General features: G+C 48.1%; 6 protein-coding genes and 1 long non-coding RNA gene across 13 annotated transcripts; 4 read left to right on the top strand and 3 right to left on the bottom strand.

The window, feature by feature from the left end:
* Nucleotides 1-1,093: 1,093 nt before the first annotated feature.
* On the bottom strand, nucleotides 1,094-3,388 carry ADORA3 (adenosine A3 receptor). Its single transcript, XM_063356302.1, has 2 exons — nucleotides 2,694-3,388; nucleotides 1,094-1,699 (listed from the first exon to the last, which is right to left on the bottom strand). Exons 1-2 carry the CDS (start codon nucleotides 3,041-3,043, stop codon nucleotides 1,096-1,098), a joined length of 954 nt encoding a protein of 317 aa, XP_063212372.1. The 5' UTR covers nucleotides 3,044-3,388; the 3' UTR covers nucleotides 1,094-1,095.
* Nucleotides 3,389-5,329: 1,941 nt separating this feature from the next.
* LOC134525451 (adenosine receptor A3-like) lies at nucleotides 5,330-7,705 on the top strand. Its single transcript, XM_063356303.1, has 2 exons — nucleotides 5,330-5,745; nucleotides 6,358-7,705. Exons 1-2 carry the CDS (start codon nucleotides 5,411-5,413, stop codon nucleotides 6,971-6,973), a joined length of 951 nt encoding a protein of 316 aa, XP_063212373.1. The 5' UTR covers nucleotides 5,330-5,410; the 3' UTR covers nucleotides 6,974-7,705.
* A 19,584-nt stretch (nucleotides 7,706-27,289) lies between these two features.
* RAP1A (RAP1A, member of RAS oncogene family) lies at nucleotides 27,290-66,668 on the top strand. 2 transcript variants are annotated; one of them, XM_063356387.1, is made up of 9 exons: nucleotides 27,290-27,433; nucleotides 44,965-45,034; nucleotides 48,972-49,055; nucleotides 52,699-52,767; nucleotides 54,312-54,368; nucleotides 55,287-55,427; nucleotides 60,319-60,462; nucleotides 63,770-63,885; nucleotides 65,943-66,668. In XM_063356387.1, exons 3-8 carry the CDS (start codon nucleotides 48,999-49,001, stop codon nucleotides 63,854-63,856), a joined length of 555 nt encoding a protein of 184 aa, XP_063212457.1. In that variant the 5' UTR covers nucleotides 27,290-27,433; nucleotides 44,965-45,034; nucleotides 48,972-48,998; the 3' UTR covers nucleotides 63,857-63,885; nucleotides 65,943-66,668. The 2 variants fall into 2 exon arrangements, with proteins under 2 accessions (XP_063212457.1, XP_063212458.1); XM_063356388.1 differs by lacking the exon at nucleotides 27,290-27,433 and adding an exon at nucleotides 27,749-28,071.
* Nucleotides 66,669-83,026: 16,358 nt separating this feature from the next.
* On the bottom strand, nucleotides 83,027-95,176 carry INKA2 (inka box actin regulator 2). Its single transcript, XM_063356840.1, has 2 exons — nucleotides 95,093-95,176; nucleotides 83,027-84,913 (listed from the first exon to the last, which is right to left on the bottom strand). Exons 1-2 carry the CDS (start codon nucleotides 95,126-95,128, stop codon nucleotides 83,921-83,923), a joined length of 1,029 nt encoding a protein of 342 aa, XP_063212910.1. The 5' UTR covers nucleotides 95,129-95,176; the 3' UTR covers nucleotides 83,027-83,920.
* Nucleotides 95,177-102,116: 6,940 nt separating this feature from the next.
* Nucleotides 102,117-110,572, top strand: DDX20 (DEAD-box helicase 20). The gene is made up of 11 exons (XM_063356831.1): nucleotides 102,117-102,365; nucleotides 102,452-102,546; nucleotides 102,771-102,939; nucleotides 103,281-103,395; nucleotides 103,477-103,619; nucleotides 104,004-104,142; nucleotides 104,534-104,592; nucleotides 105,291-105,373; nucleotides 106,060-106,165; nucleotides 106,252-106,353; nucleotides 107,039-110,572. The coding sequence occupies exons 1-11, from the start codon at nucleotides 102,170-102,172 to the stop codon at nucleotides 108,136-108,138; spliced, it is 2,307 nt and encodes a 768-aa protein (XP_063212901.1). The 5' UTR covers nucleotides 102,117-102,169; the 3' UTR covers nucleotides 108,139-110,572.
* KCND3 (potassium voltage-gated channel subfamily D member 3) lies at nucleotides 110,225-238,599 on the bottom strand. Of its 6 annotated transcripts, none has more exons than XM_063356833.1 (8): nucleotides 238,466-238,599; nucleotides 232,067-233,251; nucleotides 145,400-145,562; nucleotides 129,481-129,582; nucleotides 122,437-122,529; nucleotides 119,693-119,749; nucleotides 118,484-118,731; nucleotides 110,225-116,553 (listed from the first exon to the last, which is right to left on the bottom strand). In XM_063356833.1, the coding sequence occupies exons 2-8, from the start codon at nucleotides 233,173-233,175 to the stop codon at nucleotides 116,349-116,351; spliced, it is 1,977 nt and encodes a 658-aa protein (XP_063212903.1). In that variant the 5' UTR covers nucleotides 233,176-233,251; nucleotides 238,466-238,599; the 3' UTR covers nucleotides 110,225-116,348. The 6 variants fall into 6 exon arrangements, with proteins under 6 accessions (XP_063212903.1, XP_063212905.1, XP_063212902.1 ...); XM_063356835.1 differs by lacking the exon at nucleotides 238,466-238,599 and adding an exon at nucleotides 238,118-238,429; XM_063356832.1 differs by lacking the exon at nucleotides 238,466-238,599 and adding an exon at nucleotides 237,880-238,067.
* A 17,967-nt stretch (nucleotides 238,600-256,566) lies between these two features.
* LOC134525713 (uncharacterized) lies at nucleotides 256,567-259,432 on the top strand. Its single transcript, XR_010073839.1, has 3 exons — nucleotides 256,567-257,259; nucleotides 258,053-258,776; nucleotides 259,137-259,432. It is a non-coding gene; the product is annotated as an uncharacterized LOC134525713 (long non-coding RNA).
* Nucleotides 259,433-283,260: the final 23,828 nt, after the last annotated feature.

The raw sequence follows: 283,260 nt of genomic DNA on the forward strand, positions 1-283,260 counted from the left end.
CAAATTACATTTAAATCAGGTGTTAGGGAGACAGTTTGTGATTGCAGGGGGAATTAAGCATGGGAATATGCTCTGCAGGAAGAATACCCAAAATGTATGGGCTTTAGTAAAAAAATTAGGAAAATGCATCCTTGATGGTTTAGAGCTAGTCGATTCTATCCTTGGTTAAGGAGCTGGGGAAGGAGGAAAGAACTCAACTCTATTAGTTTATTTTTTGTCAGTCGGTATTTTTTGACTGGCCTGCTCGCCTGTAACCAGCACATCTCGTCAGTGAACAGTTTCGGTGAGTTCAGCGGTTCGGCTCTTGCCTGGTGCTCTGTGTCTGAGGTGAATTCTGCAGGTTTCTGGGGTGAGCACTGCCTTGATTTAAAGCGATGAAAGTCTCCCACTGACAGGACATCGCCCGAAGAGGAGGAGCGACCCCAAAGTCAGTGCAGCTTCTGGCCTTTCAGCTGAGATGCTCAGGGCAGCAGCGGGACCAGCAGCAGCAGGTGAGGGTAATTTCGCAGTGCAGGTCGTCTGCGGGTGGAGCTGTTGCCGGAGATGCTGTTGTTTTATTGGACCGGTGCCACCGGACACAAAAAGAATTCAAGACAAGTCCAGCCGTGTGTAAGCAAAGGGCCCATACCAGGGCAAAAAGAGAAATCAAAAATGTAACAAAAATAATTATCAGTCTTGAGCTAAAACTAGAAATGAACAAGCAGTGGCTTTTACCAGCTGTCCATGGATCTGAGCTGGGGAGCTACGAGCAAAAAGTCTGCCTTTGGGGCGCTGGTCTGCCAAATAACGCTCAGACCAATAAATAACTGGACGGTCCTGTTAAATGAAGATGCTTGCCTGGAAGACCTGGGCTTGGTACAGCAACCACCAAGCAGAATTCTCTGGGGTACAATAATGCAGAAGATCATAAATGATCCTTTTGAGCTTAATGTCAAATGTAGATCAGATTGAATAAGAGGAGTTTGCCCTTATCATAAAACAGTTCGTGCAAGAGCGGGAGTAGATAAAACAGAACACATTTTTCCCATGAGTTTCTTAACAAAGTGGTTTATCAGTGATCTGGTGTGTACTGGCAGGTCGGCGTTCGTTCTTCGTTTATGACTGTTGGTCTGTTGTTTGCTCTGTAAGAACGGGGTCTGGTTTTTTGCACAGGATATAGGTCCTTAAAATTAAAAGGTACGTGGTTTTGAACTTCTTTATCTTGCAAGCATAGACAATGGGGTTCATGGCAGAATTGGCATGGGATAACAGGATTCCCAAGTACATCAAAGACTTTGGGATCTGCCACTCAGGGTAAAAATAGGAAATGAAGTTTATAATGCACAGAGGCAACCAGGATATTGCAAACAGGAAGAGAACAAGTGCGAGAGATCTGGCTGTCTTGAACTCCTGTCCATAAAAAGATCCTGCCCCCCTCGCATTGGTTGTACCTTGACTTAGCTTTGTCCGGATGATGTAAAAGATTTCAGCGTACAGAGCACACATGACGAGCAGAGGAACAAGGGTCCATATGAAGAAGCCAAAATAAACCATGTAATCCATCCTCATCACAGAGGTAAATTGACAGCTGAGAAAGCCAAACCTTCTTGATTCTGTCCTGTTCCATCCAAACATGGGGACTAATCCTACCAGCAGGGACACAGACCAGCACAAACCCAGCACCCACCAAACTCTTCTCTCTCTGGTGATTAGTTTATACCTGTTGGGGAAGAAAACTCAGGTCGTGTCGAACAGAAGTTTTTAAAATAGTTAAGGATGGTTTCAAGAACTCGCGCGTTCAAATACTGCAGGTTCGTTGTCACAAAATGGAGCATTAACTAGTTTTTTTTGGGGGGGGGAACGAAATCTTACTTTGAGATATGCCCTAACTCTTAATTTGTAACAGTTACTTTGCGGCACCCACACAAAGGAATAAGTTTAAGTTCCCCTCTTTATAATTGGATGTTTTCAGCTACTTCATTTCTTGTTTCATTATGATCTTAGTGCTCCCTCTTGCTTAGATACTGCTTTTCTGCTATTCGCAGTCCTATCTTATTTCTCAGCTTCCTCGGGCGTACCTGACTTTTACGTTTGGTCTATGCCATTTGTAGGACCAAACTGTTCTTTCGTTCTTCAATTGTACAGGTCCTTTCCCCATGAAAAACCTGACTTCTTTCATGCTTGAGGTTTGGATTTCTAGCTTATGTACTTTTCCATTAAAATATAAAAAGCGAATGACCTCTTAAGTTTCCCCTTAATAAGTTTGTTGCTTCTTTTGTATTTTCAACGAACGCTAAAAGGAATTCTATACAAAAGACTAGCCTCGGAAACCCAAAGAAATCTATAGTACTCTCGGCATCCTGCACAATCAACAAAACGTCTGAAAAATTCAACAGTTTGACCACAGACCCATCCTGTGGCCAGATTCTGATCAGCAATGACCCCGAGCTATGGGCCCCACACGAATACGCCGGGGTCCGTCCGTGCTGCCTTGTGAGCTGCGGGGAGCGGCTTCTGCTCTAGAAAGCTCGTCTCGAGTGGGCTTTTAGGCACAGGAATCGTCTCGGTGCCCAAGCGTGCATTTGGAGCAAATATTTGTTAGAGAAGGGCTGAGTTAAAGAGGAGAGAGGAGGTGGCACTCGTGGGGCAGAGGTTGGGCATAGGAAAGCTGGCAGGAGTGGGGCGAGCGGAGGGGCCTGTGGTCCAGCACTCACCTGGTCGGCACCTTCACTCGCAGGTACCGGTCGATCGCGATGGCCAGGAGGGAGAGGATGGAGGCGTTGGTGAAAACCACCATCAGGCAGCACATAAATAGGCAGGTGTAGAAGTGGACGCTGATGCCCAGGCTCACCACGATGGCCAGGGGCATGACGAGGATCCCCACTGCGATATCAGCCAGCGCCAGGGAAACGATGAAGTACAGGGTCGTGTTCTGAAACGTCGAATTCAACTTCACCACCCAGATGACCAGGATGTTACCCAGAGTGGCAAACACAGCAACCAAGCACTCGGTAGCCATGTAAATCCCATCCAGGCTGCTCAGCGCCAGGCTGTCGTTGGGCATGGCGGGTCGCTGGAGATGCTCCCACCCTGGCTTGAGCTGCAGGAGGGAGCATGGGCACCTGTGACCTCGTGTGGGATTCGTCCTCGGCGGGTGGCACTCAGTGGTTCCCGTGACTCTTGGGCGCGCAGACCTCTTCCAGTGTCTCACGTCCCCAGCGCTTGGGCAGCAGATCAGCTGTTGCCTTTCAACGGAGCTGCAAATACCTTAGTATCCAGGAAACGTTCCCCGCTCCGGACGCATCTCCTGAAGCTCGCAGCATTCCTTCAGCAGCCTGGGATCAGTAAAGCGCTTGGGAAAGCTATTTTGAAGGAAAAGAATGGAAAAGCTTCCACAAGCCTGCTTACTGACAACCTATAAATGAATACTTTAACTGCTTCCTCTTACAAACCACAGTTTTAGAAGTGGGAGGACTGTACTGTGCAAAGCTGTCACTTATCAATCTAGATAATTGCTTTGCAGTCACTATAGGAAATGAGGCAATTCAGGGGACATTAGAAGGGTGTTTCATTAAATTCCAATACTTGATTTAATTCAGTGTATACGATTTCAGTGAAGGCCCTGAGGTGGCCAAAAAATGCTCTTTACTTGTAATGCAGTTGGCGTTCTCAGTGAGAGCCCCCGTTTCTGCTAGAAATCAGTATGACAACCGACCAAGTCATGTTCAGACGGTGGCATACTTTCCTATGCTTTGTTTATGGAAGACGGAGAAGTCGAGGAAAGGTGTGGGAAGTGAAGTAGCGGGGAGAGGGTGTGAAAGCTGTGACCTGTTTGCTGCGGTGAGCCTGGCAGCGCGTGGTGCCTCGCTCCTTGACGTGTCTGCAGTGAAAGAGCGGCTCCCGTCTCAGGTGGAACCGAGAAGAAATGCAAACCTGTGACCTCGTGTCAGCCTGCGGGTCGCAGGGTAACCTGGCCCTTGGGCACGCTCTCCAGGAATGAGCAAATAGCAATTAAACAACTGGGTGGATGGTGCCATGCTAGTATAACGAAGCCTTAAGCAAACACGGGCAGTATTCTGTTTCCCGGACACTGAGTCCTCCACCTCTTCCACGCAACTTTCTGGCAAAACTGAGGAAGTGAAATCAGCCCTGGGAGCAGACAGAGCCAGAAATAAACGAGACTTCTTTACTGTCTGCTGTCACAAGAGCAGGACAAAATCCGCTTCCTTGATATCAGCGTAAGTGCTTCTCGCTCCCTGATGGAGGGCGTTTTGGTAGAACTACTGCTGGGAAAACGGTGAGCTCTCTATAGACAGTCCCAGCCTGCAGCTGAACTTGTCTGTGCTGGTTTTCTAATCAAATCTGACACAGGGTGTCTGTGGGTGCAGGAGATAAATCCCAGGAGAGGCACGTGAAGGTCACAGCTGGGAGGAATGCGGGGCTTTTGCAAGCGGAAAGAGTTCCTTCCCTGGGCGGTACCTGGGAAGGAGCGGGCAGCCGGCACTTTGCAGCTCTGAGCAGACACGGGAAACCTCCGTGTCCTCCAGGCTGCTGGCCGTGCTTGGGTGAGAGCGGTCCCCGCTTCCTGCGCTCGCTGTGCATCTCCTCGTGTGGCCGTGGCTGCCAGCTTCCTTTTTCTCTCATCTGCTGCCAGGGCTGCAGCCAGATCTCCCGCGGAGACAGTTGCTGCGAACCTGAGTTATCGAGGCTTTAACAGGGCCCACGTTCCTGCTCCAGCTGCCTGGCACCTTAGGGGAGCAGCTTGTCTAACAGAGTCAAAAGAAAGTGTTTCTCCCTCCTTTTGCTCACCCCAAATCCAGCTGAATGTCTTCACATTTGTCATCCCCACCTCTTCTTTGTGGCAGGGGAGCAGACTAGATCATTCAGGGTCCCTTGGCCCTGTTTTCTCTGACGCTGCACCTGTGTGTAGTACAGACTGAGCGGCCTTTAAGGAAGCTCCGAGACGGAGCAGCCTAGCTGCAGTGCCGTAGAGCTGTGCGTTGGCTAATCCACTCTGCTAGGCGGCGCAGAGCACCCAGCTGGGGAGGAGATGGTGCATTTGCAGTAAAACAGACCAGCAAAATTATCGTGTGCAACAGGTAGCCCCTGTGGTTTGTTCACAGTGTGATGCTGCCACTGTACCACACTGACTCTCGGACAAAAGCAGACAACAACGTGCTGAAACCTCAAGGAGACAGGAAGAAAGATGTTAGAGGGTTTGCTATAGAAGGTCTGATAAGGGGATCTTCATGAACAATTTGCGCACCTTTGAAGAGCGAGTTGTGTATGCAGATCGGCAAGCGTGCGAAACTCTGAATGAGGGACTTAATTTAAAGCAGGTGGGGGAGGAGCTGGCTTCTGACCTGGCTGTTGCAGTTAAAAAAAGAATTCAGCGCAGCATTTTGTAATTTTGGATGTAAACAGCCTCAGAATGTCAGTAGGCAGCTTGGATGTGATCTATATCGTGATGGACTCGGTTATTGGGATACTTGCAGTGGTGGGCAATGCCTTGGTGATCTGGGCAGTGAAGCTGAACCCAGCTCTTCAGAAGACCACCTTCTTGTACATCGTTTCCCTGGCGTTCACTGACTTTGCCATGGGGATCCTTGTCACGCCACTGGCTGTCTTGGTGAGCCTGGGGGTCCCCATCCATTTCTACTCCTGCCTCTTCATGTGCTGCCTGATGATGATCTTTTCTCATGCCTCCATCCTGACTCTCCTGGCCGTCGCAGTCGACAGGTACCTGCGCGTGAAGCTGCTAATCAGGTGAGACTGGGCGAAGGTCCCATTTTATCATCTTTTCCCCATTTCTCTCCTCCCTTGTGTTTTCCTTCTCTCTTATTTGCAGCATCATAGGGCCTCCTGGGCGTCGTTGGTTCTCTAAGAGAAACTCATACAGGAGATGTTCCCAAACTGTAGGCAATGGAGCACCAGCAGACCGGGCACTCCTGGAAATTCAGCCATGCCTGAATCGTAAGCTGCAGAGAGTCAGGGAAGGGTTGCTCCTGAACGTGTATGTGCCTGAAGTCTGGGTAAGGTGGCGGTCTTTAGGTTTTCCCCTGGGAGACAACCATACCGCTCTACTGATGCGAGTCAAAATGAACCAGTATTTTGGGAGGAGATTTTCTGAGGAAAGGGTCTGAACCTGCATCTGTGGGTTCTCATTTAAAAGGGACTGGTGACTTTTTGGAGGTTGCCCTGTAGTTTCAAAATACATCTTAAATATCAGAAGCTGCTAAGGACCAACCGCAGAGAACTGTGCTTAACTCAAATTAGAGCAACCAGAAACGAGTGCTTAGAAGCACAAGTTCCTGAATATTGTAGTTCTTTTTTCTGGAGAATTGCATCTAACGTGGCTGGTGCTTCCTGCCCACCCAGGTACAGGGCAGCCGTCACAAAGAAAAGGATTTGTGTGATCCTGGGACTCTGCTGGCTCGTGTCTGTGCTGGTGGGGCTGGTCCCCATGCTGGGGTGGCACCAGCACATGGGCAGCTCCAGCTACATCGAGTGTCACTATTTGGCTGTGATGAGAATGGATTACGTGGTGTATTTCAGCTTCTTCACCTGGATCCTCCTTCCCTTGCTCATCATGTGTGCCCTCTACACCGAGATTTTCTACATCATGTGGATCAAACGAAGCCTCAGCTCAGCAAGGCCTCTGGGAGGAGGAACAGTTTGTGGGAAGGAATACAAAATGGCCAAATATCTGGCCCTCATCCTCTTCTTGTTTGCGATGTCTTGGCTGCCTCTGGGCATCCTGAACTGCATTTCGTACTTCTGCCCCTCCTGCGCCATCCCGCAGCCCCTCATGTACCTGGGCATCCTGCTGTCTCACGCCAACTCAGCCATGAACCCCGTCGTCTATGCCTTCAAACTACAGAAGTTCAAAGAAACCTACGTTTTCATTCTGAGGACTTACATCCTGCTCCAGAAGTCGGGGTCAGTTATTTCTAGCGCAGAGCACGCAGCGGAGCTGGAAGCGAGCACCGTCTGAGCTCCTCAGCCTGTCTGGGCTGGATACGACGACTGAAACAGCGTGGAAGCAACAGGAGCGGGGTGAAAACGGCACAGACACCAGGACACATGTCTCAGATCGTGCATTCTGGAGCAACAGTTGTGTGTGTGTGCCCGTGTTCAGAGAAGTGACAGCTCTGGGCAGTGCAATGCCGAGCACGGGTTCCCAGCTGACTGCCAGAACAAAGAAACTTTGCATTTCCGAAGCGAAAGGTGTGAGAGGTTTGGAACAGAGTGGCAGCTCGTCGGGGGAGTGCTGGGTGCGGGGGACAATTAGCGTTGCTCATGTTATGGGTGTTTTGCTCTGTTCATAAAAAGCTGTGCTGGTTTGTGCGACACAGCATTAATTTCTCTTTTACTAATTTTACTTTTCAGCAAGGGCTCTTCTAATAACGCTTGGGAAAACTGCACTTTTAGGAGACTCTAGTGTCTGAATTTGTGAAAATATTTGCTTTACAGCCAGCTCTGGGGTGCGGGTTTCAAGATCTGAGTGTTTTCGAGCTCTCCAGGTGCGGGGATGAGGAGGAGCGAGACCCAAGCATTTGACCCAAGCTGCCAACAGGATTATTTCATACCATGAATGGCACATTCCATAGAAATTAGAAAGTTTGCTGTGTAGTGCTCTCTCTCCCTTGATGGCTGCCATCCTGAGAACTCCTCGCCCCGGTGCCGGACCCTGAGCCCTTCCCTTCCTCTCGCAGCCGCAGCACTCGCGGGGTCCCACGCTGGCTGTCCCTGCGGGAGTGCACGGCTTCTGCTGATGGAATGGGCTGAGTATATTTTATACTGGTATCAGGATCAATGTTGGTTCTTCAGAATTATTAATGTTAATTATTTAGTCTTATTGTATTAAATCCGTTTATCTTTCAACCCTCAGTTTTCCTCATTTTTCTCAATTCCCCTTCTCGGGCACGGAGGGGTCATCAGGTGAGAGAATGATTGTCTAAAGGACAATAAACTGTGGGTTCCTCAGACCATACCAGCAGCACCGTTGCGCTCCATGGGGCGCTGCCGGGAGGTGGCAGCGGCTCCCCGCGGCCGCGGCTCCTCACACGACGCGGGTCTCCCTCACCCTCCGGGGGACCCATTTCCCAAGGCCCAGCCCTTTCTCTTGGGCTGGCCCAACTATTTCTGCTCGTATTAAACGAGCAGCCTTTGCGCAAGGTTCTGTTTGCACCAGCCCATAAAACTTAATAGCGTTATATCATCCCGTAGCTTTTTCTTAGAAGGCTTTCCCTTGGGGACACCGCCTCTGCCTAAAAGATGCCCACAACACTGCTGGTCCTACCAGGGCACAGGCTGTTGGGTTTCTTTTTGCCTGTCCTTTTTTAGCAGCTGTGGACTGGAGATGAGTTCAGAGAAACGCCCGTCTTCAGTGGACCTGTGTCCACGTGCCTGCGTAGGTGGGTGACCTGGGACCGGAAACCTGCGGCTGAGCAGCGGGAAGGGGTCTTGCCCCGTCCCCAGGCTGCGCGGTACGCTGAGCGCACGTTTCCTGGGCTGTAGGTGAAACGAGAGATGCTTCATCAGCTCATTTCATGACCCTCAGGCCAGACCACACAAGAGGCTGCTGCGAGAGGAGGGGATGATGGCATTCCCGACAGGTACGTAACTAACCCGTGCTTTTGCTGCCTCTGCTCCCCGTGCTTCTAAGGAGAAATAAAAGAGCTGAAGGAGAGAAGCCCTTTGGGCCCCCATGCCCACTGGAACAGCCGAGGGTGATGCCGTCGGGCCTGGCTGAGCTGCACCTGCCCTGGCTGGGGCCAAATCGGGGCGTTTCCGCCCCGCGCCCCCTGTTCCCACCAGGTTCCTGCCGGGAGGCACAAGGTGCACTTATTTTCTTCAGATGTTTCCTCCGCCAGGCAGCATCTGTTTCCTGTCCCAAATATGAAAGAACTGGGTTGCCAGGCTGCTGCCACTCCTCTGTCCCCAGCAGAGGACGAGCCTGTGCCCTTCTGCTGTCTCTGCCCCGCACGAACGTGGCTTCGCCCCCAGCCCGGGCTGCCCTGGCGGGGTTGCGGGGCTGCATCCCTCCTCGCAGCCCCGCATCCTCCTTCCGTGGGCATTCTGCTCCTCTCCCACCGCCCTCCTTCAGCCTCCGCATCAGGAAACACTGGGCTGGAGGTTTTTATGGCTTGCAAAGTGATTAAACACTCCCTGCACAGAGGAGCCAAATGGGGACGGAGCATGGGATCAGGGAGGGTTTTGGTGTGGAAACCAGCTCTGCCCTCCCCTTCTCACTGTTTGCTTACAGCATCCAGCCCCGCATCCCGACCCAAGGGCTCCTTCCGCTACTTTTCTCCTAAATTGCTCTCCCGTAAGCATGTGCTGTGCTCCCGCGAGGAGGCTTAGGGAAACATATGGCAGAGCTCAGCAGAGCTCCGTGCATCGGTGCTAACAACCCTCTGCTTGCCGCTGCTGATGGCCGTACTCCGTGTGTGCGCGTGTGTGCACATATAGATACGTGCTGCCATAATATATCATCCTTCTGATAGTTGCCTTGGTGCGGTTGGAGTATTTGTACGCCTTTGCTGCCATGCACAGTAATATTTTTTCATACAAACAGTTGTGATCTGAAGCAGGACACCTTGTGCAGGCCAATAAAGCTGGCAGCAGGAGGGACTGGGCGCTTGGAGCTGGGGCCACCCCAGAGCTCCCGCAGCCCAGGAGAACCCCAGCCGTGGATTTGCTGCCACACAAAACTACCCGCCTGTGAGCAGGTCACAGCTGGAATAAGTTTGTGAGCCAGCAATTTAAGGCTTTGGTTTAGATTAGGATTGGAAGGTGTATTTTTAGATCATGTTGTTTAGCTGACGCGGCGGTGCCCGCGGAGCTCTGCGGAGAGGGTGGCTCAAGGAGGAGCCCGGGGCGGCTCCCATGCGGCAGAGCCCAGGAATGTCGTAGTCTGATGGGGTTAAACAGCGTTTTGGATCCTGGTCCCTGAGCACTTGATGGATTTGCCATTTAAAGGCTGTAGCTTGTTGCTTCTTGGATGGCTCCAGCGAAAGGCTTCCAGCTATTCCCCGAGGATCCTCCTACATCCTGGTGAGATAAGGATCAGGAAGGGAAGGTCTATCTGCAACCTCAGCTGCAGCTTTGAGCATAGACTCCCTTCTCACGGTGGGAGTGGAGGGGAGGACAACAGATTTTCTAGAAAAAAACCCATATTTCTTAGTGACACACAGATGCAGAAAAAAAAACAATTCCTGCAACAGTGATCTTATCGTGTGAGTCAACAGCAGCGGCAGCCGCCTTGGTCCTGGCGGGGCTGTAAAACACTTGCAGGCAGAAGGCAGCCCCCTCGCCGCAGCCCTGCCCACGCTCCCGCTTGCCCCCGGGCTCCCGGCTGCCCCCCGGAGCCGGCACTCGCCGCAGCCGGGCCCCCGCGCTTTGAGGCACCAACGTACCGCGCTCTCGGTCCTCTTCACCTTCCGGCAGCTGCTGCTCTCGTGCCAGGAGGCGTGGAGGAGGGCTTTGTTCTGAGACTTTAACATTTAATGTTTACCTTAAAGGAAAAAAAAAAAGCTGTAGCTCGCTCATAAACCAAGAGGTGGTGAGCAGCGAGTGCGGTCCTGGCTCTTCCCTGCCTTGAAAGGAAGCGAAAGCAGAGAGAGAGAGGATGTGAATGTGAAGCAGGGTCACATCTGGTTTAACAGAGAGTGATTGTGGTCTGGTGAAGAACAAGCCAGAAGGAGAGTCTGGAGCCTGGCGTTGGTGACCGATGTCGTGTCACTGCTCTGTGCCTCAGTTCCCGTCTGTGGAAAGAGGAGGGTCAATTTGGTCTTGACAGAGTGCTCTGTGAGCTGGGAAGGGCAGGACAGGAGCAGGGTCCTTTGCGTTTCCTTCCCCCTGGTACGCATACGGCTTTGCTGAAAGACGAAGTTCACTGTCCTTAGAACCCAGATTTTGTTCCAAAGATGATTTCAACCACTGTCAAAAGCAAATTGTCAGTGGAGAATCAGATCTGGAAAGCTCTTCTTCCCCTCCACATCCCATTCCCTGAGCTTGCGCTGTGCTGGAAATGGGGGAATTCTCCTGGTGACTCACCCGCGGTGTTTTGAACAGCCAGAAAAGGCTGCAAATGTGTGTCTGCTGCTGACTGCTCTCCAGCGCAACGGCAGAGCGTAGTCTCAGTGTCGGCTGGTCCTGGGTGTTATTTAAAGCAGAGCTAGAGGGTGTGTATAACGCCGGACTCAGTGAGCACAGCACTGGCCGGAGCCGGCAGACGATGCATTGAGATGCTGCAGTGCCCGCAGCAGCCGGTGCCTGGCTGCGCAGCAGCGTGGGAGCCCTCTGGCCTCAGCCCCCGCTGACCCCCGGCCCTCTGCATCGCCGCTTGGTGCCGCCGGCGCTGGCACACGGAGCCCATAGCACATACAGCCCACAGCATGTGTCACCGTGGTCCTCCGGGCAGCCTGAGCCCCGGCTCTGACAACAGGAGAGACTGGGGTGGTGATAAAGAGTGTCAGTGCCGCAAGGACCATGGCCATGCTGGGATAACCTGCATCGCTGGCTTCTCTCGCTATTTTAATTCCTGGGAGACAGCAATCTGTGGCTTTGCCCCATTTCTCAAGAAGCACGCGTGGGGACCTGGGCACCTCCTGCAGGGACAGCCCGTCCCTCCTCCCCACCGTTGGACACTGCGAGTGGGAGTGGAGCAGCCGGCGTGGCTCCCAGGGCTCTGCAGCAGGGACGAGCGCACGCCGAGGACCGGCCGAAACACAGCCCCAGGCTCTGGCTGGGTGAGCAGGGAGGATGTCCCGAGATGTTTCCTTCCAAGTGGGTTTGTGCCTCCCCGAGCCGCTGCCAGCCTTCGCCCCGCTGTGGGCAGAGTTTCGCCCCTTTCATGTCCGGGGGGGCCGGGGACTCGCTGCCCTGCGCCTGGGCCGGGGGAGATGCTGCTGCAGAAGTGAAACGTGTCCTCAGACAACAGCAAGAACTGGGGCGATACTTACGCTCTCTGTGTGGTTTTGCTCAGCTGGATTATGTGGTTTGGGATTTTTAAACCTCCCGAAACCTGGGAGTGAGTGTATCTGTTTGCTCTTCTTGCTCGGCTCGTTCGGGAGCGCAGCGCCTGTGTAGGAGGGAGCCCGGGCTGTCAAACCAGTACGGCTCGGTGGGTTTGCCCGCCAGACAGCAGGGACGGGGCTGCTGCGGCTTTGGTTTCAAAGTGTCACCTGAGTGTTCAAAGGCTCCTGAGTGTCACCCCCTGGAACTCCAAGTACAAACAGGGCAGGAATGCAGGGACAGGGGCTTGGACGGATGATATTTTTGTGCATTTCAAAATGAATTGCATTATAATTGGAGTTCTTCATGGTTTTCTTCAGGTGCGGCTACGGAGTGGGTGAAGCCGCAGCCACAGCCAGGACCCCATTTGATGCCAAATCCGCTCACCCGCACGGCAGGGACCTTCCCCAGCCCACGGGCGCAGCGATCCCCCCTGTTACCCCCCTCTCCCTGCCCAAGGCTGTTCCTTTCCCTGGAGGTACCCGGGGCCGTGAATGAACTGTACTGTCTTTTTCCTGCTGACCCATTCCTTATGGGCCAGAGGGATTTGGGGGCCACTGCCAACAGCTGACCCCCATTCGTGCAGCAGCCAGAACCCTTCCACGGTCTACCTGGCACGGTGCTGTTTACTTTGCCTGTTTATTTTGCAGAACAAACAGGACCGAGATGGTTTCTTCTGCTCTTTCAAGGGCTTAGCAATACTTGGGAAACGCAGCTTTTTGGAGTATTTTGTTCCCAGAGGTGCTTCTCCAACTTGTTGCACAGCGATACAGGGGCATCACCCATCGAGCGAGGGCAGTTTTGAGCGTTCACCTCCCATGTAAGAGGAAATTACCTCCCCATTTCTCTCTGAAAGCGGTTCCACGTGGCTGCCATTGGGCACCTGGTGGGTGGCAGCAAACAGGGGACCCTGCCGGTGCTGGGTCCCTGCCACGCACCCACCGCCCAGGGCTCTCCTGCACTGCACACAACTTCCCGTCCTCGCTCTTCACTAGGGATTGTTTTAAAATCCCATAAAAATAGCATAAAATAAATCACGGGGAGATGAAAGAGAGGTTTGAGCTGGCAGGAGGTTCTTTAAAGAGGCACTATTTACACAAATTGTCTAGCTGATGTGAGAGAAACTGTTTTGACGTTTTATAAACTCTTCTGCTGATAATTTTGCATCTAAGTATGGCAAGGCGGGGGGAGGCGGAACGGGGTGAAACGCCAGAGCCGAGGGCCTGAGCGCTCTTCCCAGCTCTTATTTTTGACCACCAGCAAATGATTTAACTGCAGTGGACTGTGATTAACAGCAGGCTCTGGCTCTGAAAAGGGAGAGGGAGGGAAGTGCCGTGGCTCTGCCGCTGGAGGGTTCATGCTGCCGGGCACAGGCAGCTCCACGGCGGCGGCTGCTGCCGGGGGCCGGGGCAGGGGATGGAGGACACGGGGTGGAAATACCACTTAGGAGCTTCTCCGTATGGGTTTGTCTCCAAGAAGTGCTGCGCTGACCATGCCCGAAATGCGTGGCTCTAACATCAGTCACAATACACGTATGGGCTTAATATGGGATCACTGATTTATTCTGATTTATTCTTTGTTTTGAAAGTTTAGCAGCATCTCAGCCTACAAGTGTCCTGGATAAGATGGATATTACCGAGGTGTACATGGAGACTCTGAAAAGCCCTCCAGAAACCATGGTGTTTAAGCAGAGGGCGTGCAAAGCACTTGCTCACTTTCAAACAACACACGCCTGCCTTTCCTTTCCCTGAGTGAAAATCCAAAATTTAGACAAATGATTGAAGATGCAGCCTCTTCCATCCAGCATCAAGCTGAAGGCAAGGCCATTTGTTGTCATTTAAAAGCCCATTAACACATTCTGAATAGCTCTGCTGGTTCCTTTGCCCTGGCTACCTTTCAAGTTAGACAATTATTTTCAGCCTCTCCAAACTCTGTGTGCCCTTGACCGGAGTTCACCCTCCCCTCACCCTCACCTGCCCAGCGCTGCCCTGGGCCGCATGGGGACAGTCACCTTCATCCCAGGCAGCTGCTGAGAGAAACGATGGCGCGGCAGCTTGTGAAGCACCTTCGTTTCTTGGGATGAAAGGTGCTTACCGTATGCAGAATGTTATTTCTGTTATTACTAGAAATAGAGCTGATAATGCCTGGTTTCTGCCCAGGGAAAGACGTGTATAAGGCAGTGGGGTCTCATGGCTACACGACCGGCGGCGCAGGAGCAGCAGCGCAAGACGCGTGCAGCGCTCGGGCTCCCTCCAGGCAGGGGCACGAGCTCCTGGGGGGCTGGTGCCGCCTCTGCCTCCTCCGAGCCCCACGGCAGGCAGGGCTGGGTGCTGCTGGGGTCCCCAGGGGCCACTGATGGGTGGCTGGGGGTTGAATCGAGCCCCATTACCCTTTTCTCAGCTTCTCCATCCCTCCATTGCCCTGGCCGCTCCCCGAGCCCCCCCCGCTGCGCAGCCGCAGGGAGCCTGGTGGGACATCGCCCACCTCCAGAACTGGGGATTCCCGGGTCAGGACCAGCAGGAATTTGGTTGCCACAAGGGCGAAGGCTCTGGGCGTGCCTTGCTCCATCCTTTGCCTTCCCCCAGCTCTGGCTTCTCACCTGCTGTGTTTTGTGGAAATCTCCTGCCGTGGGTTAGTGAGTACTCCGGGACGGGGAGTATCTTTGTGTAATTGATTTATGAAACATGACTCACTCTCTGACTGCCATTCATGGACTAATTCATCATCGTCAGCATAACTACCTGGGGGGGGAGCTTATATTTCCCCTGGATATCTTTTAAGTGCTTTTTTCATGCCTTTAGTTCTCTAATCAAACCAAGGTCTTATTTATAGTACGGCCATTTATGTCCGGGTAAGCCCAGAGTGGCCCCAATGGCTTAAAAGGATTTACTCTAGATTTACATGGGTGTAATGAACAGAGGGATTTGGTCCTGTGGCTGCAGTAATCCTCTCGGAGGTGGAAGCAGAGGCTTTCCCCCAAGGAACAGTAATTCGCATGAAAATGAACAAACGAAGCCCCACGGGCCCTTTCTGAAGGTGTAAGGAGCCCATGGCTCCAAACCAAGAGGCGCCACAGTCCTGCTGCCCCGGCGTCCCCGTGTCCCCGAGCCCCCACGCTGTTCCCATGCAGGCTCCTGCAGCAGCAGCACCTGCTCCCTGCTCCCTCAGCCTGGGCTCGGTTGGGAAATTCCACCCTGTTTTGCCATAAATCCAATCGGTGCCGCTCGGGGCAGAGACGGCTCGAGGCTGCTGTGCCCGTCTCGTGCAGCCGCGCAGCAGCAGCTTCCCAGGACAGAAACCGAAGGTGCTGGGAAGGAAGGACAAACTTCTGGTCTTTATTTCCAGGGCAGCGGTCCCGAGAGGGTGCCAAGTGCCCAGAGACGCCCCGGGAGCTCGGCTCTGCACCGGACCAGCCTCCGCAAGCAGGAAGATGCGCTGGAGGCAGCCGGGCTCGGGAGGCTGTCAGGGCCCAGGCTTACCAGGGAGGCTCTTTAGGAAGGAAGCATTGTTTATACCACTTTATTTTTAATTTATATATATTTGGATCCAGCCCTTTCCATGATGTACAGCAGAAATCGAGGCCTCTTTTGTTCTACAATTAACTCAGAGATGTTATTTGGTTCCTTAAGGGGAAAAAAAAAAAAAACAAACAAAAAGTGATTTCTTTTTCTTTACTGTCTGCTTGCAGCAAAACACACACAGATCCCAGTGTAGTGAAAAATGATACTCATTGCCGAGATCACTGCCCAGATTTTTAGGGAAATAAATTGTTCTTAAACACCTGCTTCAATACACAGTTTCGGAGTCTCATAAGGATGTATCTGGAGTTTGCCTGTAAGACAGGTTAGTGGTGGAGGAATCGCAATGCACTTACTCTTCAGTGGAAGGGAATTTAAACTGAGCGTTTTGATGGCTAAATAATAATGCAACATTTGTTACTGGCCTGAGAATAAGATTTAGTGCCTATTTTGTGCAGCTTTACAGCACCTCAGAGCCGCAGAAGGAGCTGCGAGGTGATGGGATGGCTGCCTTTATGGGAGATTGGATGGCACAACCAGTACATTTGTTGCTGAAGAAGAAATATGGGAAATGCATGTCTGGAAGCACAGTGAGGTAAAGTGTTAGTGCTTCCATCTCCTCAGCTCCTCGCTCTTTCCACTCCGCTTCAAACGCGTGAGGCTGGGGGGTGACGCTGCTGAGCTGGGCTTTGCGCGTTTGGCAGACGGGAAACGCAAATCGCGCTCCTTTGAGGTTTCGGTGTGGGGATGGAGCAGGGGGAGCCCGGGACCACGCCAGCAGGGCACGGGGTGGGCCTGAGCCAAGAGTTGGGCTGGACACACAGATATGGATGGATGGATGGATGGACGGACGGACGGACGGACGGACGGATAGATTTACATATATATAAACCTGCTGTTATTAGGTGTCAGGATGGAGTCCAGGCAGCGTGGGGTTTGCATCGCCCCAGCCCCAGCTGCGAGCACGTGCCACCTCCAGGAGGGACGGCTGAGCGGGGAGAAGAGCTGTGCCCGGAGCAGGCAGACCCATCGCCAAGCGCTGCCCCTCTACGAAACCATTTGCTGCACACCGGCGAGTGTTTGATTTCCTTATCTCGTGGGAGTTTAGTTAGTGGAGGAAATCCTGTCCCCCCTTGCCTGCCTGGCATCACCATGGCCTCATGCCGTGCTCTGCCGTCATTAAGGCAGGAAGGATCTTCAGCGCAGCTCCGTTACTGCCGGCTGACGAGCCCGCGGCCAAGGGTCCGCAGCAGATAACGCCGCACAAGGATAAATTGCAGCATTTCAGGTCCCTTGGAAACCCAAGGCAAACATCATAATCGGTTCTCAAAATAGCAAGGCCACTGACAAATGGGTGATTTATGGCCACCTTGAGCTGTAGTCTGACAGCTCTGCCGTCCCGGGGAGCTGGGGCTCAGAGGTGTCATTTGGGGGCCTTTGCTGGAATTGTACCTGCTGCGGACACAACTTTGTAAGGGGGGAGCTCACTGCCCTGCCCGGGATGGGGGGCTGGAGGGTGCCCGCTGCCGGGATGGCACGGGAGCTCAGCTCAGAGCCTGCGAGGATGGTGATGGAGCAGCCACCGCTCCGCGAGCCATGGGAGAGACGAGTCTGAGGGAGCGGCGCTCGCTTTGCTTCGGGGTCATGAAGTTTCTGCTGGCACCGCTTGCTTGCTCACGGCCCAAGAAAAACACCCCTCCCAGCCTGCCTGGCAGAGCACGGAGCCACCAGCGCACAGGGAGCATGGCCGCAGTCCTGCATCACCGTCCCACCACGCTGCCCTCGGGAAGGAGCACTGGACCTGCTCCATCCCTATGTGCTGGCTCTCCGAGGTTGCTCTACCTGCCGTGGGCTCGTCCATGGCCAGGCGAGCGGGAAGCTCCTCTTCCTCTTCTTCCTCCTCCTCCTCCTCCTTGCTGGCTTGGTGGGCTTGCGGCTGCAGGCTGTGTGGACAGTGCTGGAGAAGCATTGGCTGGGCTTGGAGGAGAAACAGCTCCAAATCAAAAGCTCCAGGCCCAAAGCTGCCTGTTGTCCTCTGTAACGCGTGTCCTTGTCACCAGCAGTGCTCAGCTGAAAGCCTCACAGATTTGGCAGGGTGACGGCGGTGGGCAGGCAGACAGACGCTTGCTCTGTAGGGATGTGCAGGTCACAGCACAAGTCACTGTGCACAGAGGAGATGTGGTGACATGGGGAGCACCACAGCGAGGACATTTCTTAGCAATTGCAAGGTATTAGTCATTCTCATTCTGCATCAAACCTCAATGGAAAAACCCCGTGTGCGGGCTGCCGGGACACCTGCCAGTGAGAGGCTCCTGGTGAAGCAGCAGAAGAGACCAAGCCCCAGCAGATCCAGCACTGAAGCGCTGCTGCTGGCCCGCCGGCGTCAAAGCGGTTGCAGCATCGTGCCTGGGAGATCCCAGTTGGAGCTACAGGGAGGTCACAGCAGTCACCTCCCCGGCTCCCGGCCAGCCCGGCAGGATGGAGCGTGGAGGGGCTGGAGCCCGCACTGAGCCACCCTGCGGAGGGCTGGAGGGCACAGAGCCGAGCGGAGGAGCAACGGAGCTGCTGGCGGGGCTGGGGAGCCCCGGCTCCCTCGCGGGGACGTGCCCCGGCAGAAGCGCACGGTGGTGACAGGAGCCATCAGCGAGAAGCCGTCAGTCTGGTATGCGGCACCTCACCACAACACACAGCGCAGGCAGTAAAACAAGTGATTAAATGGTCTGATATCTTTGTGGTTTCTGTAACTCTGGAAATAAAAGTGGAATTTTCTGTTATTAAGGTAACTCCAAGAACTGGCCCCAGCCACCCCACGAGCTCGGTACACATTCTGGTATATCAGATGGGACGGCAGTTCTTGGGAGACTTCCTGGCTGTTCTGAGTAAATGTGAGATCTCTTGGCAGATAAACACCCCCAGCGCCGGCACGCTGATTCCTGGGGAAAACAGCCCTGGGAGCACAGCTTGGTTCCAGCCCTCCCCACCTCGCAGGGACAACGCCGGGGACTTGCTCCTCGCTGGCCCTGCCTGGAGTGGGGCTCAGCCCGACCTCCACCGTCTGTTTTAGTGGGAAGCCAAGAAACTGGGCAACCCAAACCCCAGCTGCTTGTCCCCACACCGCTCGGGTCATTGCTGGGCTGTGTGCTGTGAGGACAGAGGGTTCAGCTTTTTTCCCAATACTTGGCATTGCCTGGCATAAATGCTGATACAACTTCAGTCTCTGAGACTTTAATCCTCCCCACTGCCAGTCCTACACCCGTACCATCATCACGGTCGAGAGTTTGTCATATCCCAGTGGGCACACCTTGGGAAAGCAAGAGGTTTTGGTGGTAAATAGAGAAGGCAACCAAAGCACTGTGTACAAGAACAAATGGCTGCATTTGTTCTGAAGGCTTGTGAGTTGAGGAAAAGATCTTGGAGGTTTTGCATGTTAATGTGGGGAGAGGAGCCGCTGTTCCATGCCGTTGGTCATGAAGCAGTGCCAGCCATCAGTCTGTCCCGAGGTAAAGCTGCTCTTCTCGGAGACAGCCATGAAAACAGCCCTGACAGTTCAGAGTCATTACATATTTCCTTGTAATATGGAAATTATTACCAAACAGTGCTTTTAGGAAATGCTCCGTTTCCCACCTTCTGGGCTCAGTTATGAGTTTTGCAAAGCCAAGCCCGGGTGAGCAGCGAAGGGAGCGGGGATGGTTGCAGCTGCGGCGCTGGGCTGGCCACACTTTGAAAGGAGCTCTGGCCAGGAGGGCCAGCACTTGCCACGCAGCGGGGCAAAGTGGCCGCTGCAGCCGCTGTCCCCGGGCAGAGCCACCGCAAAGGGGCCCGAGATGCTCTTGCTGAGCTCTTGCCCTATCGAGCCAGCACCTCGTGCACAGACACCCTCAGTAACGCTGAAACGAGCAGGAATAACATCTGTTGCCCGAAGAGCGGGTTTCTGCGGGTGCCGAGCCCCGGGGGGGTGTGCAGCCCCACGCGCCGCGGTCGGTGCAGGCGCAGAGCGGCAGAGGCCACGCGCGCTGGCGCGGCGCAGGCTGGCCCGCGTCTCCCGGCAAACCCATCTGCTGTGTTTCTCACATCATATGCAACTGTTTTGTCTTTGCTCATTTCTATTGCTAAACACTGGCGGGGAGATGAGCTATTTTAAAATGCATCTGCTGTTATTTATACCAACACTTTCTTTTCAAAGGGCAACAGAGGAAAGTGTTGAAAGCCAAAGCACCCCCAAACGTTTCTAGTATGTAATTGGGCTGCTTTTCTGCTGGCGATGCAGACACGTGTGCTGCTCACTAGCCAAAGGCATGATGGCTCGTCTTTTGAAGAGTTTACCACTTTCCGTGATGTTTGGCTGTGGAAAGGCCGATCGGCTTGTGCTGCTGCAGGTGGCCGGGCACCCCAGGCTGTCCCTGCCAGCCCCCAGCCCGCGGCAGCACTGTCCCGCCTGCCCACGGGCTCCACAGGAGAAACTCCATGGGGCTGGAGAACCACGAGTGAGACATCCAGTTCTTACTCAGGCAAAGTTTCCAGTCAACTGAGTCATAACTGGAGTGGAGATTACTCATGACCTGGTGAGGAGGCAACAGCTGATTTCAGAGAGGAATTCATGGTTGCGTGGCCAGTTGGATGGTGACCAGGAGACGCTGCTTATGCCCAAAAGGGCGAAGGACTACTGTACTTGGGAGCAGAATATTTTCTTTTCAGCACAGGCTGTGAGGAGATGCAGGTGCCTCGTGCTCCCTCTTGTGCAGTGTTTGCTTTGCTGTTAACATCAAGTAACAGCCTTTCTGTAGGAAAATACCTACTCTTCCCTGAGCAAGAAGTATAAAGCTTGCATTCAGGAAGCAATCAGAAAATGAAGAGTGCCATCATAAGGCTAAGTGTTATTGGAATCGTAATTATAGTGGAGCAACAAATAAAAAGAGCTGAGAAACAGCCTCTCCTGAAACAGCTGTTTTAAGACAAGCTCCCGCTAACAGCTGAGAGCAGGGGGAGTAAGGGATGGCTGGAGCCTGACGGAGGGTCTCCAAGGCTGTGGGACTATTAAGTCCACTTAGGAGAGCAGAGCAGCACTAATTGGAACCACTCAACTCTTATCCAGTACAGGTGAGTTCATTATTAACTCACTGATGTCTTTATAAACTCTGTCCTGCAGCCCTGGGCCTGCCCTGACCAGCTGCTGGTGACCTGGGGTAACTGGTATGGGTGAGAGTAGAAGAAAGGCTGTCTGAAGACTCGTGGTTCCTGCCATGTCCGATCCCTGGATGCTGGTAATCACCAGGACTGATGCTGGAAGGAACTAGCTGCCAACTGGGAGGCATCAGGAACAGGTAATGAGGAAGTCTTGTGGATCTCAAGGGCTTTCCAGCTGCTTATAGACAAGTAGCTGGATTGCTACTTTTACCTGCTAATCAAAATTTACCCCCTGGCTACGCTACAGTCATTGTGTGACCATGTTTAAACAAAATAAGTATTTAAAACCCATGAAAAGGAAACATGGGAGCAAGGACTTGTTGAATTAGACTTTCTCCTATTTCAATGTATATGACATTTAATCTCAAGGCAGTGTTTGCCTTGTGTGTGGTTACCGGCATACCTACAAAGTCAAAGGAATGTCTTTGGCTGTGGAAAGGCACGTGCTGCCGCAGGTGGCTGGGGAAACTGAGTTTCTCTAGTACTTAAAACCTTAAAGCTTAACTTTTATTTTAGTTTTTTCTTATTAGTTTTCCTGATATTTGCTGTCCTTTTCCTATACTGCCTGATTTTTATAAAATGGAAGTAGAAAAATGGAAGCTGCATCTGTCCTAGAAACAGGTGAGACCAGCTGGGAGCTGCTTGTGGAGGACGAGGTCCCTGGTGACACACCAAGGCACCACCTACTTGTGTGGGGTGAGCGAGTGCTTGGCTCCAAAGTGCTCTACAGGAAGAAGCTGGCTAATAGCAGAAAATATGTGGCTGAGGTTGCCTTTGAGTAGCCAGCGCAGTTTGACAGTTGAAAGAATAACACTTGTTATTGCTCACTTTGAACCCTGCTGTCCCAGCCCTTTGTTGTTGGGAGAGTGCCTCTCCTGGCCAGTGCTGCGTGGGGCTCCAGGAGCTTCAGTCTCCTCATTTGGGCTTTGTCTTCTGCAAATCCAGCAGCTTTGATCAAGTCACTGCCCAATTTGTACATGGGAAAGTGAGGGCAGAATCAGGCCCTGTGCTGTGTTACGGGGGTCTCTGCGCTGAGACACCCGCCAGGGACACTTGTCGGAGCGTTTGTCAGGTGTCCTACAAACGTGTGTTGCTGTGCTCCGTTCTCATCAGCTGCTGTTGTGTGAGTGAATCCTGCATGGCCTCGTCCAGCCCTCGCCTGGGGTAAGTAACTTTCCTTTTCACAAATGAGCAAAATATTTTTTTGTTGTTGTTTTCACTTTCTCTGGCCAGCAGAAGCAGGAGACACATGGCTTTCTGCTTAGCGGTGGGGTGGGACTGCGCCGGTGTTTCCCCTTTGCAGATACCCGTGTTTACCAGTGGGCCGGGAGGAAGGATGAAACATCCACAGCTGGAGAAAGTCCCAGGGCAAAGGAACTGCAGGCAATGCAGCTCCTCCAGCTTCCTTACCAGAGAAGAGCTGCGTTTCCGACTGGAAGAGGTCTGTGCATAGAGCTGTGTGGGGAGGCCACTTCCTTCTGGGCCTCCATAAGGACTGTACAGATCCCCCACCACCCTTCTCCGATTCACATCCATGTTTCTGCTTGGCCAGGAGACCTGTGTAGGCGTAAGCTGCTGCTGGGTTTGATCCCACCCCAAGCTGGGACCATCTCCCATTGTGTCTCCCAGCTTCTGAAACACAAAATCACCTCTCCCATCCAACACCAGATGCAGCAAACTGCTTGGCAGCAGCTCTCTGCCAGGGGTGGACTGGCTGCGTAGTGGGGAGATGCATGGATAACAGATTGCTTGGAAGGCTAATTCAAAAATAGCTCCACAACCAACACCTGTGATTAAAGACAAGAGAGGCACACGGGCTAATGTCTCGGCTCCTGTTTTAGCTCTCTCGGGGTCATTTCCTTGCCAACAGTCTCCTCTGGTAGTAAATGCCAGGCTGCTACAGCTTTGGACAAGTAAATTCTTGCTTGCAGAAAGCAAAGAGTAAAAGCAGCCTATTATGTTGCCATTAGACTAAAAAATGGGAAGCCCTGTGTATGATAATAAGCAGTTCCCTGCCATACCTGAGCAGTGGGAAGTGTGATTTGTGCTTCCTTCCCCAGCGAGTTTCACAGCCTCCTATGCTATTTATTTATAAAACCCTTGAACCAGAAACCCATATCGGTCTCTGCCTTTCTCCCTACTCTGCAGAATCGCAAAGAGCAGACACCAGACTGACACTGGGCTTTTCTGGCATGCTTGCAAGGTGGGATAATGTTTGGGAAGCTGCGTAAGAAGCCTCCACCTCATGTCCCTTTTGGAGAGACCAGTGGAAGTCAAAGGAGGAAAGCCCAGGCTGCTGGTACTTGTGACAAAGGCAGCCCTGTTCCTGCCTCCTTGCCCTTTCTGCAGTCCCTGTGCTTGCAGGTGGAGACATCTTTAAGGCTCAAACCCGGCAAGTACTTCAGTTTTTGCAGGTACCAGTTGGGGTTCCGCCTCTCCTGTGTTTTCAGGCAACTTTCATGGTACTGGCTGAGGCAGGAGAGGAGAAGGGCAGGAGCTGCCCCAGGGCTGTAGCTCATGGAAAAGCCAGCCCAGGCTTTCCCTTTGGGAACCTGCTAGACCTTCTGTGGAGCGCTGCCTTGGGACCAGCCCTCCATCCCCAGCTCCCACACCTCCCGCTTATCTGCCTAATTATCCCGTAGCTTCACCCAGTCAGACAGTGGGCATGGAAAAAACAGGTCTGCTGCTGCCTGGGGAGGGCTGGTGTCTTCAGCAGAGGGATCTGGTCCCATCTATCTGCTCTGGTAACAGGCTCGTGCCTCTGGAGCTCACCTGCCTCCACAGAAGGTGTCGGATGCTGGTGTGTGATAAAGGATCCTTTATGCTTTGACCCCTGCAAGGACACCGCAGCCCCCAGCGCTGAGGGCTGGTGAGGGGAGGCAAAGAGCCTGCTCAGTGACCACCCTACAGCCAAAACAGTCGCTGCCAGTGATGTGCATACACACTGATAATAACATAATTAAGTCATTATTCCTAATGATACACTACAATCTCATCTGTAAAGAAAATATTATGTTTGCACTTCAAAAGCTCATGTTGAGGTCTTGTAATGAGCATTTTTTCCCTATTCTTCCATGCCTGTAGTTTAAAAAACCCTATTATTCTAAGTTTAGAGGACCAGTTCTTTTTTTGGTGTGGCTTAAGTTCATACAATCAGGGTACAATCATCATGCAGTCAGCACCTTTACTTTTAACGACTAGAGCCATAATAATGTGTTATTAGCCTGTACGGTGTCAAATACACTTTCATTTAAATGCGGTGTTGATGTGCGTTACTGAGCTGACTTCTGCTCTCAACTCCTGTGATTCTATCAGCCAGGAATCCAAGCTCATTATGCAATTGCAAATTGTTTCTGGATTTCATTAAATCAGCAAATGGGCATTAGCTAGATATTTACATCAGCTGAACTTGTGATAATTTGTCCAATTGGGCAATTGTTATTTTGGAATTAAAAAAAAAAAAAGTCCTAAGGGATTATGATTCACTTTCATTTCTCTGTAAAAAGTCTCAGTGCAACCCCTGCAACTCGGCTGCAAAACCAGGAAAAATCACAATCCTGCTGCAGGTGCTGGGGATAACAGTGTTTTCTCTTCAGTCTTTCTCTGCTGCCACGTAGAGTGAGATCCTCAATATCAATGGATTTAGATGAGAGAGTTCAGAAAAGACATTCTTGCGGCAACTTGTGTTTCATATAAATAGAAAGGTTATGATAAATTACAGTTGTTTTTTTTTTTTTATAAAACTGCAATGTTAAGGGCCACTGCAGATCTTGGGCTGTGTCCTGTATCTGACAGGATGTAGAGACTCGAGTGTCTTTGCCTTTTAACCTTGTGTTGTTGCAGAGGTCGCGTGGAGCAGAAATCCTCTGTTTGGGGATGTCAGCAGGTTTTACCCACTTGAAGCAGGTGTAAGCGATGATGTCAGTAATACTGTAGATCCCCGAAATAATAGGATTCGTTATAAATTGGAAAATGCACTGAGGGAGAGACAAGGTGTGGACACAGGATTCAACACCCTGTTGACAGACTGAATGTGCTGCCGAGCAAGTGCCCGTTGCACAAGAGATAAGGTGCAGCAGGGAAACGGGCTCCCACGCTGCCGTCCGTCCGTGGGGCCACGTCCCTCCTGTTAAAGGAGAGAGGCAGCCTGTGGGGCTGGGAGAAACAAAGACCCAGATTTATTCCCTGTTGAACTCGGTAGGAAAATTCCCCCTGATTGTAGCTGAACTTGGACCCCTTTCGCCTCTTCTAATCATTTCATAACCAGGTTCACGTTCATCTAATTTCATGTACTTGCAAAGTCTGACTCAGCAATAAATGTTATCAGCTTCCATTCAGACCTGCAGAAAGCTGAAAAAAAGTCGACCTTCCCAGAACGGACATCAAATAGCTGCTTTGTCTTGCTGAGTCAGGCCCTGAGTGTGCCTGGACCCTTATTGTTTTGAAATTTAGAAGATGGTCCACAACACATGACATAGATAAGTGTGTGATTCATTGGATATGGTGAAATTCTTCAGTCAGTTGTGCTGAGTGGGAAAAACTGCAGATGCATTGATATCTGGGCCAAAGTTTATTAAACGTTTAATTTTAAAGGAAGCCTTAGGTAAAGCCTTGCAAAACATTTGTATACCTGCACCTATATTGAGTCTTTTAAAGCATGTAAGAAGAGGGTCCTTGTGCAGCTTCTGTCTGCAAGAAGGAATTGTTTTTACTGATTTAACTGCCGTTTTAAAAGCTGTAATTACTGCTAATTTTGCCTCCGCATGTTTTCCAGATACAGCCTCATGTTTTTAACAGAGCTGGTAACTTCCTAAATTCAGAGGTTTCATGATAATGTTTGTATTTAGGGGAAACAAGTTGCTCCACCACCAGTGTTAAGCATCCTTGAAGGCAGATGATGCCGCCGCACTGGCTGCCCCGCTGTGGGAGCAGTGGCTGAGCCCGGCTGGGGGGGCCGAGTCCCGCAGAGACAGAAAAGGTGGAAATCCCTCTGTCGAGATTAGCCTGCCTCCAGCTACACAAATTAAGAAACAGTGATTCACCTGCTCGCTCCCAGCACGGTGGTCCCTGGGGAAGGAGATGCCTCGCTAGGACTTGAGCCATAAAGAACAGGGATTTATAGATCAGTATCAGCAGCTGTGAGTTGTACCTGGAAGCAAAATTCTCTGCGCTGTGTATTTCTAAGGCAGGCACAGAGAGCGTGAGTGGGAGAACTAGAGCAGAGTTTTCTCTCAATTAGAGCGGGGGATGAGAGTGGGGACTCTGAGCTGTATTCCTCTCCTGGCCACTGACTTGCTGGGGATTTCAGATAAGTCATTTAATCTCTTTGTCTTGGGTTCCTCATCTGTAAAGCCAGATGAATAATATTTAGCATTTTTATTGGAGTTCTGGATGAAAGGCAGTGTGAATGCAAAAATATTACAGTTCTCCTCTTCAACAGATCTCCTGCCCGTGTCCCTGAATTTTGCAGGCGGAGCGAGCGGAGGGCTGGGGAGGGCAGCGGGCGCGCTGCCTGCTGCGGAGCACTGCTGCTGCCTTCCTCCGCAGCCTCACCGCCAGCGTCCTCCCCGTCCCCAGCCGGGACCGAGGTGACGCAGTGCTGGCGAAGGCGAGAGATCCCTCTGCATTTTAAGTAATGCTCGTGGAGAGCCAGGCAGTCAGACCACGGAAGCAATTCCAGCTGTTCATGGGGCATGTGCACATTTTTAACCAGAAAAAAAAAAATTATAAAATTTTACTGAAATTTATTAACTGTTGACATTAGCTTTTCTTGAGTATGTATTTCATAGCTGAATTACAGTTTGTGTCAGGAGTAAGGAAGCAATCTAACAGACCACGAGACCCTGTGCAGTGACTGCGGTGAACTTCTGACCCGATCCGTTATGCATGGCTGCTGTCACTCGCAACCTCCAAGTGACATAAAAGCAGCATCAGGATATAGGTGTGTTCTTTCCTCTTTCTGCATGTCTTCTGCTTCTTCTTGATTATGGATTATCTTTTACTTCCACGTTACATTTCTTTATGCTTTTTTTTTTAATAATAAAAGATAAATAACACCATTATTAAGTGCTGTGTTTCAGGGAACATGTTTTAAGCCATGGGGGGTGACAAGAGGAGGGCAGTCCCATGGCGGGGAGGCCTGTGCCCGCAGTGGCCATGTGCCTCGAAGTTGTCACCCGTCCCCCATGCAGGCATCGCCCCGCACCCTGCCCTTGATAAGGCACCATTCGGGGCCTCGCTATCTGCTGGGTCCCTGCTCTGTCTGCTGTCACCCGGTGCCATGTGTTGGCCCGGTTCCCTCGGGGGTGGGCGAGGAGCCGGTGCCCGGGCAGGCGGCGGGTCCCCGTGGGCCCTGGAGCCGCTCGGGTGGCGAGTGCCCAAGGGGAGGCCCAGGCCCAGTGGCCGCCATAGCCCCTGCGGCGGAGCCGGGACTCCCCTCGCCGATGCCCTTCTCCCGGGGGGTGGGCGGGCGCCCGGGGGGTCCGCGGGGCGGCCGACAACACCTGCCCGGGCCCGCGGGCGCCGCCGCCGCCGCCCGGAACTTTTCACGGGCCTCGGCGGTCACGTCCCCTCCCGCCGCTCCGCTGGGCGCCCCGGCCCGCCCCGCTGGCTCCTCCCCAGGCCGCGGCCGGTGAGGGCGGAGCGGACGCGGCGCCGCCGCCGCGCACAGCAGCCGAGCCCCGAGCCGAGCGGCGGCGGGAGGCGGCGGCGGGCGGCCCGGGCGGCGGCGGGTGAGCGGGGCTGCGGGGGAAGGGAGCGGGCGCGGGCGCGGCGGGGCCGGGCCCCGCGGGCGGCGGTGGCGGCGGGCCGGTCTCCGGGCGCCCCCGCTGGGGCCTGGCCGCGGCGAGGCCGCGGGGCCGCGGCGGGGCGGGGGGGTCCGGCGGCGGCGGGGGTCGAGGCAGCGAGGCGGTGTCAGCGGGGCCGGGCTGACGCTCCCTCCCCGGGGGCGCGGCGAAGCCCAGCCGGCGGCGAGGGGGGAGGCGGCTTCACCCCGGCCCCGGCCGCGGCGGGGCGGGCGGAGGTCAGCCCGCGGGAGGCGGCCGCCCGCGCTGGGCCCCGGCCGGGGCGGTGCGAGGCGCCCCGCTGCCCGTCCCGCCGCGGTGCCGGGGCTGCCCCGTCCCCCGGCGCGGGCTGGACATCGTCCATCTTGTGCGGCTCGGCCGGCGAGGGAAGGCGGCCAGGCGCCGGGTGGCCGCCGGGGCCGAGGCGGGGGCGGCCGGCCCTCGGCGCAGCGCAGGGTCTCGCCGTGCCGCGGGCGGGCACCAAAATTCCTCTGGTGTTTGGTGCAGCCAGGTGTGCGCCGTCCCGCCGCTCCCCGGGATGTAACGGGGCGCGAAGCTCGGGTGCTGCCGGCCTGGAGACCATGGAGGTACGGGGAGAGCGGGGCGTCAGGGCGGGGTGGGCCGGGCGAGGGCCAGCCTTTGCCCTGTGCCCGCTGCTCAGCCCCGCACGGAGGGCCTGGGGGGTTTGGGCAGGGTGTTTGGGCAGGTGGGATGAGCCAGGCCAAGGGGATGGCCTGGTGTCCTCGGCGCAAGCCATGCAGAGCAACGCGCTGGTCCACCCCCGTCCTCCCGGCCCGGGGACTGGCTCTCTCCCACCACTTCAGCTCTGAGGTGGTTTCTTGTACTTCCTTCAGTCGCTTTAAAGAGGCAGTTTAGAGAGAAACTGTTCTCTGTGCAGGAAAACTTTTGCGTTTAGATACTTCTCATTAATTAGTGTCTTTGCTTCCGATATTTGAGCTACAATAGGGGTGGTTTTCGTGCAAGGATTTCTGCGAGGCTTCCTCAGTGGCAGGGCTGGGGTTTGGGCGATACCGACCGACACAGAACTGGAATTGGCACTTGGGTTTTGCTTTGCACACAACTTGGAAAGAGCTGCAAACAGGAAGGGCAAACTATGAAAACTCCTGGTTTTTTCCCTTTCAGTAGCATAGCGGAGAGATAATATTTCTTAAAATAGTCATTTGACTTGAAAACGCCTGCCTGCTTTCAGAGTATTATATCAGCACTCTGTAATTTCTGTTGCTTTTGTAATTCTGTCGGAGTAGTAGTATTGCTCCACATAAAAAGAGACACCACAATTTGAAGAGTTAAATTGAGAAAACCGGCTGTTTAGTTGAGCATGGATGCCTGCCGTCAAATGCTTCACTGTTGTGATTTTTGTCGTTGCTTTTTCTTACTGAAACAGTCTGTCATTAACTCTCACTGGTGCTAGCAGATCCCTTGGATTCTGAAAGGGCTTTAATGTGGGAATTCATGAGACTTTAAGAAAGTGACAGAAGAAGCTATAGAGAAACAGAAAGTTGTGCGTTAGCAGTCAAAGTCTGTGCCTTTAATGAGAAGTTCCCCATAAGTTGCCTCATTTTGGGTAAGTTTTAGATGGAGCTCTCCTGCCTTTGTGATATCTGCAATTTTTTTAATTTATAGAAGCAGTGGAGTTCACTATGTCCCAAGTATGAAATGCTGTCTGATTATTCTGACATCATTATCACGTTGCTATAGTGACTTCATTACACTGGGAATGCCATGCTCACATCCTGTTGCTATGGAAAAGATCAGTGTAATAAATCAAAACATTTAATGTTCTGTTCATCATTGTGGCAGAAAAAACGCCATCGACTTATTGATGTGATTGCCTGAAGACTGACAACATATTCCAACAAAAGTTTTTAGTGCTGAGTTAGAAACGGGGAAATTGTCGCTGACAGCTCTCAGCGGATCGTCCCTTCCTTCCCTCTGCTGTGCCGGGTAGCAGAAGTTGTGAAATCCCAGTTTTTTGGACATGAGAATGCGTATGTCGTTCTTCAAGGTGGAGTCGACAGGAAGTGCTGCTCTCGCATACGCTGCTGCTAAAAATAATCTGTTTTCATGCGCAGTATTTTCTACGCACGAGGAGGAGAGGAGTGTTTGTGCTCTGTCAGGCTAAGATCATCCACAGAAAAGTGAGTTATACTTCTTAAAAGTAGGTATTTCTTGTGGCCTTCATAAACGTAGGGAGAGTGTGTCCAGAAGGGTGTAGTTGGTCTCATCAAGGGACCATGTACGGTGCAAAGAAACCTTGATGGCACCGAGTGGGGCCAACTGGTGCTGGCAGAGCCAAGAGCCGCAGCTCCGAGGACTGGGAGGAAGCGGAGCGGGTGTCTCTCGTCACGTGTCTGGGCTGTGGTGTGGCCGTTTTTAGGGTAAGTAGCTTTGCCGAAGATTTTAAGAGGACTGTGCCAAAGGGACTAAACTACTAGCACAGTATAATTCCAGTGACACGTTAACGCTTTTATTTGGAGGCTAATGTTTACGCAGTTTATCAAAATGGTTTACATTTGAAACCAGAAGCTGCAAATATACAGGCATAGACTATTTGTGATACATTTCATGGCTGTTCATCCAGTCTGAGGACTGTTCTTAAAAAAAACTGAGATGTAATTAGGTAGCAGTAGTGTAACATGCGGACATACTCTAACATAAAAGTTGTAATTGTATATTGAATCATAGTCTTAGGCATAAACAACTCTAAACATTTGTTTGTACTGTATATTGCAGTGTTTCTTCTCGTACCATGCACATGTACAGTGTACTCAGTCGCACTTTGAACTTGTACTTAGTATTTAGAGAATAGATTGCTTTTGTGTAACTTTACAGAGGCTTTAAAAAAATCGTCTTAAAGAGGAATCCTAATATTCTGAGAACAGGGATGTGTTATGTGTTTATACTAGAGAAAAGGAAGCAAATCTTTTGAACGTACGTAAAGTTCAAATCTTTACTCTTTGTATTTGAAATGTATTTTACCTGTAGCTGTTTGAAGTTCAGAATTCCCCTCGGTCCGGTGTTATTCGCAGCTTTGCTGGAACCAGCTCAGCAGAGAGCTGTGGGCTCGGTCAGCTGGGGCTGCCTGGGATCCGGATCAAAACTTCTTTGAGGATACTATGGGAGACTTCCTATTTTACCGCTCTCTTTTCAATTCTGATGAGCCAGATTAATGTTACGTGTCAAGCGCTTCTGGTAGCTTTGTGTGTTCAGTTCTGCAGAAGCAGGTTCAAGAGAGACCTAACTTTTAAAACTCGGTCAAGTCCTGGGTTGTGTTTGGATTATTTTTTTTTGGCCATGAATTTATTTTGTTGTTTAAAGAGGAGATGGTGGTTATAGTACAGACTGAATTCATTTTATGCTGAGCTCTGAAGTAGTTACTGATTTGGTTTTACTCTGTTATTTAAAAAGTAATAGGAAATTAAACAGAATTTTAATGAAAGCATCTTCTAAAACGGTTGCTCCTAAATCCCAGGGTCAAATTTTTACTTAGGCATTTGTGTTTGCACTTTGCAAACGCTTCTGGTCCTGGAAACATGACACCTAATGGCCAAGATAAGTAAGGATGTTAGAAAGTTGGAAAGAAAAGTTAATCTTGCCGAGCTATCTTGTTTGATCCAGTCTGTCTTGTTCGGAAGCTAAAACACGTGTGAGATGCTTTGTGTTATTTGCTACAGCATTGAAGCCTGGTGGCAGCCAGGATTGGAGATTATTTGGGTTCCTAGACTGCTTTCTGGGTATAAATTAATGCCCTAAAAAGCTCACCTCTCAAACAGGTTTCTCCTTGGATTTTATCCTAGTATCATAAGTGCAGAGAGGATAAAGGAGGATGTAGCTTTTTGTTTGGGAACGGCAGGTTGGAACAAGAGTACAGCTGTATTAGCCCATGGCCTGGTGTTCCTCCTGACTGATTCTCTGGAAAACAATCCTATATCATAAGTAATATAGGTTCCTTGGATGCATCTTTTTTTTTTTCCCTTTCTCCTTTAGATTTCTTGATTTATACTTAAACAAGCTCTGCAGAATGCATGGTTGCTTTTGATTCATAAAATAGACAAGCTTTTAGCATAAGTGCTGGTTTTTCTTGCCGTACCCTTGAGTTTTTAAAAAATGTAAATAATATGCTTTTTAAGGTTGGTGTGTAGTAAACATGGCATTCAATACAGCATTTGATCCAGCAATGTAAGAAGGAATTATTAGGAATCTGGTTATAGTATGCAAAAAACGATGGTTTATTTGTATTTCATAGGGTATCACCAGGACTGAAAGCAACTACGGGACTAAGTGGCTTTAACGTAAGCTCAGAGGCTCCAGCTGAGTGTGCTTTGAGTTGATTTGCTTTTGCTCAGGTGTCAGAGCAGGCCATGGAAAAGCATCCTCCAAGGTCAGCATGGATTTGCTGTGGGTGACAGTCCTGAGAGGGCAGAGTAGGTAGTAGATAGTATCTGCCATGTGCAAAAAAAAAAGTGATTTTTCAAATTACATATGGTATGATGGGTAAAGTAGTTGTTTCGTGCCCGTTAAGACCAGTTTACCCTGTATCGTTAGAAGCAAAGAGAATTGAGAACGCTTGACGAAAGCTGCTCGTGGATGAGCCAGGTGGGTTCTGGAACCTCATGGTGGGAGTCTGGTTTTACCCCAACATCCTCAGACGTCTCGGCGAGTGAGTGGCCCTGCCTGTCTCTTGGAGCCTGTCGTGGCAAGGGAAGGCAGTGCTACATGCTGAAGGGACGAGGGGCCACGATGACAAGTGACAGCAAGGGAAATTTCAGTTAAAGCAAGGACAGACTGTTCTTGTGGGAGTGGTTAAGCAGTGGAGCGGGCTGCCCAGGACCTTTTGGAGTCTCTGCCGTTGGAGATAGGAAGAACTTCACTGGGCAAGGTCTTGAGTGACTCTGAAGCTAGCCCTCTTTGGAGCCAGGGCTGTAGCAGAGACCTTTGGAGATTCATTGCAGTCTGAATTAGCCCCTGTTTTGTTGCGTTCGTGTGGCACTGTTGTATCGCTTGGTTGCGTCGGTGAGATGCAGTGAGAGGTCCAGTGGCCAGAGCTCCAGACTGTGGTTTCATGGTTGCTAAATGCAGTAGCACAGCCCGGTGTCCCCCTTGCTCTGACACTTGCTCTTAGATGCTGAGGTAACTCAGGAAGCTTAGGTAGCTGAAAACTGAGCTAGTCCCAAAAATATATATGTAGTTTTCAGCCAGGTCACTTCTTGCTCTGAGTCACTGTGCGGTTGTGCAAGCACAGGTGCTGGTAGAGGGAAGGAGTTGCGAAGAGAACAAGATTCTGCAGTTCCTGACTACATCTGACTTAGGGCAGTATCTTTCTGTCAGTCTTCTGCTGGGACTGTGCTAGAGGTGGTGTGGTGGCTATCTGCTTTTCCTCCTACGTCTGGAAAGAGCTCGACCTGCAGCTTCTCTGCATGGTGGATAAATAGGTGAATGTTTGCTCTCTGTCCTCAGTGGTAACGGAGTGTTGTTTGCAAGGAACAGCCTGCATTTACGGGAGTTTATATCAAGCTACCTTTCTGTTGCAACAAATTTAGCGTCTTCGCTGCGTGTTTTTCAGTTGGCACTGCTTGTTGTATTGGTGACTTTAAAGACATCACCTGTGAGTTGGGTTTACACGTCTGCTGGCTGACCGAAACCACTCGGAGATAAATGGCACATTATCAGAAGATACCTGTGCTTTCCTGTGATAGCGATAATTTTGTTAATTATTGCCTATTCTCTGAGCTCCCTTCTTCTGAAGAAAGGGGAGTGCAGGGAGAAGCTGTGCAGACCCGGGCAAGAGTGGAGCATCAGTCAGGAGAGCATGTACCTGCTCAGCTGCTGGTACCTGGTATTTACGCTGGAGCTCTTTGTTCTGGTGCTAGACCTACGGATGCCGTTTCACTTCCAGGTTTGATATGAAACAAGTTCTCATCTCCAAAGCTCTGAAAAGGACAGAAAGTGGTTACTGAGAGATCGCTTCTCCCCTTGCCAATACTGCAATAATTAAGGTTGTCTGAAGTAGTCGATTTAATGATATTAAAATGAAGAGGCTGTGGGAAGATGGGTGGTGTTCAAGGAGGAGGCACTGAGTGTTACATTCCTAATCAGAAACGGTGTGTTTAAACTTAAATTGCATTAATCTGTTGTGGGAAGATCCTTTGAGGTGTGTGTGGGAAGAAACAGGACACCATAAGCCTTCCCTAATTTTGATCACTAATCATTTTGGGGTTTATAACTTCTGTATTTGCAGGTTGCACTCACAACACTGTAGCAGCCAGTACCTCTAGTTAAAGGTGAGATTTAAGACTGTGTTGTTGCCGTTTCTCCTGTGACGGTAGTCCACAGGGCACGGCACAGGGCTGTTTTCTCACCGTGTCAGCTGGCTGGAGCAGGTAGGGTAGCTCTGTGTGAATCTGAATGTGGCCACATGAAGACGATGTTTTGATGTGTGTTGCCGCTCTGCGCCACGAGTGGTCCAGCAGGTATTGGGTGTTGTGTTGGGAAATACCTGCTCTACCTGAACAGGCGCTTCCTCAGCGCAGCTATAGTGGCTTGACGTGAACCCAGGGGAAAGCGCATATTTAATTTTTTTGATTGAGAAATCCCGATGCTGACAAAAGCAGACCTTAGCATGTTTTGAAAACTGCTGTTTGTTTTCTTTTGATGAACAAAGTCCTTTATCTGGGGGGAAAGTCTGACCCTCCGTGGTGCTTTTGTAATGGAGAAGAAGCAGGTAACATAGGCCAAAGAGCAAAAAAGGAAGCCTCAGGGCTGCTTACAGCCCAGGCTGCAGGTGGTTGACATGGCTTTCTCACCCCTTTCACTTTGTTTGACTGAAAATATGGGGAGCCAGGCAATAGCAGTCCTGTTGAGCAGGTGGCCCGAGTCATTATGGTTTGTTATTTATTTTGAATATTGATAAGATGGAAAGTATTTAAATCCATCTGGGGCACTGAAACAAGAGGTCTGGATATGTCCACAGCAGTGGTTGTGTTCTGCCTGAATCAGGTCTTTATTAATTGCTTAAATGAGGCAGTCAAAAATACTGCTGGCCTGGTGCTTCATACTCTCACGTAAGAAGTAGGACGAGCATTTCTGTAATAGGTAATTGTTGCCCTGTCAAAAGTTACTGGGAAAAACCTGCTTTTTGGAAACGCGCTGCATCTAGTAGCACACATCACATTTGTCAATCGGTTGCTTTGCTTAACTGCTGCTTGCAGGAGCATTGCAGAGAAACAGAGAGTTGCATTTCACTTGAGAGTGGCTGGAACTGCAAACTCCAGGCTGGCTGGAATGTTTGGGGGTTTTTTGTTGAAACATTTGTTGCATCCAACGACGTTGTGTTCTGGAGTGTTCTAATACTGAAAAAATTTGAATTTGTCATATTTAAATTAGGGTAGTGCTTGTGAACTCATAGCTATGAAATCTGCTCTAAAAGATCTGAGCATCTGTGGCCGGAGCGGGCTGTGGCTGTAGTTGTGAGTGCTCCGTGCTTCTAGAAGACAGACAGCTATTAGTTTTTGTCCAAGTGAATAATCTGTATGGAATCGGGCATCTCTCACACTTTTAACACATTAGCTGGCAACAGACCCTTACTCTGGAAAGCACTAAGTGCGTGGGAGGAGCAGTTTGGCTGGATGTGTTGGTTGCAGTGCCTTTTATGTTGCTTTTTATGTAATATTCTTTTCTCTAGTGCAAATAAACTTGAAGTTGTAGGGAGGGGCAGCTGAGAAGAGGAAGATTTTCATTACAGACAGCTGACATGCAGAATAATATCTTTTTATATGCCACCTACCCATGTGACAGTTTAAAGTAAATCATAGTTCACTGGGTAAGGTTATTTCTGGCGCAATTCTCCTTTTTGCATAAGTAGTCCCATTCCAGCACGTCTTGCTTTGCCCTGAGAATCCATGTGTTAGTACTGTGCTGGGTAACCGTTACTGCGCATTGGGCCTGAAGAACAGAAATCTCGATGGATTTATGAAATAAATACAGGTGAAGATAAAATCAGTTTAGCCAACTGTTGCTTTCTGCTTTGGATTATAACGCTAATTGTAGTTGAAAATAACATTAAGATTAAATATATGGACTGCAACAGTTCCAGACGGCCTTTCTCATGAAATATTCATGCATTTAGGGCTTTTAACTCATCAGATCCCTTATAAAGTCATAGGCATTACAGTATTATTACGTCTTTGTCTTGTTTCACGAATACGCTGCATTGGCATATTGATCGCTAGAATGCACTCAAATTTAGAATATAACTTTTTCAGGAATCTCATTTAAAATGATCAAACAGATGTTTTAATGCTCCAGGGCACTTTCCTCAATGGTGTGATTCCGAGAAAGTGGGTCTTTTCCTTTATTCCGTAATTTCAGTACTTTGTAGCCTCTATCTGTTAAATGAGCTGTTGCTCTAAACCCTCAGCATGAACACGACACCAAGTACAACTCGATTTAGCACTCAGGCTAACGTATGGCTGATGTGTTCGTATATTTACTTAGAAAAAACAGTTGAATGGGAGTTTTAACTTGGATGGAAAGGTATGCTAACCAAAATGGAAAGCACAGAAATTGCGGATAACGGCAATTAACATTCAAATTAAGTGTGGTATGTTCTCAGGTCTTGCTCAGAGTGCAGAACTGACTGTCTCCAGGCCATATGCTGCACAAATTTGCATACTAATATGGGAGAGATTTTTTTCCTGTTGCCTTACGTCTTATCATTTCAAAGACATATAAAAAAAAAAGAAGACTTTTTGTTCCTGTTTGAGTACTGTTCATGAGGCGGAGGGGGAGAGCTGGCTGGTGCCAGTGGTACTCATCGTTAGCTGCTGTAGGATGTGTCCTCCTTTCCTCGTGAGTTAAACATAGTGTCTCCTCTTCTGGGAGCAGGAGTCCAGCTGCCCGGGTTTTTTTCTGTTGTTGTTGTTTAAAGACAGCTGTATAATAATCTATTTTGGTTGTAATCAAGCGTGACCTATAAGTACTGAAATGGCTTATATAAAACTGATTTAAACTATCAGAGCTATTTCCTTTAGAGGTTAGTGTCACCTTTTATTTTCCATAAAGGAAATTCCAGGATGAATTGTCACCGTAGTTTTGCCCTTTCAAGCCTGGCAGGTTCAGGAGGATTTAAAAACTTCAGCGAAACCCCGGTGCAGAGGCCAGATCCGCCAGCAGTTTCGTTCGGTTCTCCACCCTCCTGGCCTGAAAGCTCTCGCTGTGAGGCCCTTCAGGCTCCAGCACTGAAGTGTTAATAACATTTTTGAATATTTCTTAAGTTAAAACCCTCACGTAGAAGAAAATTTCATTTTTGTTGTAAAAGAAGATTCAGTTTCCACCCCCCTCTACCCCCAGGTTCCAGGAAGCAGCATTAAGGGACTGAGCTAAATACTGAAGGATTAAGTACCATATTAAATAACTCCATTTCTTTATGAAAAGTAGTGAAACTGTTACTTTTTCCTCTATTTTAAGTTAATTCTGTACATTAAATTACTGCTATTCAGGTTCCTATCAAGCCTTAAAATTTGCCATGAAAACATTTCAGGAGGTGCAGTTCTTACTTTACAGTGCTAAGATCCATCCATCATTAACTGCATTGAGGTACTCATTACATGGATACTCATTGCTGTAAGGGTTTTATTTAAACTGATAAACAGTGTAGTATTAATAAGTGGCCATCTGGTAAGTGGGGCTTTTCATTCAAAAAATCATTGTTAAAACAGACGTTTAGTTAGCTGCAGTTGCGTGGGAACAGTAGGTATTTTGGTCGCTTGTGGCTGGCACATTAAAGTATTTTTTTAAGGCAGTGAAAATCTCTAGACTGCATATGTAAACCTGACCTTTAGATAGGGCTACGTGGTCAAATCCGGTGTATACACACAAACTGATTATTGCAGCTTTGCCAGTAAGATTTAAAGAATCTTAATATTTTCTGGAATTTGTAAGTTATCCCAGTCTCCTGAAAGGCTGGGCAGTGGTCCATGCTAACAGATGACGCATTTTTAGAGGCTTAATATTAGTCTTAGAATTTATCACTGAGGGGTAGAAATACACTTGAAAAGCACTTTAAACCTCTACAATTTTTTCAAGAGGTTTCAAAGAAACCTTAACTGGGAGGAAGCTGTATCTGTTTCTCCATCGAAGATGCGATGCTGGAGGCCAAGTACGGACCAACTGGATTCCAGCCCTGAGCAGTCACCAGTGCCTGGGCTTTGTGGCCAGTGTCTGGTCCCTGTTGCTGCAGAAATAGAATAATCAAAGTGCAGGCTGAAATTGCAGCGACAATCTACCTACCTCATGTCACTTATTTACTCTAATTATGTAAACCAGGAAGAACATAGTTAAGAACGTTGCCAAGCTACTATCAGCACAACAAATTATTCTTACCAAGTATAATGTAGTTGGTGGTTTGCTATGACTGAGCCTCCTAGAGTCTGTCTGGAATTTAATCTGTATTAGAAAAGGTCAGAATGTTTTTTTTTCCGCAAAAGAAACTGGAGAAAAAACTTTATGGGACTTAAAAACCAGTGGCAAGTTGTGGATGTGGTAGACAACAGATGGAGGAAGTCCCATAAATGGCTTCTGTGTCTAATGTTTATGCCCTTTAACATTTATATGTTTTGCTGGTGAGGAAGGGGGAAAGGAAATGTTTTTCTTTTCTTCTTCTGAAAAAGCTGTTGAGAACTCCTCCGAATTGTGTAAACCCCTCTGCCGAAAATACTCCAGTAGCCCTTGATGAGGAGAAATGGCTGCATGGGGCCGTGGCGTCGCTCAGGAGGACCTCAGCTCTGCCACCCAGGCACCAGCTGGGCCAGTCACCGGCGGGTTGGTTGCCGTAGTGTGGCTACACAATGCTTCATATAAAGCTGTTTTATATACATAATTGAGAAAAGCCTGTTTTTTTGTAAATCTGTGCCGTTTAGGTGGATGTCTTTCCTGGTGTTTGCAGATCGGTGCTCATTAGCATTGAGTTTGCAGCGGTGCTGCAGCCCGTTCCGAGGGGACGCTGCCAACTACAGCCAGTGACGTAGCATTTGGTCTAATTTGGGGCTGCAGAGTGTGTTGGGCTTTGAGTTTTGCTTCTGGCTTCCTTTCCCCGTCTTTGTCTGTCTGGCACACATCCCTAGCAACTTTCTGCAAATGCAGACCAATAGGACAAAAAATAAATTAGCCGTTTCAGCATGGCAAGCTTTAGCTGCCCAGGGTACTTGTTCCTTGCCCAGAGTGCTTCCATAGCAAAGCAATTTAAAACAAATAAGTAGGCAGTCACTTCCACAGAAGTTAACTTTATGATATTTAAAATTGCAAGTTCAGCATGAAGCTGGCTGCAGAAAAGATTACAGAGTGAGGAAGATCAATCTCGATATGCTTTGCTTCAAATCACTTACTCAAATTACAGAATTACTCTTTTCAAAGCCGTTCGTTTCCCTGGGTTGTTTGTGTGTGTGTAGTTAATTTGCCGAGAGCTCCCGTTCAGCACAACTGCAGCCAGAAGGGACGACTCTGGTGCTGGAGGACTTTACTCTTAGCCCAGGCTTTTATGGCTTTGGCCCTGCATGGGCAACCTTCCCGATACAGCGCGGAAGATGGGAAATTACGCAGAAACTGGCGATGTGGACATGGTTCAGAGGAGCGCGCGGTCGGGACTTGAGCTTTTAAGAATGGATGTGTGCAAGATTCAAAGGCCGGTCCCTTGCCTGTTCCAGTTGAACACTTCAGATACCAGCTCAGAACAAGGTCGTTTTCTCCTGTGTTCCCAAATACCTGTTTGCTTATTTGGCTTGTCACGAGCTTTACTTCTGACGTGTGCTTCTCGCTGTGTTTTTTTTTCTTTTTATCTAGTACTTCAAAAACAAAAGAAGAGCGTATTTAGATTTAAATTAGTGAACAGTGAATGCCTCTTACTTGCACGAGGTATGTTATTAAAATGTTACTGCCTTCTTGTTTGTGAATTTATGAATTATTGGTGAAAGTGCTCTTTTAGAAATACAAGACTGTTACAATATTGAAGCATTGTTACACTTTTCACTAATCACAGCTGCTTCAGTTTGTAGTTACTTTATTAAAAGGCATTTTAGCAGAGTAGTGGTTCAGGATTAGATTCAATTCCCAAGTCTTACTGTAGGGAATTGGAGCTCACTCACGAGTTGCTGCGGTTCTTCGGCGTACTTAGGCTTCCCCCGAGGAGCACCTGTGTTTCTGAATGTCCAAAATAACCTGTTTGCTAATCCTGAAGTTACCGAAGTATAAAACAGGTTGATTAGGCAATGTAAATTCCTGCCTGGAACCAAAATGTTTTCCTTGGTTTACAAGAAATAACTCAGGCTTTGGCCGGCGTTAAATTTAGGAGAACAAAAGCTGATAAAGCAAGAGGGACTGGAGGTACAGTGCGGAATCAGAATTGCTCTGCAGTTGGGTGCTGACTCCTCGACAACGTGGTTATGCACAGTTACTTCTACACTTGTTGCCTTGATTTATCTTTGATTTGATGCTGAAAGCAGTCAGTGGAAACGGTAATGTTTTTACTCTTAAAATTGTAAAATTGAGGACAAGATTCCTGCCATGATGTATAAAATATGTATGCTGTGATATAAAGTTAATATAAAAAATGCATTTACTTGGGTCTCGGACAGCGGAGTGATAATGAGCAATAAAATAGAGGCAGACTCTGAAGCTTGTGTGAATGGAAGTTTGTCAAGTTGTACTTTGAAGTGACATTGAAGTCCTGCTTTCTGCTTAGTCTCGTCTTTCCTCCAGCTCTCATTTTTCTGCTGTTGGTGGCCTCAGGCAAGGTGCGGGAGGTTTTCTCTGTGCCCTACAGACAGGGAGATCAGCTGCCTTGGGGAAGGTTCTTGGCAAGTGAGTCCGTGGCAGTGATTTTTATTATTTAAGTAAATTACATGCTAACTAACAAGGTAAGTCTATAGTGGTGTTTGTCTTGTTACTTTTTAGGGGAGCTCTCTGTTAATTAATTGCTCAATTTGCAGACGAACACCCTTTCATTTGTGATCCACCATCCCTCTTCCCAACACGTTTCCGTAGCTCGCGTGTAACAATTGCGTAATTGTTGACAGCTTTGATTAATACTAGGGAAGTATTTAATGTGCTTTCAACTTCATTGAGTAATTTAATATCTAAGAACATGGTGTATAACAAATAACTAATTAGAGAGCAGCCGGTGAGTGGAGCCGTTGCTGGGTGGCCGGACCGGCACGGTGCTGCTGGCAGTTTGCAGCCCACGTTTGGCAAGTGCCGGCCCTCGGTGAAGCCAAGGGGAGAGCCTGGGTCTTGCGTTCCCAGCCTTCCCTGCTGTAGCTTTTATTTCTAGATGTTTGAGGGTTTGTTTTGGTTTTTTTTTGTTGTGGAGAGGATCTGTCAGTTTTAGTGTGATTTTGAGCATCATAAATCCTGTCTTTGCAGAACTGCTGGATTTGAGTTTGTTTTGCAAACACGGCTGTGAATAATGAAGGGATTTTGGTGGAGTATTGAGCAATGTTGTGTGGCGTGGTTTTTTTTTTTTTTTTTTTTTAAATCCACCCCTTTTCATGGCCTAGTTTATAGTAACTTGAAAAGCTGGCATGAACAACATTTACAAGTTCAAAATTAAACAGGTTTGTTTATAGTAGCCATGATTCAGCATTTAACTGCCAGGGTAAAAATAACCAAGGCGTGTGTCTGGAACGTCCCAAGGCTCTGCCCCTCTCCCAGGAGTGGGGAAGGCGATGCCCGCTGGGGCGGCACGGCCAGCCCGGGACGGAGGTGCTGGAGCTCAAGCACACATCTGCGTGTTTCTCTCCCAAATCTGTAAAATGCTGACAGCATGTTTCCCCTCAAAAATGTGAAATATTTTGGTTTCCGCATGTGAAAACCAGACTGCTAGAAAAAGGGAGGTGTGGGTGATGAGCAAACCAGCGCTCAGGAGGTTGTTCTCGTTTTTCTTCCCCAACGCCGGGTGAGTGGTGTTTGCTCCCTCCCCTCTCTCCCAGAGACAGCACGGAGCATCTTCCCAGGGAACGGCAAGAGAGGAAAATTCGTGTCAGGCTCGGAGCACGTGTGTCTGCAGCGGCTGCACCTTGCGAGGCCGTTTCACGCTGGCTCTAGGAACTGATGCTTGTGGTTTGGTGTGTGCTCGTTTGGGGCCTCGCTTTTTTCTGTTCCTTTTCTCTCACCCTTTTTTAAACTAGGGCTGTGCCTTGTGCTTCTTGAGTGAAAATGCAGTCTGCGTTGCTGCGTTGTCATCTGTCTTCAGTCCTATCCCTGAGACACTGTCAGCGCTTTCATGAAAAGTCCCTGTTTTCAGGTCTGTACAAATTGGATCCAAGCAAATGCTTGCAGCAGGAGCTTCCTGAATGAGCTCTGCTTTGCTCTAAACTCACTTCCTATTATATTTGGGAAAATATTTGACAAGGATTATGACAGCTTCATTATCTGTTTCTAAAATGTTTTGATTTCTGTGGCTGCAAGGTGGCACATGCCCATGGCTCTGGGGTGTTGGATGCTGAGCTGCTAAAAAAAAATATTTTCAGAAAAACAAATTACTAGGTTTTCATTTAAACTTCCTATGATTCTAGCGTTAAAAGGGGAACAATTGCTTCTTTTATCCTTTGGAAGCTTTCAGAAATGCTTGTGGGAAGAGCAAGTAGCCACGTACAGCCAGACCATCTCATCTGGGGTTTGAAGGACCAGGGACACTTTCCAAGGGCTTGTCTCGCCGTGTTCCCAGAGCTCTGGCAGTGCAGGGCGAGCGTGTCGGATCGGGAAATACTACCTCGTCTTTCACCTAAAGCCTGGGAGCGGGGCAGGAGACGCTGCCCGGGGTCTTGGGGAAAGGTGATGGCTCCCCATCGATGCTGGGGGGAGGCTGCGCTCGGGGCTTATCTGTGGGTGTTGGTCTGCTACCCCCAAAGCAGAGAGGGGCACAGAGCTGTAGGGATTTTGTTGTGCGTAGAGACTTTGGTGTAGCTGGAGCTGAGCCTTGAAGGGGCTGAAGGCAGAGAAGACCCTTCATCTGTCATAGCAGCAGGGTGTAGCCATGGGTACAATTGCTCTTTGAAGTGTCAGTGCTGCTGAAGTTCAGCTTTACTGAACAAAGGATAGTGATGCTGCAGCTATTACGATCTTTTAATCCATGTGAACAAGGAGCCAGCAGGGTTACTTGGGCAGGGGCACGGGGGCACTGGAACTTGTCCTGCTCTTGAGGCCGGCGAGATGCTGCATCCCCTGTCTGGGTGCACCTCCGCGCTCTCCCTTTCTCTTCCTTTTTTCACGGCTTGTAGATGCTCTTTGGGCAGTGTCACGCACGTGGTGTCTGCGCTGCCCAGGCAGGGCAGGGAGGACGGCCTGTCCCCCTCCATCCTGCTGCGGCGTGGGGCCACCCAGATGGCAGGGGAAGGAGCAGGGGCCAGGGCACGGCAGGCCTCTTAGGCGGCTGGAGCGGTACGGGACAGGATGCCGGTGTCGGATCAGAGACCCCGATAGCATCAGTGCCTGATGCGTCTGCTTCCTGCGTGCAGTGAGGCTGCCTGGTGCTGCCGTGTGTGCACGGGGCTGTGCTGCCCAGACCCCACCGCTCGGCCGCAGAGGCACAGCATGGGCACACAGGCACTGTGGGCTTTTTAGAAGAAAGAAACGTGATGGATTCTGTAAAATAATTTTATTTTGTAGGTGTTGCGACAGTCACTGGATTGCGAGCGGCTGAGTGATGGTTTCTCCCCTTGGTGATCAGTCAGGGTTGCTGGGCTGCTCTAGACGCAGCTGGCTTTCTCCTGCATTCTTGACAGTAGAAAGCACTACATTTTCATCCTTAAAATGCATTGCAAACTTGACACAACATCAAGCAGGGTCAGGCTGACCTCAGTTTGTCTTTCGTAAGTGAAGTTTCCTGTAGAGTGTATTAGGGAGATGTCCAACGGGAACATGGTGATTTGACTTAAGCAGCGCCCATCTCTCCTGCAGAAGAAGGTTGTCTTTTTCTTGTGGGAAGAGCAAGCTGGGGGAGAGGAAGAAAGAGCCTGGAAAGTGCAGGAAGCTCCTGAGTGCTTGGAGATCCATAGCAGACAGCTTTCAGGTGAGGGTTTGATTAATCCAGTTTGTCAGAATGGATGGAGTCTGTTAATCTGTTAAAAAGTGGCTGTGCTTGTTTAAACCTACCTATTGGACACGTGCTCAGCGCTCAGTGGAGTCCCAGTGCATGCCCTCGGTGGTGTTCCCAGCCCCACTTTGGCTGCCCTGAAACGCCAGCACCTGCCCGAGCGGCTTCGCCGCAGCGAGTGGGAGCTGTGGAGGAGCAGATGCTCCTGCTCTGCCCTGCCTCCCCCTCGCCTCTCAGTCCAGCTGTGGCCTTCTGACTCATTTAGTACTGACTCAGTTTTTAAATATCTTTGCTGATCTGTTATCTGTAGCGTGTTCTTCAGAAACACGTTTCCCCCGGGTTTCTGGGGTAACGCTTTCCCACGCCGGCGCGGGCACGGCGTGCTGCGGGTGTGAAGGTGGCGGGGAGGGAGTTTCAAGTAAGTTGGCAGAAGGGTTGTGGGAGCCTGGATTCTGTTGACTTTCAATAGGAGTTGGTCCTTGAACTGGTTTTTAAAATTCCCACCCCTTGGTTAGCTGAACGATGAACGGTCAGAAATTGAGAGAGGATAGCCATCAATATGTATCTGGGGATGAACTCCGTGGTATTGAGGTAGAAGGCATTGTGGAGGAAAGAGAAAAAGTGAGACTTTGGAAATTAACTTTTTGCAAATGCAGTCATCAGATAAGAGGTAGAGGGGATTGTGGACAGAAGTGGCAACTTTGCACAAATCCAGTAAAAACTGACGTGAAGAAAACAATAGACAAGCATTTTGCTTTAGCAGCTTGGCTGGGTCCAGCCCTGCCACCCTGAGCGGGGCGGTGGATGCGCCGTGGTGCTGGAAAACGAGACGCAGGGGCCGTGGTTACTCTGTTCAGACTGACGCTTCGTCACCCAACGTGACAGATTGGATGGCTGAGCTGACACGGCTCCAGGAGCTGCATAGCACAGGGAGAGGTTTTGCTTCTGGCTTCCAAAAGCCAGTGCAGTCCTGTATTAAGCAGAAATGTGAACTTTACGGTTGTGAGATTGATTTTTACTTTTTAACCTAAGAAAGTTCAATTTTGTGTCTTCTTCCTATGGTTTACCTTAACTGCAAGTCCAGTTTGTAAAGCGTTTTTCAATGACGTAATCAAGTAGAAAATGTGTTTTGCCACTGGCTTCCACCTGACCCCCTGGATCTTTCACTGTCCTGGGCACAAGGTTAAATTGTGCTGGCGTTCTTGTTTATAACGTTATTTGATTCAAGCATTCAGAAATTGCATAGAGCTCCACTGATAAAGCAGAGAACAAATTTTGTAACAGGCGTGTTTTCGTTTGAAACCATAAAGAGGAGATTTGACGTTTGCATACACTGTCACTTGAAAAATTATTAATTTTTTTTTTCTTTTTTCAGTCCCTTATAGGGAGCCCGGAAAAACCTTCAGTAGGGCTGCTAACACTGATGAGAGATCTTTTATGCCAAGGTATGAGTTTTTTAATGTTCTCAGTGTATTTCAAATGAAATTGCTAACTGTGAAAACACTGGCAGTTGGGGAGATTTGAGAATTGGTAAGCGTATAATGCATTGTTTAAAATAAAAAGTTGCCTGAGTCGTTTGCTCTAGGGGGGGAAAGAAACCCTGAAGCCTTGTGTTCTGGCTTTCCTGATGTCCTCTGCGTTTGTACAAAATACAAGTCTATGATTACAGTTTACAGACTGTGTCTGCTTTGATTTTTATTTTTTTAAGTCTTTGTTATCGTCTTACTTAACGGAGATTGTGTCATCAGTTACGGCCAACGTTTCATCGAGTTATGCAAAACCGTCAGGTCACATGCTCTTAGCAGTCTTCCTCACTCCGAGCAGTGTATCTGCGCCTTCTGCTACTCATTGCTCCATCCGTGCTTGGGGTAGGAAGGAGAAACTAATAAATACAAACTGCCTTCTTCAGATGTATAGAATTGTACTTGGGGATTTGCATTTCACAGGGTGCACGTCACATCTCAGGTTAGTGTGAAGTTCTTGCACCCACTCTCTTTCAGTGCTGTGTTCGTTTATCTTGTTTATGCTTCTCTCTCCCCATCGCCCAAATTATAAACTTCTTGATGAGCTGGTGAAACTTCTATAAGAGGGGCGGCCTCTTTTTTGCATCAGGGTTATCTCCTGAAGGGCCTTGTCCGATTTTCCCCCCCGCCTCTGCCCGGCTCCTTCCGCTGGTTGGGAAATACCCTGAAAGTTTTGCTGCTCTGAGCCCTGATTCAGCCCCGCGGTTGTGACGGGGCGGGAGATGGTCGGTGCAGTTCAGGCAGCGCCCGAGTGCTCGGCTGAATAAAGATGCAGGAGAGCGGGCGCGCGGAGCCACCTTTCAGGTGACAGCTTCATCTGCCTTTGCATCCATCTGCCCGTCCCTCAGAGATCCTTCTGCCGTCCTGCCTGCGCCACCTTTCTTTTTTGTGCATTAGAACAAATATCCTGCATCTTTCCTTCACCTCCCTCTGTGTTCATGGGGGGGGCCCTTCACTTTTCCTTCAGGAAGGAGCTGAGCAGTTTGGGGCTGATGCTGAATGTGCTTTTCTGTCACTTCCCAGGCAGTGTTGTGACAGTAGCAGCAGCAAAGAGGTGCTGCTGTTAAACAATAAAGAAAAAAGGAGATTAATCCTGAGGTGTCAGGTGTTTCGTAGCGTAGAAGCAAAGTTTGTTCATTATAGGTGAAATCTGAACCCTACTAAATTACCACTCTGTATTTAAAGTGGGTGTCAAGGTGCTGGGCGGGTTGGAGGGGGCTCAGGGTGGCGATGGGTTAGTGAGATGAGATGCACTCTGTGCCCCATGGTTGCCCGGCCGTAGCCAAGTGACTGTGTGTGTATGGCAAAAGGGAGCACGAGCAAGGAGACACGCTCAGCTTTTGCTTTGTTTTTGCCCCACAGCGTTCAGAATTAATGGGACCAGTTTCACAACATTTATGACAACACTAGAAGTTTGGGGTTTTTTTACACTGCTTCGTGATCATATTCTTTTCTTGACTCGAAAGAAACACTTAACACCCGTAACTTCATTCCATTTTGAAACGTAGCTGTTGCTTCCCAGCATGCGACTGCGCTACCCAGAGCTCTGGATGGAAATGAATGCTACTGTGTCTAACTGTATTTAGGTGGGCATAAGCAGTTGCCAAATGAAAAGTTGGCTAGGGCGCAGCATAGTAATTTCTTGAGCACTCTATTCATGTTGTATAAACAGATAACATTAACATACTTGTGAAAGAGCTACAAGATAATTAAGGCATGTGGGGTTTACTGTAATAAGGCTCATGCGTTTCAGGATCTTGGTTTCCTGTTGCACCTGAAAAGAAAAATAATCAGCAAATACTGTAGAGAAGAAATGAGAAGTTAGTCTTGTACTGCTCCCAGCTGAAACTTTCCCACAAGTATTTTTACTATAAATAAGAAGTGAAAGAGTTCACAGCTAAAGTTAACCCTTCACTTGATTGCTTTCCGTGTTTTCTTGGGTGGAACAGACTGTGGAACTGTAGGAAGACGAAGATAAACCAGATCGATAAGTTGCATTTATGCTCTATAAAAAGTGCACGGCCTTTTAATTTCTAAGGATTATCAAGGGGAAAATCATTGCTAATTGGAATTTCCCTCTCCTCCTCATACAAAATCATGATTTTTGGGAAAAAAAAAAAAAAAAAAGGAAGTGAATGTTACTTCTCGGGGAAATTTTCAAGCAGAAGAGCTTACAGCTGCCAGAATTCTAATCAAAAGTGTTGCCAATGTACTAGAGTACATAGACATTGCTTGCTCTGCTTTTAGGTATTCAGAGTTAACATTCTGGAAAATCCCTTTCAGTTTGACTTAGTTTCACAATTTCTATGAAGTTAAGCAACAGCAGCTCATGTAGGTTTCAAGAGTTGAAGAAAAAACCGCCCCAAGGTGCTTAAAACTGTGGGCTGCTGCTGGTGGCGTCACCTTTATTCCCCCACTAAGGCTGCGTTGAGGGAAGGGGGCTCGGCTACATGACGGCAGGGAGCCCCGGCGCGGGCAGGCGAGCCCTCTATTTCTGTCCTTCTGGCTTAAAGAGGAGCTTAAAGTTGTGCTAAACTGGCCGCAGAATTTGTATGCCCCTCTCCAGCTGCATATGGGATATTTTTATTTTGGTTTTAACCTGTACTTGTGTCGCATTTAGACCATAAAACATGCCGTGGTCAAGGGGTGAGGGTTAAAAGCAGGATGTTTGGGCAAGTCTGCAGTAAGGCATTCACTGCCAGTCCCGGTGGCTCCAGCGGGGACTGGCCGTGGCTGCGCGGCAGCACCTGGGTCTCCTCTGCTCCCTGTCTGTTACAGCTTTCCCTTGGGAATTTAAATGATAGAAAAAAACCCTGTCCCGATTTAATGATTATATAAACTTGAGACACAGATTGTTGGGGAGTTGTCCACAGTTGCAAAGCTAAAAATACAATCCCTGTTCTTCACGGACTGTTGTTAGCGGTAGTCGACAAGGTGATACATTTCTCTATCAAACTACTTGGAATACATTCTCATTTTTAAAGCAATCCTCAAACTGTAGCCAGTGAGCCCATAAATCCTGTGGCAACGTTAGTTTGAAATGCCTTTGAGAAGTGCAGCTTGCCCAGGCTCATAGCGCTCGTGTTTCCGAAGCCTTACTTGGGAAGAAAGCGCTGTCTTGCTGGGAGAAGAGGGGAGATAATTAGCTGCTGAGGTCATTGTTTGCTTGAGCTCGTTGATAGGGACAGCCCGGCCTGGCTTGTAATGTAAACATAGAGTAAAATGTTTATCACCAGCGTTGTCATTTGCCTTATTTGTCAGGGAATCTCGGTGAGAATGAGAAGTTTTCTGGTGCTGTGGACTGAGTTGAGGGAGTTGCAAGATTTCCATAAAAAGGCAGAGCCTGGCTTGGGCACGGGGAGGCTCTGCCTTGGCAGCCACCCTAGGGCTGGCCTTTTCCAGAGGGAAAATACTGACCCGGAGCCTTCCCTGCTGCGGGCCGGTGGGAGACGTCACCCTCTCTACTTGCATCTTTCTGATCTCGTTCTCTTGTCCAATACTTATTGTTTTATGCTATAAAATGCTGAGAATGCAGAGGACAGGCAGCGAGAGCTTGTGCCCCCCGTGCGCTGGGAGAGGGTGCCTGTGGCTGCGCTGTCTTTGTACCATGGCGTATTCATCCTCTTCCAGCACCCGCAGGCTCACAGGTCCGGCTTTGGGCATTCGGATAAACCGGGGCTGTTGGAGTGGCCATCTGAACCTGAGCGCCCAGGTGGAAAACTAAAACCTATAGCTGTTACTAAAGAGATCTTTGTTCCCAGGGGTATTTGGAGAAGGGGAGCGTGCTGCTACTTTCAAAAGGCATGAATTTGTATGTGCAGGTGCACTTTTAACTGTTGGCTTTTTTCCTGCTTTCCAGATCGTCGCTGTTTGAACAGACCACACCATGCGTGAGTACAAGCTAGTGGTCCTTGGTTCAGGAGGTGTGGGGAAGTCCGCTTTGGTGAGTTTTGGGAAGCAGTTACGATACACAAACTTCAAAATTGGCCTATCGTACTGCAGGCAACGCTCGTTAAATGCATTGGGATATTTGTATGACTTTTAACATGCGTAGTGACTTCCATGGAGCCGCTGTTACACTGCAGAAATAGCTGAATTTGTGTCGTGTTTTTGGAGAAGCAGCAGGCGATTCATCACTGTTACAGTAGTTAGCATTTCATTTCTGCTTCCCGCATGGGTATAATACTGGAAATGACTGAATGTCTGTATCTAAGTATTAAAAGCCTAACCTACACTGGAGCACCGGTTGAAGGCTTGCCGTGCCCGGCAGTGAATTCGCGGAGGTTGCAGCCTTGCGTGACTTTGAAGGCTGTGTGTTTTCCATCCTGGATGGGACCCGAATGAGCCTGGACTGAAATCAGGGGGCAGAATGAGAAGTCGCCTGCAGCGTGAGGGATAAGCAGGCTGATGACACTTTGCACTCCTTAAGTACTTGTGTTGTTTCTAATAAGAGGTTTACGTAGCAGAGTTGATAGCAAAGCATTGTAAGAGGGATTTCTGCCACCTGTTTATCACAAACCAGTCAAGCAGCTCGCTCCAACAAGAAAGGCAAAGAACTGGTCAAGTGTAAAGTTATCTCAAACAAGGAACTACACCGTGTTCCCTGTCACAGAAGATGATAATAGCTGATCCGCCCTTCATGACGTAGACGCTGCTTCTTCCACCATTGTTTATTCTGCTGAAATAGGCTGCTGCTAATCTTGGTACATCACCTGCAGAATCCAGATGAATAGGAGGAAAGATTATTCAATTATGTATAAAATTTGATGTACTCTTTCAGAGATCCCATCCTAATCTTTACAAGATGTAGGTGTAATATATTTTTGATACACTCCAGTCTTCCACAGCAACTTAAGCAATCTGTATTACTTTTTCCACCAGCATCCCCTTGATTGAGTATCTTGTTTTTGTTAAGTAATGTTGAAAGACTCGCTAGGTAAAGTACAGCGCTTATGTATATGCTGTACATAAAAATTATTCAGCATCTGACATACTTGAATTTCCATATTTGTGACGTAAAGTCTGAGCCAGCATCCATCATGGCCTTTTTAAAGGCTGAAATGCAAATGCTTAGTCTGGTAAACAAAAGTTACATTCTTTTGGACAGCCTAGGTGCTAAGTAAGCATATATTTTAACTCATATGCTACATTGATCCATTATGTTTATAAGAGGACACAATCAGTGCCAATTAGCAGCTAAGAGTGAAGAATATTTAGCTTTCATGATGACTGTCTACTTATTTACAAGTATTAGCAAGGAGAGGTTACAAGGTGGGATTTAAAATAATTCGGAGGTCACTTTAAAATTTCTTTCTTCGAACTGTATAAACTCAAATGTCTAACAAAGAGGCTGGTGTTCCTTTTCAGTCCTGTGTTTTCATTACAATATGGTGTTGTTTCACTGCAAATCCTTCTTACTGTTTTAACTGTTCTGTGCCAGTACGATGCCGATGGTGCGCTTGGTAGTGGTGACAGGGTGGCAGAGAACCCTTCAGAGTTACTAAGGCAGCTATTTTGCAGCTTCTTTATAAGTGTTTCCTGTTGCAGTGGTTTCTCCCCACTTCTAATGAGAGTAACAATCTTCTGGAGCGTCAGCGGGTGGACAGTATTACTGAGAGCATCCAGTTGTGCACAGGCCTATACGAAACTGGAAATCAAAGTTGGGACACAAAAGCCCCCAAACTGGTAGCAAGTTATAAAGGCCTTGGATCCACGCATAGGCTGAAAACAACCCCAGGCTTCTGTCTCCTCCCTTGGCCTCTCTTTCCTCCTATAATCAATAAAAATAAAGTACATCAGAGATTAAGAATATTACATAGTAAGATAGGTTATGGATGAAGTTGCATATAGTCGTAATTATGATTAGATGTAATTGGTGTGTCTGTGAACACACAAGCACCGGTTGGGATAACAAAAGTTAGAACAGCGATTTATTAGAAATAAAACAATTTGAGAAGAAAATACACGGCTTCAGTTAATTTTCTTTCAGAGCAGTACTGTATTTGCAGATATGAAATAAGACTCTGCGTGTTACAGTAGAAGGGTGACATGTCGTGAGTGGTTTGTCAGGTTGTCGCGCCGAAGGCTGGTTCACAAACAGTTCCCAGACTGGAGCGGTGCAGATGTGACCGACTGCCATGCTCAAGCGCTAGCCTCCTGGCAAAGAGCAGCCTCCTCGGGACTCTTTGGGTTCGGAGCTGTGCTAAGAATCCTAACGTATAATCTGTAATCTAGAGTTCTTATTGTTGGTTTCCATCGCTGGGGTAACACTGTAATCCGTGTTAATAGTGGTATCTTCTTGTAATGATTTTAATGAGATCTGTTATCGGAAGGGCAGACTGCGACAACCATTCAGTGAGACAAGGAGATATTGGAGAAGCGAAGGCTTTGATCATTAGTGTGTAAAATAGGTTTATTTAGTGATATAGGATGATTTTTAAATGAGGTAGTACTGGAAATCTTTTCTTCTTCTATTAAAAGAAGAGCAAGCCGTGGGGAATTGCTCAGGTTCCAGCACACAGCGCCGTGTCCTGCTTCTGTCTGGCATACGCCACTCTCTGCAAGTTTGCGAGCACTTGTGTGACAGAGTGAACCTTCTTGCAGAAAAATCTCAGCCTTCTGTCCAAACAAAATAGGGCTTCTCGAAACAGGTAGTGACTTCGCAGAACTTGTATTAAAAAAACTCGTGGAAAGTTCAGTTGGCAAAGGATAGTTGGTGTGTTTGTTGATTTTTAAAGAGACAAAATTAAGTGCTGGGATCTTGGCACTTAGTTTTACAAACACCCCCTTGTGTTACAAACATCAGCCAAACCTCCTGACGCTCCCGTGCTGCATTACCAAGTTATTGTGGATTATCGTAGGTGGGAGCGTGGGGATGCGAGGAGAAAAGGAGAAGCAAAGCTTGCCCTGCTGCGGACTGACAGCAGCCAAAGCACCACGGCAGAGCCTGGCCATCCCGAGACGGGCCACGTCCCGATGGCAGCTTGATGGGGAATGTTTAGAGTAGATTTGCTTTGAATAATTATATAGGGGAAGAAAGACTTCCTCTCTGAAATGAATGATGTCGCCTCCTTTAATGGTTTAATACAAATGGAGTATCTGGAGATGCTCCAGACCTAACTTGTTGCTCTGAAATACGTCCGTGCTCCGCTCTCACCCTACTAGGATTTGAACTGAAATGGGGATTTTCCCCAGCGTGCTTTTCCACAGTGTGCACATTGCCAGTTCTTCTGATTAAATTTCAAGTCTTCCATATTTGGTGATTTTTATTCTTCTGAAGTTGCAGGCACTGAAGTAAAGGCATTTTTGAGGATACCACCTTTAATGAAAAAGCAAGCAAGCAAACAGTTCATATTTAAAAAAAGTTTTGAAAATGTGCTTGAATAAAGTGATTCTTAAAACAACACAAACTACAAAAGTTTCATTTAAGAAAATTGAAAATTTCTATGTCTTTTTCTCTTCACAATTGAATTTTAAAAGCAGTGTTGAGTTTTTGTGCTGTTACTTTTTCATAAAGTGCTTCTTGGTAGGTGTTACTGCTTGTGTTCAGTTCACTTAATTTTTTCACTTCTTTTCTCTCTCTCCAGACTGTACAGTTCGTTCAGGGAATTTTTGTTGAAAAGTATGACCCAACAATAGAAGATTCATACAGAAAGGTAAAATAACATTTTCGTTTCTTTCAAGTCTCACAGAGCTTGCTTCTTTTCAACAGTGCGAGAAAAGCTTATCAGAATGAGAAAGGGTCTCTCTGAGAAAACGTTACGGCTGCATAAAACCACAGGAGGAAGGCGACGGATAGCAGAGCATCAGGCTTGGAAACGGTGTCATGCGGATAATTCCCTGTGGCTTTACAGAGTACTTCACTGGTGTAGAGCCTCCGACTGCAATCAGGCAAATTGTATCAGCTACTAGAAAACTGAATTATCAGGGAATGACAAACTTTGCTGTTAATTGGACCGCTCCCTCACTTAGCTCTATTTAACAGGAGGTTAACCTCTGGTACTCCACATAATCAAGATCTTTTACTTTAAATCTCTGACGGCTCAGGTTGAGGCAGTTTGAGGCTGCAGCTCTCACCGTTTGCCTGTTTGTTAGAGGTTACTACCCCTGCCCAGAGATCAGGCTGGTGTGTTTTCCTGACCCGTCACCAGTTTCCAGTTGCGCTGGGGTATGAGCTGTGGCGGGTGGCAGGCAAGTGTGCTGCCCAGGCTCCTGCTGGGGCTTCTGATCGACCTGGGGGTAGGAACAGCTCAACCAAACGGGGGTCAAGCTGTTACTCAGACCTGTTTGCTGTCACTTGATGCACAATTATTACTTCAAAACATAAAGATATCGATATTTTCAATGCTTGTGCTATCTGTAACAGCTAGTAAAGAGGATATATACACCATTCATCACAGCAGGCTGTAGCACAGCAATTGCTTTTTGTTGTTTTCTTTTAAGGATGGCTGTTTTGCCATTTAGTTCAAATGTGTTCTGCTTGGTTTGAAGGCATATAAAATTCTTTACGGCCGTTTTGGATGCAGGCTCATAATTGCTGAGCAAAAGTCCTTGTCAGGATCCCTGACGCTGTCACACTGTGTAATTCTATCAACAGAGCTGCTTTCTTCGCCCGGTTGATGTCAAGTAACCCATTGTTTCACAGATTAGCATAAATGTTACCATAATTAAAGGCACCAAAACATAAAACAAAAATTTGTAGCATTTGTGCCTGTGATAATTAAATGTAGGTTGTCATACGAGCTCTGCTGTTAAATTTATTTGACTTTCCTGGAATTACCCTCGTTGGATCTGAGACATTTCTCAGGGAGTGGAAGATTTGCTAAGCCTAACTGTGAGGATCACTAAATACTTTGCTTTCTCTGTTCTTCCTTACTCCCTTCTCTCCCAGCAGCAAAGAAAAACTGAAGTTTAAGGTTCTTCGATTTGTAAGAGTGGATTTTATTTCACTTAAGTTGAGATGTTTACGATGAGCTGCTCATTTAGGCCTTTATAATCAACAGAGTCTTGGAGCATATGTGAGATGACCCAAACACCTGGCTTGGGGTGTAATTAATCCCCTAATGGTGCTGGGGCAGCGCGGGTGGCTGGCTCACAGAAGTCTTTGCAGCAGAAGTAAAAATTAAGCTGATATTCTTCTTGCCTGTCCCATTTCAGACATCGGTTTTAACTGCATTTCTCTCTTCCTTTTTTTCCCCAGCAAGTGGAAGTAGACTGTCAACAGTGTATGCTTGAAATCCTCGATACAGCAGGGACAGTGAGTATAATTTCTTTTTCTAATTGGTATGGAGTTGCTTTGTTAAGAATGAGGGGAGATGTAAAGAGTTGCTGTGCCACTGTCACTTGCCGTCCTGCACCGTCTGCCACTAAGTAAACAGACCTTGTAATGGCTGAGTGCACATCACAGGGGGAGGACAGACTTCCTAAAAGTTAGTTTTATTTAGAAAGCTTTGAAAATTACTAACAGCAGTGCAAAGGCGTGGAAGCAGAAATCGTTGTTACAGGGTTCTGGTGAAGCTTCCTTTCACAGGCGTGGACAAAGGCAGCTCTGCTCTGGTGTGGATTTTCCAGCTTGTTCTTGCATTTCATTGCATTGAACCTTTGAGCCGTTTTCATGCTAGAGATGACTACTGTATAATTGCGCATGTTCAGAGGTGATCAGGCAGTGCCTTCCCACGCAGTCGTGCTCGCAGTACATCGTGAGTGTGTGACATCTGGGCCTGTTCCAACGTGGTGTTAGAGGAGAAATTGAATTTCCAGTCTGTATCTGTTGTCTGGGGAATCATTCTGATGGCAGGCTTGGGCTTAACACCATATCAGAAAATAAATGAAAGATCGCTACAAAATATGTCAGTCAAATTGTAACACCTTGTATTATGGCTTGGGGCATACAACAGTCTGTCCTCAGATATGTTTTTATTGCTGCTCTTGATCTTTTTCCATTTTTTTCAAGAAGCCTTTTTCTCTGTTAGGGGCAAAAAAAAACCAAGGGAAAGAGATGCGTTAATGCTTTTATTAAATTTGAATGCTTTGGTGGATTTCTGTAAGGCGTGAAAATGTAAATGCATGCTGCACGGTACTATATTCTTGTCTCCATTACAATAAAAGTATTCTTTTGTAAATGTTCATTAGTTGCATTCACTAGCCAATTACTTTTTAAAATATTTGATTACAGGAGCAATTTACAGCAATGAGGGATCTCTATATGAAGAATGGTCAAGGGTTTGCACTAGTATATTCTATAACAGCACAGTCCACGTTTAATGACTTACAGGACCTGCGGGAACAGATTTTACGGGTTAAGGACACTGAAGATGTAAGTAGAATATTTTTTGCTTTGCGAATGTTTAACGTGCTTTTGTAACCAAGCATACAGGAATTTGTGAGCAAAATTTTTCTAAGAACATCCTTTGCTGTATAGCAGAGTTTTGTGTTGAAGTAAGTTTCCTTCGCATTGTTTGTTATTTGCAGTGTTGCTATTTGAGGTCCAACACCTACTAAGGGGCATAATGAAGCCAGATTTTCAACGTACTGGAAGGCTGACAGTCTTTGGAAATGGTGGGAGCTGACTGAGAAAACTTTTTTGGGTTTTGGTGTCCCGTCCTGTCCTTTCTGCCTTTAACTCCTATCCAGTATTTACATTTTCTTTTTTCACCGTGCTTTAGTAGTACTTTTTTTCCCTCAAAGTTAAGGAAATATAATAGTCGAATTCACCAATAATGATGTTCTTAGTAGCTCTCCAGCGGTCTTACAAGAGACTAATGTTGCTCTTCCCAAATGTATGAAGTGGAAACAGAAGTACAAAGCCGTGACGTTTCCTGAGCGTTGGCTGTGAAGTCTCTGGAGTCCCGGCGCAGGGCGGCATTGCCCTCTGTGCCGTTCTCGTGCGTACGGGTCATAATCCAAGGTGATGAACCTGAACCACACATAGAAAGGACGTGTTCAGTTTATTGACCAGACTGCGCTTGTAATTTAAGTGAGTTTAAGTGTCATTAGCTTTTTTATTTTTTATTTTTGAAATCACTGAATGTTCCTTTATTTTCACTTCTTTGTGTCGAGAGATGGGATGGGAGCCTGGTCCGTCGCCTCCGTTTGATAGATGAAGGAGCCCTGGCTCTCGCAGCATGAAGCGGAGATTCCCTCACTGTAGCTGTGCAGGGTCTCTCAGTTGGGGAGCTCACCTTCACTCAAATCCATCAGAACCAAGACTTTAGGAATTTTAGGTTATCGTATGAAAACATGCTTATCCCTTTCTGAAGGCAAGGAGGATGTTTAGGGGTCTGTGGCTCCCGTGACAGGCATGTGAGCAGGGAGGGTTCCGCGGGGCTCTGGGGTGCCCGTCCCTGCATGGCGGTGGCACCCTCAGACCACCCGCACCCTCCCGGGCTGGTAAACCCACAGCAGTTTCCTTTGTTCCTTCTGAAATTTGACAAAATCTGTAACCCCAAGGAGATCACGTAGTGCTACGCATTAAATGGTTACAAGACTCTGGAAGAGTCTTAGCTAGTGACACAAGGTTGTAATTTTGGTCGTTTAAATCCCTTTTTAAAGTAAGGAAAAATGGCATTCATTAAGATAGTTTGCATTCAGTCCTGTTTGACAGAAGAAAGCCATCTACCATATTTCCAGTTCAGGCCCCAACTCCTGTGACTGGAACTCCTTTAGTTTCTAAGTGTATGATGTAGGTGAGGTTGCCGGTGGCTTTTGCCGTGGTTGCCGTGTGGCTGGTGGAGACGTGTGGGAACTCTCTCTCTGTGTAGACTTCCTCCAGAAGAAGCTGAAATTAATTTATTATTTTTTTTTTGCCTAACAGTTGATAATGTATTCAAGGGTTTGCCCTGAGGAGTGTGAAAAAGATTGCCTGTTTTTTTCCACTGGCGGCTTAAAAGTAGCTGCCGCCTTTGATGTCGGTTGCTCCGGGTTGGTGTCAGCCCCTTCACGGCTCCCGAGGGGCTGGGGAGCAGCCGCCTCTTGCTCCCAGCCCCGCTCCGCGGCCGGGGAACCGTGCTGAGCATGGAACAGTGCTGGGACATGGATTTAGGGCAAATCCTGGTAAGCCATGTGCATTGTATTTAAATAGCCGCTCAGGAAAATGCAGTTTGCACAGTGAATGGGATGAGCACAGCCTTGGCGGCTGCTTCCTCTTGGATCTTCAGTGTTCCGTGTCCCGAGTGCCTGCTGTTGAACGGCTTTGGTTCCCTCCTTGGTCTAACAAGCTGAACTTCTGTTTATGCAAAACTGATTTTCGTTTAGGTAGGGATTATGCTTGCATAAATCCCTGGTAACACGAGTCCTTCAGTGGCCTCGTCAGAGCCCGGCGCTCCGCTCAGCTGCGCTCGCGGGAGGGGAATTTGCACCGTAAGCTGGTCAAGTTCGTCGGACAATAGAGACTGTTGCTTTCATTTTACTTCAGTGATTTGATTTAATTATTAAAATGCATTTATTTATTTTGTGTTGCGGGGATGTTACTTGTTGAATCCAAGCTGGAGAACCTTTTGAACATTTAAGCCATGTTCTGCTGAGTTAGGAAAACGTGCTCCTTCCTGTATTTAGTTTCAGAACGTGTCTTTTAAAATCCCAGTACTTAAACCACTAAATTATGTATGTCTACCAAAGTTTAAATTCCAGTCTTCTACATGAAACAGTAAATGATCAAAAGCTAGTTGTTTATCAGAGTCTGGTTTGGGCTCTATGATAAACAATTACTACCTTTTGAAATAACCTTATACAGAGTTTCATGTCTTTCAAACCTATACTATTTACCCATCTAAGTATCACTTTTTCCCCCTATTATTTCACATCTTAACATACTTTATTCTTTTGTTGAACATGTTGAAAACACATTTTCACGTTTTGGTACGAGAAAATTTCTCTTAACTATCTAGAAAACTGTAAAGAATGGGATTAAGCTGATACAGTTGTAAATATTTTGTTGGTCTCTGATGTGAAAGAAGCTTTTTTGGATTTGCCTCATCTGCATTGTTACTTCAGATTTCTCACTTAATAAGTAAAATTTATTTCTCAAAAATAAAAATGGGATCATTTTCTGATCAGTATGGCTGTGAGTTTTAAATACAAAAAATTAATCTTCATTGTAGTTGAATCGGGAAGAGGCTACAAATATTAATGTTGACGTAGATTAAAAACATACACGGTGTTGTAAATTACCAAAGGAAGTGGACGATGATTTATTTTCCAGCTGGAAAGTACTCGCTTTCTGTTCAAAGAATGAAATGCTTCAGGAAATGGAGTGGGGTGCACACCCACTATCAGCAGTTCTTTAGGTTTTTTCTGCTCTCGCACAGCGCCAGGCAAACAGGATGCTGGCGCTGCCGGGGGCCTGCCCAGCCCCGCGCGTCCCCACAGCTCGCTGCGGTCTCGCCGTGCAAAATCCACCTTAGCTCTGGCTCTATCATCCCCTCACATCTGTATGAGATGCAGGTTGTAAAAGCAAACTTTAAAATGATACGTAACGCGCGATTCTCAGGTGTGGCGAGTCCTGAGGTGCGTATCTGTCTCCAGATGGCTCTGGCAGTGCGCGTGCTGGAGCGGGGCTGGGTGCCCCGGTGACGGGTCCTGCTGCGGCTGGGACCGCCTGCGGTCTCATCGTCTTGTAGGTAAGGGAATGGCACCCGAGGGTAGGTCGGTTTGGTTGTTATGGAGGTTTTTGCAGGGGCTTTGGGTGTTTGTTGTTTGCTTGTTTAAGGTCTTTTCAATCTATCTGTGACATCTTGGTGGGCTGCAGCCATGGCAGAGACTGCCTGAGAAGCAGAGAAAGCCTTCTGAAATCATAGATCAGGATGCTATTTCTGAGACGTCTTAGTACTCTTTTTCATCTACCTTTTGCCCAGTTTCTTTCTCCTGAAAGAGTTTTAACTCAGTATCTAAACATAACTGATGAAAGCAAGTCTCCTGCTGCTTACACTCACCAATGCTTACTCTGATACTTTCTGAGACAAACGGATTTATCACTTAATGAGCGCAGGCTGCACTTGGCTCTCTGCACTGCGCCAGGCAAATACAGTCGCAGCCCTGGTGAGGAGCTGGTGACGTTCAGCAGAGCAGGAGACCTGTCCTGATGGCCCTTGGGCTGTCTGCGGGAGGGCTGGGCGAGCCGAGGGACCCTCCTCCCCTGCAGCCTCATGCAAACGCATCGGTAACAAGCATTTGCTGCAGCCAAGGTCGTTTTCCTACGGTATTAGGTTTCTCTGTTTCTCTGTAGGAAATGTCACAAGGAATCTGGTTTCCCCAAGGCACTTTCTTCCTCCTGAAGGAGCAAGAAGGTGACTCACCCAGACACTTTAGAAAGCCAGGAGCGTAAGGAGAGGGGCAGATGCCCTTTCATCATCTTGAACAAATGATTTGCCTGTATTTGCGTCACGGCTGTAGGGTGAATCTTTTGAACATGTATCAAATGTTTGGTTTAATATTGCATGAAATTACTTATTGGAAGTGATGTCCTTTCAGGAGCTGAGCTGCTAGGTGGTCACCGGTTGGAAGATTAATTATTCTAATCTAAGTATTGAGCACAGTATTTGTGCCTTCTGTAGTGAACATCCTCTCTTCTGCGTGTATGCAAAACAAGTCAGTGGTATGGTATTGCCTTGAGATGAGAAAGGCAGGTGGTCTTGTGCACGGGGCTGTGGGAACACGGGGCTGCACAAGACTGTTCCTGGGCAGGGTTTTCAGAGGTGCTTCCATTTATTGTTGTGTGGCTTGACAACAGGTTGACAAGACAGGTCAAAGGGGGTTAACGTATAATGTGTGTTTCAAAACATGTGCTGTGTGTTCTGTTGTCTAAAATAAGCCAAGTTAGTCTACTGTCACTTGCAAGTCCTGAAATGCATTTCAGTAGTAAATTAAGTTTTTGGCTGGAACGGTGTTGGATGTAGACACCAGAAGACAAATCTTTACTAACTTAGGATTTTGCTGAAATACTACCATTTGGTTTTACGATGTCCTCCATGTGTTTACTTCTTAGTGAACCAGGGTGTCTATAGTACGGACTATTTCAGCCCTTTCCCAGCAGGCAACCAAATTCCAGTCTAGTTTGTGGGCTCTGCTGAACTTCCGATTTTTATTGGTTTTCATACAGTCTATATTGTCTTCGCCCTGCACCCCCATGCCTTTGTAAGCCATAGCATTACAGTCCATGTTGTACGTTATTTTGCTAACGCATCTCCTGTTCTTTCTTGTGTCCTCTTCAGGTTCCAATGATTCTGGTTGGCAATAAATGTGACCTGGAGGAAGAGCGTGTAGTTGGCAAAGAACAGGGTCAAAACTTAGCAAGACAGTGGTGTAACTGTGCCTTTCTAGAATCGTCTGCAAAGTCTAAAATCAACGTTAATGAGGTAACTATCAGCTGTTCTCTTGTCTTTCCTACTTCAGCACGAATGCCACATAAACCAGCATGCAGTCCTTCAATATAGTTCTTAATTGGGAAGATTCAGGATGGTTCTGAAATATCAGCCTAAGAAAGGCTTGCGACGCTGTGTGTTTAGCTACTGCTTTCTGTTTGTTCTAAGGAGATCTGCTGCTTTTTCTCTGTAGGGGGTGGGTGACTTCTCCAGGTAAGTGCTTTCTATAGCCTGTGGCAGAGGACGTGAGTAGCAGAGGGTCCTGGGCAAGCCCAGGTAACTGGATGGCTCTTAGCTTAGATAAGCTTTGTTTGGAAAGTACACGTTTTCAAGATAACTGCTGCTGCTATTCAGAATGCGGATTATGCCCCTTTGTATTACGTGTCGTGTTGCGTAGTGTTGGCTGTTGTTTTTGAGAGTATTTGCTTTTCACATTCCTGCTACGTCTGGCTGCTCAAGCAGACATCCCATCACAGTCCTCCTCTGGTAAGCCACTAATTTACTGAGACCGTGTCCAAACGTGTATCTGTCTAAGCAGTTCCCTGTGTCTGAATGAGAAACACCTTCGCAATCGGTGTGCCTTTTGCTGCTGCCTGCGGTCGTGTAGTGCTGCTGAGGAAGCTCTGCTTGACATCAGGCACCAAGTTTTTATTCGCTGCTGTGAATTATCTGCCTGTGACAGAAGCCAGGTTTCCAGCCACAAAAGCTAAGGTGACCCCATTGAGCGTCGCTGGTGTGGTGCCAGGAGATAACTGGGACCGTTTAGGAGGCTGTGTGATAAGCAGGAGCAGTAGGATCTTGGACTGGCCCCAGCGTTAGTTTGGCAGCTCCTGGGACATGCTCAGCACAGCATTTACCCGGTCGGAGGGGAAGGGAGCTCCAGTCTGCAGGAATTGCAGCTCCTGTGGTTGGGATTAGCCTAGCTGTAGCGCGCACTAATCCAACCCGGTAAATATAGCTCGCTGAGCTAGACTCTGCCAGAAGGGGTGTTTTTTTTTTTTGTGCTTGTGTCTGAGCTGTAGTAAAACTACAACCATTAAGCAAGAATCTAGAGGCTCAGTCATTGAACAGGTCACCATGGAGTGTAACAAATTCTGGTTTATTTGTATTTCCACAGTTTGTGGCAGAGACTGACCTCTTGTTAGCCAACGGCGCCTTAAAGCTCTCCCGAGAGCTGTGCCGGGGAGGCAGAACGCTGAAGTGTCCTGGGGCGAATGCACGCCCGTGGCTTACATACCATCATCCTTAACGTGTGAATCCCGTGTCTCCATATTTCCCTGTCCTGTCTACTGCCTCCAGTGAGACTCAGATCATAGAGAAGAAAATTATTATCTGGAAGATTAGTTTCTGGTTTTATTGTGATCTTAATTTTCTGTTTTTCTGCCAGTTTATGTCGTCTGGTTATGAAAAGCATAAAAGCTGAGGAAATCAAAGAGAAGAAACACAAGCAACTTATTGTACTGGTTATTTGTTTGTTCTGCTGGCTCACAGGCTGGGGAAGCGTTTGCATTTTTCTGGGTTTGGGGGGTTTTAGTGACTTTTGGACTTTCTAACTTTGTTAAAATCTAGGCTACAGTATGATAAATTTCTGTGTGCGTTTGCTGAAAGTGAAACAAACCTTTCATACAGATGCTAAGCTTTTAACACAGGTGAGAGTCAGTCTCAGTAGCGGCGCTTCAGATGTCTTCCTGGTGACCTGTGTGATGCTCTTGCACCACGCTGACTTTTCCCAGGATAGTGGCATTCCTGAAACCTTGCTGTGACTTCATTCCTGTACCCGCAGTCAGTACTAGCGCCAGAATGATGTAACTTTAGATTTTTTTTGGTGGGATATTTTCCCCTACCTTAGCCGTGGAAGGTGAGAGGGGTCTATCGCAAAACCTTCAAGGATCTCGTGTGGCAGAGAAGAGCTGGTTGGTGCCTTCAAATATTCAGACCCGTCTGTACATCATAATCATGTTCAAATCACCTTGGCTCTGCTTTATAAAGGCTTAAATCCTGAAAGCTCTTTTGCATCAGCATAGAAGATGCCACTTGTTAACTGATTTCTCCTACGGAAACTTTTTCTGTCTATCTCATCTGTCCACTTTTCAGCGTCTTGGCTGTGTCTGTTGGAGGGCACAAACTGTGACTTTCGCCTCAGGCTGACGGCAGAAACCTGGAGCATTAAGCTTAGTAAAGGAGTGGTGTGAGCAACTCGAATGCTAGTATACAATAATTTATATGAGAGCTTGATAAAGCCACCATCATGTTCATTTCTTTTGAAACTGTTTAACTGTGCACTAGTGCTTTTTCATGGAGGTAATAGCCGGAAAATCTTAACTTTCCAGTTGTTGCCATTTTTTATAAACTGGTTCTTTGTCTTCTGAATTTCCTTGGAATCAACAAGAATTTGTGAGCTGTCAGCCACTCCAGGAAGGAAAAAAGTAAACAAGGACAAGGGTGGAGCCTTCTGAAGGTTTAAATATTTCTCCTCAATACTGTGACCCGGCTCCAAGCATTTTTGCAAAGCTCATTTTGCTATAAATGGGTTGAGTATTGCTGGGAAAACAACTCACAGCAAAAGTGTTCACAAGAAGCTCGTCTCTGAAGCTGAAAGAGGCCCCTGTAATCGTCTCCTTCTGGAAATGTCCGAGCTCAGGGCAGATGTTTTGCTTCTCCTTGCTAATTTTATTAATAAACTCAAAGTATTACACTAGGCAAAAAAGTGAAGTAATTAAGAGCTTGACTTTTTTTTTTTTTTTTGCAAAGAGGAATATTAACAGCGCATCCTATGCAGCGGGTGAATGAAGACCCCCTTTGGAGGCAAAAGCCAAGGAAAAGGGGTGGCCTTTCCCCAGGGTGAGATTATGCTGCTGCTGGCACAGCCGTGCTCTGCAGAGACACTCGCCAGCCCAGGGACCACCAGTGGGAAGATGATCCTTAAGGATATTATGCCTGTCTTTTAAAAAACCTTTTGTCGTTCCCCAGTTTTCTCCCACTTTTCCAAAGCATGGGGTTCGTTGCCATTTCATTGCCGTACTCTTCCGAAGCCTTTGGTCACACGCAGAGGGAGAAAGCTGCGTGCTGCGGGATGAGAGCTCACAGCTCCCTTACACTCTGCACACGGACGTGAGCTCTCTGCTCTCTTGTGCCATAAGCAGTTGCTTGAGAAACATGTTTAAGTAAACGCAGGCAGTTTAACTGAATTTCTAAGACCACAGCCTCCAGGAAAAGAGCATCAGCTTGCCAACCTGCCTAATTTGGCACTTGCATGGTGTTTTATCACTTTGATTTTTCAGTTTGTGTTTTTCATTTTCAGATCTTTTATGACCTGGTCAGACAGATAAATAGAAAAACACCAGTGGAAAAGAAGAAGCCTAAAAAGAAATCATGTCTGCTGCTTTAGACTCCCATCGTGCAGCAGCTCTGAGCCAGGTAAGAGGTGTGAATTCCACCCACAGCTCGGGACCCTGAGCGACTCCCAGCAGAGAGAGGACTCGCTCCCCTTCCCTCACTCCTCGTCCTTTGGTCTGCTCCCAAATATAAAATTCTGCATTTGTTGGACTTTCTAAGAAAAGACACTTCTACTGACTGACCTGGCAGAGGAATATCTGCTTCTCTCCCTTTCCCCTTTTGCTTGGGTTGATGAGTGCGACGGAGCAGGAACTTCCCTTTTACTCTTGCAGGTTCTGTTTTGTGACCCCGTGCTCTGGGCCACCATGGCTCAGTTTTGCTTCCTTTTTATCCTCTGCTGAAATGTGGTACCATCTATGTATTTGTGTTATTGGTGCAGCTGCCGTCCCGGTCCTGTGGGGACAACGGCAAATTGTTTTGGGTGGGATGTGGATTTCAGTGGCGCAGAAATAAAAAGCTGCCCACCAAAAAAAAACCCCAAAACAAAAATGAAAAAAAAAAAACCACCCCAAGGTTAGACATAGCTATAAATAATCTTCCTGTGTATCTTGGCAGGGTACTCCATGTGCTTACAGCTCTTCTCTCGTGCTCCCAAAAGAAAACAGCATTTCTGTAGCTTCAGGTTTTGGACAGAAATACCAGCCAGGCTGCCCGCGAGCTGGTGGCGTGTTGGCACACATGAGCTGCGTGGCACTGTCGGAGGCAGGGAGCGTGCGGGGTAAACGGCCCGTCTGGGCGCTAGGAAGTGAGAAGCGGTCAGAAGGCAAGTCATCTCCCGGGTGGTGGGTGCAGCACGAAGCATGTCCAGCCTGCGAGGCAGCGGCAGGAGTTGGGGAGGAATGGACTCTCCGCAGCGCTGGGGCTGGGCCGGCTGCCTGCGCGACCCGAGCCTGCACAGACCAACAGCTTCTGGCGACTGCTGTGACCCGTCAGAAGCTCTCTGTTCTGTTCCTTAGTTTCATAAATAGGTGCAGTGTAGTGGGCAAAGCGACTCAAGCACCCTTGTCCTACAGGGTTTAAAACAATCTCCTGGTCGTAGAAGGATTTTGGGGATGAATTCCTGAAAGCAAGTGGCTCCGTCTCTGCCAGATCTGAAGTTCATGCTGTAGATGGCCATTTATGTAGCCCGGGTTTCACTGAGCGTAGGATAGGTGGAGCTCTGCAGTTAACCCGGCTTCTAATGACTTGTGCTTTATTGATTGATGAGTCTCTTACCCTGAGCTTCGAATGCCAGAAAAGAATAGCTTAGGGTTGTGGGGAAACAATGGCTTTAGGAAAAGCGCTTGAGGAGTACTCTCAAGTGGCTTTTCCTGTTCCTCAGGTGATATATCTGATTTTGGGTAGTGTGGTGTCGCCCAGGATGAGGTGGTCCCTGCCGGGCTCTGTGTGGCTCTGCCCGGGATCCCACGCTGCGGAGCCCGGCGTAGCGCCGGGACAACTGCTGAGGGAGTTCCTGCGTTCAGTCAGTCGCTGATGAGCCTGCTCGTGACGCTGACTCCTACCCGTGCCCCCAGATCTGCTCTGGGTGGTCAAAACACTTCACGGTGTCTCTCTCATTCTTTGTAAATCTCTTCCCAGTTCATTGCTTGTTGTTAGAGCTGGAACAGGGCTCGGGGAGGTCTCCAGCTCATTAGAGTTTAGGAGCACCTCAGAGACGTAAAAGATGAAATCCCTCTCGCGTAAATTGTTCATCCGCTGCTGAATTCCAAATCCTCTTGAAGGCTGCCAGTCTGGTAACGCAGAGGAGCTGCCGAGCGCTGCGGTTAACCCGGCAGAGCGGCGGGGTGGCGGCTGGCTGTCACTGTCACTGTCACTGCCCTGCGCCGGGCAGGGCAAACAAGAACTTGTTTCTCAGAGTTACAGTTCCCAGAGTCTCCTTTCTTTCCGTACCTGCGAACTCGGAGGACGGTAGGAACAAACCCCGGTGCTGGAGGAAGACGAGCTCTTCCCGCTGAAACGCGGCCTGGTTTTGCGGGGCTGGGTGCGGGCCGTTGTCCGGGGAAGCTGTCAGGAGATCCCTCCTCTCGTGGGCAGGACGAGCAGCGTCCCTCCATCATCTCTTTCTTTACTTTTTCTAGATTTGCAGGAATGAAGAACTGTTGCCTAAATGGAAAGTGCCAGCATTCCCGACTTCAAAACCTTATGGAAATTAATAACATATCTGAAGAAGCTTCTCCTGTTTTTATATACTACGAGAAGAATTTAGATCTTAAAATGGTTTGCACACAGTCCCCGGAAAAAGAAATTGCTCTGTGTATATCTCTTGGAAATCTAAGACAATAATACTCCTCCTTTGCAATAGCAGTTAACAGATGTGAAAAGAAATATAATTGACTCTAGTGTATGATTATACAAAGGAGCATGGATGCATTTCAAATGTTAGATATTGCTACTATAATTAAGATTTCATATTGACCCTTTTATCATAATTTCTCCCCATCAAGCACTAAAAATGTTCCACCATTATATTTTATATCTATAACTATAGATATATATTATCTGAAATTTCCCTTTGAACTCACTGCAACAAATAACTTTTTTGAGTCATTGACTTCATTTTATATTTAAAAGTTATGGAATATCATTATTTTCATTCTGCCATTATATTCTAATTAAAAATGTTTGTGCATAATGCTTTGGAAAAATGGGTCTTTTATAGGAAAAAAACTGGGATAACTGATTTCTATGGCTTTAAAAGCAAAAATATATAATATACTAAACCAACTCTAATATTGCTTCTTGTGTTTTACTGTCACAGATTAAATTACAGCTTTTATGAATGATTAAATTTTAGTACATTTTCATTTTGTTTCTGTGTTTTTGTTACGGTTTCCAGGCTTTGGTTTTTATACTTTTTTTTTTTTTTTTTGTGAATTCCTCTTCCATTCTGGTAGATGGAGTATTTTGTTAAAGCAAATCCCACCAGTATGTCGTTATGCTGATGCGATGTCTTCACGCCCCCTCCTTGTTGGATGTATTTAATCATACACACAGTGAAGTACAGAAAGCTACTTTTAATTAGTTTTGTATATTCTTTTGAATGTTTAACGATTGTATTCTGCAAAAAATACTTCCTCTGTACAATTATTTTTATATGTACAAATTTGGTTAAATGCTGTATGAAGGTCTGACTTCTACGATGCTCCTCGGTGTCACACGATGGTGTCCCTTGGGGTGGAGTCCCCGTGGTGGCAGTGCCCGTGCCGAGCAGGAGCCCGCGGTGATCCCTCACGCTCAGCGTCTCGACACGGAGCTGTGCAGGTGAGAGTTGGTTCTGTCTAAACACAATTTCAACAAAGCAAACGGCGGCTGTACGTTTCTAGACAAAATCTGGGCAGCCTTACCTGATCTGCACAGTCAGCTGAAGGGGTTTCTCTTTCATTTGGGGTTTGTTGGGGTTTGTCTCTCCCCCCCCCGCCCCCGCCAATGCCTGTTGGTTTCATAGAGTTTCAAAGAGCGGGTATGAAGAGACCCGTGCGTGCTCTGCCCCGATCCTCCTGTGTGTGCGCAAGTGAAAGAACAGCTCTGGGAGCTGCGGGGCCCCCGTCCCGTCCTCGGTGTGACGCGGCTGCAGTTCCTGCAGTGTTGGAGGACTTGCTCCTGCTTCGCTTCTGCGTAAGTGAGAAGAGAAATGTATCTTCACAGTGGAGAGAACTCAGGACCGACTTTGTCCTGGTTGTTTAAATGGGAAATCTAAATGTGAGAGCTGGTGAACAGTTGTTCCTGGACCTGTTGTATAGTTTTATTGGAAACCAAGGGGGAGAAATTTCTATAAATAGGTTTTTCTAAATCTGTGTTACTGATGCAGCTGAATTATACAGAGATCCCAGTTTCTAAATGCAGCCCAGACTGGATGAAAATATTTGGATGACGATAATGTGAACACATCTGCCTACTTACAAGCTACTAGGACAAACGTAGTTACTTAGCTGGTTGTCTTCAGCCTACCTTTGCGCTTCCTTTTTCAGGAGGAGCAGAAGCATGGTATTTGCAGGTTGGTTACCTTTACTAAATGTAAAAATATTTTAGTAATAAAGTAATTTTAATGTACCTGCTGATTGCTAGATGTCTCTTCTATAAAAATGGAAACCTAACCTGAATTTTCTAGCCACGGTGCGGTACGTAAGTTCATCACACCCGATTTCACAAATGCAAAGTGTGTTTTATCTGGAAAAGCGGGCGATGGCTGGGGGGGCGCGGGGACGGGGCTGCTGTGCCGTGTCGCTGCCCAACTCTGCGTCCCTGCAGCGGCTGCCGCCGCGTAACCGCTTGCTCTGGGGAGGGCAGGCGAGTCCGGCCCCCGCCGCGGCACCGTTTGCCGGAGCGGGCTGTGCCGGAGCCCCCCGGGCCGGCTCCCAGCGGCGGGGGCGGGGGCGCCGCGGGGAGACGCCGCTGGGACGGGGGGGGGGGGGGGGGGGCGCTGGGGGCTGCCCGGCGGAGGCGGGGGGGGGCCGGCGGGGCCCGGGGCGCTCTGCCTTGCGGGCCGGGCGGTGAAGGGGGTGCGAGGGCTGCCGGGAGCGGCGAGGGGCGGGAAGCGGCTCCCGGGGCGCTCTGCGCCGCTAGATGGCGGTGTCGGGCAGCGGGTGAAGGCGCCGGGGACTCCCCGCGCGGGGTGACGGGGTTTGCGGGGTCCGCCCCCCCCCGCGGGACCCGCACCGCGCCCGCCTCCGCGCTGCCGGGCGGGGTGGTTTGTGCCTCTGGGGGCTTTTAGCACAATAGCCCCGGCTCTGCCCTTAGACGCACCGCCGCAGGTGACACGGGGTTTTGTGTCCAGACAGCCCGTCCTGAAGCACTCGGTGTTTAATCTTCCCCTGGGTTAAAAATGGGTTTGCTGAAGCGTGTCCTGAAGAAAGAGCGGAATAAAAACCTTCCAGTAGTCGCTTGCTTCCGCTTGTGACCAGCATCCAGTCAAGCAAAGTAACATTTTGCTCCGAGGAAAGGAGCACATTTAAAATTTCAACGAAGCCCCGCAGTCCCCAAAGTCATCCAGCTCCTATTTGTGTTGATTTGAGCCGTGCACAAATTCAGCCCCTGATTCGCTGCTGTCTGTGCAAATACGCTGTTCTTGAACTTCTCAGTCTGTATTTATCTATTTTCTGTGTTATCTAAAGGTTATTTTAAACCACATTTTCCCATCTAATGTAGGTCGGAGCCTTACATTACCAGGTAAGGGCCTGGTAACGCCCTGCATCGCCAGAAAGTTGTAATTGCAAGTTTTCATTTTGATCCAAACACAGAAGCAGGAGCTGTGGAAGGAGACGTCACGTCTTCAGGAAGAGCAGCGATGCTGCTGCAGGAGAGACGTGCTGTTGCAGAAGTCACCAGAGCTAATGAATGTTTTATTTATGTTGCCAGGACTGGGCACTGAAGAGCTGAGATTGAATTTTTCGGCAGACACGGTGCCGCTTCAGTGCGTGGCCGGGCAGGAGCCATCCCTCCTCCCGTGGATGCTCTGCAGCCTGAGCCCGGCCCCGGCTGCAGCGTCGGCCCTGCCGCTGCGGAGCCTCCCGGGCTCTTCCCAAAGCCAGACAAGCCGGCTGCAGGAGGAGGGAGAGGAGCCGCCCTGGGAGGTCCCCAGCAGCATCACGAAGTGGCAGCACAAAAGAAGAAAATGCCCAGCAGCAAACCCAACGCCCGGCCGAGCTCAGGGCCTCTGGGGCTTCCTGGACTTTTGTCTGGGCTTCGCTACCAGTGAAGGCGTTCAGCCGCCAAGGTGCCGAGCGGGGTTTGTGATGGTTTCACCCACCACTCACCTGGAAAACCAGTTCCCCTTCCCGAGGGTGCTGCTGTGAGCAGGGACAGGAGCTGCTCCTGCTCCTGCTCCGCTGCCGGCACCTCGGGGGCTGCTCTGCCCGCGCCGGAGCCGGGGACTGGCAGGTTTGGCCAACGTTTGCCCTCCGAGTCCCCAGCCCGGGGCAGCTCAGTGCAGAGCCCCAAGCCAGCTCTAGAAACAGCCTAATTAGAGGCTATGCCAGGGCTAATTAGCCGTGCTGCAAGCTCGCAGTTGCCCTGGCACAGTGCTGTGCTAACGTGGCTGCTCCTGGCCGGGCTCTGGGCTTCAGCTCAGTTACTTGCTAATCCCAGCGTTGGGAAACAGCGTTTGTATTATCCTGGGACTGAAACAAGCCTTTTCTCCCTCACTTCGCAGAGAACTTGCACACAAGTAAACTCAGCTCATTCCTCGTGTCTGTCAGCAGCAGGCAGAGGCCAGAGCGGTGAGTGACACCCCCTCGTCTACAGCGTCCGGGATCCTCCATCCCTCGTCTCCAACAGGATGCGCTTCGGAGGGAGCAGCAGGGGAAGATTAAATCAATTGTCAGAGATTTTGGACAAGTCAGTGCCGCAGCTGGAGTTGCAGCCCTGTGCGGAAGCCCAAGGTGCCCGTCCTGCTGCCCTGGCCTTGTCAGCTCTTGACCAAATCCCGATTGCACCAGCGCTTTTGGGACAGAGGAATCGTTTAGACGAGCCCGACTCCGCCGTAGCGCTGGCCCCGGCACGGCCGCTCTCGCAGTCCCAGGCAGAAGCCCGAGTTCAAACATCCATGGCATTTTCTTTGGGTGGTGCCCGTGTTTAAGGCCAGAAGCCACCCTCTTTGCTGGCGGGTCGCGGTGGCTCGGGGGTGCATAAGGAGCCCGTTGTGCCGCGGTGGGAGGATGCTTCGGGCGCTGGCAGCGCTCCCGTGCTCGTGCCTGCGGGCTGGGCGGCAGCAGCACGGGCACGGACGGCAGCTGCTCTGCGCCGCTGCGGCCCCAGATCCAGCAACAAAGGACAAATTCATGGGGCCGAGCACACTGGGGCATTATGGAGCCCGGCGAGGCAGCGCCGGCAGCCTCTGGCCGCTGGCAGTGGGTGACGACCACCTCGTGCTGTGCTGAGGGACCACCTTTGCTCGCAGGATGCTGCCAGGGGCTCCCGGGATTCGTTTCCATGGAGCACTGTTTCGCAGCCAAGAAACCTGAGAAACCTCTGGGTGTCCTTCAGAACGACCCCACGGAGAGCAGCAGCCGCCGCCAGCTCAGCTCCTCAGCAAAATCCAAGTTAACAATAATCTTGCCTTTTTTTCCCCGCAAGTATTTTAAATACAAATCAAGCTTCTTGCAGCCCATTTTGAGTGAATTACGGTGGAGCTGAGTGGAAGCAAGCGGTGCTGCAGCTCTGCTGCCCTTCCCTCCCCAAGCGCGTACAAATCATCAGCCAAACTGACTTCAGCTGCGTTACCCCTTGGCTCAGCCTTCCCCGGGCTCGGTGTGTGGATGCAACATTTTGGGGGCACAGACATCCAGCGTCCTACGACCATTTTTCATTTAGCCGTGGAAATAAGCAGTGTCAAACTGCCGCGTCAGTGTGGCTTAAATTCACAGGAGAAGTCATTTGATTTGAAGCAGTTTATGTTATTAAATATGACTGCACAGGCGCCCCTGCGGGATAATCCCGTATGATAAATGATGTTTGAAACGAGGGAGACCCGATCCTGGCTGTCTCCCACACCGCGCACGGTTCATCTGCAGGAAGAGGGAAAGGCACGGCGTAATCCCGGAGCAAAGGGCAGAGGCTGGACTTCGGCAAACCCGCAGCTCAACCTGCGCTGCCATCGGCCCAGAGCGTCACAGCAAAGACAAACTGAACTGGAGCATCTTTCCGTAACGCAGCAAAGCCAACGCTTACGTCCCCGCGGGTTTCTCTCCTGTAACGCGCTCCTCGGTCAACTGACTCCCGATATTGTCTAGTGCAGAAGTACCAGAATTCTGGCAAGAAACCTAAACGGCAAACAGAAGCCTCTTGTTTTCTGAAATCCCACTGGAAACATACATGAATTTAAATGGAAATAAGAGAAAGCATCCATTTTCTGCAGGACCGCGGCACAGAGAGGTGCTTATTTGTCCTCTCAGTGTATCGCAGGCCGTGACTGAGCAAACGATAACACGTGCTTTGCTGCCCTTGGAGTGAAGTTTTCTGACCTGAATGTACTGACTCAGTTCTGACATGAAAATCCATTCAGGGCCCTGGTGCTGGGGAGGATGAACGTGCCCGTTGGCCGCAGCCGCTGGCCCACAGGTCGCTCCGGGGCTGGGAGGCAGCGCCCGCACCCAGCCGGGGAGGGCAGAAACACCAACCTCGGTTTAAGAGAAACCACGTTGAATGTATGGTCTTGTCATCGGTTGGGACTTCAACAGTTAACTCTTTCAGTGCCCTCTCTCTGCTTTTCTCCAAGAAACTCTCGATGTCCTGTTCCTTAGCGGTTGTTTAAGGGTTTCCTCATTACCAGTGAACTTTCAGAGCTCTTCCAAGATGTTAGAAGAACAGAGCGTCCTCAGGAGGTGGAGTCGAGCTAAAGGAGTCCTCTAACAATGGCCCCAGCTCTCTGAAACCCCAGAAGCAGAGTCGTGGCTGCTGGGGGACGGCAGCCTCCGCTCCTGCCTTGGCAGGTCGCTCCTGCGGTCGCCGACGGAGGGGAGACGCGGGGAGCCTCTGCCGGGAGCTGCGGCCGTCAGCCCCAGCCCCAGCCAGGTTTTACGAGTCGGGATGACAGGGGAGCAGAGCAGAAAGCATGGAAGCTGCTCTCGGGGCTGGCGTTCGCGGCTGCTCGGGCTCCGTGCACCCGAGCCATACAATGTCGCTGCGTAAAAACCGCCGTGTGACGGTGTCACAGCTGGGCTGTCCCGCAGCGCATTTCACACCAGTTTTGGCAGAAGTGGGACCTGGATTTGCTGCACTCCTGAGCTCAGGGTATTCCCCTTTATTCCATACATAATCAGTGCCTGATCAGCAGCCGACAGGCAGCTTTTGGCCCTCTCCTTCTGAAACAATCGGTGTTTAGGGCTTGACCGGGAAGGATTTGGTGTGAGATAAGCTTCCCAGAGTGGGGCCAGGACTGAAGTAATAACTGAATAAGTGTGAGGTGGCAAATGAGACACGTAAGGATGAGTCAGAGCAGCTGGAGGCAAAGCCACTGCCCTTGGGAAGGAGGGAAAAGGCTCCTCGGTGTCTCTCCGCTGCTGGGACCGAGCTCTTTGAGCTGCCAGAAGCAGATTTTCCAGGGGAAAGGCTGGGGAGGGGTTTCCCCGGGGGCTGTGCTGGGGTGCCCGGCCCCGAGCCCCGCTGCAGCCCGCGCTGGGTGCAGGGCTGGCACCCGCCGCTCTCCCGGGGCTTGGCCCCAGCGAGGGAGGCACAACGTGCCCGAACACCCCCTGGAGCTGGGGCTCAGGGCCAGCCGCGTTCCCGGTCGCTGCAGTCAGGTGCCTGCCCCTGGAAAACGCGCATTATGGGAGCTGTGCGTTCCTAACGGCGTTGGGGGTGTGCTGTTGCCGTCTCACTTCACTTCTGTTGGATTTCCCACTTCCTTTAATTTTTTATCAATCTGTTTGGTTGCTGCTCTCAGTAGAGACGGCTCTATGGGAAGTAGAAGAAATCAAGTGTTTATTTTTAGAAACTGAAAAAAAGAGTTCAACCCAAGGCAAATACAATTACTTCAGGTTGCACGCAGGCTTCTGAGAAGCAAAGAAGAAATATTTTCTAAGTAGCAAATGCCCTAAAGCCCAATGCCATGAAGCCACTGTGCAATGAGAGCATCCCTTAACCATTTGAGGAATAGATTTAATTCCAGGGGGCTGGGAGCTGTTGCTGGCTGCCTGCTCCGGACGCCCCCACGCTGCAGCCCAGGATGTGCCCCATCCCACCCCATCCCATCCCATCCCATCCCACCCCATCCCACCCCATCCCACCCCATTCCCTGGCACAGGGGAGCCGAGCGGTCGCTGCTGCTCCTGGCAAAGCCCCTCCGCCTCTTTCAGCCCAAAAGCTGCCTCCATCCTCTGGGACATTTTTCTGCTTGAAGGGGCCGCCCCGATGCTATTCCTGGACCAGTTTTAGGGCATGTGTTGCCCGAAGCTTCTGCTGGGTTGTTTCTGGAGAGCTCGTGGCTGGGGGAGACAGAAGGGGTGGGGGAGAGACTCCTCGGCTGGAAGCTTTCACTCTGTAATTATCCTGAACAAGAGACTCTGAGCTAAATCTCTGTTTCTCTCGCTCTGCCTGAGCGAACACAAAGAGGAGAAAAGGACTGAGCCAGACAATTAAAACAAGCAATAAAATTGCACAGAGAGGTCCGTGGAATGATTTTTCCTTGACACGCTCGCCCCCAACAAGTGCCACATGCCCTGTGTATAAATAGCAGCTGCCCAGACTTGCTTAATCATCCCATTGTTGCTTTATAATATTAATTAAACATTCCTCTGGGATTGTTTGCATCCTAATTAAGTCGGAACTTACAAAAGACGGTGAAGAAACCAAACAAGTGTGTGCTGGGGGACGCACAACCCGATTTTGCTAAACTGTGTGCAGCTGTGTTTAAAAAAAAATATTAAAATTGCAGGAGGACTGGGGTTAAAAGCATTTTTAATGGTCAACAAGGATGAGGACTGTTTGTTTAACTGCCCTTGGGGATGGAGAGCGGGTCTTTGCTGCGGGGGCGTTTGCAGGGAGAGCTGGGGGCGGCTGTCTGGGCGCTGGAAGGGACGAGCGTCTCCCCCCGTCAGCGGGACACGAGCGAATCGTCCCTGGCAGAAACCTCCGATATCAAAGGGCCAATTAATCCGCAGCTGCTCCGTGAGGGGGGACGGGGACGGCGGGGGACAAGGAGCTTCTTGAATGGCGTTCAGCCGCCCCACGCGGGCGGCAGCTGGGGGCCGGGGCTGCGGCATCGCCGCCTCCCGCGGGAAGAGGAATCCGGAAAATCCCCGCGGGGCCGGGGCTGTGCAGGTGGGAGTGGGGCAACTGCCGTCCGGCAGCGGACCTGCGTCAATACCCGCGTGTGATAATATTGTGTTGCAGCGCGATGCCGCCTCGCTGACCTCCCCAGCGCTGGTGGAGATCCAGCCGGGGACATCTTCCCCGCGGGAACGAGCCACCACGGTCACGTCCCCGGCCTGCCGGCTCGTCCTCCCCATCTTCTCCTTTCATGTAGCCAGGAAGACTCGAGCACATTGTTCCCAACTCAGACTCATGCACCCTGCAGGGATGTACTGTGAATTACTTCCCAAATTATGTGAGTAATTAAAATCAATGAGAGGGTATCCTGTTAAATAACGTAATTAGATGAGCGTAGCAAGCAAGATGAGTGCAATAGCGTTTTTGTTCTCCTGCCTGGAGACAGCTTTTAACTCTTTCCCTCTTGTCTCTTCCCGGGAAAGGCAGGCAGGGCTCCTCGGTGTGTCCTCGGCCGTGCTGCTCCGCACGCTCCGCTCTTGCCGACGCTGGGGTTATTCCGGGACCTCCAAAGCCTCTGCCTGCTTCCTCCAGGGCTTCTTCCAGACACAGGATTTTCTTCCCCCTCAGCCCCCATCTCTGGTACACGGAGGACACTCTGGCGATGCTGCGACTTGAAGCCCATGAACTGAAAAATCAGAGACAATGGAATTGACCATCCACTTTAATTTAAGACTGAGGCAAATGAAAATAATGTCTCATCACTCCAGTGACTGGAGTGTAAATGGGGGGCCCCACGGGGTGGAAATGAGGATTGATCTCGAGGTGCATAATGAATTGTCTGAGCCCTGCGGACGAGGCGCAGCCGCAGGTACGCGGCCTGGAGGGAATCTCCCGGTGCCGGCTCTTCCCACTGCGCGACGCGGGTGCGGGGCCGGGCGGGATGCGCGGCAGCTCGGGCTGGGGCAGCCCGGAGCGAAGGGCTCGGTGTACGGACATGGACGTTTACAAAGGCACCGTAGGTTTAACGCGTTGTCTTAATGCCAGAGGAAACTAAGCGGCTGGGGAACCCAAGTGCTAGGAGTCATTTTTGTTCTATTTCTGCCTGTTCCAGGCCAGGGGCTGAAGCCTCAGCCCATTAAGAGCCACACGTGGGTAGTTCTTTCTTTCTGCATGGAGTGCTGTTAACTCCGAGGGGGCTGGGGTAAGGGTAAAGGCATCTGGCCAGATGGCTCTCATTGCAGGGCTGGGATCTAAATAATTAATTTATAGTATCGTGTTCTTGACTTTGCTGTCTCCCAAAGGAAGCGCTGAAAAGTCCTTAACTCGGTGCTTATTTTTTCCAGCTGCGATGTGCAGAGAGGTGAGTCTACGCATTCTGTTTTATTTTAAGCTTGTTTGTGATTTTTCCAAGGTAGTGAATTCTTGCAAAGATGTGTCACATCTAATTGCAGTTGTCACATTAAATCATATTATGGCAAAAAACCTGAACCCCTGCAGGGACCATAATCCCCTCCGGTAGGGATAGGAGGAAATGTACCTTTGACATGCTGCAGGAGTGACAGGTTGTTCCAGAAGAGATTTCAACGCGCGCACAAAGGGCATGAGCTTCATTGAGCCCTCGCCATGCGGCGGCAGACGTCTCCCCCGCCCGGGTTGGATGCCAGCACCGTCCCCGCCAGGCAGCCACCCCATCACCTGCCGTGCTGCTCGTGGCCTGGGGCTCGGCACAGGGCGGCCAGAGCCTATCCTGTCCCGTCCCGTCCCGTCCCGTCCCATCCCATCCTGTCCCGACCTGCCACCTCGCAGCAGGGCAGGGTGGCACCGCTCTTCCTGAGCAGAGGGCGAGGAGGTGGGAGGAATCGCCCGCCGGGTGCAGGTTTTCCTGTTTTACAGACGGGGTAAGAGTGGCTCATCCCGTCCATCTTAGAGTGATTTAGAGGTGCCATAGAACTCTGCAGAAGGAGGACTTTAGCTCCGCTTTTCCTGACAATGCATCTTATCTCCGGTGAATATCCCAAGACTCTGCAGCTGCAAGCAGAGTGTTTGTTCCCACTCATGTTAGGAGACACCTTAAGATGGCAAATAACACAGATATTCCATGAAAAGCTCAGCTACTTTTGCTACCAGCACTGCTAACGCCAGTGATGTGTTTGAAAACCAGGTGAGCAGCAACTAGAAAGATCCCCTTTTGAATTCTTTTAAATCCAGGGGACCCAGTCTCTCCTTTTTAGAAGCAGAGCTCAGTTCAGGGTACCAGAAACTCCGTACAAAACCGCCCACGACTCGTTTCCCCACAATTAGCAGGAGTGCATGCAGATCAGGCAGCTGCGCGCACAAACGCCTGGCCTTTGGGTGCAAACCCTCAGTAATTGGTCTGGAACGGAATGAACAGACCAGGAGGGGGAAAGTCTGAGCCGGTCGCTGGGGAGAGCTGCAGCCGAGTGACCCCAGAACGGGACCGAATGCCCGCAGCGTCCTCGGGGCTGTGCAGGGTTGTGTGATCACGGCCCCGGGGAAGGGAACGCGCTGGGCACTGCGAGGACGTGGGCAGCGGTGGCTCCCAGGGCCTGAGCTGCTCCTTTTGCCCTCGCAGGGGTGAGGGAGGGACCAGGTCCCCCAAGTCCCCAGGACACTTCTCCCGGCTGCCTTTGGCCGTCGGCGCTGGCTGACAGGAATGCTCCTGGGCTGGAGGCGGTTGGCAGAGCCGTGGGCACATGGACGTGCTCGGGGAGCGTGTTCCTTGCCACGTTACACCACTGCCTGCCACGGCCGCTGCCCACGCGGCTGCCAATGCGGCTACAGAGTCACTAACTGGGACCTCATTCCATGCTGCCCTTCAGGAGGGACCTGGTGCTGCAATGCCTTCAGTCTGGAGCAGGGGTGAAAGATTCCGCAATGTTCCTGCGCTCTGGAGTCACCCGTCAGTCCTCCGAGGAGCTTTTCCAGCCCCAGAAGGTTGTAACAGACCACGGAGGACAGAAAATACAATGCAGGGGCCTGGAGGGACCCTTCAGTTATCCCAACTAGGCGAAGGCAGGTTGCTGTCAGCGTAAGCACTTAAGAATAAAGCAACTGCTCCATCGGGCAGTGGCTTTTCTCAGCCCCAGCGTCTCCCCCCCGCTCCCTGCGCTTCGGAGCGCTGGGAGGTGACGGCCGCCTGCTCTGCCAGCCCTCAGCCCGGCGCTGCCTCCGCGGGGCTGGCACCGACGGAGCACGGGGACTAATTAAACCTGACAGAATGTCGCGTTCGTTATCTCTAGGTTCGAGATGTCACATTGCTCACTCCAGCCCGATGTCGCGAATGCGGCGAAGCCCTCTGGGAAGGTCCAGCCTGAATTGCCGGCTTGGTCTGTCCGTGAGGGAGCAGATCTCCCTCCTGGTTGCCTGAGTGGTGGGACTCCCCCAAGCCCCCCCGGGGCCAGCACCGGGGCCGGGTGGTGAAGCCGGCACGAACGCCCCTGTGCCACGAGCACCCGGCTCTGCTCCTGCCAGAGCGGCTCCTCTGCCCACGGGACCCGGTGCCAGCCTGCGGGAGGAGGTGACAGCGGTGACCAGGGTCAGCCCAAAGCTGCGCTCCCTCCTCTCCCACACCACATCCAGCCCCTTCCCCCCGCGCCGGCGGCAAGGCCAGGGTGGGCTTTGGTGCAAAGGGCAGGGCAAGGGTGGGCAGGGACCCCCCATCTCCCCCCGCATCCTGGAGCCGGTGTCCTGCTGCGGGGGAGTTCAGCGTGCATTTATAGCATGTCGGGAAGTGCCTCCCGAATCCACCTCCAGCCGGCCCAAGGTGAGGACCGACACAGGATCAGCCGCTTCTTCTTTGTGGGATATCGATTTTCCCCCTTTCTCTTTCCTGTTCAGCGACAGCCAAGAAATCTGAGCCAGCTCAAGGCTTTGCTCAACACCGATATTGCAGGAGACGCTCCTGAAACAGGCGCAGATGAGAAGCCGCTGGAGCGGGCCAGGACCGACCCCCCGGCTGCGGAAAGGGGGGATCGGCCCCAGCGGGAGGCTGAGCCGGGGCAGAGCTGAGGGGCTGTGGGGGCTCCCCCAGCGCGGCCACAGCCCAGCCTCGCCGGAGGGAAATTGCTGCAGAAAACCAGGGTTTATTTATGCTTTAAAAGCAGGACCCGGGACTGCCTGCCAGCTGGAAGGGGGTACGACTCCTCCATTAGAAATGCCACGTGGATACAAATGAACTTGAACAAAAGCAAAGAGAAAGAAAATACAGCCTCTCTCTGCAGAGACAAGGACGCTGTGGCTTAGTTTTTGGCGGTCCTGCGAGGAGCAGGGAGTTGGACGCGATGATCCTTACGGGTCCTTTCCAACATGAGATATTCTATAACTTCTATTCTATAACTAATATTCTGTGACTATAACTTCTATGACTATGATTAAAGGAGCGTAGTCCAGTTTTCAGAAACACTGCTTAAAGAAGTAGAAGCGATTCTGCTGCTGATTAATAATACGATGAAGGTGACTGGGAATGTGCTGGAGTGAATAAAACACTGCTGGACTTGGAATAAAATGGGTCTTAGTTCAGCAAGGATGTGGCAATTTGTTTCTTTCTTGCCGGATTCAGTACACGGGGAATTGAGGGGAAATTGTTAAATTTGCTCAGTCTCCAGTCAGAGCGGCTTTCAGGTTCGTTAGGCACATCAGCACGGATGGTTAACGGGGACAGAGCTGAGTATCGTTAGGGAAGATGAGCTCTGGCTCCGGGGAGGCTTCAGCAGCGGCGCAGATTTTCAGGGCACGTGGCTCCTCGGCTTCAGCGCGTAAATAGTAAATACAACCTGTGTCAGTGGGAAAGGCCAGCGCGGCAGGCAGCAGCCAGCCGGTATTTGCCTTTCCTCTTGCCCAGCATTAGCTTAAGAAGCCCCATCCCATTGTCAGAAGAATAAGCTGTGAAATGGTTTTGAAAATAAAGGCTTTTTAATTACAGGCACATTTGAGAGCCTTCTGGAGGCCATCTGGCTGCAGAGCCGGGCGTCAGCGTCGGGCGGGAAGGGGAAGCCCAGGGAGGCAGCGGGAGGAGCAGCTCCTGGAAAAGCCCTCTGTTAATGCTAAGAGCCAAATCCCCTCTGTACACTACGCCAGAGCCAGCAGCCACCCATCGCGGTGGTGCCGGATCCGCCCGGGGGTGGCTGGTGCAGTGCTGTGCTGGGGGCTTTGGAAGGGGCCGGGCTGCGCATCCAACCGAGCAGGAGAGCGGGAATGCTGCAGTCCCCAGTGGCACCTCACGCCTCCTGGGCCGAGCCGCCCCTGCCTCCGGCCCAGCGCCGGGCTCTGGCAGGGGACATTCCGCCCCGGCACAGCGGGGCTCCAGCCACCGCCTGCTCCCCTCGGCCGCAAATACCCGGTGCCGGGGAAGAGCCGCTCCCCTCGTGCCAGGTTACTCATCCCTGGTGTTCGCACGTGATCGGCGTCAAATTAACGCCAGTGCGTTTGATCCCATCTAGGCTTAACGTACCCCAAGAACAGAGATTTCTAATAAATCTGGACGCCCAAGCTTCGTTTGCCGTTGCTGCCTTCCACGGGGCAAGTTCATGGGGGAACGTGTTTCTATAATTATTGTCCTGTGTTTGGTGTTAACCATTCCTTTCAAAGCTGCAGAATACAGCCAGGGCCTCATTAAAGACTGTCATTGTGCTAATTAGGTAGGTTTCATACTTAATAATGGGGAACTATTTCATGGCAGTTTCATGAAAAAAGAGGAGAAAAAGCCATTATAATTTCAGGAAAAGTCCCTGGAGAAGTGAAATGGTAATTCACAAATCCTACCCTGATCTATTAGCAGATCCTGCTCTGGAGACTAAATTAGATAGGATGTCTGGCTTGGCTGATATTCTTTATTATTTGAATGCCTCTTAAAGAATATTTATTACATATTTTTTTTCTCTTAAGAACTTTGAGATCTTGCAATTTTCTAGTGGCTGTTTGAAGCCTAGGACACACTGAATTCACCAGTGCAAACACCCTGGAAAATCCTATTTCGATGCAAAACATCCTTTGAAAGTACACTTAGGAGGCAGAGAGAACACAAATGCATCTGAAACCGTGTTGGGCATTCGGTCAGCCCTCTGCGCACAGTGCCCCGGCAGGCAGCCCGTCCTTCCAAGAAACAAGAAATAAAGCAAACACCACAACCACCACCTCTGTCCTCGGGTCGGCGTCCATCCTCCGTGGTCCCCAAAGCGGAACGCTTGCCCCGCTGGCAGGTGCCGGCAGAAGCGCCGGGAGGAGCAGGGGGTACCGGAGGGTGCCAGGACCCCGGCGGGGCCATGACCCCACTCACGGGGGTGTGGGTGGACGCAGGGACGGGCCCGGCACTGCTGGCCACGGCAGCAGCGACTATTTTGGGTGGGAAAGGAACACGTGGGCAGCAGCTGGGGCCAAGAGCCGCCCTTTCCACGTGAAGCTAGAAACAATAGTGCTTCCTCTGAGCAGGGACAGACAGGGCTGGGTTTAGAGCCGGTCTCTGAGCAGCTCCTCGGCGCAGGCAGGGTGACCCGGTGCTGGCCCGTGGGCCAGGGCAGCTGTCAAGAGCGCGCGGGGCCAGAATGGCTTTTTCTCAAGAGAAACTTCCCATCGGCTCCTCGCGAGATCCCATTGATGGGGAAGTGGCACCGCAACAGCTGCTGGGGTGGGGGATCCGGCGCCGGCAAGGGACCGCGTCTGCTGGCCGAGGGGGTGTGAGCCATCAAGCCCTGGGTTGTGCAGCCTCTGCAGGCGGCTGGGGGAGCGGGCTGGCCGGGGGGTGGCAGATCCCCGAGAACCGCTTTTCCCACGGACTTGGTTCCCAATGTGCGTTTTAGGCTCCAGATCTCCCCATGTCCTGCATAAACACATCCTGTTTCCTGGATAATACATGGCTTTGGAGAGGTAACCACCTGCAGAAACGTCCCCTTCATCTCTTGGCCAAAGCATTGCTGTGGCTGTGGCCCTGCCCCTGCCCCTGCCCCTGCCCCGCGGTGCTCAGCCTGGCCCCTTGCCTGCTGCCACCACACTCCTCACAGCTGAGGGCAATCCTCCTGACAAGCTTAAAAAGCCCCTGGTGTAAGAGCTCAGCTCCCTGGAGCCTTCCTCCATCCAGCATGGTGCTCCTCTCTCCGTGGCGCTCAGCCTTTGGTGCCAGGCAGGTACGGATGGGACGTGCTCCTGGGGTGGGGGTGTCACGGGGCAATGCCCCCGTGCTCGGCGCTCCCACTGCTGCCAGCCCGGCCGGGGGCTGTGTGCCCCGGGATGTGCCTGGGAAGCCCTGGGGTGAGGCCACGCTCTCCGGGGACCGAGGTCAGGGTAGGGAAAGCTGTTGCTCTCTCTCGTGCTACTGCTTATAGAAAGCTCCTTCTCCCCTTTGCTGACCCTATGGAAAGGTTGGTGGGAGCTGGGAGGGCATATTTGTAATGAACAGGATGAACAACTGATAAAAGAGGAGGAAAAGAAAATGCTTCAGAAACAGCCTTTCAGCATTCAGGGAAATGAAGACGGGGAAAAACAACCAGACCTAAAGTTTACGAGGAGGAAAACAAAAGCTTGCTTGCAACTCAGGTTCCTGAAAAAGTGCTGAGCGTCGCTGTCAGATGCTGACCCACTCCTCTCCTTGTATGGGCAGAAACGGGGCTTGTCTGGTGCCTATATTTAATTTGCAAGGGGAAAAAAAAAATCTCCCTCCATGCCTCTGCTCCGCTGGCCTCTCTGCCTTGGGAAGTTACAACAGGAATAGGATTGCATGTTTAAAAAAAAAAGTACTACTGCTGGCACATAAGCCCTTCCTAAACTTGGAGTGAGTGGAACAGGTTTTTGCAACACAACACTGCTGCGCCCACGGAGCATCTGCTGGGACTCGGCTAATGGAAACAGGGGGCTGCAATGCAATCAACAGCTCTGCGCTGCGTCCGCACCAGGGCTCACGGAGCTGCTGGGGACTCACCCCGGTCTCGTTTAACTCCTGGGGACAGGGAGGAGAGGGCTTATGGTGGGCATGAGGCCATGGCAGGGCCTGCATGACCCTGTCCCCTCCATGAGCTGAGGACTGCATGGCTTTCTTCAGCAGCAGTTTTTCCCCCAAACACCTCTCCCTCTGCCCTTCCCTGTGCTGGGGGAGGAAGATGGACATTGCAGCGTTACCTGAGGGCTCTCAGGGATGTGCCTCCAGAGCAGCACTGGGACCCTGGCAGGGAGCTCTGGCTGCAGCTCTTCTCCCTGCCATGATTTATCACCTGTCCTTGAATGGAAACTCTCCTGGCCGCTCCCCAGACTCCCCGGTCCCGGCTGGGAAGAGGCTGACACAGCCCGCGTGTGCTCCCGGCTCCGACCCCGCCAGCAGAGCCTTCATGCTGGCTCGGCTGGGGTTCCACGCTGGTGAAAACCCAGAAGGTTCTGGGCTGGAGACAAGGGGGACTGAGGGTGGCCCCAGGACGGAGATGGCCACACGGCACACTGGAGACTGACACCACTTTATTGGTAACTCTCGGAGAGCCGGACACTGAAGAACTTGGCTCTGTCAAGAGGAGTTTGTACACAACAGCAATAGGAAACAACAACAACAAACGTCTGTTGCAACTTTGTATCTCGGTGCAACATCCACAATAAACTTCTGCAACGCTGGATCTGGTGGGGAGAAGGGCACGGGGAGAGAAGCAAAACCCACCGAGAGCTTGAGGGTCACAAACTTCCACGGAAGGAGCCTTGTGTCCTACGGGTTCAACTGCAGGGGAAGGAGAGATGCTGGGAGCGCGATGGAGGTGCCGTTTTGGGGGAAAAAACCCACAGGGGTTCGACACCCCCGCTTAGCAACTGCTCAAGTCTTAGAAATTCAAACTTAGTTCTTTCTATTTTAAATAACAAGTGCTTCAGGTACAACGCTTGACTTGCCTGGTTTATAACCCAGCTTTAAGTGCACACAAGCAGGAATAGACTCTTTTAAAAAACTATACATATATTTGCACACTCACACACACATGCACACAGTGAATTTTGTGCTGCAGCTGCTTTAACTAGAGATGATGGAATGGGCCTGAAATGGCGATCAGAAGCCAGGCTCCAGGAGCTGGTCATCTGTGGCACCACGCACCCTAAAGCTGCTGAAGATTCTGATTATTTTTGCAAATATCGGTCCCCCAAAGTCCCCCCACGTGGAGCTGCATCAGCTGCTGCTCAGACTGCCCCTGGAGCTGTAGTTCTGTGGAAAATGCCTCTTGCAGGCGACTGAAGCCCACAGCACGCTTGCAGCGGACTTGTCTCTCATCTCAGTCCATGTTGACAGCGCAGGGGTCTCCTGAAGATGTGTACGGCCTCCAGCTCCTCTCCAGTGTGAAACAAATGCTCGGCAGAGCAGAGAACACCGACAAACTCAGACCCAAACGGCTGTATTGATGTCAAACCCAGACTGGGTGTAGTCTATGGTATCGGGGACTTTTTTGGTGCCAGTTCTGGGCTTCTCACTAATGCTTTCTGCCTTTGGGCACCTCTCTGCTTTGCTGTGATGGTTCTGGATGTTCCCATGAAGTGGGAAGTAAAATGTCCCCTTGAGTTTGTTCAATTTTTTGGGTCTCTTAGAAATTTGGGGCTGTTTGTCTTCGGGTGGAAGCCAGCAAGGTTTCTCCTTGAGAAGCCTGTCTCGGTCTGGCCGAACGCTCCTCAGGAACTTCTTGAAGATGTTGGCTGTGAGGGAGAACTTCCTGCAGAGCTCCTGGGATCTGCTCAAGGACAGAGACTCCTCGCTCTGCTCCCCCTTCTTATCCAGCTCTGGCAGATCCAACCAGTTCCCAACCAAGTCTGCGAAGATGTTATCCCCCAAGACCAGCGGCTGCCGATTCCTGCTCTGGGACATTAGGGAGGATGTCCAGTCATGGCCATCATCGCATCCCGGGCACTCCCGGCATGCCGGCCACCCTCCAGCTGTGCCCTGGCTACTGGGCTCGAATGTCCTTGGGCGGACATGCTCTGCTCTGATTGACACGGAGGAGTGTCCTTTTGGGTGACAAACATCCTCACTGCAGAGGCTCCTGAAGGAGGAGGGGGTGTCTCTAAGGTGGCTGCCCTCTGGGATCCCAGCGGGAGGGGACAAACCCACTGGCCGTGGCACGGCACATGCGAGTGACGTGGGGCTCCGCTCCTCCAGCGATGCCTCCCGCCGCGGCCGCTCGTCCCGCCGGACCCCGGGCACCTCCCGGCTGCTTTGGCAGCACTGGCGCTGCTCAGCGCCAGACACAGCGCTTCGGCTCCCTGAGATGTCCAGCTGCTCCAACGCTGTCTGCACCTGGAGGAGTTTCAGCTCCTGCAGGGCACCCATCATACAGTTCATCTGCTCGTGCAGCCCGTCTCCGACCTCCTTCATGGATAGCTGCGGAGGGAAGGAAGCAGAGATGGAGTCAGTGTCCCCAGGAGAGAGCAAGAAAATTGTGACCAAAGGGCAGGAAACATCCTGAAACATCGCCTCTTCTACTGACCACACTCTAGATGCATCCTACCTGTAGTACATCCATTTCATGGAACAGCAATTCCTAGATTTTTCTAGGAGCTTCCCTCTAGGAATAAAAGAAGCTGACAAGGAGGAGTGGATTTTTTGACCTGACAACAAAAATAGTTAGTTTGAGTTTCCACCAATTGCTTGGCAGCAACCCAAGCTGCAGAACTATGAATGGTTTTGGCTGCTGCCAGTTTTAGCATATTCTTCTTTTGTGTCTTCTGTGCCCTGTAACTAACTGAAATCAGGAGTCAGAATAATGAGCAGAAGTGTCTTCCATGGAGAACCTTGTTTCTTTACCTTAAGTGCTAAAGTAAATTAAAAATAAAGCCCAATAAGAATCACACCGTTACTATATAACACATCTTCAGATCTTAATACCCTCCTTGCAGGCACCTCTCACTAGAGGACAAAGACATTTCAATGCACTTCAAATTTTGGACAAATCAACGAACAAACTCTAAAATTACTTACATTAAACTAGCAATCCAAGCTAGGACCGTTAGTAGCCGTTCTGCTTTATCCCTGAACCTTGCTATAAAGGTTTAACTTTCTATGCTAGACTTAAAATAAGCAAGTTATTTTCCGGAGCTTCTAAACTCCCCCTCTTCTCTTTCGCTCTGTTGCTTTCTCTCTCTCATGTAGGATCTGGCTCATATTCCCAAAGCGGCATCATAAAACAAATGGGCTATACTTTCCAACAGCTGCCACTTCTTTTTTTTTTTCGCAGGGAGGGGGAGCGGGGATGGGAAGGAGAGGGGGAGAACAGCAGGGGATGGCAGGGCTGGAGGTGAAGACATGTCACATTGATGTAAGGTGGTTTGCAGAAGAGATTACCCCTGTCTAGGGAACGCGTCAGCCCACACTGTCATAAACAGTTTAAAAGGCTCGTCACAATTTTTGTACAGCAACAGATCTCAAGCTTAGGGTGAAAAAGGACAGCTGCATCTTATGTTCAGCTTTATGTTATCAAACTTTACTCTTTCACCTCTCCATTTTAATTAAGCCAGTTCAATTACTTGCTCTATTTCCATTTCTGTACGGGGATCTGAGCTGTGAGAAAGAGCAGTCATCAAAAAATTAGATCTTCTATACCAATCCAGCTCCACAAGTGGAAAGCTCAACGGTTTCTGACCACAAGTCTCCATTTCAAAAACCCAGAACCTAAAACTATTTGGCAGGTTACGATTTTTCAGAGCTTCGCTCCCAGGAAAGTTATTTATCACCCAGAATGAGCACGCAATCTAGGAAGACACAGAAAATCTGTTTAGCTTCCTGATTACACTATCAAGTGCCTCCAGCTATCAAATTTTTTAGCATCAGCAAATAAACCTCTACTTCTGCAGACATGCAAATAGTGCCCCACTTAGAGATGAAGCGAGCTCTTGGGTTACCCGTGCAAAAGCTGGGGCCATATGCTCTACAAGCCTGAGACAAAACTATCACCTTACCTCTCCAGATTTGCTGTAATGCTTCTCCTCCTAACCTTTCTCGCCTTATTAATGGCAGTCTGTTTTATCTGGGGCTTTGAAAAAGCTGGATTTGGAGCCAGCCCGGCCCCTCATTGGCCGCTTCCCACCAAATCCCCTGGCGGGCGAGCGCTGTAATCACGGCGCGGCGTGACGAGGGTCCCGCGGAAACGACTGGGCTGGTCAAACCCTCGGCATATGCTGGGCGGCTCCGCTGTTCACCTCATTGATTCAATTAACTCCCCCACGATGGGTGGTATCATTACCATGCGTGCCGCAGCCAGCAAGGCTCTATTAAGCATTAAAATTTCATAGGCAGCATTTATCGTCAGAGGGGTCGTCTCTCACAGGCAGGTCCCGTCTCCTCCCGACAAGACGAGGCCTGAGCCCCAAAAGCCTGAGCTGGGGGGGTTTTCCTTCTGAACAAATGAGCTGGTTCTGCCGAGCCACTGGAGGAGGAGGGGAGACGTTCTCACCTGGGGAGACCCTTCCCAGAAACAGCTCCAAGATTTGGACACTTCTCCCGATGCCCAGGGCTGGGCTGAGACGCCCCCCTCCAAACGGGCACTTTGGGGACGTGACTCGTCTGTCCGGCTTCGGCAACCGGCTTTGGGGTGGGATAAATCCTGCTTGGCCTCGCTGTCCCGTTGGATATGTGAATCCCACCAGCAACAAGAGAGTTTTAAAGATCCTGAGGGTTTTAACTCTGCTTACAAACACTGCTAAAGCTTCAGGTTGTGCAATTTAAAAAACAAAGCAAACAACCTCCTCTGCTTTATCTTTTGCTCCTCACGGTATCTGTTCAGTCTTTTGCAGAATTGAAGAGGGAATGAAACCCAGCCCAAAGTGAAGTCACTGCCTGGTGACCAAACAGTCCGCAGGGGCTTGGATTTCATCCACTAGTAATTACCCTGTGGTAATTAAGAGTACTCACCCTGGAGAGAAAAAAACAAAAAAAAGGGAAGTTTCTTCCCCAGGGTGTAACTCTCCTCTTTGCCAAGATCTCAGTTCTCCCAAGCTCAGACTGGCTTCTCTGAGACTTTCCGGAAAAGGAACGATCATCTCCCCCGGAAGAGAGACCACCACCCTGGCGAAGGTTCAAGATTGACCTATCTGGGCTGCTGGAGGAAAAAGTTGCTGCACATAATCCAGCAGATTGGGCTGGAGGTCAAAGAGATGCTCTGACTGCCAGGGGATGGGAACTCGGGGCTGAAGGGACACCCCTCGTAGCCTCGCTGGCTCTGTGGTCACACGCTTCATGTAGAAGGAACTGGAATTTGTGATGAACTAAAGTGCGATTCCAAACAGAGCGTGAATGTGACACAAAACCCCAGAGACCCCGACCGTATTGCTGGGGTTACGCAAGTGACATTACGTAAGCCGGGCACCAGGGCCCTCAGGAGATGCTCTCAACTGTGCGTGTTTGAGAGCTGCAAATCCCAAACCTGTCGTTGAACCAGCCCCGCGCTCAGGCACGCTGCAGAGCAGAGCGCAGGGGAAACCGCATTCGCTGCAGGACTTCGGGTGGAGCACAGGTCCTGCTCATCAGCATCCTCCCTCCCTGTGCCCGCTGGTCCCTGCCCAAGGGGCATTTCATGGGACTCCAGGTGCCTAAATACAAGTGCTTCAATACAAGTCGTTGTTTGGTACCTCTGCTTCCCAGAAAAGCCAAATTAGAACTACGACAACTTGCTGATGTTCAAATTTGTGAAAGGGTTAAAAATCAGATGCCTCGAATTGCATCTCATTATTATTCCTGAAACTTTTGCAGTCCCTAAAAAATTGGCATGAAAAAGTTTTTTAGTCTAATTCTGAACAAGCCAACACACATGCCTTTTATAGCAAAACAAGTACACGCAGGGCCGAGCACAGTCGTGACGTGCGTGTTCCACTTCCGTGGCTGGGATTCGGGCTCTGATGGTGAACACGTCTCCTCCAGCAGTACGGGATTACCTGCAGATCACTCCGGGGAAGGCATGAGCAGGGCAGCTCTGGCTGAACGCTTCTCCCATGCAAAGCTTGCTGCAACTACAGTCACCCCGAACACTGAAAACTGGAATGTAAAATTCAAAAGCTTCCCAAACCCTTTCAAATGATCATTGAGGAATATTCAACATCAGCGGGGAAAAAACCCCAAACAAACAGCGAGCATCTCGCAAAATTGGCAGAGTTCAAATATGGAATTTTTTTACACTGGAAATCTACCACTCTGAGTAGCAAAGGTACCGGTCACTTTGTAAGCCATGCCGCCTTAATGATTTCTTCCAAACACTTATTCCCAGAACTACAACCGCAAATGGTTTACACAGTTTATAAATCAATGATCTCCCACCACTGATTAACACAGCAGGCGCGCAACTCGCCCAAGGAACATCCCCTAGCAGCTACCGGCATTTTATCACATTCAAACCCAAATTCCCCAGACCACAAATAAGGGAGATTTCACTTGTTGCTTCCCAGTTCACAGGTAAATAAGTAACTTTTTTAACCCGCTTTGGGAACTGCTGTTTTCCTATCAGCATCTACATTCGCCGAGTTCTCAGAACCCAGATCCCACCAGTGCCCTCCAGCCCCGGCTGTGGGAATTCCCAGCCCACCCGCGCATCTGGCCAGCGCGGGACGGCAGCAGCTTTGTGATGCTGACGGGAGGAAAGGAAAAAGCCAGCCAACGCAGCACGGCGTCAGCCGAGCAGAGAGAACCCGAAAGAAGAGCTCTGAGCGTGTTTGTTGCCATGAGGAGGAAGACAGATGTCCAGCTCTAAGGTAGAAGAAACGCAGAGAGAGGAAGTTATTGCTAAGAGGACAGGAAAGAACAAATGGCAAATAGCAGTTCTTAATAATAGTGCTGATAGGCGACAGAACCAGCAACAAACAATTGGTATTTAAAGAGGATGACATAATAGAGACCAAAATTATTTTAGAACTGCTGAGCTGATCATATTGTTTGCGTGTTTTCCTTTGGGTCACTAACTAGATTAATCTTCAGCGAGCCTGCAATTGTGGCTGGGCATAACTCTTTGGAGCACATGGCAGGGCCCGGAGAGCTGCTTCCCAGCCTCGTGTTGCCCCTTTTCCTTCCCTTGATGGACACCAAGGGCCTGCAATCTTCTTTTTGTCTTTGCGTTTTATCATAAGAATTTCAAGTCTCTTTCTTACCTCTTGTCTTTCCAGAGTATTTTAGGCATAAATAAGGATGCTAATGGTGAGCTCACAATTTATCTGAAAGAGGAAGGATGCTGAAACTTTACGAAAGATTTTTTTTTCCCAATAGTTTAAATAGATCTTAAACAGATGTTAACCACAAAAGACGTGGTTCACATCACTCAATCAACTATCTTCCTTACTCAATTGCCTTCCTGTCCATTGCAATGATATTGTTGTGTGCCTCCCAATCACACTTGCTACTTTTAAAGTCAAATTAGAAAATCCATTCCCTCCAACCAGGAAATAAATGGACCAAAAAGAGCTTCGACCTTCAGGCTTTTACTCACAACCCGGGGATAAGACAGACCACAAGCCACAATGTACAGAGTGACCATTGAAGGTGATGGTTCAAAGTGTCAGCTTCCAGCCCAGTGGTCTGCTTCACCAGGGGATCTGGTCCTCAACGCTCCCGAATACATGCAGCTGGGAGCCTAAAAAAATCCATGTCATCTTTAGGAGTCTCCTCGGAAATAAACCAGCGAACAAAGCCCATGACTGCTTTTTCTCTCCCCGGGTTATATGTGACAGGGCATCCGCTGTCAAGTTACTCCTTTGCACCTTCCCTGAAGGCAGCACTAAGGAACGAGATTCTGCGATAACCCCCCAAGTTTCTAACGCCATCTCCAGCGGCAATGGGTAAAGCCACCCTTAAAGGCACCATTTTATGGGCAGAGACACAAATGGAGCTGTGTGTTTCCACATGTTGGAGTGAGCGGTGACGTTGGCCCTTGAAGTCTGTCATTTGAAGTGAAGTCTGTCATACAAACCTTATGAGGAACGACTGAGGGAGCTGGGGTTGTTTAGCCTGGAGAAGAGGAGGCTGAGGGGAGACCTTATCACCCTCTACAACTACCTGAAAGGAGGTTGTAGAGAGATGGGGGCTGACCTCTTCTCCCTGGTGACAAGTGATAGGACGAGGGGAAACGGGTTCAAGTTACGTCAGGGGAGGTTTAGATTAGATATTAGGAGACATTTTTACACTGAAAGGGTTATTAAACATTGGAATAGGCTGCCCAGGGAGGTGGTGGATTCACCATCCCTGGAGGTGTTTAAAAAAAGGGTAGATGGGGCACTGAGGGACATGGTTTAGAAGTGGCTCTTGTCAGGGTAGGCTAAAGGTTGGACTCGATGATCTTAAAGGTCCCTTCCAACCTCAACAATTCTATGATTCTATGATTCTATTTATGCCTTACCCTGCAAATCACAAGAGCTGCCCCGTCAGAAACAGCAGTGATGAAAACGCAGCAGACTCCTCCTCCAGCATGACACAGTTACCAGAATAGGACCCAGTGTGAGACAAATAATTGGCTGTATTTTTCACTCAGACCAAATGTTCTATTCCTGCAAGATATTCATAGCAAGAAACACTGTCTACCAGGACATAAATTAATGTAAGAAGGAAGCCGGACTCTATCAGACTCAATAATTTGATGCATTTATGATGAATGTGGAGGGAGAACATCCAAAAGTTTGAGTCAGAGTGATGGAGTTTATTTTAAATACCTACTTTAATACTCTTCCTCCTAGAAAAGAGCAACAGAAAACCCAGAAATATCCTGGATTCCTCAACAAAGACCAAAACATGGAAATTCAAGTTACAACTACAGCTAACTTGACTGTGACCCCTCGCCCGTTACAGCCATACAAACCCCAAGTGGAAGATAAATCTGCCCCATGAACCCACCAGTCCCTAGCTAGATAAGAAGTGATTTATTCTTACTGTAGAAGAGCCTCGAACCCCCAGTCCCATGGTGTGTATGCTGATGTTGCTATGTATAAATGCAAACAATCCCCGTGTCAGAAAGTTTACGGAGGTAACGCCATCTGCAGCGTGAGACACGGAAATGAAATTCCTCTCTGCTAATCCCTGAGCAAGACAATTCTTGTTAAATCTGATCTTTCAGCTGTGATAACATTCTGTAACTCGGAAAGCAGACATCATATTTCTGTGCCTCAGAATGATGTTTGCAGACTCCGAATCCAGCCAGTAAAGTCAAGAGGACTTTCAGTATCGGGATTAATTGCATTAATGGGAGATTCACAAGCTCTGTGGCACATTTCATGACTGTCATACAAAGGACAGATGAGAGAAGGGGTGGAGAAGCACAACTTATTCCAAGATCATACCTACAAACCAGCACCACACATTCTCACAAACCACACTGTGTCTGTAAATCTCCGGGGGCTTTCCAGAGGAGGTGAACAACGTGGTCTGTATTTTCTACATACAGAGGCTGAGGTGCCGAGAGCTGGCACGGCTTGTTCAGAACGGCTCCACAGGCTGGTGCCAGCACCGGGACGGTGACTGCGGCTTTGGAATGGATCGGACCGAGAGCTGCCCCGATGCCGCAGCCGGCTGGGAGGAACGGCTGTGTCAGCTGAGGCTCTCCTGGCCACGAAGCATTCGCTTGTGGAAGCTTCTGAATGAATTCCAATCAAAGGGACACCACACATGCCAGAAACTATCAGCTTACAATGGAAAACATGCGACTGGAATAGGAGATCTCTCATTGACTGAAACAGGTCAGATTGATCCTCGGGAGCCACGGCAGAGCTTTCCCAGCGGGAATGCAAAGACCGGTGCAAGCAGCCCGGACCCAAGCTCATCTGTGCCTTGTCTGGCAAAGCGCGGTGTGGCCTCAGTGCCCGGGCTCTGTGCTGGAATGTCTGGTGCACCAGCAGCCCAAACCAAGCACACGGGTATTTAAATATGTTTTTAATACACAAAGCAGGAGAAATAGCAGAGCTGTAATCCTTGAATCCCACACTGGTTAGGGATAGGGTTGCACTCGAAGATAACCTTTCCTTGGGAACCGGGAGCTGTGCCAACATCCGCTCTTTTTTGAGAAAACCCCTCCTGAAAACCAGCTGAAGGCTGCAGTGGTTTACAAGGAGACAAACTAAACCTCTGCTAATCGAACGGCCTCTTTCACGTGTTACACGGACCAGCCTCAGCAAACCTGGCTCCTCAAACAGGGTGTTTTTGCAGAACTTCCCTGCACGACCCCCCTGCGGCCCAGCAGTGCCTCCCACCCGACAGAGCTGCTCCTTCCACACCATGCAAACCACGGGGTTTCTGGATTCCCACCAGTGCCCTGGGACTGGGCTCCCGTTTAGCCACGCACAGGGCGGCTCATTGTCTCGATCTGGCCAAGTCCTTCCCACCATTCCTCCCGCATGAGTCTCGGTTCTGGTGCATTTAACGTCTGGAGGCATGACCTGCCCCGGAATGAAGAAAGTGGTGAAGCTGCAGGGTCAAGAGGTTCAGTTCCCACTCACCATTCAATGCAGATGGTCCCAGCTGTCTATCGCACTGCTTGCTGGTCTTTAAAGAAACATTAATCTATTTTAATTCCAGGCTATCTTGACAGTATTGATTTTTAAAAGCTGTTATGGCTCAGGATATCATTTATGGTTGTTTTAATTAATACGGTCCCCCTACCTTCACTAAATGTGATCTGCAGCTCACTGACACTGCCGATGGAAGGAACCCTTTCCCATGGCACTGCAGGGCAGAGGGTCTCTCCCGCTGTCCCACCCCGCGGGCTCTCTGGCACCGCTGTGCGCACACAGCCCCAGGGCTGCGCTCTGACACCCGCAGAATTTGTTGTTAAAGTAAGTTTTTAAGTCTGAGTAACAAAAATTAGGGGGTGGGAGGTGGAAAAGAATGTGACTAGTAAAAACCAAATGTATGAAGAGCAAGGCTACTCCCAGTTAAATCACGAGAAGTCCTACTGAAGGTGAAAACTGCCCCTTCCCCGTTTTTTAAGCCCAGCACATACATAAATCTTTGCCAGGCTAAGGTCTTGGTTTATTAATGTAATAAAAATTGTCATGTTTTTTCAATTAAAAAAATCTATTACTCCATTATAATAAGGGTATGAACAAAACCAGAATTTTCTAAGTATTTTTTACTTTTCACGTTAACTGTGAGGGACCTGCCTTCCTTTTGAATATATTCAAATTCTTAAGAAGTTATGTTGTGCGCTACAATATAGGCATGTTTTACACTCCCAAGTAAAGATGCAATGTTTAGGCTTATATAAAAAAATACTGCTCAGATAAGAAACTGATTTGTTTAGAAAACAAAACACAGGTTTAGGAACCTTATTCTAAGCACGCCTTTTGTGAAAGTTACTGGTTTTAGCCATCTCACCTTCCAACTTATTCAGATATTAAAGATCTTCCAGATTATAAGGTACGTGCCCTGGTCTACAGTTTGTATTTCATTCATCACACCCAGCGTAGAGAACACCAGTGACTCCCATTTCCCTTTGTTTTAGTTTGTCCTCCAGCTCCTCAGTTTGCTCGGGAAACACCGGTAATGCCAGCAGGTTCAATGTCCCTGTTTGCTGCCACATTTATTCGGAGTAAAGCGCTGCTGCCCGAGCCCGAGGGGTCACCAGCCACGTCCCATCTGCGGGATCCAAGCGCAACAGCCAGTCCCTCATCTGCCCTGGGCTCGGCTGGGACTTTGCGTGGCTCTGTATTGACTCGGATGGTGTTGCTTACAAGCGAAACGTTCCCTGTAATGCAGGCAGGATGGCAATACCGTATATGAGCCCATTCTGTACAACGCCAGTTCGCACAAATACCAGCTGAAATCAACATCCCATTAAGTCTGAAACCGGGAAGCTTTTGTGCGTGCAGAAACTTCACCCACCCGATTCTGCTCTGCCTTGTCTTCCCCTTTTGTTCTCATTATCTATTTATCTGCACAACGCCTGCTCCCGGCCAGACCGAGCGCCGGGACCCGCTTTGGGAAGTGCGGGCTCTGCCCCCCAGCCCCCCCCCGCCAGCCCCCGCTGCACCAGCAATACCTTCTGGCTGTGGACAAGCCCAAGCAAGTTCAGGGAGTGAGGTTACCACCTGAGCGGGAGCGGGAGGAGGGAGAAAACGCTGCTGGTTTATGACAAAGGCGTTCCTATCAAAGCAGAAGTATTCGCGGAGGGGACTGGCGGTGGCAAGCGCGCGCTGCCTTTCCATCATTTTGATTCTCGGAAACTTATTCGTATCGGACATTTCTGTCACTGCTGCTCTGATTTCTGATCCTTGCCGGCATCTTTTCTCTAGAGCCCCCGCACGCCCCGGAGCCCGCCGTGCGCTGTTATTTCTCTCTCGCAGCCGAAGGGACCGGCGGCACCGGGCGGGGGGGCTCAGACCCGCCGCCCGACCCGCGGCCGTGCGGGGGGGAGCAGCGGCGGGGGGACCCCGCACCTCCCCGGCGGGGCGGGGGCTGCATGCGGCCGGGACCTGCCGTCCCGCGGCGGAGCCCCCCCCACCCCCGTCCCCGGGGCTGTGTCCCCCCCGCGCGGCCACCGCCACAGCGAGACCGGCCGCGGGTGGGGGTGAAGGGACACCCCCCAGCCCACCGCCCCCTTACCAGCTCCTGCTTCAGCCGGCGCAGGTGGTGGTCCATGGCCCGGCGCGGCGCGGCCCCGCCAGCCCGGCGCTGCGCGGGGAGCGCGGCGGGGCGGGGGGGCCGGGGGGCGGCACCGGGGGCGGTGGCTGCCGGCGGGGCAGAGCCCGGCCCGTCCGCAGCCGGGCTGCGGGGCTGGGAGCGGGGGCGCGGGGGGGGCTCATGTCCCCGCTGGCCCCCGGAGCCCCGGTGAAGGCCACAGACGGCCAGAGGCTTCTTGCGCGGGAGCCCCAGCGAGCGCGGCGCTCGGTCCCGGCGGTGGGGCGGGAGGGGGTGCAGGGAACCATCCCTCCGCCCGGCAGGGAAGTTCGGCGGTTTGGGTTTGTCGCGGTCTAGATGCTGCGAAGTGCCGTGCAGAGAGGGACCACCCCAACAAAAGCACGGATTAACCTACATGGCCTTAATCGCGACAATTTGCAACGCCACCCATTTGGGGATTTGTCCCGTTTTGTGCTGCCCGGGGGCTGGGCTGGGTGAAGGCACGTCCCTCCGGGGCCAGGCGGCACTTGGCCACCCGGGGGGATGCCGCCGGTCGCCGGCACAAACGCGAGCACTGACCTTCGCACGTGGCGGTGCCGTGGTCAAAGTGCCCTTTGTCAGGAAGAGCACAGGCTGAGAGCGCTGCAAGAAACAGGTGCTGGGAATTCTTAGCATGGATTTCTTTTCAGAACAGCACTTTTCTCCTCGCTGTGTTTTATAAGCAGCGTTTCGGCCGACAGCAGTCTGCAAACACGGCAGCGTCCGGGAACCTCCCGGCCGGGCGGGACGTGGTCACTGCTACGGACGCGCTCAGCTCTGGGGGCTGGATTGTTCCCCCTCAGATCAACAACCCCTGCTATTGCTTGTCACCACAGGCAATCAAACAGATGGACATGTGAGCCAGGACAAAACACAGGCACTTCTGTATCATCAGACTTTATAACTGTATTGAATTTGAAAGGCTTTTTCAGCATTTCTCATATATATATGTGCATTATTCTCAGCTTATGTGCAAAATGTGTTGTTTAAATGACAAACACCGAGTCCCCTGTAATGGGTTAGCGAGGCTTGTCTGAATCATTCTGCAATGGGAAAGAACTTGATAGGATGAGAAATGCTACTTTGTGTTTTCACATTTAGGATGAAAAACGTCATTACTTGCTTTTTCCTGTAAATTTGAGTATTGACAAAGACTGGCTAAAATCTCTGCCTTTCCAAGTCTATTTTTTGAAGGAAAACATTTTTTATAGTTAGTAGTAGGATTTTGTTTGTTTGTAGAAATCAGCCTTGGTGTTTTTGAAAGGTGACCTTTGTGTCGAAATCCAATTTAAAGAAGAAATTTGCTATCTGCCCTTTCATGTATGTTTGGGAAACGCTCTAGAGTTAGCGTTTATAGATCCTTCCAGCATCTCTTTTATTATTGGTCCAAATTTCCTGTCTCTCCACTCATTTCAAGGTTTCCATTTCCTATCTATTAAGGAAGCATGAAAATTGCATCTTTCTTCAAGGATCTGTAGAACAAGGGGCAGTAAACATATTAATGTATTACAGAAATGACCTTATCAAAAAGTTAATCACTTCCAATGGGGTGTGCTATGCTGTGAGTGGGATACCTGCCAGTCTGCGGTCTTTCTTAAAGTCTAAGCCAACTAGCCCAGTTATAATTTTTTTCTTGAAATCTGGCTGGATTTGCTGGCCAGCTGGTTGTTCCCTGTGGCCCAGGGTTGGGGTATGTCTGTCCCCAGCCTACCCAAGCATATCAAGTGTCATATGGCAGGTTTGAACAGCCAGTCAGTGGTAAAAAATCAAATAGATGGCACCATGCGGAGACTACAAGCTGAACCGCCTGCCTCCGCCAATTATTAATAGCACAGGGAATGACCCAACTTCCCTTTCCTCTTTCTGTGCCCCAGGCAAGGATCGTGTTCAAGAAGAGCCCCAGTCTCCGAGTCCAGGTTTCTGTGTTGCTTGGGTGGCTCAAGGCCTCTATTTCTTTTCTGCTACTGGTACCATGTTTTCATAATTTATTATATTAGTTCAGTTCTGTAAAGTAGTAATATGCGGACATCACTTCCTCCTTGTGGCATGGCACCAAAGCTAAAACATGATGGCATTTTCTCTTCAGATCTGTAGTACATGGACCTAGGTTCAGCTGGTTTGAGCTGAAAACTGACCATGAGCTTAATTTATCCAAGCCAGCTTTGAACAACAGTATTTTTAGGTATTCTTTTACATTTGGTAGGGAATAGACTGAGCAGGCATCAAGCGGGAATGACTTCTGTTCTCCCGGGGTTACCGTGTCTAGACAAGCAGACTGCTGATGAGCACTACGGCTTTGGCATCTTGGAGAACTGCATGAAATCAGACCAGGGATTACGCCAGGCACAGGATGCTCTCTCCAACATTTTCTTTACAATACTGTAATTTTTTTTAAATCATAGCATTCCTGAATTTGTTTTAACTGATGCTTTTCACAGGACTTTGAATATTCCAATACAAGAGAGATACAAAAGATACACATGGATGGTTGAAGCATCACATGTAAGTTAAACAATATTCCGTTTTCCAGCACGTCTAGCATTCAGGAGGCCAACTGCACATGTACGTGGCAATTGGCAGAGGCTGTGTTCCAGAAAGCTCCTGTAGCACTTGCAAGACACTGAACTGTGTGATCTGCTGGCAGACGAACAGGGAAGAGTTTTTATCCTCTGTTTGGCTTCTGTTTAAGGTCATCTTTTTGATCCATTTTTCAGCCTCCGAGGCTCCTCACGTCCCATGAGGCTGGTAAAGGAGTTTATGAGCACAGAATAAAGAAAAGACCAGAATATTCATGTGCTCCAAACTCCTGGGAACTTGCAGACGAAGAGAAAAATCTGAAATATTTTCTCACTAGGATTTCCCTTCTAAGCAACACTTTTCTTTTCCGTGTAGACGCTGGTTCAAAGCAGCATCGACACTCCATGCCAGGCCCTGCACTCCATCCACTCTGCCGTGGTGTAAACCATGAGCAGATGGTGCAGTGCAGTGGAAAATCAGGTCTCCAAGAAAATACAGAGCTGAGGATAAAACACCCTCAAGCGGAAAGCTACATGGCTTATTTCAGGATAAAATTAAAAACTGAAATCCTTGGGCAAAAAATAGAATACGCCTTCAGAGTGGCATATTCCTCTTACAGGAACTGCCTCGTTCCTTCCCATTTGAGAAAACATCCATCCCTTCACAGCTGAAGGCTTATCTCATTTGTTGTCTTTCAGTTCATTGATCTGGTTTCTCAGGGCTTTCACGTGACTGTCCTTTGCTGAACTAACAAGCGTGGTTATCGCTGAATTTTCTTTCATTTTTACTTTCTTGCATACTGAGGGCAAACCTTTCAGAATTTCTTCCCACTTGAGCTGCAGCATGACCTGAATTGCATCCATCTTTGTTTAAACCCTCTGAGCCATAAACATCCAGCCAAAATAGGTAAGAATATAATGTCAAAACTGTAATTCTCATTTTATATTTGTGCATAAAGATATAAATTACCCCTGAAAATCTGACCATTTCTTCCATTAAGCCTAATTTATTCTATGCAGTCTCTGAGCTTACGGCCTTGAAAGTTACTGACATGCCCCCACCTCACTATGCCCCCATCCCAAAAGTAAAACTTTTAACCCTGCTCCAGCTGAATTCCAGCTCCTGACATTCCTCTGCTTGCACTGGAGTGCCAGGAATAAGTACCAGGGCAGGGAAATCCTTCTGCATTCACTGTGCTGTCTTGTGTTTAGGAACTATTGGATTACATCTCGGCTGGCTGCATTTTGGTGACCTAGATCCTGTTCATAGGAGCTGAAAAACCGTTTAGCATACCTTGGTGTAAAAGTGTATCTAAGATTAAAATGGGCTGATATTTATTTATCTGGAGGAAAAAGACAGAAGCGAACTACTGGCACTTCCCACTGGTATACTTGAAATAGCTGAACCGATAGCCTGATGTCTGCTTTCTTTTATCTGTAGCTGCCTCTGTACGTGCATCTGCAGTGACCCCCCCTGTATCCTTTAGATTTCATCTGAAATTTGTGGAGTTCTTCTGGATCCTTCTGAAGGACATGCCTGACAAGGAACCAAATCCATTCAGCAGAAGGGCATTGACACGAGGGCACTGTGAGACCCCATCATCATTATTTATAACAACTCCATGCACCAGGCTCACTGGAAAAAAATGTAAGACTTTGCCAATTACTAAAGCAACAAAGAAGATCCTGCTGCCCCAAAGACTTGCTACTTGTAAATTGCAATCCAGCTTTTTTTTTTTTTCAAAGGGAAAACGAACGCGCAGAGTGCTTGGAGTCAATTTTTGGTGGTGAATATGAAGTCGCTGTCTATGCTAATATCAATGGCCCTTTCACTGTAATGTGCTTTACTGTACAGAGAACAAATACAGTTTCCATGGGAGTGTAAACACAAATACATACCACACTCCGAAGAGTGAGTCACACGTGCTGCAGAGAACGGAGAAAGTTCCCTGCTTAATCTGAACACATCTGGGAGAGGAGGATGAGATTATCTCACTTTAAAAATATTTTATATATATTATGTAAACCAAGATTTGTTCTGAATAATTCCATGTTTTGGCAGATATGAAAGACAAATCCGTTGAAGCTAAAGGAATAAGACAAGGCAGGTGCTTGTTTACAGCAGCAATGTTCAAATCTGTAATAAATGTATTCTTAAAAGGTATACCAACCTGACAGTTCTGGCAGCTGATACAAATTCTCCGTGAGCAGTTTATCCCAGTCTTTTGAAGACTTACAACGAGAATTTGAATCTTGGATGGAATTAAAATCAAATATGTAATGTGTGCTTTGTAACAGGGACAAAAACATGGTGAGCCCTCTTTTAGCAGAATAAAACGTGCACTCAGTAGATACAGGAGGAAGAGTTTTCCCTAGCAAGAGTTTTCTTATAAGTCCCAAAACCTAGAGGTTTGTTTATGACCCCAGGCTGGATAATTTATATCCTTTCATACGAACCAGTTATTTTTTAAATATTACAGCTCAGAAAGAGGTCTTATCTACTTGTTTTACTAACCTAACTCCTTTCCCAGGACTTATTCTGCCTGCAGAGTATTCAGATTAACTGTTCAGGTTTCCAGAGGCTGCTTTGAGCGGGAATACTTCCTTTGGATTTTACTGCAAGCGAAAGCAAAGCGATGTCAGGGCAAAACTGCAGATTCTTCTTGGCTGGGCTGACATGTGAACATCGACAATGTGAATTCAGTATTTGAGAGTCGCTGAGGTAAAACGAGGCCTGAAGGTGGAGGATTGCTATTTATACACTGACTCATGGCAGAGCACGCAACACACAGAGAGCTTAAAACAAAGTTAGTAGCAGTAGCAGATAAGATCTCCTACGGGAATAAGGGTTAAGGGAGAAACAAACCTTTCATTAGATCAACCAGTTCAGCTGCAGGAGCTTGATCTAAATGTGACACAGCCCCACCAGTACGGGCCAAAACCAAAGGGAGAGGGACAATAAATCTGCCAGTTGAAGGGTTTCTCAGCATACAGACACTGAGGTGTTCGGATCCGTCCCTCCACCAGTTTTCCTCCAGATGGAAAATTAAATAAATACCTACAAACAGCAGCATCTTTCTGAATGAACGTGATGTGTCTGAACGTCTCATTAAAAATGCACCGCGGAGAACAATGTCTGTCCCCAAATCACCTTGGTTGCATTGCGCCCTGCGTGCAGCCTGAGGGGAGAGGAGGAATAGGTGAGGGAAACGGAGCGGGGGAGCAGCTCATTGCGATGGCTGTTTGGGGCTGTTTTGTCACCTCTTCTCTGCCCTTCCCCCATGGGAACAGTCACTTCTGACTGCTCTTCCTTGTCAGTTTAAATCACATCAATTTAAAAGGGTTACGAGAGGCTGCATTTAATCAAAGGTTTGTGATGTTCAGGTGTCTTTGTCTGTCTCCTTTCCCAGATTTATCCAGAGATAATTATCTCATGCTGGAGACTCGTTTCCCCTTGAGGACCAACGGGAACATCCACTTAAAAATTAAAAAATAATTGGAACTAACAGAATGCTTGTAGTTAGTGATCCTGTTACCGCTGCTGCGGGGCACAGCTCTCGCCCCCACCATCTGGTCTGTCCCGACCGGGCAGACGCAAGTTCTCCAAGCTGGAATTCTTCTTTGTCCTGCGGGGCGCCGCTCTGGGCTGGTACTCTTGATATTCACATGAAAATATCATAATACTAAAAAATAACAAGTGAATAGTTTGCCAGACAATTTCTCTCCCGTTAGGAAGACAAACATGAGGAATTTCAAAGGCGTGACAAAGACTGTGGTACACCAAAGCCATTAAAATTCACCTGGGCTGCCTGGCAATGCGAGGAGAACGACCCACTGTCTGTGCTCCTACAGCAGAAGCCACTGTTGCGTTTTCAAATCCCATTGCAATGAACGGACGCCCAGAGCCTCTGAACAATAAATGCTGATACGCATAAACCCACACGCGATTTAAAGTAAGCGGTCACCAGAGGGTAGTGAGTAACGCGCGTACAACAGATTAACACATTTGGCCTTTGCTGAAGCGAGTGCTATGCTATTAATTTTTCGTTGTACCCTGGCTTTTAACTCTTGTTTCTGTGCGCTTTGTGGCGAGGCCTCCGGCTCTCACCGGTTTACTTCCACCCACATAACACAGAGGTTTTGTCCTCTGTGACGTTACTCAGTTTAAGCTTTAGCGCGCTTCATAAAACAAATGACCCGGGGTAGAAAAACACAAGCGCCCGCGGAAGCTGGCCCTGCCCCTCACGGACCGCACTGACGGGCGGCGCCGCGCGGCCCCGCCAGCCAATCGGCGGCCCCGGCCGCCCCCGCCAGCCAATCGGCGAGCCCTCCCGCCCCCGCCAGCCAATCGGCGAGCCCTCCCGCCCTCGCCAGCCAATCGGCGGCCGCGGCGCCCTCTGGCGGCACGGCGCGCTGGGGTGGGGGCGGTTCTCCCAGTGCGCGTGCGCGGCGCAGGCTAAAGGCGCGTCTCGCGAGGCGCCGCGCGCTGCCGCTTCCTGCCCCCAAGATGGCGGTGCCCGCGGAGGCGCCGGCGGCTGCTGAGGGACGGTTCCGCACGCGCGACGTGTTGGTGCCCGGCGGCCCCTCCGACTTCGGGTCGCTGCTGCTGTCGGCGCCGGTGCTGGCGGGGCTGGAGGCGGCTGGGTTCCACAGGCCGTCGCCGGTCCAGCTGAAGGCCATCCCGCTGGGGCGCTGCGGCCTGGGTGAGTGGGCGGGCCGGGCGAGGGGCCGGGCGCGGGGCCGGGGGCAGCCTGGGGCCTCCGGTGACCTCTTTGGCGGCTTTTTCCAGATCTCATCGTGCAGGCCAAGTCGGGCACTGGCAAAACCTGCGTGTTCTCCACCATCGCCCTGGACGCGGTGCTGCTGGAGAGCCCCGCCACGCAGGTGAGCCCTGGCATGCTGCTGCTGGCCCGGCCCGCCCTCACCGGTATGCGGGGAGCGGGGGGGAGGCGGGGGCATTTTGCTTTGTGAGAGAGTGTCTCTCTTCTTCTTGGGAAAACGGCATTGTCGCCTGTGAGACATAGTATTTGAAGTCATCCCTACTCGATGTTAAGCTTTAATCTTCAGAACCTTCTGCAGCTTTCGGATTTAATCCTTGGCCCTTACAGATTTTGATCCTGGCTCCTACACGAGAGATTGCTGTGCAGATTCATGCTGTCATCACAACTATTGGAATAAAAATGGAAGGCTTAGAATGCCATGTCTTCATTGGTGGGACTCCTTTGAACCAGGACAAAATCAGACTAAAGAAGTGCCACATCGCAGTTGGCTCCCCAGGTACGGACGATCTTCGTTGTGCTTCAGATACTGCGTGATACTTCACAGTACAATAATTGGTGCTTTTGAAATTCGGGTTGGTTTGGGTTTGTTTTTTTTGTTTTTTTTTTTTTTTTAGTAAAAGGGGACAGTCTCAAAGGCCAGTGCTAGAGACATTAGACCAGGTATTTTTAGTGACATTTTTCCAAATGTGTGACATCTGGAAAATATGTGACATTATTCCAAATATGCCTTTTTTTAAGGTTTCTTAAAATTGATTTTTAAAGAAATTAGAAAATTAATTGTTAGAACCTTTCAATTAATATTTTTGAAGTTCCTTTTACTTTTTCGTTCATATGTAGGTCGAATAAAACAGCTCATAGAGTTGGACTACTTGAATACAGCCAGTATTCGGCTTTTCATTCTTGATGAAGCAGACAAGCTTCTAGAAGAAGGCAGCTTCCAGGAACAAATCAAGTAAGAAAAACACTTATCTTGTGCATTTATCAGTAGATTAGATACATTTTTTTTAGTCATTCCCATTTCTTTGTCTCACAGTTGGATTTACTCTTCACTACCAGTCAATAAACAGATGCTTGCTGTTTCAGCTACTTATCCTGAGTCATTAGCTAATGCTTTGACCAGGTACATGAGAGAGCCGACATTTGTGAGGTTGAACCCTACTGATCCAAGTCTCATTGGTAAGTGTAAGTTCATTTATGGTGATGTTATTAATGGATTGAAAAGAGTATACTAAAATGAAACGATGTACCTTTAAAAATTGTGATTCTTTGTAATTTCCCTCCACAGGTGAGTTGATTAGTTTATGAAGTATTTATTACAAATGTTGATGTATTTAAAACAGCAGTAATGAATGTAACTTTCTGGTTTTTCTATCTGTTCAAAAAATGTTTCAGTCTTCTAAGAAAAACCTGTCTTGTAGCTTCTTACTTGGCACATGTGTGTGCTTGTTTAAATTTAAAGTCTTAGTTTTAGCTGCAGTGACACATGTTGACAGCAGCATAGCATTGTGCATGTTTTTATGGAAACCCTTAATCTGATGGTATGTTTGGTTTCATGCTCAGGGCTGAAGCAGTATTACAAGATTGTGAATTCCCATCCGCTTCCACATAAAACATTTGAGGAAAAAACCCAGCACCTACAGGAGCTGTTCAGCAAAATTCCATTTAATCAAGCCTTAGTCTTCTCAAATTTGCATAGCAGGTAATAAATTTGAAATAAAATCTGTAAAAAGCATGTTTGAAAGGAGTGATTTTAATGTCCAGTCATGGATTAGTTTATGTAGACCTTCAGTGAGGCTTCAAAGCAGTATGCAAATTTCAGATCTGAAATATAGCCAGAGGAATGCAGTATGGAATACTGAAAATAAAGGAATCCTTTAGCATGAAGGTACCTCACACGCTGTTTAGAGTACAGTGAGACCTGATATCCTCTTGTCCTGTTCTATCTGTGAGGTGACTGTCCTAGACATAAAGATGAAAGTGACAATTTTGGAATGTAATCCTTGGCTGTAAAGAATAGCTTGTTGATAAATGCATAGGGGTTTTTAGGTCTCTGGTTTTATTTACAGTTTTCATTGTGTATATTCTGTTAGGGCTCAACATCTAGCTGAAATACTGACATGCAGAGGCTTTCCTGCTGAGTGCATTTCAGGTAAGTCCATTCAAAACTTTCTGGTTCTGTTGAAGTTGTGCATAAATGTGACCTAAAATAGGAAAATTAATCTTAAGTCTTGGCTTGCATGGCGTCTGGTTAAATAACCAAGCATAGCGTTTGAATCTTCATAGGTCTTTAGGACTTAAATATTAATTAATCTTTTTACTGATTAGCTTTCCTGTTTTCAAATTTGGTTGAGAATCATTTTTATGAATATACAGGTGAGTGCATTGGCTTATCTGTAAAGAGAAAACTACCTTACATTTGCAGGTCAAAGCAGTGTTTGTTTGGAATGCAGATGTTGAATTTAAATCTTTTTTTATTTCTCGCTTCTCTATAAAAAGCTGATAGCTGGCACCTAGTATTTATTATAAACTTTCCTTTGAATTTTTACTTCAACAGTGTTTTCCATGGTTCATGTGTTTAAATAAAATCTGTCTAAAGTCAGCATTGTTCACGAGGGCTACGTACCTACATAATTGATTTCTCCTCAAAATACAAGCAAATTAATTATTTTTGTAATGAATTTCTTTGTTTTCAAGTTTGTCTTGTTTGTTCCTTGTTTACTCATTTGAAACTGATGTTTGGGGAGGTTTCTCTCAGCCTCATCTACAGTTTTACAAAGCAGAGTTTTCCAAAATTTGAGGGGCAGAAAACTGAAGGATGTAATCTGTTTCTAATTTTTGTCTTTTTAGGTAGCATGAATCAAAATCAACGACTTGATGCTATGGCTAAATTAAAGCAATTCCACTGTAGAGTTCTGATTTCCACAGACTTGGTGAGTTGTGTTCTATAGCGTACATCAGTACTGTATGTATTGAATAGAACATAAATGTACTGATAAAGCATGGGACTTGAGCTCTGTGCGCGATTTACATTCACTGGGAAACTTAGAAATTGTCCCCTATTCCTCATCTAGTTCAAACATGGTTTCAAATTTATCTGTTGCTTTGTAGAAGCTTATAGATGTTTCAGAGCAGTAGAATTGTTTATTTTGGGTAGAAGCTATGGGAAGGAATAGTTTGTTTGTTTAGTACAGTATGCTCACAATAATAAGGTCCTAAACAACTTTAAATAGAGCAGTGGTTATGTTTGAGGCATTTAGCTCTTTCATGGTTGCTGTATTTTGATCTTTAGTTGATCGATTGAGGTCCTGTCATGAAAAGACTACTGCATGCTGTCGGGTTGAATTTTTTGATGCTAGGGTGGAAAAATATACTTGCTTGTATGTCATACATCAAAGGCATAAGCGAAATGATCCCTAGTTTTCATGGTCCCAATGCAGTATGCGTGTTTTACGTGTAATACTGTAAACTGACTGCAAAATTATAGGTGCTTTATGGTGTATTGTAAAAACTAAAAGTTATTATATGAGCACTTACTCTCAAATATATTGTATTTATTTAAAGATCTGTTCAGCATATTCAGTTATCTATTCCCTTCTCTCCTTCTCATTTTCTTAAGACATCTCGTGGAATTGATGCTGAAAAAGTGAATCTAGTTGTCAACCTGGATGTACCTGTAGACTGGGAAACGTACATGCATCGTATTGGCAGAGCTGGGCGCTTTGGTAAAAGCAGTCGTGTGGATTTCTTGAGCTTGCACTAGCTTCCCTGGCTCCGGTGAGGTAACGACACTTTCTGTTGTGTATCGCAGGAACTTTAGGCTTATCTGTGACATACTGCTGCCGTGGAGAGGAAGAAAACACAATGATGAAAATTGCTCAGAAATGTAATCTTCAGCTTCTTCCGCTACCAGGTATGCTCTGTCCTATGAATGCAACTGTTCTTTTTTTGTTGGTTGTTTTCTTTTTATTCAAACCTTCAGACAAGTCTACAGGGAATTGACATGTACCTTCTCTGCTGAAGTTGCATTAATTTTGGTACAGGTTTTTCATACTCCATGCTAATGACTACTTGTGTAACTGGTACAGTTGTGCGAAGCAATAGAAAATGAACTGAGTGCATGCCTATGGATAGGGAGAGGAGCTCTGCATCCAGCTGTTGCTTAAGTAACTACCTAACTACTTGGATTTCCAGAAATCTATTAAGCCTTTCTCAGGCTGTAAGTTACAGTAGGGGAAGAAAGGAATAGTTGAAACAGAAGACTTGCCTACCCTTGATTTGGCAGAAGCTGTTCTGCTAGAAATCTAGCATTTGCCTTCTTGCATAAGTTCTAATTTTTTATTTGGTTAAGTAAGATATGAAAAATAGGTGACAAGTAGTGCAATGCTGTTTGACTTGATGAACTTTTCAATGCCTTCCATGAAGAAAATGTTCTGGCTATTTGAGCTTTTTCAAGAATTGAAGTGGTCAGTTTGTAGCCCTAACTTAATGTTTCTTAACGTCTTTTTCTGCGATTTTTGCAAAGCTTTGGTACTTGTTTGAGTTCTAGAGGGAGGGATGCACTTAATTGAGTGCCTGCTTGTTTCCCTTTTGTGCAGAGCCTATACCCCCTGGAATGATGGATCAATTTGAAGATGGGGAGGTAGAAGTCAAACCTGTTGTACATACAGGTGCTTCAGTGAATTCTGACACTGTGTGTCTTAGACCAGAGGAACCAGTACTGCAGCCTGTCCAAAATACTTTTTCAGAGGTACCTCAGCCTCTTTCTAATCTTCCAGGTGGTAATTCTTCTGTAGAAAGGCCAAAAAAGGCTCTAAAGCAAAAGCAGATAAAAAAGTGCACAAATTCTACAAATACAGAAAAAGGTAGCAGAAAACCCCAAACTTCCAGTTGCCACATAGAACAGAGGAGTCAAGTCAAAACTGTCTCCAGAATGGATGGGCAACATAACAGTCAGTCTCCAGATGAGGAGGCCTTAAAAAAAAATCTTCCCAGAATTCCATGCTTGTCATCTTTCAAAAGACAACAGAACAATCCCTGGAACTTCTCAGAGTTTGTTGAAGACTATGAGTATTTCATTAAAGAAGGGTTGGAGAGAGAGGTTGAAATTTTAAGAAGCTATTCAGGCCCAGGAGAACAGTGTGAGCTCCCCAGAAATGGTGGTGTAGAGTGGAAAGAGGTGGAACAAAATACAGAGATGGTAGTAAATGGTGTGTCTGGTGACAGTGATGGTTCCTACAGTTCCAGGGCTTCCTCCAAGAGTAGGGAAAACAGCTCATGCTTTGAAGCACTTTCAGACACACCGGAGAAGAATGCTGTTCCCATAGTGCGTCAGGGTCATGCAGACTTCTGTTCTACACCAGACAAACCTCAGGAGCTATCACAAGTCCCAAAGCAAAATCGAGGGAAAAACAAAGTTCTGAAACAAAACGCTAAACAAAAGAAAAGCCATAACCATCAATTCCCTAGTTCTTCCATGAGAAAAACTGAAGACAACTGCTCCTGCAGCTCTTGGGATGATGGTGGTCCGTATGAGGCATGGAGTTACAAAAACTACTGGAAATCTTACTATCAAGCATGGCAAAACTACTATGCTGCAGTGGCTCACTACAGGAAAAGTTACAGTCACTTCAACTGGATGAGTGCCTATCACGTCAACTCAGTCTACCTTCAGGAACTGCTGAAAAGTGGTGACTGATGTAATGACACTGCTGTTGCGACAGGCTGGTTGGTACAATGAATGGACATTATCTGTGGCAAAAACTGCTAGTCTGCAAGTACATGGACAAACATAAACGGACGTTGTTAAAGACTGAAGAAAAATCTTGTCTTTTTCATAAGTGAGCTGTGTCTAGGTAAATGTTTTTTACGTGCATTCTGTTGATGGTGTTGCAACAAGTTGTTAATAAAAGGAAATGAAAGACAGCCGGATGTTCAGTTGCAATATTTATAATGCAAAGTAAACAAAGGAAGGTAAAAGGCAGACATGTACATGTGAGAAATCTCAGTAAGGAGAAAATACAAACTGGCCCCAGTTTTACTTGCTTGACTTGTCTTCTGTGTGACTTGTGGCTGAAGATGAATTCACTGTAAGACTGCGTAGTCTGTTTATAGTTGGAGATCATTCCGTTTTCTGTAATTCTGTTTAACACCAGGCACTGATTATATACCAGTGGTAGAGTAAAACCTGCATCTCCGTGCCTGTATTGCTAATTTAAATCCTGTTAATTAACTTTGTATAAATAACACTTCTACAGCTAGGTGTATGGCAAGCTGTGCAGTAGAGGATGGTTTAATTATGTAGAAAATGGCAGCAATCATAATTGGTCTGTCCCTCTGGGTGCAGCAATATCAGACTTGCCACACTTACAGGAAAGCTTTAATTAGAAGTGAAATTAGCTATTAGTACTAAAACTAATTGGTATTTCCTGTTTGGGTTGCACTGCTTTGTATGTAGCTGTCCTGAAGAAGGAGAAGAGGAGAGTATTGGCTGGCTTAGGGTGTCAACCCTGGGTTGGCTCTGCGCTCATTTTGAAACTTCATCCTCTGGCTTTAATATGTTTGGGATCCTAGAGGCAGATTTCGTCAGCTAGTTTCTTTGATTTCTCAAAGTTCAACAGAGCAAATATAGTCTTGTGTTTTGAGCAGAGCAAGGCTGGATTTCCCTTAGTAAAAGCACTGCTTCCTACCTACTGTGAACCGTAGTTTGAAGGAGAGCTGCTGCTTTAATTTGGTGAAATGGATGTCTTCAGGGATGCTTGATTGCTCACCTTCAGCAACTTTCAAATTCATTTTGAGAAATATGGTACGTTTTCACTTTGCTTACATTGTCGCTTGCTGTTTGAGCGTTCTAATGTTCTTGCAAATTTCCCTGTGCAAATCCTGTGGTGGCCCTGGCAGCACTTACGACCTTTCTGTGGAGTGGTTGGCCTAAACTTTATACCGTGCAATTCAGACTCTCTTCACTGTGCAGAAGAACTGTAAGATTGGTTTAGCTCATGAGCGGCACAGAAATTTAGCGAGCCAGGACAGTGTCCTGCGCTGGGTGGGTTTGGGGTTTTCCTGCAGCTGGGGCAATGGTGGCCTCTAGTGGGTGTCAGCCTTTACTGCAAGAGAGAAAGGGTCTGTGGGCGCTTCTCGTCAGCTCTAACTCGGTGGGTGTCAGAGGTCGCCGCATAAGTAATTTTAATTTCTGCTTAAAGAATTTTGAAAATTTTAAATCATGCCTCCAAGTGACACTTTCGGATATGGTTAATATGAGCTCCGCTTTACTTGTTTGGTGGTTGAGACAAGCTGACCCTATCTGCAGTACAGAATACAAGACTTCGGCCTAAATGGAATTGCCGAGATGAGATTGCGCTTTTAAAGAAAGGCATAAGATGTGCTCTTTAAATATAATAAATATCTTTTTAGGAGAAGTATTTTTCTTCCTGTACTTTTTTCCTGCCTTACTCCCTTTGTGTCACAGCAAATTCCTCCAGGGAGGGGTCTCTCCTAGATTTTGTCTGCATAGTTTGAAAAGGCCACGATGATACGATTTTGTTTCCAAGATGAATTTTGTTGCAACTCTTAATGTTCAAAAGGAGAATACTGTAAGAGATGCACTTGGATATCTGCATTATTGCTCTCCTGTAACATCTGTCATCTTGCTGTTCTCATTAGTGGTTGCTTAAGTAAGAGTTATTAGTATTGAAATGCAAATCGAGTGGCTTAAGCCAACACCCAAAGTTCTCCAAAAGAACCTCCCAGACTTTTTTTAGAAGAAATCTACAGCATCATCTTGGTATTTGTGGCACATACTCTGTTTAATCCAGATTGGATACATCAGGTACAGCAGTGGCACAAGACTCAATACTGTAAATGATATACAAGTTTCAACATATGCACTACAATTCCAAAAGAAGACAACAGGAAACTTGGTTCTTCTAGAAAGTTGTTCTCAAATGAAGCTACCTGCAGTTGTATACAGTACATTTTGTATCTGTCCTCTGATGTTTGTAAGCAAAGCCCATTTATAGTACGAAAATAGAAAATAATAAGGTCGAGAGCTTCTTATAACATAAAACTTCTAAAGAAAACACCATTGCATTGGAATGCCTTACTGATTTATCAAAAATATACCATCACACGCATTTTGTAAGATGCTTCATTGGTCCGAGGAGCCAGCGGGAGCTCCCAGTCATAGTTGCAACAGAACGGAGAAGAGCATTCAGTGTGGTTGTTAACTTCTCACCCAGACAGCTGTGTGACTTCTGTGACTAGCACTAGTTTAAATCAAAATGAAAGGAAACACGTGCACACGTATACACACAAAGTAACAGATTATTGACTGAGAACAAAACTCAGGAAGGAATTTTCACAAGCTCTTTGTCACCTGGTCTTTTTGACGGTTCCACCTGAAGTTTTTCTGGCACAGTTTTTGCATTCTGAGTGTAAGTAGCAGTACTCTCGTATGCTTTCTCAAGAGTTCTCTACGGTCTTTTGTAGCTGTTCATGAATTGAGCTTCAGTTGTTGAAAGAGGAGGTATTAAATCCTACACAGCTTGTATAATTGGCAAAGAGAGGTGAAATGACTTCTTCGAGGTCACTTAGTGATTCATCAAGACAATCAGGAGTAGAACATAGGTTCCTGATGCTGAGTCTCCTAGCTCTAACTAGTGTGCACGCTACCTTCTGTCTGCTCTTAAAGTTTTAGAAAGATAAAACCATTATGAAGAATGTTTATGGCATAGTTAAATGTGAAACCTAAAAACTTGAGCTCTGAAATCATATACCTAGTGCAGTTGCTTAAAGTGTTGGAGAAGAAGAAATGACTTTTTTTTTTTTAAATCAGAATATATTTGATTGGTAAATTATGTGGAAAAGGTATATTATTCATCGAACTTTAAAAGCAGAATAAAGTCTTCAGTTGAAAGCTGCTGGTGTTCGCAAGCCATCCATGAATGCTGACTTTGTAACTCTGCCATAGTCTGACATAGAAAAAATATTACAGGATCCAAAGGATGTTGCAACCCATAAACTAAATGTGGTTTTTAATTTACTGAATTTGCTTTATAATACATGTAAGATACAACACGTTTATAACCTCTTTACTTAAAAAAGCAAAATACTTGAAGAATGCTTTCTTTAGCTGGTATTAATCTGATTTTCATGTGCACACCTTAAGCTGTCTAAACTAGAATGACAGATGCTTGTTTGCAGTAGAAATACATTATCAACTTTCAAGTTAAACAAGTAGCATTGACTCAATTTAGTATTTCTAGCCAACTGTAATGAAGGATGTATTTTGAATTGCCTGTTAACTTTATTCAACACTAAAGCCGTGTGTGTTACTTAGTTTGATTTTTCCTCAGTTCACTTTTAACAATGGTAATTATTTGACAGACAAAAGTGGTCCCTGGGATAAGAATTTGCTGTAGAAAGTTTTATATTTCTCTTGCGCTTGAAGGCAGCTAACTTAAAATGTGGAAAGGAGAATAATTTAACATGGTGCGAAGGAGTATAATGGCAGCAAGAGAGGAAAAAATAAGGAAAGAATTATGGCTGAACAGCAGGGGAAAAATCCTTGACGTTGAGAACTATTAGTCTGGAATAAGCTCTCCAGGGAAGCGGTGGGAGTCCTTTCCTTGGAGAACTTTAATCTAGAGAAAGCAATGCAATATAGTGCAGTGAAGGATCTTGTGCTAGCAGAGGATGGATTACATTTTTTAATTCCTTAATTTTTATGTACTAGGATGTGTTATCTGTGGCCTCTTCTTTATGGGTGCCCTTAAGATTTTAAGGAAAAGGAAAGTAAAAGGTGGATTTTAAAAAGAGTAGATAGAAGTCAAAGCCTAGATGTGAAAGGTATTTCTCATCAGTCTTTGCCAATTGTGTGCGATTCCTTCTGTTAGCAGCCCAATGCCAGGTGAGAAGAGAGCAAATCTATTAACAGAATATGCTGAAAATCTGTGAAAATATTTTTCCCTCAGAAAAGACTTTGTAAAGGAAACAAAATGCTCGGAAAATGGTGTTGCTCCTTTGATATTTTTAATATTGCTTTATGAAAGGCTGAAAAAATAATCCCCTTCCACTTGCTTTTTGTACAAACAATCTGTTTACATCTTTTTTTAATGAACTATTCTAAAACTATAAAAAGTTGTAAGGAATTAGGGGAAAGGGGAAAGCTTTTCAGATGAACTGCCCACATGCTATTGACGTTTTGTTGAGCAGTTTTGCTAATCAGGCTGTTTTGTACCACCTGCCTTTCAGAAAGGTGTCAGGACTAGAACCTACCTATGTTTCTGGATGCTTCTCCTCCCGGAGGTAGCCCCCACCTGAGGAAGGCCCCTTCCATGTGCATCAGGAATGACCAGGATTGCAGGGGTACGTGCTGGTTTTTGTATCCGTATGGATGGATGTGTGTGGCCCTGGGGAACTGGAGAGGGATGCTGGTAAGACAGGGCGGTACTGGGGGCCGGTCCAAATCCTTCAGTTAAAGCCCAGAAATTTTCAGGAGTACTTGGCCTTATCTCAGCAATGCTTTATAAGTTGCTATTTAAAGATTATAAAGAGCCTTGCAGTTTAGTAAAGCTAATTGCCTCCCTTTATTGTAGGAATAAGTGGCTGTAGTGCAGTTCCCGTGCTTTTCTGTGCAAATGCTTTCCCTTCTGCCCCGTGTTTCATTTGAAGGATGCTGTGTTGTGCCCTATCAACCACGGATATGATGGTGGGAGATTCTTGTCTTTGCTGTTTGATTGCACTGTGCACTCATAAGGAGGATGTAGCTGTGTTGGGCAATCCGGGGAGGTTTTGTACAAGCATATTTTCAAGTGCTTTCGGAAGCATTACTCAGTCTATTTCAAATCAGTGTATAAAGGGAGCTAATGCCTCCATTAAAAATATTTTTAGCCCTGTTCCTCTAGGCTCAGACTTCCTCAGTTTTGTCTGTCTTTATCGTCTGAAAGTCTGAGCTGATGTACTGACGGCATGGGGCAGCACCTGCTAAGCTAATGGTAGAAGAAGCAAGTCTCGTATTTTTGAGCAAGGATAACAGTGATTCCTCTTCTGTGGAAGAGAACAAAGGCCATGGCTGTCTTGACAATCTGAGCCCCAGCAGCCAGCCGGAAACCCCAAGGACTGGCTTTCCTTCTTACTTTTTTTTTATTCTTAAAAATGTTAATTTTTTTTTTTTTCAAAAAGCATTTTGATTGATAGCAATTAAATGCACCAATAGTGCTTTAGAGAAGGGCTGCCACGATTGCTATTTACAGATAAAGAAATGGGTGCAGAGAGATGAAGTGGCTTGTTTACCACTCCACAGTAAATCAGGAATAACAACGGCAGCACCAAGAATCCATGTGGAGTCCCTGACTCTTTGTAATCGTTTACTCCTGCGCATTGGAAGGAACACTGTACCCTGTCCGCACGGTAGCACTTAACCCTCATTCTGTGCCAGGGTAAAGGAGGGTGCAAGGTGGTAAGTGGTGCAAGGCCTCTGATCTACAAGGGTGAGGGTGTTCAGATGGGGAGCAGATGATGACAAATAATGAAATTAAAGCAAAGGAAAGATTAAATTAAAACATCAAGAAAAACTCAATAATGGTAAGATTAACTGCAGTATAACCTCCTACAGGAAGCAGCAAAGGCAGAGCGTTTTAATCATTTAAAACAGGACTAAACATAGTTTAGGGTAACATATTATAGCACTGGAATAAATGACTATAAGCTGGTGCAGCTACTGAAGGCTTAGCCATAGCCCTAATATTCCTAGAATGTTGTAGGTTTCTAAGGAGGGTATTGAGTTAATGCGTCAGCCGTCTGAGTCCACTCTATAGACTAATGGGTTAGGAGCGCTAACAAAGCGGATTGCTAGCTCATACGTTTAAGTTAGCATGTAGGTCTATTTATCTATCTATACATGTATATGTCTGTATTTATTTATATGTGTATGCGTGTATATGTGTATATAAATATTACATCAGGATAGATTATGACAGATGTTAAAAAAAAGTCATCCCTTTGTGGAATCAGCCTCAAACATGCTCTTTTAACTCTAACGTTGGTAAAATCGCTGTTCAGAAACAGGACATTGAAATGTTTCCTTATTTTCTACAAGCTGTTGCGGGCTAGGTGCACTGCCGTTCGTGGCTGGGTATAGGGCCTTGAAGGGGTGTTTGTGCATGACCAAAATAATTAGCCAAGCTGTGTATGACAAGTGAAAAGGTGGGTGATGTTCCTCACTCTGCCCTTCACGGATCACGCTTGTTATGAAAAGGGGACTTGAGAAAGGCAGAATGGAAGAAAAAAGTTACTCTTCTTAGGGGGTAAATCAGTTATGTTTCAGGACCATGTATTTCCTTAAATACATCATTCCGAGAAGGATCTCAGAAAGAGCTGACCACAGCTTAGTCAGAACTCTTAGCTTCCTGGCAGTACCACACAGTGTTACTTCAGTTTTTGGTTGACTAGAATTGGGAAAAGCATGACTTTTCCCAAACTAAGTGTAGAGCTGCAAAAAGAAAATGCTCTCTGTACCACACTTTGTCAAATGTTTTCCAAACTCCAGTACTGTTCCCCCTTCTCAAGTGGATTCATGCTGTAGATCCTGTGCTGGGACTGGAGAACTAAAATTGCTAACCTAGTCTACCCCCAAAATCGGTGCGACCCAGAAGCCATTGATGAGACAACTGGAGCCCTAAGACTGCGAAAAAGCCAAACACCCCTCTGTCCATGCAAGATATTTGGCTCTGGGGTTGGTTATTATCAAGTATAGATCCAGACATTATTTGGCTACTATTTACAATGGGCTGTATCTCCAGTGCTAGCAAAGAAATTTCTATATAGAAAACAAAAATAAAAAAGCATGGGCATACGTTACAAGAAACCTCTGTTAGACTTAGGAACGCTTGATGCAGTTGAGTTCAGTGCTTTCTCATTCTTTGCCATTTGTGTGTACAGTATTAAAAAAAGAATCCTACCTTTTTTTTTTTTCCTTTTTAAAAATACAGAACTGGTAGTCTAGTCACACTCTTACAAGTAAGTGATAACAAAAATAGAAAGCAGATACCCATGTGGGACTAAAACTCTACTAAAGCCTCTTTTTTTTTTCCACAAATATGTTTTCACAGACAATAATTAGCAGACAAACACACTGTTTGCAATTGCACTGTATTGACTTAAAAGGCGGATACAAAATTGTCTAAATAAAGAATGCCATCCAGGGTGACACAGGTGTGTGTGTGTGTGCGTGTGCACATGTATGTGCTGACACATGCTTGTATTTTCCTACTGTGCGCCCAATCATGGAAGCATGCTCTGCTCTTTGTAACGCAGTGTTGCTCTGATGGGGTTCTGCTGCACACCCGCACGCACACACACAGAGGAATGGAAATAGGTTTCTGTGACAGGTGGCTTCTTTGTCTAAATCTTTTCCTATAAAAGAAAAAAAAATGTGAAATTTTGGTTGGTTTAAAGGTTCTGCTCCATGAAGAAAAAAAATTCACAAAATCCATTGTTTTTCACCTTTTCAGTCATTTCCTCATGAATAAATATTATCCATTAAAAACCTTTAAAAAGGTGCTGCGATACACAGTGTTATATTTCCATTTTCTTTATTGACTCTCTTGTTGCCATGATGATTCTTTCCCTCCAGCCTCCGCAGGTGACTTTTGCCCTGTACCATGGCACAATGTGCTCCCCAAGCAGGTTTTTCCCTTAACCAGCCTCTTCCTCCATCTCCTCATCCTTCCTCAGTCCACAGCGTGAACGCCAGTCTGAAGAAAGCTGCCTCGTTAGGTCTCCATTGCTAATTCGGTGACAAAATGTCAGGTTGGTCCATCCAGGCACAATTTGCAGCAAGAAAGGAACATGGAGGTGTGGAGGGAGAGGGGCACTGGTCTTCCAGCCTCCTTCTGTGCATGAGACGTCTTACAAGGCAGAGACCTTGACTATGTTGCTCGTGGTGGTGGTGGAAATGTTCGTGGAGTGGCTGGGGCTGCTGGGCGGAGGCCTACTCTCGCCTTCTGGCGTGAGTGCCGGCGGCGTGGGGATGCTGATGATGGCTGTCGTTATCTGGGCAGTTTTGCAGTTCGGTCTCAGCCCATCATCTGATTTCATGTTGAGACTGGAACGACTAGAAAACAAATTTAGTGTTTGGCTTTTTTTTTTTTAAACCAGGCAGTAGAAATGGGAATGGTAGTTGTTCTTAATCAGTATCTTATTCCTCTGAACTAAGGGCACCAAAATATTCAGAAGACTCCATTTAAATGTTCCCCCCAGTTCCTGCAAGGCATCATTTCTTTCTACCCAGATTACACCAAGCTCTTTCATTATCCCCCCTGGTTAGGATACAGCTTTTCACAAGGCAAATAATTCTATGTTTCCATTTCATTCTTGTGTAATTCTAGTTTAATTAAGAGGACATCCAAATATACTGTCCTGTGTACTGTGTATTTCAGAGCACAGGTAGTTCTAAGAAAGAGCTGTTGTCTTCCTTGCATTTCAGAATGCCTCTTTCACATTCACTGTCCCTTGATCTTTTCTATTTTTTCATCTCTGCGGTAGTTTCAAGGATCTGGCAGCTGGCAGCATTCTTATTAGATCTGCATCAATTGCATCCTATAATTAATTACAGAGGGAAAATGATAGGTTGATTTCTGTGCATCTGCACAGCTACAGGAGTCTGCTATTACCAGCCCAACATGTTCATTTTAAACACAAGCCTGTCCTTTTAAAACGTAAAGCTCCCAGTTGGAAAGCTATTGCTGTTGTTATCTCAGAGTGACTCACCAAGAGGATGTTTCTCGATCGCTCAAGCATCCCAAGAACACGGCAGAACCCTTCCTGCTCCCCGGTTGCCTCAGTCACAAGCTGAGAGTGGGGCAGTCTTAGGGACTGGGTGGTTCTGCCAGTGGTAACCAGTACACCCAGTTAGTTGCATTCCACATGAAAAACAACTTAAAAGCTTTTTTTCTCTCTCCATTCTTACACAGTTTGGTAAGCAAGTGAAATAACAGACAGTGTTGACATTTAAAATATCACTGGCATCTGATTTAGCACCCACCGAAACAGGCAGAATAGTTGACATTCCCCTGAATTACGGTTTTAGGTGCTGGTTTAAGCTATTGTCGTCTTGAAACTGCAAGAGCCAGAGACTTGTTTTGTGCTTATTCATTCATAATTCATTCTCTGAAATGCCCTTCTGACTTCACCCTGGCAATAGTGATCACTTGCTGCCCTAGAGGCAGCTTCGTTTCAGTTTCTAGATCCCTCCGATAGGAATAGGGAGAAGAAGAACAGTAAGTTCAAAAACAGCCGGGTGCACAAGAAGCTTAATGGGCCGAGGGAGACTTCGGAAGTAATTTAATATTTGCAAGAAAGATATGGTGAAGAAATGGGTTTTTTTCAGCAAGTTACATATAAAATGAAAGTTTCAAAATTTTCTATCAAGACACTTCTTCACCTGTGTCACTAATGGCTTTTTAGGTGAGAGCTCCTGGACACCATTGTGAAATTCCTCCTCATTTGTTTCCCAGTGATGCTTACAGTTGCGATTTAGACTTTTGGACAATGAAAATCAGTGAAGTGAGTGTCTCTGCTGCACCATGTCATTGCGTACAGCTCTCTGAGAGCTTTTGTGGACAGACACTGATTAGCCAGTTGTCCTTGCCTGCTCCCAGTAAAGGCTTGGAAGTACTGGGCTATCTGGGAGGTGGGCCGTGAAGTGGTCCTGTGCCAGCTTCAGTGAGTGGCTCACAGCTGGGAACTGCTGGCTCCTGCCTGTGTGATTAGCACTTCATTGGCAGGTTTCAGCTGGAATTCATTCTTCTACGTCCAGTCTGGTCAGAGAAGAGCTGCACTAGAGTGTAGCTTTGACTGGGTTCTTCCCGGAATGCCTAGGAGCTACTTTCCTTGGGTCAGCATTAGGAGGAGGGAAATTAAGATGCTCCCAGCACTAGTCCCCTCTCCCTGGCTGGAGAAGAGGCCTGCAAGAACGTTCCTTTGGGTAATGCACTTCAGAGACTTGCGTGCAGTATTTAGCAGCAAGAGCCTACTTACTGTACCTTGTTGTAAGTGAGGGCTGCTCGCTGCACTGGATGTGGATGGTGCTGAGCTCCTGCATACTCCGGAGGCGAGTGGCTGGCACACTGGAGTTGGGAAGGTGAGTGGTCTTCTTGTTGCGGCGAGAACAGCAGGAGGTGGTCAGTCCATGGTGACTCGACAAGGAGGGGCTCCGAGAAGAAGGATAGTTTTGCATTGAGCTCTCCATGCAGTTCTGCTCAAACAGTTGCTCATCTATGAACTCGTGGTTCTGGCAGGGAAAAGAATAGTACTGTTACCTTCTGGTGACACCACCAGCTTTGGCCCAACAGCAGTTTGTTTTCAAGGGCACCTTTGGCTGGGTTGGTGGGATGTGTCAGCCCCTTCTCTGTGTAAGACACTCTCTGCCTCTGTGTCTGAAAATACTTGCACTAGGCACATCTTTAAAAGAAATGACTCTGCCCTTCCACTCACTGCAACCAAGAGAAGGTTTTGCTCTGCTGCATCAGGAGGGGAATAAGGGAAGCTGCTGCAGTGACAAAGGCATGATAAGTCTATCGATGCTGTCTTGCTTATGCAGCCTGAAATGGTTAATATGTTTGAACCTCCTTTCATTTCTGTGTCTGTTTTCCAGACTTCAAAATGTGGCTTCAAAACGTCTGCAATGCCACATGGTTCGGAAACCCAAGAGGAGATTTAGGCTCCTTTTTCTTTGCCGCTCGGACAGGATTGTATTGCACTTGGATGCCCATCTACACATAGAGCTTGATTGCAGGATGTTGCTTGTATTGGCTATTGGGTGCAAAGCATACCTGCCGTTCACTGGGCGCTATTAGCTGAGGGGAAGTAAGGCAGGGGAGTGGGGAGCGTAGAGGGGAAGGAAATTCAGAAAGCTGAATCTGTAAAGAGTTTTTGCGCTAAGGAACAAGAAATCATGAAAGAAAGAACTCTTATGTGCGTGTATGAACACCCAAGTAGTTCTAGTAAACATACTTTATCCAGTCCCTGTCAGCATCAGAAAGGATGGGAAACAAAAGCAACCATGGTGAAGGCAGCCATCAGTTTTCATCGGAACAATTAACAACTCTGACAGGAAACAAGAGCACTGGGTAGCCAAAAAGAGCCACGTGCACAAACTCCCAAGGACAAGACCAGGAACAAGAAAGGAAGCAAACACTCTCCAGACACATCACAGAGACCACAGAGAAAACATTGAATTAAAAAGGAAATACCTTGATGGTGGAAGTTCGTACAGATAACAGGGGATCATCCACAAGATAGGACAATCCCTATGAGACAACATGCCAACAAAAGATAAAAACACAATTGATTGTCCATTCCGGCATTCAGAAGTTTAGTCCCAGCATTGCATCTATCGCCTCCGCATTCCAGCCGGCTCGCTCAAGTTTGAATGGGCAACCGGACCTTCTCTTCACCAAACCTTGCCTGAATCAGACCCCTTTGTTCCTTCCTTCTCACACTTAAGCTTTTTAACATTACGTTCTCGGATATAGGACAAAACTGGTGACAACTTTATGACTTTGATCTTTTGAGAGCCGAAGGCAAAGGAAAACAAAGTTCCAGCTGCTGATTCACAAGTAACGAATTGGAACTGTATTGCCATTAGGCCATCAATGGATATGGGTTTTGATCATACTCTGTGGAAACACAGCAGAAAGGTTTGGGTTGAAGGACTGGATGCGATGCACTCAGCTTTTGGGGAAAACATTGCACGTGGATGTCCATACTCAATCTGGGAGTTGGAATCAGTCAAAGAACGCTCCTTTTGTTTGAACAAACTCCGTCTGTTGTGTTAATATGACAAAGTAACCTCTGTTATGGCAGCTAGAGGTACTTTATGGTCACTTTGTCATCTGACACGCCAGATTTGTGAGCCATTCACAGCCATTCACTTGTAAGGCTGTATGCTAGTGATGACCACAGATAGCATGACAATAAATAATGGACTTTTAGAATCCTTCTGACCTAGTTTAAGGAGAGGTGAATTGCCCATTGAAACAAGTTTGCAACCACGGTACATTCCTCATTCCATTCCTGCAACTTGGTCACAAAATGACTCTTCAGTATTTAAAAGTTATTTTACTACAATTTAAATTTTTGGGAGGAGAACTGTTGCATGGTATTTTAATGCATTATGTGAACTGAAGAATTGCCGCACCAGCTGATTGAACAATTTTGATTGATAATTTCAGACCAGAATCCAAACTTGCTACGTGATTTGATGCAATGTCATGGTAATAACTGGCTGAAAAATGTGGGGGAAAAACACATTAAATATTGTGCAGATTTTCCTTCTGGGTTTTAATAAAAATTCAGAGTATCAGTGTTATTGCCATTCTTTGCTGTAAAAAAAAAAACAAAACCAAACCAATGTTTGGAACGTTTTCAACCACTGAGACTCCCCCTCTGAGTAGGCTTGGGTGCTGGAGGCAATCCTGCTTAGGTGGGCTAATACATCCGCAAATTAGGATGCGCTTTGGCCATGTCACTCCCGGTACCCTGACCCCCTCGTCAGCCAGGGAGCAGCTCATACAGCTCCCAGGGATGTCCCCCTGCCCCGCGCAGAGGTCAGAATCTCTAGAAGCCTTTACAAAGTCAGGGCCTTACAAGGGCAGACCCTGCAGGGAGGGCTGTCAGCTTTTGTTTGCTTCAGCCGATTTGTTAAAGTTTCCAAATGAAATTTTTCTCGAGAAATATGGGTCACAGTAGTGAAGCTTTTAAGCATAAAGTAATAAACTAAAGAGTCAGATTGTGAAATATCTGCTTGTTATGTAACATCTAAAATTGCTAAAAAGAAAGGCAAGATGAGTCTTATAAAATGGATTCAGTAGTCATTGATACAGGAAGAATCCGTTCACTGTCCCCGGAATGGTGACCTTTATAGCCCATTGTGACAGACCAGCTGTACCCAGCAGGTCCCTGGAATTCACAGTCATCTTCTTCCAGTGTATCGCTGAGGCCTAAGTGGGGTTATTCCAGCATAAGCCAAACTATGGAAGTGAAGGTGATTTATCTAAAAGAAAGCTCTTGCAAGCCAGAAATCAAAAGTATATTTGATGATGGATGCAGATAGAAAAAGGCATGACTATTTCAAGTGTTAACCTCTCTTCAGTCTTTCTAGAATGAATCATGGTATAGATAATGTGTTCCTTTACTGCAGAAGCTTTTATATATACCTGGAAGTAAAACATACGTATCAAATAAATATCTGAAATGGTCTAAGAGACTTGTGCATACAGAGTCACTTAATAATAAAAAATAGAATTCTCCCTCCAGCACCTTGCATGAGGCGAACAGAAAAGTCATTGTTATAGAATCTGCTTGACTGAGATAAATAACCTGCTCTCATACCCAGAACTGAAGTGACAAAAGATACGTGCAGCCTTTAAACCATTACGAGAGTTCCTCTGCTCTGTGCCATATAAAGGGGTAAAGGTTATTGGCACTGGTGGCCGGGTTGTGGCTAGCAGAACTGTCCTTTATTACTAATTAGCACAAGTGACAAGTATATATGATGTGTGACTGACAGTGTGAGACAAATGCAGTTTAGTTCTCTTTCAGAAGGACTGAAAAATTGAAACTTAATGTGCACCTTGTTTTCGGATCTCCCTAACCCCATGCTGAAAAGCTATTTGCGTTCAAGTGAACTCGACTGAGCGACCTGCTGTTGGCTTTGTGCTGGTGAAGATGACTGTGGAGTAGCAGATAATCATGTCTTTATCCCTTTGCACAGCAATTACTTTTTTTTTTCTTTTTTCAATGAAGACCATGAAATAAAATGCATTTATCCCATTGCAGAATATCCTTGGGAGCTTGAGTGTCAGCCCCCTCTGGCAGAGTTTCTAGGTGTAACTGAGTGCCAGTTCCGAGCACACTGTGTGTGCGTCTTCCCACGGGCAGCCTGGGCCTGGCACAGAGACCTGGTAAGAGGGAAAAGGATTGTGTTGCTACTTACGGTTGTTTTTTCCAGGCAGTGCAGCAGGTGGTGATGTTGGCTTTCAATTAAGGAGGTGCCTTTAGTCATATGCTGTTCATCCTCGGTGGATCCCTGCATAACCAGAAAAAGGAGGGGGGCAGGAAACAAAACCCAAACCAGGTGTAAAGCCATGAAACCAAACAGAACTACCAGCATTAGCTTTCACAGGGATAAAGATAACAATTTCAGTGTTGCCAACTCTCGGGTTTTTCTCATGACTCTTACGAGGTTACCTCATTTTTTTCCCTAATGATTTGGCTTGTAGACTCAGGTGAAGAACTCGGCTTTGATTGAAAACCAGTGTGTTTCTAGCCATTTTGTAGCTGTGGAGGAAACCTGGGAAATACTGTCGACATATGATGTCAGGGCTTAGGTACCAGAAAGTAAAGAAAAAAGAACCTGTGCTGGTTTATTTTTCAAAAAAACCCAAACATTAAGACTTTTAAGCTTGGCATGACCTTTGAATGCCAACAGACGTACCCTGAATTCCAGTCTCTGTTAGGAGAGAAAACACAGGCTGTAGTGCGTTCGCTGCGCTGACAGCCTGCCTCTGCGCGACCTTCGGGGCTGCGCAGCGCGGGGCCTGTTGGAACTTGCGCGTGTTATTGCCAAAGCCAGCCGAGTCGCGGCTGCACCCAGGTCACAACCTGTGCATCCAGGCTTCGTGTCTGGGGCTTTGTAATGCTGCTTCTAGAGACAGGGCTCCTGGATCTGTCTCCCCTCTTCGTGGACATCACCAGTTGTACCTGCAGTGCATTAGAAGGGGGCTGCTGTTGCTGTGCCTCAGTGAATATTGTTGTTGGTGGGGAGTTTATAGCAGGTCCTGAGGACTGGGGTTGGTGCAAACTGAAGATATGCAGCCCCTCCTGTGGCCAAGCCCTCTTTGAAAGGCAGGGAGAAGGGAGGAACAGAAGGAATTAACCTATTCAAGCATATGGCAAATGAAGAAGCATTGTCCAGCAGTGGCAGAGTTTGGGATCCCATGAAATGTGTCAGGAGAAGGAAGGTCCCGTCTTCATTAGTTTCTTACAGATTGTGGCTTTCACTCAGTAGGATAGCTTACCGTGATTTATGCTTTAGTAACCCAGTGCCCAGGAGCTCTGCGCCCTGGACAGGAACCCTCTGTGCACCACTCAGCACAAAACCAGAACAAGACAAGCCCGTTCCAAAGACCTCGGAATGCAGATACTTGACTACAGCAACATCAGTACGATTAGGGACCAGCTTTCCCCTATTTCCCCTGTGTACTCAAACTGCTGAAATGTGGCTAACAAATTTGTAAGCTAATTCAGAGAGTAGGGTGTGCTTGGAGTCAAGCAGGCAGCCTGGGCCGTCTGGGAAGGGATTGGGTACAGCTGAGAGTATTTAGGTCAAAAACTATTAAAAGGAGTGGTCCCTCTGAGGGAGGCAAAGGAAGTGTTGGGGGATGAACTGGTTGTGACATGTCTGCTTAAGGACTCTGGGTTGGAAAGACTTATTGTGGCACTTTTGCTGGTCTGTTCTCGGCTTCTACATCAGGTAGGTGTGCGTGTCGTGATTTGGGGAAGAGGCTGCTCAGGCTGCAGCGTTATTAGTGGTTAGGATAAGCTGCAGGTCTCAGACTGATCGCTGTGCTTTTTGTTAAGCTGAGGGGCTTGATCTGCTTGGAACAGCTGAAGTAGAAATGGATAAGAGGTTGGGAGCTTGAGTTCAGCATGCGCGTAATGTTTAGCTCATGTAGAAAGCTTGGCATCTAGCATTCATCAATGCCGTAGGCTAATTTAGTCAACTTGGGTGCGGGGGGAGAAATCCAGGACTCTGTTTTTTGCATTTCCAGGCTGTATCAGGGAATTAGATGCTTACGTTCCTCAGAATACAGCATGTCACTTATCCTATGATCAGATACACCTCAGAAATGGAAGGAAAAGAAGCAATCGTTGTTGTTTAGAGAGTTTCTGCGCTATTTGAGAGCCGGTATTACTTTTCTCATTTTCTCTGTTCTTGTGGTGGCAGATTTAAGATCTGGGTTGGTAAGGACACTCTCTTACTACTACTTAAGCTCCTGATCTTGAAATTCACCGTGATTTTGTGACACATTAATCTGTGTGTGTCTTTGATGACTAGCATTTTCAAAGACAATTACATGCGTTAAAACAGCGATTAGGTGTTTGTAGAGTGTTTCCCTGTGCTCCATAAGTAAAGGGTGCGTGGTGTCTTCTGTAATGCCCAAACGTGAAAGTCAAAAATTGATGTGTATGGCTTAAATATCTACTTAGACATGAAACAGCAGTGTCTCACTGCTCAAGAGAGAAAATGGGTGGGATGGGAGACACGGCAGAACGTCTTGGCAGAAGTGCCAAGACATTGTCTGTTGCTCTCAAGGGGGTCAAATTCAACTCTGCTTAAAGGATTGCTTGTAAATACACCCGTGTGTCCCAGTGATTCACCGCAAATGCCTGTTCTGGATGCCTTTCCCAGGATGGTTCTGTGATCCTTAAGTGAAGCAATAACTCTGTCTCTGATAGATGCCACGACATAGCTGAACTGGTACGTTAAAGGAAGCTGCCTTACTGTATACAGAATTAATAGATTCCTGTGGGAATGCATCTTAGGCAGGTTATGGATGTGTTTGTTGCTGTTGTTTTGGAAGATGGAACGTTCCTAGAAGTATTTTTAGAAGCGGCCTTAAAAAAAAAAATCATTTCAGTTTTTCTTATTAACAATCCTCCTGGTGAGCTCCTGAGGTCCTGTTTGTACCCTGCTGAGATTACTGACTCTGCTGAAGTCTGTGTTGGAATGTTTCCTGTGGAGGTCCTCGCGAGCCCTAAAGTACACATGATGCTGCACTAAAACACTGGAAAAAAGAGAGAAAGAGCACATACTGCAGACGGTATCTTTTTACAAGGATCTGCTTGAGAGGAGACCTAAATGGAATCTGAAATAGGTAGAGCTTCCAAACCTCTGGCAGAAGACCTAAGCCAATTGTTAAATTTTGGCAGCACAACTTAGTTTCTGCCTCTACCTCCCATCCTGAGGCTGGGCTTGCCGCTGATGGAGATGCATCCGGGGTGGCAGTGACCAGGAAGCGTAGCATCAGTGGCTATGGCTTGTACCTTATCTTCCTTTCACTTTTTCTTCAGTCAGCTCAGTGTTTTCAGAAACAAAGAGTATGCAGCCACCGAGAACATCATAGCATGCAAATTAAGAATGAGAACTGCAGAAACTGCTGCCCAAGGACGACGAAAGTGTCAACATCACAGAAATGCTTTGTATTTTGATAGTACTGTTGAGGGATGTATACCTATAGATATCGCATCAGTGGTACCTACATTACTGCAGGCAAGCAAAATCTGTGTCTTCATTAGAAGAAACTGGCTGTAACGAAAGAGCTGGCGGTGGGGAGGAGAGGAGATGGTTTGCTTTTCGAGCTGGGATGCCAGTTTTGCCAGGATTTGATGCCAGCTACCATTCAGTTTGTTCTTGGAAGACATTCACTGAGCTGCTGGTTGCTTGGAGGGAGATTGAAACACACTGTAGTGTCAGTTCTGAAATCCCAAATACTTCCACTTTACCTCTTCTACTTAGTGCTTCAGCACGTAAAATGGGACACTGGTGAACTGAGATGAAGTGATTCGGTGATTGGACTGTCCCTTCCCATGAGAACGGCTGTAATGCTTGTCTGTGGCTAAGCAGATTCTGCTTGTGAAAAGGCACAAGGCCTCGAAACTTACTGTTCCTAGGATATACACCTCCTAGCATTTTAGCTAAAAGGGAATTTCAGCTAGCTGTACAAGGAGATTAACGCTAAGAGGATATGTAGGCTGCTGCCATGGGAAGAAGCTCACCATCCCTTGAGCACTTCTGACATAAAGCCCACTAAAAATCTCTCTAAATGAGAAGAAAATGGTCTAGTACTTTGTCTAGATGGCAAATGCAAAATGCCACAAATCCCCGTTTCTGAAGCGAGAGTCTGTATTCTCGTTAGGAGCAGAACTCCTTCCTGCTGCTGTCTTGGATAAATCCTCTTCGCTTTTTCTTTACTTTGGTAGAAGGCTACAGGCTGAAGACATGCTGTTCCCTTGAAAGATGGTGTCAGTGTATTCATTCTGGTGCTAACGAAAGGACGTTTGGCACGTGTTCCGGAATCTTGAACAGTCCTTATTTCCCACTTTATTAGTTTGACTGCAGAGCCACAGCCAGGAGACGCTCTGGGGCAGTTGTTTTCTTTGGGTAACCCCTCAAGGTGTCAGACCGCAGGGCAATCTCTGGGCACTTGTAAAACAATTGTACATTGATCACAGTGCTGTGTGATTGCTAATGATGAAAGTGATAACATCTAGTGATGGCCATGTAGTAATTGCGGTTGGAATTACTGCTGGGTAACAAACCAGCCCTGTGGCAATCTGTCTGTGTGAAGTCCATTACAGTTAGCATGAGTCCTGGGCAAGGTATCAAAAGGGGATGTGTACCTGACCCATGAAGCAGTTTGATACTAATTTGACCGACAGATATGCACAGTATGGAGGTAATATTTTGGCCCCTAATATAGCAACTACAGAAGTCATATTCCTTCCTATTTTTACAGCTTAAAAAATTTGGCTGGCTAGACTATGCTGTCATTCACATTTTGTACTCTCAAGAATAGTTTGTTCTCCTGCCGTAAAACGACAGGACATAAAATCTTGCCTTGTGGAATTAAAACTGTCATGTATATCTTTACAACAAAGGATGCTCTGCGGTTCGGTAATTAATTAATGCCACTACCTGTGGGTGGAGAGACATGTCTTGGCTCTTGATTCAGGTATGAGGCTAGTCCTTGGGTAGTCAAAGATCATTTCCTGGTGGCCGTGCGGGTGCCAGGCACAGCTTTGGCAAGCCCTTGTTTTAGTAAATTATGCTCCCATATGTCACAGGTGGATGGTAATTTTTACTTCTCTGTACCCTTTGCCTTTGATTATTTCAACAGGAGGTTCCTTATGGTGGGGATATTTTCTTGTGGAGTAGTATTACAAATGGAAACAATATTCAGTGCTTTTCAAATTAGGATTTGTGGACCTTAATGGGCTATGTGGGAGTCACGTTAGCATTTAGAGCTATAAGCCCACCAGAAAGCAAGTTGTACCCAGAAAAGCTTGGGAATACCTGCTCTAGGTGCTACTATATATCAAAATTTAATTATTAATGGGTAAAAGAAATCCTCTAGAACCCTTTTAGAAATGTTTTTGTTTTCCTTCCTGTGTCTACAGTAGCTTTGTAGCCAACAAAATCACCCTTCTTCCACTCGTTTTTAGGCAAATGCCAGGAAATAAACCCATTCAGCCAAATATTTCTCTCAACCTCTTGCTTTTTGGACTTAAGCACTGGTGCGTCAGCTGCTCTTCCGTACGTGGTCTTGGCAGGGAGTTTTAGTTGACAAGAGAAGTGAGGAGATTCTTGTTGGGATGACAGGCTGGAAGATCAAGTGCAAACTGAGTGTCCCTGCTAAGCTCTTCTGGCATTTTTAAAGACTAGAAATCTAAAGCTCAAAAGGAAGGTTTAAATTTGTATTCAAATTTTTGCATGTTCCCGGGTAATGAAATATCAGAATCTCAGCTGAGCTGGCATCCCTGTCCCGAGCCTTTCCTCTGTGGGGATAAGGCTCTGGACTAGGTGCGACCAGTCCTCTTGGTCTCTCATATTCTTTATAAAGAAACTGTTCTTGAACTGCTCAACAGCAACATATGGTTCAGGAAACAGATTTTCTGAGTGTTGCTGCCATTCGCAGAGCAGGAGACAACATTAGATGTGTAGTCAGAAAGATCAAACTTGTTTTGGAGGGGAGAACAGAAACTGATCTGGGCATCCCACCTTCCGAATCTGTGCTTCATGTGGAGTGCTTTTGTACAGCCAGTTTAAAAACTACTGCAGTTGTAAAGGGGCAGATTCCTCTATCTCGGTCTGCACCGAGTAGCATCCTACGTGCAAAATAAGGTGCTGCGCGATTTCCCTCTGTGTGCTGTTCCCACTGAACTTGGGTAGGAGTGGGCTCGGGCCCTCGTGAGCAGCTTTCACCGTGAGCAGAGAAGGTTTTTGGCTTTGATTTCACAAAAGCAAGGATGCGTGCCAGGGAAAATAGCAGACATTTGAAGGATTATGCCCCAAGTAAGGATGCACGAAGAAGTGCTAGGCCGCTTGGGTGGCACAATTAAGGATTCTTCATCTTGCTGTTTGCTCCCCATGTGCATGAAAGGCTGATTTATTTGAAATGAAACCCATGAAATGTGCTAATACCTGCTCTGGTGTTGATCAGGCTTAATGTAATAACCTCCTCTCATTTTCACTGATTCTGCTGAGCAATCTGACGCACTTAAAACTTTTCTTCTCATGAATAGCTAGTATTAGCCTCCAGAGGCCTTTCTGTTAAAAATAAACCCACCACCAAACTGCCTGAAACAGGAGCCAGGGAATATTTTCTCGTCCTGTTGGGCATGATTAGATAGAATCATAGAACTGCTTAGGTTGGAAAAGACCTTTAAGGTCATCGAGACCAACTGTTAACCCAGCGCTGCCAAGTCACCACTAAACCATGTCCCTCAGCACCACGTCTACATGTTTTTTAAATACCTCCTGGTAGTCTATGTTAGAGGGAGACTCTTGAAAATAAGTAACCGCATGTTGAAAGCGAGTGGATGTTTATAGTATAGGCAGACCCTGGTGGTATAAATCAGTACAGCTCCAACAGCTCCATCACCCGGAGAGCTTTAAGGGAACTGTGAACCTGGTCATTGCTGGAAGCCCAGATCCTTTCACTGCTCAAGGAGGAGCCTGAGGAAGCTTTTTCCTCCTATCCAGTCTTGCAGCTGGATTCCAGCTGTCCCTCCCCATGGTACATACAGTACACGAGAGGGCAATTATAGTATAATGCCATTCCAGGGGTGAGGCTGCCATGCTGGATAATGAGCAATTAGGTGGCAATGGGGAGAGAAAGGGAGGGAGCCCAGGGAGAGGAGCGAGAATAGGGAGCTTCTCAAACCCTGTGGAAGGGGATATTGTCTCTGTGCTCACCGTCAGCTCGAGGGCTTCGTTCAGGAGGCCGTTGCGCTTGCTGTGAAGGTAAGCGTTGGAGCTGCCTGTTTTGGCCACTCGAATCCTTGCAAGCCGGGCTTTCTGTGAAGGCAAACAAGCTGAAGTTAGAGCATGGCACGCTGAGGGATCGGTCCTGTGCTGGCAATACCGGGAGGAAGGGAATTTCAGGTTCTTGCTCTACCTGAAGAAGCCTGAGGGTGAAATACAAGGGATGCGCAGGCAGGACAAGGTGCTGCTGGGAACAGCTGGCACAGGTCTGTCCCCAGGAGTAGATGAGTACGTATGTCCGAAGCACATCATCTGCCACAGAGTGTTAACAGCCTTTCCAGAGATCAGAAATGGGGTATTGCAGGTTTGTTTATCCTTTCAAAAGTTAATGGTAAATTTTTTGGGGTGAGGTGCACAGCAAGTAGAGATGCTTGTCTTGGACGTACTCCTGGCATAGGATGAGTGTACGTGACCCAGCAGCGTGCACGTGCTGCACACACACGCTGCTTTCGTGGCTCACCTTCTCTCTAACGTGCTTGGTTGTTTAATCCTCTCTCTCTTTCAGCTCTGACATCTGTGTTGTCACTTGCTCTGCTTGTACTGCAGCTCGCACACTGACACCTGGCCCTCGGGGACAGCAGGCTGGCCTCTGCAGTGGCAGTGCTAGGTCATTAACGTCCGTATCTGATAATACAAGACTGAGCAAAAATATGCATCTCTTGACAAACTGACAGAAGTCACTCTACAACAACACAGACACTCAACTCTTCTCACTTCTATTTATCCTGGACCTTCTTGACCTCCAGGGGGACCAGGTAGATGATAAAAAGCCGTCCAGAATAAAGCGAACAAGAAAAACTCATCAGGCCCTCTTCCTTTTTGATCCCACTGGTTTTAGCATCTCAGTTTTTCTTTTCAATTGTTGCCTGTTTCTCTGTCAAGCGCTGATTTGCCTTTTTCTTTTCTACTGTTAATTTATGACTCAAACACCATTAAAAGTAAATACGTGCAATAGCTGTGGCTATTAAAAAATAATTACATTGTGCTGTAGTTTAAAATGCTGCATAATCTTTTAAATAACATGGAACTCGTGATTTTCCTTTCTAATTAGAGGTGCTAATGGGTATACGCTGTAGGAAGAGTAAAGCCAAGAGGCAAATATCTGCAGTGGGTCCAGAGAGTGTAATAATTCCAGGAGCTCTATTAATGTACATGCGTGAGTGACTCTGGCCCTCCATATTTGAAGGATTTGTTTAACCTTAGGAGCCTCTGCTTAAGCAGACAATTTCTCAGGGAAAGACACGTACAGGATAGTAGTTTGCAGCTTTAATTGGGTGACACAGACTATGACCAGTCTGAAAAATAGGTCTTCTTTTGACGCCCCAAAATGGGGACATCCAAAATTGACTTTCTTTTCTATACTTCACCTAGATTTCAGTGTCCCATTTTAACATTAACACTCCAGGTCAGTATATGAGAGCGAAATCTCTGATGGAAGCTACTCTGTACTGGGGCCAGGGTATCTGACGACTTGCTGGTCGCCCTGTGAAAGGGACGCCAGTTGTGTTTGCAGGATGTAGACTGAAGGTGCTGCAGGAAAATGAAACGGGATCTTCAGTTTGTCTGAAGGCTTTCCCAAACTGCTGTGTTGCTCTGGGCCCTGAATGAGACTCTCCTGAGACTGTCATCCGGAACAAAACCCGCAGAGACCACTACTATCGAATATGATTTAGGGGGAGAGAGCAGGGGATAAGGGATTGAAGGATATTCCATCTCCCAGTTACGTGGCATTGTCTCTCTGTTCCTGTTAATTACATTTACATTAAATTATTTCTTCTATTTGCAAGTATATGCCTTTAAGTCTCTGTTCTTTACTTTTTGCAACAATCTTATCTCTTCTGTAATCAGGACTGGATATTGGATCATGGGATGGTCTTTACAGGGAGGCTCCCACTTCTTTTGGTGCTTGACAAAATAGCAGCTCCTTTGCTGAAGGAATTACCAGAGTCCCCCAGCTTACTCACCTCACCTATAGCGGAAAGGTTGCATCCTCATCTTCAGTTCAGTCAGTTGTTAAAGTGGATTCGGTCTTAGGCTCTTGTAATGAACATTATTCCCTCTGCCTCCAGGGTAGCAGGGGATCAAATATTAATAGCTGTACTCCACGTGGACTGAAGATGGTTCATTTCTGAGGCCTGTTCTCTTTTCTTCTTTGAAACAGGGCCACTAGCTATCTAAATAATTAAGCCCTATAGCTTTTGTAGTTTAGAACAGACATCGTTATTTTAAAAAATGTCAGTGGGGCAGGACAGAAGTTAATCCTATTCTCCTTACACAAAAGATCGTCTGGGATAGTCACATCGCCTAACTTCGTGCCCCCATCATGATTAAATTTGGTTGATATCTTGATTAACTCAGCTAGAGAAGTTAATTAAAATTGGTGCCTAAAATTGGTTTGGCCCTCCAGACAGTTTCCTGCATTGGACTAGAAACACCTCTAACACCATAGTTCATGGTTTTTATGTGGAAGTCTGGGTGTAATGTGCATTAGTTGGAAAGCATAGCTATCACGTGAGACAAGCTTTCCGTGACATGTAGGTACGTGCCATATGTTTACGCGGGATGCAGCATTTCGATCGTGCCCAACAGTAACAAAGGGCTGGAGTGCAGCAGAGCGCTCTGCCCGCACCGCAGCGGTGACACTGGCTTATGTGACTGAACAAAGTGCATTGAGGACTTGAAGGGCACCTGGCAGCAGTGCAGGACTCGGGTTAGAGCGTGGAAGCAGATAAAACCTGGCTGTTCCGGAGGAGTTTTGTGCTATCTGTTAGAAAGCATCAGCCTGGACTTGGCCAGCTGGCGGAGGTGCTTCGGCAGGTGAGGAGTAAATTACAGAGGCAAAAGCCTTGCACTTCAGGCACCCCACGCAAGCTTTGAAGCTGCAGTATTTTGCAGGGAACCGTACTATGTACTGTCACATATTTTGCTGTCGGAAACCTAAAGAATTACACTGATGGGGTCTTCCAAATTCAGCCAGTTTTTAACATGTGTGGGTATGCTTTTGTCATCCCTGCCCTGCAGAGCTCAGGGCTTCTGGTCTGTAGGACAGAAGACGGACATGTGGAGGACCATGTTTTTCTGGGCATCTGCTGCAAATGCCTTTTGAGGGGTGTGGGGGGTAGCTGCCTTCTGCATCTCATCCCACGAACGTGACAGACTAAAGGTCATCAGGGCCAGGCCTGAGATCACTGTTACTGAATATAACCCCTGTGCAGAGAGTCTAAAAAAGGAAAAGAAAACGGCACACTGTGTCTGCATGTAGAGTGGTAAGAGGAGTTGCTAGGAAACCACAGGATCTCAAAATGCATATGACCTAATCTGGAAGATAATTTATATGATGAAAATAATAATACTAATGACAGCCACTTACAGGTTAGAATGATTAATTTGGTTATCTTGGAGCCCACGTGTTCCTGAGAGTAAGATGGAAGGCAGGTCTCAATAACTTCTGGTTCCTTACTGCTTTTTAAGGAACTGGAATAAGCAGGAAGGCCAGCGAAGCCCTGTACGTGTGGAGTGCTGAGGTATGGTGGTGAGGATGATGTAAGTGGCTGTCAGCATCCTGGGTATCTACATTTCCCAGGGGGACTGAAAACGAAGAAAGAATAGCTTGTCTTCATCTTTTAGCTGCTTTGGAGAAGTGCAAGGAGCGGGAGTTGCTGGCTAGGAAAAATGCTTACCAGATGGCAGGCCCAGGAAACAGCTAATTATTATTTATTGATGATTTTCGTCTAGTTCTTATGGAGATAATGTTCACTCTTGATTTATGTGGTATAATAAACTATTAAGTTACAACCTATGACGTAACTTCATATTTGCCAGACATCTTAAGCTTTCCAGATCTTCTGCACTTGAGCAAGGAGATGGCTGGCGTACACGTATGTCAGGTACTACATGTACGGGTCCCGTGTCCGCTCCTGCCCACTCTTAGACCGGAGCTGTTATTAGCAGCATCCTTCAGAGAATGGTTGAGGCTGGAAGGGACTCCAGAGGTCTTCTGGTCCAACCCCCCAGCTCGAGCAGGGCAGCCTAGCCTAGGACTACGTCCAGGTGGCTTTTGAATACCTCCAATGATGGGAACTCCACAACCTCCCTGGGCAACCTGTGCCAGTGCTCAGTTGTCCTCACGCTGAAAAAGTGTTCCCTGGTGTTCAGGGACGTGGAGCCTCCTGTGTTTCAGTCTCTGCCCGTCGCCTCTGGTCCTGTCACTGGGCGCCACTGAAAAGAGCCCGTCTCCATCCCCTTTGCACCCTCCGTCCACTGATATTTATGTACACTATTAAGATGCCTCTGAGCCCTCTCTTTTGGCTAAACAGTCCATGCTTTCTCAGCCTCTCCTCGTAGGAGAGATACTCCAATCCATATCCTATCTAACTTCATCTGCTGAAACCACACAAAGCACTCCTGGCGGAAAATGCAGCTACACGAGATAATTAACAGTGCTTCCCATTTTTTTTCCCTAAACAATTAGTAGTTTGAATGTGAGCAGATCTATTGCCGACTGCTGTGGTGAGTCCAATGGTGCGGCCGGTGTACACCACTGGTCTTTTAAGGCTGAAATGAAGCTCTTCTCAAAAGTAATCAACAGAATATTTTGATCCAATTTTTACTTCCAAGGTGAAATATCACAGCCATTCAGTAAGTGCTTGATTTTCTTGTGTTTTTTTGTATCTGTTGCTAATTTGGGTCTGGGCTTGAATTCTAGATGGAAAGAACATGGTTGACTTTAGGCTATGGAAAAGATAACAAGCAGATTGTACATTTAAACAGGATTTTCTGCAGACTTAACAGGGCTTAGAGTATGGGATGACAAAAAAGTATTTTCTTGTAGTTATGTTCTCACCTTCCTAACATGATCTCGCCTGTGGTACCTTTGGCTAATTTTAGCATAAAATTCAGAAAGAAATCAGGAAGGCTTCAATTCGTACTGCTGAGTGGGAACTCGGTGCACATATGTAACTTGGAAAGGGAATGGATGTAACCTTCATCTGGTGGAAAACAGCTTCGCTCCCCGGCCTATTGTGGTAGTTTTTCCTTGCCAAGCAGAAAATGGAAAATTCTTCGTCTTTAAAAAGCATTCAAAAATAGTAGTGGACAAGAAATTAAATGAATCTACCGTCTGTGGAGTGCTTTCCTCAATATAATCAGGCAACGCTGATCATCTGTCCTAGTTATGGCTCTGGGAAGCTGATGTGCCATCTTTAACAAAGCCTGGAAACAGGCTGGACTGCCAAATTAGGACTCGGGGTTATTACATGCGTTTGAACGCTGAGTGAAATAATGGCTGTTTAAAAAGCAAATGGCCCATATAATAAGTACTAGTTGTTATTCTGCTAGCCACGGTTCCATCTGGCTGTTGTAATAGGCAGGCAGCGGAGTTACAGCAGTGTTAGAGTTAGTTTCTGCAGATCATCTTTCTGTCGTTTTTAACCTTTTTTTCCTAAGAAACAAAGTCTGCGCATCCGGACTTTCCTTCCTCTCAAATCTTTACATTAAAGAGCTTTTGAGCCAAGTTTAAATATTCTGTCATTTTTGCTTTGGGGGAGATGTTGTAGAGCTGCATATGGAAATTAGATAGTGTAGAACTCATTATATTCCTATATAATTTGATAGAACCACTTACAGACAGACCTTGATCTTATTTTGGGCCTCTTCATTACTTTCCAGAGATGAAAGATTCCCCTCCCCTCCTCTGTGCCTCTCCTTTTAATCCTACCTTACCCTTGGCACCATTAAAGCAACAGAACATCATTTCAAATGCACTATATCGTTTAATCTTTTCCAACACTGAAGAACATGATGTTCGATCTATTTATAGAACAATGCACAGAATATGGAGTTTAATGGATCTCGGCTTCTCCACTAGTCATAGATATCCTGGCTGATTAAACACAGAACTTTGAAAAAAAAGTGTCGTAATATGCAAAACTTGTGGAGAGAAATGCAGGGCGGTCAGGAAGCCCCTGGGGCACTGGGACTGGTCCTCTCCTATTGCAAACTTCCCTTTGTACGTTTTCATCTTGAACTTAAGCTCTGGCTTAAACTTAGTGAAGCTCTTGCTCCTACTGGGCATTTATTTTAGAACTCCATTCTTCCATTTGGAAGATTTCTCCTGATTTCCAAACTGCATGTATTTGTTGCCAGTTTTACTCAGTTGCCGTTGTATTGATGTCTTCTTTTTACATAGACAGTTCCCTTTCTGGTGTTTGCGGTGTTCTACAGGGAAGAACAGAATCAACTTCACTTTTATAGAGTCTGACAACTCTCACGTTATTCCTTTGCTTAACATTTAAGTAGTAAGCCTTTTTGGAGGCCATTTGGTATTTTTATCCTCTGTAGATGCCCTGCTTATTTCTAGTACCTTTTTGTAGTTATCCGTCTATCCATCCACCCAGTAAGGGTTACAGTCAGACCTTGATCTCTATAAGAACTGACCCTGCGGACAGTTTTTGCTTGATTGCAGTATGTTATACACAGTTACTGCATCTTGGCTGAAATTCAAAGCTTCCTCTCTCCTGAGGTTCCCACGCTGCTGGTCCAGCTGCCTGACAGCGCTGGCTCTCGGCGCCTCTTCAATTTGCCTCTCGAACTAATAACAAAAGAAATTCCTACATACGCTTTTTTGTATTCTTCATGCTGTAACAGTTTTTAGAGTTTGTGTCAAAACTGCTGCAGGGATGTGTGGTCAAAGAGGTGCCACACGAATTGTAGTGGGAACCTGGTATAGTTTGTCAGAGTTAGAAGTGTTACAGGGTGTAAATTAGGGTGTCGGAATTTGTCCAGAAACGTTTTACTTAATAAACATCATCTCAAGAAAAGAGCCTGATGTTTTTTCTGCATCATTAATAGAGAGGTTGCTGTTCTCTATTATTATAAAATAGGGTTCTGTGTCTTACTGAATGCAAAGTGTGATGAGCATCTGTCTGCCTGTGATTTATCTGTCTGTCTGTGTTTCCAGATCTCACTTTTATAACATCTTTCACACAGCTCACACCCCTAATTAATAGCTATAAAGTATTCAGAGGATGGAGAAATTAACAGAATTTGATCTAGTGTCACATGCCAACTTACTAGACCTGATAGATGAACGCTAATTAATGGTGTGGAGGCCTGTGGTTAGCTACAGAAAATGAAGGTAATTGCTTCACATTGTGCTGCTCGCACCTTCCCCAGAAGATGGTGAAAACATGGGAGGGAATGGGGAGGACGGCCACAAAACTTTTGTATGGAACTCAAGGAGGAAAAAAAAAAAAAGGCAAGCTTGTAAAACTCATGCCTTTTGTTCTTCCTTGTGGAATGGAGCCCAAGGAGAAGAGGTGATGGGGGGCTGTTTCCCTGCCTCGTGGCCTGCTTGCTGGCTGTTGGAGCGTGTTGTCTCCGAGGGGCAGGGACCAAGAAGGACTGGGGTTAAGCGTGAGCCTGGGACGCTGCTGCTCCAGGCAGGGCCGGGAGCTGTGCTTCATCCCACCTCTCTGTGCTACGAGCTTTCAGCATTAATTGAGAGAAGCGTTGCTTGCTGGCAAATGAAAATTGCTCAGAAGTGGTCAGATGCCAATAGAGTTGCTGTGTGTTGCAATTAGCTTTCTTACCCAAGCTTCTCCTAGTTGTTCCCCTTGCTCCTGGGGTCTCTAGGGATGAATCTCTTGCATTAGGCTTCTGGGGAAAAAGCCTGCCACAAGCACATCCCCTGGTCCTGTTTGATAAGTGAAGACTCTTAGCAGAATGTGTGTCGTGGCTCACGTCCTCACGCTGGTGGCCTCGCCGGGCTGGCTGTGTGCCACGCCGTGGCAGATGCGGAGGAGCAGCCAGCCCGGCGTGCTGTCCTGGGGCTGGAGCATCCCGCGCTGTCCCCAGTAACCTGCCCAGTCGTCATGGCTACGCGCTGCTCCGGCATCCCAGCATCGCTGTGTGTCCTACTAGAATGGCTCCTAATTGTCCTGACTCTATCGCTAACGAAGCTGATGCTTTATGTGTGCACAGAAATGCACTGGCGCCTGGGTACCGGAGTGCGTGGACGACGTGTAGAATTGCTCTTTATTATTGTATTTGTTCGGAGCTAATGCTGAGTTGGGTCTAAATGGCCGTTCTGCCATGGGGAACAGGTGGCTGGAATTACCGTCTGTGTGGTAAACAGAAGAGTTCTGCTGTACTGTGACAAAGAGGGGAAATGAGGAATGATTTCCTATGGAGCAATTTGTCTGGTGGATTGAACTGCTTTTTCTTCCTGCATGGTACTTGCAGGCAGGCTGTGATTTCCCCATATAGATATTTTGTTAGAAAACTATCTGTAAGCTTTATGCACGCTCTTGATTTCCTTGCCTGCTCATGAACCATTCTCTGCCAGCACTTACTGTTGCTCTGCTTGTTCCCCGTGACTGGTCAGGGAAGCACACGCTGTCATTTCTGCTGCCTTGGCCGGTGAGTCAGCAAGAATTGCTCGTGCAAAAGCTCAGATAGGTAAATTTAAAATCCTGGGTATGAATATTATTACCATACGATGGTTTCACTTTATAACCTTGTACATGTACATGACCTAACTCTGCAAGAATCCAGTGAGCCAGGAAAAGAAGTGGATTTATCCCAGTTTAATGTGTGGAAAAAACCACAGAGAGGAAAGCACAGAAGGGTGATGCTGCTGCAGCATCGAAGTTTGTCAAAACAGTGAATGGCTGTAGTGGGGACGCAAAAAAGGATGGCAGGCTCCTGCTCATGCCCAGAGAGGGCCTGCCTTGTGCTAGTTTATTGCCTGACATGATGCTGAAGTTATCAGCAGTTACTGTTTGATGGGATTTTTCATGACCTTCAAACAACAAAGGCTTGTTTTGAGTCAGACTTTGCAGACCAGTGCTGCTGGGTGGAGTGGGAGGAGTGGAGTAATGAGATTCTGGGACTCCTCAAGTTGGGCTTGTGTAGGACGTCTGGCGGTGTGTAAGCAGGGAAATTCTGCAGTGGCCCTTGAGAGAGGTGCTGGGAGACTGCAGAGCGTTCCCATCCATCTGACATCAGTGGTTAGAGGGCTTGGGGACCTCTAGTGCCATCCCAGCACCACGTGTGTCGGCAACAAATGTTGTTCTTATCACTGTCATGGTACAAATTAGTAACTGCAATAAGCTTTACTACCATTTACACCCACTTTTAGTTATCTTTTTCCTGACCCAGCGGATATATCCATATCCGTTAATCTAGACATAACCGTATATTGCAGTTGGCGCAGGAGTGTTTGAGCTGTATTCGGTACGTGGGCTGGGAACGTCATGGGAGCTAAACTGCACTCAGTCCGCCCGATTCGGCATTACTTGGGCAGAGCGGTAAAATAACTAGTCAGGACAGGCTACAGCAAAGAATCTGATCACGAGAACCCAGTTCCAAGGCAGGACAGGGCTGCCTATCACTTTTTGGCTGAACATTTTGCATGCAGGTCTCCTTGACAAGGCAATTTCAGCTTGCGTTTATTTAGACATCTGGGATGAAGCGGGCAACATCAGCCATTACAAATCCTACCAACTGTGCTACATAATGGAGCCATCTGGACAGAGGCTGCCACACGCAACCCGGGCTTCCGACAGGTGGGGAAGGGGGACTTGCTCTTGTGGCGATGGCCAAGGAGGGACCCCGAGGATGGATTAGTCAGGTTCTTACGTACTGCAGGCTGTTATCTGGCTATGACTGAGACGTGACGTGAAAGGGCCTCAAGGCACAAAACAAATGTGGAGTGGCTCCTGGGTACGTGTGGAAGTTATTTCGTCTGGGCATTGGGCCACTATTGACAACAGGCTTAATATTTAAATGTGTGGGCTTGCTTTGGAGGCTGAACCTGTAAGCTCTAGCTCACTGATTTCAATCCCTGCTTCCAGAGGAGACATCTAGTTGTCTTATGTGATTTGGGACCCAGGGAATTATAACTAGCTGAACTGATGAAAAATACCATTTTGCTTTCCTGGACGATAGGACAAAAAAGAGCAAGGATTCCTGGTTGGTTTATTTGTTTGGGTTTTTTCCCCCTGAACTCTCTGAGGGGACATGACAAACACCAAACAGGAGACAAAGAACAGAAAGAGGTACCTACCCCAGTAAAAATGAAATATCTTGTTTAAAAAATCTCTTTTTTTTTTCCCCCCTGTCAAAAACTTAAATATCAACAACAACAAAAACATATTCCACATAGATTCATTGTGGTTGAAAAAAACATGTTTTCTAAATGTCAGCCAGCTCCAGTTTTAACCTTATTGTTTCTCTCTCTCCTTAAGTTCCCAACCCCATCCCCTGCTGGGAACTGAGTCATGTTCTGTCGCTGAGCTCGCCTTAGACAGCTCACAGCTTTGCTCCAGTCGCTTTTTCTGGCCGTTCTGTTCCACGCACTGAAGTTCACTAACCCACCTCCAAAATTTAGGGTGTCAGCTGAAAAACAGAACATTTCAAAGCTGACTCCCCTGCTCTGTAGCAAATCAATTATTATAATGGCCTCATTATTGACAGGTGTGTGGGCTGCCTTTCTCAGGGGTACGATGATGACATAAATCTAGTATTAAGCATTCTTTTCATCACCATCTTCCCTCTTCACCCGCTCTGCTGACTGCAGCCCTGTTTTCCCTGACTCTGGGAGTGACGGCTGGGTCTGGAACAGGCTGTTTCTAACATGCCTCTTGTGGAACAATCAGGAAGACGTTTGTGTCCTTACTCTTCCTTCCTTTTGGCTTAAGCCCCTTTTAAGCATCTCCATAGTTACCTCTTCATCAGCCCGCGGAGTCATAGCTGCCTGTGTGCAACCATCTCTCGAGTAGCTCTCGCTGTCTGGAATAACCTTCCTCCATCTACTCCCTCTCATCGACTTCCATCTGAAAAGATACGGCGTCTCCCTTGTCCCTTCCTTCCTTCTGCTGATGCTGCCTCGATGATTGAAAGCTTTAATTCATCCACCAGGCAACGTGTCCACTTCTCTGCTTCACCTCACTCATACCACCTACCCTTTGATCGCCTGCATTACAGTTTTCAGTTCTATGTTATAGTGTTATGTGAGTGGCTCTGCAAAATGTTGTGGTTTTTTTTTTTGTCCTGGGTAGTCCTTTCCTTGCCTAAATTCTGGGTGTTTGGTTCTTTCCTGGAAACTTATAGCCTAGAGGATTAAATGAGAAATGTATTTCAAGGCTTTTGCAGTACGCTGCTTGCTCTCATAGAGTCAAAGGCCACCAGATAATAAATGAAATGAATTGAACAGACTAAGAAGCTGTAGTCCTCAAAAGCATATTTACTGCAGCCCTGAAACCAAGCACTGTGATTACTGAAGTTCTGTATTTGTGGATGACAGTTTCAGTTTAGCCCCTGTGAAATGCACCACTAAAACCATGCTAATCCCTCGGAGATCATCAGCCATTTCAGTATCTTGTCTCATTTAGCAAATCTAACCATTAAACGATAAAAGCACTTTAAACAGGGTTTCTTTTCACAGCATCTGAGCACTTACGGTTCTCCCTCTGTTGCGCAAAGGTGAGGAGGTGTACCTCATTGTGGAAGAGGCCCCTTTCTGAACAGTTGTTTTCTCCCAAACTGAGAAGATCTACAACAGCTCAGGTGGCTAAATGATAGCCCAAAGAGGGCTGGGCCAGAGACCAGTTTGCTTTAGGCTGTTGCTGCTATTTCCAAACATTTCTGCTGCCACTCTCCTTCCGTGTGCCTTCTGAGGCTGTCCAAAACTGCTTTCAATACGTCTTTGAGGACTTCAGCATCTTCATCTGCGTGGATGTTCAGGTGTGCGGAGAGCTGGGGCTGACAACTGCATAGGCTTAACCTGTAATGCTGCTTTGCGCTCGTTACAGTATATTTTTCTGTCTTACCATTTTTTCTTACTGAAAAGCCATTAGTGCACATCGCTATTTGTCAGTCACTGGCCCACCTAAGGAAACTCGCATTTCTGAGAGCTCCTCTGCGGCTTATTGCCAGCCCCTGTTTCCCAGGGGAATGGGACACTGGAGCTGATGGGGTCGTACTGCTGTAATTCGTCGGACTGTACTGGAGCAGTCTGGGGAGGTATCAAAGGCATCTCTAGCTGTCCTTTCTGAAGCATCATTCCAGGAACAAAAATAACAACAGACTGAACTAACTTTGCTGCACCTAGCACAATCTTTCCAGCTGAGGGACCCGAGTTAGTTATTTTAAAGCTGGACAAAGACAAGTGTCATTTGGACCTGGGAGATTAAGGACCAACAAAGGCTCCTGTAACACTTTGAAAAACACCTTTCTAGAAGTATTTTCACTCAGAGGTCTAGTGTTTTCTTCTTTCTTCCTTCCTTTATTTTTGTTACTGTTTGTGCAAAGACACTAACCTTTGATTTACTATTGGTTCTCTGCTTAAAGACATGGGGATAAACTTGTCTGTCAGCAGCTAGAGTTTACTCAAGAAGGATTATTCTTGCAGGATTTCTGACTAGTCCCTGAGTCCGGAGGGCTACAGCATACCCGTAAGCCTTGGGGAGGAATCTGCGCTGGTGGGTTCTTTGCTGCACTAGGCTCAAAGGCCACATCTATTCTTTTCATGACCGTGTTACCTGGCAGTCTTTCAGCGCTGCGTTTCTCTGCTGCCCTGCTCTGGTGGGAACGCTGCCGTGGCTCGGGGCTGTAGTCGCTCAGTCTCTAACTTCTAAACACTGAACTGTTGTACTTTTTCTCCTGCTGCTAAAGGAGCAGCATTTCAGTAGCTGTTAGTAGCTGCCTCTGCTTTCTCCTTCTAGGGTTGGAAAGTGGGAGGTGTAGTCCTCAAACCAGCACCAGATACTTGTCTCCTCCTCCGTCTCACTGCATCTATGCTGCAAACCGAACACAGCACGAGAGACTCCGGCATTATCTGAATTACAAAGTCATTCTATTGTCAAGCCTTCTAAGTGTCACGTTCTCTTTTAAAACCAAAGGCTGTGACATTCTATAAAGAACAGCATCACTTCAAAGTCAGGAAGGTCTATTCTTAGCACGTCGGTCAAAAAGGGGGGGAAAAAAAAATCTTTGGGGGGAGAAAAACCCAACAATTTTACCAAAATGAACCTTGTCAGAAATGATCAATTCATCTTCTATTCGGATTGACCTGGTCCTCGCTGCATGCCAGAGGACAAAATCTGATGACACAGCACAATAAATTAAGATTGCCAGATGTCCTTGTAATTAATTCCCTTGCAGTGCAGGTTTGGCAAAGACTAATTTATCTTCAAGGCGATTAAATCACTGGTGGTTTGGTTTTGGTGTTATTCTTTCCTTTTTAAGGAACATATCTCCTCAGTTGAAGAATAGATGCTGATGAGTAACAGCCACCTCCCGGTATTTTATTCTTGCTATTTAAATACCTCTTCCTGCTAGACTGGTGCCTCCTCGGCAGTTAGGAGCCAAAGGCCGAGCACATGGTGGCCCAGAGGGACATGGGGGCCGTGCTGCCTTTTCCTGTTTTCCGGAGTGCAGCCCCTCGGAACCCCCCCTGTGCCGCAGAGCCCAGGTTTGCTCACACCCCGACCTTCAAATTCGTGAACATCACATGCAGCCAACTTGACGTTCGCCTTTTTTATTTCTCATTGGGAAACTTCAGTCTGTGTTCATAATAAATAAATAAATAATGTCTATAGCCTAATCTTGAAACCTACTTGTACATTTTAAAAGTTATGATTCTTGAACTAAAGAGAACTTCTTCTAAAGCATTCATACTAATACATACCCTACAAATTATTTACTCTTCAATTAAAAGAGAAAAATAATTTATTTAGTGCACTAGAATCTTAGGAAAGACATCTGTGTTATTTCTTCAAAGCCGTGTCTTCTGAACGCTGCTTATAAGGAGCTTCTACTAGTGGGCGCTTCATATTCAAGGACTGAGAGAGTGCAAAGAGCTTTTTCCAACCTTCTTGAAAAAGCCACGCAAATGTCTTTGTACCATTCGACGGGGATAGAGTTTTAGCTATTACTAAAACTTTCCTATTTCTGAAGAAGGGATTCAATTTGCTGGAGGATGATGGTGGAACAAGTGTGCTATCAAAGCAGATTCCGAACGTCCCTGTGTACGTCCTGACCATCTCCAGAGAGACTGTCATTAATGTGCTTCTCTCTCTTCCCTTCTCTTTAGTATTCATGCAGTGATGATCATGTGAAAATTACTCACGCTTCTGACTTGAGAAAACTTTCTTAGCCCAGAAATTCATCCAATATCAAGGGAATTAGAAATTCAAATGGGGGGAAATTATACACTCCGTGTGTCAATATGGCAAACCTTATAAAAACTGCAATCAATCACATAGGCATCAAAGGTGGCGGTACGTGTCCTTGTCACTGAGTGGATCACGGTCCACCAAATACAGGAAAAGGTGACTCGGAACAAGAAACTTCATTGCGCTGCCTGGAGAGGACAGCCGCCTCCGACAGCACAGACCTGCACTCCCTTCTGGAGCGTCGTTGTGTTGTGATCCGTGGCTGTGCACAGATCTCGTTTGTTTGTCTTGCCTATCTCTCTGCTGCCCAGGCTGTGTCTCTCGCTGTGTTTCTGTGCCGCTGCAGTAAACAAGTGCTTTCTCTCAAAGTCTGCCGTTACTTGGATGGGCTATCGCACACTGTCCCCTTAGCAAACCGCTCCGTGGGTGCTCCAGCCCTTCCCTGCGCTGACACCTGCCAGTTCCTGCTCCGAGGTAAATCCAGGTGCCTTATGCCTGGGTGCAGCCTTGCATTAGGCAACTCGCTCTGCAAATCATTTAAATTGATTAAATGGATGTAATGATCCATACTGGTTTCCCACTGTCCAGCTGCTGACTGAAGAGTGTGGGGTATCAAGTGGACTTCCATTGTGATTTCTTTAGATTTTTTTTTTAATCTATATTATGTTGTATGACTAATCAGAGAAACAACTCTCCCTCAACAACACCTCCCAAAATTAGCGGTTTGATGTTTCACGTGTACAATGCCAAACCTAATGCAGGTATGTGTAAAACCCAGCAGTGACTTACGGAGGCTGCAGCTCATTCCTGCGTGACTCTCTCTCTGCTACTCTCCTTATGTGTTTTGACTGCCAAATTTTGTGGTTTTGTAGGTCTTGTATCTCAGCGCTCTGCTGTCAGCTCCCCGAGATGCAAGAAGTAGGCATGGCCCAGATGCTCGCCTGAAGCAGAAATAGCACATCTTGCTACTACTATTTTCCATCAGGTCCCCTGAGCCTTGAATTTCTGGCAGACAGCATTCCATAGGGAGAAAAAAAAAACCCCAGACCTTTAGATTGCCATTGTTGTAAAAACCTGATTCTGGTTTTGGTGTAATTTAGCAGACTGAAATAGAGATATAATAAATCTGTTATACTTTCTCAGTGAATCAGTAAGCTTATGCTGGCAAAAACTGTTCGGATTTTGGAATATTCAGTAATCCCCTGACATTTCCAGGGGCTTTTGTGTATTCCCAGTGATTTGCCTATGTTAGTCTGCAGCGCTGAGGGGATATGGGTACTGCTAAGGACAGGTTTCTGCAGGGGTGTTTTCAAAACTCCAGAGAGACAACAGGAACCAAGCAGCCAGAAAGATAAACAGCTCCCCTTGAAGATTTAAGGGTTCATGTGTGTATTTATTTCAGACTGGTATGTAGCAGAGGCGAGCGATACAAGCTCTGTTGCTTCTGACCTGTAAGACCCGCCAGCACGCGGTGTGTGCCACGGGCCGGCTGCGTCCCCGCGGGCAGGGGTGGTTCCAGCCGCGTGTGCTGAAAGCCTACAGGCGCGCAGGCGGATGGGGAGGTGCGTTGCAGAGGGCAACGCTCAGACCTGTCACTGTTGTCCCGCGAGCCCTGTGCTGACAAGAAAGGGCTGAGGTTTCAGAGGTGGCGGCGGCAGCGCGGGAGGACTTACCTTCTGTGCTCTCCGCTTGTCGGCTCGCTGGTTCTGGTGGTAAATTCGGCTGAAGTTGGAAACAATGACTGGAACCGGCAGAGCAATGACCAGCACCCCGCTCAGGGAGCAAATGGAGCCAAATATCTTCCCAGCAATTGTCTTGGGCACCATGTCACCATAACTGGAGGGGGAAAGAAAAAAAAAGGGAAGCCCCTGCTTCAGACAAGTTCAATGGCACCAAACGCCCCTTCAGGTTCCCTGAGTGCGCGGCAACATGAGTGTCCAGGTCAGACACCGAAGCTTAGAAATCCACAATTCACGTGGTGCTGCCATCCTGGAGATGACAATTTATACCACGCTTTGGCAATGAATTAAGCTAAACCAAAGAAAGGCACTTTTGTTGCAGAACAGATGTGCCAGTCCAGGCAGCTGCTGGGTACGTTAAATTCACATCCTCGCTCGGTTAGCACCTACCTCTCCTCTCCATCTAGGTGAGCTCTAACAGTCTTAAAACTATACGTCTGCTTGTGAGCAGGTTCATGTATGTGCATTCCCTTGTGTCCAGGTGCAAATGAGGACGGATTTACACTTCCATTTCAAAACCCAGCAGTCGTCTTGCCATTTCTGTACCCCAGAAATTTGGGGTTTGTTCAAAGTCTGGATTCAGTAAAGGGTAAATCCTCAGGAATATGGGACCATCTGAAAAATATTCAGACAAACCTCTGCACTGGGTATATTTCTTTGGTATTTTCAGGTTTTTGGGTTGGTTTTCTTTTTTGGTATAAATGCTTCAGGCTTCGCTAGCTAAGGCTTAATTATCCCAAGCAGAATCCTTCTCCTGGGTTCACCTGCATTAAAGCCCCTCAAAATACCTCAAATCAATAAAATGCTATTTATGTCTATTAACTTTTTAGCTGCTGCTTTATGCAAAGATAGTTTAAAAGCTCTTGCTAAGTGACAAGGTCTTCTGCCTCATCTAACACTGTTCTAAAAAAACCCACCAAAACTTTCTTCTCTCCTGCCACCCCATAACACAATAAGGCTAAAAATTAATCATATGCCTCAAACATGATCTCAGTGACCCAGAGCAGGGAGAGAAAGCCCTTCTGTGCATTTGTGGAAAGTACAATAATAAGTGTCTGTCTCACAGTCTGTCTTGTAGAGTTTTGTTCTTACACGCAGACCGAGAGTTACCTCATTACTTGGGACTTCAGAGAAGGCGCTTTAAAGCGCCGTCAGGAAAGATCAGACTGTCTTGCAGCGCGGAGGGTTTTGCTGGGGGATGTAGAACTTCATTTGCAAAACTATGACGAGAGATGCTGCCGTGAGAAATCCTGCACTGGCTGGAGCAGGCTGCAGAGGAAGGAGACCTAAAACTTGTACTTAACTCTGACTCCGGGATCTACTGCGGAGCTCTCTGTGGAGAGAACGTTGTGGATTTGTCCCTCTGGGCTTGCAGGGCACGTCGTGCTCCCGTGGCCGCGTTCTCTGGCTCCACTGGGCTGCCCTGCAGCCTGGGTGGTACTGAGGGCTGGAAATGCCCTAGCTCTTTGATTGGAGTAAAACCCAGCTGTGCTTCGGCAGAGCTTGGTCTAGGTCCCCTTGCGCTTAATGAGACCCCTCCCTTTGATTTTGACTATGATAGGGTTTGGAATGAACCCACAAAGCTGCTGTTATTCTACTCCTGTATTGACATACGCAGCTACTGCAATATTAATTGCTGGAGTGACTATTTTTTGTCCTGATGGTGCCCGAGGTACTAATGGCCACATGGCATATTTATAACAGATACAGTGCCAACTAATCCTCTGATATTGGATTTCAGTTAGTACTAATTGGGCATTTTAAACCCAAAACTTCTTTTCCCCAGACTGGAATGAGAGAACTCAACTTTCCCATTAATTTGTTTAGTAAAAGGCAACTTGTCACCTAAAGAAACTTCTACAGAAAGTGCATTTTAAGTAATTCATCAATAATCTCATTAGAGCGGCAAGAAGATAGAAGAGTTAGGTAATGATTAACATTCAGAGGGTCTAACGGGATGTTTGAGCCCGTAATAAAACAACAGGAGGCTGCAAATTCAGTAGACTCTTAATGTGACCTCCAGTAAATCGTTTCAGTTTTCCTGTACCTCAGTTCCCCGCTTATGAAATGGCATTTGGTTACTTACTCTTTGCCTGTTTGGTTAAGCAGGTGCCAGGCTCCTCCGAGGTGGAGCTGCCCCATGTTCTGGCTGTACCCAGCCGTGACCCCCGTGTGTTACTGCATTACAAATGCTAATAACGCAAGGCAGATGCCCAGGAGTCTGGAGTAAACCCAGCCCGTGCGGGGCTCCAGGCTCGTCCAGAGAGAAACGCTTTGCATTGGCTAGGTTAGATGTGGAACGTGCCTAGAGATAAACAGCTTTCCTGTTTATTTTGCCAGGAATCCAGTTAAATGGCAACAGATTCCCCCAGTTCGGGGTTGCGGAGTTCCTTGCCCCGCTTCCTGGCCGTGCTGGCGGGGACACGCTGCCTCAGCCGAGCGCCGGGGCACGGGAGGGCGAGCTCTGGAGGAGCTGCCCCACTGCCGCTGTGCCTTTGGTGCTCTGGGCACCGACAGCGATTCTGGGGCCTCTACACCTGTATGCCATGGTTCAAATGACGTAGCTTCAGTTTGTTCCTTTTTCTTCTCCTGGTGTCCCTTCAAAGCCCCGTTTCCTACTGAGGAAATGCCAAACACTGAGACTCTTACTTGCTGTACACATCATGGGAAGTTCAAGTAAAACCTTAAACAGGCACAGCAGGAAAAAAACAAAATGGAAAATTACTTTTAAGTGGTCACTCCTCAGACAGGAAAAGACTGTGAGTGCAGAATTCCAACATCTTTTAAAATTTGTCCTGTGACTGCTGTGTTCTTTGGCTATAAAAGGGGTCGTATGTCACTCACCCTAATTAGCAGCTATTAGCCCTGACAGCATAATGTGCTGTTGTTTTTCTCTCTGTCAGTACAGAAAATGTTATCAAATAGAGGTCACTGCTTCTGAGTTCTGGTTTCAGCGGCAGAGGTGTCTGGACACAGCTTAGCTCCCAGCTGGAGACAGCGATAAATAAGGTGCCGAACAGCTCATCAAATGACTCACTCCAAAAATAGACTCCCAGCAGCATCTCTGATGATCCTGTCTCTCTGGGCAACACTCACAGCCCTACAAATAGGGAATTGTAGTCAGAAAGCTGGAAGATCCGATGGTGTAGGGGCATCGGAAGGTGCTACAGCAATAACAACTCTGTGGGGACAGCGAAGCAGCTTTTCAGAGGATGCTCTTTTCCAGCAGCCTTTTTCTGTGCCAGCTTCCCAGCCGGTGTAAGGCACACAGCTGGGGAGGGGCCGACGGGCCATGGATTATTGCTCTGTGTAGCTGTTGTCTCCGCTGGCTTCTCCAGGTGCAGAGGGGATCAGAGTGCAATTGAAAACTGATAAACCTGTATCCCAGCGCCTTCCTCCTCACCCGTAGAAGACCTGTGTGTGGGCAGCGCGTCAGCCCAGCACCCCTCCTCTTCTCCAGGGCTGGCTCGGGGCAGGCAGTGAGCCCCTGCAAGCAGCACGTCCCGGGGGCACGCTCCTGTGCCCCTGGGGGACTTGGTTGAGGACACAGGGCCAACACGAGACCGTGGGGACAGCTGGCTCCCGGGTCCGATGGTCAGAGGAGGACTGTCGCTACGTTTAAGCGGCCAAGGGATGCTTCCTTAGTGCTGCAAAACCGTGTGGTTTTCACACACCTATTGCAGCCTGCGAGAGCTGCAATATCTCGTGGAGGATGGCAAGAGAAACAATGCTGCTTCAAGTGATTTAGTATTTCTGCCTCATGCTGGCACTAACAGCTCTTTGAGAGCTTCTTTATCTCTCTAACCTTTTGCCCAGCACAGTAGAGTCAAAAGAAGATTTCACTCCAGCCTGTAAGCTTCCGCTTTTAGGACAATAAGGATGGAATAATAACATTATGTACTGTACAATAGAATATGATTTTGAAAGCCTTTTGCATGAAAGAGATAGAATAAAGCATGGAATTAGCATGTAGTTTTCCAGGTGCAAGAGATCCTTTTCTATACCGTGAGTAAATCGCTGTGGAATGTTTTGATTTGCACAAAGGAGGAAAAAAAAAAAAAGTCTAAAATTCAGCTAGAATGTTTCAGTTGCATTGCAAGGCTGTGCGTGTTGCGTTTGACAGCCCAGAGGAGCTCATGTCCCTCCGTTTAATAGGTACAAGTCCAATGTAATCATGCTAATGCTGCTTTGAACCTCCAGTGAAATAATGATCATGTCACTTCCAATGATACAATGAAAACAAAAGCAAATATTACTCATTCCTTTTCTGTTTTTGCACATGACGAATGAACAGGGAATTAACAGCTCTGGTAGGGGGGCTGGGGAGAGTTAGGCCTTTTGTTTAGGGTTTAATTCGCGGTTCCTCTGCCACATCAGCTGTTCCCTCCGCCTTGCTGGAGCTGCCCCAGCACAACCCGCAGCTCTCCGAGCGCAGTGCTGCTCGCGTGGGCTGTCTCCCTGCCCGGCCGGCTTCTATCCTGTCACGTATCCATACCTCCCGGGGGGCGAAGATGATGCTGCCTCATTCAGCAGAGGCACACAAACTTTCACCTGTGGTGTATTAAATTCCCGTGTATGGGGAAGGTGGGAGGAGGGCTCTGGAGGCAGGGATACCGTCTGAGGGACTCAGCGCAGAGCTGCAACGCAGAACCAGCGATGGGGCAAGCGCTCCTCCTGTCTGAAAGCTGACTTGGGCTGGTTTTATGGCCTCGGGAAAGACAGGTCCACTTTCTATCTGATTTTTCCATGTCCGTAAGGGAGATCAAAGTATTTTCAGAGCTGTCCTGGACAAGCGTTGTGAGGATTAATTAGTTAATGCTGGCATGATATATTGAAAATATAGGAGAAGTTTTCTGAAGGTGTCTTGCAGACACAGACTCAGTAATCCATGTCCGTAAGGACAGTCTGGTAAGTTATGTCAGCTTTTTAAATATACAAATCCTAGAAGGAAGGGGATGCGCTGATGAATGCCTGAGAAACCTGACACGTGAGGAGGCTCGTGGTGCCTCCTGAAAGAGCGTGCTGTAAACAGAGCCATGATGGCTTTGAAGCCAAAGAATCTATAAACAGGCCGTCAAATGACAGACTTGAACAGCAAATCAGCTGTGTCCGGGGAAGTACAGAGCCTATTTCATGCTAGGATTCTTTTACATTAAATATACTTATTTTCTGCCTTGTTTTGAGCTGGGTAGCTCCCCAGCTGGGCGTTCAACTTCTGCAATATCTGGCTTAGTTTTACACTACTGTTTTCTTTTTCCCTGGCATATTTTATTTGCTAATGTTTTTGCGGATGCTCTCATCCTCCCTAGATGTTCTGCTGAAATTACATCCATCAGCCAAGCTGTGAGGGATGCGTGCTGTAGATGCATATCAGTGCTAGCAGCAGAAGCTTATCGTCAGTACTCGGATTCGTTTTGATTTTTTGTAAAGCTGTGGTCAGCAGTTACTTAGTAGGGATTTTCCAGGTAATGTTGCCTTTTGATTTTGTGCTGGTTTATAAATTCCTATTTGTTACTGAGTTTTATGTAATAAAAGGACTGAGACACGTATCTGAAATCCTGAAGAAAGGTCTGATGCTGTTAGGCCCTTTTTCAAACTAACTGAAGTGAGCGTGCAGTGAGATGGGAAGACAGGACGCTTGAAACCGAGAGGGAATTCTGTGCAGTGCAAGAAGTTACCTCCATGGAACTCGCTGTTTCCAGATGCTGTGGGGAATTTGCTAGAGATTCACGAAAGGACCAGTCAGCTGTCTGTGTATTAACACCGAGACCATGTAGTTACATCTCCTGGGATGAGAAAGGATCACTGAGGAGATGGAAGTTCTGTGGCTTCTCTAACAGTGAGAATTAGAGAGAGGCGGGTTGTTCCCTAATGACTTGCTCGGGGGCATCTGTCCTTCTGGGTATGCTGTCCCAGCCCTCACCAGAGCCAAATTAAGGGATTAGATGGCCTCAGGGTCAGTTGTAGCCTGCTGGTTCCTGTACTTGTACAAGAAAGGTGACCGAGCTGAAGGTCTTGGAGCAACTGGTAGCGTAAATGTTCCTTACAACAACAGCAGGCGCTGCCCAAAGAAACGGGAACGTTTATGTAGACTCGGGAATAAACTGAGTAGGTTATTTAATACACCGAGGGTTGAGAATTCTTAATATATGCACACACTGGTTCCATTTATTCTTCCTGGCTTGGATCAGCTTCTCAGCCTGTAGGCAGTTAAAACAGATGGTCGGAATTTGGGTAACATTCAGACCTTGAGTTGAAGCTAAAAATGGAATTTCATTGGCAAAGAAAGTAGGTCAGAAAGCTAAAGCCCCCAGTCCTAAAATGATGAAAGGCTCCTAATCAAGTGTTCTCTATTACCATTCATTAGAAGGAGCAGGGGAAGAAACGCTATTAGAGACCTTTGAGAAAGGGATTACAATGGGAGTGTGAACACCTTCCTGCGGGGAGACCTGCGCGTTTGCAGACCTGTGTTGGTGTGAGATGGGGTGACCCGGAGCATCGCCTCCCGGTCCCGCGGGCTGGACCGGAGCCACCGCAGGCTGGGAATGGCTTTCTTCATGGGGACATAAGCAACTTTATCTTCTGCTTCAGTCGGAGGAGTGCTGAGAGAGAGCCTCTTTGCATATCCTCTATTAATACCTTTCACGCTAATAATCCCTTCCACACTAATGCTGTCATCCACCTGACTCAGGTTCTGTCATTTCATCGCCTCTGCAAATTGTGACTTGCACCATACCCGAGACTCTCAGTCAGTCATTTCTTTGCTCTTCATTTTTAGATGTGTGCCAACTGCTAGAAATCTTCCTTTGTTGTGGCCGACAGGGATTATTCAAAGCAAATGGGGAACCTCTACCAGTTAACCCAGTAGTCCCAGTTCAGCACATTGTTTCAGCCCTTGCTCAGTATTAAGCACATACTTAATTGCCGTTCACTGAAAAGATGGTAACATGCTTGTTCAAATATTTTTTGAAACGGTACTAAGATGGATGTTTGTTCTTTGCGTTTGGCCAGCCCAAGCTAATTCACCGTCATTACTCCTCTCCTTTCCCCCTCAAACTACTGCTAGAAATTACATTTCTCTGGATGGAGAATTGCCTGCGTTTCAGCTCTGCCAGCAAACGCATTTTTAGAGATAATGTCAGAGGCCGCCTGTTTGCTCTCCCTTAATGGCAGATGTGGACCGACTGCCTTCGTCCTTGGCTCTCGCTGTCGCAGCGGCAGGCAGCAGAGGTAGGGATGGAAATCCAGAGCATCCTGTTGGTCTGTATAGCTCAGAAATGACGTGCAGGGTAATTGTCTTCTGCTTAACAGAAACAGCAGTTTACTCTGTCGTACACATCTCACTAAAGAAAAATGGATGTTTTCTTTTTTTATGATATCTCAATAAAGCATTAACTAGTTTTCACAAGAAAAAAAGGAAAATTTAAACCGTTTATTCTCAGAATAAACAGTTATTCTGAGAAAAAGAGGAATTGACTTCAATGTAGAATCAAAGAAAACCTGAGTTTCGCTTTGCAGAAAATATCTCCAGTCTTAACCTGCTCACCTTACTGTCTTTTATTTCTAATGTTTATTCATTCAGCTTTTCAGAGGAAGCTCTGTTCATTTTAGTTCTTGCAAAGCTGATATATCTAGCAAAAAGTGATCTCAGGTTTCTTTTGCTTCGTGCATCACCAAGCAGCCATGCTGTCATCTAAGTTTTTGATCCTCAAATCTCAGTTTCGGTAGTGATAGATGTAGCAGAAAAAGCTTTCTTAGACTTTTTTTTTTTTTCTTTTTTTGGTTAGCCTGCTGAATTTCAGAGCATTTTTGGTTAGACAGATCTTTCTCCAATTGGCAGTTACTTTTGATTTGAAATTTATTGAGAAGACTTAGCAGGAAACACCAAAGATGATGTCTGGGCCGTTATTTTTCTGAGCAGAAGATGTCTGGAAAGAGGAAGCGTTTCAGTGGACCCAGGAGCAGTGGGGGGTGGTGACAATTTCATGCCATTCTAAGTTCTCCGCACTAGAGAATTTCAAGTGAAGAGAAATCGAAGAGGCAGCAGCCCTCCGGCCATGCTGACGGCACAGTCTCTCTGTGTTGCAGGGCAAGTTGCAGAATAATGAAGGGTCCAACAAGAAAAGAGTCAGAATCCATTTCCTACACTTGTGTTTGGAAAATTGCAAAGGTCCTCGGTTCCCTGAACCAGGAAAGTTCGTGGGTTTTTTTTTTTCTTTTTTTTTCTTTTTTTTTTTTTTTTTATTCTAAGCTGCAGATTCCTAGACCCATGGTAACGGTGGTGTTGGGGCCTGTGCGGGTCTCTGGAGCAGTCTTGAAGTGGGTCTGTTGTCAGTAGAATTGAAAAATGCACAATCTGTTCACAACAAGTTACGGTTTAGCCCTTTAACTCACGATTATCAGTTGAGGAAAAGCTCTGGTTTACTGTAACAGCGGGGATTTACTGTCATGCACGACCAAAAAAAAAAAATCTATTTGATTCTTTCTTTTCTAACAGCAAACCCACCCCTTGCTGTGTACCTCCATATCGTGGTGTTTTTTTCCCCGTGAAGGTGAAAGTATGATGTTATTTTCAAGGACTGCTGCTTCCTTGGTAATTGAAGCTTTTCACCCTGAACCTGACAGCAAGTTCTGCCTCGGTCAATATTTAATTTAATTGAAATTCTAATGTGGGCACTAAGACTCAAATCCATTTATAAGAATTAGCCCTTGCGGTGGTGCGGGGCAGTCACCACCCGCGGGTTCTCTTTGGCCCTGAAGCCGTAGAGCTGTGGCACATGGACGGGTTGTAATGAGGCGCCTCGCTCGCCTCTTTCTGTTCATTTTTTTATTTTATTTCAATTAACCTCAGCCGCACTGCTGCTCCCTGCACGCGGGAAGGGGAAGTCTGCGGTGTCAGTGCCGGTGCTCAGAGGTGTCTCGCCTAACAGCTTGTGATTATAACATGCTTAAAGAAGTTACTGTACACAGTTACTAATTAGTTTATGATTTAGCATTGTTACCATTTTACTAGTATGTCAGTCATAATAATTTGTCTGCAAATGAACGGAGGTGTATTTTATCCAGTATAGAGCGCACGCCAACTGAAATAAGGCCAATTAAAGTGGAACTGCAGTTTTGCAGCCACTCATTACTGAGGGAGCACTTCGTCTTGGGTCTTCTTGTTGTGGCCCAAAGCAATCATTTTAACCTTCCTCTTTTCCTCAGCCATCAAGCATCAACAACGCTCAGAAAATATTAAGAAAAAGTCATGAGTATTATTGTCCATCTGACCATCATCTGATACAGCATCTGGCATGTTAGCAACTGAGTGCGTCTCTTCTCAGCCACACACACCTTTAAAAAGTGTTTGTTTTAATGGAAAATAAAATGTCCCAGATTAAGGCATTATTTATTTCTGGCTGCGTACACTAAAGGCCTTTAAAATTACTTCATTCATTATTAATTCAAGAAGCAGCCTCATATTACTCAGAGTGAAAACCTTATACAATTACCTGATAGTAGAATCCTTTCTTTTTTTTTTTTTTTAAGCACCTTAAAGCTCTCTGTAAAAGAAATTTTTTTTTGAAAAACATACAGGCTGGAGAGGGCACTCAGTGCATGGAGCAATTAGACTTTTCACCTAATAGCAGGGCTGGAGGCTCCCTGCCCTGCCTCAAATTCTTAACTGAGGTGTCAGCTTAAAGGAAATGCTGGGTTTTTGCTTTCATTTTATCCTCATCTTTTTCTTTTCTGTCTTTTTAAGCAGCTTGAGTGTCCATGCTGAGCCATGTCACATTCAAAATGATACACATACTGTGCATTTTAATGAGCTGCTAACACTGATTATACAAAAAGCAATCTCAGAAATATTTACTGAGTCAAAAAAAAAAAAAGCCTATGGGGAATTAATTAGCTTTTTAAGAATTGGCTTTTTGAAAGCCTCAGATTCTGGAAAAGTTGAACTTGGAAGTGGAAGCAGTTTCAAAGGAGTTGAAGTGAGCAGAAGAAAAAGGGATTAGGTTGTAACGGAGCGTTACACATCCCAGGCCCCTCTGGGCTGGGCAGGGGATGCCCTGGAAGGTGTGTGTGTGCTTGGTTCACGCTCCCGGCTCTCGGAGGGGGATGCCGTGCCATGCCTGGGTTGTCTGAGGCTTCTGTAGCCCTTCTGCGGGGATGGCAGAGAGGGACAAAATCATTGAGCCCTGGCCACTTCCCTCCACCCTGCTCATGGCAACAGATTTGGATGAAAGTCTGCTCTGGGTATTTGGCCAGTCACGGAGTTGTGGGGTGGCCGGGGCTGGAAGGTCCTTTGGAGACCATCTGGTCTTTGCCCAGCTGAGAGGGGGCCACCCAGAGCAGGTTGCTCAGGGCTGTGGCAATCAGGTTTTTGATGTCTCCAAGGCTGGAGACTCCATGATATCTGCGGGCGAGCTGTTCCAGTGCTCAGTCACCCTTGCCGTGAAAAAAATGGTGAATACTCTTGATCTGGAGGCGGTTCTCCTCGTGCAGCGTTGTTCTTGCTACTGCATTTGAAGCTTTGCCTCCGTGCGGAAGCAGCTGCGCCTCGGTACTGGGTGCAGTAACGCAGATGCACAACTAACCTCTTCCTCACAGCTCCTATCGAGTGGCTTTTCGGCTGGTTTATTGAAAGAGTAAAGCTGTTTTAATTTGATCATCTCCTTAGAAGCTTGGTTCCTTTGATTATATTTAAGCACCTAAGCTCCTCTTTAAATAATAGTTTGAAATATTTTATATTTAAGAATAGCTATAATTCTGTAAATTTGCGTAGAACTACCTTTTGTGATCAAAAGTTCTATTTCAACAGTCGCAATTATGATCACATAGCGAAGTGCATAAAGTATGTCAGGTTTATTGGCATGAGAGACGTGGCACAAGTGAAAGGCATATCTCATGTCTTAAAAAATAACGTGAGCTGTACACTTCTCTCTCTATCCTATTATCTCTATCCATAAAATACGAACCCTGGTAAACACAATTTCAAAAACGTGTGTTTTTTTAAATAGTGATGTCAGAAACCGACTTAATTCAAGGCAATGGAAAGTTGCATACAAATTCCAGTTAGTTTTAGCGCTGATTAATGCTTCTTTTTTATGCAGACGTAAAATGCTGTCCAAGGGCTGGGTATTGCCTAACCATACAATTCTGTCCCTTACGAGGAAAAGTGATCTGATAATGTGGCATTTGTCATCAAATAGTGACATACAAAAGGAATTAAGAATTTACTTGGCTCAGGCACACATTGTAAATGAAAGACGTGTTTCAGTGATAGGAAGAATTACGTGAGCATCAAAGCGATCACGTTGCAGAGAGTACTTATAAGGTCTGCAGAAATGATTTCGGTGCAGGCTGCTGGAGTCCTGAAAAGGCAAGGGACAAATCCATGTAATAATGGGTTGGGAGGCAATCCGGAAATTCAAACGTGGAGCTGCTCCTTGCAGGATAACTTGGTGCGTACAGGATATTACCGAGATCAGAAAGATTTGAAAGGAGTTTTCTATATTGCTCTTCAGTAAAATCACAACCAGTCCTGCAGGTGTCCTGAGGCGGTGGGGGGGGGTGGGAAGGCACCACAGGTTTCTGCTCGCTCTCGTAGAGCGCGTGAGCTCTGGTGCTGCGACCCGGGAGGGGTGTGTTTGTGGCACAGACTGGCTCAGCCTTTGCTGCTAAGCCAAGCAGAATCGGGGTGAATTGAAGTCTTGTGGAGACGTATCGCAATGCTTTCACGTGTGGGAAGCACGTAGTGATGAGTGTGTCCCCTCGGCCTGGGGGACCTCACCTGGCTCGTGGTGGCTGCGTTCTCTCCACAGCCTCACCCGACTTGTGAGCAAAATCAGACTTGCCGTAGGGTTAGATTCACAAAGTTAATTGGGCTCACGAGAGGGATGGCTGAAGCACTGGTGCAGGCCTAATGCTATTTCATCTTTACACACCTAAATAATTCTGTAAATCTGGCCATAGACCCTATATACAACTCTGAAATGCACTCTGATTTTAGATCACCTTGGGCAACCTCTAGCCGGTAGGAAGAGGTTCTGGCTGCAGGAGGCTCGGTCTGGGCGTCAGAGGCCACGGCAAACGGGGAGGGAGCTCCGGAGCCCGCGCCTGGCGCTGCTCACCAGGGCCGGGCCGGTCCCTCTGCAATGCAGAAGACTCCGGTTTGGCGTGGGCGTGCTTTGTTCTGCCTTGGTGTAGATACTTAATGATTTCTTCTCCACCCCCTCTCCTTTTTAATGGTCTTGTTTAAATAAATATTAATGCCTCGTCTTTGAGCAGGTGCAAACCTGTACTCCAGAAAGACTGTATTATGGTTGCAGAAGCATTACCGTATCCCTATCAATCATACTCTCATTTGCTCCTGGGATGTGAAGAGCACCTGTGGCTAGTTAGCTATAGACTTTATTACAAGCTAGATGACTTCAGCGTTCCTTGCTCATAACTATGTTCCTTCTGCTTTCTTTTCTATGAATAAATTTTGATTTTTTGGAAGCCTTGAAATATCTCTCCCCGCCCCCCCCCCCCCCCCCCATTTCTTGACTCTGTATGGCAGAAAATAAAAATAAATAATAAAACCCCAAGAAATACAGGTGCCCCTCTGCGAACCTAGTTAGTGCAGGACAGCAAAAGGTTGTCAGAGAAGACAATGGAAACAAATAGCTTTTTCTTATGCTAGCTACTCTCTTATCTTCTCTTATCTCTTTATCTTCTGTTAATAGTACCTTGTTAAAAAAACGTGGTGAGCTTTAAACACCACACTGCAATAGAAAATTTATTCTCCTAGGTATATGACAGACAAATCACAGAATCTTTATTTCCTTTCTTATATTGTTTTTTCAAATGGAAGACCAATGCTGTGAACCTGCTTTGAACGATCCCTTGATTTTATTCTGCTCCCTTTGGGAAGAGCCACCATGAAGGCACCACCGCGTCTCTCGGACTGTCCGGGAGGGTTTACTCGTGGGGAGGCGCAGGTCCTGCGCGCAGGGACTGTCTTATGGGTTCATGCGTTACAGACGGACAGACTCTTGTAGCACTGCGTGTCACATACGCATGTGTGTGTCCTGTGCAGCTTCCAAAGCAGCTTAGGGATCAGCCTAAACTTGCAGCAGAAACCAGTTTCACTCTTTGGCCACCAAAAGTGGTGGAGGTGGGTGGCAGCATGGAGCTGGCCTGGCAGGGCGCTGATGGAAATGATCCCGGCATACGCTTTGCTCGTTCTCACCCTGGTTACAGCATTGCACAGACACAGGTACCCACAATCTGCTTTCCAGTGCAGAACTGGGATGTGAAGAGACGCAGTGTCCCTTCTGATGACGGTTGGTAGCCATGAACTTCAGTCTGAGTGGGCACTGGGAGTCATAAACTGGCTGTCTGACACCTTTCCTCTTCACTTGGGCTACCAGGAGCTCAGGATCTAGGATCCATCTCTATCTGTATTTTAGAATATCTTGCCCATTTGTTCCTCTAAGCATGTGTTAATATTAATAACGCATAGATAATTTTTCTGAGTAAGAAATCAAATTCACCTACATGCTGCCAGATCTACGCCTCCAGGGAAGTGTTCTGAGTCTAGAGCTGGTTGAATAATTCTATTCTATTTCAGACTCCTCTTTCTTCAAAGACAGACTAAAGGAGCCTGCTCACAAATACCAATTTCTCTTGAAATGTTTTGGATTTTTGTTAGGGAAAAAAAATAATCCAAACTGTAAACTTTTAACTGAGAGTAACAAAAGCCAATTGAAAACACAGGTTTGTTTGTGCACAGTTCAATTTCCCTTGTCTGTATTTGATTAAAAATGCTGAAGATTTAACATGATTTTTCTTCTAAATCGAAAGAAAAACAAGAAGAAAAATAGCCCTGTGTGAAACTCTGTTATTTTCTTCACCAGTGGAGTATTTTATCATTCTGAGCAAAAATTAACTGGAGTTGTCGAAGTTTGCCAGTGATTGATAGTGTCACCTTAAATGTTACTAGTCAAAACTCGTTTTCTCCTTTCTCACTCCCCCAGAATTCAGGTAGGCAGTTTGCCAAAGTGTAAAATTCCCTTTTGTGCAATTTGAAAAGTCAGCAGCACAGCCACGTTGTCACTCCGAGCATCCCATCGGAGCAGCAAAGGGGGACGAGTGTCCCACCTGGGGCAGCGCGGTGGGGACGCAGCGCGGTGGGGACGCAGAGCTGCTCACACCAGCAGGACATCAGCTCGCGAGGCTTTGGGACGGGTCACCCCGAGCTCCGAAACCCCCTCCCCAGCCTGGGGCTGCCTCCAGGGAGCCTTGTGGGAATCTGCCGTCCCACCAACTGCAGCGGGACTGGGCAGCGTCTCCCGAAACGCCTGCTCATTGTCCCTTCCTTGGCACGGAAACCTCCCCCCTCCTCCTGGTCCTGTGTCCGGGCAGGCTCCGATATGACACGCGCGTGACTGCACGTATGTGTGCACTTGTGCTTCCCGGGCAGCCTGAATCGTCTTACTGCTTTAGCTTTGATCCTCAGGATCGCGTTCCCATGTATTTGCTGCAAGACTATATAGCGTGTGCCATCTCCTCCTCCTCCGGTAATGCGCCGAAAGTTGCTTTTGAACTTTTGGCCTTATAAATATGTTTCTCCCAGATGAGCAAGCAGACAGCTTGTGATGAAAATTAACTTGCTAATAAAAATAATTAGTACACAAAGGGACAATCACCAAAATCAAACCCTGCTTTGTTTCCCTAAGTGTGTTTAAGTATTTCATGAATAGAAACAGATTATAAGAATAAATCATTTGTGGTCTGCACCTTGGGATGATGCTGAATGATGGTTCTTGTCTCTGGAGATACCTCAGGTCCTTTTCCTTGTATTTTATGCGTTTGAGCAGCCAGCCCTTTATGCACATTCGTAAGTTTTTCAGGAAAAACAAAAGACTGAGTTGTCTGGTCCATTTTCTGGCATCACTACTACATAGGGAAATTACCATTTTGCAGTTTCTACCAGTAAATCTCTTGTCTAGTCCTAAATCCTTTGTCTAGTCCTTTCCGTCTCTGCTTGCAGAGTTGGTAAATTCACAGCTTCCCTGGCAGCAGACTTTATTTTCTAATTTCCTTTCTGTTTTAGAAGATTTTTCTCCATTGTATGCACAATCTGAGATTCAAACCATCATCTGTTACTTCATTCCCACGTCTGCTGTGAAGAAGCCGCTTTCCTTTCCAGTACAGGTAGTTAAGGCACATTGTGTTTTCCCTTCGGTCTTTATTTTCTCTAAGATATTACAGGGAGATGCCTGGAGAAAAGTGAGCTTTTCTGAATTTGCTACTCGTGATATCTTTTTCTTCCTGTTTCTACATATGCACCTTGGAAAGTTGAGCTTTTCCCTGTAGATATGACACTTTGAATGCTGCGTCTGAGCTGATGCCTTCATAAAAACACTTGACTGTGAATTCATTCTCTGGCAATTACTGATTCACCATCCCTTCTCCAGGTACAAACCACCACAGATAACATTATTTGAATTTATCTATGGGAGCGATACGCAGCAGGCTCATTTCCCAAGGTGATTTTGGAATAAACAAGCAAACAAAACCAAGCCAAAACAAAACATAAAAACCCTAAATCAAACAACCGGGAGCCCAGACCTGCGGCGTGCATTCTTATTCCTGCCTTTCCCCGAGAGTTGTCAGAATTCAAACGTCTCGCAGTATGTTGTGCAAAAGCAGCGCAGCGTGCCCTTTGCATCTGTCAACGTCTTGCGCTGTGCCTGGCGAGGAGGCTGCTGCGCCTCTTCCCCGCGGATTAGTCCGGCAGCTGTAAGAGCCACACAAAGTGACAGAAGTTACAAACGGTTCTTACCAGGTTGGCCAGGGAATCGGGCACGGGAAAACGGTGTGCCGGAGCCTGGTTGCTTTGGATGGGCTTTTTGGTAGATCTTGCATAAATGGGAAACAAACCCGATTTTAAACTCATCCTGATTTAGGAAAATCTGTGGCTGACCTTTAAGCCGACTGGGTTCAGTGCACGGATTTCCTTTGACTTCTGCACATTTTAAGCTACATTTTGCTCCTTTTGTATTCGTGGGGCAGTTAAGCCCCTGCAAATCTAAAACAGCAGCAGGGAGATTTCAGCCCTCTTCTATCCAGTGCTGGATCAAACCGATCTAAAAATATCTCGCATTTGAACACTTCTTAGGGGTACAAACCTTTGCTTTCTTTTGAGGAAGGCAGGCAAGAGGAATGGAAGATATCCTTCCCCCGACTGCTCAGCTACTCCAGTTCAGAATAGCTGTAGCGTAGGAAATGCAGTTTTTTAGTATTGCTTTAACTGCAGTGAAGCAAACTGAAAAGCAATGCAGGTGAAGCTACGTGATTAAAGTAGGGCTGTACAAGTGCGGCTGAGTGGAGATGGGGGTACGATAAGCCTAGAAAGTAGTAAATCTGGGTATAAATCTGAATGAAACAGCGTTTAAGCGTTGCGTTTGTTCGCTGTGCGCTGCTGCAGGCCCTTTCACCGCAGTGAAAATACACTGTAATTCCTTGAATTCGCAGCGCTTTTGTCCTCATCCTAGAGGGGCTTCAGTCGTGCAGCTCCCCTTGGAGGGACCTTCCCCGCTCACTGCTGCCGGCGGGTTTGGTCGCCGGCCACAGTGGCCACCTCTGTCCTCTGCTCTGGCTGCCACAGGTCCCAGGTGGTGCACGCCCTGAGTGCCACTGCTTGGGTTGTGTTGGGAGGGAGTTTTTCTTGCTGTTCTTGGTTTCTGTTTATAAAACGAAATCATTTCACTGTTGAAATGAACAAGCAGTTTTAGATTCGGTGGAACCAGTATTTTCCCAGGAAAATGAGCCTTATTCCCATCATCACATTTAATAATCGTACCTCACACAGGGAGATTGTCCCCTGAAAAGAGTGGTAAAACTGCCCTACCCTTCAATGAGAGTGTGAGAGGCGTCCTGTTAGCTCAGGAAAATGATGTTAGAACTCTAAATGAGCTCATGTACCTCCTCATAGGGATGCGGCTGCTCAGTTCAGAACCTCCAGCCTTGTTCGGATTTGTGTGTTTGAGCTGGTAAGGTTTGGTGATGCTAATTTTATTTATTGGGTGTAACTGTTGTGCTTTGAACAGGAAAACATCCTGGTCCTTGCCTTTTCCCTGTCCTGTCTAAATCGCAGCTGTAATATCAGGACAGCCAAAGTTCCTTGCCTTCCTAATGAAACAGGCCGCTTAAGCACTAAGCCCTGGTAATCCAGTTTATGTTTTCATAACAGTAAATATAATATGAAGATATGCACAGCTTGTGCTTGATGTAAGCAGTGAGATCATTACGGTGTTCCTAAATCCTTTTATTTTAAGATTTATTTAGTCGATAAACTTTACATGTTTGTCCTTCATTTGTCATTTGCAGCACGGCCTTTAGCCAAAGCCAGTCCCCACACCTTCTGCCGCCCCTGTCATCCTCCTTGTGCCTGGAGGTTGTTGGTGCAGGAGACACGGAGGTCTCATCTACAGGGTGTTAATGCCATGGGCTCTGCGGGATGTGACTTTTGGCTCTCTGTGTGACCTTGGACAGCCCAAGCAAGCTCTGTTCTCCTCAGTTACCCTTGGCTAAAAGTGAGGAGCTATTATTTCCTTCCCTCTAATCCCCACTGTTTGCTCTTGCTCTTTATATAAGAGACTTCGCTCTTTGCACTGACGCGGCATCCAGTATGTATTTTCATCATCATTATTTACCCTTTGATTAAGCACTCGTATTATTCTGTAGATGACATTAATAATATCAAAATGCCATTTTATGCAATATTTAAGATCAGAATTTCCTATTGGAAATCAATGAGAACATATTCCTAAAAATCAATGACCTGAATGTCCCTTCTTATATAAGAAATATCTATATTTATCAACGCTGATATAAGATGCCGCGGTTATCTGTCTGTTCGCGGCCTATACAGAATTCTGTGATGCTTTTCTCAGCGGCAGCCAGTTACCTGTCAGGAGTGGATGACTTTTACACTGCACCAATTCGGTTTAGATTTAAAACAGAAGCCTGGAGACGAGAGGCTGGATCTGCCATGAGCAGACCCCTCCTGTGGATTAGTTTGTTGTTAGGCATCAGCCCTTAGACAAGACACTCCATTAACTAGAAAGGGTTGTTCCTTCTCAAGTCCTACATGGCTCAAGGTGACTGAGCAATTCCCTGCAGGAGCGGGTCTGTTCAGAATATAACTCTCTCAGTGAGCCCGAGCTGGGTCAGGGAGAGAGCCCTGATTCTATTCCTGGTCCTGCCGTGACTTACCCCGCTGGAAGCTGCGCCTCTGCACCGCCGACGGTCCCAGGCGCGTTTAGAGACAGAGCCACCACGTCAGGGCAGCAGCGCCATTGAATACAAAGGGCTGTCACTTATCTCTTTGTTGTCATAAAACTGTATACATTGCACATGATACGTAACTTTCGCACTTTGAAATTGCAGAGGGATTAGGGCTGTGTTTGATGAGTTTAAAATTTTGTGTTTATCTTGAAGTTTTTATACATATATATATATCTCTCCCTCTCCTGTATCTAATTTAGCCTGGGGTGTAATCAGTAAAAAATTGCAGGGTAACCTCATCACCTGTAAGCATTCTAGTGGGAAAATATGCAGCACCAGCAGGAATTCAGATTAAAGATGTTAAAAAAAATATCCTTTCATCAGTGCTTTCTTCCTCATTAAGTGCGGAGTTTGCTCATAAGTATTCACCAAATAAAAAGGCAGAAATAGGTAAAAGTTAATACTATACAATTAAGTTCCCTTGAATTTTCCCAGAAGGTTCACCTTAGCTTAATTTAATATCCCCTCAGTTCTCCCAAGCCATCTGTTTGGCTGAGATGCAAAACAAATGTGTACAGTTAGATGTATTTATCATGCAAGCCTTGGAGGTGACAAAAGCTCAGAGGAAACAGGTTTGCTCACTGACCCCACAGGGCAGTTGTTTCTTCAAGAAGTCCTTCAGCGCGCAACAGAAGGCTGTCATTAGCTGTCCTGGAGGACGCTTTGAACAATCCAGCAAGGCAGGTAAAGCCCGTGTTAAGTGATGCGCGTGTCAACGGTCTCGTTGGGGTGGTGAGCTGGGCTGAGCAGCGGTGGGAGTCAGAGGAGGGTCTGACCTGAACACCCAGCTGGATGGGGCCTGGGGGTCCACAGAGTCAGAGAACCATGGAATGGTTTGGGTGGGAAGGGACCTTAAAGACCATGCAGTCCCACCCCCTGCCATGGGCAGGGACACCTCCCACTAGATCCCACTAGATCAGGACACCTCCCACTAGATCCTGTGAAAATCCAGGATCCGGAGTCAGTTAGAGACAACGGATCCGAGCGGGAGAGCCGGGCGGAGCAGCAGCAGAGTGATGAAGGAGGAAAGCTTCCTGACCCCTGCGGTGATAACCTTCTAGCATAACCTTATTAGCACAGCTCTGCCTCCGGGGAGCGGACACGAGCCTTCGGAGCACGCTGCTGCTGCTGTCTGGTGTGTGCCCGCGAGCAGCAAGACAGTAATTCTGGGGCTGGGCCAAAGTTAAACTTTTTGTTTAACCTTTAGAGATTGGGGTAGATATTGGCTATAAAACTGCTGATCTCTGTCCCGAGTCTGATGTAGAGTTTAGTGTTCGCAAAGGTCTGGGCAGCTTTGGCATGGCACGTGCAGTAATAACAGCACCGCTGCAACGAGAAGGCATGGGCTCAGGCAGTGGCAAGGAGACACCGTTGCTCCTGTGTTCCCTCTCCTCCAGCGCTCGGGGGGCTGGGATTCTTGCAGTGCCCCCATCTCAGAGCAGTTGCGTTTGTGCAACCTGAGTTTCCGATGGAGCACAGGCTGATTCCGGGCTCGGAGGAGTGTGGTGTACCCGGCTGTGGGCTCCAGCGAAGGGCAGGTGTGGTGGGATGGTAAATGAGGCTCAAATCTCCATGATATTTCTGTAGGAACAATCAGACGTTTGGTTTTTTGCACGCCAGTGTAGCGTTCTCTGCCTCTGGACTCGCTGGTATTTCAACGTTAGGGGCGGCTTAACAAAGATCGGGTTTTTATCTAAGCAAAACGTCAACAAAACTCATTCTTTGGAGACTGCTTTGATGTTTGACTTCTCCCATTTACACCAGGGGCAGAATAAGTTGTTTGGGGAGTTTGTTACTATTCATAAGGCATTAGTTCACAGCAGTTTCGGATCTAGGCTCCTATAAGGTCCTCTGAGTAAGTAAATGGGCTAGTTTGACTTTCAGTGATTTTTCATACACAACACCCCCTGTAGATAAGTAAAGGTTGTCCTTAGCTGGGTAATTTTAAAAAGTGCATTTATATTCATGAGTTATCTGACAGTCACTATTTCAAAGCCTCAGGATAGTGTTTATGTTTAAAAAAAGAGAGAACAGACCTGAAGCTGCGCTCAGATTCTTGGCCTCGGTGTTCTTGTAAGTCATAGTTCTATGCAACGCATCTTTAAGATGTTTTGTACCGAGATGTTATTTGTTAGATTGTTCAGCCAGGCTGGGAACGCACTGGAGCTCCCCTCGCCACAGTTTTCTTCTTGTGGAATTGATTGTGGAATGAAGAGATGAACTTCTGGGGCACAGCTCCGGCGTGTGCAGTGCAGGATGGCAGGGACTCTTGTAGGTGGCCCCGAAGAGGAACGTCTCTGTCGGACCAAGGGCTTTCTCCCCGAGGACTGTGCTGTTCCCTGCTTTCTCTGCCACGGACACGGGTGTGCGGTACCCACCCTTCGGTTGCGTTCTCACAACATGGTGTGCGTTCTGGATATTTAGGCATTATCTGGGCATCTAAATCGGACCTAACCCTTCTGGAACTCTTATTATGTGACGGCAGATACTAAGGATTTTTTAAATAAAGGAGCTGTAAAATCTGTTCTTTCAGCTGCTGTGCTGCAGATTTGTCATATGCGAGGGAATCTTTGAATTCTGGAGTTGTGAAAAAAAGTTATACCCAAGTCCTAGTTTTTCAACTGATCACACTCTAGTTCTTGGTTTGAAGAACTTGATTGTTCTTTAAAGCCATCTGCGAAGAGTTCCGTGCTAACTGTGTATCAACAAGTAATTTTTGAAGTGCAAAAGTAGAAAGAACCATAATCCATCGCCAGAGATTTCGCAACTGTAACACACGCACATCTTGAGGCTGAAAGCATTTTATATTGCTATTTTTGAATCTTTGACTTGCTTGAAAAGAACTTGATGCTTGTGTCATTTTATGTAAATTGGGCTCCGTCTGTCACTGCCTATTGTACCTAAAGGGTTTTAGACTTTTTTTTTAGAAAGGCACAAGACTATTTCTACTGAAATAATCAGTGTACACACATCCATGGCATAATATTTCTCCATAATCATAGCACAATTAACCACGGATAGATACCGCGGGAAGATTTTCACAGCTGTCCCAAAGACATCATGGAATAGTTTATATTTTAAAGGCAGGACCCTTTTCCTTTCTGACGCATTTAGCTGTGTGTAGGATATTAACTTGGGAAGAGGCATGCCTGCTCAGCCGATGGCCTCGGTGAGGTGGCAGATGCCCAGCAAAACTTTGTGGCGATGAGCTTGGTTGTAGCGCTGCTCTCCAGGTCGGGCTCACGCTGCCTTCTGGGAAGGGGCTTTCAGGGCACAAAGCTGCCCAGAGATCATGCAGGGAACAAGCAGAAAGACTATGCGAAGGAACAAAATCAGACATGGAAAAGCTTTCTAAAAATAATATTTTTTCCTTTTCTTGTTTTTAAGGGGTTAGTAAAGTCTAATAGTGTGTTATAGAAAATACTTTTCTTGGCTAGAAAGGCACATCTCTAGGTGCTCCAGGGGATCACACGCAGGGAGTATAGGTAACCTATTGCTCTGCTACAGCCGGCGACATTGGATTCACCATCGGTCCTAGGCCTGTTAATCAATATTTACGTGGAACTGAAAAAGAATGCACTACCAAAGACAATTACAAGTCTCAAATCTATACAAACAAGTCTAAAAGTTCTGGTAAAGTCGGTACGATAAAGTTAGAACTGTTTTCCTCTGGACTGTGCTTGGTTGTGAACTAAGGATTTAAAATCCTGGCAGAGAAGCCATTTTCCTACTTCATTGTGGTTTTCAAATTGTCATTAATAAAACATAATGCTGTCTAAGTCGTGATGCAGAGAGACCTTAGTCTTAGTACATGCCCTTCCCATTTATTATTTATACAGGCATTTAACAGCTCTGACATATTTTAACCGAAATGCTAGGCAGTTGTTTGCAAACCAGAATTAGCAACAAATAATATTGCATATTTCACCAGATTTCCAACGGGTTTTTTTACGCATAGGTAATCTATTGCGAATAACACCTGGGCCTCGTGGGTCAGGCAGAAATGATGTCGCGTGTGTTGTCCTCTGCTTAACTTCAACAATTTCACCTCTTGCCTTTTATTTCCAAGTTAGAAGTGCCATTTAAATCAGAGGGTATTTTATATATGTCTGTGTATATATATGGCTGCTAATTTAATTTATATATGCAGCAGGGGTTGAGTAAGAGGTGAAGAGATTAATTGCACCTTCTTATTAGCATCTTGGAAAAGCTGATTGCCGTTCCTTGCCTGTTCTCGTTTCCTGATGGATGAATGCTCCCGTGAATGTTGAGGATTCTGCCTCCTGCCGCGGAGGATTACCCCGGCTGCTCCTGCAGGTACTGCCGCGAGTTCAGAGGGTGTAAGGGCCGCTCTCCAGAGCGAGGAGATAACCAGCAGAGAGGGGCCCAGCCTCTCCCGAGAAATTTCTGAGCAAAGATGTGGGCAAACCAGAAAGGCTGACTGGAGAAGGTCACACCTCCCAAGAATGTTATTTAAAACCGAGGAGAAAGGCTAACAGCTTCAAGAAGTCAGAGACATGGAGGTTTTGACTTACATCTCTGGTACCCTTGAAAACAATGACAAATCTCATGTTTTGTCTCTTATAAGTAAAAATAAACAGTAAGACCCCAAGTTCCAAGCGTAAAGAGAGGAAGCTCTATCAAGCATTTAAAGAAAAAAGCAGTGATCCTGCACTATTGAAGCGAAGGGAATTTTACGGTTGACTTTGAGGGAAGCAAAAACAAGTCTTTGAACTAGACTACTTCTAATTTTCATAGCACTGTGAAAAATATCTCCAGCTCATATGAAAATAAGTTAGTATTATCTCCACTCCCAGGGAACTGAAGCTTGGAGAGCGTGTGCCTTTCTGAAAGTCTAACAGGAAATCAGTGATAGAATTGGGAAGCAGACCTGAACTTCTCAGACTTCAGACCAGTGAAAAGGACCCACATGTTGAAGTGGCAAAGTGACTTTTTCTTGCCTTTTTCTTGCCTTTTTCAAAGATAAGAATTCATATGATGAGTCTGAACCTCCTTTTCCAACTTTCTTTCTGATGGTGTAGGTTAAAAGCTTGCAAGTAGGTTACAAAGGACTCGAGTGCTGAAGAACAAATATTCCTCTGGTGACTTGCTTGGTGGCCTAGTTCTTGGGCAGCAAAGTCATAGGAGACGGAACATTTCAAATCACACTAAACAAATGCTGGAGGCACTTTTAGGAGAGGTCCAGGGAGATATGCAAAGACGAGTGAAAAGCTACTATTAGTTCTTTAGGAACTGCTGGCTCTGAACCGCTCCTCGGGTCCCCTGGAGGAGCGGAGCTGGGGGCGGCGGGGTGAGGGCGCGCCGGGCTCTGCTGGGCTGGGAGGCGGCAGCGAGAGCTCGCTGCGGGTCCTGCGCGAGCCGGTGCTTTCCCGAGCCCGGCAGGTTGCACTTGAAACACCCTCAAGTGCCTTTTCTCCATCACCTTCTGCTCTGAAACGTGGTGTTGCGCTTGACCCTGAGTTAGTCTGGTTCTTTAAGTTCATTATGTAGTTTGATGAATGTTTGATTAGAAATTGCATTTAATTCTCCATTGAATGAAAAGAAAAAAAACCCAACAAACCAGCCCTCAGCTGTTAAATGCTGTCTCTGGTCACCAGAAAGAGATTTCAAGTGGTTTTTAAGGTGCAAAGGCTGCCTGCCCTTGAAATGCCCTTTCTTGGGCTGCTCAGCTCTGTTAGGTTACCCACAACCACAGAAGCCTACTTTGTGTAGGGAGGGAGAAAGAATGCATGGTCTTGTATTTAAAGGTTTTATGGGACATGAAATAATTTTGCTGGTTAAAAGCTAAACTTTATAGTGTTTCTATTTTTAATTAAATATTAATTGCAGAAGATGTCTCTGGAAATGACTGCTCAGATCATTTAATCCATATAGATGACCTTTACGTTGAATTTATTCTCTTGTGCTTACGCTGCCCTTCAACCCCATCTGGGGACTGACCTCATCTGTCAGGCTGTTCCACTCTTAATTAGAAAGATGCCTAGCTTACGCTCCTCTTTAATGTGTATTAATGTTCCTTTGCTGAGGATACTGTAGGATGGAGAGCTGCTGATTACTGTGCTATAAAGTTTCCCTGTCGGTTCTTTATGTACAAACAGCCTGGTTATTCTTATACGGCTTTTGAGAGTCGGATGTACTTCAAAGGGACGAGAAAAGGGGGAACAGTGTCTCCTGAAGTTGAAAAGCAAACCCACCTTATATGCTCTTTTAGTGGAACATATGCATTACTTGAAAAAAATCTTTTTTTTTATTCTTTTCTCTCCCAACCATCTTAATTCATTTCTTTTGATTCTGATAAGCAGCTTTGTGCAGCATGAAATTTTCTACCGTGATTCTGAGTTGCCTGAGAACTCAGGTATAAAAATGAACCATCAGCCAGCAAGAAAATGTGTGTTCAGGTGCTGAAAGTCTTAAAAGGATTAAGTTCATTTGCAAAATACTGTTTTCTACTAAGAGATATGATTCTGCTTCTTCGTTTAACGCACAATGTCACAAGCACTACTGTGGTTGAAGATTGAAATGTTAATTAAAATGGAAAGTTAAGGGGGGGAAAGGCAGGTGTAAACCAGTCTGTTCTAGTTGCTTGACTGTAGGACACCCGAGAGCAGAGGCTTCCACCAAAGGGGTGGTTTCAGCTTTGCACTTCAAATTACTTGAGTTGCTTTGGCACATCATGCTCTGGGTCTTCTGATCTGTCACTGACACATGGTGAAGTATCTGGCCTTTGGTGAAAACAAAAAAACCCCAAAACACCAAAGGACCAGGAGCCTGAGTGGGAGGGAGCTGCTGGATCTCAGGCAGAAATTCTTGGCTGTGAGGGGGGTGAGCCCCTGGCCCAGGTTGCCCAGAGAAGCTGTGGCTGCCCCATCCCTGGAGGGGTTCAAGGCCAGGTTGGATGGGGCTTGGAGCAACCTGGGCTGGTGGGAGGTGTCCCTGCCCAGGGCAGGGGGTGGCACTGGGTGGGCTTTCAGGTCCCTCCCAACCCCAACTATTCCGTGATTCTGTGCTCTCCTGGAGAGGGTTCTCCTTTCCAGTGCCTGGTTCAGATCTGAGTGCCCCGGCTCGCGGCCAAGGAATGTGCTGGTTCCCGTAGTTCCAGCCCGTCCTTTGCCGTGCCACCGCTCGCCTTGTCTAGAGAGCAGTGGTGGCTCCTGTAGCCAAAGACCGCGATGGTTCTGATGCTGGCTGCGGCTGGTGTCCGTCGGGAGAGCAGAGGGGGCACGCAAAGCACGAGGAAGGCTTTAAAGTTATTCTTAGAAAGTCTATTTTTCCCCTCTGGGGTGACAGTAACCGCCTTCCATGCTGTTTAGGATAACTTCGCTGCAGCCGAGGCCTATCACTATGTTGCCTCAGTTTGGGGATTTGACACATGGATAAAGTCCCTTAAGCCTGCTCCTGAGGATTTGGAGATTTTTGTAAAGCTCAAATGCACAAAGCAGCCTCTGAGCTGTGGCTGCTAGATGGATCAATGGAACTGCATTTAACTTCTCAAGCCAAATCTGCCATGTTCCTTCTCTTGCATCCTCTCCTGGAATTTCTATTTAATATTTAATATTACTGTTGTTGCTCTTGCTGTTGTTTTCAAACAACAGTCGCCTTAAAGCGGGCAAAAATCCCTAAGAAAAAAAAAAAGGCAATGAGCTGTTTAAGCATATTTCCTAGGCCTCTTCCTATCTCTACCCTCCAGTTATAACAAGTCTATTGTAATTCAAATCTAAACATAAAACAGCCAAAATTCTTCAGCTGGAAAGTTAGAAATTTCTATGCTAATAAGCCTAACAGAAGGGCTGTGGAAGCAGCCGATTTAAAGTGACCCACTAATTCGCATCTCCTAGATTTACAGCTCTGTCAACTTCTATTCCAAAATATCGTCTGGCCCCCATGTGGTATATGAGTTTCCTCCCCGCCAGTGGCTGTTCTGGCTTTAAGCAAACGCAAAGCAATGCCCCGGTGCCTGCGCTGGACCCTGGCGTGCGGTTCCCCCGGCAGGTACAGCTGCAGGAGCTTTATCCGTTCTGAGCGCAGGAATGGTGCTGGAAGAGCTGAACGTTATCGATCTGGTTTGAATACTGTCTAGACGTTTAACACCTTCCCCTTTGGGGACCTGCTGTAACGTTTGGAGACCTCAGCACCTTGGCATTTTTTATCAGTGCAATGGCATCTAGCACGGTGCACAAGAAAACTGGAAACGGTCATTTTTTGCTGCCTGTTCTTTGTTGGGGAAACAATACACTGGTTAATAGCAGAAAACCTGCATTTTAGGAAAGATACCATAAATCACGTCATTAAAACATCGAGTACCTTACCGCCTTATCCCCAGTTCTTTTATTCTACTCATTACGGAAATACCGGCTCGGGCTCTGCCTTGCTGCAGGAGCCAGCCAAGGACATGTGGGAACCTGCTGCTGTTCTGTATGTACCCAGCTCTTCACACATGGAATGTTTTATGATTTACCTTTTCTGTGTACCAAAACTATATTGAGCAGGTACGGAGTACTTTTGGACCTCAAAATTGAGAGACCTAAAAATCCAGCTTGCTTGAAAGAGTAAATCCATGTTGATGGACTTCATTGGGAAACTTAATTCACAAAGTCTTTCACATCAGCGCCTTTTGCCAAAATATTTGTCAGGTGCCAGTTGCCAGCTGATATCTGAAGTGATTGTCAGCAGCCGTCGCCTGGCATGGATCGGGAGCCCCATGTGGAGACGTACGGCATGCGAGTGAGTGTAGCGTGAGAGCAGCTCCGGCCATGCTGCCGTGCCCTTGGTGCTCCCCAGGTAATTGGAAATCTTTGCTTTCCTACGTGCAGGTCTGAACCAGCTTATAAAATTATATCGATGACTTTAAGAATGGATAAGAAAAGTAAACTCGATTATTTCTCAGCCATGCGTTGCTGTCTATAATTGCATAGATTTGGACTTTAATTAGGCAGATTACTTCCTCGGTTCAGAGTTGGACAAGACAGTAGTGTTCACAGAAAATCCTAAATGTCCTCTTTCTTATCAACCCCAACGCACAGCTCTGGGTCCTCCTCTTCCAGACTCTTGAAAGGTATTTGAGGTTAGAATTAGATCCTGGATCTAAACATTGCAATTAGGTCACATTTAATTCATGTGTTTATATTCTGGATTTGTTCGGTTCTTGTGGCCTCAGTGTATTTGTATGCACGCTGGTTTTGTACAGCAGGAAAAAAGTTACTGGCAGTGTGAGTTAGTGGAGTGAAACGCAGCTGTGCAATTTGCACCCGTACTCAGGCTTCTGCACCGTAACAATTTGCCCAGGCGTATGGGTTGTGAACCACATAAGCTTCATAAGCTGATACTAAGGACCAATGAGCATATTGTACAAATCAAATTTTAAAATTAAATTTCCAGTGCCTAGAGAAAAAGATTGCAGGAAGCTAAAAAAAGATTTGAATCTGATGCCGAATGTGAATATACTAGCAAGTCACACTTCAATAATCTTCATATCTTAAGAATCAGTGCCTGGAAAAACCGCTCAGCAGGCTCTGGTTTAACCTCTGTCTGCAAGGCTGATGTTCTGCCTGCACGCGTGTCAGCCACTTAAGGACTCGTGCTATTCAGTTTTGTTCCAGAGCTGAGTAATATTCCTTGTGCAAAGTAATGCCGGGCTGCTTGACTGAGTACTTCCAACCATCTAAATCTTGGGGTAATTATTTTAATAAATATGAATTGTGGGACTCCTGCCTAGATGTGTAATAGAAATCTAATCTATAATACAGATGGAAAGCAGTGCAGCTGCACTGTGTTAATTAAGTATACACCAAACATATGGCAATACACCTCCAGACCAACAGGCACAGAACTCTCTTGGATGCAATTAGCTTTTGCGCATGCATAACGAATCAGTCATGAACTCCAAAAATGCATAAGTCATAACCTCGGACTGGTGAAATTACCAGTGCTAAACTGCCTCACTCGCATTGCAGAAATGTTTATCTAGTCGTTGATATGCTGGTGAGGTTTGGTTGTTAAAAAGAAGAAAAATATCCTATTTTCTGTTTCTAATCTTTGCTATACAATTCCCACATCAGAGCTTTGCCTCTGAGGAACCAGAGGAGTGGCTTAGCGGAATACAAGCCCAGAGGGAACGATATTCCATTGCCCTGCAACTTGTGCAGTTATTTATCCAGGTTTAAAATAGATGAAAAATTGATGTAAAACATTACCTTCTGATATAGTCTCACTCACACTCTTGATGTGAATTTGCATCAAGATGCATAAGGTTCACTACAACAAAGTTTTGACCCAATCAGTAAATAATACAGACAATAGGGCACATCATTTGCTGTTATTTGTGCGAGAGGCGTCTTGGATGCCCTGGCACTGGCGTGATGGACACTGTGCAGAACCGCATGTGATGAAGAGCTGCCTCTGGAGATCTAAGTGACAAATCACCCCTGACTTTGATGGCACCCGGATTTCACTCACAACAAAGCTATAAATGCTGCCTCAAAGAGTTCACAATCGCAGTACAAGGCAAAAGCCAACAGGTGAGTACCGTATAAGACGCAAGGAACAACACGAAGACAGATTTGATTCAAAGATGGCTTAAGGGTAGCCTGAGCCAGTTTCCCACAAATGGCTCTTGTCACGATTGCCAATAAAATCCTGCTGGCCCGTTCCCGAGCGTGCAACGGAAATGGGCAGTGTTCTCGCCTGTTGCTGATAACTATTCTAACGTTTCAAAGCTTCAGATTAATATGGTCTTTGCTGCGTATTGCTTAGAGAGTGGGGGAACCTCACTACTTCTTGGACTGTAAATTGGAGGGGGTTTGTTATTTTTCAAGTCAGACACATCAGACTGGCTGACTTTCATTTGCACAGATTCGGGAGAATGTTGGTCCTTCCCAAGCAAAGCCACCGTGTGTGACTCTTCATTGATTTCAAATAAACAAACACCCCCCCACCATTTTCTCAATGAAAGTTCATCGTCCCTTGAAGTCATTCTTGGTTTGCTACTGGTTTTACGAGACCGGCGGGCAGCCCTGGTTCCCAGCAGCGCCTCTGGCCGGAGTCAGCTGCAGAACCCCCCTCTCCGAACGGGGAGACTTTGAGAAGAGTGAAGTTTCTCCAAGTGCAGTCCTTCTGAACAGTGTTCACTTGGAGACAGACAATGAGATTTAGATCAACTACTTAAGATACAAACAGGTTCAGCTGTGCCTCCTCCTTCTCCCAGTAAAGATAGATATCACCTCTTAGAGCAGACGCTTAGCGCTGGCTTTTCTTATTCCCAGCCGGATGCAGCAGCCTATAATTACTTTTCACACCTTGGCTATGTTTAACTCCCCTCTGTCTCATCTGTTAATCTGCTAACAAGCAGCAAATGTGTTTTAGAGTCGGATCCAAATGGGAGGGCAAGACCTAATGGTTCACCTTCTGAGGGAGCTGTTCAGAGGGCACAAGTCTTAAATAACTTTCAAATATCTTTAATTCATGTGTTTTTTACAGTCTGGACAAAAGTGAGAGCGTATATCTTAATATTAATGCAGAAAGTTGGACTAAAAGCTGATTGCATAAAATAATCTTTAGTTTCCTTTTGGTGCGAGTGGAATGATTTAGTGTCAGTGAAAGGTACGGGTTTTACAGCCTGGAAGCATCTTCCATGGGGCTGTCCAAAACAGGCCCCCCCGGCTCTGGCTTGGATGTAGCTGCTGTTGCAGAAAGCGTTTCCTAGTCTGTCAGTTTTGTGGCGGTTCAGTGGGGGGGTGTATGCGTGTGTTCTAAAGGAGACCAGTTAGTGGGTATGTTGGGAATGGGGGCAAATTCCAACAGAATTTGGGTTCATGTATCCAGGGGATATACCACAAAGAAGCCCTGATGGTGACTGGGGGGGGGTTCCTTTTCGAAGCCTCCTGCGCTGTATTGAACCAGTGATGTTTTGATGAAAATGTGGTTTTGATTCTGAATCATTACAATTCAAATGATGGAAATCCTGGGACAGTCAAGCTGATTGAAACACAGATTGTTCATTTTTTGACTTTCATATGTCTTTTCTTCTGAATCAACATTTGAAAACAATAAAATGCATGAGCTTCGAAAATTGTTAGCCAGCTCCTCCGGCACTTCTCATTCCTGGTTGTTACTCGTCTTGGCTCTGAGGGGGCGAAGGCGCGGGGCTCTTGCAAAATGAGAAGTGGTGGGTGATTTTGGGAGCCCAAGGGCTGAATGTCTGACCCAGGAACTGGGCAGGCTTGAATACAAAGTGCAGCAGTGGATAGAGGGGGACAGTACACTTCCATTCTCCTTTGGAAAAGGAAAACATAATCTATAAACATCTGCTGTAGGTCAGTGCTGGAGCCCAGGCAGATGTTTAGGTGGACTCCTGTACGGAGAGCGTAGTTTTAGATGGTGTTGCCTGGGTCTCGCAGAATCAGACACCGCCTGCTTATTTATCTCACTCATAGATTTTGACTTCATAGGTCAGACCTTCTCTGTCTGGACATAAATGAGGAGCAGTGCTTTTTTTCCTTTGCATTTGTGCTCACTGTTACAGCAGGCGCTGCTTCCTTGTTGCTGTGCCTGGAATGTGAAATTTGGACTTGATGTCGAGCCAGCAGAAGCAGGAGGATAACCTCCGCCTGTCGTGTTCATCCTCATGCTGACTGTCATTCACAAACTCACGCCAGCATGTGATGCTCATCTCAATGAGAAATAGTTCCTTTGCGTCAGCGTGAGAGCCTGGGTTTTATTCATTTGTTCGTTTATTTATCTATCCATCATTCCCTCAAATTGTTTGCATAAGAATGGAGATTAAAACTTCTGCAATAATAGCTGGAGCTGAAATTGGATTCTAAGCTTCCCAGGCCATGGGATGATTAGAGTTGTCAGAGCATGTTCCCGGAGAACTCTCTCCTCGTTAGCGGCTCTGATGTCCTGCGCGGGCTGTGCCCGGCCCCGCTTTCCCTGCAGATTAAAGGAAGATTGTTCTTTCATTTTCATATTCTGCATCTCTTATTTGCTGAAGTAAATAAATTGAAGCCGCTTCTGCCATTTGTCCTAAGTCTCTCTTCCAAAGAGCTGCCACTGATTATCGACCTTTTTTATTTTCCATTATTAATCCTCCCTCCTTCCTTCAGTGGTCTGTTCATTTACTAATCCCATCTGTCGTGTACGTAGATGTTAAGAGATGGAAATCTAATCTCAATGCGGTTTTCATTCTCTGTCTAATGTATTTATATAGATTCACAGGACACAAGCTTTTTTGTATGGGGTTCTTAGTGAAGCAGGATGCCTAAATGACCATCGCTACCTGCCCTCACAAAGTGAATCCAGGCATATATGGATTTGGCATGGCTTTATTCAAATGCAGGCCAGGGGTTTTTTATAGTTATAAATTGCACTCTTATCCTTCCTGATAATTTCACTGAGACAGAAGTGGTCTGTTAAGAGGTTTGGAGCCTTTCCCAACCAACAAACTTCTTTAAATAGGATACAGGCAGAGCCAGAGCCGGAGCTGCTCTACGGAGATGGAGGCAGAACAGGGCCACGTGCCGTCACGTACCCATCACCCAGCGGGATGGCTGGTGGTGAGACATACGGGATTCGGGATTCTGATTCCCAGGGAGAAATCCATAGGCTTGTGGCGCTCTCATCATTCAGTAGCTGCTGGAAACTGCGGGTTCGATCCGTAGAGAAGGAAGGGCAGATTGCTACCCCCAGCTCTGTTGTTTCTCTTGGATGCTCCCACCAGCTTCCGTGATCCCAGGAGGGGCATTTACCATCCAATCCCAAGCGGGGAGAAGGGTCTGATGGCACCTTGTTCAGGGCAGAAACTTTTTTTAGGCCATTGGAACTTTCCCCCAAAAGGAGCTTAATTTAACGTGGGTGTCTTGCATCGCCCTGGCCAAGCTATATCCTGCCCTGCAATGTTTGGTATCCGGAAGATGTAGAATTGTAGGATTTCCTAAAGGCTTAATTGTACAAATGTGCAATTAGTGAGGGCAGTTTATGCCTGTGCTGAGGTTGTTCAGCTCCGTGTATAGCATTTTCTTTTTTTAGCTTGCTTGTCTCATTCTTTAAGAACTGCAAATGTACTACTCATATGCGAATATCTCTGCTTTTGGGTTGCAGCTGTAGCCTGTCCCTCTGTGAACAATCTGCCTTCTCCCTTAGGTTGTTCCTCCCCTTCCTGCTTCCAGAAGCTCTTGTGGTTATTCCCCTCGGTGCCACGGCCATGTGTGTCAGCCCATTAGACTGGCCCCGCCAGTTCAGGCCAGCTTCAGACAGTTTCATCACTAGCTTTGCCCATGTTGGAGGCATTTGCACATGTTTGTTCCCACCTGGGTGACTGGCTACGTGCTGGGGTGCCGCTGGGCCCCATCCAGTGCTTCATGGAGCACCGGTCCCCTCCCCGCCACCCCCGTGGCCCACTCGACGTCACGCAGCCCTGGTGGCAGGAGCTCTGAGGGAAGATGGAGAGAACCACCGAAGTGACCCAGCCCCAGCCCCGCAAGCTGCCGGCGTGGTTAACTTGGGATCGCTGGGTGCAGCTTTGCAGAGGAAGGATGCCTCGCGCTTATTCGTAAGCCCTCGCGTGGCTTGGGTTTTTGTTTCTTGGGATGCCATCGACTCCTAACGCTGAAAACTTTGGTCTCTGGCTGCCGGTGCTGCTCCTCAAGCGTTGAGTCCCAGCAGCAGGATCCAAAGCTGGAGAGACGCGGCATTTCCTGAGCAGGCGTCGTGCAGGCCTCGAGGAGCTGGCACAGGCACGTCACAGAGCAGAGGCTCTGAGGTGGGGAGGATTGACAAGTTTAACGTCACAAGCGTGTTTCCAAATGAATCTGTTGTGATAGGTATTAGTCATAAGTATAAACTGCAGGGAGATTTGCATTTTATTCTCTTTATCCTGCTTCAGTCCTGAACAGCCCCTTCTGCCCACCCTAATTTGGCATATTTAAGGGGATTTGCTGCATTTTTAGTAATTAAAGGTCCTAGAGAACGGTGAACTCATTTGAATGGAACGATGCGTGTGCACACTCCGGCTCCCTGTGCCCGGATGCTCGCACACAGACGTACCCACACTTGACGTGCTGGTACGGGTCGCCCTGGCGTGGTGCTGGGTGAATCCTGGGGAGTCCGTCTGGTCTCCAGGTGTTTTGCACCCGTGTCTCTTGCGAAACCACACTCCTGCCTTTCTGGGTTTTCTTTTCTCCCCTCTAGATTTTCTGGGGGTTCTCTGCTCCTGCTGAGCCCCGGGCTGAGGGGGGCACCTTTGGGCTTGGTTTGGGAGTCGTGCTGCAGAGCTGCTTATTCGCCTCAAACACAGCCTGACTCACATACTAATAGTCTGGATTTATCTAGTATCTGTCATACGCGGGTCCCATCGCGTTTTATGACCTTTAATTAATTAAGCTTCATAAAATCCTAATCATGCAGGAATTATTAATCCTGTTTTAAATTAACTGGCCAAAGAGAGGTGAAACTTCTCACCAGCCTGCGGATACCTGATTTGAACCCTGACGTCCTGCTGACTCCAGCCTTGCTGGAACCCAGCAGGAAAATTTGCCTCATGTGGGACTTCAGGTGAAGTCTTTAGATATAAAGTTCCTCTGCTAAATTCCCTCCCATAGCAAATGGATGCGACTCCTTTGACCCTAATCAAATCTCGCGTATCGCATACGAGGACCGAATCACAGCTCTTTCTTCCGAAACCGACATTCTCAGTAAAAGCAGAAGTGAGATTTCCCTCTCCTCCTGGTTGCTGTGCCAAAAACTTTCACATGCGTCCTTAATTCCTTTTGCACAAATGCAGAAGGCAGTCCTGTTTTATCAGTCTTAGCCTGGGATTTCTTGGCATTAACTGACTTGTAATTTTCTTTGGAAGGAAAGTTTGTAAGTAGTTATTTAAAGCTCTGTTGCACCTCCCTTGCGAGGTGTACCATATACTCTGTCCTTCTCAGGAAGGAAGGAATTCTGATGAGAATGTGTGTTCTGGCTACATTTCACTGAGTCTGTGGCCAGGCAGGAGCGGGGGATAACTGGTGGCTGTTGTAAACACCACATTTTGCGTGCGTTCGTCATCTTCTAATCTTTATGATCTTTGCAATTTGATTTTGCCATGAAGGGCACTCATAGGCAGCGGTACCTGTGACCACAGGGGTGGTTACAGACAAACTGTTTCTCAGCCAGAGAGCTAATCTGCAGATTGCATACAAAAATAACCTCACATAACAGTCGTCTTTTAATTAAAAAACCTTGAACTTCTAAGTGAAAGTCTGCACTTATCGCATCCTTCCATGAAGAGTGTTAGCTGTGAGGGGAAGAAACGTATTTTGCTCAGTGAGGAAGGGCCGCTGACAGCTTAGTATGGCATTATTTTCAAGGAACAGTTTCACAAGGACTGGAGATGCCTCTCTTACTGAAACAGCCCATTCTAATACCATTTTTGCCAACGACTGCAGTAGCTGGGACACAATGTCTGTTGTTACACTGTGTTGATGTGCCACGATGCCCTCAAGTGCTGCTCGCAAGAGGTGGCCCTGACAGCGACTGGGAAGTGAGACTGGTTCCCGTGTTTCTGGCGTTTTATGTGAAGCTCTAATTACGTGTTGCGTGACCTTGGGCAAATCCGTATCTTCCCTCTGCCACAGGGCAGAGCAGAAGGGGAGACGTTCCTGTGTTCACTGGCACCGGCCACCTTCATATTGATGGGCCGGAGCTGGTCACCCTTCCTGCCTATATGGTGCCTTGTGGTCTGGCTGTAGCTGGGAGGAGGAGAGGCTTTTCCGAGCGGGAGGCTTGGCTCGGGGAGGGAAGAGCCTCCTGGCCCCGGGAGCAGGAGCCTGAGCCCGGCAGAGGCAGCCAAGCCGGCGTGGGAGGGGGGGTTTCTTGCTTCTCCTCCCAGCAAGAGGAGTTATTTCCCTGTGTCACGGCCCCAGTGCCGACCCTGATGGGCGCCGTACTGATTTCGTCACTGTCTTTGAACTCAGTGTGGTTCAGGCTCTCGCCTCAGTCAGGCTGTGCAGACTGGCACTGTTGGCTTCTCTCGTGTTTGCCGTAGCCCTCGTTCTGTGCCCTTCCCTGGGAAGACATGAAGAGCTGTTGAGTGTCCTAGACAAGGGATACGTAGCCCTCTCTTGCTGGTTATGAGTTGATGCTGAAAGGCTAAACCCCCACAAAGAAAACAGCAGTATAATATCGTATGTCCTCTGCGCAGTGGTTTGGTTTCATGCTTATTATAATCCACATGAGTCTGTGGAATTAATCATAATGCCAGCGCTCCCATCCAGCTGCCTCAAAGCTCTTTTCAGACATTAGTCACATTAGTCTCCTCGTCGCGGTCTGAGGTGAGAAAATGCTGGCTGTTATCAGCCTCGTGTGGCTGAGAAAGCTGCTGGTTGGAGGGGAATGCGTAAAAACACCCCGGCGTCCTGCGCAAGGGCTGGGAGTCGAGTCTCGGCTTCCTGCTCCTTGCCCGGGGCTTTGTGGGGGCCAGCAAAGGGCGAGTGGCCGGATCCCACCCGCTCCAGGAGAAGTTCCAATTTGCCTCTGGAGCGGGGGTCAGAGCTGCTAAGGGATGTGAAATATTCTCTTGGGTTTTCTTCAGTTCCCTCCTTCCTAAATTTGTTGTCTATGCTCTGTCACACCAGAACAGAATACACGACACAAATCTCGGTCGTGGACCATCGCAGGAGTCGTCCTGTCATGGTTCAACCCAGGCACCAAACCAGGACCCCTCCAGAGCCCCGCCATGTGCCACAGTCACTAGCGTCTGGCAACAGTTCAGAGAAAAACTTCTCCGCAGTTTTGCCATAAGTACAGTTTTTCTTGCCTTTTCTGCACTGAACAGTATTTATGTGCTCAGGGTGACTCTCCAGCTCTCAATATGTGCTGACAAATATTTCTGTGGGGTCATGTCACCTTGAGAAATATGCTTTGCTACACGGAGCTGCTCACCCAGCGTTGTTTTCTGTCTGAGCTGGGCCCCGGACATTAATCTTATGGCACTGCCGAGATCGGTATCTGCTGAACGCTGTTTATAAGATTAAAGGGATATTATGAGTAACAAGTTCTGTTTAGCTCTTTGATGCTATTTCTGTGCCAAAACATCTGAAGTGGAGCTGAATGGGTCATAAAAGACTCCAGAAACCAAATATTTAGCCAGGGGTTTTGTAGCTGTTGAAATGAGTTAATGACGTGACGTCGGTGTCGGCCGTGGAGCACCCGGCGGAGATGGGGAGGCGCTCGTGGCGCTGCGGTGCAGGGGGCTTGTCCTGCTGGTGACGGGGATGAAGCGGTGTGATGCAGGTGGCAGGGTCCACGTCTGAGGACACTGCCCTTATTTTCTGTCTGGTGCCCTCTGCGTAGGATTGGAAAGCGTTTGTGGTATGGAAAACCAGCGCTGCACACCTTTGCTTTCTCTTCCCATTTCTCCCTATCCCACCTTGTTCCATGGCAGAAACAATCTCGTCTCCGTCCCGCCCGATACGCGCTACCTTTGGCAGAACCCGTACTGGGGAGTTCAGGGAAAATTAAACATTTTGTTATTTATATCCCTGTGGTGATCCCTGTACACTCGAGTCATGAGATCTGATTACACTTACATTAGCACGTTAATAATTCATCAAATTATCCAGACTCTTAAATCCAGATACACAGCACATTGTCAGTAGTAATAGTCTTCATCTGTACTTGTTTCTGGCCATTGGTCTGTTTTAAACAGGTTTCACTTTTCTTACTGCTTCGGGCGTACTCGGGAGACTTTTCTTGTCTCTCACGTTTCTACAGTGTCGGGAACTAGAGCTGGGAATGTTTCCCATTACGTCTGTAAATGAAGCTTCTCTATATGTAAGCATGTGTGTATTCATATGCACACAAATATACACGTGTATGTATGTTACTTAGCCTATCTTTAAACACCCACAAATGTAGATTTTATTAAGTCAAAAAGCTGCACAGGCTGGAAATGGGAGGCTCCAAGCTAAATTATGTCAATGATTTTTGATAGCAGTGAACCCAGAGACTCACAAAATAGGAATTTTATAATTAGAAATACTGTTTTGAAATTTTTTGAGAAACTGCTAGATCATACTGATAACCTTGGATTTTATTTGAAAAAGGAAGATTAACATCCTGATCACGAGGAGTAATTGTTACAATATTTCACATTGCGCTGAAGCTTATTGCTAAAATCCTCTGTTTGACACTGGTGAATATTCTGCTATTTTATCATACGCTGACTGGCATAGGAAATGTAGAATTCTGTCAGGAGTGAAAAGTAACAGCGGTTTTCATTTCAAATAAATAAATATATAAAGGCAGACATTACTCAAGCTACCTGGGCTCTGCTGTACCGGGGTTTTCCTTGTGCCTTTTGGGCACCGTGGAGGGAGAGCTGCCGGCGGGTCAGGAGCCAGCGCAGCAGAGAAGCCTCGTTACTTTCCCTATGAACTCGATAACCTTCATCGTCATTAAGACTTATCTAGTACTTGATAAAAAACGTCCCAAATTCTACAGTAGAAAGAAAAAACTGTGTTAAAGTTAAGGAAGTTGCTGACAAAGTGGGTCGTTAATAATGTTCCGAGGCCTTTGTACAGAGGTGGTCGGGGATAAACTCTCAGTCAGAAGCTTGTAATTTCCTGGGTTTTGTCATATTAATGCAGATTCTTAACCTCAAGGATTTTGTTTGTGAAACATTCTGTTAGGTTTAATTGCCTGCTTCTCTCTTATAAATCTGATCTGATAATGGAAGTTTTAGAGGCAAATTCATTTTGTTGAAATAGATTTTTATTTTTTTCCTCTATCTCTTTCCATTGTATTATGAATCCAAGAGGAGGGTGATGCAGCTAAGTCACACTGAAATGTTCTCATCTGCTCTGATGTTGGACGCAGGGCAGGTTCCTGAACACAAAAAAACACGGCAGCCTCTCCCCCCGTGCACTTCCCAAGTCCATCTCTAATTGCTACAACGAACACAGCTAACGAAGAGCCAGAACCCCCCAGGCAGCCCTTTGCACACCCGGCTCTCTCCCTAAATCCCGTGCTGTGCATTTCCGTCTGCATCGCTCTCCTGTAGGACGCAGAACTGGAGCAATATTCTCATACTAAGCACCGGTGCCACTGAATGCCAGCCCTCCACGGATGGACGTCGTTTGAAAGGTGGAGCAGAGAAACCGCAGTGAGAGCTCAGAGCGAGCCCGGCTCTCGGCTATTTTGATGCCATTACTGTCCACAGGCGCAGGCAGCCCCGGCCTTTGCTTTGACAAAGCATGCAAAAAATGTATCTAAGTTTGTCTCCCTTGACAGAACTGATTAAAAATAGCTTTTCTTTTTCAGCCGTGATAATGCTTTTTTTTTTTTTTCCCCACGTTGCCTTGATAAGGACCCAGTGAGTTTGTAAGGAAAAAGTTATACAAGAAAATAAATGGGGTTTCTCCTCTTCCCCCCCTCATACACGCTGCCACGTCAATGCATAAGTATCCATTAATTTTACACCTGTTTTCTTTGAACCATTATTTTACTCTTCTCCTAATGTTTTAATGCGTCCCCTGGGATAGTGATTCTCTTTTCTGGAGAGCCGCGAGGTCACAGCGAAGGTCTGATGCTCCAAAGTGTGCCTGGGATGCTTCAGCCCCTGGTTACTGTCCTTCCCAACCGCGTCTCTCCCTGTCTGCTCGGACTGTTTCTGCATGAGCTTTGTCAGCACCTCAACATTTTGAGTAGCGTATTCATGCCCTTTGCATGGCCATAATGCTAATTCTCTCCAGCCTGTTTTCTGCCGGGTAGGTCTGTTACCCGGTTGCTGAGTCCTCCAGCAGTTCCTACTGAGGAGATTGCTCTCCTGGTGCCTGGAGTGAGCCTCAAAACTGTTGTGATGTAAGATGTCTTTCAGTTACAACCCTCAATCTTTATTATAATGGTTCATTTTGTTAATTACAAAATGATAACCGCAGTGCTTTTAGTGAGAACGGCAGCCCGTCCCCACGTCAGTGTTTCCGAGCTACAAAGAAAGGCAAACAGGCGTCACCCGTAGCACCCTGTCCTAACCGCAGGGACACGCGTGGCTGTTTCACACCTGCTCCTCCACATGAAACCTGCCATGGCACATGGTTAAACACAACGTTTACAGTTACAAAGTGGAATTAGTCTGTGTGGAAGCCTGAAAGCTGTTAATGTCCTTGGTGTGTTGAAGGTTACCCAGCAGAGAGCACTGGGTTCAGACCTGGGCTCTAACCCTGATTCTTGGGTTAAAGCTGAAGGTTCTCCTGTCCCAGTGTCCCCAGACGCACGCTGTGAAGCAGGGAAATGGCTGATGGGGGGCTCGGCTGTTCCCTGGCCAAGTGACACCGCCCGGAGCCGGTGCAGGTGTTTTTGCTTTGCTGTCCGCAGGGTAGACGTGCCCACGGTGTGGTGGGACCTGCCGGAACGTTGGGGTTTTGTGGAAGGGAAGGGGATGAGAAGTGTCGTGAGTTTGTGTACGTATTCTTCATGTAGCGCACTGGGAAGCCTTAAAGAGCCTTTCAGTAAACCCCCCTCGCCTTCTCTCCTGAGAAGAAAAGGAATAGCCAACTCCCTGCTTCTTCCATTCCAACAACGGGCAATTTTCTGTTCAGCTCTTTCCCAAGATGTTGTAAATCCCACCTTCTGCTTTTTCAAATAAAATCCCATTTTTACCTCTAAGGAAAGCCATTTGAAACGTACTTAGCAACCGTCAGAGTCTATTTTTAGCTTCTATCAGGGTGTAATGTACAAAATGTAATAATCTCACGCTTGAAGCTTTTTTCCCTTCCTCCCAGAGATGTGAAACTGCTGCAGTTGAATAAGAGTGGGAGAAACTGTATATCTCAGCTTTGCCCAGAACTCGTTCTCTCTCTCTGTGTCTCAGTGTCTCCAGTTGTTCACGTTCACCTTTAGCAGTATGGTTATTTATGGGCAAACCCAGCCACTGTGAATGTGCTGAACGAGGTAAACTGAGTGTACGTTTTTACATTCCTCTCTGACCATGGAGCTCGTTTTCACGGATATTTGTAGGACAGGGAACAAAGAGTCTAGAAAGAGAATGAATAAACCCCTCCGTAACTCCACGAAGGTGGGGGACTAAAGGGACTGCTTGACGAACGAAGAGTGACTTCAGCCCCTCCTCAGCTCGTGGACCTGCAAAACTGGGCTGTTGATATTCACCTTGGTCCTAAGCTGTACTTTCCCTTTTCTACAAATGCACTGCACTCCCTCCGATCCCGGGAACAGGGCACTGGCTGGAGATGTCGGGTCTGCGCAAGCTCTCGGGGGGTGCGTGGGGAAGACACATCTTCTGTTCATCTGTCCGCGTTCTCGGAAGCGAAGTAGGAAGGATGATCTTACGACTGCAGAACTGGGTTGGGACACGAGCGCTCCCAAATTACTGCTGCGGTATACTGCGTGAGACCTTGGCTAAATCATTAAAGTCATTAACCTTCGTGTGATTTAGTTCATCACTTTCAGCTCATATTTCTATCCTTTTTTTCCAACTCTTAGACAAGGCTGTAATAAAGACAAAGTTTGTCTGTCACGATGTTCATACGCCTCAGGGCAGCAGTCCGGGGGTAAGCTCCTGAGGCCGCTTAGCAGCCCGGAGGCTTTCTTGGGTGCATCTAGCCCTCCTCTTTGTATCGGTATTGTCTTACTGAAATGAGTCCTTCAAGCCTAGGCTGTTATGATTTAATGCTATTGTTTGGTAAGTCTGGAAGGCCTTATCCAGCTTGATGCTATTTGTTTGTGGCGGCGTACCTAAGCCATCAGATGTGGAGAAGCTGACCACAGCTTTGGTCCATGCCTACAGACGTGTATGTAAGTGTCAGTATTCACCACAGCTCAGACAGGAATATTAGACAGAGGGGAAGCCTGCGAAGGGCAGAGGCCTTTCCCTGGAGCCCCGGGATGACGGTTCTGTGCCGTCTATTTCCTATCACTTTGTTCGTTCCAGTTTTGAATGGCAGAAGTGATGGGGCTCCCATTGCTCCCTTCTGGAGATCAAGTGACCTCCTGTGCCAGATCAGAAATAGACTTTAAATAATTCATTGAATAAAGTCTAGGATTTTGGTAAATGTCTGTCTGATTCTCCTTGCTCTCTATTATTCCTGGCTTTCCCTACCAACCCATAGAGCACGCAGTCACATCCCTCCTGTCATCACATCTACATTGCCTCCTTTCGCTCACAGATCATCACGTTTCTTTGAGCATTAGTTGAATTTTTCCTTTTTCTCTTGAATGGGGGAATTATTTTACCTAATAATAAGGCTTTGATTTCCCCATTCGAGCGTGCTTTGCTCTGATCTGAAAGAGGACACACACATTAACTTCCTCCGCGTGGGACTCGCCTTACATCAGAAGTCAGCATGTTAAAGCAAATTGCATGGTACTGTAAACATCTAGAATCAAGCTCTGTTCTCATTTGTATCCGTGCAATCACGCTGAGTAAAATTCAGCCCGTAGAGCTTAAAGACATGCGCTTTTAATCCTGTGCGTTTTGTAAGACTAATAACCTGCTTGGAGGCTCGAGGGCACACAGCCTGATGGGGCAGGGTGAGGCAGGGTAGCAAAGCACGAGGCAGAGTTCTGAAACATAATTCTGGATGGGAGAGAAATATAGGGAATTCGTTAATATTCCTTAATTCCAAGCACTCTTGCAATCATGTCCTCATTACCGAAAGGGATGAATTTGTTTATGCTGTTTAGCTTCAGGCTGGAGGGGAACATGAGATACGTTTCCTTGCAAAGATACATTCCTATTTTATTTGATGGTCTGAAATTAAATCAGAAGGGATGTTATTTGATCAGTGAGAAAAGAAAAAAAGAAGGAATAAACAGGCACGCAATAAATTCGTGGTTGGCAGTATGTGACATATGAGGTCCCCTGGGAGGTTAGGAACCATGTGGAGAGCATCGGGCTCGGACTCTCTTCCCGCGTGGCGCAGGTTTCAACACCTGAGACGGGATTCCTGAACGGCCTCGCGTGTGCGCACCCTGCCTCGGGGAGACGCGAAACTGGAACGCTTTCTTTTCTTCTTTTCTTTTTTTTTTTTTAAGTTGGTACAAACTCGCAATTATTTATTTCTGTCACAGTTCTACTGACTGTCTTGCTTGTGGTGAAGCTGGGCCAGAGACTTACACCAGGCTAAGCAGGAATAAAATGCATCTTCCTTTAAGCATCTGCAAAACCTTGCGTGAGCTCCAATTTTCTCCACTGGATGAAACAGTTACTCCAGGCTGCTGTGGTGAATTTGCAAGTCATTAGTTAACTTGCCAAGCTATTTTGCCTTTTCTCTTTATTGTAGAGATTAAAACCAAAGAGGTACGTGCATAGAGAAACAGCGGAGTCCTGGTGGTGGCACCTGCCTGAATGTTTCTTGTTCTGTGGCTGCAATAGACTTGTTTTTTCTTTTGACAATGATTATTTTTTTTGTAATATAACCCTACTAGTTTGTGTGGATTATAGCATTCCTGGTGGGTGTGTGTATACAGGAGAAAAAGAAGCTGGAGTCAAACCCAGAGCCCTTTAAGTAACAAAACAAAACCACAAAAGTAGAATTGCATTGTAGCTTGTTTAAGCCTCACCGAAATTTCCATTGTGCAAGCATTTAAATGTAGTTACTGTGGCACATCTCATTTTACTTTATTCCCTGGTGGATGTTTCCCTGAGAATGTGGTACAGATGCTGAACAATAAAGCCTATTGCAAATTGCTTTCCAACTGCTAGGTAATTACAGCAGATTTTATGCTAAATGTAAAGAATGTACTGCTATTTTTTAATAAAGGGAACATCGTTTCTTATCTGATGTTTTAATACTGTCTCATTTGTCTTACTTTCCAGCTGAAGGATAACTTCCAGTTGTTCCCACCCAGGCGGAGCTGCCGGCATGCCTGCCTTTCCATGTTCTCCTCCAGAATCTGCACGTTACGCTGATCAGCTGGAGGTTCAGACCCTCGTGTGTTCAGTAAGTAACTTTAAATATTTAATATGACTACACTGAGGCCACAGAGCATGTTTCTATCTGTACTTGTTACCAAACTGGACAGAATATTTGGTTTCTGCAGGCTTCAAGGATTAACTCCGCGTTTTGTCACATTTGCCAGTGTTTACAAACATGACCAGTGACGTTATAATCTCTCCTGTACCAGGCAGGGTAAACATGAAGCTCCTCGTCCCTTCTTACAGGGAGGTTTCTCTCATCGCCTCTGCACACAAACGAGCATCCTGTGCTGCAGGAGGAGCGTCGGTGTTTCCTCTGCGCCGCAAAATGGCTGGGCTGGGTGGGATTTGTTTCTTGGGGAGACACCACCAGCAGAGTGGGGTTCGGGGGAACCTGCTTCTCGGGATATGGAGAAATTCAATGTCAAGCGTGAGCCGTGCTGTACAGCGTGGCGTAGGCACTGCCCTCCCAGCCCCGTCCCTGGCAGAGCTCCCTGACCCTGCTGTCTCGGAGCTGGGTCGGTGCAGTCTGGGGGACGCAGGAGCTGGGGAGTGGTCAGGGATGTGCGCCTGAGCCGAAACGTGCTGGAAACCGAACGGGAAGTCGGTTCCTGGAGAAAAGGAGCTGCCCGTGTGTCAGTGCACACAGGCGTGGGCTTGCTGCATTGCTGTGGGCGAGGGCAGAGAGTGTGGCCAAGGCCTCGCTGTTGGGTATGACTCCTTCTCCAGGGCCCGCTAATCAAAACCTCCGGCCGTTAGCAATGCTTTGTCATACTCTTGCGGTGAGCACCTAGGTCTTGTCACAGCAGAGATGACAATGTCGCTGAGCTTGGCACGAGGCCAGGGGAGGGATGCTGCTGCTGGCCCTTGGTCGGGGGATGGCTACAGACTCTCGCTTTCCTCGTGCCACCCTCGGAATAAATATTCTCCCTCCTTTTCATCCCTGCTGTTGGCGGTTAGGGAGAGCACATCCCCCTGGGCCGGGGAGAGGATGTGGAGCGTTAATGGGTTGATGTAGTAATTGCTTTGAGGGCAGTGGAACACGATGGTTCCAGAAACTCTGTTATCGTTGCTGCTCTGCTCAGGCTTCTTTGGTCAAGTCAGAGGTACCTGCTCAGCCCCGGGCTCCTGGAACGCAGCTGTGTCTGCTGTGCTGGAGCAGGGGCTGAGCCTGGGTTGGCCTCTGCCGGCAGCCCGGGGCGGGCAGGGTGCGGGGCTGGCGGAGGTGGCAGCTCCAGTGTCCCCGTCCCACTCCCCCCGCTGCCTGGCCTTCCATTGCAAACGGCGAGGGTTTGGGGCTGGGATCAGCTGCACTTGCAAGTTTGCACCTGGGATCTATTGTAAGCTGCAACTGAAATGTGTTTTAAAAATGTGTCAGTCATTAGAATCTAAAAATTGATCTGAGCCCACACAGGGAGCAAGTGCATAAGAGTGAATCAGAGTAACACGTTGATTCAATGTAGTATCTGAGAGAGTGGAGTTACTGCATTATAACCCCTGAACTGATGGGAAAAAATAGGATATAAAATCAATCCTAACATCTAGGAATCTGCATTTCTAAACTGCATGGGAATCAGGAAAACCTAATTTAAAGATGTCTTCCAAGAGAAAGGTGCAAGTGTGAAACAAAATATTTAATATTTCTGCGAAGGAGGGAAATAGTCATGGAGAGGCCATTGAGACTATTGTATAAAATAATGTTTACAGTTCTCTTGGGGGAAAAAAGAAAACAAATATAAACAAATTAGCCTAGCTAGTAAACCAGAATTTGGTGTTTAATTCTGTGCAATTACTTTGACATCTAGTGTGATAATAGAGAAAGATTATAAGAATATGAAAAAGTAAAGGTAGTCAAGGGGAAAATTAGTAGCGCGTTCATGCATTTCTGTGTCCAGAAGTAGTAAAACCTGAAGCTGTAGCACTGGAAAATGGAACTTTTATCAAAGTCTATAAGTGCCGTCGATGCTGGTCACTGAGAGACCTCAGAGGAGCTGGAAAAGCCCTGGGCAAATCTTTGGAGAAATCTGATTATAATTTGAAAACTTAAAGGGCAACTCTTAGCGGCAGGAGAAGGATGCTCCCTAGCCACGGCCACCAGGAGCGTCCCGCGGCCGGCAGAGCAGTGCCGTGAGCAGGTCAGACACGCTCCCCACGGCAGCGCCGGGCCTCCTCGCACCCCCGCGGGTCTGGGACGTTCCCCGAGTCGCCCGGTGCTTTCTGGTGGGGGTTTTAGTTATGTGCTGCAAGTACCTTTGCAGCGGCTTCCTGACAAGAGGTGGGATGGTGTGCGGGATGTGTTTAATAACTGGTTAGCTATTCTTAGAGAGCTGCGTGCTGGTAAATGTGCGGCAGCAGCCGTCTGTGGTGCCAGAATCTGCAATAAACGTGTGTGCACTAGGGCTGGGCGAAAACCGCTCTCAGGTCTCTGTGGGTATTCTAGGGAGCTCTAAACAGAATCTGCTCTGTTACTCTTTATGACCTTCTTTATCTATTTCCCATTAACTTTTATATGGCTGATTGATGGGAATGCAGAAGCAGAGAGGTGCAAACACCGCAGTGTGACTAGTGCCGAGGTTCCCAGCTCCTGTTAACCTGCTGCCCAGACAGAGGAGCACCACCAGATGACTCCTCTGGGCGATTCTCCCTGGAGATCCCTGGGTGTCCTGCAGCAGACCTTCCGGAGCTTGGGAATGCCAAGGCCCGTCGGCATCCACTGACGTGACAAGCAGCTCTGGTCGGCAGCCAGAGGTCTGACCTGCTCCCTGCCCCGTGCTGGCAGAGGCAGCAGATAAGACTCAGTAAGACAAGAAGAGATGAGATAAGACGAGGTGAGATCAGATGATACGAGGGAGAGCTCTCCCGCACTCCCACCAGGTGACATTATGTTCAAAGCAGATACCCACGCGGCTCGGGAGGCAACAGGAACCCTGTCCAGATACTTTCATACTTCCAGTAACACCACTGAGTAGTTGAAATGTGCAATTTAACATATGGCTAATAAACTACTAATTAAAACAAATAGGAAACAGTCAACTAATCGAATCTCCTTGTTGCCATATGGCAAAAATCCCTGGCAGCCTCCGGGAGAGGAGTCACCCAGCCTGGGGTACGAACAGGGACCCAGTGACTCAGCGGGGGATTAGGGTGAAGCGGGGAATTCAGGATGATTACTCATCTAGTCTCAAACACAACAATCTCCTTTTCTCTGTTCCTTTGGTTGCCGTGAGGCTTTATCACCTCCCGTCCTTTCCCTGGCATGACCGGCACGATGGGGCTGGCTCCTGCCCAGCCCCGCGGCTTTCCTGGCCCCCGCTCCCAGCGACGGGCCAGCGGGAGGAGAGGGACCACTGGGCAGGCTGCGGGGGCAGCTGAGGTGTCCTCGACTGCAGCATCTTTCCAGGTGCTTTCACCTGCATCCCGGCTGCCGAGAGGAGTGTTTGAGAAAAGTCTTGTAAAGGCGTGTGTAAATACCTGTGGGCGATCACTTGGGAAGCAAGTGGATGCTCGGCATCCCGGCAAGCGGAGCCGGTACGCTGTGGCTGGGGCTGCCCGGCATCCCAGCGGCGTCCCAGGCTTACAGAGGAGAGGGATGTTACTGGGGAAGAGCTTGACAGCAATCCACAGGCTGGGATTTGCCTGCTCGGTGTTTTGGTTGAGAAGCGCTGTGTGCTAACGCGTGTGGCAGGAAAGCAGCCGGGTTGGGGATAATTTACAAGCAGGAAAAAGGGCTCTGAATGATTCAGCGAGAATTATCTCTGCTCCACGCATGGTCTCGACACCGTGTATGAGTGAGAAAGACATCAGCTCCGGAGCTGGGAGGGTATTTAAGTCTCTCTGGCCCATTACATCTTTGGCATTTCTATCTAGAATGCTGACAGTAGGTTCAGTTATTGCGGTGACACAGTGATAGGCTTTTTAGTATAAAGAACAGTGTATAGTGACGCTGTGTAGTGTTTTACATATGGTAAGTGATTATCATCAGACTGTCCTATAGGGAGAGAAGGATGGTTAATTAAGCTACATCTTCATCCATGATACGAATTATGAACAAAACAGGATGTTTGCCCTGTCTCTTTTATTAACTTACTTTGTCTGTGTAACGGCAGCAGCTGGATGACTCACAACCTTTGCTGAGGCACAAAGATACTGTGGTCACGTAGGCTCCAGAGCAGAGGAGCACCTTGAACCCACCCAGCCAAACCCCTGCTTTAGCACAGTGCATCATTTTCTGCATGTTTGTACCCCAGAAATTTAATTTGAAACCATTTTCAACAGATGAGCTCTAAACTGGCATGATAAGAGACAATATAGATAGTAAATCCTCCTCTGAGTCACGAAAGCTGTGTGTCCCTTTCTAAATTTATGCGTTCCTATAGAAGGTATCTTTTATCCTCTCTTGGATAGTACTTTCTAGTTCTTAAATGGAATCATCATTTATAAAGAAGCTGTAACTGGGCTTTTTAACACCCTTTACCCTTGTCTTGGTTCAGATTTAAGTCACGTCACCAGGGGATATGAATGCGATGAAAACTCGGTGTTAACAGATCACAGCCATGAGATGCAGGAAAGGTCATTTTCTATGGGGAGGTGAGGTCAAAGGTGACCGAGACATGGATGGTGGGAAAGATTTCTGCAGCGAGAACTCATTACAGAGTTTTATTTGACGTCTTTTTGCAGATGGCGACTGGGAGACAAAGCTTGATAATTCTTCGTGAAGTGACAGAATTATAGCAAAATGTAAGGAAAGCGACTTAACTGCCACAGGGAAATGCTGGGCCGAATCCATCGAGACCCTCAGTGTCCCCATCATCATCCAGCAAAGCACTTAAGCACCTGCTTTACTGTAAGCACCGTTTAAATCAATGCTGATTTGCTTTGCTGAATGAGGAACAGAGTTCGGCGTAGTTCAGGAGTCAGTCAGCCCCTGTTTTGCATCTGCACAGTGGGTCCCTTCCACTTGCCCGTCCTCTCCTCTTGAACTGAGACCTCTGGAGCAGAGAATGTCTCTTGGCAACTACTGGCAGCATCCCTAGCAGCCTGGTACCGGAGAAAAAGAGTAAACCAAGTCACCTAGTAAATAACCGTAGTAAAAAGAGGTCACTGAACTTGACAGAAAACACTGTTTTTTCAAAACTAAGCAAATTATTCACGGGCTCATTCTAGTTATGGCATGTCTGCACTAGGTGGGTGGTTTGCCTTTTGCTGCTGAACAGCCAGCACCAGGGTGATCACAGTGTTCCCTTTTTGCCTTAAAAGCTGTTAATGAATCCCTGATCTCCTACAGCCCCTCTTGTGTTAATTTACGAGTGCATTCTGCCTTGCTTCTCCTACTGGGCATTTTGGTGCCCAGAGTCTGGCAAGACTTCTGAAATTAATAACTTTCTCTTATAAACAGCTATAAATATCACTGCTGGTCTATGAGCGATGGGTTATATAGGAAAGGGATATCCTCCCCCCACTGATCGGTTGCAGAGGCTTTATGAGAACACTGTGCAATCGTATATATATAGAGAGATATATCTATAGATAAATATGACACACAAAATTACCTTCAATGAATGTGAAACTGCAGAAGGGTAATTTAGTCACGTTAAATAAGTCTTATCCCCCAGGAATGGACTTTCTGTGGTTGGACCTTGAGCTTTCACTGGCATCCAAAACTTAGCTGCTATCTCTTCTTCCCAAGCTCGCATAGAAGCCAAATGCTTAAACCTACGCCATATGCTCTCTTTTAGATTTTGCTTTTGGACAGAAGTCAGGGCCCTAGCGATTGCCTCCTAAGTGGGCCAGACAAGCGGGGAGCCGGCAGGACGCCGTTGCAGGCAGGGCTGCCCTCCCACAGGAGCCGCAGGAGATTTAATTTTCCTCCCGAGGGTGCGTCTCGGCCCTGGGAGGGATGAGACAGGCTGGTTTTTCACTTGGCGCAGGGTTAGCACCAGTCACGCTACCTGGGGCCGGCGCTGGGTTCAGAGGAGTCACCCAGCGGGAGACGCGTCTGTCTGACAGCAGCTCCCAGGTCTGCTCACAAGCCGTAGGAGCTTTGGGAAGCCTCGGCAGCCGCCTTGTTCCCTGTCCCCGCGGTCCGAAGCCTGAGCAGGGCTGAGCCACGTTTGTGCTGCGGGAGCTGCCTGTGCCGCCCGTCCCCGCGGGCAGAGCGGGCCCCTCCGGCCAGGAGGCAGCGGCTGCGTCGGCCTCCCACCGAGCCCAGCGCTCTGCTCCCGCTCCCCAAGGAGCGTCTGAAAGGGAAACAGCACGGCTCAGGCTGATCGGGAGCTGGAAAAGTGCGCAGGGATTGGTTTTGTGACAGATCTGTGCTAGGAACAGCATAATCCCTCGCGAGTTATCCTGAGAGACCCTGCCTGGAGCTGCAGCCACAATTTTCTGTACGTGCCTCTGCCCCTCCGCAGCACTCTCTGCCCACTTGCAGGCCAGACCTTCTGCTTTATGGTTTTGCTTGTTCCTACCCTACCTTTTAAGGGATCCTGCCCACACTAGTTTCTCATCAGGGTTCAGAGTGCTTGTAATCAGCCCTCTGAGATTAATTGGAGACCAATGAAGATTCAGTCATTTCATGGCAATCGTTTCTAAGGCGTTACAGACAGAGTCCTCAGCTGGGGTCTAACCGCTTCTCACTTAGTCCTGCCCCAAAGTGCTGGTCTGATGGGGAACATCCATAGCGTGTCTGTGGTGCTTTATGCGATTTAACTGCCCGGGGTTGTAGCTAAGGCTCCGGAATATTTGTAACTGGTGCTAAAACCGCTTGGCTCATTGTTCTCCTTCCCTGTGCATGTTACTTTAGAAAGAGCCTGGGTGAGTGTACAGGGGCTCTGCCAACGCATTCGTTTTGCATTTCAACCATAAAAAAAAAAAGAAAAAGATAGCTGGGGGTGAAAAAATGCTGGTGAATGTGAAAACATGTGGCCACAGGACTCCAGACTCATCTAGTGTTCTTTTGCAAGCATCGCTGCGCTCCGAGGCTTGAAGGGAAGATTTGAAGAATGACAATGAGGTCATTTTTTCAGATATTCACAGACTGCTCTTCAATGTTTGATGAGCAGCACGGGGCTCTTGATGAAAATGGCTATGGAGTTTTACAGGGTTTTTTAGTTTTCTGTGATTTTTATTTATTCCAGACTCATAAGGCGTTTGGAGAGCTGATTTTGTCTTTCTGAAAGCTTGTTTCCACAAAACTGAGACTGTGTGATACAAGTCTGTCCTTGGCTTCCTCTTCCTGGTGATGTCTGGAGCACTGTGCCGTGAGCGAGGGCGCCCAGTGTTCCCAGTACTGCTGCAAACGTTTGGCAAAAGCGATCAGATGCCTTTCGTATCTCCAGTGGAGAGTTTGTCTCATGCCTCTGTCCATGATTCAGTAAAAATACCCTTGCATGAAATATTTATGAAATACAAATGACGATTTAGGCCCTCAAATATCAGGCTGCCTAACGATGCGTTGGTCGGCGTTGCGGAGCGCTCCGTTGTGCTGGACGTGGGTCTGTAAGAGGCGCAGGAGGCTGCTGGAGGCCCAGCAGCTCTGGCGAGGGGCTGTGCCGGTTCAGCCGTGTAGCTGTGAGCCCAGCGCTCGCCTTCCCATGGCTGCTCCCCCCGGCAAACTGGCCCATTTGACATCTCCAGACAGTTCCTTCTTGGTTCCTGCTGGCGGGCGAGTGGCTGTGAGCCAAGCAGGGCTCAGCCCCTGCCGTGACACCAGCCGGGGGGCGATGGGTGAGATGCTGCTCCCTGCTCTGGACCAAGTCAGAACTTGTAACCCATGTGAGCGCGGATTGGGGACGCCCGGTCTCTTCCAGCACACCCTCTTTTCCCAGAGACCTGGCTTGGGGTTTCTGCCGCCTCCATCCTCCTCCATCCTGGGCTGTTTCCCCCTCCCCATGCTGGGGCATTCGTAATGGTGTTCCTAGGACGTGGGGTGTTTCTGGGCGCCGTGAACATCCCACGGCCCCCCCGCCGCGGGTGGGAGGTTTCACCCACTGCGCCCGTGCTGTGACTGTGCCCATGCAGGATGGCTGCAGGAAACCCTCCTGCCGAACAGCCGGGGGAAACTCCGCTGCCTGTTATTTGAAGTTCTCCAGGTTTCTTTCATTATACCTGTGTTTTATTCTGGTTGGCAAACACTGGTTTGGCACAAAGTGGCTTTCATTCCGGAGTCTTAACCTGCTCCCTGCTGGGTTCAAAATTGACAAAACTCTACCTGGCTATTAGCAAGGTACATAATACAGCAGCTAAATATAGAACTGACAAAGGCTCTCCCTGAAATAGTACCAGCACGGGAATAAAATCGATGTAATTTCTTACACAGTTCCTTGACAGGCGTTTGCTAGAAGAGTCTTATCTGCGCCTGGCAGTGATTCTCAGATGCTTCTTGACTCCCGATAGAAAGCGCGGAGCCATCGTTGCCTGATGCAGAGAACAACTGACCCCTGGTCTGACCCCTCCCTGGGAAAGAGCCTCCTCCCTGGGAAAGATGGATCCCTCCAGGGTCTCAACGTGCTCTCCCATGGGAGGTCGCGGGATTGAGATTTGCAGTGGTGCAGCCTGGAGTGATATTTTTTCTTAAATTATATTGTTTCCTTGTGTACTTTTTAGTAAAGGTATTTGCTTCTATCTGGTAAGGCGCAGTATCCTTTTGGCATTTCAGAAGAGGTGGGCAGGATGAATTATTCATTTTAAAAGTGTGTGACATTATGATGGAGCTTCAGCAAAGTACATTTAAACATTACAAAATAGGATGAATCAGTTTAAACTCATCTGAGCTTATCATATATCAGAAAAAATGACTGATATAAAGGCTAAAAAGGAAGAAAAAAGCTCTTCTCAAACCATTTCTAAATCAGACTCCAAAACCACACCAAATATGAAAGGGGGTTTATTTTCAGATCTTTTAATGCCAAGAGGTTTCGGGAGAACTGATGAAAATACAGGGTTAAACCCCTTCTTTGCTAGAAAGTGATGGGACTGTTGGAACTGTGCTGATGTACATCCCTGAAAGTAGCGCAGGGGACGGTGGGGACAGACCGCTGGGACCCTGAGGACCCAGGTTCCTCAGGAGAACTCGTGTACAGAAGAAAAGAAAAGGCTCCGGTTAAAGCCTGGAGAATAAGGTGGTAAAAGGCAGCAGCAGGGATCTCATGGAGGTGCTTTGGGAGTCTCCTCAGACTCGGGTCTGCTCCGTCTCCTTTATTCTCAAGTGGTGGGCTTTTTTCTGAAAACACAAATATTAGTGTTTTTCTAAATCCTTCTGCAAAGTCTTTCCCTATATGCATCAAATAAGATGGATCCCTTCACCTGTAATAGATGTCTCAAAGTATAAAGCATTAGGAATAGGATGTTTAAACTCAGAATTTATTACAGCCCTCATTACTTTGATGAAAATCCTATGTTTTAAAGTCAAATTGCGGGGGGAAAAGCCTCTCTAAATAGTCCTTTATTTCCACTTATTATTCCAGAATTTCCACTTATCTCGATGCTTTAAATGTTGCTCTTTTGCTCATCATTGTTGTGCTTCCCTCCTGGACATCAGGGTGCCCTAAGGCTGCTCTTGGGCCCATTCCCAGCTGGAGCGAACGCTGGAGTTCCCTCGCCCAGGCTCCCGCTGGGACCCGGCGGGCTGGGTGCTCCGTCTCGCCCTTCCTCCCTGGTGGCGGTGCGGCTGGAGCCTTCCTGCGCAGGTTTTCATCTTGATTTCCCGTAACGCTAGAACATGAGGGCTCTTGTCGCTGCTCTGTCGGCGCCAAGGAGCCCTTCGGCCGCCTGCCCAGGGCAGGCTCCTGCGCACGTTCCTTCCTTCTCCGGGCTGGTTTACAAATAGTTGCGCCATGGCCGCTTTTTTACTATCCAAACTACTAAGGTCATTCTAGCCTAAAACTGAACTTAAAATCCTTTTCCCAGCAATGGCGTTGCCGCAGGAATAACACAGATGCTGTAGCAAGAGCTGGAACATGAGCTTTCTGTTCCCTACACAATTAACGTAGCTGTTCTGCTTTACCAAAATCCCCCGAAAGACTCTCTTAAAGCTCCACGATGATAAGATGTAAACCCGAGGTCTGACCCCTTGCGATCATTAGGAGGAAAGGGAATATAAACAGTGGGCGCTCCAGCAATCTGTCCGGTTCAGCATCCCGTCCTTCACGGTGACAAACGCGAATTGCTTCTGAAAAAAGAGACCCTGAGCAGGCAGCGAGGGGAAAACCAACCACCAGGGACATTTCCCCGTTACTTCAGAAGAATTATAACCTGTTCTAAACTCACAGCGTGTTTTTTTTGACATCGGTTCCTGTTTGTGATAGAGATGTTTGTTCTTTCTGAAAAGGAAGCTGAACTCTTAGTCCCGGCGATGTGTTGTGGCATTGAATCTCCGAGGTTAATTATGTGAAGAAGTATCCATTGATCTGTTTGTTGAATTTGTCGCTTTAATTCCAAACCTTTCAACCCCCACCCCTCTTGTGCCTTTAAGACCAATGGGAATTACACGTTCCTCATCTATTGCTCTTTATCACTCGTTACAGATGCACTTTTTAAGAATACAGAAATATTGCGATCCAATCAGATTTAAACTTCTGTAATTGCATTCTGCCAAGCTAAATTTCCTTGCAATTTCAATTGGATGCAGTGTTATTCATTAGGTGAGGTCCTAATCTGCTGTACCGGGTTGCTGTGCAACAACCGCTACAATTAATCCCCTGGGTCAGGAAACTGATATAGTCCTCCTGTATATTTGTAATTTGTAAAGTGGTAATGGTTCTTTTTCAAGGAATATTACTTAATATTTAATAACAGTAATGCTAATGGACTCTGCATTTTCTACAATTAAATACTTGGAAGAGTGGATTGTAAACTCTGCATTCAGCTATTGACGTATGGCAATTTTTGAGAGACTTTGTACTTCAGGACGTGAACAGAAAAGTAGGGTAATATGATTCCTATGCAATTACGCATTGCGTCCACATACGGCAGCTGCTAAAAGCATTTATCATAATTAACGTAACCACACTGATTATCAAAGGATGTTTGTATAATGATTGATTTGTCACTTGTTGTAAAGCCATGCAGGACATCAGAGCACAAATTACAGCGATTTACTGTAACAGTATATGCCTTTAGGTGAAGCCATTCCTTAGAGGGGAATCTGGGGCTCTGCTGCTCGTTCCTTGCTCTCTAGTCCCTCAGAATCATTTCTCTGTGATAAAATAGGAGAATCACTGTTAAGAGCAGGCTTGAATGAAGGGACAGCACTCCCAGAGATGCTTCGTATCTTACAAGAGAACAAAAATCTTTCTTTCCTCTCATCAGAGTGAAAGAGAAACAGCAAATTGCACTCGGGCCGTAACGAGACCTCCAGAAGGGTTTGAAGTCCCCAGGCAGCTTTCCACCATCACCTCCCATTATTGCCTTTCCTATTTTTAGTTGAATTTCCAGGTTTTCCCAAGCCAATTCTTTTCCGCCATTCAACATTTCTCCCATGTCAGAGGGAAGGATAGCTTTACGTGGTGTTGCCATGGCAACACCTGCTGGATGCGGGATGGAGATGGGCGAGGAGCAGGGCGAGAAAAGGAACCGGCGCGAGATGGAGAAGCGAAGGCACGGGAGCCCCACTGCGTTGCCTCCTTTGCAGGGCAGCTGCAGCAGCGCACACGGTTTTTCCTGGCTTTATTTGCACAGTTCAGAACTTTGTGTCAGAGCTAGAGAATTCGGCACACCACCACGCGGGCAGTAAGGGGAGAAAGACAAACATTATCCCTGGTAACTTCCTACGCCCCCTCCAAAGTCAGTATCCAATTTTTCCACGGAAATCTGCTCCCGACCTGCTTGACCCCTTGTCCCTTTCCTGGGGCCACCTCCACCCTCCGCAGCTGCGGGCTCCATCCTTGCGGGTTGTCTTGGCAACACCCGATACCGAGAGAGCGGCCGAGGCAGCAGCCGGGGATGCGCAGAGGTGGCCTGGAGTGGCATGTTGTCCCCAGAGCAGTGCTAAAAGGTATTTTTTTGTAGGGGGGAGCGTTAACATAAGTTATCGCGGTGAGTGCGCAGGAGGCATATTTTTAATTTTGAGTGTGCACATTCTCCATTACTGCCTGCACAACTGACGCTCCGTTCCTCCATCTGACGGCCCGATCCAGGGCTTACTTGAGTCAACAGGAGTCTTTCTGTTTTCCTCAGCCCTCTTTGGCTCCAGCATTACCATAAAAGCTTTTGGATCAAAGCACACGTCGTGCAGAAAGTCAGACAGGTATAAAGAGCATCTGTTGTGTTGAGTCATTTGAGTTTGTGCCACGCTTTAGACCACTTGTGGATAAGCTCTCAGCTTTCTGCTGTGTATATACCAGTTGAAACTAAGCTTAATGTCTGCCTCTGATTTTAAGCAGAGGGAAAAATAATACCTGCATTTATGCTTCTCCAACATCATGGGCTTCACAGAGGTTGTGGGAGTGTGAGCGCAGGGCAGAGGGTCTGAGGGCTCTGAGACGGCGAGCTCGCTGCTCAGTGCTTCGACAGCCTCAGCAGGACCCACTGAGGTGGCAGTAAAGAGATCCAAAGCCAGGGGTGACTGGTAGGGGTACGGCCACGGAGGGGTGGATGGCCAGTTACGGGGATGATTTCAAACAAGAAGTCTCTGATGTCTTGCGACCTGATGTCCTCTTAAGAAATCTCAAGAAATATCTAAGATCGTGTCTGTGTGGTTTCAGAGTTTTCTCTCTTTTCTTGTCATACTCAGAAACTTAAAGTTGCGCTTCTCGGGGAGAAGGACCGACCTGCCATTAGGTAACAGCCAGAGTAGGATGAGGACACCTAAGTCTCCCCGAGGATGCACCAGGTTCCTTGGGGGGGTTGTTTGTCCCTGCTGACAACTTGGGAGCCAAAGCAGCTTTTTCCTTCGGAGTCTGGCCGCCCAGGTGCGTTGCCCAAAGCTAGCAAGAGCCAGGGAGCTCTGAAACGCAATTACCCACAAGCAGCAAAATCCTTCTGGGGCCCGGCTTTGAAAACTGTCCCCCTGTCATTGTCACAAATCAGCTGCTACGTGTTCAGAGAAGCGCTGCGAGAACTTGAGCACTGAGCCTACGTTTCATGACTTTTCCCTGTATTTTCCGGTCATCCGTTATCCTGCTTTGATCCCTTCTGGTGTTACATTTTCCCCATCACTAGGTTTGCCTCTCTGCTGGGAACCTGAAATTGTGTGCTCAGCTATAGGGTTCAATTTGCCTTTTATGCCTCCTGCAAATCTTATTAAGTCCTGTTGTATTAAATGGGAGAAGCATGCAGTTAAGTCTGTGGTTTTCAAAATGCATTAGACTTCTTTTCAAGTATGCAAAGTGTAAATGGATTTTGTGCTTTGGGAATGTAGCAGTGTGTTTACAATTTTGGTTAGATAAAAGGATGCTGAGATGGCCTTTAACATTGATTTGGCGTTACGTTTTTCTCGGCTTTAATATAGCCTTAGAGGTTCTTTGAGCATTTTGATTTACAGAATAAATCAGAAAATGAGTTTTATTTTATTTATCAGTCAGTAATGTGCTTTTCGTTCTGTTCTTCCTCAGTGCGGTTAGCCCTGAAAATAGCAGCCTGGGTAATCTCATTAGGTCAGGCTTTCTTCTTGTGAGGTTTCTGATGTAGGATGGGTTGAAACACTGAGAAACGGACTTCTTGCAATGTTTTGGTAGTTTTCTTGTGAATCCAACTCAAAACAAGCAGTGTAGTGAGCCATGAAAAGTATACATGAAACCTAAGCCTTTCTGAACCTGAAAAGAATGCTTTCTGAGAAACGCAGAGGAAGTACCAGAGGAGCTGGTCTCCCTCTGGGTTGCTCACGTCGTTCTGGTACACGCCTGGGAGCAGCTTCATCTTCCCATGCTGCAGCATCCTCAGCTGTGAAAGCAGAGGCTGGGGGCATTTGTTCATCTTGCAGAGGCAGTTATAAGGTTAGGTTTGTTCTGAGAGCTCATAAATAAACTGAAATTTTACCATGAAAGTTGCCGTGGGAGTGCTGTGCCTCACCACACGGCAATTTGTCCGGGGAGGCTGACAAAAACAGTGGCAAAAAAGAAAAAACTCTCTTGGGTGAATTGGCAATATCTGTATTATCCATCCTTTGAGGTGACTGTAGAGTGATGGGGTTGCTCTTGCAGGAAAGAGGGGCCCCAGAAACAGGCCTGAGTTTTGACTTTTTCAAGTGCCTTCATTATTGAAATCTAAATTTAATTCCAGTTATGATTACTTTGAGAGTGATGCCAAGTCCTATATTACTTGACCTACTTCAAAACTGTATGGAGAAATGTATCCACCAGATTGACCTTCCGTTTGTCATTTCACATCTCGGATGCCGCTGTAGGAAACGCGGCATTAATTTTTCAACAGGGAGAGACAGACTGGGGTAGACACGGGAACTTGCTGGTAACAGGGCGCGTACTCTCATTGATCAGCAAAAGGATGTGTTGTGCCTGAGAGACGGTGAATCTCCTGTTTGTTCTCTCAATCTGTTTGTCCGCTGCTCTGGTGTAGGAAGTCCTCCATAAATTACTGTTTTTATGCTGGTATAACTCTACAGCACGAGGACGGCACAAAGCTGGAGTAACGCAGCATGTGTCAGATCTGATGCTTTCTAACAAATGTGTGACGATAAGAAGGAGGGGCAAGAAACGGGGATTTCAATAGGAAACAAATCAAAACACTCAGTGTCTTAACCAGGAGAGGGGGAAATACTCGGGCGATTCCTGTGCAGCTGGGTACCGCCCAGACCTCGTCCCTGATCATAGAATCATAGAATCATAGAATCATAGGGTGGGAAGGGACCTCTGGAGATCATCTAGTCCAACCCCCCTGCCAGAGCAGGGTCACCTAGAGCAGGTTACACAGGAACACGTCCAGGTGGGTTTTGAATGTCTCCAGAGTTGGAGACTCCCCCACCTCTCTGGGCAGCCTGTTCCAGTGCTCTGCCACCCTCAGGGTAAAGAAGTTCCTCCTCATGTTTAGGTGGAATTTCCTATGCTCAAGTTTGTGCCCATTGCCTCTTGTCCTGTCCCCGGGCACCACTGAAAAGAGCCTCGCCCCATCGTCCTGACACCCACCCTTTAAGTATTTATAAGCGTTGATAAGGTCACCCCTCAGACGTCTTTTTTCCAGACTGAAGAGACCCAAATCCCTCAGCCTTTCCTCATAAGAGAGGTGTTCCAGTCCCCTAATCATCTTTGTAGCCCTCTGCTGCACCCTTTCCAGCAGTTCCCCGTCCCTCTTGAACCGGGGAGCCCGGAACTGGACACAGTACTCCAGGTGCGGCCTCACCAAGGCAGAGTAGAGGGGGAGGATGACCTCCCTTGACCTGCTGGCCACGCTCTTCTTGATGCACCCCAGGATGCCATTGGCCTTCTTGGCCACAAGGGCACATTGCTGACTCATGGTCATCCTGTTGTCCACCAGGACTCCCAGGTCTCTTTCCACAGAGCTGCTCTCCAGCAGGTCAGCACCCAACCTGTACTGGTGCATGGGGTTGTTCCTCCCCAGGTGCAGCACCCTACACTTGCCCTTGTTGAACTTCATAAGGTTTCTCTCTGCCCAGATCTCCAACCTGTCCAGGTCTCTCTGTATGGCGGCACAGCCTTCCGGTGTGTCAGCCACCCCACCCAGCTTGGTGTCATCAGCAAACTTGCTGAGGGTGCACTCTATCCCCTCATCCAGGTCATTGATGAATATGTTGAACAGGACTGGACCCAGTACTGACCCCTGGGGAACACCACTCGTCACTGGTCTCCAACTAGACTCTGTGCCCCTAATCACAACCCTCTGAGCTCTATCTTTCAACCAGTTTTCTATCCACCCCACTGTCCATTCATCTAACCCACACTTCCTAAGCTTCCCTATGAGGATGCTGTGGGAGACCGTGTCAAACGCCTTGCTTAAGTCAAGGTAGACCACATCTACCGCCCTCCCCTCATCTATCCATCTAGTCATGCCATCGTAGAAGGCTATCAGGTTAGTCAGACATGATTTCCCCTTGGTGAATCCATGCTGAGTACTTCTGATAGCTTTCCTTTCCTCCACATGCCTTGAGATGACACCCAGAACGAGCTGTTCCATCATCTTTCCAGGGATGGAGGTGAGGCTGACCGGCCTGTAGTTCCCCGGCTCCTCCTTCTTGCCTTTCTTGAAGACTGGAGTGACATTGGCTTTCCTCCAGTCTGCAGGCACCTCGCCTGTTCTCCAGGACTTTTCAAAGATGATGGAGAGCGGCCCAGCAATGACTTCCGCCAGCTCCCTCAGCACTCTCGGGTGCATCCCATCAGGGCCCATGGACTTGTGAATATCTAGATGATCTAATTGGTCCCTCACTCGCTCCTCCTCAACCCAGGATCTTGTGGACAGACCTGTGGTGAATCCCGTGCAGGGCAGAGGTCCTGGAGCAGGTTTGGTGCTGGCAGCTGGGACGTCCTGGGAGCAGCCGGGCTCCCTTGAACCCCCGGGAGCCCCACGCTCGCCGTGCTGCAACGCGACAGCGCTCTGAAACCTGGGCGAGGTTAGTTACAGCTACACATCCAGATCTGCCTCCCTTCCCGGCACCCCGCCGGTGGCTGCACGATTGTCAGCAGGAATAAATGGCATTGTATTCACTTTAAGGCTCCTTCTGTCCCACCTACAAAGCCAGAATAGCATAAAGGCACAGGAGTAAGCGCGAGTCTGGCCCCTTCCCTGAGTATGTTTCTAAAAGAGGAGTCTCAGCCTCTGCAAGGGCGTTATGGGCCTGTCTGTCGGTCTTGGTTATTGCCCTGATCTGGTCCCTGTTACACTTCCATGGCTAGGGAGAATTTTTTTGGTGATGTTGGATGCCTGATTTCATCCAAGAACGATGGATTCAGGACAGCCTGAGCAGCCCCTGCCCTTCAAAGTCAGCTCCTGCTTGGGCAGGGAAGTAAGCGAAGTTTTCCTCTTGTGCAGTTAGTATTTGGAAAAGGTGTGGACATGCTTTCTGTTTCAAATTCCATTTATAATTACAGATAAGAAAAAATTCCCAAGGAATGTCTTCTGCCCAGTTGACAAGAAAGGGTCTCTTTTGACTTCAGGGGAAGGAAAAACTGGAGAAAAAGATACTATCTGCAGAAGAAGCAAATTTCCTCAAGTTTTATCGTTTTTTCCATAATATTGATAGAATAGTGCCAAGTTGTCATAGCAAACGTATTGACCTACTGTTTGTAATGTATTCTCTTAGGTCAAGTCTCAGATCCTTTTTTTTGTATCTGAAGTAACCGGCTCAGCTGCCAAGTCCAATCAGAGAGAAAAACGTTAAACCTAAAGCAGCTCTTAGCTTCTCAAGCCAGGAAAATATCCATGTTTTATTCATAGAAGGATACTAGTCAACATCCTCCGGTTCCCTGGATACAACCGTGAGTCTATAAATAGCTGTGCAATGACACAGCAAACTGGCGTGGGGACGGCAGGCGGTGGCACGGCAGCCTGGCAGTGGCGCTGCCCGGGGCAGGCAGGACGCGGGGGTCTGCGCCCACCCGGCTCCTCGCTCGAAGACGATGAGCACGGCGACGAGACGGCAGCCAGGGCAGGGCTGCAGCGCGGGCTCTGCGGGACCCCCATGCCAGGGGTGGCTGTTTTTCCCCCCCGGAGCATCGCGAGGTGCTGAGCCCGTTTCACTCGTGCCCTGCCACGCGCTGCTCCCCGGCTGCTGCCCCCGCTTCTGTTCAGGGCTGGCCTGTGGGATGGAGAAGTCCATCTGAGGGGTTTTTCTTGCACACCCAAAGCAGGTGTGTGGATGTTTAGGAGAAGGAAGCTTGAAGTAGTGGATAGACTCGGCCGGCACACAGCTGGGAAATACAGAATAAGCGTGTGCCTGACTACCTAATGATGTTCTGCCTGACGCATGCTCAGGGGTAATTCTCTCCATAGCTAAAACTGGCTAGATCCTAATTTAATGTAAACTTAGGTGAGCACTGCTATAATAATTTACTCCAGACAGGGATGAAGGCCTGGGAGACTTGCCTAGAGTTTCTCACATGTGCCTCAATCAGATTTTAGCATTGCTTTAACAGTTCAAGAGGCGTAGCTGGCATAACAAATTCATCATGCACCTACATGATTTATAGACCGATGTTGATATATATCCTCGCTCTTCTTATTTTCCAATGCATTTATCATTCTCACATGGTCATTTCTTTCCACTCCGCAATTCTTACTGCCTTCCAGTTTTTTGGCTGCTTCTGAGAATTTCTCAGGAACTTTGTGGCACAGAAGAGCTTTCATACTCGGTCCTGCCATGCTGCCTAGCAGAGGATTCAGCTGCAGAGTTCTATAGACCAATACACGGAAGATTTTATGAAGCGCTATTAATGCGTTGTTTGATTTCAGCACAAATACAAAGATAGCTCTGTTTTGTATTTATACTCTTGGGACATTTAATGAGCTTTTCCTCTGACTTTAATATTTATTGGACCAGAATAACATAAGACTTAGGATTCTCTGGTAATTCAGTTAGCCGGGAGCCGAGCTACAACGCACAGCTATGCTTCTTGTAGCTCCAGACATAAACAGCTCTAAAATACTGGACGTGCTGGCAGTGAGGACAGGCCACGTGCAGAAGGACGGCCAGGTCCCGCAATACAGCTGGCCGCGCGCAGCCCCCCGGGAGCCCCCGGGCCCAAGGGACCCGTGTGATAGTGGGGCACGGGGGGATCCCTGCTCCGGGTGCCTCCCCCAGCACCCCCGGTGCGGGGTCTGGGGTGCAGCGAGGGTCGGGGCTGCCGCGGGGGGCCGCTTTCCGCCCGCCACGGCGGGGCTCTGTGCCCGGGGGCTGCAGCTCTCGCAGGGGAAGGTGGTGGCGAGGAATGGGGCGAGGCGCGAGCTCTGCCGCTGCCGCAGTGGGGTACCTGCCTCTCCTGCAACCGCGCCGGTGCACACCCAGTACTAGAAAGTTGTACAAGTTATTTTTAAATTGTGGAGGAAGTTATGTAAGGTGGATCATGCTAAGGGTTGATTTTATTTTTAATGACTATATTTAAAAATTCATGCAGAAGCATAGAGGGACTTTTAATTACTAAATTTAAACCTTCAGGTGCCACTTAAGTAAAGAAAAAAAGTCTTTTTCATTAATTTTTTTTTACGTCCTCCTTTTCTTTGCAAAGCAAACGTAGGAGCAGGCTGCGAGGTTGTCCTGAGATAAGACAGAGCTTCAGCTTGGGCACGAACTGCAAAAGCACGGCCCTGTTTCACAGTATCTTATACTTCACTGATAATGCAAGCATCTTTCATTCTCCCCTGCAGAAACGAGCTCCAACGTGACCACTTTAATTTCCTTGGGGAGTGCCCGATATCACTTTCTGCAGCTTTCCCGGTCCAGCTCCTGCATGAGGCGGCGGGGCTGGCCCGGGCGGCGGAGCAGGAAAGGGCCACGGCAAAGCTGGTGCTTACACCGCGCTGCGGGCAACTGCGCGGAGACGGGCTTTGCCTAAGGCAGAGGCTTTGAACACCTGCCCAAACGAAATAAATATGTGCCGAAGTGCTTTGTTGATCAGCACAGCGTGCTGAACTGGCCTGGTGTTCTCAGCAGAGCAATTGCAGCTTTCACAAATACATTTCACTCAAAAAGGACAATTCTTCTGCCTCCCAAAAGAGACTTTTAGGGCTAATGAAGAAACGCACCTGAAAGTATCATCTGGTTTTAGTTTAACAGGATGATATGACATAGGCGTTAGGGTTTTGATCAGAGGTGGAAATGAAGCGAAAAATAATCTTTTCTTAGGGGAAACTTTTAGGAAATTGAATAAACTTGGAGCCAGTAAGACGTTCAAACATTTGGCGTAGTTCTTAACGTCAGCCACAGCTCAGAGAGACAAGAGGAAGCTCATAGCTCTGGCCTCAAATCAGCAGAGTTTCTATTCAATGTAGAATTTTAAACCAGTCTGAACTCCTATGTATCCTTCAAATGAAATGTTAGTTGGAGGTCTGGCTAAACAGGAGTGGATTATGTAAAAAAACGTTAATGTATTGTAGGTTTTTGAGGCATATACCCATTATTCTGCATGCCTTCCAGAGACAGGATTACAGACCTTTTAATGAGGATCCGCTTTAAATCCTCTGGCCATTTTGAAATGTTTAGGCAGAAACATGATTCTTTTCTTCCATGCCAAAAGTGACACCAGAGGAACACATATTTATACAGAAATAAACACATCATCAGCTCAGCCTTTGTGTTCGCTATCTAATGTCGTAAAGCATCTTTGAGAATCCACAATGCGCAAAGCAAGTTCTTTGTATTCCGCTGGCCTATTGTTTATCTTATTGACTAGCAGAGAGAAGGGAAAGAAAAAGTGCATTTTAATTGGCCGTGAGAACTTAATTTGTACTGGCGGTCAGACTTCAGCTTGGCTGGATTTTGGTTGCGGAGCGAATCCGTGCTGCGAGTGGTGGATGGGTCAGGGCTGGGCTCGGGAGGTCGCGCTGCTCTCCCGGGCTCCGCGGGAAGGCGGGTCCCGCCCGGCACCCAGCGTCCTGCGTCTCCCTCCCTCTGCCTCGCCGCCATCAGCGGGAGCGTTTCCCTTTCCCAGACCCTCTCCACCGTGTGCCTCGGTTTCTACACCCGCCGAGGGAGGGTGACGGCACCGAGCTCCCGAGCGCAGCTCTGTGAATGCAGCGGGGGACGCGTGAGGATAAACCGTTCTCTCAGGAAGCAGCAGCCTAAATACACCCAGAGTATTAGTTTCTCCTTTCTCCAGCTTGTGCCTTTGTTTTGTTCAAGTGACAGCCCTGAAGGGGGCACAGAGATTTTACAAGTCTTTGAGCTTGTATTGCCTAAAGGGAACAAAAAAAAGATTCTCCCATCTCGTTTTATTGAATATAACCAATCGGGCACAATTGATTGCTCTGAAGTATTCCCAAACCTCACGCTTCCCTGAAAGGGAGGCTTCAGACACAATAATTGAAGTAATTCAAATCCTCCGTAAGAAACAACCTTATTGTCTCCGGCTGTGGATGTCTTTGTAATTATGAAGATGGAATTGGTTATCTTTCTGCCAGTGGACTCTAATGAAAGAGGTGGCTGTGTAGATAAATGGGCCAAGAACCAACTTTCAACCATCACAACATGATTCAGATAAATTCCTGCACCGGCAACAGAGCGTATTCCAATTAGAGGCACGCAAAGACTTTTGTGGGGTTTTCTGCAGGCAGTCGAGACAAGGGCATGGTTTCCCGTCTACCTGCCTAATGAATGACAGCGAAAGGATTTGGAAGAGATCCCATCACGGATTTTCACCCCTTTTTTCTCAGAGCTGATACTGTCAGGTCTCCCATCCTTCCTGCTTTGCCTCTTTAGCTGCCAGTTGCACAGAGCAATTTTAATTCTCTCCCAAGCTCGGGAAACAGCCCCGAGTGGCTCCTGTTCCCAGGGGCTGAGACAGCCCCCCCGCTGCTCCAGCAGGAGATCTCCTCGGTGGGGAACATCTCCCGCTTACCCCTGCTTCTGCACGGCCCGGATAACCCCGGGCTCGGCTTCTGGGCCTGCAGCTTTAGGGAAAACTTCAGCATCTGCTGGGCTCAGGGAAGAGATGGGAACCGGTGTTCCGGGCCGTCGGTGGAGCCGGCAGAGCGCGGGGAAAGCTTTTGCTCCGCTCTCGGTGCCGAGGCTGCATTTCCCAGTGCCGTGCCCGGCGTCCCCCGCCTCCTCTGGGTCCCCAGGATTTGGGTGGAGGAAGAAGAAAATGGGTTGGCTGGCGAGCGGGGCACAGGCGGCCCGGGAGCGGCTCTGCCTTCGCCCCGCGGCGCCCGAGAGCGCGTTGATCATCTGCGATGGCGGTTCACAGCAACTGTGACTTTGATGTGGTCTGCGAAAAGGGGAGCAGGTCTTCGCTCCGCAATGCACGAGCGGGCCTTTTAATTACCCCAAATACATGCAAATCTTCCTAAAATACGGATTAAAGGCAAGTTATGAAAATCCTCAGGAATTGTTTCCAGCCCTTATGTTTGCCCTGTTTAAACCGCGTGAAAACTGCGAGATGAGTCCAAATGTGTCTAGTCTGACACATCCTATAAAATGATGAAGCTGAAGCATAAAGAAACCCAGTTTCTTCCACCTCTTTTTGCATAAAGTGCTCATTGTTAATTTAGTTCTGAACGATACTTGATGGATGGTACCAGGTAGGTTTCTCCATTATTCTTTCTAATCTGCTTGATATACAATTTAAGGGAGCTGAGGAAAAAATAAGGAGGCTGACGAATTTCAAATCAGAATTCATTTATGCAGCAATTCCAGCATCCATTAAAAATAACCCATTAAATATTGTCCTCTGCTAAATTTAGAAAATGCTCAGGTGTGTCTGCTATTGTGCTGCACAGAAAGTTTTAATACAGATTTAATCATACAGAGTGTTAGGGGAAAGAGCTAATTAGATCGACAAATTTAGAAGGCGGTAGTATATTATATGGGAAGAAATGGGTGATTAGATATTATTCACTGCAAAAGTGACTGGCCCTGGGGAATATCTTTAAGGATATTATATGACATAATCCTAGTTTAAAAATTGAGAAAGTAGAAGTTCATATCATCCTCAAAATTCTTTTCAATAGAATTTTTCCCCGCTGTAGTTTCTAGCATTTTTTGGCAGGCAGTCGGCGCTGGGCTGCCAGAGGAACAGTCCAGCCGGCGGGTCGGGCTGTGTGTCCATCCCTTTGCCATCCTGAACTTAGGTGATTTCTGCAAATAATGGCCTTCATTTATCCCCATAAATTGTATTTTTACCCTATTCATAAAATTGTCGATTAGCCGTATACAACTGGTCCCCTTCTCAGCGTTTTTCAGTATTACGCTTCCCTTGGGAAAGCAGATTTAGAAGGGAAAAAGGGCGTTATTTTCTTTAAATAAGGAAGAAAGTCTATTTCTTAGCATGATGCAGCATGGAAAGCCTCAGTGTTAATGACTTTGCTGAGCTTTAATCACCACAGAAGATAAATGTAGCACGTTGGGAGTTAAGGCCCATGGAAAGCAGGGGGAAGCGGTGTTTTTACAGTAGCCGTTCTCACTGCTGTGTTTTCCACATCGGTTTGTGGTTTTTCTGGGTAAGGTGACCCCCCCCCAAGCCGGGAGCTGTGGTCCCCCTGCAGTGGCCCGTCCCTGCCCGCTCTTGGAGCCACGTCCCCACGTTTTCTCTGCCCCAGATCAGCGGGGCCGGGGCGTCCCCCTCCCTCCTGGCCCCCCTGCGCCAGTAAAAGAGATTCACAGCTGTCTTTAGCAACTTGTTCCATCTCCTAAGGTCATTTTATATTGCTCAAAGAAGGGTATAAAATATGTCAGGATACCTGCTTACTCTACAGACCCAGGACAGAAGTGATTGATATAATATGTCACTGCTAAATTGGTCAAATAAAAAATGATTCATTTGAGTTCCCTTAGACTTGTCCTTCCACTATCCAGCATCGTATTATTGCAGAGAGAAAACTGGGTATTTACAGACAGCATTTCAACTCTGCCTAGAAACAAAGGGAAAGATAATTTTAGTTAGAAATACTATGAGTGGTTTAAAAATGGCAATATTAATAGAAGCATGTGGTGTTACATTAGTGACTTTGCTGCCACAGTGGCCCATCCAGTATTCTGGCCAACAGCGCAGTGCTCTTTGGGTTGGCTGGGTGCTTTGCACCGTATATGTTAACTATATCAGAAAAATTAATCATGAGCTTGTTTTATCCTAAAGCACACGTTATTTTTCTCTCTTCTAAAGCAAATTTCTGTTTCATCCTTCTGAAGGGGTTCATTTAATAGTGTGTGAAATGAAATGTCAACAAGAATTAGAACAAATGGCATTGTAATTCCCAAGAGACAACAAGTTTCTGCTGGGCAATGTTTCCAGGCAGCCTGCTGCGGGGAGAGGGCTCAGGTGGTGCCGGCTCCTCCAGCGCAGCCAGTGCCAGAGCCCTCGTGCCCCTGGAGCCGTGATCCGGGGGGATCGGGGGACGAAAGCTTCAGGAGAACCCTGGAGAGCCGGGCTCTCTCAGAGCCTCAGCCTTAAAATCACAGAATCAGAGTGGCTGGAAGGGACCGGTGCCATACTGGTGCTTTTGTGGGGACATCCCATCCCATCCCATCCCATCCCATCCCATCCCATCCCATCCCATCCCATCCCATCCCATCCTGCCCTTCTCCCATCGAAGACAGGGTCTGTGTCTTTCAAGCCCCGAGCTCACACTTTGTGGCCTCGTCCTGCGGGTCCTGCGCGTCGCCGGCAGAGCTCTGCTGAGCCCGGGCATGGGGGGTGCTGAGCATCCCCGGGGGGGCCCTGGGGCGCGGTGGCAGGGACACAGACAGGCTGCGCGCCTGCAACCCCAGCCACGGACCCCTTGGGATTATTGCTCCCATTAGCCCTAAAATCTGTTGTTTATGGGAAGTTCAGAAATGACATGAAAACATAAACGTGAGGTATGCCGATAAATCTTCCTGACAAAATTGTTCACTAGACTTATTATTATGGAAATAAATTTAAAATGTGACTTTTCAGAGCTACTGAAAGCCATCGTGTTTAGAGCTGTGTGTGCCCCTCTGATGAGTGAATGCCAACGCTTGTGGTGTGTGGGGGATGCTTTTCAGATGTTGCTTGTTTTGAAAGTAATTCCAGTGAAACAAAGGCCGCTGGATAATTAGGAAGCCTCTGTGGTGCTGGATGAGCCCATTAGCTCTGGCGACTGGTGCCTGGCACGCTCAGGTGCTCTCCCCTGATTGTGGCCCATTTGCATGCTGCGCGGGGGTTGCAGACCTATTATTGTGATGTTGCTCACTGCATAAAGTCCAATTAATGAAAGGTTAGGATGCAATTAAAAATCGGAAAGTGTCCTTTATTTCAAAGTGAAGTTTATACTGCAGTATGAGTTCCTGGAACACGCTACAAAATGGTTTCTGAAGACTAAGGCAACTCTGGTTTGTTTGTGTGCTTGTTTTGACCCCTGTAGAATTTTGAGGGTTTCTCTAAAGGGACAGAAACAACACGCCGGTCTCCGTGGGACGTTTATAGCCCCTTAATGGATTTGTGCCTCTGCTTTTCAAAGGAGAGCCATGATGCGGAGAGGAAGGATAGGTATTGAAACTACCTGCCCTGTCAGCAGAATTTTCTTCTGGGGTGACGTTACGGTGATTAGCCAGAAAACTACAGGTGGAAAAGTGCCGGCTTGGCTCTGAACAACCGTCAGAAAATCTCAGTGCCACCCATTGTCTGTCTGCAGGAGGTGACCCGCGCTGGTCACCTGCTGTGGAAGTCAGGGGCTTTAAAGAAACGGAGAGTTATTTGATCAGAGCTGCCTTTGGATTGCCGTGCTCTCGCCGTTCTGGCACAGGTGATGGGCCGAGGGACCGCGCGGGGTCCACTGCGAAAGATGTGCTGCTGCTGAACGGGAGCGGGGAATTCTTTACTTGTGGTTTGTGTAGGAGTTCAGTCGTTTGCTGACTTGGATTTTACATCTGTAAATTGGAGATGTCAGTGCGGATTTAGGAAGGTGGTGAATTTTAATAAATACCTGTAGCATATTTTGGCAGTCTTGGTGAAGCTGCAGAAATGTCACTAAAGCTTGCTACTCTTCAACTATTTATTTCTTTTGTTCCAGTGGTCCAGTGACCACATGGGGAGGTTTCTTTGCTGCAATAAGAAACCTGTTGCTATTCTATTTGGGGCAAAACGCAGTAGGAGTGTGCGGCAGAGCTCCCGTTGCCTGAGCAGACTTAGCAGACCTGCAAATGGCACGTATGTGTCTAACAACTGTAATTAAACTGATTGACCTTTCCGTGTACAGGCTGGAGGGGAGAAAAGAAAAGCACTAGAGAAGATGGATTGAGAAGTGAATGAGATGCCAAAGTAAATCTCATTTACCCGTCCCATGTGTCAATAGTGAGCTGGGAGAACATTACTCTCTGAAATCATCTCACGTCACCAGAACCATCTCAGACACCAGCTGTTTGCTGCACGGGGCCCTCGCGGGGCCACGGCTCGGCAGCGAGTCCCGAGACAGCTCGACAGGGGGCCACCCCCGGGCACAGACACCTCCCCTCCTTCTGAAGCAGCCCCAGAACAGGAGCCCGAGACCACTGCTCCGGGAGGGAGAGGACAGGGAGACTCAGTGGAAGATAAAAATGACGTTTTGGAAGGATGCGTAATATGAAAAAAAGCAGCCAGAGAGGCAGCAGAAATAACTGGCTGCTAGTGACTCTTTTCTTCCCTAGGTCCCTAAGAAAGAGTCTTTTAGGCTTAGTAATTAACCCCCTAAGCTTGCACTGGCACCAACAAACACCTAAATGGGACAACGCAACCTTGGACGGGGCTGCCCGGGGCAGTGGTGGAATGGCCATCCCTGGATTACGTAAAGGCGGGCGGACGTGGTGCTGAGGGACATGGGCCAGGGGTGGGTTTGGCAGCGTCGGGTCGGTGGTTGGACTCGATGATCTGAAAGGTCCTTTCCCACCTTGACGATTCCGGGGGTCTGAGCTGTGCCCCCCGGCGCGGCAGCTCGCATCTTTGGCTGAGGGTGGGACGGACGAGGACTGAGTGCGATACTTGTTGTCACTGTGGTAAAAGGCTTTTGGGGCGGAAAGAAGCAATTTACATTTAACCACTTATGCTCTTTTGCCATGTCCCCCTTCTCCACATCCATGGGGAAGCTGATGACAGTGTGGGGACTCGCAGGCTTTGCCGTGCCGATCCGTGCCCGTGTCTGGGGTGCCCTGTCCTGCCCTCGGCCGGGGACCAGCCGTCTCTGCGTGAGCCCCAGCCCTCAGCACCGCTAATGCCATGCCTTGTCCGTGGTCATGTGTGTCCGAAAGACAACGCGGAGTAGTGCTTAGCTTTTAAATAGATCATTCCTGACAAAGCCCATTACTCACAGTGAGCATAAAGCCAATATCCCCTCGGTTCGCAGAACGCTCCCCGTAACGCTGCTGTCAGCGTGGCATCTCCTGCCAGTGATCTGTGACCGCGGGGGGCACTTGGTGGGAAGGGAGAGGACCGTTATTGACAGCTACATCCAATCTCTTCATCAACCTGATCTCTGAAATTTTAGACTTCATTTCCTACCATTCCTTGTGATGCTTGACATGTTTCATGTGTCTAATGAGACGGGGTGCCGGTTGTTACAGATCTGTAATGCTGATTACAGGCTGCCCAGAGAGGTGGGGGAGTCTCCGTCTCTGGAGACATCCCAAACCCACCTGGACGCGTTCCTGTGCCACCTGCTGTGGGTGACCCTGCTCTGGCCGGGGGTTGGAGGGGATGATCTCCAGAGGGCCCTTCCCACCCTGTGGTTCTATGATTCCATGATTGTTCAGTTGCTCATCGGCCCATGCGCAGGCAGGTATTGCCCAGCACACGTAGCTCCACAGGGGTACTGAATTCCTCTCGTGTGCTGACGGGTCCCAGGTCAACTCTAACTGAGTACATCAGCACATGAAGAGCAATTTTTTGACACGTCTAGGCACTAAACCACTTAGGAGAATTGTATGGTAAAGCCCACATATGTGACACTTTTGTGAAATGAATGAGGGGCACAATCGACAGCAGCCTGTTGTGCCTCTGGCTGCGGGTGCTCATCCTCCACTGCGGCTCCAACCCCTCTCCAAGAGCGCTGCCGAGCGCTGCTGAGCGCTGCTTGGATTGTGTTAACGTTTGAACACCGAGAAAGGAAAACAGCTTGGAAAGGATGGGCAGAGGAGAGAGACCCAGGCTTCTGCCATGGCTGGCCTCGGGGCTGCCTCTTCTGTAGTGCCTTTTGTTTTCTACAACTCAGTACCGTTGGGTTTGATTGTTTTTACAAGAGGGCTATTATTTTCTACCATATCTGAATGGTAACATTTAAAAATCGCATTACATCAATGCCCAATCGTTCAGGCCTTCAGTCTTTTATTTTATGGTTATGTTTTATCACGTATAGCGGTGTGATTGCTTTTCACATCTTACGCATCCTCAAGAATCTTTTTCATACCCACTCAATCTGATTTACTCCCAGCTGGATGCATGTAGGGTTATGGCTACGGATACGCTCACGGTATTCGCGGCACTTCAAAATGGCATATGGCAGATTTTAGGATGTCTCTTGAGCCCGCTGTAAGCACTGGGCTGTGGCCTGTGACTTCTGCTCTCTTGATTTCTTTTATTTGCCATGTTTCCATAGAAAGGTCATGAAACGTCCCCGTTATCCCCGTGTTGTGGCAGTGTTCGTGGCGTGGGCTGCAGCTATCGCATTCTGCGTCCTGCACATCACCGCTCAAACGGACAGTCGTCCCGCGGTATTGCATTAGCCAGTGGCAGAGCGGTACGGGGGAAGAATGCGCAATGAATAACGATTAGGCAGAGGGATTGTTTTTAAATTCCGAGGCCGGACTCTGCCCGCTGAGTGAGGAGGTGATGTGTTGGGTTTGTTGTTGCTGGCCCTGGCTCGGAGCCGGGCAGCCTGGGCACGGACACAGGGAAGCTGCTCCTGACACGCGCAGGCGTCTCCCAGGAGAAGGCTTTGCCAGCAACTACAGATTTGGGGCGCTTTTTCCTCCTCTACTTACAGGCGGCTTGAGCAGAGCTGCACAAATGTTCTTCAGAGTCCCCGTTAATCAGTGTTTTTCATGACTGTTCCCTATTCTCCTGTGACTGGAAACATCGTGCCGTGGGTGCGTGAGCTGCCTATTTTGTAGCTGAGGGGGAGACGGATGCTCTATTTTGCGAAAGATCACATTATTTAAGAGAACCGAGAAACTCCTCTGAAATGGATGAAAATGCGATTAAAAATGCTTAGAGTGACTATTCTGTATTTGGAGATGGGGTCGCTCTTGGTGAAGTGATCTTTCTCTGCGGACAAGGCAGCGCGACAAATCTGGAGCTGCTGCGAATCGGGTGTCAGTGGGGCTCAGTCCCTTGTTCCGTACTCGAGCATATCGATAAAAACAGTCAAAGACCTGCATGTTTATGTGAAACCCGGTTTGGGTTTATCACTTTTACAGATACTGACCAGAAGCGACCTTAGTCTTTTGCTACAAGATATAATATTACAATGCTATTTTTATTTTATTGATTTAACCCGGTCTTCAACAGAATGGGACAGAAAATTGCATTTAAAAGATAAGTGGAAAAAAAGATCTACAGGATGCATTGCATCTTGGATGGCAAACTGACTCCTACGATTACATTTTGTTATGCTAAGCATTTGGGCTATATTTTGTAGACCAGGTTTTGCTAAAAATCTAATTTTACCATAGATAGTGTATCCAAGAGTACTTTAAAATGGATTATATAGTAAAAGCTCAAAACTTTACACTATATTGTAACTCAAATGGACTGATTTTGCAGCTATTTAACGTTTTGCACAGTGCGGCGGTACTTGTCACAAAGTACAGACATTCCACTTCAGCAGCTGCTGGCTGAAGTTTTGGAGAATGCCCAACTGCCGGAGACACGGGCGAACCCCCTTCTGCCTGCTGCACAGATGAGCTGGTTTTTCTTCTGGCAAAATGTGTAGCTATAATCTATTCAAACCGATAAATTAAGGCAAATGCTAACATGAGGAAAGGCCGGTACAGGGTGGGTGAGGCGGGTGCGGAATGGTCACAGCCGCTTCGCTACGTCCCTCGCACCGAGAGGAGGAGCCTGTCCGCGGCGGAGCTGAACCACAGCCTTGTGGCAGAGCCTGGCGAGTGTGTGTGTGTGTTTCTCTGCATGCGTTTACATTCGTTTCTTGGCTAGATGATTCTGCAGATTTGTTATTAATAGTATTTTAGCATTAAATAATAAATCAGCGTCTGGGAAAGAAACAACTTCTGTTCACGTTTTGCTAAATCATTTTCGGTCTTTCCCTATAAAGCAGGAAAACATAGACCTGTAGAACGTCTTTTATTCTATCATCTAAAATTCTGTGTGATTTTTTTTTCACCATTCTCTCCTTTTATCTGTGAGAGGAGATCGAGTTCTTTGATACTTTATTTAGATGGCATTGCACATTTGGAAGTAAGCCACTTGAGCTGATTCCGGATACCCTTACGGTGTGACCACTGCCGGGTCACCTTCCCTCTCTGGCCTGGCAGCGCCGCGGTGGAGACGGGGCCTGTCGTGCAGCAGAACTGCAACTGGGGCAATCCGAGGGTGGGACGAGAGGGATATCTGACTGTGCGTGTTTACCTGATTCAGTTCCAGATAGCTGGCGCTCGGTGCATCAGAGTTTTTTCCATCTATAAAGTCCGTTGCCCAGTGGTTGGTGCACAGTGAAGCAAAGTTTGGATCTCTGTCATTTCACAGCCAGGGATGGAATCTAAGTCTCACTTGACATACACCTAACTGACAAACGGTCATCGGGTCCTTCCCAAACGCCTGCCGGAGGTTGCTATGGGGAGCACAAAGTTCTCATAACTTTGCCTTGCTCACGTGAAGCTTTTTGTCCTGAGCCACAGTGAGAGCTGGCACGGAAGCAAAGATGCTGCTGTACTTTCATTTATATCTGTCCCTGGTGATAGGACTGGATGAGGGAAATGGTTGCGGCTGCCTAAAAACCCCTTCGCCTTGTCCCTTGGCAGTTACAGCTGGCCTTCAGAAGCCCATTACGCTACGCTGCCATGACAGCTCATGAGGGAGAAGCATTGTCCAGAAATGCAGGACACAAGACATCCTACGTTTACATGTTTTATGGTATCCTGTATGAGGTGTGATGCTGGCCTTTAGAGAAAGGGGTGGATCGTCTGCGCGATCCAGCAACAAGGCTGGGAAGGAGCTAAGAATAATCAATTACGTGGGTCACGTCGAGGTAGCAGGGAGCTGTCTGCCCGCTTCTGCTCGGAGGTACTCAGCGAGCACCGCCAGGTAACGCCTGCTCCTCTACTGGGTTGCACTAGTACTATCGGCGCGCGTTCGTGTTGAGCTGTCTGGTATTGCGGAGCGCGGTCAGCAGAGGTGCCGTTGCTGCCGGAGAGCCGGGTGGTTCTGCGTCTCCGCGTGCCGCGGGGGCTGCGGGTTCGTTGGTCTGTTTGCACATCCTCTGAAATCCCTGTCCGACGGCGGGGTGCGTGACCTGTGCTTGTTTCCTACTAAATTCTGCAAATCCTTGTCGGACTTGCTTTTAGTCACCGATCGTTTTCATCAGAGGTATTGCACGTTGCCGATAAAGCGTTCAATACGCCCAGCTGTTCAGATAAACGCCCTTTCTCTCAGTTTGTGATGATTTAATGGGTGGATTTAATTTATTGTATAGTCAAGTGCTATAGGTGGTAGATGCGATGTCTGCCCACTCTGTTTTGATATTGCCAGGGAAGCAGTTATTAATGGCACATAAATTCTATCCAACAGTTTTCTTAAGTGCCTTAACTACAGTGCGTCTCGTACTGCGAGCTGGAAAGCGCTGCTCTTCACGGGATGTCCAAGGAAAGCCCTGGTAAACAGGAGAGATGAGCTGCGGCTCCGTGGAGGACCTGACACCAGAAGGCGTCTCTTGCCGTAATGACTTTCCCATAAAAGTGGCGCATAACACGTCTCCCAAATTACACCCCGACCTATTCAAATCCGCAGAGCCCGGTTTAGCTGTCAGTGACACTCGTTTTTCACTGGTGTGACTCACTGACTGTAATGAAGTTACTCCCAATACATGTTGTGATTGGAGTGGGCAGATCCATTAAAAATTATTTGCATAGATGGAATTGCAAGGGGCTGTCGAAGGCGTCCATAAAGCGGCCCTGGAAGGACGCACAGAGCCACGGGGTCGCCCCAGTAACGGGTTTTATGTGCTGCAGCAGCAAACGAACCCCCCCGGACATGGCTAACGAGGCAGCTACAGACGCCTCCTCTGTTTCTGACAAAAAATGAATCATAAAAGCTGCTGAAATTCATTTTCAGTTCACAGTCCATTTGGTGCCAGACTTTGGTGCTGCAGTCATGTGAATGTGTACTGACGTGTACGAGTGAGCTGTGGGCATGTTTATTTACCCTGTGATGTGCACTTGAGGGCATGCATGCATAGGTTTAAATATATACATATGTTTAAAGACCAAACACCTATTTTCTCCTAAAAGCCTTTAGCTCCCCCCAAATTAGCAGTTATTTTCTACTGCAAAGTTCAGATATTTCCGTTCCCTTTCCATCTTCAAGCACTTTTTAGCTCTGCTCAGACGAGAGCAGACAAAGGATGGACAGGGGCAGCGTCTAAGAGGGGCACAACTAGAGGAGCTGAGTAGTTTAAACAATACTTCAGTATCTGCTGAAAATCTACCAAAAAAAATGGCAAAAATAAATGCAACTGTTACTATGTAGAAGACAAAATTAAGGTTTAAAGATTTTTCTTTCAACATCTGTAGATCTGTTCTCCTCTCCTGAAATCTCATTTTCTCCTTTCACTTCCAAGCCACCACAATTGAAAACTTTGCTAAACAGCATGTGGGTGTGTGACAGCCCATTCCTTACAGACTAGCTACCTCAAGACTCCTACCCTTCTGGGTAATTAATTGCCCACGAGACAGTGTGGACGTGAGATTTCCTTTGGGCCATTTGGCGCGACATCTAAACACGGCAGACCGTCTGATCTGACACATCTTCCCAGGCCAGAAAAGCAAGGCTGGGGGTTCAGATGGAGACCCACAGAGATGCGGCATTTCAGGAGCATTTGTCCATACAATCGTAGGATAACTTTGGTCGGCAGGGACCTCTGGAGGTCACCTAGTCCAGCTCTGTGGTGTCTTACGTGGAGGGTAGAACAGTCCCATGTTAACGCCAAAGGAAGGTTATTAGGACATGTGTGTGTTAACAAGTCGTGTTGGTGTGCATCTTTCTTTGTATCAGAATTTGTAAAGAAAGGTCAAAACTGGAAAGGAACCGCTACCATTTGGTGCTTTTCTGATCCATCCTGACACCTGCACCTTCAGGGAAGAATCTGACAATGGCCGTGGCTTTGCTCTTCGGCTCCAGATAAGTCTTCTGCGTGTAAACTGATGGAGCTGTTTACCTATGTTTTACCTATTCAGAAGGCTTTCCCTAGGCTGGAGATCAAGCTCGTTCAATAGAGCTCGTTAGGTAATGAGCTTATTCACTAAGCTCATTAGTGGTGGAATTCATCCTGCTCAGTCCTCTGCAGCCCAAAATCTTGTATCCCTTCAGCCCAGCTTACTACTTGTTTTGACCCTTACGAGGGAGATGACTTTTACCTAATTTCATCTGGTTTGCGTATGTTCATTCAGCAGCTGTCTCGCTGAATGAATGTTTCTATTATTTAATCTGGCCTGCTATTCCTCTGTAGCAGAAAAATATCGAAAAGGGCTGAAGTCTTTTGCATCTAGCGTGCCAAGGCTAGGATATCGTGCCAACTCATTTCATGAACTGAAGCCGAGTGTCTGACTCAGTAGGATTCATCCTGTTACATGATGGATGCTCCCTGGACTGATGAACAGACGGTTAGGCAGATGTAAGTAGGCAGGAAAACGAAAGAGGCACCAAGTAAAAGTTGTGATTGCCTCCTGCGAGCTGACCGTGATTGCCCATCTGTACACAATCTAGTGGTCCTGCAGGAAGTTTTAAAGCACACACATGCCCAGCAGAAGCTAGGGATTTCATATTTTGGTTAATTATGCAGAGATCAGAGAGGGAGCTTGATAAAAAGGATATCTCGCAGGTGCAAAGCTGGGTGGGAGACGGTGTTTTAAATCTTCCTGAACCAACGGCACAACTGAAATGTGTGACAGTGAAGGATGTGTGTTGGCAATAAAGCTTCATTGATTCATGTTCAAAGTGGTAAATTTAAGTCCTGTTTCTACTCATTTCAGGCACTGATTACTAGAAAAAGGCTCTCGTGCAGTGGAGTATCGGAGGTGTCCGTTAAATCGACAACAGCCGACTCCTGTCTTCCCTCTGAAGGGGCAGAAAGAAGCAAGTGGAGCTTTTCTCAGTTTAACATTGATGACAAAAGGCCAAGATACTATGTGAACCTCAAAAGACACTAGAACGGGATTATGATTGAGTTCTGAAATCAATAGCAGGGGAAGAATAAGATCATATCTGCATTAGCAGGCAGCGCGGGTCGACGGGGCTGAGCTGGTGCGGGGACTGAGCATCCCTACTGTATGCACCTCTGAGGGGATTCATTTTAGTCTGGTCCTGCTCTGGTCCCTGCACTGAATGCCCCCGAGCAGTAAGAGCACTTTAGCTGCGTTCCTGGAGTGCACCGTCCAGCTGTATTTTGCCCAGAAGAACGCAGTCTGCACGCTCAGAAACCGCTCTGCACGGAGCCGAGCTGCAGCAGGGACAGGATGATGGAGTTTGCTTTCAGAGAGCGCACCTGAGCCAAAGGAAGACACCGATGGAGCTGGACTCCAGGAGAAAGCAGCTCAGAGCCGCTTTCTCTCGGTTTAGCTTTCCTTTTGGAGACAGCTGCCGTCTGCCAAGCATTAGGTTGCAAGAATAGCTGGCTTGCATTATCCTTCTCAATTGAAAAATAAAGTGCTATTTTTGGGTTTGCCATAGTGACTGTAATTAATATTTAAGGAGGATGGCTCCCTCGTGCTCCAGGTCATACAAATACAGAGAAAAGTGTGTACCGTTAATGTTGCGTTGTCTCCAAATTACAGCCCAAAAGTGCTCGTCGAGCATACCGAGCGTACCGACACGGAAGTGAGGATTATGGCAACCGGGTGAGAAAATAAGTAGAATTAACTAATAGTGAGAAGTATTTTCCTTAGTGCAGAGAAGAAATAAAGGGGCTTTCTAGTTGTGGGGTGAAATCTTGTTATCTCAGGGCTGTGCATTTAAATATTAAAGGCTGAAAGTGACTCAAGATTTTATCATCTGCTGTTTTCACATCTGATGTGACACCCTGTGTCTACAGGCAGGATGAGAAGAACAGCAGCACTTTGTGTCTTTTAGATGGCAAAGGGGAGTCACATGCGCAGAAAGAATAAAGCAGCAAGTACGTGAAAAATAATTACCCGTAATGACAAGCTCAGGGTACTTCACCGTGTTGAGGAGGTGGTGTTTGATTAGCGGGAGCTGGTAACAGCGAACCCGAGAGCTTTGGCTCCTGCCGGCGGCGAGGGCTGGGTGCCGGGCATCAGCCAAACCCCTCCGTGCTGCACGTCCCGTGACAGCGGCTGCTTCCCTCCATACGTGTAAGACTGTCGCTGGAATTATTTGCCCTTGTTATTAGCAGAGTCCCCCCACGGCTGCGCCGAGACCTCTGCACCTCCTTCAGGCTCAGGTTTCAGGGACCCGTAGCCTGGTTCTGCAGGACTACTCTCTTCAGAAGCAAACAGCCCTTCTCAAGGGCTTTCTGGGGATGTACAGCAGCCAAATTTCGCAAAGTCCTGAAGGCAAAAAGCTGAAGCTGATCTGTGTTTTAATTTTGCCGCAGATGGCAGGCCAAGATTAAAGCAGCAGGCTTCCCCAGGCGATCTGCTCAATGGCCCTCCCGAACCCGCGCGGGGAAGAGCTGCTGGAAAATGACTTTGAGTGGCTGCCCAGTTCGGGGTCGTTGTTGTTGCAGATGCTTTTATAGGTGAGAGAGAGCTCGTACGCAGAGTGCCACGCTCCATCAGGAGGAGCGGCGGCGGTGACAATGCCATCGCAGCGCTCGTCCCCAGACCCGAACCCCTCGCGGCGCCGCGCAGAAAGTAAGGACAAGGCCACAATGTAGAGCCAGGACAAAAGGGTGAAATCACGAAAGAATGAGGGAAAGAAAGAGCCAGATGCTCCAGCATCATTTCTGAGGCTGCAAACCAGAACAAAAAGCCCGTAAAGACTTGCACCTTTTAAGGGAGTAATGAATTCTTTCCTCCTCTGGCAGGCAGTGATTTGACTTGCCACATGCCTCCTAGTAATTTCCCAGCAGGTTTTAATGTTGGAACAATGGCATTCTGTTAGATATTGATTTTAAAATAACTCTTCCACACTTACTTGTAACTTTAAGAGGTGAATTACAGCCCTTGAATGTGCTCTAATGTAGCAGTGGTAAATAGTTAAATAGGCACAATCTGTTTCTGCAGGCTCTGCCTGTCCAGGAGAAGGCAGAGCTTGGCTGAACCCTGCCTGTCCTCCTGCTCCATGGGAAAAACACCCGGCGCTCTGCCTGCACTGAAGGAAAATATTAATAAATTCACAGCGGATGCGGTGGAATTTGACAGAAGAGTTTTTCTGTGCTGGATGTTGAAGCAGCTGGAGTGGGAGGGCAATGGATAAATGACCTGGTTGTAGCTCTTTTCTTCTTCAGCTGTTGCGAGCGGTGATGCTCAGTGTGGGTATCGCCGCGGTGCCAGCACCCTGCGGAGGGCTCCAGAGCAGCCGGGGCCACCGTGTTGTGGCAGCGCTTCACGGGGAGCGCAAAGGTGGCTGCTGGGTTGGGGTGTCGCCATTGCTGAGGCTTGTGCTGCATTAAAAATAGATAAACCTGCTCTGTCCGCTGGTAACGCACTTTGGCAGCTCCGTCCCTGTGTGCGTCTGCACGGGCTGGGATGCAGGGCAGGAGGACACGGCCTGCGTTAAATGCGAATGGTACATGGCTTCCACGAAACCAGACTGAATTACAGCGTTAGTGTTCACGGCGAGTGCCTGGATTCGAGTCCAGCTGTAAGTGTGACGGGTGGCAGGGGAGAATGCTGGTTGATGCTAGGCTGAGAAGGGTTTCCCTGTTTATCTTACACTTTCTTGTAGTTTTTTGTCTTTTTTTTTAATGAGGTGGTGCCACTACGGTGCCTGGGACGCTCTGCTACAGCCTAGAAATAAACCGCTCCAAGTCACTGGTATCCCCACGTTCCGGCTTCGGCCGCCCGGAATGCACAGATCCCTCAAGAAATTGCGATAAAATGTCTCATGTCGTTTTCCTAATGCTAAAGCGGGGCAGGAGTTTCATTTCGCGTTTCAGGCGCCCCGTGCCGTACCCGTGCCAGGTGGGCGCGTGGAGGTGAGGCGGCGATGGACACGCAGGCAACGTCCCCGGGGCGAGGGGGGCTCCGGCAGGGACACGGGGCGTGCGGGGGCTCCCCAGGGCACGCCGAGAGCTGCATGGGCTGTAATCGGCCAAGAGACGTAATTAGTTTTGGCTAATTTGTTGCAGGGCCTTTAACTTCACTTCCCCTTTCCCTGCTCTCTGACTGACAGCGGCTACTCTGTCCCTTATTTGCGGCTGATCTCCGTAAACTAATTACTTTTACTGGGTCAGTGCTGTTATGAAATTATCATTTTATGAGGCTAAAAATAGCCCAGATCCAGTCAGCAAGCCAATCACTTCCCTTCATCTCCAATGAAAATACAACGTTATCTTTAATCTGTGTTTCTCGGGCACTTACTGTGATGCAGGCTAGAAAGAAGCAGGGGGGGAACGAAAGAGGAGCTTAGAAAAAATTCATAACTCAGTTGCTATAGATGCGTCTCTGCCAAGGTTTCCATTGGTAAATTTAGCAGGCACGTTATAATTTTAGCCAGTGCCGTTACTTGGCCTTATTCAAAATAATTCTCTTCTCACACAATGAGTCTACCTTAAAGGAAAGTGATTTTGTCTTGCACGCCAAAAACGGTGTGTTTGCACATCTGTGCAATCATTACAAATAGACAAAGCCACAAAAAGCCTAAAGATGGATAAATTTGTCTTTTTTAAGAGAGAGAAAAATCCAGTGAATTCCACTTGCTCTGAGAATGAAGGGAGGTATTTTAATACTTCTGGGGTTCTGTTGAAAACAAATAGCTCAAAAACGAGACGCTTGTCTGAGATTTGCATCAGGACAGTGAAGGGACAAGGCTCCGTCTGTAGTTTCTGATCCAAAGGCATTTTGCACACAATAGCTGCAGGTCCATTAGGGTAAGAAAATTGATACACGTTTCATATAAGATGAAGCTGGAGTCGAGAGAACGAAAGCTGAAGAAAATGGCTTCTTTGTGGAGCTCCATCAGTTCCTTGTTTGACTGGACTTTCTGTATATGAAATTCAAGCAGTTCCTTGGGCTGTGGACGTACGAGTTGTTGACTGTGTAGGAAATGGGGAGAGTGATGAAACTCTAGCGCCTTGCTTTACAAAGGAAATATCCCACATCTCATCCATCTTTCCATCGCCGATGTTAAATATGCAAAGTAGTGTTTCTATTAAAGCAATTTTTCTGATTCAGTGTAATGGCAGTTACTGAAGTACTGACACGCATGATATGATTGCTGGGCCAAACAGCAATCTTTCCGGAGAACCCGGGAATGGCAGCGCTCCAGAGATGATTTATTATTTTCCTTACTTTGCAGACTCCTCCTGGTTTGCACGAAGGAGGGTGAATGAAGGTTACTATCAGCCTGAGCGGTTTCAACGCTTTGCGGAGAGCTCTGCGCTCGCGCGGGAGCTGGCAGCCTCGGCAAGAAGCGCCGTCAGTGTTCGCTAAGTTCACGCTCGTCCAGCTGTCGGCAGTTTGGCAGCAAGGGTTTCCCGTGCTATTTCACTACTTCAGTTCCATCCCCTTTCTTGTCCGTGGTTGAATACCAATAAAAAAGAAAGCCCAAGAAATAAGCAAAACCGGGAAGGATGTTTCTTTCGGGGGGAGTCGATCGGGTGTCAGTTCTCTCCGCTCTCTCTGACCCGCGTTTTGCAGAACCACGGGCTCCCAGCTGGAACCAAGACAAACCAGGACAGACCGCTGCCCCCGCGTCCCTGCTCGCTAAGCACTCGCCTAATAAAAACTGTAAGGCATTTCAGGTCTTGCTCTAGATCAGGCTGTTGACATAACCAGGCCAGCGCGTCTGTTTTATTGACTTCCTAGCGTTAACCTGGTTCCTGAAGTGAATTATATAGATAGGACTGTGTTGTCCAGGTGCACTGATGTGTATCTTTCAAACTCATTGACCAGGGCAGCCGGATCTGAAAGAAGGATAGTGTTCTCCAAACCATTATGTTCTTGCAAATTGTGAGGGCGACGGTGAGAGAGAAGACAGATTCTCCTGGGACCACCCCGAGGGCGCCGAGCTGTGGGAGCTCGGCCTTCGTCAGGCAATAGAAAATCCCTCAGCGCGTCCCTAAGCTCACAGCAGAACAAAACCCATCAATAACCTCTGTTCCTTGCTCTGGGGCTGCTGCTTTATTGACACAAAGAGCCCAAAGATCGCGGTGCCGATTCCCTCAGGATGCACTGCAGGTTTTCCCCCTTTCTGCCCCAGTCTGCTCCAGCTGGGGTGGGGTGGGGGTGCTGCCCCCCCTGCTCTGGGTGCCTGTGCTGGGCTCTGGCATCCCCCAGACGCTCTGCAGAGCCCTGGGGACCACCCCACGCCCTGGGACAGCGCAGGGAGATGTGGCACTTGGGTTTTCCCATCTACAGTTTGCTGCCTACGCTGCAGGTCGCAGACACTGCCCGAGAGTCGGAAACATACTGCTGTTGTCAGGTGGAATGAAAACAGCTATAAAAAGCTTAGAAAAATATGCGCTCTGGGCAAAAACGGTGTGGGGTTTAGTGGCACAAGGGAGGTCTCGTACCGCAGCCGTGGCTGGGATGCTGCTGATGGGCAGCGAAACATGAGGCTGCCCCTTCCACGACCAAACCCTATTTAAAAGTGAAAAAAACCAACACGCTGGTAACAAGGTGACAAAATTTATGATAATTAAACTGTCTCTATGTAGATGTTAATCTGGTGGCTATTGCGTATCAAGTTAGCTACAGACCAAGCCAGGGACACGGATGGTGACGGTGGGAACCAGCCCCGCGCTCGGCGGCGCTTGCCTTGTTGCGATGGAGGGTCCTGGGGGTGAAAACCTCCCGCAGAACAAAGAAAAGGTGCTGGCAAAGCTAATATTTATTGTATTGGTGTTTTAGACAAGGCCAAGAGAGAAGATGGGTAGTTGTTGGCCGCTTGAGGAAAATGTTTCTGCATGAATTGGATAGCTGATTTTGAATTAATTTTGAATAGTTGTTTCAGTAATTCAGATTGATTTAAGATGCACCCAAGAATAATGCTTTCATTATAAATCCTCCTGAGCAAAATTTAAATCGTGCTAAATTAAAAACAGCCTCTGTTAAACCAGGGCTGATGAGCACAGCAGAGGGATGAGGGATGCAGGGTCAGTGTAATTGAATTCCTTTGCTTTGTTTCCCATCCCAGAAGCGCTGGTTGTACCTGTCTCCGCGGGTTGTTCACTACCCAAGGAGCTGGCAAGCTGCCCTGGCGTTCTCAGAACCCACTTGCATAGTAACCCCACCAAAAGCAGCACTTAGTCTATTTTATACGGCATTTCACCTTCAAGAAGAAATGCATTTTTATTGCTTTTTCATTTATGGGTCAGTCTGGAAACTCAATTGTATCCTAAAGATCCTGAGGAATCTGGAATAACAGCAGCTGATGTACAGTCCAGCAGGAGAGTTAATGGTTTCCTAATGCTCGCCCTCTTTCTTTGTTGTAAGTAAACCTTCCCTTTTATATAAATGGACATTTTTTAATGTAATAAGATGGGAAAAGTTATCCTGCGTGTTCCAAATCACTTCTATAAAGCACTTTGTCACAAGCAAATTCCAGTGTCAGGGAAATGTTCACTTATCTGGATTTGAATGTTTCAGTGTTCAAAACAAAAAATACGTATGTGCATAGACTTGAGTTTAAAAACATTCTGCTTTACAATTTCTTGTTTTAAATGCTGGCTGAATTTTTAAAGGCAAGTGGCAGAAAATATTTCAGCTGTTTGTAAAAGCTGTGAGCGTTGCCGACACGCAGAGAGCGAACTGGCAGAACCAACCAGGCAGAGTCTGGTGTATTAAGAAGCACGTGAGAGACTTTGGCTGCATTTTTGGCAATGTCGGTGCAACAGGAATTGCCAGTTACTCTCATTAGCAACAAGATCCTTCCAAACATGCTGAAACGACTTCTGAAGAGAGACATATAGGAAATATTGTATGAAAATGCCAGTTTGTCAAAACTGAAGGATTTATGGGGAAACGAAGGGGGCCAGGGGATGTGGCGGGAGTCAGGAAGGTGCAAACGACCTGAGGCCAAAAGTTTTGTTTCTAGAGGTGATGACTTCGTGTGCCACGATGCCATGGGGCGGGTGAGAGCTGTCGCAGGAGCCGCCGGCGCCGTCCCTGTGCCCGCTCAGCTGGGACCCGCCACCTCCTCAGCAGCTCCACAACGTGCCTCCCGAGGGGCTCCGGCCGGGCCCTGCCGAGCTGCTCTGGCAGGAGTCAGGTTTCTGTGGCTCACGGTAACAACCTCTCTTCCTGGCACTGGTTTTGGGAAGCCGGTGGAGGGTGTTTGGGTTCGGGTGCCTGCATAAGGAAGCGCTCGGTACCGGAGCCCGGTCGTGGGCAGGTCGGTGCTGTCAGGGGGACACAGGGCTCTCCGGGGTCTGCTCTTACCAAGGTTTCTGAGTTTCTCGTAAGCCTGTGATATGACACCGAACTTAGCTGATAGACTATTTGCTAGAGACACCTATTTTAATTAAAATCCTGCAGCAAAAGTCCCAAATCAGTAATAGTAGAAGTTTAAGCTTTAAGGCTTTCACAGCATTTTATAGGTCTCTTTCCAGTGAGCTCTTACAAAGCTGTGTTTAACTGTATAATTTCTTAAATTCTTGTCAACTCGTTAAAGGCACTCATTCATCTATAATCTGTGTGATTACAACAGATTGAGAACACTTGGAAGCCCTCCGGAGCACTCTGGTTTGTCTATCCGTGCGTTCAGAAAGGGGAAAGCGAACCAGACCCCGTCAGTGCCCTGTCGGGAACAGAGACGCAACGGCGCTACCGCGCATCCCGCGCGGGGCTCGCAGCGAGGGCTTGTTCCCAAGCAACACTGAACGTTCCCTTGACCCCAACTTCCCTGTCACAAAGATATAACAACGTACGTGTGAACGCGCATAAGCATAGACAGAACGATCGGTGTGATCCTTATTAAGCAGGAACCAGGCAACAGAACTGTATTTTCATGCATTTCTCCCCCGTGGAGAGGCCGCGCGAACAAGCCACCCAGGACAGGTGGTCCTCTGTCCCTGAAGCTGCTCAGCTGCAATGGTGGGGACAGGAGGGTGGGAACCGACCAGCACGGACCAGTCAGAATATGGACAGCTGAGCCACAGGGTGGTAGAGCACTGGGATCTAAAGCCCAGCTTTGATTTCTAAGCAAGCTCTGACTTCTTTGCCAGGGTAAAGACCTCAACTTTTGCCATAGGAACTTGCAAACTTTGCTTAGATGTTAAAAAGGAGGAAAAAGAGATCTTCTGGTGACTATGACAAACATGTTCTACATTCTCACTTAATGAAGAAATTCAGACTTGCAGTTGTCATATGCTCAGATTCTGCGCCTTTCTGACAGCTGAATTATGATTTTAATAATTTAAATGTGCTACTGTGAGCCTGGTCATGTATAATAGGCACAGAGAAGTGTTTAAAATCAAAAGCAGTTTAGAGAAAAAGTGGTCACTGTATTACAAGAATGAGAATTGTCTACATCTGAATATTACCCTGTGTGAACTCTCTGGGGGAAAACTCTTTGCAAAGTAACTATAAACTCGGTATATTGTTCCGATGTGTGGAAGTAAGAGACTGCCTTCGATCATAACTTGGTGACTGCCCGAGGCAGCAGCAGCCTGTGATTCCTCCCTCCTTTTACATAACCCCGCCAGGGTGAGGGTTTGGTCACTCTGCTACAAAGGTTTTAGTTCAGAGCAACAGAAGCTCAAATCTATAATCTCAGTAGAAACAGCTGTAAGACAGAAATGAAGTATAAGGGGGAAAAGTGCCCTCCAGGCTACATTCCCCTTGCTTTGATATTATTATCTTTGTACCTGTCTGTGGGAATGTTTGAAATTCTACTGCAACTGCTACAACATACTCATATTATTTTTTAAACTCACAACTAAACACAGACAAGAAGCCCGTATCCTGCTCAATTAAGTGAAAAACACATCACGTCCGGGAGATCACCGACTATTTTCAACATAGTGTTCCACAATACCATTGGAATTCAGCAAATCTATAGTTCCTGGCACATCAAGTGAAGAAACAATGACCGACATCGCGAAAAGAGACAACATACACATCAGCAACTTTGTGTAAAATCTGTGGCTCGAATGAAGGTCTGAAAAAAACATCAGCTCTTGTTGCCAGCTCCCTTGCACGCATGTTAACTTTTGTCTCCTGCAGAAGGAGCGCGAAACAGGACCTGCTGCTCCACAGCCTTGCGCCTCCTGCACTCATTTACCATTGTGCCAACCATTTGTCAAGTGGGTGTAAGTGCTTTTTCTGTTTTATACAAATTCTTATAAGCATAAATTGCAGAAGTTGTAAGGCAAAGAACAATCAAGCCCTTAACAGTTCCAGCCCCTTTTCGAACACGCACCCAGGAAAATGCTTAGGAGGAACTGAAGTCAAGCTCCCAGCACATGCTTGCCTGCTGCTCAGTAAAAGAAAAAGTAATACTCACCCCAGCGTTGTCATGGTTACAATAGTGTACCAAAAGGAAGCAGGAATACTGGTGAATTTGCTTGCCGAGGACCCTTTCTCTGCATAAAACATCACAGTTGCAAAGATGATGATTGCCATAGTGAGGGAAAAGAGGAGAAAGCCAAGCTCGGAGGCACAGCTCTTCAAAGTGTAGCCCAAGATTCTTAAGCCTTGGGAATGGCGAGAGAACTTGAAAATCCTGAAAACCCTAAAAACCCTTAGTGTCACAAAGGCTCCGCTGACATCCTCATTGTTGGTCATCACCAAGCCAATGTAGTACGGCATGATGGCCACCACGTCAATGATGCTCATCACACTTCTAATGAATCTGTAGCGACTTGGGGCCGCAAAGAGTCTCAACAGATACTCAACCGTGAAAATCATCACGCAAGCCGTGTCCAAGCAAAAGAAAGCCACAGCATATCTTTCCCCACATGGAAGCTCCTTGTTTCCAGGCACCGTGCCACAAGGGACAGTTTCCACCACGTTAGTGATCACAGAGACAGCAATGAAGAAACCGGTGACATAGTAAAAGACTAAGGCTAAGGTGCTGGTGTGGGGGTTCTCGAAGGCTCGCCACATGGTCTGCCGGAAGCTCAGGGATGGCATGGACCCTTCTTGGTTGTTTTCTGAGTCATTGTCATCCATCAGCCGCTCCGCGTTTTCCCTCTTTCTGTCTTTGTACTCTTCGTAGCAGCAGTCCCCAATGATTTCAGGGAGGATGCCATAGAAGGCAAGCTCTTCGTCGTAAGCAGAGATGCACTCGTACCTGGGGTAGTGCAGCTTGCCAGTTCTATAAAAATTTAAGATGCATCTAAAGACCTCAGGGTCCCGGTCAAAGAAGTACTCCTTAGTGTCTTCGTTGAAGAAGAACTCCTTCTCGGTGCTGCCCAGGAGAGTGTCCGGGTATCTCTCCAGTGTAGTCCTCCAGGTCTGGAAACGCCTGCCACTCACGTTGAGAATGATCAGCTCATCCTGCCTCTTGTTTTTCTCCGTTGGAGCCAGTGGCATGGGACAGTTGGCCACTGGCATCCATCCTATGGCAGCTGCCCTGGCAAAGGGCAACCATGCTGCTACTCCTGCTGCCATGATGACCCCAGGCCTTGTTACTGGAGAAGATGGTTAGGCTGCTCCTGAGACCTGCTGCAAGTCAGATCAGTTCCATCTAAAATACAGAACAAAAAAGAACACAACACACAGTCAAGCGGGGTGTTTTGCCCCATTGTGGTAAAGGCTCAGGTGGCAGTACGTACGCAAGAATTTAAAACAACTGGCTTGCCCTCTTCTCCCATTTGAAGAATGATGTTAAACAAGGCACATGATAATCAGCTCAGCGGGGTTATGGCATTATTATAGATTGAAATTTTGAATAGCAAATGATTCCTCATTAAAAGCATTTTAAAAGTAGCATAAACACACTAATTTATATTTGCTTCCTTACAAACAAGACTAATCCATAATTCCCCAGGTGTAAGCCTCATGCTCATCAGTTTAACTACAGCTGTCAAGAAAGAGCTGGGAACTCCAGTAAATCAGCTTGCTGTTCACCCAGTGAAATTGCATGCCATGAAAAACATGGACTGAGCTGGGTTTCCAGTCTCTAAAAAGTTCAATAAGTAATGAATCTTGCACTAAGAACATTTTCAGTTGAAAGAAACAGAAAATCTCAGCTTTTCATTAGTTTTCTTCCACCTTCAATTAAAGACCTGGCCTCAGCAGCAGTTTTTTGCTGGTCTCTTTTATTTAGAGATGGGTTTTACTCCTGTGAAATATTGCATCCTCCACCAGAGCAGAGGAAAATTTAAGGGAAACATTGCTCAGAATACCCGAGCAACAGTAAGCTTGAATCCCAGGCGTGAAAGCTGATAGATTAAGCTACCAACGGAGTACCAAGAACATCAGAATGAGGGAAACCTCCAAAGTTGGACAACTCTATTCCAGCAGGAAGATACCTTGATTATTTCCGAGCTAACAGAGGCTGAAGTCCTTCAGCTGAAGAACTGACGGACTATTAGGTTGAAAGGAAATATGTTCGCTGCACTCTTGATTTTTAGATGAAAAACATCCAAAGTTGTCCAGATCCTCAGCCAATGTTCTCTTGAAGTTAGAGTCATTGGATCTAGCCAAGGATTTTCTTTTTCTTTTTGGTCTTTGGTCGGAGTTCTTACAATATTTAATTTTTGTTTTAACTTGTATTTACTTTCACTTCCCTGTTTTTCTAACTCTACCATAAAATTATCTGGAGAAAGGTGCCGCTATCATATAAGATGCATTAGGGGCCCTATCAAAAGTCAATTTATCAATGGAAATTCCATTGATTCTACTGACTCAGGCCCTCAAAGCTTAATTGTATCCTCTACGTGGTATCCTTCTAGGCAGTTTCACTCTGAAGTTTTATAATTATATGAAAGCTGCCATTCCAGCCAGTAAGGCTGCAGCATTATTGATTTCAACAGGCCATCAAAATACTGAATAAAAAATGATGGAATCAATCTCGGGTGAAAATGACTAAACTGCTCACAGAAATGCTCTTCCTCTTCAGGGCGCATTAACATTCATCACCTTAATGTGGAGTATCTTTCTGTGCAATTTTACTATCTAAAGGACAATTGGGATCCCTCGTGCAAGGATCTTACTGCTGCTGGAAGAGCTTTTGTAATTACGAAACATACAATAATCCATAGTGATGCTTATCCCAAGGAGACACTCTGCTTATTCGCATGGCACCGGAGCAAACATCCCACAATATTTTCCTATAAAGAACTGTTCAATATTACTATGCACTATTTTTTTTCTCTCCCCCTAAAGAGGGAATTTATTGCGTGATGGTGCCAGGCTGGCAGGCGGGAGACGGGGCTCTTTGGGCTGTGCGGGAGAGGCAGAGCCCAGCACCGCGAACTTTCTCTGCCCGCTTGGAGAGCGAACCCGGTCCGTAGCCGAGCAGCGACGCCCGGGGCTCAGCCGCCCGCTTCTTACACCAGCAGTGCTGGATCTTTTAACTTCTACGAAACTCTGCGTTAGGAACAGGACTGCAAAACAGGAGGCGGCAAGATAAGAACCGTTTCGTTCGTTAATCACCAAATATATACAGGCAAATAACCAAGAGAGCAGGCTAATGCATCCTGTTCCTGTTTTCCCTGCTGGTAAACTGCCTTCTCTGCTTTTTAATTTCAATTAGCGACACCACCACAGTCATTCTACCAGGACTGATTGGCGACGTTCAGTGACCTGACCAGCTACAGTACACTGGATCCTCATCTCCCCTGATTTCTCAGGGGAACCTCCTTAGAAATCTCTCCTGTACTTTTATAACTTTGGTTGTAAATTCCAGGTTACCTACATTAGCTGCTGAGGCACTATAAATACTTGACATATAATTGTTCTAATAAAACACTGGTAACTCATAAGTGACTTACACGTTTCAAAATCAATTTTTAAAGACAAAATGGGTCCTTCCATGCTGGCGGTAGATGTGGGGAAGCTATAAATATCTCAGCTATGGAATGGACAGGAGAGGGGTATTCTGTGGAAGTTTATGTTCCATTTCCCTGTGTCCAAGAGATGCAGCTGGTTAAGAAAACTTAGTGCACGCAGCTTAATTTTCAAAGTTGCATTCAATCTGTCCCATTCGATCTTCAAAATACATAAAAAGGGAGACTTTTGCAGCTCGAAATTTTCTGGAGGACTGAGAGGGAGAAGAGTCATGAAATCCCCTGTGGCAGAGGTTTTGCTTTTTCTTGTCCACGAGTCCTTGGAACTCCACCCTCCCCAAAAGAAGAGACAGAAAACTGGGAGAGAGCTAGGACTGGATTTGTAATTCAGAGCTGCACAAACTGAGCTGAGTGAAAAAAATAGGAAGTAACTAGTTTGTCTACAGAATGTGGAAAGAATCCTCCTCTTCTGTGTGCCTGGGTTTGGGTAACTGCTCACCAGTCTTTGTAGGCTGGAAAGCAATTGGCCGGGCTCAAAATATACTGTACAGTCGAGAGAGTCTCTTCAGCCCGCGTAGCAAACAGACACACTTCAATTCTAACAAGCATATATTTAGCTATACACATATTTCTAATTTTAATTACCATAATTTCTGCATGCAATTTGAGGAACTAGTTAACAAGAGATCGGTACCCTGCTGATGACATTTAGAACCTGGTACACGAAATTAATTTGCCTCCTTCTGATTTAAAAAACTCAACATCTATAGAGAAAAGGATCTGTTTTCTTCAGCTAATTATGAGGACAGTGAAGTGGTGCACGGAAATCTCATAGAAAAGCCCGTGGGTTGAGCCCCTGTCGCCCTCCCAGGACTCCCGAGCCCATCTGGGTCCCTCCCTGGCTCCCGCAGGTCGCCGGCGCTGCAGCCGCTTCCTGGCACCAGGGTCTCATCCCCGGCTCAAACAAACACCCGACGGGCAGAGGCGGGCCGGGAAAGCTCTGGAGGAAAACTTTAGAAAACAATTGTTTCTAGTCACCTGAAGGGTCAAGAGATAAACGGCGGGTTCTTACCACAGTAGCTCCCACCAGCAATGCCACACTTAGTAAATGTCTCTTCGTAGTCTCATGAAAGCAGAAACAAAACAGAAATCTCCTAGTGTTTCCCTTTCTAGAAGCAGGCAGGGACGGTTTAAAATACGACTGATAAACATACTGCGAGCTCCTTGCTGAGACACTGCTGATGGGAGTGAAGAGCCTTGAGATCCTTCGTTCTCTCCTTTCCTGTCCTTGTTGGGTCAGGCTCAGACAGCAAAGATGCTTTAAAGCAAAATACGTCAGCCAAAGCCTCGGTAGCCTCTCTCAGTCACACAGTCCTTTCCCTTCGCAATCGCATCAAATAATAAAACTTTCTGCAAAACCTTCACTCCCTCACTCCGTTGGAGAGATTTAGGAGCAAAAGCAACAGGCTCAGGATAAATGCGTGCAAACTTCTCCCCTCCCTCCCAGTCAGCCCAGAGAGCCCCATCTTGCCGGCTCACGGCGATGCCTTACCTGGCAAGGGAAGATGCTCTCGGCACCCAAAAGTAGGGCTAAATGTGGAGAACTGGAAGGAGGAGGGAGCAGTCACTCCTCAGGATAAAAGGTGAACTGTGCTGCCTGCCTCTTGACTCCCTCGCTAAACGCAGTCAGAAGCAATCAGTAAATGTGATCATCATTGTGAAAGTATATATAGAGAGATGACTAAACAGCTTCTCCCTCAGTACTGCCGAGACGGAGTCTCTCTCGCCTGAGCCTGCTTCATTTTGCCCCCTCCCCTCCCAGGACCGCTCGGAGCTTCGCTCTGGCTGCCCAGCCCAGCTGGACCCGGGTCCCGGGGAGCTGCTGGGGTGGGGGCAGCAGGAGCTGGCCCCACTGGCCCCAGGGAGGCAGACTGGGCGGCGAGGCTGGGGACTGACGGTGTGAGCTAACGGAGACTCCGGCAAATGGAGTCATTAAATACACAGCAGAGCCGACCCCGCATGCTAATGTGCCAGCGGTGGCAAGGGGGGGGTTGAAGGGGGGAAAAGTATGGGATGAACTTCACTGGTCCCTCCCGGAGCTCCCTCTGTGTCCCTGGCTCTCGGGCAGGCGGGGACCGTGCAGGAGAGGTCCCTTCTCCTGTACGAGAAAATGAGCCGTTCCTCCAGCATCACAAACCTACAACCAACGCCTTAACCAGGGCAGGAGGCTACAGTAAGGAATTAAAATACATAATTCAGACTTAAACCGATCTCTTCCTCTCTCCCTTTCCCCTCTTCCTTCCCAGCACCTTTCCCCCTCGTCCTGCTGCTCTCGCTTGCCGTGCTCCTTGGCAGCTCTTACCAGTCCTGTCTCCACCTCAGCATCCCTCTTTCATCCACCGTCAGAAGTTGGACTCCGCACGCTCGGAGACCTGACATCCTTGCCCGTTTAGCTGTTTGCCGGCGAATCTCCATTAAATAACTAACTATAAGCCCACATCAGAGCAAACCGGTCTTGCCCTGCTCCGCCGGGCAGCTCCCGGCAGTGACTGATGCGCCGCAGCGATAGTTGGTGACTTCCATAAAGTACGGATACGTACGTGGAGCGGAGGAGCGCGGCTGCCTCGCCATTGCCTCGCCTCCCTCCGCGGCTCGGTATCGCACTTCGGCGCCGGGAGTTCGGGGGCTGGAAGGGGCTGCGCGGCCGCAGGGCGGGGAGGCGGCGGGAGAGGCGCGGAGCGGGGGCGAGGATGAGGAGGGCGCGGGGGTGGGAGACAGCCGGGGGCACCGCTCCTGCCCCTCGCCTCCCCCGGGGCCGCCGGCCGCCTCCTCCCCGCCCGCAGGTGAGCTCCCCCCCGGGGCCGGTGTGTTCTCCCCCGGGGCCGGTGTCCCCCCCGCCCCGGCTCCAGGTGCCGGTGTCCCCCCGCCCTCCCGGCGGCCCCCCTCACCTCCGCAGAGCGCGCCGGCCCGCCGCCTCGCCCTGCCCGCCCGGCGCTCCCGGCCGCGGCCGCCCGCCCAGCGCCTTCGCTGCCATGCGGCTGCCGGGAGCGCGGAGCGGCGCGGGGGCGGGCGCGGGGCTGCGCGGGGCGGCGCGGAGTGCGCGGGCGCGGGGCGGTGGCGGCGGAGCGCGGCGATCAGCACCGCGGCGGCGGACAGCTCCGCGGCGCGGGGGGGGAGCGGGGAGGCCGCGGGGGTCGGCATAGCCCGGGGGGGGCTTTGCATCGGCGAAGGCAGCAGAGACCCCCAGCCGTGCGTGTGTGTGTGTGTGTGTGTGTGTGTGTGTGTGTGTGTCTGTCTGTGTGTGTCCGCTGTGCTCTGCTGTTCTGAAATAGGGGAAACGGGGAAACCACAAACCAGGGCCCGTTTTCCAGGTGATTTTGTGCGCCTACGTTACAACATGCCGTTCGTCCGAGCTCTTAAACCAAGGCCTTGTTAAAAAAAATAAAAAAAAAATAGAACACCGACCCCTCAAATCCTCAAATATTTCAACCCTTAGATTTCAACCATTGGAATGATCTCCCCAGGGAAGTGGTGGGTTCCCCATCATTGGACACTGCTAGGACTCAGCTGGACGGGGTGCTGGGCCGTCTTGTCTAGCCCAGGCTTTTCCCAAGAGAGGTTGGACCAGGTGATCCTTGAGGTCCCTTCCAACCTGGAGTTTGATGATTCTATGATTCTATCACTCTTTATCAGGGAGCGGAGCGATAGGATGAGGGAGAATGGTTTTAAACTGGAAGAGGGGAGATTGAGATGAGATCTGAGGAAGAAATTCTTGGCTGTGAGGGTGGCGAGCCCCTGGCCCAGGTTGCCCAGAGAAGCTGTGGCTGGCCCATCCCTGGAGGGGTTCAAGGCCAGGTTGGACGGGGCTTGGAGCAACCTGGGCTGGTGGGAGGTGTCCCTGCCCAGGGCAGGGGGTGGCACTGGGTGGGCTTTAAGGTCCCTTTCAAACCCAAAGCATGCTGTGATTCTCTGATTGTCTGATTTGGAAAATCTGACCTGGAAACTCTGATACCAGAACCCCGATCAGTTCGGTTCAGCGTCTCAACGTTGTCTAACTGCTGATAATTCAATGCAATTATTAAAAAATAATACTAATTTCTGAATGTCAGGTTCTGGGTAATCCTCCCGCACAACAATTTCCCCCGGTAATATTTGTAAGCTGCATTACAATGACTGCAGACTAGTTAATGAGGTTATGCAAATACAACATGTTATAATCTTTAGAATATGGGGACTAATAGTTGTGTGCTGGACGCTTGGCGTGCAAAGTGAATCCTAAAACTTCTACGAGAAACTTTCAGTGGCTGTAGGAATTTAAGCAAATCATAGCATCCAGAACCCATCTTTATTAGATGTCTTCAGAACTGCTTTTCTCTTTAAAGTACTTTGTATATCTCCACTTGCTCTTTTCCTCTTGCAGATGCTCAGAAGAAAGCAAAACCAGAAATGTCATTTGGCTTTTACTGGTATACGAGATTTTTCTGTGATTTACAATGTCATCACTTCATAAAACTCCCTGACTCTCCTCTCATCAGGCGTGCTCTGCCCTCACTCTGCTGCCTCTGCCCTGGCTGTGATTCGGAATAGCTTTTCCCCCATGACTCGGCCCCCTTTTAACTTCCGATCTCTATTAAAAAGCTAATTTGGGAACTCTTTTTCAATGCTCCCAATTTTGTAATTTTAAATAGAGTATGAAAGTCAAAAGCAAGCTGGCTGCAGATAGTCTGACGTGAAAATATTCCTTCTTCTCTCTCTTTCTTTTTCTTTTTAGTTCTCTTTTTCTTTATTTGTTTCTTTGTTTCTTTCTCTCTTCTTCTCTCTTTAACTCTCTCTGTCTTTCCCTCTTTCTCCTTTGCTCTTTCCTTTTGCCTTTCCCTTTCTAGGAATATCTCCTTAGGTTCTACTGCACCAATTATAGGTTTTATTAAAACTTTTTGAACAACTTTTTCTCATTCTATTACTGAAAAGTAGAACCTGCCAGCGTTGAAACAAGCCACGTATGCAGAGAAACAATTGGAATAAATTATGCAAGGTTAAATATCAATATTAAATAGAGTTCACTTGATTTTTTTTCCCGCTATTTTCTTCTGTATTGATAACCTATGCCTCTATAGTGTACTTTATTTATTGTGTTTGTTCTTTACACTGGGTGCTGTCCCGCATTAATTCTGTATCTAAATATCCCGTTGACTTCGTGGCCGTGCTGCATAAGCATTCTGTAATGACAGTGGCAGTAACGACGCCAGCTTCCCGGCTCGAAATTACAGCTTGCCATAACATTCTAGCTTTGTAGTCTGATTATGTCCTATAGATTGTGCCAACACTTTCCTTGCTTTGGATCCAAGCTTGTGAAAATGCCTGCGCAGATTAAAGACAGATCATTAATATGATTATACAAAAGAGTCAGTCTTTGTAACCTTAAAATTATCTATGTGGCCTAGGGATTGAAACAGCCTGGAAAACACAGCTGCTTGAGGGTATCTCCGCGTCTCTCGAAAACTCTCCCAGACCTTGGCTAAGTCTCTTGAGCTCTGTGTTCCCAGTTTCCATCTAAAGAAACGTAATAATATTTACTGACAAAAAGTAATTTATCAGAATGTATAGATGTTATAAATGGCTATATGATTCCTGAAGGATGCGAGTTGTACCGAAGTTTAAAGAGTGAGCAGGTTACCTGCTTGTTGCTCCGTTTGCCCATCGCTCTGGCAAACATTTCTCCAAAACCTCACCCATCCATCTCGTGGGCTTCTCACCACAGCACACACGTGCACAGAACGGGTCGTCTAAAAGCGAATGCGTGAAGGAAGGCACAAGGCACTTTCTATCTCGTCCTATAAATCCAGTGACAAATATCTACCACTTGCTCGCAGTAAGATGCCTCCATGCCCCAGGCACGGCAAAACGAGGAGTTCACGTGTCTCACTGCTCTCTGTCTCATGTACGTATTTTATCACTGGAACCTGCAGTGTCTACTGCAGCGGCAGAAATGGTCTTCACTAGGACCAATCTAAGTTTTGTTTTATCAGCACACTTCTGGTGAAAAATTTGTTTTGACACAGAAAAAAACTGCCAAAAATTGGATCTGGATCAAAATTTTGCAGTCTTTCTTGTAAGGAACACTAGACTATTAAATCAGGGAAGTGTCTATAATAAATGGTCTTTTATAACACAGTTCTGCTTTAGTTTGTTTTTTTTTAAACCAGTATCTGAAACATTTTATAGAGATTTGTAAAAAATGAAACGCCAAATTCTCTCAGCATCCCTCGGGAATTTTTATGGGGATCTTGTTATTGGCTTAAAAAGATCTTGAAGGAAAAAGTGACTCATTTTCAAACACCTTTTGAAGAAGGTTCCATACAGGGAGACGTTAAGGGTTGGGGGATTTATTTAGGATGACTGGAGGTCCCATTAGCTCCACTTCGGGGACCACTGCAGAATTCCCAGGGTGCTGTTTGCACCCCTGTGCGGTTCTCAGACCCATCCCTCCGTTCTCAGACCCATCTCTGCGTTCTCGGACCCATCCGTCCATCCTCAGACCCGTCTGTCCGTCCGAGCCGTGGGTGTGCTGTGGACAGTCCGTGTCCCTGTCTCCCTCTGCAGCCTTTCCCTGCCATTGGCACTTGGAAACCAGGGGGTTGCTTCAAGTCCATCTCCAATTTATGGCGCGTTCAGTTTTGTCCCCCTCAATGTTTGGAGATTTTCCAACCCCAAATAAAGCCTCGCAGGCAGCTGCATTCTGCCACGTCTTTCCAAAAGGGAAGAGGAAAGAGCCGTGGATGGTGTCCAGCAGCTCCGCTCGCCAGCCAGCAGCTGCAAAATTTTCTGCTCAGCTGACCTTAATGAATGAAGAAAAGATCACACATGAGAGCAGAGGGAAGAGACCCCTGAAGGATAGCAGTGCCGCTGAATGAGCGCTTTGATTTATTGTCCACTGTCTCTCCCCGATGCAGACCACGGCTCGCTCTCCCACTCTCATTTCGCACCGTGGGTAAAATCACAGCACTGGTTTGCAACGCTACTCCCTGCAACAGCTCATCAGGGATTGTGCTTAATTGGCCACATTCCACGTTATCAACATCCAAACGCTGAAGTAACGAGAGTCTCGTGTTACCATTCCCGAGGACGGAGGAGAGCGGGCGTGCTGCAGGAGGCGGGCAGGGAGGGAGGGAGCGGAGGACGCGGGGCTGTGGAGGAGCAGGTAGAGCTGCGTCAGCTCAAGCAGGCGATGCTGCTGCATCAATTAGCAGAGAAGTGAATTAGCGCGCCTGGGTATTCCGCGTCTGCTTGTGAGGCAGTACTGCCTGGGACTTGCCTTTATTTATGCCTTGAAGATAACGGTGCCCGGGAAGCCCAGCCTCACTGTCCTGAATTTGAAGCATTTTTTGCTCTTCAGTGCCACGGGCCTGATGCGCCTCTCGCCTGCGCTGCCTGAATGGGCGGCAGCTCCACCGAAACGGGGCGGTTAGAGCAGAGAGATGCCAATGAGGGGGAAATCGGGACAATGGGCTCCAAGCTAGCAGCTCTGTAGAACAAGAATTCTTTGCTGCTTTGCTGTACTCTGTGTCGCTAATGCTTTAGTGCCTCGCAGTCCAGGCAGGACTTCACACATCGTTCTTTATCCCACCGCTCTGCAGCGAGTTTCTTTGCAATGATCTGTCTCCTGCCAGTTGGGAATTCTCGCAATTATGAGTCAACCAAGGCTAAAAAGCTCTGAACTGAGCAAAGCACAAGTCAACTGCACTCCTTTGATCTCCCACACGTTGGGGTAACCAGTCACCATCAAAGCAATCATCATTATCTCCTGGAAGTTGAGAGACCAATTAAAGAAAAGCAAAAAAACCCCCGCAAACACAAACAAACCTGAAATCAATTATTAATGTTAAATTATCAGGTTTAGAATGGTTACCAGAGCTAAAGTGTTGCTGAAGGTTTTGCTGCTAGAGTCAACAATACAATAAATCGCAATTGCAGTTTTTCGGTGGCTCATAACCAGTAAATCAGATCTGTGGAACTATACGGTTACTGCAAATTTAAGGAGTTGTTCTTTCATTTCTAAGAGTGCATTTTAAATCAAGTCAACAGCCATAACGCAATATACAGCCTGCCGAGCTATTGTCTGGGGAATGAACCCTGGACCATTGTGATTTCTTTTTTTTATTATTATTATTATTAGATATGGGGGCAGGGAGGAGAAATCTAGGGGGGAGACTGTCCTCCTCCAGCTGGCGGGAGCATAGGGTGTACAGTGTCATCAAAAGCGGTGGGGACTTCTCCACACAAGGCCTGCACTTTGCTTACTTGGTTTTGGGCAAACCGGAGTAAGAACCGGCTGCTCCCACGTTAGTGCTTTACACAGGCAAACACGGAGCCTGGCAGGGGTGGCCAGGGAGAGCCAGGAGCCGCGCTTTTTGCTTTTTCTTTTTTTTTTTTAAGCTCACCTGCCTGCTATCAACTCTTCACCATGTGAGATCCTTACGTTAATGAATCAATCAATGTGGCCTGGGCTGGGAGGGGAGATGATAAAAGGCCGAGGCTGCCAACCTCTGCTGGTGAGCTCCGAGGCTGCTTCTCCAGGTGTCCTTGTGTGCAGGGAAGGAGCTTCCCACCCTGGTGGAGCCCCCTCTGGATCCTGGGGCTGGGCAGCCATGGCCTGGCCTGGCCTGGCCTGGCCTGGCCTGGCTGGATGAAGAGCTAACGGGATGATGGTGCTCAATGTTGGATTGAGCGGAACTGTTGCTTCTGCCTCGTGCTGTAAGGACCCACCGTTTGTCGCCACCCCGTGCACGGCACCGCGCTCACCCAGCACGCCGGTGGCTGGGGGCCGTGGCCCTCTGTCTGCAAGGTTAGTCCCGAATTTCAAATCTATGCAAAGATTTGTGTGCTTCTGCTGGGATGCTTGGAGAACTTTGGCTGTCTTTTGAATGAGGGACAGTAAATGTTAAAATATTTGGGGGTAAAAGGACGTGTAGAAGCTGCCGGGTGGAAGGGACCTTGGGCACCCCATGGTCTGCCCCCAGCTTCTCCCCACAGGCTGTGCTGGGGCAGCTCCCAAGGCGCGGGTACGGCCAGGGGGAATCCTTTCAGATTCCGGAGGGATTCCAAATCCCCACGGCCGGAGGTGGCACAGGGCTGGTGATGGAGAAGGGCTGCTGGTGTGTCCTGGAGGGCAGGGCTGAGCCTGCCGTTTCCCATCCTCCCTAAATGTAGCTCAAGACCTCTCGCCCTGTGATGAGAATTTGATTTTTATTCTTTTTGGTTGCCTTTCCTTCCAGAGCGTGGTGGCTTCCTGCAGCGCTTCTGGCTGTGATTTGTCCAGGGGTGAATTTCCGTTTCTATGACAATGGCATTGCTGGGGAGGTGGCTCTCTCCTCCCTGATGGAACTTTTAACGAGACGGACAAAATGTTGAAAATGAAAATGAGAGGCCCTACTTCTTGTAAGCCCCTCTTTTTCCTGCTGCTTAATTATCACATTGAAGATAAAAATAGCTAAAAAAGTCATTGAAGAGGCAATGAAGGATTTCTGCAGCTAGCCGCGTCCCCTTCGCGACTGGCCCCGCTCTGCCTCCGTACGCTCCTGCTCTGGAGCCAGGGCACGGCCCCGGGACAGAGCCGGGCTGAGCTGCTGGTAGGGAGGCAGCGTGAGGGGCCCTCACTGGAAATAACGGCGCTGCGGTACGGCTTGTCCCGGTGAGCGCTGGGTAGGAGACGCGGTTGCAGCAGACAATGCTGGAGCTGCAGCAGGGTTTGCACCACCTCGATCTCCGTGTGCCTGGAGCGGAGAAGGGCTGAGCCCCGAGGAGATGCTGGAGGCTTTAACGCGTGTGCGCGGGGTGAGCGATGGCGTTTCTCCATCACTTGTTGGATCGTGGCTCTGGTCTGCGCTGGCAGGATATGGAGGGGCTGGAGGAGGAGCCCCCCGAGAGGAGGTGGGGGGCTGGCTCCTGCAGGCAGCTCGTCCCCAGAGCGTGGTGACCAGACACGGACAGTTTCCTCACGCTGTTCCCGAAGGGTCAGGAGCGGACGGTTCCCAGCTCATTGCTGAGGGGGGAAAAAAGCAGAGCTGGATTCCAGCCCCAAACCAATTTATCATTCCCCCTCTACATCGATGAGAATGCTAATAGGCTGAAATAGATTTACTCTTTTATCTTGGAACGGATTAAAAATAATTTTTACCTGCAGACAAAGTCTATAACTAGAATTCAAGCTTAATCTGATTTTTTTTTTTTAATTATTGAATCCAGTAAGATTATTTCTGTCTTGCTGTAGCAGGATATAGCCTGCTAGCCAAAGGGAAGGTTTTCTGTGTGCGTGTGTGTGTGTCATTAAGGGCTAACTTGGAATTCAGATCTTAATCCTCAGTACAGACCTTTGGTATAGAAAGAGGGCTTTTGTTAATGCATTAACTTAAACTCGCTCGCAGCAGAAGCAGGAGCTGATAGCTTGACAGTGAATTCAGTTAGTATTTTTGGGTAGTCCAGTGTTAAATGACATTCTTCACGAGTGGAAAATCTCTCATCTAAGCTTCTCAAGAAGCTCAAAAGGGACATTTATGCAAACATCTCCCTGAGCAGGAGGTTCTCTTGCTCTTAGATCCTGCACGCACGAGGGAGATGTTGTTTCTTAACAGGCTGAAAGATCAGCTCATTAACGGGGATTTTGGAATATTCAGGCCCTTTGCCAGGACACTGCTGACGTTTGCTGGTTTGCGAGACCCTCAGTTTCTGAAGGAAAGCAGACCTCGACTTTATTTTGGTTTTCTGGGTTGTTACCAAGGTCCCATCTGGCAATAGACTTGGTAGCCTACAGAACGGCCCCGCGTTGGGGGTCACGGTCGTCCCAGCTGGACATCCCCCCCAGCGGAGCGGTGCTTCCCCGGCACGCACTGTGGAGCCCGACTCACTCACTGCGCCTGGCCAAGGGATAAACCCTCCGAAGGGGGTGCAGACGTTCCCAACGCATCATCCCCCCGGCTTTCCAGTGTACAAAGAGACCAACTGTTGGGCTTTCTATGTCTGCTAGGACAATGGGTAGCATCGCCAATACATGAGCTTTGTTGGTGTTGAGCACAGTTTTACTGCTATTACAGGCAGGAGGGAGGTTAATCAAGACACATGGACACATGTTTTTAGATGTGACTGGTTTTGCTCATAGCAACGTTCAGGGGCAAACCGATTAGTAATTCTGATTTTGCATTAGGTGACAAGCTGGCAAATAACAAAAGAACTTGATTTTTCAAATTCACTGCGCACATGTTTCTGACCAGGAAGTCTTCTAGAGTGAAAATTCACACTGTTCACCCAGGAATGAGTTACACTAACTCCTTTTTTAAATTAGATAAAATAACATTCATCGTTATAGCTGGATGCTTAGATAATGCATTTCCTAACACTGTGTGTAGTATTTCTCTGCAAGGAGTAATGTGCAAAAAGTAGCACAATCTGGAATGATGTAGCAGGACATAATACAAGCCAGCTTAAATAGGAACATAGGAAATGTTTAAATGGCAAGCAATAAATCCATGTAATAGCATTTAAATAGAGTTCAATCCAAATGATGGCTTTGGTATTGATGAAACCTCACCATTTTATGCCACCTCTTATTTGGATAACTCTGAGTTTGCAGACATTGCCCAGTTTCTCAGAACAGCCAGTGCAGAGAGAAGCAGCCCCTTTTCTGCTGATGGTAGAAAGGGAGGTGTGTAAAATTCCTCTTTTTCTCAGTATTGAAAATGTTGAAGAACCTTTTCCACATTTTATTTAATTGTTAAAATGATCTGTGGCCTGAGATACTACTTTCATCTGCATGAAGTTAGCTGAGGAACTGGGGTAAACTGTTCTGTGTTAGAAGTGACGCAGATAACCAGGAATTGGGATCTGACGATCCCTTTATTGCTATTATAAGTGCCAGCAGAAATAAAGGAAACCGAATTGTTCAGTATTTTGCAATCTAATATACTATGGAAGCCAAGCCGCTGCACCGCGTTCCCCCGGCCCTGTTACTGCGTTAGGAGCTGGGAGCATGCGGCGCCGTGTGCGCTCGTGTTCCAGATCAGACCTTCAGATGTGAAGCTTAAGGAAAAGCAAGGCAAATATTCATGAAAGTGTCTGCGTTTTGTGTGACCTCCTTTCCACCTCAGCTTTGATCCAGGCTGCTGATCCGAAGAATAGATTCTGATTTCCATTTGATAAGGCTTACATTTTTTTGGCAAAGGAAGGCTCAAAAATAATCCTTTTCTGAGCAGATAAATCATCTAAAGCGCTCAAACATGCAGGCAAAGGAACTGGTAAATCTGCTAGCTGAGCTCCCATGATTGCTTATTTTCAGGAGTCCGTAGTGGGGAGCTGGTCTGGTGGGACGTGCTGGGAGAGCGGGGCCATGGCCACGGGCTGAGCCCGGCTCTGCGGCGCCGTGAGCTGCCCTGGGCCGAGGGTGAATCCGCAGCCGGCCCTCGGCGCTCAGCCCCGCCAGGCGCTGCTCTTCGCAGCCTCCTGGCGCCCGCTCGGAAATATTTGGGCACACGTTTAAAATGAAGGTCCTAAAGGCCCAGCAAGTCAAGGGTCTGCTAACGTGCAGGAAGGCAGACGCCCGCTAAGTGCTTCGCTGGACTGTGGCCAGGGGCTGGCCCCGGGGATCCAGCCCCTGGTGAAATGGGGATTTCAGACCCAGCTGATGACAGAAATTGTCCCGTGGAGTTCGGAGCCGCTGCTGGGCGTAGGGCTCCTGTGCTCTAGGGCTCTTCAGGCAACCGGTTGGAAACAGCTACAACCCTTCCTTCACATAAGGACAGCAGTGAAGAGAAGGGTTATGATTATTTACTAATTAATCCAGTACAAATAGACATATGAATAAATACTCATTTAAAATTCCTGCTGGTTCCCAGGGCCGGTGAGTCCAGTGCCTTGCACGCCATTGGGGTGCTGGTCTTGGCTCCAGCCCTGACCCTGCAGGAGAACCAGCTCGGAAAAACAAGCTCTGCTGTTAGGGAAAACAAACTTTTACAATCCCGAACACCAAAATGAAATAATAAAAGAAACAGTACTTCAGGTTTTAATTAAAGAAACAGTGCTTCAGGTTTTAATGAGCACTGGGAAGATGTCAAAGCAATGTAAAACCAATGTATATATCACTTATCTGAGCCCTGATAAAGACTGCTGAAGGGACTGGGCCGGGTCTGGGGTCATACTCTTGTGACGTATCTCTTTGCAAATATACACACGTATAAAGTCACAATAAATCTGGGAAGCCACTTGTGTGCAACTTGGAGAGCAGATGAGTGATATAAACCAAGAAAGAGCATTGCTGCTGATAATCGCTCGTGTTGTTATTGTCAACCAAAGCAGCAGCAAAATCCGAAATACGCTGCCTTTCACCCGCCACGGCTCAGCACGGTGCCAGGAGGCTCCGCGCCCCCGGTGAGGTGCCCATGGCAGAGCTGTGTAGAGGCACCAAGCACCGCGTTCCCCCGGGATTTTGAAAATCAGAAACTGCGTAACTGAGAGCGCAGAGGGAGGTTGGGTTCCCAGCTTTCCGTTAAACCTTGTTTCTTGCCCTCAGCTTGAAAATGTGAACCGAATTCTGTTTTCTCTGCACTGAGTTAAATACCAGGAGTCTTCAAAAGTGCTATAATAACAGTGAGTATCATTAATAATAAATAATTATAGTTGGCACTTCTTGACTTTTAGTCATAGCCTCTATTCCTGAACAAAAGTAGGGATGGGTAATTCTCAGCTGACCTTCAGACAGAAAGAGAAGATGCACGGCTAAAAAACCATTGCAAACAGGACTCGGGATAATGTCACATAATCCTGACGATGCCGCGCCAGCCTTCCGAGGCAGATGACGTTCAGTGCATCAGCTGTTGCTAAGCTTTCAAAAAAACATTTATTCTTTGGCCACAAGCTACTTCTGGTCTTTGTTATTAGCAGAGACATTTATGTCAGAAAATGTTGTTCCTTTTAAAATTTTCTGTGATAAAAGGCACTTGTTAGATGTCCGGTGTGAGTTTTAAATTAACAGTAAGCTGGGTCTGTGCTGGAGGAGCCGCTGACGACTCCATGTTACCGATGGCAGTTTCAGCAGTGCCGGTGCTCCCGTGAGGGATTATCGAGCAGTTTGGGGCACAAAGACAGGAGTCAAATTAATTCCCTGACAAGACGCTATCGGCTCAAACCCTTTCCCTCCCGCTTCCTTAGCATCCGTGTCTGGTTTACTGAAATGGCAGTAAACAAGTGTAAACTCTAACAAGCCACAAGTGAGCCGTTGGCATCGCTGCTGGCCGCCGCCTCCTCGCAGCGCCGCGTCCTGGAGGTGTGGGCGAAACGCTGGGGCTCTGCGGCGGAGCCGGCTCCCAGCCCATTTCTCACGGAGGCGATTCTTTACCTACCCCTTCCCTTTCAGGAACGCTTTTCTTTAGCAGCACGCTGGACAGACAGACCTGTATGCGTCATTTAACGGCCCTGAGTGCCATTTAGAAAAAGGAGCTTTAATTCCCTAGGTCTTGCAGAATTAAAGCATGCTTGTATTATTTTACTCTACCTTGCAATTATTTTTCTCAATTTCTTTTGAGGACAGGCTAACAACAGTCACTCTACTGAGTTCCAAAATTGCACAAATTATTCCTAAACCTGAAACGCAAGTGGTTGTCTGGATGCCATTTGCCCTGGAGGATTAAACCTTAGACTAAAAAATAAATAAATATGGGGGTAGTTCAGAAAAGCACTGAGAGATGAGATTAGCCCGGGCTGTGACACTGATACGGTCGCGTGAGAGCAGGGTATCTTCCTGGAAGCTCAGCCCTTCCCTTCCTGATCGGGGCTGGAATCTCCTGGGAACAGCGTTTGCTTTTCGTCTCCCAGCTCTTCCCTTTTTCTGCCCCTTTGCTGGCGGGAACCGAGATGTCCGAGATCCCGACTGACCCCGGGGCTTGCGTGATGGTTCAAGGTCTGGGTCTTGAAAGAGGTTTAGGATGTGCTCACGCTGTAGATGTTGGCTCAGATTTATCCTGCCGGCTTTAGCATCCGACTCGGCGTCTCCGTCAGATCCCATTTGCTCTTGGCGCTCAGGCTCGCCGGTGGCGAGAGGCTCTTTGTGGTGGTGACTCACAGCAGGAGCCCGAGTCCTCGGTTGTATTCTTTGAGTTATACCCTGGAGGTGCCTGTCTGTCCCTGCGGACTGCAGAGAAGGCTTGCAGAAATTGTGACTGCAATAAGGATGAATTTTTGGAAGCTTAGTGGTGGCCACTGGGGAGTGAAGTCCAGACGCGGCTCTGAAGGAGCCGTCTCCCCCCTCAGCCAGCGGCCGGGTGCGAGGGTTGGCGTGGGGAAAGGATGGAGAGGGAGAGAGATCTTCTCACTTTGTTATTTGCTCACTCTTATGAGAGGTTAAAGTTTCTCATTCACGCAGAAAGGTCCCGCAGCTCACCCAAAATTCACCAATTTGTGAAATCCCTTTGTAGCTCATATAAAAAAAATAAAAAATGCCTGTAACTGTTTCGGGTGGGACGGCAGGGAGCAGCAAAGGCGGGATGAGGTGGAAGGCTGGGAAGGGCCATGGTACGGAGCTGGGCACGGGCTGCGGATCCCCAGCTCTGGCCCAGCCGGGGGCTGTGTCCCCGCAGGAACTACAGCCACATCCCACAGACGTGGCGCGGAGCAGAGTCCTGCCCTGCACAGGCATGTGCAAACCGGCATCTCGAGGATCCTTCTCCGTTATTAGCTTTTGTGGTTTGACTGAGATTCATTTCCGTTTGATACACGCTGCTCTTCCACGGAGTCCTGAAAAAGCAGAAAGTCTGATAGATCAGCTCACTACAACATGTTCTAACGTAAGAATAATGGTGTGCGACAGCTGCCGAGCAGCGCGGTATTGATCCGTGCAGCCTCGGAGAGGATGCTGAGCAGAGGTGCGTTCCTGGAACCGGCCTTTTTTAGAGCAAAACCAATTTAAATACAAAATCCTCCCCCGGAGGAGGAAGGCGAGTCCCAGGGGCTGGCAGCCAGGACCTCGCTGGTGGTGGGGTGTCTCTTTGGGGAACTCTCCCTGGCTGTCCTGCTCGTTACCCTGTGTCCCACAGCGTGTAGAGATGAGAGGGACTGAAAACACCCGTGGCTTGATAAGAATAAGTAACAGAGCTCTCAAATTGTCACGCAGGAGAAAGAAACCACAGCGCTGAAGCGCAAAGCTTGGCTTTGCAGGCAGATGGTCACGGGCCACTGTTTGCGCTGGTCTTTAACTGGTGTAATTTAGGATTAAACTGCTCCTGAGAAGGCGGCAGGTCACGTCCCCATCGCAGTCGTGGGGCAGGTCTCAGCTGCTGAGGACGGGGCTCTGCGCTGGTGGGAGCGGGCTGTCCCCTGCAGGTGTCCCATCCCTGCGGGCTGTCCCTGCAGGTTGTCCCCTCAGGCCGTCCCCGTCAGGTGTCCCATCCCCAGGAGATGCTTGTGCTCCCTGCAGACGGACACCCAGCAGAACACAGCTCCGTTATTCCAGACGTGGCTCTGTTTGTCGGGGACGGGAGCCGATGCCGAGCGGGCGCGAGGAGCTGTGCTGCGCCGAGGGGTGACGCAGCTTCCCGTGTCCCAACCTGTCCCCCGCAGGGACCCTGCCCGCCTTCACGCAGCTCCTCGCGCTCCAACCGATCTCCAGGCTCACCACCAAATCTGGGGTATAACCAGGATTTAAAAGGCAATTTGCTCCTCGTTCCAGTGGAATTAAAGCTGCGTTGTGAGCGCTGGGCAGTAATGCCACAGCTGTGCGCCAGGTTCGCTTGGAACATGGCAGTGAATAAAATGAAATATGAGTTTTATTGATCTTGTCTGCACTGCATTGTTATTCACACAGAGTGAAATTCACCCTGAGGCACAGGACAAACGTTAGAGTTGGGCAAAACATTTCAGCCAAATGTTTCATTTGTTGGAAAAAATGTGGGTTTGAATCAGCTGCAAGTACTTGTGAATTCACGTTGCGTTTGTCAAAGTGTTTCAGCATGTAAAAAAACCCAAAAACTTTTTTCACAAAGTCAAAAAATTTACTATTGATGTTTATTAAATGCAACATCTATATTTTTAAGGTCTGAGAGAACACTTTTTAAAAAAAAATATTAGTAAGATTTACTTTAAAAATAATACTAACCCCTGCAAAATGAACCAGTATTTTGCTTAGCTTGAAAATCAACAAAATACAAAACTAAGAAACAAATTTTGGAGTACGTTTGGTTTTGAAAGAAAGCATAATATTTTTCAGGTTGATCCGGAATATTTTCCGTGCTGTTCTGGTTTAGCCCTTGAAAATATCAATTGCCCCCCGTCTGCGGAGCTGGAACACAGCGTTTGTACCCGGCGTCCAGGCACGAGCCTGGCTGATGCTCCGGCCCCGTCCCGGTGAGTGCCGACCTCGCCGTAACCTCTGTCTCTGGGCTGGCTTTCATTGGGTTGCTGAGGTTTTCCTCAGTGTTAGGAAACCAGAAGTGAATCTCAGGGTGCTTTGCACAAACTGGTACTTTGCTGAGTCCATTGAGACTACGCGGAAATGTGTGAACAGAACAAAAGAACCAGGGGCTGGAGGATTATCGTGAATTGGCAACGGCCTTACAGCAGCGTATGCGAGAGCAGAGTCAGGTTTAACAAAGTTTCTGTCATAATTTAATGTACGTTATTAAATAATCTAGATCTCGATGCAGCTGGTGGTACTCCTGCCTGCAACAGTATCATCTCGTACCTTTTATTTTTAATAGCTGACCGTGTTCCCCGCTGTTCTTGAATCTTGCATTGAGGCGTCCTTTGGCAGCGGGCGGCCTCGGATGGCCCCGCCGCCGTCTCGGCAGACCACGGCGAAGAGCCGAGGGGAAGGGAAAGGTGTTTGGGCAGCGGTCCCTGGCACCAGCCTGGGGGATGTCCGCGGGGCCGCAGGCGTGGGCACCGCGGGGGCTGAGGCTGCCGGGGGTGTGGATGCTGCAGCTGTGATGGGGAGAAGGCAAACGCGGGAGCCCTGTGGAGCAGAGGCGCTTGGGAGAGGCAAGGAGGGTGCTGGGGCACCCCGCTGCCCCGGGCACGCAATGCTTTGTCACACAGACCCCACGGGGTGACCCTGTGCTGGCTGCAATGGGGGCTCCCGCTGTCACCACCATCATCCTCCAAGAGGACCAACAACGGGAGCATCCCCGCGGTGTGGCCGCCCAGGGGCCGTCCGGCTGCCACCCAAACTTCATCGCTTCATCTGCCGCTTTGTGTGCCACGGAGCGAGGTGTTTGCGGTGTGCACTGGCAGCATACAGTGGAAACACAGCCCTCAAAAAGGGGGGGGGGGGGGGGGGGGGAAGAGATGATGTGATCCTGAAGGAAAGAAAGCAGAGAAGTGTAGAGATAAACCAAGACAGCTAGGGATTTATTCTGTGAAATCTATCACGTTTGTCTGGGATCTGCTGAATCGGAGTCTAATCAGCTGTTAGAGACTATTTTTCCAGCACCTCCTCAATCATTGACTTTGTTCATTTTTCCCCATCAACCATATAGGGCCTCCATGTCAAAACATCATTTTACCGTTATTGTCTATTTCCAGGATGTCTCTTATTACCCTGATCTCATTTTGCAGCCCAGAACCTGGCGCGGAGCTGGCTGTGTTCCCTCAGATTTAGGAAAGATTGCGGTAAGAGGGAAGAGCCCTTCTCCCGCTCAGCCCGTCCCACTCGTGAAACCATGAAACCAAGGCACCGAATGGAGTGGGGAAATCCATACGGGCCCAGCGCCCCTGTGCACACAGCTCTGGGAGGTGCTTTAAAAGAAACAATAATTGGGAAGAAACCCTGAATAGCACATAAAGAAGATACGATGAGATGAAATTTACTTGTGGAAGTAGTCACAGCAAAAGAAGATTTTTTTCGTCGAAAGAAGATGTAATTTCTGGATGGAGCGCGCTGCCCAACTTCAAGACGTGTCTCTCCCCACCCCAAACCCCCGTTTCTTGCTCCCCGGGTGGGAGCCGGGGCTGTTATCGCAGATGGAACGCGGCGGCTCTGCCCGGCCGTGCTCTCCCCCGCAGAGCCTGGCAGATGCGCTCACCCGGCCTTCCGCAGATTTAATAAATCTTTTGTAGTTTAGGCCATTAAAATTTTAATAACAGCTAGAGCCAAACAGAAAAGGAGGGGAATGTTTGAAGGGTATCCTGACTTAGAAATCTTTTCAAAATGTTAGCGAAAAGCCTGGTTAATGTGCCTCTGCTTTGCTATACATATGATTATTTAGGTTTTAATCTATCAAAGAGATGCAATTCTTAGGTTCTGGCCAGCTAATTCTCTGCCCTGGAATTTACACATCATAATAAAAAACATTTAAGCCTTTGGGGAAATGAGTTTAGCTCCTTCAATTGCTGAATAATTAAGGGTGACCCTTGTCAAAGACATGGTGTGTGCTATATATCACTGGATTACCTGTCTGGTTGGCAGCATTTTGCAGGCATTTAGAGCTCTTATTATATGTTGGTTTTCATTTAGATGCAATTTCTTTTGTAATGAGGCAGAACTTATTTTCCAGCCCCTACAGGTGGCTTTGTCAGCTCTCCAAATTGCGCGTGAAGAGGCAGGTTCCCAATTGATCTCTCAATTAGGGCTTTGTTGATATTGGATAAATGAGGGTTCACCTGGTTTGGACACAGCCTTGTCTAGTCGTGGGCCAAGGCTTTCCCGTGAAAGGCCACGCATTTGGGGGTGTGGGGGGGAAAGTCTGTCTCTTTGGTGTTGCTTTTTCCCCTTGACTGCCCAGGCCAGGCACATGGGTTTGTGGCTGAAGCCGTGAATGCGTGAACACAAAAGCAGAGATTCGGGTGTAAATCTAGAGTGAATTACGTCAGGAGGTTAGCACGCCAGGGAGCAGATCTTCTGATGCAGCTTGGCAGAGGGCTGAGATTTCGGGTTGCGGATCGAGGGCTCCCAAACAAGCACATGGGGTTGTTCAACCTGCAGGTCGCGTCCTTTGCCCCGTGGCGATGACGATGTGCCCGAGCTGCCCAGCGGTCGCGGCCATGGGAAGCGACGTGTCCCCATGTTCGGGAGCTCACGCACGGCCCCATCCATCGCCGGCCGCTTGCAGCTCTGTGGGTCGGCTTTGTGAGGCAAGGCCTGGAGATTGCAGTGCCCCGGGTCCTAATATCTGCAGCTGTACTTTCGGTTACAGCCTACATCATGTGGAAAGAGCCTCCTCGGGGAGGGCAGAAGGAATCCATCTTCCAAGGGGTGACTTGGAGACCGTGTGCCTGCTGGTGGCCAGAGGAGCATCCCACCAAAGCTGTATGTGACAGCCGCCTCTTCGGCATCGTGTGGAGGGTCGAGCAGAGCACCAGGAAACGTAGGGGCAGGACCTGCTGCCTTGGTTTCCACAAGAAATGCTCTATTTCTTTGCGGGAAGAAACACTGGCCGAAGCTGTGCGGTGGTTCGGTGTGCTGGCCGCAGGCTGCGGCACGGCTCCGCTCGCCCTCCCAGCCCCACGATGGGAATGAGCTCCGGGTTGTGACAAATCTGGCTGCTGGGATGTGCTCAGCTGCTCTCCTGAGACCCGAGGGCTGCGGTCCCCAGCCCTGCACTGGGAAAATGGAGTGCCGGTTGTGGGTAGAGCGTCCATGGGGACCGTCCCGGGGGGCTGCTTCACCTCCAAATAGGAGAGAGAACCAGTATTTGCAGTACAGATGGATGAGCCACAAGTTCACACAGAAGCATGATCTGGTTTAAGCAGGTAATTAACTCAGGCTTATTGACCATGGCCCAAACGCCTAATGGAAGAAGTCTGGACACTGCTCAAAAAATTATTTCCTGCTAAATCAAAAGCCAGCTCTTGCCGAGATGAAAGAGAGGTTAATTTACAAAGATGGTCAGAAAGTTTAATAGCAATTTAATTTTTTTGAAATATGTATGTGTTACTATAGCCTGACATTATGGAGGAAATTGCAACAGTCCTGGAATAGACCTGCTGTCTAATTTTACTCCTATCATGTGTACGGTTGGGTTTTATGTGCAACAATTCATTTGATGGCAGGCTCCAAGTATTAGATTTACAGTAAAAATCAATGTGAGGTTACGGGCCCGGTCTGGATTTATGTCCCTTTGACACCGCACACGTGAGACAGTCGCTGCTCCCACAGCCTGCCGTCACCCGGGCAGGGACCCGGCTGGGGGACGGGGGGTTTCCTTGGCCGTGCCGAGGTGGAGCTGCCCCCATCCTGCCCCTCCTCATGGGGAACAGTTTTTCCCTTGTATCAGAATTTCCCTGAGAAATTCCAGAGGCTGCTTTGCTCCCCCAGCCCTCTGGCGCGAAGGTGACCTTTCCCGACTTCTTCAGCCGCTCGCCAGATCTTTAAGCGCCCATAAGCGCTGCCCTGTGGATGGGTCACCTCTTCCAATCCGATGGAGAAGTTTGTCTGCCACTGCAAACACGTGCCCACAGACATTAAATCTCTGCAATTAATCACGGGGACAGTGTGGGAACAGGCTGGTGAGGTCCTTGCTGTCTCTTAAAGGCGAGATCTTCCTTTCCATCAGTTCTCCACCGCTAGCAACAGTTCCTTAATTCCTCACACCGTTCCTCTGTATTAAAAATGTTTAGTTTTGATTTCACTGCTTTAAATAAAGGCAGCGCTTCGTGCTGTTCTTGGGCTGTGCTTTGTAAAGCAGTCGTTTCAGAGGACAATTCCTGTGCGCCAGACGCCTGTTACCAGCACCGTTCCCAGCGACCGCGCACGCATCCCTGAGTTTTCAAGGTACGCTGTTTAATATCAAAATGCTTGAATTAGCTTGTTACATGATAACGCCAATGGAATGGCATATCCATTAATAATATTATGAGCTTTCCTAGGGAGCTATAACCTCTCTGGTATACATGAATTCAGTAATAACTGTAATTATTATGAAGTTAATATAAAACATGATGTCTCACTCTGCCAATTCAAGGGCAGTAAGTGTGAAAAACAGCTTTTCTCCTGATCGCACGTTACACTCGCCCTTCCCTTGGTTCCGAGGCAGCTCTAGGTGTTGAGGGGCGATGGGCAGGAGGAGCAGCCCGGGTAGCGCTGTTGCCTTTCCCGGTGCTGGGCAGGGCGAGGGTCCCCCCTGGCTCCCCAACGCCATCCCGCTGTACCCCGGGCTCCCTGCAGCCCCCTAGAGCCGCTCTCAAGCCGTGGCTGCCGTGGGGGCTGCAGCGCAGGGGGGCACCCCGGGCACCGCTCCCCGCCTCGCCAGGCTGGCGATAAAAGCAATATCCCATCGCTCGCGCGAGCGTGTTTGCGTTGGGCATTTATGGCTCTCTTGGCAGCCACCGGAGCTGTGCCCATCTCCCTTTTATGTCTCCAGCTTTGTTCTTTAAATACTTCCCTTCCCGGAGGGGGCTCAGCTGGCGCTGCAGCCTGGGCGCTCGGCCGTGCCTGCCCCCGCTCCCTGCACCTTCCCCATCCCTCTCTTTATTGCCCCGTAAAAGATCTCCACAGAGTCCGTTTACTTTCTAACGCAGCAGATGAAAAACAATTCTGTCAAGATTTTCTTGTGATTCTCTGCCAGTGACATCATTGCAGTGATGGGGGATCAGAGCCCAGGGATCCGTCTGCGGGATCCGCCTGCCTGGCGGCTGGTGCTCGCAGCCCCTTTGATGCTCGTCTTCAGATGTGTCACCGCAACACGCCGCTTGGATCTCTCCCAGCGGAACGCGCTGAAGTAAACTTGATAATGAAAAGAGCCTTGATGTTCACCTGCTCCCGCTCGCACTGGAGGAAAAAATAGAGACTTTCTTATTCAAATGAGTTGCTGGTTTCATTCAATCTGCCCGCGCTGAGGGAGGCAGAGCTTCCCGCGGGCTGCACCGTCGCACCTGTGGGCTCCGGGCTCCATCTCCGCGGGTCAGGCGGTCGACGCTCTGCTCCTCTTCCAGTTCAGAATGCTGAGCACAAGCATTTGATTCATCAAATCTTTTTAATGCAAAGCTAAAAATAGCAGTTTAAAATCCTCAATCATATATAATTAGTCCTGCGTATATTTTTCAACAGATGTTCCGTCCCCGTTGCTGTTGAATAGAGGCGCGTTGAATGGTGTCAATGGTGTCTCTGTCTGTGGTCGGGAGGGAGGGAACCTGCAGGATTTCAGCTTTCCCACGGGAATGCTTCCTGAAGGCACCGCAGTGATTCCCCGCAGCACCTTTGCTCCAGCCTCCACAGACACATTTTCTTTCCGTGGACAAGGGCTGAATTCCCCAGAGAGTTTTCACTTGGAAGTTTCAGAGGCATAAGAGGTCGGTATGAGGAAATCCATTTCCCCTGCCTGGAGGCACTAAGGGAATTAAGATTGCCACAAGATGATGGATCAGCAAAATTTTCCCTAGGAGATCAGATTAATAGGGATTATAGAAGAGTTGCAGTATATTTATCAAAAGAAAAAAAAATTAAATTCCTCCTCCCACCATCAGAACTGATTGTAAATTTGGTAAATCTATTTTCCTTTAAAAGAATAATAACCATATATCAGACTTCCATAATCTTTATCCCCGAGGGCTCCGAAAATGTATGGTATTAATCTCTGCTACAGGAACAGCACAGATCTTCTATGTTAATTATTGTGCGTCTTATTTGCCCTTTATATCTGGCCTGAGCAGGCACAGGAGTCCCTTAGACAGGGCACAGCGCTGAGAGGTGAACCGGGCAGCTCCGGCCATTCGGGTTTGGGTCACCAGAGGAGGCCGCCGGGGGACGGGCAGGAGCCTGCGGGCGGCGAGGGGGGCTGCGGTCCTCAACCCCCCTGCGCTGAACGTCGGCGTCTGCTGCTGCCTGGCAGGGAGGAAAGAGGAGCTGCACAAAACTGTTGTCATTTTCTCTTCTTCACTTCTATTGTGGATTTTCCTGAATGAATTAGAGGCTGCCAGCACACGCTGTCACAGCAGAATGGCAGAACAAAAACACTCCTGAACCTGGACTTGTAATTTGCCTGCAAAAATAAAGATGCCGTTAAAGAGAGTTGTGACATTTCCTTTGCTTTCAAAGAGGCTGCCAAGGTGTTCAGGCTTTTGTTTCATCTTTTCCTTTCCTAGGTGTTAAATTATTCCTAGTTTTCATATTGTAAATTTACATTAAGATGGCGACTGCAATGAATTAAAGTGGCTGTTTAAAAACTCTTTGCAGCAGCCGTGGTCCCCCCTAAGAGCTGCTGCCGTGGGGGAAGAGGAGGAACCGAAGCCCGGGGTTCCCTCCCTGGCGCGGGGGCTGGTCCCTGCGCGTCGCTGGCTCCGCGGCGGCGATGGGAGCGCGGAGGTGCGGCTGATGTGGAGCTGCGCTGGCCTGAGCCTGGGCGGGCCGCCATTCCCTCTGGTTTTCCAGAGCTCTGAGAAAATCAGCCTCTTCCCAAAAACCCCCCGGTTTGTTCCTAATTCCAGTGCAATTATACTACGGTGAGGTGTGTTTATTACATTTTATCTTTTCTGTGCAGCTCTTTTATAAGGAAGAGTTGGATTTCAGTAAAAGCAGACGGACGTTTTACGCAGAAGCCCTGCCACCAAGGTCTGAAATGTTTAAAGCTGATTGCTTAGTAATGGTTCTGGCAAAAACGATAGAGGGCTGAGTGTTTGAAACACCGGCGTGAGCCCGACTTGATTCCACTGCCCGTGAATGTTTTAACCTCATTTATCCCCTAGGTACTTACAGAGCCATTTTACATTTGTGCACTTAAAGGATTAAATAAAATAAATGGAGATGATTATTACTGCTCAGCAAAGCTAATGTTCGAAGACACGGTGTTTCGTTGCAACTGGAATTGTATTTGTGCCGTTTCCATACTCCGCAAGCTTTCCAAAAAGGGAATGATGAATCATCCGGTCTCTGGCTCTCTACTACTAATGAGAAACCTCTTAGCGGTACGCTCTGCGTGCTCCCCTCCCCGGCAGGAGCTGGTGCGCGGGTGCTGCTCCCCTCCGGTGCCCAGCTGCGCCGTGAGCCGCGCGGCCGGGCGCTGCTGCGCGGGGCTCCGGCGTTCCGCAGGTGTCGGATGTGCGGGACACGCGGGGAATCTCTCTGTGATACACCTTGCCCGCTGCAGCGACGGGTGGAAACAGTGCAGCTTTTTGCACAAATAGTTCTGAAGCGGTGATTTCCCGTTGTGACACGATCCGCTTCAGAGGCCGAGTCTCTGAAGTTTAAACTTGCTTCAATTCTGAAGGTCTGGAATCTGGAAGAGGATGGTTTGCTCTGCGTTCTCCTGGTTCCTGCATCCGTGTCACTCAGCTTATTGCTCCGTAAGGGAAAGATGAATCAATTTTGAGCTTTGAACGCAGTGGGTAAAACGCCAGGTTTTGCAGAGCCGGTGAGGAGCTGCTCCGCGGGGAGGGGAACGTCGTGTCAGGCTGGGCCGTGCGTGTCGTTCGCTCTGAAGCAATTAGCGCTCGCCCAACGAGCCCTTCCCGTGGGCGCAGGCAGGGCCCGGGGCAGCCTCTGCCGCAGCCACTCGAAGCAGGAAAATGGAACCTGCTGGTGGCAGCCCGGGCTCCGTTAGCGCTTCCCGGGGCAGGAGGCCTTTGCTATTGTGCCTCTGTGATTCAGGGCTGCCTAAATGGAACAGCGAGACGAGACGCACGCTTGTCAAACCCCTTCTCGTACTGCTTTTCCAGCTGCTGTCTCGGCTGCTTAAGATGTGCAGCGCGAGCCCTCCCTTGGGTGTAGCTAATGCATCCAGATCCCTGCGCTGTATTAATGGCGTTATTTTCCTCCGGCTGTGGAGTACTCGGGGCTTATATTGTGACAAGACTCAAGCACTCAGTTGTCAGTCGGAGGTGCTGGATGTCTGTGTTCAAAAGGCTGGTTTGCAACCGCATGGGAAGGGAAGAAGGAAGATAAACAGAATAACTTTTTAAAAGGCAAGAAAGCCCATCACCCCCCCGCCAGCCCCTCTTCCCTGCAAAAAGCCTTTCTTGGGAGCACCGAAGCGCTGGGACTCTGTGGGACTCACATCAAGGCCGTCATTTTTCCCCAGCCGACAGTTGTGCGTAGGCGAGCACCCCGTGCGCCGACCCGCGGGTATGGCTGGGAACCCCCAAGGCCCCGTCCCGTGCCGGGGAGCAGCACGGGCAGCTCCGGCCCCGCGGTGCCCCGAGGAGGGTCCTGTCCCCCCGTCGGAGCCTCCCCGGAGCTGCGCAGGGGAAAGGGTTCTCCTCTCGGCATCTCCTCACCTCGCGCGGCATCTCAGGGCGAAAATTCACATCTGTCACTGTTATGGCTTATTAGGAAAAAAAACCACATTAGAATTATGAGGAATTTACAGAACTGCTTTTTGCTTTGTATTTTTTTAACATATGTTTTAATACTCGTCTGTTTTTCTTAGCTGCCTTTCTGAACACCGTGGTTTTCCGCTGTACATTTAGCCAGGGGCGCTATCTCTACGGCAGCAGTAAACGTACATGACTGTATATTTTTGTCTGTTCTCTGGGGCATCCAAGTATCAGCCATTGCTGGAGGAAGGATGGTAAACAAGCGGGAGAAAAGCGAGTCCTCAGCCCCTTCCCGTTCCAGCCCGTGTTTGTCACTGAAAAGGACAGCAAATGTTGTATGTTCCAAACTAGAAAGTTGTTCTTATTTTGGTCGCACTTATTAAGTGAATTGTTTAGCTGTGCTTTGTAAATAATGCAAAACAGTAGCGGCAAGTGGGAAGCCGTGTGTGCCGGAGAGTACGCGATAGACAGTTGTCACAGTAACTGCTCCCTTTTGCCTGTGTTGGGTTATTCTGTTAGAGCTACAGGCAAGAAACTGGAATTGTAGATTTGTCTGAGGTTTGGCAGCAGTGTCTGTTACGAACACGACGGCTGGGCTCGGCAACGCACCCGTGCCAGTGTGTGCCAGCGTGTGCCGTGTGTGCCAGTGTGTGCTGTGTGTGCCGTGTATAGAGTGTGTCGTGTGTGTCAGCATGTGCTGCATGTGCCAGTGTGCGCCGCGTGTGCAACACGTGCAGCGTGTGCAGCGTGGCAGGAGGGGCTGGCACCGCACAGCCCGGGCGGCCGCGGTACGGACTAAAGGGAGGCCAACAGAGAAGATGTCTCTTTCCTGTGTACTTTGAATTGCCAATTAAATCCCGTAGTCGTTAAATTAGTTCTAACTGCAGAAAAGTAATTTTAACTGAAAATACTGATCCTGCCAATCTGAATTTATGCACGTACCCTGTGGGGCCATTGGCATGACCAGAAGCCCGTACCTGATGGAGGAATGGTTGGAGGAGCAATCATTCGGTTTAACGTTCAGGCTTTTAACAATGAGAAAACGGTTAAAGGTTTGTGTATTTATGACTTTTATACTCTTCCCATTCCCTAATGATTCTTTGTCTTCTGCAAACAAGATTTCTTTGGTAAGTGGCAGCAAGATGCTGGAGGCCCAAATGCGATTACGGATCCGGGCTCTGCGTTTGTTTTGAGCTGGGGATTCAAGAGGAAATTTTTTGCTCGGTCATCTCCAGGATACCACAGCGGGGCTTTTTAATTTGTTAGCCGGGCTGCTCACAAGAAGCGTCTGGATGACGCCGCCCGCGGATCCCTGCGGTGCTGGCAGGAGGGCGGCCGGAGGGGCTGCGGGGCCGGGGGAGCTCTGCCCGCTCCTCCCGGGAGACGCGGGTGCCCCTGGGGGGGCACGGGGCAGGGACGGGGCTGGGGACGGGGCTGGGGCAGCCATGCCGCTCGTCGGGCTGGGCTGGGGGTGGTGACGACGGGGAGCAGAGCGGGGTTTGCCTGCGTTGGAGGAAGGCACGTGGTCGCTCAGAAGCGCGCGCGGGCTGGGGAGAGGGTAGTCACCAAACACTTGCCCTGAGCTTTCTGTTGGTTCCAAAAGTCTCCATGGGATTCGTATTAATCTAATGATTGACAAGATCCTTGAACATAATTACGCATATTAAAATCTTTCTGAGTTCTGCCCAACAGCAGTTTAGGAGAGAAACTTGATTTATTAATTTAACTGTGGTTTCTTGTCTGTTATTATAATGAGTCAGAAAGACTGAAAACCTGCTAATTAAAACTCATAATGCTTCTGAGCAATGCAGAGCAGCAACAAACTTGCTTATTGCAAAGCAAATACTGATACAGCCTTCCAAAAAGAAAAACTGGAAGAAAATGCCATTGCCCCTTGAAAGCAAGAGTCTCCTTGTGCTTTTCCTAGCAGAAAACTATGGGAAAATTATTACATATATATTGTTTTCCTCTATTGAAAGCTTGTCCTTGCAGCCAGGGCAAAGCCGTGACAATGGGATGTTGGCTGCAGTTTGCCATTTGCCTTTGCATTCATTGGCGAAACGACAAGGCGAGGAGCTTGAGGAGGGTGTAAATGCAGAGACATCCAATGGCAGCATCTGCCTCTGCAGGAGCGAGCGCGCGCGTGAGGGAGCAGCAGAGAATTAGGTCTTTTCTCCGTTTCTTCAGTCTCTCACACAGCCTCAAAATGTTTTTTCTGCTACTGTAGAACCAAGGTAATAACACGTACCTGTGCTGTGACTTTATGACAGAACATTTCATTTAATCCCCAGCAATACCTCGAGAACGGGCGAGCACAGAAATCTGCACGTCCCAGCCCTGTACAGGTAGCCGTTTGCTTTCTTTGTGCCAGGGCTAGTGTTATTTAAAATGGCAGAAGTTTGGTTGGAGGGAGGCTGTGCCTGAGCAGAATGGCTCATTTTTAATTAGCCAGGGCCTGCGTTAAGTATTGTTAATCACTGCTGTCAAGGGCTAAGTGATTGTTCTGCAATTTGTTAAGGTTCTCCTATAGTTGACATTTCTCTGCTCTTTATTTTAAGCAAGAGTGATTGAAAGTTTATGACTCTGGGAGATGGGGAAGAGGCAAGTACGTCCCCAGGATGGGGATGGGGACGGGGACGGGCAGCTGCAGAGCAGCCCCTGGGAAGGAACCGCCCGGCCCAAGCCCTTGGGTACCACCGTCCCCAGCCACGGGGGTGGGCTGCTGTCCCGGGGCGGGGGCAGGGGCTCACCTGCGGGCGGTTTGGTGATCACCCCCTCCCAGGCACCTACACCGCAGCCCGTGTCCCTGCTGCAGCTTCCCTGGGATCCTGGCCGAGCTGGGCTTCTCCTTCAAAGGGTCTTTGAGGTACTTCCAAACTTTTCCTTTAGCAAGAAGAGGCTTCTTGTATTTTTATTTCCATTCTTAAAAGATGGGCAGCGCGTTCTTGAAGTCTTTGCTTGATAGTAAAACTTTGTAGGAAGGTATTAGTTTTAACTCTAGGCTTAAATACGAAGCGAGCTTGTCTGCTGGGGAGGCAGGGCACGGTCTGTGCCCGCTGTGCTGGGGGCTCGGTGCCACCAGGAGCCGTCCTGGGGAGCCCGCGGAGCACCGATGCCAGTCATGGCCAGGCTGCCTGGAAATGGGCCTCCCTTTCCCTTCCGAATGGCCGTGTGTTAAGGTAAAGAGCTGCCGTGCCTTTGGGAGACTCTAGAAAAAGGAGAGAAATCTCTGGCTTTTTGCTGGGAGCGGAGGAGGTGTTTGAAGGCAAGAGGAGGTGATGTATGGGTCTGGTCGGATGTCAGCCTCCCGAGAGACTAGCGAGCTTAATTCATTCAGCTATAGTGCACCTATAAAGCTTGATGTTTCTATCCATAATGTGCTTGTTTGAGCTAAGCGTATTTATCTCTTATGGGAAGTGAGCAGAAAGGGACTTTCTGCGTGTGTATGGGAGGAGGATGGCTGGGTACCAGCCGGCTCCTGCTCGGCGGTGGGAAGGGGCTGCGTCTCATTCCCCCTTTCCGGAGCCTCTCCCTGTCGCCCAGTGCGTGCCCAGCTCTGCCGCAGGGAACGGGCGGCTGTAAATCCGGTACCTGGCAGTGCCGGTATATGGTGTCCTCCCCTGAGAGCTACGTTAATGGCCAGAACTGTGGCTTTTCTGGAGAGCAGGCCAGGGCCACCGGGGAAGGCAGAGAAAAGCGCCAGTCAGTGACCATGAGATGGGTGTGAGCTGGGGACGGCCGCTTTCCGCCTGGGGCGCGTCTCTGCAGCAGCCCCGGGGAATCAGGTGAAGCTGAGAGATGTGGTATTTGATGGCTCGTTAGCTGTGGTTCCCCCAGGCCGCAGCAGCGAGGGTGCTTTGCCGTGGTGCGGGCTTTGCCGCGCGCTAGCCGGGATGCGCATCCCACCAGCGTGTCCCTGGTGGGGTGTCCCTGGCTGGCTGGGGACCCCGGGGCAGCTGGAGCGAGGCTCCTAAGAGCCTTTGCTAGTTTTTTATTTTACATCCATAATGACTCACTTCTGGAAGCGCTTCACTTCCCGTCTGATTGCGTCTCCAGGAGTACAGAAGGGTTAAACAGTTCACAGATCTTCGAGTAAACACCCGTTGGACGCGGCAGGAGGGTGCCGAAAGCTGCTGCCGGCAGCGCGTGAGGGTGCCCCGCTCCCCGCCGCCTCCCAAGCGGCATCTCTGGGGGCTCAACTTCAGTGTAGGGCAAACAGAGAAGAAAAAGCAGGAGCTTGGCTCTGCACTCGACTGGAGCGGCTCGTGTCGTGTTGGCTGTGAAATGAGGACCCGCTGCCTAGTTTTCTCCCCAGGTCAGGAGGCAAAAACCCCTCAGTCTTCGCAAGGAGCCATGCTGGCCCTGGGGCAGTCTGTCATTCCTCCCCAAGTGCCCCTGACTTCAGGCAACTAATGTCAGATCAAGATCAAGCGACGCTCTGCTCTAAACTTTATGCCTTTCCCTGTAATAATTACTGTTCAGCTCCGTGCATTATAGAGGCCTTTGACTTGACTTTGAGACTGGCATTACTGGCTGGTGCCAAAGACAGTGACTAAAATGAAAAAATCTTTGATCGAACTCAATATCACAACTTCCTTTTTTTGTGTATTAACATAATCTCTGTACTGAAATTAATCTGTGGTGTGGCTGCAGTGTGTTGAAGATTATATGTATTAGCATTCAAGATGATGACTTTTTTTTTTTTTTTTTTGTTAAGCAGTAGCAATTCTTACTTTTTAAGCAGCTCCTATTTTAGGAGTATATCTATTTTGCCCTACAAAATATCTTCAGGAAAAGTTCAGGAGATATTTGCAGAGAAACTGCGTTTACTTCTTTGGGTAGAACCAGCTGTAGGTATGGCCAGGTCCCAGCAGACCCCGGGCTCTACGTTAGGCTGCTTCATTGGAGAAGAGACACATCAGGCCAGGACCAGGATGGGATTTTTGACCATTTTGTCCTTTATTCCAGCCCTGGACACCGGCTGTGGCCCTGCAGTGAGACTTCAGAGCTCCCCACTCGTGACCGAGGTGCAGCAGCTCCTCCCTCGGAGGCGGCGGCAGCGCGTTCAGGTAATGGTGGTGGAAGGACGCGTGCGCTGGGAGCCCTGGGGGGGAATTAATGAAACACAAACCCGCTCGTGTAACGCCGTTGTCTGCGCGGGCTGAGGAGCTCGGGGGGCAAACTGGCACAGAAGTGCCCCGGGAGCATTTGCTTTAGGAGAACATTCAATACAGCTTTTGAGTAGCTGCAAAGTTTCTTGAAAATGCCTTTTTGGTGAGGACAATAAAGTAAACCCGTGCTGGCTGGATTGGTGAGTGGGTTCTGGACGTTTTGCGTTGCCGGGATGCGACAAACCAGCCCGAGTGTGTTCCTAAACTCTGCTGTGGGGCAACGCTCGACGTCTGCCGGTGCTGAAAAAGGTCGTTTTTTGCCTTGTGCCTGTCCGGTTTCACCCCTGGAGGGGCGTGTGCGTCTCTCCCGCTGCAGGGCAGTGACCAAAACCCACCTAAAGAACACCTGGGGCTCTGTAGTTCCTGGCCGCGGCGCTGGAAGCTTTTCCCGGCCCCGCTCTTAGTGGTGCTCGTCACGGAGTTGTCTCAGCCGCTGGTGCCGTGTGTGTCCACAGGGGTTGTTGGAGCCTGTGTGACGGACGCTGGTGGCTCCCAGTCACGTGTGGGCAGGTGGGTCTTGTCACCATGCGCGTCTCCCTGGAAATGGGTCTCGGCTGGAAGAAACATCCATGTTATTGATTTCTGCTCACGGGGCACCGATCCCGCGCTGTGCGGCGTTTCCCTGTGGTATCACTGGAGTCAGAAGCGTTCAGCGACTTGCAGAGGCCTGGAGATCTTGGTTTGCAATGAGAAATTGCATTAACAGGAGCAAAAATATCTGCTTTGCATAAAACATCAGAACATGTTTCATATCTGGCTTTTTGTTTGCCTCTGTAGCTAACAAAATAAGAAAAATCCATATTCAAAAGGACACTATTTTCCAACAGATCCGTGAAAAGTGACTGTATCTGACAACTGATGCTATTAGCAAGAATATATCTCTCTCTTATTTAAAGTATTTCCATCCTAAAAGTAAAATGTCCGTTCTATAAGTCTATTAATATGCAGTTCATTAAACTAGAAACAACTATATAATTAGGAAACAACAACAATTCATTAGTCTTAATGGGATTTAATAAAGTTCCTAAGCAAGGATTCTTCAGAGAATTAATTACAATATACTAATCAGTAAAAAAAAGAATCCAGTTCCTCACTCAGATGTATTTCCCCAGTTCAGGGGCTGTGAAGCACCAACAGCTTCCAGAGCGTGCCCCCGGCAGCGCGGGTTCTCCCCGTGCCCGTGGCACCGTGGGCTGCCCCGGCGGGACAGTTTACAAGGGAATTTCTCTTTGTTTTGTAAAGAGTGGATTTCCAAGCGAAAGCAGGGTTACTAATCGTTTCACAGCCAGGAATGCTGGCAGGTGAAGGAGCCACGGGTGTCCGGGACACGCATCCCATCGCGTGCTGGGGCGGCTGCCGTCGTCCCCGTGAAGGGCTGGGGCTGCTTAACCCAGTAAAAGTGTAAATGGGAATGTCTGAATTCTGTAGTCCTTAACAAGATCCATTGATTCTCATCAGGGATTTTCATCCCTGCCTGTCTTTTCCCCACTCAGACGGTTAGCCATTTTCTTATTAATTAAACAGCAGCTTTCTGCAGGCACTGATTGAATTATCAAGTAACACCTGCCACAATGCAGGGAATAAAAGGGAAAAGATGTATTATTTTTAATGCAAATGGCTTCAATTCAGACATTTTGATCAAATTTAACTGACAATTGAATTATAAATGAATAAAGTGAGAGGGTCAGTAATATAACAAATGACACTGTCGTCGTCGGTGTCATATTTAAGTGAGCCAGTTTTTTAAAAATGAAATGAGAATTGCAAGTGTTAACTGTTGCTAGCTATTGAAAGTCGGGAGCAAGGATTTTTAGAACGTAGCGAAAGATGACTATCACTTCTATACTGCGCCTACAAAACGTGCGGAAAAAGAGCATTAATTCTCGCCGTTGCAGTAGAGCAATTATTGCTGTGTTGTAACTAGCAGCAATGATGGGGTAAATGGCGGGGCGTGGGGTGACCTGGCGTCTTGCCCTTCCCAGTGTGGCCTGGGGCTCCCAGTACCAGGGGAAGGCGAATGAATCTGTTCTCGGTTCCCGCGTTGGGTGTAATCCCGCACCCGCAGAGCCCCGCAAACATCTCTGTCCCTGGAGCCAGCCCCGGTTTTCACTCTTGGAGAATGGACCAGGTGGCTGTTTGTGATGAGAAGTTCAAAAATAGTGACCAAAGTGAGTTAATTCTTGGTGGTGTCGATGGTGGGGCATTCCTAAGGCGTGCGGGTGCTGCTGCGGTTTCCCTGGGCTGGGTGCGGGGGTGCTGGTGCCGCGGGGCTGCTGGCCTTCGCCCCCGCGGGTGCTGCCACGGCAGGGCCCGTCCCGGGGATGCACCGGGAGCGCGGTGCCCATAGCCCGGCACTGCCGCTCAGGAGGGCGATGAGAGCGCTGGAAATCCCTCGCGTGCTCCCAGGGGCTTGTTTATCCTGGGAACGACTTGCATGCTGCAAATAAATCTGTGATAAGCAGAATGTGTAGAGGGCCCAGCTATCTGGTTCGCACCACCTAATTTAAGCCTAGTTTTGTTCATTATAAACTAATCTTTGGAGCAGTCCCCGATGCGGTTCCGCAGGCGCGGTGATAGAGATCTGCCTTTTCCTCTGGTGCCTGATGTGCATCTGGACGGGTTTTTGTAAGAACATGTGGAAATCCGTGTTGACATCCTTGACTAAAAGGACAACCCACCTTATCAGTCTGACTCCAGCTCCCTGTCTCAGGCGCTCGAAGAAATACAGCAGATGTATATTTATCGCAGACTGGTTTTATGCAGCTTCGCCTTTCCCTGCTCAGGGTAGCAGTGCTGCACCTCCGTAAAGTCTTCGGAGTAATTTTGTACTGTAGTTGTGTAACGATTTCAGCATCTTTTGTGAAATCCTGGACTATTCACTCCCTTGGATAGCGTGTCCCGTCATCTCCCGTAGTGGGGCTTTCTTTTTTTTCTGCTCGTTTCCTGATATATATATTTATATATATATTATTTTTTCCTTTCTGCTGCCATGTCACTGAGCTGAAAAGATTAATAAAGAATGATTAAGCACTGGAGAGAATATTTTACAGTGATAGACTTAGGGAGCTCAGTCTGTTTATCTTATCAAAAAGAAGCTTGTAACTTAATTTTGGTGGTTAAGTACCTTTGCAGGGAGGAAGCTCCAGGTACTGAAAGGCTCTTTCTTCAGAGAAAGGCACAAAAAGACACAATATCTTTAAGTTGAAGCCAGAAAAATCCAATTAACAAGGTAGAAATTTGAACTTTGAGGATCATTAACTACTGGGAAAATCTGGCTAGCTGCTCCCTTCTCCAGATGTCTTCAGACCCAGACCTAAGGCTTTGGTGGCACCCTGCTCTGGTGGCACTCATCAGCGCTCAACTGCTTGTTGCCTCCTGGGCATCCCATAAGGCAGCCCAAGCTAGTTTTACCCTCTGAGTCCACAAATATCCCCCGTTCTTCCTGAGACGCTTTCCCTGGGCTGTGGCAGGGGCTGACCTGGCAGCGGCAGCGTTGGCTGATGCTCCGTGGGGGCTGTAGGGACCAGCGAGAAGCAGGAGTCGTGCTTCAGACCCGTGTTACTTGCTGGGGTGATTCTCTGTGCCTGGGCAATTCCCCCCAGGTCAGGGTCTGGATTGTGTGCTGGGGAGGTCTTGAGATACCGATGGCGTAAGAGAGAATGAGACAGCAGCACGTTCCCATCACCAGGCAGCGATGTTTGAGGTTGCAAGCAGCCCACGATAAGCTTTGCATTTTTAAAGGTTACTGACTCAGCCTTTGCAAGCTGGGAAAGCAGCTTAAAAGTCCGTAGAGACACTAATTGGTCATTTGAACTTTGCCTGGAGGGCCCTTCCAGCAGGGACAGCGTGTTCCTGCTGACTCAGTGCGGCTGAAGGCAAAAGCGGAGAGATCCCACCCCAGAAGGGTCAGGGAGGAGGAAGGCAGCTGCTTGGGACGGGCACTTCGGTGCGTGTGGGCACGGCGGCTCTGCCCCTTGCCTTGCTTGCGCAGGACAACGCAAATGTGGAAACCTTCCCGTCTCCCCTGGTTTCTCTGCTGGGTCCTACCCAGGTTTCAGCCCCAGGAGACGAGCAAGGAGGGTTCTTTCCTCTCTGGCTGCAGAGGTGGGCTTACGGAGCCAGGGGTGGGGCGGGGGGAGCAGCTGTGGACAGATGTGCAACAGCAGCCTTCTCTAAGTGACTGACAGCAAGGCGTTGCAGGTGGGATCTTGTCCGCTCCTTCTCCTGTGGCCTCCTGTGAAGCCATTTAGTTACTGAGACACCCAGCAGAAACCTGCAGACGCGCGGCTGGACACAGAAACGGATTAAATTCTGTCTGCAATTATTTGCTGCCTGGAAAACCACGGGTGAAATGAAGGAAGCTCAGGTGGACAAGGGCTAAAATCAGGCCATTACTGTTCCCCCAGTGAACATTTTAAATATTACGGAGTTATTTGTGACTGATAGCGTATAATTTTTCTAACAACTAACCTACAGTACCAGGGTTTTGTAAAGTATTTATCAATTGGAGCCAGCGCAGGATGTTGCCATGGAGATGGGAAGTAGCTGGGTGATATTTTTTTCTTCTGCAAATATATTGTTGCAAAACACAAATGGGGAAAGAGAAGGAGCCACCTGGTCTTTGAAGGAGCAAAACCTTCAGGTTTAAGCTGTCACACGGGGGCAAAAGTAGTTCTCGTGGTGGGTGGGGGTTCGGGCGCGTCCCACCAGGCAGGGACCCAGGGCTGGGCTCTGCGGAGCTTCGCCTCGGAGGAGAGCCGCGATGCTGCGGCCCCCGGGGCAGTGACCACCTGAGAAAGAAACGCAGCAGATTGCCCTGTGACTGAAGGTCTCTGTAAATCCAAGGTCACCAGAACCACTTCTGTGGCTGCTGCTCATCATTTAATGAAGATAAAAAAGAGCAATTAAGTTTAGTCTGGCAATTTGGCACATTAGCATTAATCTTCAATGAAATCAGAAGGTGTTTGTGTTTTGTGTAAGCTCGGCTAATGTATCATTTTATTACTAACAAGCAGAAGCCGTAATTACTCTTCTATTTGACAGAATTTGTGGATGATTTTATTGACAGCTCCCCATGTTATTTATGCGTACAAGTCACTTACTTAAGGGAAACTTTGAGTATTTATTCAACTTCCCTAATTCACGTCCCTTCTGCCTCGGCAAATGGCAGGGCTTTGGGTGATCTCCATTGAACATTTCAGTATCAGTCCAGAAACCATATACCATATTTAAATAAGTCCAGGATCTCATATGAAGAACATCAAAACCAACTCATTCGAATGTTTTCACCCCAGGACCTCCACAGGGCTGGCTCCTGCAGCTCCTGGGCTGAGCGGCCCCTTGCCCAGCGACGCGTCGGGGGACGTGTGTCACCACGGTTAAGAGTTGCTGGGGCGGGATGAGGGGGCATCACCCGCAGGCGCGGGAGCAGAACGCACCCAGCTCTTGGGTTTCATCCCCAAATTACCAGCACTTTGGCACTGGAACTTTTGGGGAAGATTTTCAGGACTTAATGCTCTAAGAAAAAATGCATTTCAGCTTGTCTTTTAAGTTGGGATGTAGCTGTGTAACACTGCCATTTCCTAAAGGAAAAATAGTAATTTTTTAATAACTCTATAAATCTGAGAAAATTTTAAAGATTTTGGGGAGACAAACCCAGAAACCTTCATTCCTGTAACTGCACTAGAATGAGCTGTAAACCATTCTCCGAGCCTGGGGGAGGAGTGATGGGACGCGTCGCTGCTGCCATCGGTTTATGTTCAGTGTCTGTAAACTTGTGGGGTTCAGCTGGCACGCGAGAGGGAAGAGAGGAGCTGCAGCAGCCGGGCAGCGCTAGAATATCTAATGGGAAAAAAGCCGCTGCAAACTTCCAGCAGGTTCCCGGAGGAGGAGAACGGCGTGAGAGCTCCTGAGAGCGCGGTGCGGGATCGAGCAGGGGTGCGGGTGCTGCGGGGGGTTTGTGCCTTGGCTCCGGGAGCCACGTGGCCACCTAAGGGTTGGCTTGGCCTGGCTCTTCTAGGAACATATTTATCCCATATGCCCACGTTTGTGGCAAAAAAATAAATAAAAGCGGAGAACTTTAACCCTGTGGACTGCAGCCCAGAAGGCGAGAGAGAAAACCATGGGGTTTGGCTGAGATACTTGGCTAAACGTGTTGGTTTTGGTGCTCCTGAAGCAATACCCGCGTCACCTCCGGTTATGCCAAATCCAGGGAACCCGCGGCGCCCCCTCGCCCTCCTCCTGGGCTGCGGCGACAACGGGGGCAGTTCCGCATGTGGGGACGGGCCTGCCCTTGGGTTTGACTTATTCTTTGGTTCAGTTCCGAACTACTAGTATCATCCTAAAGTGAACTGCACTTGCCGCTTATTTAGCAATGCAGAGAACATTTTATGGTTTTATCACGCAAAAAGAATAAATTTGAAATACATTAGGAAGTGGCCCTGACTTACGGCTAGGTTATACTGATGGGCGGCACAGATTGCATTTGGCGTTCCCGACTACTTCCAGCACTTAACGACTTAGCTTTAATGTTTTTTATTTCTTTTTATTAAAAAAATATCCCACAAGACCATGGGGTTTATTACAGGGCTGGGTTGGGGGTATACAAGGCATTTCTAAACTCGTCGCAACACTGTGTGTTAAATATTCATAACTGCAGCTACCGTTTGCTCTTGATAAGGACATTGGTTTTTCTCTGGAAGCACAAGAATTATTTGTGGCATTTATTGTCTGCTGGGATGCTTTTATATGAAAGTTTGGGAAAATATTAAGCATTGTGCATGCATTTGGGTTTATACCCTTCTACAGCTGGGAAAATAAAGCCCGAAATATAATTTAGTTAAATAGTGTTTCTCAGGACTGGACTTACTAATGCAAAAGAAATTACAAGTCAGGAGCAAACCACACAAGCAGGTCACGCCGGGGAGGCAGCAGCGCCGTGACTCCCGGGTTTCACTGTGGTTTTGCACATCCCTATTTTGTAGAAAAGCCTGTAACAAGATGAAACGCTCCCCTGGAGATACTCCCTTGTGGGGCTGGGAGCCATCGGGGGAAGGGATTAGTCGATTAGTCATGGTGCTAAATGCACTTTTGGCAGACCGTCTCCTACAGTCATGGCGAGCGTAACAGGAACCTGCAAGAAACGGGCTGCGGTGGAGATACACTGGTCCTTGCGCTGAGCCGGGACACCCAGCGCGACCTCCATCCATCGGTACCTTGCTGCAGCACCCACCATCGCTGCAGCTGGGATGGGCCTTCCCTGAGCCGCGGAGGCAGGTACCGAGGTACCAGGTACCCGCCGGCGTTTCTGGAGGACGCGGTTTGGGTTGGGCGCCCCACAACACCTTCCCCCGCTCTCCCCGGGTCCCCAGCCGCCTGCTGGCTTTCTGCTCAGAGATCTCGCTGGAATTTAAACTGAATTAAATGGAACTTGAAATTCGAGGTGAAATAAGGGTAATTAGCCGGAGCCTGGAACAGATCGGTAGCTTGAAATGGTGCCTGATCCATTGTCTCCGTAACGCCCCTTGCTCTGTGCCCGGCAGGGATCACCAGCCTGGACTCTCATGCCTCTCCTTTGGCTGCTGGAGCTTTTCTCCTCATTGGAAAAGAATGTTTCCCCTTTTTTCAGCCCACCTCCGTTGCCTGCGGATGCAGATGCTGCTGAGCCCTCGGCGGCGCAGCGCCGCGCAGGGCTGCGTGGGAGGGTACGTGCAGAGGGTCATTGTTTTAGCGTTAATGGTGTTTCTTGCAAATTACGGGGTGCGAATTACGGCGTTCTCCCTGCTGCGATCTTTGCAGATGATCCCAACCCTTTGCTTATGCTGTGCTGCGAGGTCAGGCCTGCTGGAAACGTTCTTCCCCAGGCTGGGGGAGCGCGGCTGCACGGCTCTTTTTGCTGCCTGGTAGGGAAGTTGAGCTGATTTCTGGAAAGCAAAGCTGCTTTTTCTCTCAGTAGCAAAGCGCAACCCTTTATTTCCAGAGATTTCAGTGTGTTGAAACCAGGATGGACCATTGCATCGCCCCGTGAGCCCCAGCCCACAAGTTTTCCCCCAGCCTGGTGCTGGACCCCAGTACCCGGGGATGCTGCGTGCGTGGCGTGTGACACAGCCACGGGCCACCAGCGACTGTCGCTGCTGGGAAGAGCCCGACTGAGGGTCCTTTTGGCTGTTTGTAACTTGCAGCTGAGGTCAGACGTGAGCGACGGGTGGGATCTGCCCGGGGATGTCCCTGTTCCTCAGACCAGCTGAGCCGAGGTGCTGCCCTCGTGCAGAGCAGCAAGGAGTTAGGAAATGTCCAGGGAATATCCACCACATCATCCACCTCATTTGGCCCTGATTAGCTTCTGAATTGTGTTTGGGTTGGCAGCCTGGGCCTGCGGGCTGGTGGGGTGGCTCGGGTACGGAGCCTGGGTCCTGCAGCTGCGAGGCTTCACCTTAACTCAACCTCTGGAAAGGTTTCAGTGGTTGCATTAAAACATCTGCTCGGGCTTTAGCGGTATTATACTGATAAACTCGGTAAGAAGGGTCAATACAAAAGCTAAAAATCCCTGTTGGAATGTGCCCACGCTCTGAGCACGTTCCCCGTGCAGAGGGACAGTCTGTTCCCGACAGAAGCGCACGAAGCGTGTGATGTGCTCTGATGTTCTCGAGAAGCACCCAGCCTTGCTGCTGTTAGTCTGTTAGAGCGAGACCTGGGAAGGAAATGCGAGCCCCGGGGGAACGACAGCGAACCACAAGCCACCTCGCTGCTCATACGCCCCAGCCTGCTGGGGTTTGGATTTTTAAGGGACCTTGTTCTGCAGACGACTGGTTACTGCATCGGCTCCGGGTGGCTTGCACTCGGCCGGGATAGCATAATAACAAGTGTTTGCTGAGCATCAGGGGCAGCCCCGTGGGAGTTAATCCTTATAAATAATCCAGACACTGTCAGCTCTGCTCTTCTCCTCTCCGCTACGGAGCAGGGGAGGGAGCCACAGGAGGAACGAGCAGCCAGCCCGGCCGTTCCTGGGTTTGCAGGTTAAGAAACAGGAGGAGGCACAGGGATAACCTTGGCAGTTGTGCACCACCTCCGTGCACACACAAAGGCATCTGTTCAAGGAAAGTACTTTTTTTTTTTTTTTTCTTATGAGATCTGAAAAAGCTTATACTGGTATTATGAGATCTTTGGCCCTTTGGAACGCCAGCACTGACCCTGGAGCCATCTCATACATGGGAAGCCCCGGCTGGGAGCGCAGTTTTCCCTGTGGCTGGAGAGAAACCGTCTGGGGCTGCCCAAGAGCGAAGAAACCACCCTCCTTCCCTGGAGGCAGCGTGTCCCCGTCCCCCGCGGACAGCGATGTCCCCCCTGGCCCCGGCTCCCCTCCTGCCGCGGGGGAAGCACGGGCACAGGAGCTGGAAGAAGCTCAAGTTGTCATGGTGGAAGATGAAAGTACAGAACCCAGAGTCTGAAATCTTTGGCTCATGCAGTGACGTGTTGTGTCTAGGTGGAGGATGAGTCTGAGGTTAAGAAGTTGTTTATTCATTATTTCTGTTTAAAGTCTCGTTGGTGACTCTTGCTTTTGAATCTGGGCTTCACAAGTTTCAAACGCTTATTCTGGGGGAAAAAAGGACGAAAGGAGACAGGAAAGTTTTCAAAAGAAAATCTTGCCATCTTTGAAATGGAAGGTTTTGCTGTGGTTGGAGTTGTCACCAGCTGCTTATACTCGGATCTCTGAAAATGGGGTGGAGAGAGAAGCGGGGTCCCTGCGGGACCATCACGGCTCTTCCTCAGGGTGCCCATTGGTACCGGCAGCTTTTTGCTTGCTGTACGTACACGTATTTTTCCATCTGAAAGGAGCCTTGCCAATGGGATGAAATAAGCCTCCAAATGTATATTTCCGTGTTTCTGGGACCATCTGGGTGGTGGTTATGAGGCTGCAGTTTCTTGCCTGGTGTTCCAGATGCGCGTCTCTCCATCACCGGCGGCGGCGGCGCTCCCTGCTGCAGCCGCAATGCGCTGCCCGGGATGAGCTGCCAGGCAGAGCAAGGCCTTGTGCGGTTTATTCCTCTGCCCTGGAATCGCTTTATTTTCTGTTTGTTATGAACATCACCGGTGTCAGAAAAGTGCACAGGCCTATTCCATTGGAAGGTAAATAAATGAAAACGGGGATCTTTCCCTACAGCTTGAGTCTCTGGCCCAGATCATTCTTACAAAAGTTCCGCAGATCTGTATAAAGACGAGGAGAACAATCTAATCTTGAAAAAAGTGTACTTATTACATAAAATGAACAGATGGGTAGTGCAGAAAACTCCATTTAGATTCTACTTGGAGGGAGGTGGGTAATTCTCTGAACTTCAGAGAATCTCTTCTGTTTCTTACATTAGCAATATTGTATACAGACAACCAGAGCGCAGGGGACCCTGACTGTAATTGAGACGTTATGACTTGTTTACAGAGGCGATGATTATGAGATTATGTACTTTTCTATGAAATTTCTTGTAAGGGAGTCCAGCTGTCGGGTGGCGATGGCGGTGCCTCCAGAAGGCTTTGCGCGGGAAGAGCTGCCCCCTTCCTGGGACACGTTTTCTCAATTAGCGTGATTGTTTCCACTCCTTCAAATCTGTGCTGAAACAATGTTGGTTTTAATTTAGCGCTGAACTTTACAGGTCTCGGCAGCTTGCCTGCCTCTCCCCTCCATCGGCTGTGCGCTTGCCAGGGCTCTGCGTTACGGATGCGCGCGACGGAGCATCGCGGGTGACCGCGGGGACGAGGCAGCAGCGATTCTCCGCTCGGGCACGTCGCCTGCACACGGTGCCCTTGGTTACGCCTCTGCGACTGCGCTAAAGGGTAATGGGGTTGCACAGACGTAAGCGAGGAAATAATCTGGCCTGCACACTCACGTTATTACTGCTGGCGATGCGTAAAGTGCTGAGCCTCGGCCGTCAGCTGGGAGCGCCGTGGGGCTCAGCCCTCCCCTCCGCAGTCCATCCCCCCTGGAAATGGGGAAGGGACTCGGTGAGATCCCAAACCCCCCTCCTCGGGGAAAGTGTCCCTGGGGGAAAGGCAGCGCAGTCCCTCTCGCCGTGCTGTGGTGGGGTGAGACGCATGTCCCTGCTGCCAGGAGGGGCTGCCCCGACCACCATCCATCCCTTGCCATCCCTTGCCATCCCTTGCCATCCCTTGCCATCCCTTGCCATCCCTGCCTGTTTGCAGAGGGATGAGTGGGAGACTTGGTATTGAAAAAAAACAAATGAAATGAAATCTTCCTGATCTAACCCAATGCTTTTACTGTGGAGCGGCAAGTTTCATTTTGCCTTTCCTGGAACAAAGCTGGTCTCTGTGGGGAAAAATGGAGCGGAGGGAGAGGTAAAAGAAAAGAGCGCGCCTTAGCTGGATGGGCCTGAGAGGATTTCACAGCCTGCCTGGCATGCTCGTGCCGTCTTCCCCGCCTGCTGCTGCGGGGTCGGGCACCCCCGGGCTGGCCGGGGACCGGGGGGACGGGCTGGGACCCCGCGGGTTTGCTTTAGTGGCGTCGGGAGCTCGCTGTGACTGTAACAGCACGGTGCCCAACGCTGATGCTTCCAGCTGCCGGCGGTTATTCTTTTGTATAAACAGCCCTTGCAAGAAATCGATGCATGGGATCCAAACCCAGGGTCTGAGCCGAGGCGAAGCCCCGTCAGGCCCATGCCAGGCAGGAGTTTGCCGAGCCAGTGCAGAACGAGAGGAAGAAAGGGTCTCTGGTATTCACTGATGATCTTTTTCCCGAAATAACTCTTGAGTGTGCATTAGGAGAATGTGAAATACCTGAATGCAACTGCTATGGCAATAAAAGGGAGATAGTGTCAGAAAGCAACTTTGAACCATCTCTCTTCATTAAAAAATAATGCGTTTCCATCATGGGTTTTGCAGAGAAAATTCCCTAAGCCTTAGTTTTTCTGGCGTTACAATAGATTCATAGTGTTTATTTTTAAAAAGGCCAGAGTAGCAGCAACAATTCTGTTAATAACTGGAAATTATAGGGAACAAGCTTCTAGGACCAGAGGCTTAGGAAGAAAAGGGAAAGCCCAAAATACGGGAATGGCAAAATGCCGGGTGTGGGGAGCCCAGCGCGGGGCCGGCTCTGCCCCTCCGTACTTCCGAGCATCCCGTGGAATCCTTCTGCTCCTCGGCTGGACGCTTTGTGCTGTCGTGTGTGTTATTCCTAATGTTATCATTTGTCAGTTGAGATCTAATTTTTTATGCATTTTATTTAAATGCCAACTAGTTAATTATTCCAGGTGCACCATAGAGAAAAACGTAATAATTTATTTTTCCTGATGTTGAACTAGTTTTCTGGAGCCACAATCTCTAACGTATTTTGTAAATCTCTCCTATCTAATCAACTAGTAGGTAAATTAATACAGAATTACGACTCATTAGCGAATGATGCATTGATGTCTAATAATTCCCTGCTTTCTTATTTGGAAGAAAGTAGGTTATGCTGCTATTGAGTTAGTGCATTAAGTTTCAATGCTTTTTGTCATAAGCATTAAGCGCTTTTAAAAATATGTGTTAATTAAGAGATTACACCCACATCAACATTAAAGCGTTACTGTTAGTGGAATTCTGGAGCTAGATACTGGTGTCCCCAAGCATGACACAGCGCTGCAGAGTCCCTTCGCTCTGGTTTCAGGGGGCACCTCGCAGAATGAAAAGCCACTTACCGAGACACGGGGCAACAAAATAATACAGGTTATTCGGGATGGGGGAGCTGCCCCGGGGCTCCTTCTGGTTGAAGGAGGGTGAGGAGGCGTCTCCCCGTACGGGAGGGGTTTTGTCGTTTGGAGAAGAGAGACGGTAGGAGGCTGCAAAGTCACGATAGCTATAGAACATATGAACTATTATCAGCTGTTTCTCAAAAATATGAACTAAAGGACCTGGTACAACTATCGAGAGATGGTTTAAAACGATAAATTAAACTGTGGAGCTTGGTTTTGGTCTACTGGAAAATAGTAAGTTTTGAAAATGATGTCTTGGTAGCTGCAACGCAGCGATATTAAATGCAGACATCGCAGAAGTGAAAGCCTTTTATTAAGTGTTCTAGTTTAGTTTGTTTTGTTTATTCAACTTGACTAGTATTTTCTCATCCCCGGACAGCCTGATGAACGCAGCTCGGGTAGCGCAGAGCCACCCACTTTATTTCATGCCAAATCCCCACGAAGATAAAGAGCAGAGAACCCTTCTGTCTGGAGCTGTGCTGGTGTACGACTTATCAGCAGCGGTTCAAAGCAAGCTCCATTCCTACAGCATCAACTTAGCCCATTAGGCAATTTATCTTTGACAGGAATGAGGCTGATTATAAGAGGTAGAAAGGCCCGCGAGGCAAGGAAATTTAATGAAGTTTGTAATGGACTGCAGGAATATCAACCAAATGATCAAGAATTTGCCACAAGAAGCAGTTAATTAAGCCTGTCCACCCGTCTCGCTCCTGCTGAGATGATGTTTGTTGTTTCCAGTTCCCACCCATGCGAGCGGACTTGCCTTCAGCAGGGCTCCAGGGCTCTGCAGCCGCCTGAGCAGGAGCCTTTGGCCTCCCCAAAGCTGTGGCCAATGGGGACATCTCCCGGCACAGGGCCACCACGTCCTCTCCCAGGTCTCCTCGTGCAGGGCAGAGCAAGGGGACACCATGGACCAAGGGGTGCAAGTACATGAGGCAGAAAAATCTATTTCTTCCCTCCAGGCTTCAGGGTACATCCCTGCCCGCCGCTTTTAGTACCTGTTTACGGACCTGTTGTCCATGAATCCACCTAATTCCTTTTTCGTGCTGTAGCTTCACGGCCTCCCCTGGCAGCAGTTTCCAGTTCACTACCTGCTCTAAAAAATGAACTAAACCCAGACGATTCAAGAACCTTCCTTTTATCAGCTTCAGGCATCCTCCCTGCGAGCCTCAACGAGCTCTATTTTTGAGGGATTTGGTGAATAACAGCTCTACATCCGCCTTCTCTTCTGCCTTTGTGACTTTGCAAATCTCAACCGTGTTCCTCTTGAGCCTCGAGAATGTGGGTCCCATTCACATGAATATCATTAAGAGAAAAAGCGCATTGTACGCATTTATTATGCCGTTTGCTGGGGTGGGCAGGGAGGGGGTGCCTGGGTGGCTGCGCTGGGTGAAGGATGGAGCTGAAAAGGCCAGTTAACGCCGCGGCCCTGAGCGTTTCGCTATAAATGCATCAAAACATGTGTTAGTTTTAATTATCCCCGCGGCCTCACAGAATCACTTCCCTGGTCAATTAATTTAATTACTTTTTGGATAATTATTTTTCTCAATGGTGCATTGGCTCCAGACTGTGGTGGTGGTTGTGCTGCAGAACTATGAGATGGGAGAGACTTTGCCTTGAATGACACAGAGAACATCAGCAAAATACACATTTATAACAGACACCTGAATTAATGACAGCCCTTTGGAGTGAAATGGAACAATTCATCCTCTGGATGGGAGAGGGGAAAAAAAAGCACCTCGTGGCAACAGTAAAATCGCTCAAAACATGTCAAAAAGGCCCCTCTCTCCCCTCCGCAGCCGGCTTGGAGTCAGAGCCAGGTCTGCAACGGAGAAAGGCGTTAAGCGCGGGTGCGGGTGGGCTGCAGCGGGGTTTAGCCCGGCCCCGCAGCCCGGGGCTTTCTGAGCAGCAGGCCTGGGCCACCGCGGCTGTGTCGGGGTGACCACAGTGCCTTCTCCCCACCTTGGGGGTGAGCACGTGAGCCGGCAGCGCTGCCGCTCTCGGCACCCTCCTGCAGCTGGAGATGCGGAATCTGGAGTTTACGAATGTAATTAGAAACCCAGATATTTGCCAGCTTGGGTCGGTTGCCTGAGAGGAGGGTGATGGAGCGATGGTTATCAAACAGCTCGGACTGAGAGAGTGTCTTCTGAAAGGGATCCGTTCAGGTAATGGTGATCTTAAATGAAAATAGTCGTAACTCTGCAACCCTCCCCCTGCCCCCGTACGCATCACCGCCTGAAAAGCGGAGCAGGGCGTGATGTTACATGAGAACTTCAGATCTCTCCCGGTGCAACTGTTGTGTCTGATCAGACCACGGTGCCTTAATCCGCTTCGCTGCCTCCACACGGGGAAACCCTGGGAGGTGAAATACCCTGCGCAGAAACGAGGAAGAACCACTCGTGCCCCCCCAGCAGACAATTTTGTAGACATTGCAATTACGTGTCAGAAAGTTTGCCAGTTGTTTGGAGGAGGAGGTGCCAGTAAACATCGCTGTTTCGGCTCCCAATCTGCCTCCCAGCTCGCAGAGTGGTAACAGAACAAGGAGGTGGTGCCCAACGAGAGTCTGAACACTGACAGAAAGCCGAAGAGAGCGCTGCTGGAGGTCTCTGCACACACAGCGCAGGCTGGCTCTGCTGGCGTGCTCCATGGCCTGTGGTCCTGTGCTGCCGGCGCTCCTTGACATAGTTCAGCTGGAATTTTCTCAGTGCATCCAGCTCTTCGGGCGGCTCCTGTCTCCAATCCCCATTAATAACCGCGTTGGTTGCCGAGCTTGCCCACTGGTTTGATGTGCTGTTGGCGAGGGCACCTGGCTCTCTATGAATTAACTTCGACGTCTCTCTCATGATTTTGATGAAAATGGATGCTCTCTGGTGTCAGCGGTGTCTGACTCCAGGCAGACCTCATCTCCGCTACATCCCTGGGCTTCCAGGCGCTGCCCACGTCGGAGCTGCGGCTCCTGCTGGGAAGCAGAGAGCCCTCCTGGGGGGACTGGAGATGCCAGGAGAGAGGAATTCGTTTTGAGGTATTGCTAATTGGACCAGAAATGGAAATACCGGGGAAAAAAACTTGGAATAAAGCCCATGATTTTTAGATTTCTGGTTTAATTTTGCAGAACCAAGAGACTCATAAGGCTTTAGAGAAACGTAGAAACGAGCAGGGGCTTATCAGGATTGCTCATCTTTACCTCGGTCATTACGGGACTTTGTTTTGTTTGTTTTTACTGATACATCTGTGGTAACTACTTGTCTTATCATTATTTATTTTTCGTATGTCTAAAGTGCTTCTATGTTCTAGTCAAATGTACCTTAACTTAGGCTGCCGAGAGCCGCGAGCGCGGTCTCTGGGGGGTAATGCCAGCGCAGTCGGGCACGGGCAGGGGGCTCTGGGCTCCAGCACACGGTTACAGCCTCCGACTGCTTTGCTCTTCCTGCCTGCAACATCCATCCACTCAAAGAACTTTTAAAGGATTGCTAATATAAAAAGCACATTATCTCATATAAACGTGTTCCCTCTCCGGGGTAGCGATGGGATGCAAACTGAGGTATCTTCACGTGGCTGACTCCAGAGTTTTAAGTACGACTTCATAGTGGTTTGAAGCCCGTGGTCAAGCAGCCGAGTTTG

The sequence above is a fragment of the Chroicocephalus ridibundus genome, chromosome 20 (assembly GCF_963924245.1).
Source record: "Chroicocephalus ridibundus chromosome 20, bChrRid1.1, whole genome shotgun sequence".
NCBI lineage: Eukaryota > Metazoa > Chordata > Aves > Charadriiformes > Laridae > Chroicocephalus > Chroicocephalus ridibundus.

Excerpts from the sequence above, each read along its gene's own strand:
- LOC134525451 (XM_063356303.1), top strand. The coding sequence starts at position 5,411 with ATGTCAGTAGGCAGCTTGGATGTGATCTATATCGTGATGGACTCGGTT. Across the intron at positions 5,746-6,357 it reads CGCGTGAAGCTGCTAATCAG|GTACAGGGCAGCCGTCACAA; the intron begins GTGAGACTGGGC and ends CTGCCCACCCAG.
- ADORA3 (XM_063356302.1), bottom strand. The coding sequence starts at position 3,043 with ATGCCCAACGACAGCCTGGCGCTGAGCAGCCTGGATGGGATTTACATG. Across the intron at positions 1,700-2,693 it reads CGAGTGAAGGTGCCGACCAG|GTATAAACTAATCACCAGAG; the intron begins GTGAGTGCTGGA and ends CTTCCCCAACAG.
- RAP1A (XM_063356387.1), top strand. The coding sequence starts at position 48,999 with ATGCGTGAGTACAAGCTAGTGGTCCTTGGTTCAGGAGGTGTGGGGAAG. Across the intron at positions 49,056-52,698 it reads GTGTGGGGAAGTCCGCTTTG|ACTGTACAGTTCGTTCAGGG; the intron begins GTGAGTTTTGGG and ends CTCTCTCTCCAG. Across the intron at positions 55,428-60,318 it reads GGGTTAAGGACACTGAAGAT|GTTCCAATGATTCTGGTTGG; the intron begins GTAAGTAGAATA and ends TGTCCTCTTCAG.
- KCND3 (XM_063356833.1), bottom strand. The coding sequence starts at position 233,175 with ATGGCAGCAGGAGTAGCAGCATGGTTGCCCTTTGCCAGGGCAGCTGCC. Across the intron at positions 119,750-122,436 it reads ACTGCCTGGAAAAAACAACC|GGATTGTCCTATCTTGTGGA; the intron begins GTAAGTAGCAAC and ends GTTGTCTCATAG. Across the intron at positions 118,732-119,692 it reads TACGAACTTCCACCATCAAG|AACCACGAGTTCATAGATGA; the intron begins GTATTTCCTTTT and ends TTTCCCTGCCAG.
- INKA2 (XM_063356840.1), bottom strand. The coding sequence starts at position 95,128 with ATGGACCACCACCTGCGCCGGCTGAAGCAGGAGCTG. Across the intron at positions 84,914-95,092 it reads GCCGGCTGAAGCAGGAGCTG|CTATCCATGAAGGAGGTCGG; the intron begins GTAAGGGGGCGG and ends TTCCCTCCGCAG.
- DDX20 (XM_063356831.1), top strand. The coding sequence starts at position 102,170 with ATGGCGGTGCCCGCGGAGGCGCCGGCGGCTGCTGAGGGACGGTTCCGC. Across the intron at positions 102,366-102,451 it reads GCTGGGGCGCTGCGGCCTGG|ATCTCATCGTGCAGGCCAAG; the intron begins GTGAGTGGGCGG and ends GGCTTTTTCCAG. Across the intron at positions 104,143-104,533 it reads TTCTCAAATTTGCATAGCAG|GGCTCAACATCTAGCTGAAA; the intron begins GTAATAAATTTG and ends ATATTCTGTTAG.